At 33.1% G+C, this 278,163-nt stretch overlaps 4 protein-coding genes and 1 pseudogene across 10 annotated transcripts in view; 3 read left to right on the forward strand and 2 right to left on the reverse strand.

The window, feature by feature from the left end:
• The first annotated feature begins 9,403 nt into the window (after positions 1-9,403).
• On the forward strand, positions 9,404-41,035 carry LOC143244310 (serine/arginine-rich splicing factor 1B-like; annotated as a pseudogene). The gene is made up of 4 exons (XR_013025020.1): positions 9,404-11,519; positions 17,023-17,186; positions 24,133-24,305; positions 38,242-41,035. The product of XR_013025020.1 is annotated as a serine/arginine-rich splicing factor 1B-like (transcript).
• Positions 41,036-45,342: 4,307 nt separating this feature from the next.
• LOC143244311 (uncharacterized) lies at positions 45,343-53,791 on the forward strand. Its single transcript, XM_076488744.1, has 2 exons — positions 45,343-45,880; positions 47,485-53,791. Exons 1-2 carry the CDS (start codon positions 45,636-45,638, stop codon positions 47,597-47,599), a joined length of 360 nt encoding a protein of 119 aa, XP_076344859.1. The 5' UTR covers positions 45,343-45,635; the 3' UTR covers positions 47,600-53,791.
• Positions 53,792-92,514: 38,723 nt separating this feature from the next.
• Positions 92,515-136,543, forward strand: LOC143244312 (ubiquitin-conjugating enzyme E2 G1-like). Its single transcript, XM_076488746.1, has 6 exons — positions 92,515-92,903; positions 107,181-107,283; positions 119,740-119,837; positions 126,101-126,279; positions 128,520-128,623; positions 132,017-136,543. Exons 1-5 carry the CDS (start codon positions 92,858-92,860, stop codon positions 128,595-128,597), a joined length of 504 nt encoding a protein of 167 aa, XP_076344861.1. The 5' UTR covers positions 92,515-92,857; the 3' UTR covers positions 128,598-128,623; positions 132,017-136,543.
• A 1,083-nt stretch (positions 136,544-137,626) lies between these two features.
• LOC143244313 (unconventional myosin-XVIIIa-like) lies at positions 137,627-241,312 on the reverse strand. Of its 2 annotated transcripts, XM_076488747.1 has the most exons (16): positions 240,180-241,312; positions 225,818-225,869; positions 205,327-205,457; positions 198,446-198,600; positions 180,345-180,468; positions 179,639-179,734; positions 173,311-173,523; positions 167,602-167,853; positions 166,437-166,550; positions 156,367-156,483; positions 153,666-153,749; positions 152,217-152,354; positions 151,852-152,037; positions 144,612-144,748; positions 144,229-144,353; positions 137,627-138,013 (listed from the first exon to the last, which is right to left on the reverse strand). In XM_076488747.1, the coding sequence occupies exons 1-16, from the start codon at positions 240,783-240,785 to the stop codon at positions 137,973-137,975; spliced, it is 2,571 nt and encodes an 856-aa protein (XP_076344862.1). In that variant the 5' UTR covers positions 240,786-241,312; the 3' UTR covers positions 137,627-137,972. The 2 variants fall into 2 exon arrangements, 1 of the variants encoding a protein (XP_076344862.1); XR_013025021.1 differs by lacking the exon at positions 144,612-144,748.
• Positions 241,313-253,517: 12,205 nt separating this feature from the next.
• Positions 253,518-278,163, reverse strand: part of LOC143244314 (uncharacterized protein F58A4.6) — a 41,904-nt gene continuing 17,258 nt past the window's right edge. For 4 of the 5 annotated variants that reach the window (XM_076488751.1, XM_076488748.1, XM_076488749.1 and 1 more), the window contains 3 exons: positions 272,228-272,342; positions 270,322-270,467; positions 253,518-261,572 (listed from right to left, as the gene is read on the reverse strand). In XM_076488751.1, the coding sequence (XP_076344866.1) occupies positions 261,431-261,572; positions 270,322-270,467; positions 272,228-272,342 (403 nt within the window). In that variant the 3' untranslated portion in view covers positions 253,518-261,430. Of the gene's footprint in view, positions 261,573-263,706; positions 263,840-270,321; positions 270,468-272,227; positions 272,343-278,163 lie in introns of all 5 variants that reach the window. The other variant, XR_013025022.1, reaches the window with a different exon arrangement.

Here is a 278,163-nt window from a genome sequence, read left to right on the forward strand (position 1 = left end):
ATACATTAACTGAAAGGGATGACCTCCTGAGCCAAAAACTACAACTAGATCTCAAATCGGTTCAAGTGAACTAAAGGTCTGTACTTGAAAAAAAAGAAATGAAAAGGGAACCATCAATACCCACGGCTGTAATTAGACCTCAAAACGATCAATAGATGGAGCTATGAGCTAAAAGTCTGTACTTTAAAAACTTGGAGCCATTCTATGAACCGTTATGCCGCGGCTGAAAACAGCAACAACTAAAAAAAAACATAGGCGTTCTGGCCACTGTTTTGTGGCTAACAAAACACTTTAATCAATAACTTCATGTCACGCAGGCACCAATATCGGTGGAATACGTGGAGCTTTCGTAATATTCAGACAATCACGGAGTAGGGTTTGTTGTTACCACTATGCACGTCAAAGGCCGAGCGTTACCGTCACGTCCGTGCTCATCAAATGTATGTTATCCTCACAGCAAGTGGCCGTGCGATTACATTAGTCCTAAAGCACACTACTAATTATTTCTTCACTCCAGAACCACAAGGATGAAAGTTCATCCACGAGGAGTCACGCAAGCATTTTATTCGAGAGGGTGGGTGCGGTTCCAAGGAAAAACAAGCATCCACAGCGCCTGTTACATGTTAACAGTTTTAGGCAACTGTTAAATCCATGTTACAACATAAAACTTTGATAATATTTAATCGGTAAAGTTGCACAAGTTGAAAGGTACACTTTGTAGATATTAAATAATTACAGCCCAAAAAGTGTTACATTGTTAAAATACATACAGCCAGGATATGCAGCGGTGAACAGACAATCCGTTGATTAAAATGCATCATATGTAGAATATGAAGTGATAAACAAACAAACAGTGATATCCTATTGATTAAAATGCATCATACAGCTAAGATATGAAGTGATAAACAAAAACTGATAACTGTTGAATAAAATACATCATACAGTCAGGATTTGATGTGATAAACAGACAAACAGTGATATCCTATTTATTAAAACACATCATATAGCTAGGATATGAAGTGATAAACAGAAAAAACTGATAGCTGTTGAATAAAATTCATCATACAGCCAGGATATGAAGTGATAACTGGACAAACAGTAATAACCTGTTGATTAAAATACATCATACAACTAGGATACGAACTGTGAAAAGCTAGACAGACAAAATAAATAACTCTCTGTACAGCCACATACAATGACGGTTTTATGTGTTGTTTTTTAAGATGCTCGTTATAAAACATCTACAATAACGAAAATGTTCTTAGTCCCTTTACGTGTTTGTTTCATATATCAGAAACGGTCAGAGTTGGAAACAACACCGATATATTATTTTCAGTTGTTGATCGGCGAATAATACATTGTTTTCTTGTTGATGTATTACACAAGTTTTGATACATTGTTCAGTGTTCTGACACTATACATGAATTAACATAAGTACAGAGCTTTCCAAGTGACACTAATGAGACGGTCAAGCACGGCTCAAAGTCTACCCCTAAAGAAAGCCATCACGGAGCCAACGACCCCAAGCAACGCTTTATTTGACTGATATTAAGAAAAATAAATTTCGTTGTTTTCTCCATACTCCCATAAGTCGGTTGATTGTTTTTGTTCAAATACTAGTTTGTTTGTTTCTTTATAAGTCCTGAGACTTTTTTCCAGTAACTGACTGATATACAAGGGGGTCAAGTTCCGAGAACAAATGTACGTATTTCTTTTATTAACAAGAAGTCTTTTGGACTGTCTGACACACAATAGAAGAGGATCGAGTCGTGAGCCCCACGTGGGAAGCAGAGAGCAATAAATAATGTGAAATGTCCTATAAATGTCGAGAAGTATATTTTATAAGCTTCGAGAAATTTCGGTAAGGATACAGGGATATAAAACAGGAGGTTTCTGTTTGTTTGAAGTTAAGGGCAAAGTTACACAATGTAACTTTAATTGTAGAATTAATGTAGAATTCATTTACACTGATTCTAGCGCTGTAAGTCCGTAGACATGTCACTGAGTCACTGGGGAAGATTAAAGGGAAGTTACAAAACAGTAAGTACGGTGGTTATTAAAGCAATTGTCAAAACTAATGCAACTTTACTAACAACGCGATGTTATGTTACATACGGAGCTGTTTTATAGCTAGTATTAACAATACGTAATAATGTTAAATTAATAATGGAAACACAGTTATGCAAATTATTAGCTGCTCGCACAATTTCCAATGAAATTAAAATGTTTCCATGATACCCTGTAAAACTTATAAACACGCCATTAGTAACACGAATGCTGTGAGAATTACCACAAGTTATCTACGATGAACATGTGAGCTGTTAAAGTAGTCTTGTAATATGGAACTATTACAAAAAATGTATTTAGAAAGTCAGTCACTATAAAGTTGAGACTGTACGTTTAATTGAAAACTTTAGAACGTTTGATCAATGTAAAGCTTCATTATAAGCCTCAAACACCGACTGATTTATAACATTTTATTATAGCCTCACACCGACTAATTTGTATCATTTCATTATAGCATAATACCGACTGATTTGTATAATTTCATTATAGCATTACACTGACTGATTTATAAATTTCATTATAGTCTCATGCCGACTGATTTCTAACATTTTATTATATACAGCCTTACACCGACTGATTTGTAACATTTCATTATATATAGCCTTTCACCGACTAATTTGTAAAATTTCATTATATATAGCTTTACACCGACTGATTTGTAACATTTCATTATATACAGCTTTACATCGACTGATTTTGAACATTTCATTATAAACAGCCTTACAGCGATTGATTTGTAACATTTTATTATAGCTTTACACCGATTGTTTTGTAGCAATTCATTATGGCCTTACACTGACTGATTGTAACATTTCATTATATATAGCCTTACACCGACTGATTTGTAACATTTCATTATATATAGTCTTTCACCGACTGATTTGTAACATTTCATTATATATAGTCTTTCACCGACTGATTTGTAACATTTCATTTATAGCCTTACACCGACTGATTTGTTACATTTTATTATAGCCTTATGCCGACTGATTTGTATCATTTCATTATAGCATTACCCTGACTGATTTGTATCATTTCATTATAGCCTTACACCGACTGATTTGTATCATTTTATTATAGCCTCGCACCGACTGATTTGTAACATTTCATTATAGCATTACACAGACTGATTTGTGTCATTTCATTATAGCATTACACCGATTGATTTGTAACAATTCATTATAGCCTTACACCGATTGATTTGTAACAATTCATTATAGCCTTACACTGACTGATTGATAAAATTTCATTATATATAGCCTTTCACAGACTGAGTTGTAACATTTCATTATATATAGACTTACACCGACTGATTTGTAACATTTCATTATATATAGCCTTTCACAGACTGATTTGTAACATTTCATTATAGCTTTATACTGACTGATTTGTAACATTTCATTATATACAGCCTTACAGCGACTGATTTGTAACATTTCATTATATATAGTCTTTCACCGACTGATTTGTAACATTTCATTTATAGCCTTACACCGACTGATTTGTTACATTTTATTATAGCCTTATGCCGAGTGATTTGTATCATTTCATTATTAATTTCACCGACTGATATGTATCATTTCATTATAGCATTACACTGACTGATTTGTATCATTTTATTATAGCCTCACAGCGACTGATTTGTAATATTTCATTATAGCATTACACCGACTGATTTGTATCATTTCATTATAGCATTACACCGACTGATTTGTATTATTGCATTACACCGACTGATTCATGTTGTTATCGTTACAGTATAGATATTGATGTTGGATAGTGTTAGATTATAGATATTTATGTCGGATGTTGTTACAGTACACATCGACTTTTCATTGTGTTACAGTTTAGATATTAATGTTGGATTCTGTTACAAAATAGATATCAAGATATGATACTGTTACACTATGGATATTGATGTTAGATAACGTTACGCTATAGATATTCATGTTTCATACTGTTACAATATAGATATTGATGTTGGATACCGTTACAGCATAGATATTGATGTTGGATACCGTTACAGCATAAATATTGATGTTGAATACCGTTACAGCATACATATTGATGTTGGATACTGTTACAGTATAGATATTGACGTAGATACCGTTACACTATAAACATTCATGTTTGATATCGTTACAGTGTAGATATTGACGTTGGATACCGTTACAGCATACATATTGATGTTGGATACCGTTACAGCATACATATTGATGTTGGATACTGTTACAGTATAGATATTGACGTAGATACCGTTACACTATAAACATTCATGTTTGATATCGTTACAGTGTAGATATTGACGTTGGATACCGTTACAGCATACATATTGATGTTGGATACTGTTACAGTATAGATATTGATGTTGGATACTGTTACAGTATAGATATTGACGTTGATACCGTTACACTATAAACATTCATGATTGATATCGTTACAGTATAGATATTGATGTTGAAATCTGTTACAGCATAGATATTGATGTTGGATACTGTTACAGTATAGATATTGATGTTGGATACTGTTACAGAATAGATATTTATGTTTGATACTGTTACAGTATAGATATTTATGTTTGATACTGTTACAATATAGTTATTGATGTTGGATACTGTTACAGTATAGATATTGACGTTGATACCATTACACTATAAATATTCATGTTTGATATCGTTACAGTGTAGATATTGATTTGGATACTGTTACAGTATAGATATTAATGTTGATACCGTTACACGATAAATATTCATGTTTGATATCGTTACAGTATAAATATTGATGTTGGATAGTGTTAGAATATAGATATTTATGTCGGATGCTGTTACAGTTTAGATATTAATGTTGGATTCTGATATAAAATACATATAAACATTTGATACTGTTACACTATGGATATTGATGTTAGATACCGTTACAGTATAGATATTGATGTTGGATACCGTTACAGCATACATATTGATGTTGGATACTGTTACAGTATAGATATTGATGTTGATACCGTTACAGTGTAGATATTGATGTTGGATACCGTTACAGTGTAGATATTGATGTTGGATACCGTTACAGTGTAGATATTGATGTTGGATACCGTTACAGTATAGATATTGATGTTGGATACCGTTACAGTATAGATATTGATGTTGGATACCGTTACAGTATAGATATTGATGTTGGATACCGTTACAGTATAGATATTGATGTTGGATACTGTTACAGTATAGATATTGATGTTGGATACTGTTACAGTATAGATATTGATGTTGGATACTGTTACAGTATAGATATTGATGTTGGATACTGTTACAGTATAGATATTGATGTTGGATATTGTTACAGTATAGATATTGATGTTGGATACTGTTACAGTATAGATATTGATGTTGGATACTGTTACAGAATAGATATTTATGTTTGATACTGTTACAGTATAGATATTTATGTTTGATACTGTTACAATATAGTTATTGATGTTGGATACTGTTACAGTATAGATATTGACGTTGATACCGTTACACTATAAATATTCATGTTTGATATCGTTACAGTGTAGATATTGATTTGGATACTGTTACAGTATAGATATTAATGTTGATACCGTTACACGATAAATATTCATGTTTGATATCGTTACAGTATAAATATTGATGTTGGATAGTGTTAGAATATAGATATTTATGTCGGATGCTGTTACAGTTTAGATATTAATGTTGGATTCTGATATAAAATACATATAAACATTTGATACTGTTACACTATGGATATTGATGTTAGATACCGTTACAGTATAGATATTGATGTTGGATACCGTTACAGCATACATATTGATGTTGGATACTGTTACAGTATAGATATTGATGTTGATACCGTTACAGTGTAGATATTGATGTTGATACCGTTACAGTGTAGATATTGATGTTGGATACCGTTACAGCATAGATATTGATGTTGGATACCGTTACAGTGTAGATATTGATGTTGGATACCGTTACAGTATAGATATTGATGTTGGATACCGTTACAGTATAGATATTGATGTTGGATACCGTTACAGTATAGATATTGATGTTGGATACCGTTACAGTATAGATATTGATGTTGGATACCGTTACAGTATAGATATTGATGTTGGATACTGTTACAGTATAGATATTGATGTTGGATATTGTTACAGTATAGATATTGATGTTGGATACTGTTACAGTATAGATATTGATGTTGGATATTGTTACAGTATAGATATTGATGTTGGATATTGTTACAGTATAGATATTGACGTTGATACCGTTACACTATAAATATTCATGTTTGATATCGTTACAGTGTAGATATTGATGTTGGATACCGTTACAGTATAAATATTCATGTTTGACATCGTTACAGTGTAGATATTGATGTTGGATACTGTTACAGCATAGATATTGATGTTGGATACCGTTACAGCATAGATATTGATGTTGGATACCGTTACAGCATAGATATTGATGTTGGATACCGTTACAGTATAGATATCGATGTTGGATACCGTTACAGTATAGATATTAATGTTGATACCGTTACAGTGTAGATATTGATGTTGGATACTGTTACAGTATAGATATTAATGTTGATACCGTTACAGTGTAGATATTGATGTTGGATACTGTTACAGCATAGATATTGATGTTGGATACCGTTACAGCATAGATATTGATGTTGGATACTGTTACAGTATAGATATTAATGTTTGATATCGTTACAGCATAGATATTGATGTTGGATACTGTTACAGCATAGATATTGATGTTGGATACCGTTACAATATAGATATTGATGTTGGATACTATTACAGTAGAGATATTGATGTTGGATAGTGTTAGAATATAGATATTTATGTCGGATGCTGTTACAGTATAGATATTGATGTTGGATTCTGTTATAAAATAGATATAAACATTTGATACTGTAACACTATGGATATTGATGTTGGATACCGTTACAGTATAGATATTGATGTTGGATACTGTTACAGCATAGATATTGATGTCGAATACCGTTACAGCATACAAACGTACGAGCTACTGTACTCGAATTACGTGATTTCACCGAACTCTCAGCCTGAAAAATCAAGAGATTAAATTTACAGTAACATAATTCGAACTGCGAACCTATTTTAATTTCTAAGTCACGCTGGACAAGTGATTAGAGAAACATAAAAATATTCTATATGTGCACCTAATTAAACAGCAAATCTACTGATACATAAAATATAGATCAACTAGATAGTGAACCCCGGATAAATATATGGTTATGTATATTGTAATTTGAACATACAGTCCATTCTTCTGAAATAAATTCAAATTTACTTTAAGTTTGATTCTTTGACATTAAAGATTAAGTTCTTTAACGTACTTATCTATTATATTTAAAATGATTTTATTATATTTTAAAAATCAACAAATGTGTTTTACAGTCTGAGGTGTATGAAGTTTAACTAAGTTACAAGTTCCGATGGACCAGGTGGTTAACGAATTTTCTCTTAGGTTGTCAAGTACACAAAGTAATGTTATCTGTATACATACACTGCTGGCCAAAATCTTAAGGCCAATGAACATAAGGAAAAAATATGCATTTTGCGATGTTAGACTCAACCACTTATTTGAGTTGCACTTCGAAAGATGAAAATAAGAAAAGGTAAAAAAAAATAAAAACTTTGTAGCATTTTATAGGGAAAATGTGAACACTATGAAATTAGCACAAATACTAGCTGGCCAAAAGTTTAACATAATACCAAAAGAAGTCCTAAACAGGGTAAGAAATGCCCAACAAGAGATCTCAGTTTTAAATTGCACGGCCGTCATTGCGAATAACTACAAACATTTGCTTTGGCATGGTCGATATAAGTGTTTGCAGAAGGCTGGCTGGAATGTTATTCCAAATAGGGAAGATGGCTTCACGACGATCAAGCACTGTTTCGAATTGACGTCCATTTCTATAGACTTCCCTTGCCATCCACCTCCAAACATTTTCAATGGGGTTCAGTTCGGGAGAACACGCTGGATGGTCCAAAGGAATCGCGTTATTTGCCATGAAAAAGTTCTTTGTCCTGACATTGGCATTGTGGATTGCAGCGTTGTCCTGCTGAAAGATTTAGTCATTTCCACACAAGCGAGGGTTTTCAGTCAATAAGGATGCTCTCTCCAACATGGCAATGTAGCCAGCTGCTGTTTGACGCCCCTGCATAACCTGAAGCTCCATTGTTCCATAAAAGGAGAAAGCATTCCAGATCATGATGGAACCTACTTCATTGTGTCGTGTATAAAATGATTCCGGTGAGATATTATTATCGTACCAGTAACGTTGGAAGCCATCTGGACCATCCAGGTTAAATTTTGTCTCATCAGAGAACAAAACCTTTTTCCATTTTTCTACATCCCATGTTTGGTGCTTCTCAGCAAAGTGTAACCGAGCTGTTTCGTGGTGTGAAGGAGGCGTGGCCTTTGAAGAAGAAGAAGACGTAGATGCCGTCTTATTGTTCTTGAGGTGCATTTTGCGTCCGTAAGAGCATTAATCTGGTTCGACGATCGGCTGGTGTTTTGCCGGATTATCTGTCGAATCCTCCTGCTCAACGCCGGCGAAATTTTCTTGGACCGACCACATGAAATCCTCGTTCCGTATCCCTCCGGGTCTTTTAAGAAATTTGCAACAGCAGTTTTACTACGCCCAAGCTCACCAGCGATGGCACGCTGAGAGAGACCTTGCTTTTGCAGCTCGACAATTCTGCCACGTTCAAACTCTGCCACAGTCAAGATTTTCATTTTCAATAACTTTATTTCTCCTTGGATATTTTGATCACAAATTCACTTTTTATTTTGTAAACTAATATAGGAAATGTGTCAACTTATTTCTATAACTGTTGTTGTAAATGCTTTATTAGGCAAATTTGTTTTACTGATATTAATCTTTACAAATCTTTCATTAGCTTACTTCAGGTATAAAAAGATTGTTCATGGAGATCTACACATTCTTCTTAGAGGAAACCCATATTCGGCCAATAATGACAATGATTCAAATTCTCATAAACTATAATATCTAGTGATGACGAGAAAACCCACTTGTAGAGAAGTGAACAACATTTCGACCTTCTTTGGTCATCGTCAGGTACACAAAAAAAGAAAGAGGTAACTGTCTGGTAGCTTAACAACTCAAGCCCAAAATAAACCAATACAAAGGAACACCTTTATACCTATATTAATAAATATAATCAAACATCTAAGCATGCCCTCTACATTCCTACACTCAGTTACACAACCCTTTTCAAACATTTGGTCAGCTATCGGTCATTTACCTCTTTTTTTTTTTTTTTTGTGAATCTGACGATGACCGAAGGTCAAATCGTTGTTCGCTTCTCTACATAAAAATTTTTTTCTCAGCCCAAACCAGCTGTTTTTACATATATTTTTCTATACTATAATATCATATTACAAACACATTACTATCAAACATAAACTAAGAAATATACAAGTAAAACAAACACAACACCTTAGGCAAACTCCTTACACTGTTATTAACAAGAAAAATGTGTCATAAAAAGTTGCTAACATATATTATGAGGAAAAGTCCATTTTGTTGAACAGTTTTATAACTGAATTTGTCATTTTTTGCACGTAGCTATATTTTTAACTGAACTATGTTTTATTATGCACTGAAAAAATGTTTTTGTTTACTACTGGATAAGATTAAAATAATTTAATTGTGAAAAAACTGAAATGGTAGAAAAAGCCAGCACATTGTTAAACAAACTGTCAAACGTCCATACAAAAAACGAACAAACTAGGAAATAATAGTGAATCAAGCTAATATAATATAGAGACAACAAGGGGTCCTGTAAGGCCATTTTTACTCGCCTACCCTTAAGCAAGAAATAAAATTTAACTCCAAGGTGCTTTATAAAGTAAATCAACAACGCCATTACTTTTAAGTTCGGACTTTACTACTGACACCAGATCAGTCCATAAGCAAACCACCCAGTAAGGAAAACAAAACGGTCTTATCTCAATTCTAGCCTGTATTATTCACATCTTAAACTTTTATCCACTTGTCCTATTATCATCATAAGTGCAAGGGAATTTTTATTTTCGAAGAATGTTTCCGACGATGGAGAGCTTAAACTTTGAAAAACTCACAGAAATTCTTCATTTCACCAATGACTACATTTCAAATACTCTGGGACAGATACTCATCTATAACAAATTATTCTTATCTCTTTCTACTGTAAATAAACATAACATACACCTGATGCTGAGGACATATCACATATCCTAAATCTAAAACATTTTCATACAAGGATCAAGCTTCAGATCTCAAAAAGTTATATTATTCTTATTATTTATTTTGTAAAAATATACCTGCTCTAGGCGCTACATAGACGATGACACGTCAACAATTTGATATTTACAACTTGAACAAGAATAGAAGGAAAATTCAGAGTTCACCATGTTATTATTATCATTACTATTAATGCATTATACAACAAAGGTCCTACTAGCAGCAATGGGATGCTGAAGATGATAAATTAGGCATGAAAAGTTAGAAATTGTAAAATAAAGTAATAAGGTTAACTTGTGCATAAAATAAACAACTGTCAGTAATAGTAACTCCAATTTAAATAATTTAATTAACTTACTTCCCTTGAATTTTCAGAAAAATTAAAGTTAACGCAACCATTAAATATGAGTGGAAAATATTGATTTAAATATCAATTAACTCTAGCGATCTGTACTTGGGTTACATGAAAATATAACCTGAACCTACCTGTGTAAAAGTTAAAAAATTGTTTTTGAATTTCGCGCAAAGCTACACGAGGGCTATCTACGAAGTTCAGAAATAACCGCTGCTGTAACTTTGACTACTAAGATCAAACCACAACTTATGCTCTACGAACACTGCTTTCCACTGTTACCGCGATTTTCCGCACGTGACACAACGGTCGATCTGAACGAGCAAAATGAACTTCTTTTCAGTGATCTGCAGCTCATTTTTGCGGTTAAAAGTGAAAACGTTGATTGGACATCTACCTATCGATTTGCTTCATCATTTGCTGAAAATGTTTCTTCTAACAAGCTTCTATCAACCCACAATTCCATACATTCGGATTGACTTGTACCACTTCGGAAATAGTCGGAAGACGCAGCAGAAGTGGCAATTTTGCGTGAACGCGATTGTGAAATTGTTCAGCAAACATAGTGTGTTGGTGTTGAGTCTTGTGCAAGTTTCATCTAGTTTAGATTTTTCTAAAATATTCAACATGTCGTACCGCAATAACGATAGTAGAATCTACGTTGGTAACCTTCCTCCTGACATTCGAAGCAAAGATATAGAAGACTTGTTTTACAAATTTGGAAAAATAAATTTTATTGATTTAAAGAACAGGCGAGGCCCCCGTTTGCTTTCGTAGAATTTGAAGATGCTAGGTTGGTAGATTATTAGGCTTAAAAGTTAGGCCTAGTGTAGTGTTTATTGTAGTAATAGTGTTAAATAGTTTATTAGTAATACGCAAATACATATTTGTTTATAAATCCATGTACATATAAATCTTACTTATAATTTTACGCTTTTGTTTTATATCAGATTTGGTTACACCACACTAACTTAGAAGTAATTTTAGAAATTGTAATTTTTTTTAAAATATTTATGTAGGACTACGTAAAGTAAAAGGTATAAGTTTAGTTTTTAAGCTAGAGACGTCGAACATGGTAGTATCTGCTTTTCTAATAAAGTAGTAATGAGCTGCCAACGCTAAGTATTGTTGGAAAAATGCGGAAATATTTTTGTAAGATGAGCTTTATGGTGCAGATACCTAGTTGCTTTGTGCCATAAAACACCAAGCAACATGAGCTTTACACTGGTTAATATATAATTTGGCCATTGTTGACAATTCAGATACTTTTACTATTATATTATGTTGTGCTTTGTTAGTGAGTGTAATATGTATGTATTATGACTTAATTTTGTATGAGATAAAAGATAAAAGTGATACCCATACATCTTTGGGCCAAGTGGTTATTTATATAATAAAGAAGACTGGACACTTCATTATGGTTTTGATTTATTGTTTTGGCTTTAGTGCAGAGATTTGACTTCTGTTTTACATTTATTGTTTTTTTTTTTTTTTGCTTGCATCTTAAATTGTATGGATTACTTGCTGAATTTCTAAAGAAATTCCTTATATACAGGTAAATTGAAGCTTGTAAATAGAGATGCCAGACTGAAGTGACTCTTACTTGTATCTGAGACCTTATTCATTGACTGATCACAGTATAGTAATAGCAGTAATAACAATAATATAGATATCATAAAATTATAATATTGTAAACTAAATTTATAAAACAGTGGTGGAATTTGTAGATGGTCTCAAATTTTTAATATTGAGAAGTAGGACCAAGTATGAAAATTTTGCAAACTTTGTTAACCTAATGATGACCTAGGAAGGTCAAAATGTTGTTCCCTGCTTATCAATAAGTGTCAATATTCATACCAGTCATTCTAAGATGCATTATGGCCTAGCCTGTTTATTGTAAAATTGTATTTCCTTATCCTAATATCTTCAGAATAGTTGATTTTACACACATGCACACAATTTTAGAATGTATTGGATGAGACCCATGGATAATGTACTAAACTTTAGTGAAATTACTTCTTTTTTGTTTGTTTGTTCTTTTTGTCTCAAGAGGAAGTAAGAGATATTAACTGATCACTGTAAGGTAACCATTCCATTTCTAAAATCCTACTATGCTTCTTCTGTAACCTTTCTAATAAGCGAGTGTCCTTTTTTTGATAAGGAGACCATGATTGAACACATCTGAAATAAAGTATAATGTGGGTTTGTCATAATAGGCCTAGATAAAATTTGGGGCACAGATTTCAAACTGTCCTAGTATAAAAATATCACTGGAATGGATAGAATTAATATTGATATTGATGACTTTTTACAAGGTTTGTAGATCCTCAAGGACTGTAGCCAGACAGCTCATAAAGCAAGTGATCCTATTAAATTGCAAATCCTCTATCTGGTACAAAAAAAATGCAGGGAAACCAAATGCAACTGTTCAATTATGATCACGGAGCTCAACAAAGTTCAATATTTGTATATCATTAGCTAATAATTTCTTATCATTTGAAACAAAGCATATACTACTTTTTGTCATGGAAATGGTCTAGGTAGTCTCAGAGTTGGTATTTTCATTGTATGCGTATACTAAAATCTTGTTGTGAATGATGCTAATACAGCATACCAAGTCTGAATCTTCAGTTTTGTGGGGCATGGGCCCTACGATTATTTAGAGCTGGATAAAGTAATTTATTATTTATGAATGGTGATTAATCAAAGTTAGTGATTCCAGTTAATACTGATTTCAATTCTTGCAATAATCAGTTAAAATAATGTCCCAAAAATACAAAAGAAATGCGACTGGTGAGCAACAGTTACTGTTAACTATCTGGTTACTTAACCCTTTCACAATGGGTTCAGCATAATATACGAGGTCTGTTAAAAAAAATACGCGGGCTGACGTCATAAAACAAAATGTACTTTATTTAGAAGTTACAGGTCTGGGACCCCTTAAAAGTACTCTCTTCCCCAATGCACACACTTATTCGAATGGTGTTTCCACTTGTTGAAACAGTCCTGGTATGCTTCTTTTGTAATGTCCTCCAGCTCCTTCGTCGCATTTGCCTTAATCTCGGGAATCGTCTCAAATCTTTTTCCTTTCAAGGGTCTTTTGAGTTTGGGGAACAAGAAAAAATTGCAAGGAGCAAGGTCAGGTGAGTAGGGGGGGTGGGGAAGAACAGTGATCGAGTGTTGGCCAAAAACTCAAGAGTTCTGAGGGCTGAATTTCGCAGCAACGCTGTGCATCTTCAATTTTTCAGTCAAAATCTCGTAATAAGATCCAACTGATATCCCACACTCTTCAGCAAGCTCCCTGACAGTCAGACGTCGATTTGCTCGCACCAGGGTGTTGATTTTGTTGGCGTGTGGGTCGTCAGTTGACGGAAGAACGCCCAGGACGCCATCATCTTCAATGGACTGTCGACCATCCTTAAAACGTTCATGCCACTTGAAACATGCCGTACGCTTCATAGCAACATCACCGTAAGCCGTGTTAAGCATAGCAAAAGTTTCAGTCGCAGATTTTCCAAGTTTAACACAAAATTTCACAGCAAGTCGTTGCTCCTTCAGGTCATTCATTCTGAAATCTGCCAAACGAAAAAATCGCACTTCACTTAAAACCGCCTAGCTAATACACAAATGAAGATATCTGCAATCGGGAAATGGCATCGTAATCAGCTGATCGTGCAAACCTAACGACACCAAGTGGATTCCCCTGGAACCAACTGGAGCCGCACAATTCAAACAGTCCATGTATTTTTTGAACAGCCCTCGTATATGAGTTTGTCTACACTTTTGCACATGTTAAGTGTATATATTAACTTTTGATACAAAATGTGTATCTTCACAAAATTTGATGGAAATTTAGTAAGGATTACAAATTTTTTGTACACAAAAATTAGTTTTTTTTAGTGAATTAGTTTCGTAAAGGTTTATTTATAAAAAGATTAAGTCTGTTTCATTATTAGTGTGAGAGCAAAGTGGCTTTATATTATGATTAAAAACAACTTTCATTCTAAAAATCTCTATTTGTGTAATCTCTAAATATATTTCACACGTGTTTTCAGTAAGACTATTTTTATTTTCTATATTGCACATCATTTCATTTCTTAATTTAAAAGTTAGTATTAAGAGAACATCTAAACATTGGGATTTGTCACATGGTATGTTTAATGCAACACTGGCTTAAATTAGATGTTTGTGATGTCAAAATATAAAATATAGTTTTGTATGAATTAGGAACTCAAATTACAATATTTACAAGCTAGAATATAAAATAATCACCTGTTTTCTTCTGTTTGTTGAGATAGTGATCATGTACTGGATCAAACACAATGGCCCTACTCTCTCTTCATTTTTGGAAACGGTCCATTATATACAGTGACGAGAATAACAAATCAAAATCTTGGAATTTTCCCCTAGTCTTTCTCAGTGATTTTAAAATGTATCAATGTCATCTCATTCTTTTGAAATTATTTCAAGGGAGTAGGTTGAGTCTTTCATCTGCTCAATATTTCATGTTGTTTTGGACTCAAATACAGCTTAGTTGCTAAGCTTGATAAATTATAGCAGAATTATCTGGTATTGATATTGTTAATTATGATTTTTCTGGCTATTTCAAATGTATGTATACAACCTAAATATAATTATTTCACTTTGCATTCTCTGTGTGCAAAATTTTATTTAAAAGGCCCTGTCCCATATTTAGTGAGGATTGCAAATCTTTTGTAAACAAACAGTGGAAAGATTGGCAGCATATGAATAAACTATTCATAACTAGAAGATATAATTGTTTGCCATACTATTTATTTACTGTCATGTTTTTTAAAAAGTTTAAGAACTTGTTTGTAAATAGTAATGTATGTACATATAAAATTTATTGTAACTGAAATGTGACTATTTTGCAAAATACTGGTTAAGAGAGGTCATTTTATAGAGACTTAAGGTCAGTTTTATACTTTTGGATGTAGTAACCTAAGTACATGTGCACCACATTGTAACGTATAGGTTAAAGGCCATGTTATGTTTGGGGGCTTACATTTACAATTTTATTGAACTACTTTATGAATGTATGTCAGTATGTTTGGTATCGGAGTTTAGTATTATGTATTAATTTTCATTTAAAAGTAAATATAAAAAACATCCTAAACACTGATTTTTACATGTTGTGTGCAGCATTGGTTCAGATTAGATGTTTGTTATATCCACATACAAAGTCTGTAGTTTCTTACAACTTGGGAACTCAGATTACTAGTATTGACATGCTAAAATATTAAATAAGAACATCCTATATTTTTCATTTGCTAAAATATTGATACATTTAATGAATCAAATATGATGGCCCTTCCCACCTTTTTCAATTTTTGGAAATGCTGACATAGGAAATCTCTTTTTGTGGTATATGAAAAATATATAAAATGTGTTAAAAAGACTTATGAAAAGTATTATTTAAAAATAACCTGCTAAAAATTCTTGTTTTAAATGCATACTAAAAAAACTATAAAAATCATTTTCAACTGTACTGTAGATAATTACCATTTTTCTCAAAGTAACTAATAAAGTACCAAATTCATAGATAATGCAAAGCATTTTAAAACAGAATGAAGTAATAGACAATATGCTCATATGTTAAACATTTTAGTTAAGAAAACTGTATGCATACATGCATTAACTTTGGAACATAGTTTTTACATTGATTTTTAATTGTGTGAAATATAAGTACAAATAGGAAACTTTTTTTTTGCATATATAAATTATTTTAAGACTCCAAAACAGGTTTAAATGAATGAATAAAATTATTTTGAAAAAATTGTCATGTAAATGTGATTGTAGTAAAACAAGTATTAACACATTTAATTAATTTAAAAACTAAATAATTGCAAGATAACAGATTTTAACCACTATGTAATATGATATTTGAAATAAACATACTAGTTGAATGATTTTGAAGAGAATATATATTGTAGTAACAGAATAATAGGCAAATGTATATATAAGCATTACAAGTGAGGTATTTTGTACGGAAATTTCTATTATTTTCATTTCTGAACATACTAGATTCCTTGTCGCATCTTTCTGGTAGTCGTATTGCTGTTCTCTTATAAAATACTTTTATGATCTAATTACACTGAACAGGGAGGTTGTCATCAGCAGCTCAAAAATATATTTTTAAAATGAGATGATTATAAGTTTATCCTATGGGAAGATTAGCAAGCTTTACTCGGTTTCTGCACTTATGGACTTTGTATTCCTCTTAAATGTAGTATTTATATCATATTTAAAATGTTTTATATAATTTTTTTGTGTAGAGATGCTGAAGATGCTGTAAATGCACGTGATGGATATGACTATGATGGATATAGATTGAGGGTGGAATTTCCTCGAGGAACTGCTCCAGGAAGAGGATTTCAACCTCGAGGGCGTGGAAGAGGCCCACCTGCCCGAAGGTCACAGTATAGAGTCATTGTAACTGGTAATTTCTTTTTATTTCCATGTGAAATATTCTAGAGTTTCATTTCTGTTGTTTTTGAATTGTGAGTTTAATTCTGAATGGTCAAAGAAATTTTACAAACTGTCTTAACTGGTAAAGAAAAACTACCTAATGTTGTTATCAATCATATTCAATCATAATTTTTATTTTGTCAAAGTATAAATTTGGCATCAAGACATAGGTAATAAATTATATTTTAATATTATATAAATATTAATATTATAAAGAAATATTTTAATAAATTCTCAATCCTCTCTTGATGTTTGTTTGCTTCTATTTTCCCTTTTGTATGTTTTATCACCCCTCTATGCTATCTTAAGTTTAATGTAAATTACTCTGTATAGCGTGTTACTTAAGCGAAGTCTACTTTTTATATATAGCCATGAATTTTTGTACATGAAGATGTAAACTAACAAGTCAGATTAACTTGTCACTTCCACTTATCACATTCTCTCTTTCACACATTGCTAGTAATTCTATATTACATTTATTTTGGCATCATTTATAACAAACAGAAAGAGAAAGTTAAACCAAATGAATAGTCTAAATATTACTGTTCTTATGACAGATTTTAACTTAATGTATTATGGAATTGGAAATATCAGAAATATGCAGATCAGTTAACCCTTTTTATATGAACTTTATAATATATTTGAGTTTGTCTATGTATTTGCACTAAAACATTTGATACTGTGTGTATCTTCATAAAATATGTTTGACTTCTGGTGAAGATTACAGGTATTTCGTGCACAAAAAGTCTGATATTTTAATGAAATATTTTTACTAAAGATTTGTTTGTGAAAATATATATAGTCTTTTTCGTTACTGGTCAGAGTGGAAAGTAATTTCATGTCATAATTTAAAAAAAAAACAATACTTCATCTCAAAAATCTCAAATAGTATTTCTGTAATCTCTAAAGCCTAAATACATTTCAAACATTTGTTTTCAGTAAGACTTTATATTTTGTTATTTTCTATACTCCTAGTTTGTGAGGTTTGTTGCTTTACCAACCTCTTAATCATCATAAAATTATTAATCAAAGTGAAAACCTTGTATTTTTTCTGTGCTCTTCAAATAGTCTAAATGTGAAGTCAAATAACATTCAATGGTCAATAGCATTGTTATTTTGTGAAATGAAACTTGTGATAGTTGCAATATTATTTTAGTGTTTCAAAATCATTAAAAAACTTGTGAGAATAAAAGTTTATTCAAATATTGTTTTAAAAAGAAACTGATTTTAATTTCTCCCTGCTAACCACAATAATGTTTCATTTTTACAGTGATGGTATACTAGTTAAATTTTTAAAAGTTATCTGTGTAACATTGCAACAAAATTTTTAGCATTACTTAGAGGAAGTAAGAGATTTCCCCTGTAATAATGTCTTTTGGATTAATCATTTTTGATGATATTCCATAGAGTAACCTAAATAAGTCAGTGTAACGTCAATATATTTTGTAAATGATTAGCTCAGTTTCTAAAGGTAAGCAGTTTCTAAACTTGTCTTTAATTCTAGTAATGCTGAATAAAATTTGAGAATAAAATAGTTTTAAAAATTTTGAATTTTTAAAATAGAATTAACTAAACTTTTATTTATGTATCTAGAAAATTGATAAGCGGGTTTCCTGTTTTCAGGAAAATATATTAATCACTTAGATAGTCATAACAGCTACATTTTCACTTGTGTTGGACATCATTACTGTGACATTTTTCACACAAGAATTCTAACCTCTGAACAATGAGAAATCAATGTTATAAGAGCTGTAGTGGTCCTAAACAATATTAACTTTGAAGAAACAAGTCTCTGACATTTAGTATATTGAAAGTATCTGGAAAAAGCTAAGGTGCAAATATTTACAATCTTAATATTTAATTGATACTCAATTTTATATTAGCTTAGAAATAATCAGTTATTGGCTTAGGCTTCAGTTGTATTGCTGTAGATTCCAGCTGTGTGATTTCAGAAAACCTCAAGTTTTTAAGGAAATCAAATAAAAACAGTCTTTTTTTTTTTTTTTTTTTGTTATTAATTTTGAACTACTAAAAAAATAGAGTGAGTTGAGTAAGACCATATAGATATTTGCACTCATTCAGTGTTAAATAATAGTAATTTCTGAAATAAGTGGAGAGTGTACAGCAAGTTGGACCTTTTCTTTGTCCTTTATCCAATAAATAATAATATAGTCATTAAGTTTTGGGTCAAAAGGAAGGAAAGGGGTTGAATTCACTGGAACCTTCCCCTGATTATCTGCTTATTACAATATAACAGAATACAGTTAAATACTGGAGGAAAATGATCTGGTCCCTTGATTTCCTTCCCTAGATTTATGCCTGTGTATACAATATTAAAAAATAGTTATTCTCTCCACCTGGGCTTTGCAATTTTTCTGACCATGCAACTATTTTGTACTTGTATGAAGTATTTAGATGTATATAGATTTGATACAACTAGCTTTTAATGTAGTATGTGTATCTTCATAAAACTTTGCATTTTTTCAGTAAGCATTATAAGCCTTTCATATTGGAAAAATAATTTTTTAATGAAGTGTTTCTAATAAACTAAAGAAAATTGTCCTTGAATATATTGAGTAATTGTTTTAATTTGTATGCAAAGTGATATTCATGTTAAGATTAAAAATACTTTGTTTTAAAAATGCCACGTTTTGTTTGTGTAATTTCTAAAATCTTCTAAATACATTTCCATTGTTTGATTTTGGTAGAACTATGTACTTTATTTTCTATAACTATACAGAGTTGGACAATTTCACTTATCTTGCACACCCCCCCCCCCCGAAAAAAAAGAAGAAGAAGAAAAAACACCTTTTTTTTTTTCTAGAATTACTTTAAGTATAGTATGCAACTGCATTAATTTGTCATAAGTAGCCTTACATTTGTAACAGTATACATCTATTTATAATTGAATTTTGTTTAACTGCTATTCATGTCATTATAAGTTATAAATCACTTGGGGATGGTGTAGCTAATTTCATAACTAGCAGGCTACTCCAAGCTACTCATGCAGGTGTATCATGAAATAGCTTTATTGTTTATATTATCTAATCTAACTTTAACTGACTTAAAAGATCTTTATTTTTACAATTTGGTTATTTTATAAATAATGAAGAAAAAAAAAGTGAAAAAAGAGAAATAAAGCACTCACCCAAATACTTTAACTGTTGGTCGACAATGACAGTTAACCCTATTTTTTTATACTAAAGGTAGAAGTACATTAAATAATTTTTATTTAACTAAATAGTGCATCAAAGAACATAAACTAAACGTGCAAAAAGCAAACAATTTCCTATAACAATGACAATTTTTCTGGCTAACTATGTGATGAGTCATTACAAATTCATAGAAGCTGGCTGTTATGAATCCCATGGAAATCAAGGTAGTATTCTAAGTGAAATTGATGCTTATCTATTCAGGACACAATAAATTACATCATATGATAGATGAAAATCTTGACTTTCTGTTGGTTATAGGTAATGTGTGATTAAATGTAAGACAGAACTATTAACAAACCCTGATAGAGAGGATTTGACAGGTAGGGTGTGATTTTCTCTTTAGTAACTCTGTATCCAAACAGAATTGAAGGCTATAAAATTATGGTTTGCTTGAGCAATGATGATTTTATAGTGAGTAAATTACTTTTAATTTATTAGTCTCTTGGGAGGTAGTAGGTGAGAAGGTAGCAAGAACTTGAAATTATATATACTATTAAAATGTGTAAGATTAGGTAAGATTGTGTTATACTAATTGGTGTTACATAAAAAGTAGTTTAACATTTTAAATGTAAAACACTAAAACTTCATATTGTGTACAGTAAATGATATGTGTCAAAATGGTTATAAACAACACAATGTAGGAAAAATGATAAATTTATGCTAAATATTGATGTAGCCAGAGAGTTGGATGTTGGTGCTGCTAGCCATTTGCCTTCCTTCTAGTCAGTAGTTTGAAATTAGTGACAGTGGAAGATAGCATCAGTAACTCTAAATTAACAAAAACAGGAGTCACAAGGCACCAGATCATGCTGGCCCAAATGTGAACAAACGTAAAATATAATGCTAAAATCGTGTTTCAAAACCTTCATTGGGTAGATTTCTGACAGCTCATTATGTAGCTTTGGACTAATAGACAAACATAATGGCAATATTTTAACTGACTTGATAGTTGGAACAATCAGTATTGGTAACAACTGAAAACTAATTTTGATTACTCGAGTATTTTTTTAACATTCAATTTCATTTTACTTTCAGTTAGTCAATTATTGGAAAATCAAAAACTATAACAGTGTTTTGGTTTACCACAAAACTACACAGTAGACTGTGTGTGCTCTGATCACCAAGTGTAATTGATCTCAGTTTGTCTCAACTTTGTGTTTCAAATTTATAAATTTGCATCAAACTCAACTTACTGGGAACATAATAATAGGAATAATTAATTTTGATTTACTCATTATTTGCCTCAAAAATAATTAAGTTTCTTTATTTCCTATTTGAAATAATCAAAAAAGTCTTAGAAACATTAGTTTTTGTTAGTTGATTATTTTTATGACAAGGATTGATTTAATTGTAATTATGTGTAATAATTTTTACAACATTGTTTCATTTAATTGTTGCTCATTGGTAATTAATTAAATTTCTCAATTGTATAGAGCTGTGTAATAAGAGTATTGCTTGTTTAATATTTTAATACCAAAATAGACACATTTTGAAAAACATTGTGTATCATTTTGTCTGTGCTTGCTTTAAATTTCTCATGAAATTGTATCTTGCAAGAGGTGAAATTTGCTAAAAAGAATAATTCATATGAAAGTTTCTGTGTTGTGGTCCTGAAAAAGTTTTGAGTTTCAGCTTATATGAATTTCCTATAAAATCAATAAATAACAACCAGAAATTGTGGTGATAAAAAGGTAAAAAGTGTTCAAAATTATGTTTGTATTTAATGTTGGATATTGTGAACCTCGTGTAGCCCAAGACAGCTGATGATGGGCATATCTGATGAACCAAAATACCAGAAAATATAAATATAATTTTCCTTGGTAGATTTCTAGATTCCTTGATACACTTGGAATTTTCTTTTGTTTAAGATCTTTACGAACCTTAATAAATGCAACACTTTGACCCTTTCATGACAGTTCATCTATCAGAGACTGTCATTGCATTTGTTTATGTTCATTCAAAACTTTATTGAACTATTATTTTATGAATTTGTCGATACATTTGGAATCAAATTATACATTACAATTAAAACTTTATTATATGAGTTAATTTATTTAAAACTAAGTATTAAAAGAACCCACTTAAATATAGATTTGTGAGTCACATGATGTTATATGCAGCAATGGTTTAAATTAGATGTTTTTGGTGTCAATATACAAAACATATAGTTTTATATGAATTAGTAACTCAAATTACCAATATTGACAACCCAAAATACAGAATAAAAACTTTTTATCCTATCTATTTGCTGAGCTATCATTGTTTAGTGAGTCAAACACAGTTGCTCCTGTTCACTTTTGATTTTTGGCAGTGGTCTGTTATATCATTAACAGCAAAAAGTATACACTCACTTCTCTATGTGACGTGAATAACCAATTACAAGCTCAAAATGTCCCCATAGTGATTTTATCAGCCATTTTCAAATGTAATGGCATCCCCTTTTTTCTTTCAAGACAAATCTTAGTGCTAGTAAGTTGAGTCTCTAGTATGTTTACGATTTTCTTTAGATACAAATACAGTTTAGTTATTAAATTTGTTAAATTATAATAGAATTCTGTGATATTGAAGAAGTAATTTATGATTTTGTTTGACATCGTACACCTGCAAAATTACTTAAGGCTTAAGCTATGACAAGTAGCAACAAATACAAAGGTTGTAACTAGAGGAGATGCTTTTTTTCTTTATTTATTGTTCTGCAGTTTAATAACAAGTTTTAAGAACTTGTTTGTAAACAGTAATATTCTGTATACATATAATGCATATAAAATGACTATTTTACCAAATACTAGTCCACTAAAACACAGCCAAGATATGTCAATTTGTAAAAACTGAATATCAGTTTTATATTATTGAATATGATAACATAATTACATGTGTGCTGCATCATTGATAGTCAGGCATAGCTGAAGGATCAATACAATAAAAATAGTAAATCTATATTAATGTATAAATGAGATTTAAGCTATTCAGTCTAAATATTTTGTTTTGTAATCTGTAATTATTCTAAAATGAAAAAGTAATTTTTATTCATTTTTTAATTTTTTATGGTGGTTATGAGAGTGGTCTGAATTTAGACATTTGTCAGTGAAAATAAGTTTTTCTTAAGAAACATTTGATAAATCTATCTGGATATAATAAGGATTTTGTTTGTTAATGTTGAAAATCACTGCATGTTGGACAGGCAACATGTAAAAATAAAGGCATGAGAACAACATTGCTTAAATTTATTACTGACTTAATAAAAAATTAAGTGATATTTTGCACATGAAAGCCTTTTAATGTTTAGTGATAATCTGCCAACTTTGAACATTCACTTACTAATATCAGTAATTTGAGTTCATAATTTGTATGAAATTATCAGCATACCACGACACACAAAATTGATGTTTAGGTGTGTTATTGTTTTTTTAATATGAATTATAATTACAGTTTGATGCTAAACTTATTGACATAAATTCATAAAATGGTAGTTCAGCAAAAGTTTGAATGTGATGCAACAAATGGCCTTTGATCTGTGACCCATCTGGAAAGGATTAATAGGTCATATTTTGTTTCAGATTGACACTGTGCATATATGGAATTTATTTTGATCTTTTGGGATCTAAAAATGACTATTTTTAAAAAAAGATTGTGAGAGGAATTGAGGGTGTTTTTTTAACATTTTTGAAAAATATCTTTAGTATTTGAAACATTAATTTTCAGGATTACCTCCTACGGGAAGCTGGCAAGATTTGAAGGATCATATGCGAGAAGCTGGAGATGTATGTTATGCAGATGTTTACAAGGATGGAACTGGTGTGGTGGAGTTTCTGAGATATGAGGATATGAAATATGCTGTAAAAAAATTGGATGATTCAAGGTTTCGATCCCATGAAGTAAGTTGAATAGTTCAAGAAACAGGTTCATATATTAAGTCATTCTTTAACCTTTATGACAAGATAGCTTATACAACAAAATGTTTTTGTAACATTAAGGCAGTGAAGTTAATTTTAGTATTTTCTGGTAATATTAAAGTTAATTTTTTGACAAAACTTTTACACTTAATAAAAGTATTTCAAAGTAAGTTTCTTTGTTAATTTTTATTTTACTATGAAAGCCACATCTTACATATACAGGTACTGCGAACATTAACCCTCTTGCCAGAAGCATCTTCTTCAGCACAAGTTTTTGTTGAGTTATATTCAAACTTTAATTAAACTACTTTATTATATTTGAATAAATCTGACTTAAAAATGCAGCTAATAGATATTTTCACAGTAGTTTTAACTTCTTAATTTTATATAGCAATATTAAACAAAAATTCCAAATTTTTTTTTTCCATATAATGTGAATTGATAACTTTTTTGGAAATTCCATCTACTCTAATTTATCACCCATCTAAGTACAACATTTAATGTAAATTACTTATTATATTGTCATCATCATAATTTTCATCGCCTTATATGGTTACCTGCCCACCTGTCATGCATTTTTTTTAAATACAAAATAAAGCCAATATTTTAACTTGACAAATGAAATATTACATTGTTTTATCTACAAGGAATTCTTGGTTTTGCTTTTAGTTCAAACTTTATTCTCATAGGAAACACATTAACAAGCTTAGTATAATTTTTAATGGCTCTTATTGTATAGTTGGAAAGCTAGAAAAATTGTGATAGTTATGAAATATTATCTACATTTTACATATTATTATTGTGTTTCTTGGTGTATTATTTAAGTACAAAAATAGTGCACCAGTACCATTAGTATAAAAAGAAAAGGTTAATGTTATCAACAGTTAAAGGTATAGAAAACGAAGACCCAGCTAAGTACTTTATTTCTTTTTTTTTCACATGTATTCTTTGCTTGTTATAATTAAAGTAAATAATATGTGAAAATATTATAAACTTTTTAGGTTGGATAAGGTAAAAATGAATACTGATCATTTTTCATGGGGTACACTTGCAAGAGGCTTGAGTAGTTGTGTTATCTGGTTTGATACTGTGGTGAAGCTGCATATTCATTGTGTGACTTACAACTTATTTGGCACAAAAATCAAATAAAATTTAAGTATAGATGTATACTTCTATGAGTTTAAAGCTATTTAAGATAAACAAATGTAGTTTCATGTTAAAATTTGAAGTTTCTGGAAAAAGGGTAGTTTAGGTTTTTACTATTCCAAGGTTGGTGAAATTTACTAACTTGTATAGAATTAGGTTGAAAAAATAAAAGATAAAATAAATGTTATCTAAGAAAAAACTTTTTGTAATTTATTTAGGACATTATTAAAATTTGAGATTTTTAGACAAAGTATTTTTACTCTTAATAGGAGAATTTAAGAAAGGCTCACTATTTGCAGACAATTCTTTAGAAAAGGTTTTCTTGTAAGAAAAAAATATTTTTTGTGCACAAAAGAATTGTAATATGCATTGAAAATCTGTCAAATTTGTAAAGATAAACAGTGTATTAAAAATTATAGTATAGCAACAATGATGAATTCAAAGTTTATAAACTGTCAAAACGACCAACTTCATAGCGAGAGTTGAAAGCTTAGATTTCTTTAGCATTTTAACAGCTAATTCTTTGTTGAATGAAACCTTTGAATTTTCTAAGTATTTGCTACCATGCCACATATTTGTAATGATGGATTAGTTTTTGTCTGAAGATTACTTCTGGGTTGCACCTTTAAGAGAGAGAGAAAATATTTTTTAATTTTTGTCAGCATTGCATTTGTGAATATACAAATTGGTCATCCTAAAAACCAGTGAAGTAATCTGTATTTATCAGGCTATGTTGTTTTTATGCTGTGTAATTTTTTTAATTATAGTTTTTTTTAGGTGTTAAGATAATCTGTTTCATAGAAATGTGAATTAATAGACTATGTCAAATGCTAATATGAAAATCTTGTGAACATGTTTTCCAGTGTTTTTAGAAAAGAATCTTCAATATTTTTGTCTGGTTGAGGGGACCTCCCAGGGAAGGTTCTGTTCTATCTGGTTACCTTCTCTGAGATCTAAACATCCACTCACGTGTTTGCCGTGCGTGGCGACCCGTAAAGGAGAGGAGAGGATCCTGGTGGTTGAGGGGTCCAACCCTAACACACCACTTTGGCCTCAATTCCTGTAGACGGGCGGCCTTTGGGTGGCCCCCCTTGGGTCAATCGACTGGTCCACTTGGGCTAGAGTCAACCAAGTACCAGTGTTGGAAGTTCTCAACGGGTGTTGTGGTCATTGTGTCTGATGCTGGCGTTTGGGTATGGTGCTCACGAAACCCTGGTGTTGCTGCAATGTCCTACCATGACATTGTAGTGCGTCCCCTTGTAGGGCTCCATGGTGGGTGGGGTCAGTGGGTACCGAAATGTTTTCTTTTTCCTATGGATCCTCTAAAAAATTTAAATAAAATTGTAAAAAAACAGTCAATGGGTAAGTGACCACGTCTTGAATACTCAGAACAGCAATCTTCAACATCAGTAACACATGTACCTCATTTTCTTATATTACATTCTCTTTCGGAAAAACCTTTAGGGCAAATGTCCCCTTTTTTTTTATTCAAAAGGGACTAGAGGGACTTGCTGGCTCTCCAAAGTCAGTAAAGAAACTTCGATCTTGTGACATATTGGTTGAAACATCCACATCCCAACACAGTGAACTCCTTGAATTCAAAGGCAATTGGGGATATACCTATTGAGGTTACACCCCATGCTACCTTGAATTCTTCACGAGGAGTTATTGTTGAAAGGGATTTGAAGAACGTTCCTGAGTCAGAGATTCTCGCTGGTCTCTCCACTCAGGGAGTTTCTGCAGTGAGGTGCATCTCCACTCGCAAAGATGGAGTTACACTGCCAACAAATACCCTCGTTTTAACATTTACTTCACCACGTGCACCTGCCACCATCAAGGCAGGTTAACTCATTTGCAGGGTTTGGCCATACATACCAAACCCTCTTCGATGTTTCCAATGTCGGAGATTTGGCCACTCAAAGACATCTTGTCGTGGTTCCCTGACATGTGTTCGTTGTGGAGGCAAGGACCACGATGCCTATGACTGTGACATGAACCCACATTGCATAAACTGCAATGGTTCTCACCCCTCTTACTTTCATTCTTGCCCAAAATGGTTGGAGGAAAAAGAGGTGCAGCTTTTGAAAACGACACATAACATTAGTTATCCTGAGGCTCGGAAATTGCTGTCCACAACTCCCTCTCGGACATATGCTGCTGCACTTCATTCCACAACTACAGTGGGAGTGCAGACAGATCTCTCTGTGCCTCCAAGAGAATCGTTTTCAAAACAAATGAAAAGCCTTTTGACCTCTGTGGTTAAAAAGGTTGATGAATCGACTTCCACAGCCATCTCTGTTCCTCCCATACCTTCCAACAAACCTCAAGATCCACATCCTTCAGTTTCAAATACAGGCATTTCTTCTGATACATCTTTTTCTCCCACCACAAGAGACAAAACAATTATTCATTCGCATCCTCAGTCACTGGATTCCCCTTCCAATAACAAAAACCTGCCCACCCGACCCAGAGCAGGATCCATGGAGGTTGATAAACCTCCTCCGACTAAAGACAGTAAAGAAAAAAGACATGGTCGTAAACCGAAGGGTTCTCCAGCCACTTCACCTACCCGTTCTTAAAAATGGCCACCTTGATACAATGGAACTGTCAAGGTTTACGTTCTAATCTGGATGATATCAAAACGCTGATTGCTTCCTACCATCCTGTTTGTCTTTCTTTACAAGAAACATTTCTCAAAACTGCTGATACTGTCTCCATTCGACAGTTTTCTCTGTACAGAAATGACAGGTTGTGTGATAGTTGAGTACATGGAGGGGTGGCACTGTTGGTTGATCAACACGTGCCCACCCCGTCTTTGTCACTCAACACACCCTTGGAGGCTGTAGCCATCCATGTTTCCTTGGGTCATACCATCACTGTTTGTTCTCTGTACCTGTCCCCTGGAGAGACATATGATCAATCAGATCTTGATGCTCTTGTTGAATAATTGCCATCTCCATTTCTAATCCTAGGGGATTTTAATGGACATCATCCCCTCTGGGAAAGTGCTATTATTGATGGGAGGGGCCGATCTGTAGAGCGGATGCTCTCTGATCGCAATCTTTCTCTTTTCAGTACTGGTTCTTCCACTTACTTTCATGCACCTAGTCAGTCCTTTACCACTATTGATCTCTCAGTTTGCTCCCCTTCATTATTCTCCCATTTTTCATGGAGGGTTGACAGTAATCCAATAGGCAGTGATCATTTTCCGATCCTTTTGAGAGAGACTGGGCGTGGTCGATGCCACCCTACCTGCGTGCCCCGGTGGAAGCTGGATCAGGCAGACTGGTCCACTTTCACTGCTCTCGCAGAACTTGATCCTGCCATCGTAAATCAGCCATCAATAGACGACTGTGTAGCAGCGGTAATTGACTGTATTACACATGCAGCTGCTCAGTGTATTCCTAAAACCTCGACACGTTTTCCACGATATCCTCGTCCGTGGTGGAATCCTGCTTGCCACTTAGCACGGAAGGCTCAAAAGCGGGCCTGGGATACTTTTCGTAGATATCCCACACTTTCAAACCGGGTTGCTTTTTAACGGGTCCGTGCACATACTAGGTGGGTAAGATGTCAAAGCCAGAAGGAATCTTGGATTATGTTCACAACCAGCATATCTTCTACCACCAGTTCCAAGATCATATGGAACAGGATTTGAAAGGTTAATGGGCACTACAATTCTGTCCCCCTCTCGATCTTACTCTCTGATGGTCAGGAGGTGACTGATGTTCGGAACATCGCTAACACTCTAGGTGAAAGCTTTTGCCTGGTATCTAGCACTTCTGCTTGTTCCTCCACCTTCCTGGCCATCAAGACTCGGGCAGAGCGATCATCTCTTTCCTTTCGAACTGACTGTTTCTTTGACTATAATTGTCCCTTTACCCTGGTGGAACTAAAAATGGCCCTTCATCGGTCTGCCAGTACGTCTGTTGGACCTGATGATATTCATTATGACATGCTGCACCATCTATCTCCTGCTTCTCTTGATGTCCTTCTGATTGTTTTCAACCTGATCTGGCAGGAGAATGTTTTTTCTGATGCCTGGCGCCAAGCTATTATTTTACCTTTCTCTAAGCCAGGGAAAGATCCCAAGATTCCTTCAAACTACCGTCCAATTGCTTTGTGAGCTGTCTCTGTAAGACATTAGAAAGGATGGTTAATGCTCGTCTTGTTTGGTTCCTTGAATCAAACAACCTCCTCTCACCCACCTAGTGTGGGTTCCGTCGACAGCACTCCACCACAGACCACCTAATTAGTCTTGAAACATCTATCAGAGAAGCCTTTCTCAACCGCCAACATCTTGTATCAATATTCTTTGACATAGAGAAGGCTTACGACACAACATGGAGGTATGGCGTTTTCTGAGACCTCCATACATATGGGTTACGTTGCCATCTACCCATGTTTATTAAAAAATTTTTAATAAACAGGAGATTCCAAGTTCGTGTGGGTTCGACACTTTCCCGTTCTTTTGTACAGGAACTTGGAGTCCCTCAAGGCTGTGTATTGAGTGTTACACTCTTCAGTATAAAGATAAATGCTGTCACTGAACAACTCCCTCTCACTGTTGCGAATGGGCTGTATGTCGACGACTTTCACATCTCATGTCAGTCGTCAAACATGAGATATATTGGCGGCAACTACAAACCGCCCTCAATTGTGTACTGAAGTGGACTCTGGAGAATGGCTTTAATTTTTCTCTCTCAAAACTGTTTGCATGCACTTTTGCCATCGACTGGGTATTCACCCTGATCCTGAACTTCATGTGAAGTTTTGCTGCCAGTGGTCCCGGAGACCAAGTTCTTGGGGCTTATCTTTGATCGTAAACTGACCTTTATACCACACTTAAAGCAGCTTCGGGTCAAATGCACAAGAGCACTGAACATCCTCCGTGTTCTCTCTTCTACCAGTTGGGGGGTAGATCGCTGTTCAATGTTAAAGGTATATCGTGCTCCTATTAGATCGAAACTCGATTATGGATCAATGGTCTATGGCTCTGCCAGACCCTCGGCCTTAAAGATGCTGGACCCCATTCATCACCAAGGACTTCGACTCTGCACTGGAGCTTTCTGTACCTCTCCAGTTCAAAGTATATACATTGAATCTCATGGACCTTCTTTACACCTTCTCTGTTTGCAACTATCTTTACAATATACTTTGAAACTTCATTCCTTACCAAAGCATCCCACCTGGAATTGTGTTTTCCTTCCTCGGTGGGCAGTACTTTTTCAGAACAGACGATCTGTCATTGCTCCGTTTGGCCTTCGCATCCGGGCGCAAATGGATGAATTGGGTCTGTCCTTGGATAACATTGCAGATTCCACAGGTTGGCCCATCCCACCATGGCTTATTACAGCCCCCAAATGTGACCTTTCTTTCAGTCACCTAAAAAAGGCAGATACTCCAGATTGGAAGTACCGTCTTTTATTCAATGAATATCTTTCAAACAATCATTCAGTTCCCATTTATACAGATGGTTCCAAATCAGGTAATTCAGTGGGTTCTGCTACGGTTTGCTATGGGTCAGTAGTTGTGCGCAGAATCCCTTCTACAGCTCCTGTGTTCACTGCTGAACTGTATGCCATATCTCTTGCCCTGGATCATATTGCAGCTGAGCAGTACTCCAACTGCACTATTTATACTGATTCGCTTAGTTCTTTACTTGCCTTGGTATCGCTACACGTTAGCTCACATCCTATTCTCACTGATATTTGAAACCGACTGGCCCATTTCTCATTAGCAGCTACTTCAATCTAGTTTTTCTGGATACCAGGCCATTTTGGTATTCACGGGAAAAAGCTTGCAGACATGGCAGCTAAATATGTCTGCTTCAGCACCATCACTTCTATACCTATTCCGTACATGGACTATGGTGTTGTCTTCAAGGCTCGGCTCCATGCCAGCTGGCAGTTCACTTGGAGTGAGCAACGTGACAACAAACTTTTTCAAATCAAACCCAAAATTGGACTTTGGCCATCTAGCTTCCGTTAAGTTCGGAAGGAGGAAGTTGTTCTCACTAGGCTACGCATTGGTCACAGTTTTTTAACTCATCATTTTCTTTTATCTGGAACTGATGCACCAATGTGTAGTTTGTGTAACACTCAAATCACTATCAGCCACGTTTTACTTTCTTGCCATCGTTACAATTCTCCCTGACGGCAATATTTTAAACATATTTTTTCCCAGGGTCAGTCTGTAACATTGGACAGAGTTATTGGTGATGGTGACTCTGTCCACCTTGATAATGTTTTTAATTTTTTAATGGCCATTAATCTTTTTAATCTCATTTAAGTGTTGCGTATTTATTCATTACACCTTTTTAATTGTGGTTCCTTTTTTACAGTTTTAATCTCTCTCCTTCAATTTGACATTGGACAATGGCCAGAACATTAAATAACTCGACACCAGGACTGGAAAGGCCAACTTCTGGTGACTAACACTACTGTTTGAACTATCCGTTTGAACTACTCGTTAGTCGTCCTGGCGAGTTGTTATTACACTTTTGCTGCATATCATTTCACACTTTTACTACTTAACTTTTTAGTACTGGCCATATTGACACTTAACCCGGAACCAGGACTGGAAAGACCAACTTCAGATGACTGACGGTGGTTTTTATACTTACCTGTTAGTCTTCCTGGCGGGTTATGATCATTACCATTCTGCTACAGGTAGTTCTTTACAACTTTGTTGACTGGATGTCAACATTGGTTTTTATGCCATTTTCTGTTTTAATTACCGTTTTGCTTTTATCTTCAATTACTTTTACAAATTTTACTCCATTTACTTGACTTTTATCTTTTTACTGGACATTTGGCTACTCATTATTACGATTTTGCGAAGTGTCTTTTAAAACTTTTATTGTTTTACATTTTGATAATAGCTGCTATGACACATAACCCGGAACCAGGACTGGAAAGGCCAACTTCAGGTGACTGACGGTGGTTCTTGAACTTACCTGTTAGTCTTCCTGGCGGGTTATGATCATTACCTTTTTGCTAGAGTAAATACCTTACAACTTCTTATACTCTGCCTTCTATCTTAACATTGTAGACTAGGTGTCAACATTGGTTTTATACTTTTTTGTTTTACCTTCATTTCCATTTATGTCTATTACTACATTTATTTATTTTATTTTATTTTTACATTTTTACCGAATGTCTAGCGCAGATAGCCTCGCTGCTTTGTGCCATAAAACACTAAATCAATCAATCAATCAATTCACAGTTACATCAGAGGAAACATAATGAACAAATACCACCAGTTGTGAGTTGCCTGTTTGTCTGTAGATTTATCAAGGGCTAAGCTGAATGCAAGGGAATTCTTTAAATAATTTTGTATTTTATCTGCTACATCAACACTTTGGAAGATTCTTCTCACTGTAGTGTGGCGTGAAGCTGGTGTTTGTGCTATTAGTCTCTGAAGTTTTGGATCTAACACTGCAACAACTTCAGCTATATTCTTAACAAATTCACTATCATAATATGGGCATTTAACATGAGCAATATTTCATGATATAACAAAACTAGCTTCAGCCATTCTATCAATTTACTTACTGAATGTTGTCAACAGTGTCTGCTGCTATTTAGTGATGATTTTAACACAGTTAACTTGGGTTTCCTTAATTCTGACTATGGTGGATAATCAGACGAAAAGTTTTTGCAATTTATTTCATAGTGGCGTTTCAAGTTACTGACTTTGTAATGACTGAGTAACACATTGCAGATAAGACACAAAGGTGTACCTCCTTTAACAGTGAATACAAAATCTTCCTCCTACTCTGGCTTAAAATTTCTGTTTTCATCTTCATAATTTCACTTACAATTTTATGGTGTTATCTTTCACAAAATTTTCACAGACACTTCTAAAAAAAATTAAAGTGAAAAAAAAAAAACAGTAAGCTCCAACACATGCAATGAAAAGAAACTCTAGTGCCCAATATCACACTAACACTCTCCTAAGTTCACTTCGCGCAACACAGCCATACAAGCCACATTCACGCAATCACAAGTGATGCCCATGAAAACTAACATTGTAAGCATCAGCTCGTACAGTTACTGATTCTCCAGTACAATTTCTCTGTAATCCTTGCTGATGCGAAATTTCTTTAATCCATGTCTCAAATCTAGCATTAAAATTAGGATTTAAATTCTTAAATATATTTACTTACCATGAATATTAAACTTGTGTTTTACTACAGTGGACTCTCAGTTTATACCTGGTAAATAATTATAAAGCTTGAAAATTTGTTTTGTTACCCTTTATATAAATTGTGATGCAAAAAGGAGCTCAGCCAACATGTTTCTGCAAACTGCACATTATATGTTAAAGAGCCCCACCTCTGTTATGTAGAGTACCTAGATAGAGGGTGCATTGAATTTGGTGGAAAAATTTGCATTCAAGTGGGGTATAAAGAGTGGAAACAATGTATGAAAAAATAGCTATAGAGTTAACAGAGGTAAGTATTAGAAATATATTATCAATTTAGGAAAATGTTAACATCAGCCAAACCCACATAGAGATACAATAGTTAAAATAACAGATAAAATGTTTTTTTTTATTTAGAAGATAATTATCTAGAGGTTATTAAATATTTGTATGTGAAATTTGCCATGTTTCTAACTTCAGAGAAGTATATTTTTAATTTTAAAATCAAAGATAATCAGTATTTCAAAAGAAAATGCACAAGCAAATCATTAGTTGAAAAATCTTAATTTTAAAAATTATGTATATTTATATTTTGTGCACAAAAAGCCTTGTAAGGTTTACTAATAACGTGCAAAAGTTTGTAAATATGTTTACTGTATTAAAAATTATGAACTATAATACTAACAAAATAGTTGAGGTTGTTCCCTAGAATTTATTCCATAGTGAGACTTAACCCTGTCACATGGGGCATATGTATTTTACATGAATTTGTAACTACCATGTGACCATGGTGATATGCCTACTATAACCCTGAAAGTACTTAATTTATTTTTGTGAAAGTTGTCAAACTTTTGACAAAGTTTACAAGTCTTTCACATACAAGTTTGGTATTTTGAATTATTTTTGCTGATACTTTGGCTAATTATATGGTGTTGGAGTACTGACTGGCGAGTGCAAAATTATTTTCATCATAATGTTAAAAATGGCTTTCTCAGTCTAAAAACATTTAAGTTTTGTTTGCATAATTCCTAAATTTCCTAAGTAAATATCAATTTTTATCTTTCTTAAATAAACATATTTTGTTTTTTCTACCCTAACCCTATAGAAGGTTGATCAATTTGACTGACCCCATCGTAACAAAAAAAATCCAAACTTTTTTTTCCCCACTTCTTTGTCACTTGATACGTCTTTGGAGGTTACAGCCATCCAGGTTTCTACGGGTTGTACTGTCACTATTCGTTCTTTCAATCTGACTACCGAGGAGATTTTATAATCAGTCTGACCTTGATGCCCTCATTGAGCAGTTACCATCCTTATTTTACAATTGAGGGATTTTAATGGACATAATTCCCTCTGGGGTAGTGTTAGTATTGATGGGAGGGGTCATGCTATAGAGCATATGCTTTTGGACCATAATGTGTCTTTTTTTTTTAATACTAGTTTTTATACTTATTTTCATGCACCTAGTCAGTCTTTTACTGCTGTAGGTCTATCTGTTCCTTTTCACTTTTCACTTACTTTTCTTAGAGAATCAACAATTATCCACAGGACAGTGATCATTTTCCTATCATTTTGAGAGAGACTGGCCATGGTCAGTGCAAAGCGACTCGTGTGCCTCGATGGAAGTTGGAACAGGCTTACTGGCCTTCTTTCATAGCTTTCTCAGAAATTAAGCCTGCCATCATGTGTAAGCCATTGATAGATGACTGTGTGGTAGCATTAACTGACTGTATTGTCCAAGCAGCTAGTCAGTGTATTCTGAAAACCTCGCCACTTTTCACACAGTATCCTTGTTCTTGGTGGAATTCTGCTTGCCACATGACAAGAAAAGCTCAAAAACAGGCTTGGGATACCTTTTGTAGGTATCCTACGTTTTTAAACCTTATTGCATTTCAGCAGGCCTGTGCACATGCTCAGCAGGTCGGACGTTAAGGCCAGAAGGAATCTTGGATTAAATACCCCTCTAGCATCATTTCTACCACCAGTTCTAAAATCATATGGGACCAGATTCTAAAGATTAGTAGCCAGTATACTTCTGCCCCCTTTTAATTGGATTCTCTGATGCCCAGAGCATTGCTAATGCTCTTGGCAAAATCTTTTCTCATGTACCTAGCACTTTTGCTTCATTCCCTATCTTCTCAGCCATTAAAGCACAGGCAGAATGATCACTTCTTTCCTTTTGGGCTGATCTAGCAGGAGAATGTTTTTCCTGATGCTTGGTGCCATGCTATTATACTCCCTTTCCCTAAACCTGGGAAGGATCTCAAGATTCCTTTGAACTACTGTCTAATTACTTTGGCAAGCTGTCTCTAAGATCTTAGAGAGGATGGTTAATGCTTGTCTTGTTTGGTTCCTTGAATCAAACAACCTCCTCTCACCCACTCAGTGTGGTTTCCAAAGACAGCACTCCACCATGAACTACCTCATTTGGTTGTTGCACACAGAATTCCCTCTGCAGTTCCTGTGTTCATTGATGAATTGCATGCCATTTCTCTTGCCCTGAATCACTCGGAAGCTATGCAGTACATGGACTGTACTATTCATACTGATTCACTTAGCTCTCTGTTAGTTCTGGAATCACTTCACGTCAGTTCTCACCGATATTCAAGACCAACTGGCCCATTTCTGTTTAACATCTACTTCTATTCAGTTTTCCTGGATATCATTCTACATTGGTATTTGCGGGAATGGGCTCACCGACACTGCATCTGGCACTATCACTGCTGTGCCTGTTGCATACATGGACTATGATCCTGTATTCAAGGCTTGGTTCTGTGCCAGTTTGCAATTGACTTGGAGTGAGCAACGTGAAAATAAGCTTTTCCATATAAAATCCTCTATTGGACTCTGGCTGTCTTGTTTCCATAAGGATTGGAAAGAGGAAGTTGTCCTAACTAGACTATGCATTGGTCACACTTTTGTAACTCATCATTTTCTTTTATTTGGGACTGATGCACCAGTGTGTTGTCTGTATGACACTCAGGTCACAATAAGCCAGATTTTAGTGTGTTGCCATTGTTACAACTCTCAACAACAGCCCCATTATAGAAGTGTTTTGTCCCAATGCTTATCCATAGTTTTGGAGTGTCATTGACGATTGGGACACTATCCATCTTGCAAATGTTTTTATTTATTAAAAGGTACCATTGACCTTTGTAATGCTATTTAAGTTTTTTATTCATAAATTAGACCTTTTTTTAATGTGATTTCTTTTTACAAATTAAAGTACAACTAGTTTGGTTTGAAAGAAAATGGCTATGATGTTAAATAACTCAGCCAGGTCTGGAAAGGCCAACTTTAGGTGACGAATGCTGTTGTTTGAACTTACTTGTTAGTCATCCTGGCAAATTATGATAATTAAAATTATGCTACAGAAAGTCCTTTACAACTGGTATTACTGTAGTTTCTCTCTCACTACTGTAAACTGGATATAAAAATTGGATTTTATGCTATTTAAGTTTTTAATTGAAAAATTAAACTTAATTTTTTTACCTTGATTCCTTTTTTATGAATTTTAGTAATTTTACTTTACTTTTAATTTTTTCAATAGATGTTTGATGCAGATAGCCTAGTTGCTTTGCACCATAAAATGCCAAACCAACCAACCAATCAATCTCAGTGCTCTTTTCTTGATGTGTTAGCTTTGGTTTGTCATAATTCTGGTGCCTTGAAGTAAAATTACTTGAAAAAGTAACCATAAAATTGGAAACTGTTTGAGACTGTGTAATATTTATTCTTGTTTTTACATAATAAATGAGAAATTGGAAATATTAGTTGAGACTAATATCTGAATGTTCAGTTGAATATCGAGTGTCTTTCTATTGTTTACGACAAATAGATTGATGAAATATTGATTAGTCAGATCTTGAGAAAATTCACGTGTATGGGGTGATTTAAAATCATGTAAACTTTGCACATGCAAATTGCATGTCGATGCATTGTTATAAAGAAATATTGAGAAAACATTTGTTTAACATTACATATCTGCATTACATTATCAGAAATGTGGATTTTACCAGAATTGTTAAAAGGAAGAAACTGCCCATTCCTACTGTGTTTAATAGGTTTATTATAATTATATTTTTTTCTGTGCTTACAAGATCATCACATTCTCTCCTCTTGTGGTTTTGTATCCAGTAATCTTAACTCCCCTTCCATACAGTGGCAAGTCTCTGGATTTACAACACTAAAATCAGGGGTTCCTCTTGGTGGGATCAGCAGATAGCCTGATGTGGCTTTGCTATAAGAAAACACACAATCTCAAATTTCTAGTAACTTGGAATTATTTTTAGTCTTAATTTATTTAGCTGCCATCATCTCCAAAATCTTCATGAACAATTACAACAAATGAAAAGTTTATTATTCTGTTTCCTGTGTGAGTTTTCATGGATGTTTCTGCTTTATTTGAGAGTATTTAACGTTGTAATGTGGTATTTGACCAAATATCGTCTCTCATGCATGCAAAAGCACATGTCGTGAAAGCACAAGCATCACTGAATACATAACATACTTTTAAATCAAAAGAAATTATTTATCAACATATAAATATATTTTAATTTCTTAATGATTTCAAACAATAAATGAAATGTGTCATATGTATAGCTTTGTCTCTTACTTAATATAGGGAGAAGTAGCTTATGTACAAGTAAAAGAAGATGGTGGAGGGAGATCTCGTTCACGAAGCAGGAGTTACTCGCCAAGACGCACTAGAGGTTCTCCTACTTATTCGCCTGCTCGGCGCTCAAGATCAAGATCTCGATCACATTCAAGGTCTCGATCTATATCCAGATCAAGATCCCGCTCCAATTAATAAGAAAGTATGCAACTTCATCTGCTGTGGCATGCCGAGTCCATGGGATATTTGTTGGCAGGTTGATTTTTCCATTTTTGCAGTAGTGTCAACTGAAAATGTTTTCTTGTAGAATATCACTGTGTTGTTGATGTCGTGTTTGTAATATTCTTGTGTCAAAATTTAAATTGTTTATGTATATTTTAACTGTTACAACACCAAAGGTTTTCTAGGACGTTTCACATTCGTATTAGAAGACTCATGTTGTCTGACAGCTGTGATTAAATCAATTGCACTTGCTTGGACATGTCTATTACTTTATTACTTTGTTAAAACAGTAGGAATGGGAATTATAAGCTGTTTACGTGTGATTTTAATAAGTGTTATTTCTGTTAGTTTATGCTAAACAAATTAGATGATTATTCTGACACTTGTGACATACTATATCCATTGTAGCAGAAAGACACAAAGAATCATGTTCATTTAACCCCTTTTCAGCTTAGTACCTTTTGTTTTTATGAGAGCAAATGGCACCATTATGTTTCAAAAACATATTTGATTTTTCCCTTTAAATCCTCCCAAAATAAAACTTAAATGTTCAAATGTGTAACTTTGTTTTGATGCATATTTCATTAAAATTGTTTTTGGATAAAGTAATTAAAAAACAAACTGATAATCCTAATTTAGATTTTTGCCACTTTCCACAATTGTAATTTTTGTTTGGGGAGTAGAAACAGTTAAATTTTCAGTTTGCATAGATAACACTTGTTTCTAGTTGCAATACTTTAATTTTAAGTTGATATGAAAAATGTAAAGTTCAGTTTCTTTTATTTTTTACCATGTCAAAGGTTCTAAAGCTACTAAAATCATAAATGTCTTTTGTAAGGTGGGATATTCCTCCATGCAGTCTACCTGATGTGGAGTTCCAGTACTCCATTATATAAATTGTAAATTTCTAAACTTCTGATTATGTGAAGCATTTTGGGATCTTACATTTCAAATAATGAAAGTATATCATAGTTTTGGATTTTTTATATTCCATGTAATGGTGATAAATTATTTTTATTGGCTTTGTAGCTTGTGTTTTTATTTGTAAATTACTATGGCAATTCTTTTTCATTTGCATAACTTCCTCTTCTAACTTGGAACTAATGGTATTATAAAGTGAACTTTATTCTGACATGAATTTAGAGGTTAATGAAGGTCTTTTGGAAATTTATATAAATAACATCTAAAACAATTACAGAAATAACTTAAATATGTAATAATGATATAAGTATTATTTTAAAAAATATACAAAATGTTTTGTTACACAATTTCAATAGTTTGTTAATGCATGACATTATTATGTCTTTGGTTGTGTGTAACTTAGCTTTCAGGACATCAGTTTTAAATAATACTATAGTATCTAATTACATAATGTAGAATGTTTTAGTGTTATGGATTGTAAATTTACCAAAAAATAACTAAAGGTCAGAAACATTCATTGGTTATCATGCTTTGTTTGAAGTGTGTACTTAGATCTAGTTTTGCCTCTGAGTTATTAAATTGTCCAAATTAAAGTGCAGAAGTGGCTGAAATAATGCCACCAGACTGGAAAGGATTTTCATTTTAATGTACCAAAATGATATGTTTCTATGAGAATTCATAGGATAAGGTTTTTTGTCAGGCTTAAAAATTCTGAGAGGGACTTCAATTAGTTATAATATATATTTACTTGAGTGATCTTTGACATTTATAACTTATTACCAACATTTTACTTTTGAACATTTATGAAAAGTGGAAAATAACTTGAACTTAAATACACTATTTTTCACTGAGTTATAGTATTGTTATATGATAGCTAGTGACAAAATAAATATTTATTTGATTAAACAGTACTGACTGCACTAATGGTTTCTTGACATGTAAATGCAACTAGACAGTTTATGCTGTTTATAGTTGAAGCTAAATATAGTTCTAAATTTTTATAGAAATAAAATGCTTATAGGCTTTGACAAGTTTTTGGACAAAGTATAAACGTGACAAAAAGTGATCTTATATCTGAAGACAATTTAGTATTCCTGATTGACTGCCACTTTTTGAATAAAGAATTGTCTAACTGCTTTTAAGATTTTTGTTATCAATGGAATTTGTTATTAATTGTAACATATTCTCAAGAAAATGGTAATTTTTTTAAAAATGAAAACATGCTTCACCTGTAATGACAAGACTTGGGTTCTTTAACATTGTTTAGGTTTACCCAGAAATAATTCTTGCAGAAATAATGGTATTACTTGACATTTATAATATTTTGTTTGATTTTCTTTCTGTTCCTAGTGTATGGCTTAGAGTGAGTTGTTCCATTATTAGTGTTACTATCATCTAAAAGCATATTATACTTTGATTTATAAGAACAAATGTTATGTATAGTAAATACACCTGCATTTTACTGTTAATGTAAAAGCTTGCATTTCATGGGCTCATCTACTAATCTGGGTTTTCTTGAAAACAATAACTTTTAAAACTGTTTAAAGTTTGTATTGTTCAGTGAAAGGATATATTTGTAATTAAAAAAAAAGAAATATGTTGAGTTGAAAAAGAAAAGCTCATCATCAGTATGAATAAAGAAACGATGAGAAAATTAAAACGAAATGTTGTTACTTATGCATAAACTGCCAACTGAAGTATTTTTATTATTCAGAAGAGGTATAAAAACTTCAAGGATAAATTTGTATGTTTACTTCTCTGTTGTGTTCTTGAAAACATAACTAATGTTTTACAATTTGTAACTTTACATTGAATAAGCATATTATAACTTAAAACCTTTTAACTATGGTATTAAACTGTTGCTTTTGAAGCAACAGTTTAATGATGAATAAATAAACAAGTCACATCTGCAAGAAAAAAACTCATAAAAACATGAAACCTTTTTGTTTCAATGTTTTATTATGTTTTACAAATAGGAAATTGAGTAATTAGTTCAAAAGCAAATTCATTTAGATTTCATAATTTCCAATGGAAACATTTAAATTGAGAGCTTTGAGGGTCATCAAAGGTCACATCAGAAACCAGGAGAACTCCTGACTGCTTGTGAGATTTTAAAGCTTTATAAATAGGAAATTTAATAGTTTGTTAGCATCACTATATCCTTTAAATTGGAAGCTTGTTTCTTTTATTATTGAAAAGTCTTTTTTTTTTTTAACTTGAACTTAAATCAGAATATAGGTAAGAAGTTACAGAAATAAAAAGAAAGTATCTTTTATAAGTTCCATATTGTTAATTGGAAACAGTTTGCCTTTTTTAACCATAGAGCTAGTATCAACTTAATGTTATTTGTTTTGTTTTTTTAAGACTAAAGGAAAGCAAATTTTGTTTGGTTACTTCTATTTCTTTTTCTAGTAGAAGGAATATCATTAGAAGTCATATTTAGGAGAAACATCCTCAGTGCCTATGCACATTTTTTGGCCATCATATACATTACAAGAAAGAGCCAATCAAATAACTCTTTGCCTTGTAGAATTATTCTTTTTGTTACTGGGTCCTTGCATCACAAAGGCATAATGCAACTCTCATCATATTTCCTTCCAAAAATAAAACTAGTGGATGAAATTGTTTGGAACTTGATAAAACCTTCTTAAAGGCACTTAATTTAAAAAAAATAAAATATTTAATTTTGATTCCTATAATATTTCAACTGAAAATTCATTATGTATTGCAGTAATTTTCATTCACTCTAAATAGTTCAAGTATAAGCTGAATTTCATGTCAAGTATAAAAATACTTTATTTTATAGCTTTTCAGATTTCATTTGCCTTCTAAAAAAAGTATCAAAAATGTTTTAAGTTAAATATTTATATTTTATTTTTTTAAGTTTGCCAACCATTACACTATTTGTAGTTATTATTGTCGATGTATAGTGCAATTAAATATGTAAAATGAATAGATACATGTACACATTTTAACTCTGGCTTGCATATGCAAGCTTGTCTTTACCTTTACATTTGTTTGTTTTTTTTTATTTTTTTTTGTTTACTTTTTGTCATTTTACTGTTTATTGTTCATCACAACATATATCAATGGGTGCCCCTGGGTATTATAATGGTATCATCAGCAAAGATAGTTTTGCATTTGGCATATAGTTTTTGCTCTCACTTAATAACCTAAGCCTTGTGAAGTGATGCAAAGATTGGATTATATTAGTTATTAAAACTTTCAAATATGAATTTTGAAAGTCAAAAAATACATGATAAACTAAAATATAAAAGTACAGCTTTAATAAAGTTTAAGTGTTCTTATTAATACATATAAAAGTGAGAAACAACACAAGTGCTAGTGTGAGGACAAAAGCTGCAAGAATACTTTGGCTGTTGAATATACTTTATCAATTTTAAAACCACCATTAGAAGGTTATGGTTTAAAGTGAGCTTTTCTATATATTATAAATATGTACACACAGCTTTTAACTCTCAAAGCTAAAATATATAAGGTGAGTCCAGCAGCTGTTGAGGTGGGGGGGTTGGAATATTTATTTCTTTGCTCTCTGAATAGGCTAAATAGAATTTGAGACAAGTGCCAGAGAAATAGCACTATATGTGTAGATCTGAATCTAGATACAGTTGCATTCAAGTCAGAGACTAAATGTTAAGATTTGTGAATGCCTGTTCATGATATAACAATAAAACTAAAATTTAAGTGTTTTTTGTTAAAGGTTTTTTTCTCCACCAGATATATAAATTAATATTTAGATAATACAAGTACAAAAAATATTTTAGAGTATGCAATAATCAGAGGGTTAAGGTTTATACATTAATTTTATGTTACCAGGTAATGGATGGATTAGTTAGACTAGCTGCATATTGTGATAATGTGTGTTTTACAACTAAATAGGAATGAGAAAGAAATTGAACTTGGCATTGTATCATAACCACTTTAGGTACCAAGCAAAGAGGTCTTGTCTTAAATTGTTTATTTGCTGTTTCCTATAGTTAGATTTAGTATATATTAATGTTCTGTGGCATGATAAATAGCATTCAGCAGGCATTATACTAATTATAGACAATTATCTTTTTTTCTGTTGTTTTGATGAAATATAAATGTACAACAGTACATTTAAGATAGTTGTTAACTAGTAAGGAACATGTATGAAAATTGCTGTGAAAGCTATTAAACTTTTCTTAAGAGTTGGAATAGAATAAAAATTCTTCCAAATACATATGCTATCTCTGTATAAAAATTTTCAGTTACTGAAAGTTCAGTTCACTGAGTTTTAGATAGTGTGTGATGCAAATCCATAAACTTCATTATAGTAACTTTGTTCTCTTCCATTTTAATGAGACATAAAACTGTGTCCCCCCACATACATCCTTTCTAGGGGTCATGGGTATTGAAAAAAGACTAAAACACGGTTATTAAATGAAGCTTGTAATAAGGCCTTTTAATATTTATTTAACAAAAACTTAATATTATCAACCAGATATCAAGATGTTGTTCCATTGGTATTAACTTGTGAATGTAATCATGCATTTGTGAACTTGTTAAAATGTATTAGTTTATTACTTGTGTTTAACAAAAACAACAGTCATTAATATATGAAGTCCCTTGGTTGTGATGACATTAATATCATGCAGTTTGTGTCAGAAGATCATTTTATTGATATGACAAATTATATCTAAAAAGTTACAAGAGTACTAGAAGTGTGTACTGTGAAATATGTAATAGTAACTTTTATTCCACCTTCCTTCTTCATATATTAGATTTTGTCACAGAAAAACAAAAACTGTAGGTGGACAGATATTTAACACTTTATCCCTTTGTTGAATTTGGACTTTTGCATATGCAAAACTTACAAAATGCAAAATAAGGTGGATCTTACATCATGCAGGTTTAAAGTAGACTCATCCTAGCAACAGTTGTTCAGACAGAGTTATTTTTACATGCTTAGTGCATTAGTATTTGTTTTGTTGTTTGACTTAGTATAATGTGACTGTTTATTCAGCTATTACCACAGGCCAATATTAAAGATCAGTAGTACCAAAGTAATGAAACTTGTTATATGCATTTACCCATCCTTGAATTTTCCTTATCATAAACATAGTCACCAGTAAACAAGATAATAAATGTCTCTAATTATAAAACATACTTCATTATATAAACTGTCTTCAGAATTGTATCATTATGAATTCTTTAACATTAAATGTAAAGCACTGGTTAAAAACTTTTAACCCAAAATTAAAATTAAAACAACTTCAGTTACTTGTACTCTCATACCCCATGAATAAGCCGTTGGAAAAGCCAAGAATATTTTACAGCATTTCTGTTTTAAGTGTTGCTGAAAGTAAGAACTATGTCCATTGTAGGTGAAGTTTGCAGTTACTAAAAGTGAGAAGAAAAATTAGTTTTAGTCTTGTTGATTCTTCATATATTGTATGTTAACTGCAAAAGTCATGCAAGCTGCAAAACTTTTCTTTGATTTTTCAGGATCTAAACCACTAAATTTGGTAAATAATAGTATTTGATTTGAACATGCATGAAGTACACTAAACAGAATGCAACATGGATACATCCGAGCCAGCTTTAGCATATTTGCTAAAAATTATTTAAAGTGTATAAGGTGGCTGCATTGATCACTAGCAGCAGTAGTGTTCTCATTTGAAACTATTAGGCTGAATGTTTGTTTAATTTTCTAATGGTATTTTTTTTACTTTTTCATGAAGTATTTATTTGTTGAAGAGGAGGTCAAAGTATATCTCTAATTTTTCTTCAGTGAAAGTGGCATGTATTTTGAGATTTGTTAAATGTGAAACTGAATTATTGCTTTTTTACTCCAATGCTTCAGAATTAGATGATACTTGACCTTTGAAAATCTGTATTTGTCCCATGGTGTCTTAAAATTCATACTTTTTCACATGTTTTTTGTGTGTTGTAATAAGTTTTTATATTAAATTTTGTCTGTAGAACAATACATGGGAAGGATCCCTATGGATAGCCAGAATCCTTGGCTGTACTGTAAGGAATAAAGTTGATTGTGTAATGGAGTTACACCTGTAACATGGATGTGGCTGGGAACGGAAGGTATACAGTTCTCTGTTGTGGTCCTTGGATGTACTATAAAGAATAAAATGGATTTTTTAAGGAACCTAATGAGGAGTAGCTGGGAGCAGGATTCCTGTTTATGGAGTGACTGAGATTCCTTACTGCTTTTGTAATGTATCAATAGAGGGTTTTGGAGTAGAAAAAGCCAGGAGTTGATGGCAAAATGTATTGGATGGCAAGCATATGGACCTGCTGGTGCAATGGGTTACTTGCTGGGAAGGGAATCGCAATACTTGGATAGGGATGTAGGATCAGGAAGGATCCAATTCTTGGATAAAAGGAATCGTGGACATTTGGATAGGGATATAGGATCGGGAAGGATGCAATTCTTGGATAAAAGGATTCATGGACTCTTGGATAGGGATATAGGATCAGGAAGGATACTGTTTCTGGATAAATGGTATGGCCAAATTTGTTGAAACATAAATGTTTATGCTGCAGTATAGGAATTCTGAAATTTTCTGGACCTGTAGAGTGTTTTCCATAGCCTTCCATCCAATTACAAAATGTGTAGAAACCCATTCATAACTGTTTTTATAAACTAAAAAGTAAAGTTCTATGTTCTACTGATTTTCCCACCTGAAATTATTATCATACATTTGCAGTGTTTAACTCTATCATGCCTTTGTGGGTGCATTCTATCTGAAGAAAAAATTGCACCACTGATATAAAAGCTACAAAAATAAATCAGTCATTTGTTCACAAACTATTAAAAAATCTTCAGAATTGAAATTTATTCAGTAAAAAGTATTGCTCATTTGGTTTTATACATTAAATTTATTGTTGTAAAATGTGATTTTGAGCTTGTTTTGGTGCACTTCAAACCAAATCAGTAGTCTAGGCCAATTTTCTGTATTTTTCCTCAATATCATATGACACTGTACCCAGGAAGAAAGTTATAATATTATAATTTTAAATTTACCTTTCAATTTGAATACAAGTATAATTTTATGAAATTTAGCCAGTGATAAGTTATGGTGTGATGGAATTGCATGTATGTCAGGTTTGAGAAATCATTGGTTGCTAATTTAAACACACAATAAATGATGTACACACACACACACACACACACACACACACACAAATACATTTGTTTTCCAACTGTGTAAGCTAACATGGCTTTCAGTTCAGTAAAAATTTGTATCGAGATCAACACAGAGTGATAAAAACTTAGCTTTGTGATATGTTGCTGGAAAAAAGTTTGTGACAAATTACTGTTGCAGTTACTACTGGTTTTTTTAAAGCTTGTGAATAATTTGAATCATTTAATACTTCATTTGAATTATGATCTCAGTATGATAAACTTGTGCTTGGGAACATGTAGGAGACGTGAAGTCATATTTTGCACTTGACCATAGCAAGTTTAGTTTCACTAACAAGGCTGTTTAAGTTAGGTTGCATTTACATTAGTTCTTATCAGTTTAACCACTTGGATAGGAAAAGAAATGCATATAAATTACTATAAAATTGTTTAAAAGGTATTTAGTTCATTAGATTAAACCTGATTAATAATTTTTAAAAGTTGTCAGCTAATTGTAAGTTTGATATAGTAAAAGTAATTACAATTATTGAAAGATGTGTGAAGTGTTTTTGAATCAAAACAGATGTAAAATTTAGTTTTAGAAGAGTGTAGGGAGACAAGAATTGGTGAGTAAAATCTGTAATGAATGTAAGCATTTTTAATTTTATCAAAGCTGCATTTAATTAAATATAATGTATAAGAAAAATGTTATTTGGTAAAGCTACATAAATTGTAGAAATTTCTGAAGTTTCAATCTGTTTCATCCACTAGGTTTGTTTTGCACACAGTAAGTGTGTCAAGCCAATGAATCAGGGCATGATAGAGTTAATGCATTGTTTTAGGGAAAGAAATCATGTCAGATACCATTTTTAATATCCTGTGTAAAGAAAACTGTATGATATATATGTTATATATATTTTTTTTCCCTTGAAGTATGGTCATTAAGAGAATTCCTTATCCTTGGTTCCTTTGCATTTCACAAGGTCACTGGATCCTCTAGCAAATGAAAGATTTAGCAACAAAGAACTGTGTGGAACTTGGATGAAACTTGTTGCTTGGATGCAGGAAAGGATGACTGCTGTAAACTTGCCTCTCTAGAAAGCAGCAAATATTAATATGTAGGACAAATACAGGTTGATAAGTGATACTACTGCTAAAGAAAAACACAAAAAAAATTTTAAATTTCGTAATTTTTTCAAAAGAAAACCTTTTTAAAGAATGAATAAAGGCACAGCAAAACATTTTTCTTAAAACAAATGGACAAATTTTGTTTTTAAACCAAAGGCAGTCACTATTTTGGCTACAGAAACATTTTTGCTGAATGAAACATATTTATTCTTTATTTTAAAAGCTGTGAATAATTTCTGCCAAAACCTGTAATATAACCTAATTATGGTAATTGATCCTGTTTACCAATTTCAGTGTTGGTAATAACGTAATCTTTTGCATGGAATATTGACATAGTATTATCAAGTTTAGCAAGAAAAGCATCCTCATAATAGAACAGTTTCTGTTTATTCAGTGTTGTATGTGGAAATTGTATTTGGGTACAGTTTAAATGATATATTGTTTAAGAGATGAATTTATGGGGCTAAATGTTTTTCAGTAGCCCAATTCTTTTGAATCATGTATGATTCTTATCTTGTTAATGATTGCTCTCCCGTTTATAGATTTTAATCGAGTCTAATGCATCTACTAAACTTAATACACAATGTAAAATATTTCAACAAATTAAACAAAGTACTTTTTTTTTTTTATAAGTAATTATAGTATTTGTAATGTACAATATATTGTATGTAATATTTTTAATACATTTTATTTACATTCAGATATACAAAATATATATATGGCATACAAATATATTTCATCTCAACAGCACCAAGTTTTTTAATACTTGCTAAAGTTATAATTATACATGATACTTGTGTCTTAGGAAAGCACTGAGCAAAACAAAATAGCCAAAGGTCAGATACGGACCACAAACTTGTGATTGGTGAAATCTTTTCAGGTATCTGGTACACATACGTTTATTAAATTTGAAATTTAAATGGAAATAACAAGTCAAACTTTATTTCAATAATTTTTTTACCCAAATATAATTTAGAAGTGATATTTCATAACATTTATTTCAATTCACAGAAAAATGATAACTTGCAGCTTTAGATTAATTGTGATTGAACAAAAAGGCAAGAAAACTGGGGAAATATGAAATTAATTTCATTACAGCCACAGTTTATCTACAACACACAAAATAGCTTTAACATTTAATAAAATATTTTATTCCTTTTATTGTTCTCTGGTTTGTTGTGTGTAATAAACTTTCATCTCAGTCCTTTTTAACTGTAGGTGCTTCATCATTCATTCTATGAAATGGTATTTCTAATCTTAAAGTTTGAACTGAAAGTGGATTTCACTTTTAGAACAATTTAAAATTTCTGAATGAGAATTTTAGTAAAACAGACTTAAATGTGAAAGTCAGATTTGGAGGAAAGAAGTGAGATAGTCTGATATATAAAGCTACCAGTCATGTATCTCTTTAAGTCTTTTTTTCTTTAAAGAAGACAAATGTGTGCAAAGATTTGTGACCTTAATTAAACTTCTGAAGTTTGAATATTAGTAAATCAATGGCACCACTATATTTTCACTGTTTCTTCTGCATATTTTTTTTCTTTACACCATTAAAAAAAAAAAATTACATGCAAGAGTTGTTGCTAATTTGACAACCTTTCAAGGGATATAATTAAAACACAGCCATTCTTTTTTAAATAAATATTGTTGAAATTCATAATATTTGTGGATGAAATAATAGCTTTATAAATGTATTGCTAAAAAAAACGCCTTTTAAATGTTGAAACACTTTGTAGCTCCCATAACTATTGTAATGTACATGTAATCATATAATGACTGCATTTGATCTAGAATGAATTTGAAGAAAACTCTGCCTCAAATAGTCGGGGTTTATTAAGAATACAAAGGAATTAATGTATATTATTACTTCCAATAAACCTCTGTGCTAAATCAATTGAGTCTCTTGAATTAACCCTTGAGAATTATTTTAATACAAGTTTCAAGTTAAGTGCTTCTTTATTAAATAAATGGTAGTACATCACTAATGCTGAGGCTCCAGGAGTTAATGCAGCAAACATCCTTGTACTCATGAAATTAATTGGCATGTTAGTATTTTAGAAAAGATTATTCAAACTCAATTAGAAATTGTTTCCTAGTCTCTAGTTTCATAACAAAATGTTAATATTTTATGTCAGTGTAAACAATTTCTCTATTGAAAACATCTAGAGCAGCCTTAACCTAGCAAAAGATACCATCAGTAAGATCATCATCACCTATTGGTTCATTTTCATACAGAAACTAATATCTATATACAGTGGTTTCTGTTTGACAGTGTAACTTCTTTTATCCTCTTCAAAATAATAGACTAGTTTTGGTATTTTTTCCACCTAGTCAAGCAGGATCTCTACTCTAAATTGAATGTTGTAATACGGTTTCTTGATATTTATCTTATAACCTGTAAAAGAACAGCTTCATAATTATGTAATGAGTTAATTTCACAGATAATCTTCTTTCTCTCTTCATGAGTCTTTTATGTTTGTAATTTTCCATTATTTAAATAGCTTTAATGTTCATATACCTTTTAATAACAATAAAATTTCATTGTAATTTTCTTTTGAAATGGTGTATGGCAGGCATGCTCTTAGTTAATACATTCCCAATTTCAATCCATTATTCAAGGAATAGGAAAGTCAAGAAAATATAGTATTGGGATCTTTTGTGTAGAGATTTCGGGAGCTCTATAGATAGCTAGACCCACAAGAGAATTGGGGTATTTTCCATATAATCTGATTTAATTTATTAACTTTGTCAGGAATGTTCAGTATCTTTCTTTTCTTTTTTATCAAACCATCGTTATAGATGGTAGGATTTTTCATATCTTGATTCTGTGGACTAAGTTTTTCCACATTAAACAAAAATATATTATCTGACAATTTATTGCCATAACTCAATGTAGATACATACGGTTCAGTGGATTCACCATTACGTAGTATCTGAGCAGTCAGTATTATTTCTTGACACTCTCGTATAATATTAAAATAATAACATGCAATGTAAAAATAAGTACACAGTGAAAAACATTTTAGTTAAGATTGGTATATGACTACAGAAAGTGGACTGCATGTTTCATCATTGTAAAGTCATTTTTAGAGTGAGTTGGAAGACATTGCCTTATTTATACTTTTTGTTGTTATTAAATAGATCATATGATCAATGTAGTTTTACATCTCCAGGCCACCCCACACTTTTGCCAGACCTTCATCTATTTAATATATTACATTATATTTTTTTTGTATTTATTTATATCTAAGGACAAAAAACTATAAAATTATAACGAATTTAAGAATCCTTGGAAATAAATTATGGATTATTAAATAGAGATGAAGATCTGGTGAATATGCAAATATGTGTTGTGATCTTCTCTAAAATGTTCAGGTGGGAATTATAAATATTTACATAGATTGTATAAAGTATTTAACAAACAAAGTATATGACATAATATTTTGCCCCATCTCTAGAATGTTCAGGTGGGAATTATAAATCTTTACGGAGATTGTGTAATGTATTTAACAAACAAAAAAGTACATGTGACATGGTAATGTCTTGCCACTCAATTCTGAAGATTACCTTGCATTGTAAAAACTTTTTAGTATTGATATATTCACCTTAATTAAAATGTTTTTAATTGTGTACCAATTTTGAAGTTGCATGTTATTTGTTATTTTAATCTGTGTAGTGGAAACAGTTGGCATAATAGCATTAAGAAGTGTTCCTCATTTTCTAACATCTTTTAGTTTATTCACACTGGAGAATATTAATCAAATTGTAAGATACCCTTGTTTGTTGGTGAACTATAAAATCCATAAATCAGAGCTAATCTACAACTTCCAGTTGGAACAGAGAAGTAAATTGTTTCAAAAATATTTTTTATTCTATTCTGAAGCTTCATCATTTTCAAATTGTATCTTCAACATCGGGAAAGTATTAGCTAATCCCTGGATGCCTATATCAGTTGGTCTATTGTTTAGATTATTAATTTTCAATCTTTCAGTGTTGTAGGTTGTATTATCTTGTTAGGATGTAGGTTAGGGTCTTATATTTTCAAATTTATCAAAATTAAAAACTCAATTTATAATTGCCTTTGGTAGAGCAAATAAATCAGAATTAATGTATTGTTGGATATTTAGACAGCAGTAAAATCTGCATAATTATATCTTCATGTGACCACAAAGATTTGAAGATCTTATTTCAGTGTGTTTGTTAATATTTCTGTTACAATGATCATTATAACAGATGTATGGATTACTATTTTCAGTCTATGATCTTACAGTATTAATACATGTTTTTAGCTTTTATCTGTTTCTTGTTTCTCTTTTCAGATTCATAGAAAGAAAAAAAATTTGTAAAAATCTTCATTACACTCACCTAGACCAGGACATTCCCTGGAACACATCAGAGATCATACATCATTATCATTATCATAAACTCTTTTAGTAAATTCATCTAGTATCCAGAGTGCAGTAAAAAAAGATCTCTAGCTCTTATTTCTTCATTACTCTAATTTTTATTTCTAGAAAACCTGTCAGTAAACCAGGGTTCCAGATAGACTGCATCTTTCCCTTTTAGTCAACATTATTTGGTAGGTTCATTAAAAACCTTTGCCATGAGAATTATCACCTTTGAGATACCATCCTTGTCAGATATCTTTGAATTAAAGGCTCTGACATTATGAATTTTTAAACCATTTCCACCATCACACTTTTAAATTTTTGCACAGCCTTTAAGAACATAAAAATTACTAGTGGAATCTTCCAGACCCTTAATAGTAAAAGCTTCAAAGAGAGTTGAGCTACCATGAGTAATGATCTGACATTAATAAATAGTTTTCTACTGCTTTTTTTGATATTATCCTTACAGGTACCAGTGCACATCAAGATGTTATGGTCTTTTCAACAGGTTTGTTATTTTTATGGAAAGATAAGATTTTTTAGTCTTTAAACCAAAATAGATGTAATTAATTATAGTGAAAATTTTAATTATACCTTGCACCCATATTTCGTTCAACTAGCTTATAGATGCCATTAATTGTTATCCTGTGATTATTTAGTGTGTATTACTTCATTGAAGCTATCGTTCATTTTGTTAGGAAGGATATTTGCTAACAAAAGTAGCAACATAAATACAATAATCAGCATAGTTTACTAATATTGAAACTATTTCTTAAAGATTTTTTACTTTTTGTAAGTTTAGATGATAAAAGTTATAGTAACTTGGATAAATTGAAAAGTAATATGGATATGTTAAACTAAACTTACCTATTATCAACTAACCTAATTTCATTTGTAATTATCAATTATGTAAAAATGATATTTTCTACTAGGGTTTCTTTCTGGTGAAAAAATAAATGTTCCACAAATATTTAAAAAATTTTTTAGCAGTATTTTGTTATAACAACCATTTTGGTAGTGATGTACATAATACATTTTTTTTATTAATTTTTGTATTACTTGCTTACAATGATGTACTGGATACCTTTACAATAATGTTAAAAAATTTTTCATGAATTTTATGTAGTGAGATTTGTTGTAAATCTTCAAATTAAGTTTGAATATTACTCAATTTTTTCTTGTATTTAAGAGCAATAGTAGATGAGTAATCTGTGAAATTACCAAGATGTATCTTATTATAACCTTTACGAGTTTTGATAAGGAGTTTTTATTCACATCATATACCCTCTTATGACTGGTTGATTTTTATAGATATAATTTTCTATTACAGTGATGATAGATTCAGTTGGCTTTTGTTAATTATCTTATCTAAAATTATCTTACCAACTGAAACACAAAGGTATATGTTTTTTCCTGTTCATATTTTTTTTATAAGGTAGACAGATAATTACTAATAATTTGAAGACTTCAAACTCCCTTATGAATAAAAAACTTTTACTATAATATCCCTTAAAACCATGTTTTACTAGGTTATTGTAGGTGTCCAAAAACCGTGTAGAGTTCCAACATGTAACTAATTTATGTATGTTTCAAAAAAGAATTATTCACAGTAGTGTAATAATCTTTATAATCTAAGTATTTCTATCACATGATTTATGCTCAAATGAAAAGATATGAATGTTTATATCTGGATTTCTAGAGTTTTTCTTTCTGTCACCTGTGTTATGTATGTTAATTTTTTTTAATAAAGATAGTATCAGTTGCATATTCAAAATTAAAGTCTGCACATTTTGTTTTAGCATGTCAGGTGATGAACATGTAGTTTTTCTTAATTTATTTTCAATGGTTGAACTATGACCACTAATCTCAGTAATGGGAATGTTATTTAGATTAAGTTCATTTATTACATTAGGACTGTGAGCAAACTACAATAATAATAATAAAAGCACCTACTCGTCCACCTGATATATTTATTATGGTTTCTTTCCATGTGACGATGGTGGAATGCTCTTGGTAAGTTGCAATCAAAACATCAGCAATCTTAACGTTTCACAGTATGGACAGGATATAGCCTTATTTTTGTTCATGTATCTGAAGAAGTAACCAGAATAAAACAGCAATTAAAAAAAATAGTATTTTTTTTAACATCTCATCCGTTGAGTTGTAGCATATTATAGAGGGATTCTTTTGTTCCTTTTTCTATTAGAATAGTCATTTCCTTTCTCACGTTTGCCTTATAGAAGTCACTACAAGTCTTCTGTTTGTTTTTGTTATATATACTGTATCAAAGAAATCATCCTTTTCTGTTATACTCGAACTACTTTAAAGGAAGTATCTTAGATAATTTCAGTATTCTAATTTTAGATGACAGATATCTCTAGGATCTGAGAGTTGTCAAAGTATTTAAAATCTCACTTCATATTTTTTGCCTATTAAGTTGCATAGTATGTTTCTGCCTTAATTTATTCATTCTTTGAGACAATATTTTAAAACTGTCTGTTATTATATCAGATACGTGTGGTTTTAGTCTTGGGTTCTTGTAGGTAGCTGTAATGAACCCATAATACTGAGAATAGGCAAGAGCTTTGTTAAAAGTGGTAGGGTGTACCAGATGCAGTGGTATTTAGAGTAATGTTATTTATTACCTAGGGTTTAGTATCAGACTGGTCAAATATAACCCTGTTCCAGATTATAGAAAACGTGACATAACTTATTCAAATCCATGTCGGTAGCAAGAATAAGTTTACAGAATAATTCACCTTGAGATTTATTTGAAATATTTTGATCTTATTTACACTGTTACCCAGATAATGCTTTATCTTTGGAAGTTTAGTTTCCTTTTCCCATTGATTCATTAATGAATATGAAACAACAACAATTGTCTGGCTCACTTTTCAGGAAAGTGCCTCCCACCCTCACTGATACAGCAGTAGGCCTGCGGACTTAAAACATTAACATTCGGATTTCCATATCCGTGGTAGGCATAACACCAATATCTCATTTTGTAGCTATGTGCTTAACTTTAAACAAACCCTCAAAACAGCGGTCTGCACCAAGGATTTGGAAGTAATTTTTGGCAAGCAGTTGATTTTGGTCAATTTAAAGGTGCTAAGTTAAATATTGTTTACCCTACTCGAAATTGGCTTTTTCACCTTCAAAATTTAGAAACAAAATGATTACCTATAATCCCTCCTCCCACATCATTGACCACTACCTTGTACATCCATAGAATTAAAGGAAATTTGTGTCTCGGCCATTTAATACTAATACTTCCTTTCTTTATTATGGACCAATGGCTATTTGAATTAAAGAGGGAATTCTCAAAAACTGTGGCAACTGAAATTATTTTAGAATTTACGTAAATTAATCTATGAGCCCTTTGTTTCCATATTTATTAACTATTATTTTTGTGCATCAGTAATGCTAAACTCGAGATATGCTTGCACCTGATTTTATTAGTTTATTGCTTATTAGGCTCCCTGCCAACCTGTCCCTCCATGGGGCAGTGGTAAGTCTTTTGATTTACAACTCTAAAGTCCGGAGTTTGATTTCCCTCGTTGAACTCAGCAGATAGCTTACTGTGGCTTTGCTATAAGGAAAATACACACACCAGTCTGATATCACGTTAAGTGTGACCTTGGGCATGGTCAAATACATCAATCGAAAGGGTTTAACAGCCTGAGACCAGAACTGTAATTATAGCTAAAATTAGTCAAGCCATTCTATGAGTTGCGATTCCACAGCTAAAAAAATATTAGTTATCACGACAGAAATAAATTGACTTTTCACTTAACTAAAACAGTTGAATTGAGTATTGGCATAAGTTGGAAAGTTACCTTAACTATAAAAAATAATGTATACCACTTTTTCAGGTAATGTAATTGAACAGGCTTCAGCAGCTAGACTAGATCAATAAGCAGATTAGAAGTATTAACCTATATCTTTTTTTAAAGCCCCCGCTAGTACAGCGGTAGGTCTTCGGATTTACAATGCTAAAATCAGGGGTTTGATTACCCTCGGTGGGCTCAGCAGATAGCCCGATGTGGCTTTGCTATAAGAAAAACTTTTTTAAAATTATGCTGTGTATTAAAAATACATTCGCAGTATCTGTGTTTGCTGTGGTACTATATATTTGTTAGAGATGCACCAGCTTCTTCCTGAGGTTAAAGGAGAATCGCAACAAGGTAGTTTTGTGATTAAAGACAGCCAGAAATTATTCAGTCAAATAGATCATATCCATGTTCAGGAGTAGTTGAACAAAATTATAAAAGTCGTAGGAGGTATTGTTGGAATTTATCAGATCACGTCCTGCTTTGTCTAAGTGGCCCATCTCTTACAGTCTTTGATTCAAAATTGCATAGGATACACAGCCATTATAGACTTAACCCTAAATTATTCTGCAGAAAGTAAAAAATCCAGCAAACGTCTCATGGAGTTGGATGCACAGTTAAAAAACCTCAAACAAGTGTTCGAAAAGTTTTTACTGTTTAGAGCTGATTCAAACCACAATTTTTTTTTAACATTACAGAGATCAAACACTTACAGCAAATATTGGTCCTGCACACTGTGCCCTGGAATAATCTTTTGTCTTAAAGCAAATATCTTACAGTTGCTAGTATGTATGAAATGAAAGCTTCAGAGGATATGGGAAAGGACAAAACAATGAAAGCTGACTGAACTGTCTTATCAGTGAATTGTCCTAAATATATCCTCAATAACTATGTCACCAAGAACTTAATGAGCAACATCGAGTTGATAAGGAGGATTGACAACAGAGAAGTCTGGCATGCCATGGTCGTCGATGTCTGCCGCAGATTTGACACATGAAGAAGAAGTCCTTGCATGTGAAGCTGAGCAAACTGTTGACTTGGATGAGATCATTAAAAATTAACTTCTGACAATGTCTCTTTCTTTAGAAGCATGGATTGGCTTTTTTTTTAGATCAGAATAAAAGTCGCTTCTGGCTGATGAGTTTGATAGCAAAGATCACTGGCCCTAAGAGCATGGCTCCACATGAGAATGCAACACTGATCATTAATGGTATTGCTGTAGTCTATATTCTTGAAAACCTCAAGGGGCAAAATCTTTTGCAGGTTTTGTTACTGTTTTCTGTGCAGTTATCATTAAGGTAGGATAAAAATTCGAGTGGCTTGTCATTGTCTTTTCCAGAAGTCTGCCACTTTGTGACTAATGATTGGGTGCTTAATGATGAACGGTTATTGCTGGTTCTGCCTTCTTTACCTCTAGTACCACAAAGGTGTGATGGATTGATCACATGTTAATGCAAAATAAGATGTTCAGCAATCAGGTGCAAGCGTTGAAAGGCAAAGTTGGGATGCTGTGGGCATGCAAATGTGTGAGTGATCAAATGAACATGGTCAACTAATATTTCTTAAGATTTTTCAAATAAGCTATGACCAAAAGCTATTCTCTACTATTGAGCATTGATTTTGTGTGTCAGTTTAGACATAACTCGTTACTTAATGACTTAATGCACTTATTCAGATGTAATAATGGCATCTAATATATCTAAATAATGCAGTCTTTGGAAGGAAGAAACAAAATTTAGATTCGTAATCAACATATTTAAATTCAGCATTCACAAGTTGACCCAACTGTATACTCTATATTAACTCGATGGATAAATGGTGGCCAATTTGTTTTTCAACTGAAGGTGAAGGAGCAGTTTGACTGGTAGGGAAACAAGATTTTTGAATTCATTCTCAAATTGACCAAAATAAATTCTCCTTAAATTCTCTCAAAATGCTTAATCCATCTTTCCTAGCAGCGTTTTTGGAAAAGTCAAGCTGCAACGGTAATGTTAAGATGGAGTCTTGACCTTCGTTTTATGTGGTCTAAAATATCATCCAATGTTTGTAATCTGTTCTATTTATCGATGACAATGCTATAACGGTTTTTCAGATCAAGTCTGTTCTTCAAGGAAACCAATCTTACCACTAATTATTCTTTTAAAAGGAGGGTAATCTGTCTTCGTGTTTTGAACTGTTAGCATCTTAATTCACTAGTTGACCCAAACTTTATACCGAAAGAAAAGTTAACTGTGTGTATTAAATTATATATAACTATTTCTACTGGTAGCTATATGTCCTTATCTTGGCATGTTTCTTTATAATTTTTTTTCAATAGCAAACATATCTTCATTGACACGTTATTTTAATACTATTATATTTTCAAATAATAATGAAAAGTAGTACAAATTTTAAAATCTTAGGATTTATAATAATGTGTAGTTTAAGGGTAATATTCGAGAGTCCAGATGGTTCTGGTAAGGCTACACAAACGAAGATGTTTCTAGGAAAACTATAAAAAACTAAAAGCTGAATATTTGAACTTTCGAAATAAGTCAACTGAAATAAGAGAATTGATAGACCTATACATTAATAAAATGGGTAATAAGATTATATTATTATCACATAATAGAAGAGAAATGATGGATTGAAAGGAAGATGAATACCTACGTTTTTACATAGTATATTCTACAGCAAAAAATAATATAGTCCTAGTTCATTGAAACAGAAGTTTTATTATGTGATATTACTTTCCTAACTTGGAAATGTAGCTCATAAATGAGTCTAATTTCATTATTTACTGTTTACGGTATAAGAGTAAAACTGTTTTATTCAGTTTGTTGGTCAGTATAGAGTTTAATGTGAGGTAACCACATATGAATATCGCTTATAACAACTTTGTAACTTGCATCAGCTACATTTTGTAAATGACATTATTACTCTTACTTCCCCTACAAGAAAATATCCCATCAATATTTGAATTAATTTTCCTAAAATCATTTAAGATTGTTTGTTTGTTTTGGAATTTCGCACAAAGCTACTCGAGGGCTATCTGTGCTAGCCGTCCCTAATTTAGCAGTGTAAGACTAGAGGGAAGGCAGCTAGTCATCACCACCCACCGCCAACTCTTGGGCTACTCTTTTACCAACGAATAGTGGGATTGACCGTCACATTATACACCCCCACGGCTGGGAGGGCGAGCATGTTTAGCGCGACGGGGGCGCGAACCCGCGACCCTCGGATTACGAGTCGCACGCCTTACGCGCTAGGCCATGCCGGGCCATTTCATTTAAGAATCCAAAGTAATGTCGAATTGGAATCATTAATTTTATTACTATATTTTGTAAAACATTGAAAAATGTAGTATGTTTAAATGTTGATATCAATTATGAATATTGGTCTTATTATTGGTCTAAACAGTTTTGTTGTTTCATCGTCATCAGACATTAAGATTTGTTTTATTTGTGGTTTCTGAAGTATCTGTATTATAAAACATATCACTTGCTTCATTATATAATTCGTAAAATGTATAATTCTTATATATAATGTGCTAGATATGGTATTGTCAGTGTATAACTTGGCTCTCGAGAAATATTTCCAGAATTAACTAACTTTAAACTATCAGTACCAACTGTAATTCTATCTTACTTTTAAGTTTGCATATTATAACCACTAACCTATATTATCATTTGTATAGTTAATGTCAAGCGCGTAATTTACCATCTCTTTTTGTCAGTTACTAGCTTATCTCCACATTGTTTATATTAAAAACTGTCTACGTAGTTTTATAATTAGGTAAACTCCTTGGACCCCAAATTCTCTTAATTTATTACAGTGAGAATAAAGATCTTTTTAATCCTGTTTCATGTAGAATTGCGGCTTTGATCTGAAATCGATTTTATATTTAATTACTTTTTATTAAATATATTTATCAAATTATGAATTATTTAGATTTTTCCTTATCCTCACTTTTAAGAGAGCTAAAATATTTTCCTCTTTCCACAAATAACCAGTGTTTGTTGCAATTCATTTATCTTTTTTGTAGCCTGTAAACAACTTTTTGTCTAAGTCAGTTGGATGATCGCTTCGATTTGTAATCTTCATACTCATTCTATAAATAAAATTTGAACTGCTAACATCTGTATGATTCTTCAGTTGTAATTTTATTTCCAGGTGGGTTAGATGTTGTAAATGGATATGAAATATAAATAAACTCATTATATAATAATCCATTAATAACATCCCAATGAATGTAAATGTTATCTATGTCTCTTAGTTTTTGTCTGTATATTTTCCGCCCTGTTCTTGATCATATGTTTTTAATTTAAATCCTAATAATTCGTATAACTTTCTGTCAGAAAAGTCAATCATAATTTGGAGCGAATGTGATTAAAAACCGTGAAGCTACATCGTGAATGTTAAAATTTCACAGGAAAAGGATAATTTAATCATTTAAATAGGAAATTATCTCGTGTAAAGTATAATTATCATTTTTCAATTGTTACTTTTTTTTTCCTATTATTTTCATCGTAATATTGAAAGTCATTGTTTATTCGATCATTCATCGATGTTGTTCCATGATACCCACATTCACATAGATTTTAATGCTAAAGAATAATTTGCATTATTTACATCGATAGGGGTTTTATATTTTATTGTTAATTTCTTTATTTTGCTGTCTTTAGAATCTACATCTATCAGTTTTCTGGTATACTCAAAAACAATTTTCGGTGAGAACGCTGTTTGAATATATTTATGTAACAATTTATAGGATCTACGATAGCATTTATTTGATATATTCTAATCAGTAATATCCACATTTCACTGGCACAATTTTTTGTAAAATACTCAAATGGTGTCTAGTTTCTGCTTGATGTTAAATATTGTTATTACTTTTAGTACCTTAGATTCATAAGAATTGAATTATTAAAAAATTATATATTCGATCGTTGTAATAATAAACCGAATAAGTACGTTTATCTAAAAATAATATTTCAAAAGAGTTTATATTAGGTAATAGATGAATAAGGCAAACGTCTCTGTAATCTTTTTAATAATTTTGTTTCTATATTTTCATTGCTCAGCGCAGTGGAGCCTATCGGGATACGTACAAATTTTGAAGTATTTCCACGAATTTTTTTTTACAACCAGAAATTTTGCGTATGGTACTTTTTTTACTTTGTTTCACGAAGACTGTGTTTGTTGAAGAGGAGGTTAAAAGGTTTCTTAATTTTTCTTTAGTGAAAGTGGCATGTTTTTATGGGATTTGTTGAAGTCAATCTGAATTATTGCTTTTTTCTTCGGTATTTATGAAATAGATCATACTTAACTGTTAGATATACGGGTCAAACATTTTAAGTGTCAATTTTATTGGTAGAAAATGTTGAAAAACATTCTTCTGCTACAAGTGTGATTTATACAGTTCTTTAAAATATAACTACTGTAAACCCTTGTACCAGAAGTCTAGCACTCGGGCTACATTTTGTTATATTTTTTCACCTTACTGAAAATGACTAGTTTTTCACGTGTGTTCTCCTTTACCAAATTATACTGTACCTGGAATAAAGAGACAAAAAGCAAAAAAAGTGTAAGAAGTTTTTTTCATTTTCTGTGATAATATTTCAGCTACCGACTTTGTTTACCATTTATTCTAAAATATAAAAACGAAGCCCATCACCGAAATGCATACAACCTCTGTATATTAGCAAAGACAGGTGTAGTAATGAATGTGATATTCTTTACATTACTACAGTAAATCCAACTATAGCAGCCTAATAAGAAAAGTTATTTTCTATTAAACTACTTCCACAGATCATAAACGTAAAATTTTATTATAATGTGGCATTATAGTTAGAAGTGCGATGCATATATAAAGAGATCAATGAAAATGGTGATATTTACCCATTATGTGAACTCAACATGCATCTCACCATGTTCCCAATTATCAAATTTTATAAAAAGACCCCTAATTATGGCTCACAGATTTAGCTTTGTAATTTGTAAGTCATTTAAACTTAAAACTACCACCACTCACACAGTTTGAATGTTAGTTATACAGTTTAAAGATATACACGCCTGTTATGTAATCCCACTTTCAAGGAAAATGAGTTTGATTTGTTACTAATACATTTTACATTCATCATATCCAAATTAGCTGCACAGGGTGAAACGAAATAAGGCGGAAAAAGTATCATGCCCTACACGTATTTCTTTCGGAAGCAACACTGAAGTAGAGTAGAACATTTATATTCTTTCACCTTCAATGATTTTTATTTACCCTTTCATCTATTGACAACAACAAATGTCTTGGCTGTTACGTATAACGATATAACAAAATGATATAATTTGAGTATTTGCACTATATATATATGTATGCTTAAAGGATATCGTGCTTAAAAACTAATTTCATTACAAGCTCCACATGAACATACCCAAAACATTTTTAATACCTTGTGTTAGGGTATGATCAGATCAAGTTATCGTGTATACTTCTCAGATTTATTTTAGACTAATATCTTTATATACTTAAAATTATGTAATTATTATCTTTAAACAGTCGTAATAGAAAACACATAATTACGGCTAAATGTTATTTTGGATATCATTATATGTAAAAATGTAGTAAGATAATCAACCAATAACTAATTTTCAAAACAAACCTTTACTATTTAATCACAATAAAGGTATGAGTCATGTTTACACATTTTTGTGTTTGTGTTAATTTGTTCTGCTGACAGGATGCTACTTTTAACAACCTGCCATTGTTTATTACATTGATTTGCTGTAAATAGTTAACACAAACTTAATATTATGCTTGGAAAGCTCTGCCCATCGTCTATCATTTATAAGTTATTGTATTTTTGTGTAAGGTGCATACTCGAACATATTTGCGCCATATCACTGGCGACGTCAAATTGGATACTTATAAAAACCTGGCCCATACACGACTGTTCATTATAAGCTTAATACAAGCATATTAATTAGTTCACATGGTGCACATGTAAAAGTAAATTAGTATTACAAGCGATAGTTATGGCAAGTTTTCGTACCTAACTGTTTACGAATCATTTTTTGTGTAATTCAATTGTTTATAAGCGTTATGTTACCTGAACCTTCTGAATTTTTCTCGTTGCTTTAAGTAAGTATTGTTAAATCGTAACATTTTGTAATTTAAAAAAAATAAAAAATGATGGGCCTCAGGCAATATTTATATAGGCAACCAGGTTAGTGAAAGTAAGTAAATTAATGAAAGGAAAAATAATACAAAGCTAGTGAGAGATGTAGTCTAACAGATCTACACTGTGTTTAGAAGTTTAGCTATAAATAATGTATAATAGGGATTTTTAAATTGCAGTAATCACATTTCGCATGATTATAACAGAGTAAAGAGGAAGAATTTGATTTAAAAGTAATTTAACTAGCTTGTGTGGTCTTTTGTTATAAAATATAATTATTTAAAACTGGATACAACTGTGATAACCCACGGGGTAGTGTGAGTGAATTTATCATTGTTTGTATTGTTATAACATATTAGAGAAGAATAATTTTTCATGTTGAAGGGCATTTTAAAGTAATTGAACCCACCTGTATAAATTAACGAAAGAGATAATTATTTAAAGCTCAATTACAATCTGGTAAAGACATTTACTTTTGTATTTACACCCTTGTGCAAATTAATTGAAACAAATGGTCATTTTGCAATATTTTCAGCATGGCGGCTGATGTAGGCTCGCTGGACCCGCTGATTTCCTTTAATAGTCATTTTTTCACATAAGAGTTTTAGAGGTCAAAGGAATAAAAGTCAGCTCTTCAACGGTTACGTTGTAGGCTTTTTGATGTCGGTAGAAGAGCAAGGAGACCAGTCAAAAAACAATTTCTTGCCAACTCAATGAAGAAAAAACGGTATCAATGGGGTCTGAAATACAAGAACTGGAAACAAGAACAATGGAGGAAGGTGTTCTTCAGTGACGAGACTCATTTCTTCGTACAAGGTCAAAGAAGTCTGCATGTTCGCAGATCTACAATTGAGAAACTTCGAGAATCTTACATCAATCAGTTCGTAAAACATCCTTTGAAGATGTTTTTGGGGCTGTTTCAGCTACTATGGCGTCGGAGGCTTACATATCGTAGAAGGTATGATGCGAGGACCACAGCATATCGAAGTTTTGAAGAGAAAAGTCGTTTCAGAACTGAAAAACGATTTCCAGATGGATCTGGCATTTTTCAGCAAGGTCTGGCTCCTTGCCACACATCGAAACTTGTGAAGAAGTTTATGACTACAACGTGAATAAAGGTGCTGGACTGGTCTGGAAACTCTCTGGACTTAAATCTTATTGAAAATCTTTGGGCGATTTGTAAAGAAAGACTTCGGGGAAAAGACTGTACTACGAAAGATAAGCTAATTGAGACCATAATTGAGATGTGGTACCGCGATCCAAAAATTACTAAAGATTGCAGTCAATTCGTGGACTCGATGCCAAAGCGGATTAATGATCTGAAAAATAAAGGCGGTCATATCATGTGTTCATTTGTGAGTAATTTTTGGATTATTAGAAATAAAACGCAAAAAAATTGAAAAAAAAATCGTAATTTTCCGTCTTGTTTCAATTAACTTGCACAAGGGTGTAAATGCAGGTGGTAATACCTCTTACAGTAAACATTTTAATATTTGTTTGAATCGGGGTTCATGTTGATTTTGGAAAAATTGATATATATTGTAAAGTACGCATATATCGTAACTTAATTTCGTAACACAACTCTATTGTATTAACGATGGAGATGAAGCTAAAACAGTATAACTTACAGAGCTAAAAAATATAATATTTGAAATTGTGTAATTAAACTACTACTACTAGGAATTTATAAGAAAACATTTCATCATCTCATTTTGCCACAAAAGCCTTCGTAATTGTCAAAAATAACTGAAACTTGAAGTAATCTTATACTAAAGGTGCCTAGTATTATATTTTTCACACAAGACCCGTCCAAATAATTCATAACGGGTAGTTTGGGACCACTGATACAGTTGTTTCTAATATTTGATTCTCATGGAGATTCACGAGGTTCACAGGATGGTTGAAAAAGTTTTCTAAAATATAGTTACTCAGTTATATGGTTTGGTTTTGTAAATTAAAAGTTCTTTTAAAAATGTAATGTTGTATAAAAATGGCCAAGTAGTTAGGGCGCTCGATTCGTAATTTGCTGATGGCAGGTTCAATTTCCCGTCACTCCAAACATGCTTGCCCTTTCAGCCTTGGGGTTGTTATAATGTTTACGATCAATCCTATAATTCATTGATAAAATACTACGACAAGATTTGGCGGTGGTTGATGATAACTACCTACCTTCCCGCTAGTCTTATGTTGCTTGCTGAATTAGCGAAGCTAGCTCAGATAGCCCTCGTGTAGCTTTGTGCGAAATTCAGAAGCAAACATAAAGTTGATTTTGCTTTTTGTCTAGGTGTACCCTATGCTGCTGCATACCATATATTCCCGACATCAGCACAAAAATAACCAATATTTGACAAAAACTAGTAATAAACAAAAAGTATTTATCACACAAATGAAAAATGCTGAAGATGTTTAAAACCATATTAAACATATCCTTCACATAAAAGACGGAAAATATAACCCTCAAGGGACTGGTTATTTCATAAAAAATGCGAGCTAAATCACTTAAAATATTGCAAAACTCGCCTTTCAGGAAGACGGGTATAACTGCTACTTTTTGTGGAAGACTATTGGGCCTGTAGCCTTTTCTGGAATTGTCTGACAGATCTACAACAATGTACTCGACATCAAATAATGTTCACCATTCATGAGAAAAATAATTTTATTGAAATTTTACTTTAAAAATGAGCAATTATCACAGCGTTATATCACAAAATAAATTTTTTATTGAGGTATTTCTTTGTAGATGCGGTTACCTCTGAAAATGCCTTGGTTTTCAGTTGCAACATCCATGAGAATTTCACTAAAGAAAAAAGTTTTTAAGTTTGTCCTTTGGTTGTTTTATATTTCAAATTTTTATTTTGTAATTTTTATTGGTTGAATCTGAAATATTTTTGTGGAAATTTCAATTGTTTTATTTATTGCTCAGCTAAAAAATAGTCCTAGTGATAAAAATATTACTCAGTTATGGTTGGTTATGATCGGTGTGGAAGTTTCAAAAATTCGAGTTTTGAACAAAACTTTGCAAGCCCCATTATAATAAGATTTCTTATTATTTAAATAAAATAATTGTAAAGTTTATTGGTATTGAAAAAATATTTAAAGAATTAAAGTAATTTTATCTTAAGTATCCATGACTATAATAATTCATCATAACAGTACTCAGTGATCAGAAGAATAAAACTATTTTCAAAACTTCAATTCCCCTCGGTGGGCTGAGCAGATAGCTCGATGTGGCTTTGCTATAAGAAAAAACACAAAACTTCAAATGAAACATTAAATTAAATTTAGAGGATGATTTAGCAATTATAGAACTAATCAAAGCTGGAGATTTTTAAGCATTTCTGAAGATTCATGTGTGTTTGTGTGTGTATGTATGTTTCTTTCAGCAAAGTCACATCAGACTATCTGCTGTCTCCACAGAAGGGAATCGAACCTCTGATTTTAGCATCTGAAGATGCACTCGACAGATTTCAGAATTTGGTTTCAAGACTTCTGTATAAAACAACTGTTTTGCTATGTATACGTACAATTGTAGGTGTTACCTTATACTTTTCATTAGCGATTTGTTTTGCAGTCTTTTAAGGTCGCATCCCCTTTATAATTCTCAAAACTAACCTCAAATCTTAAATATTGATGAGCATATCAATGTATAATATATTATTCTTTAGAGTTTAAAACCATTGCCATAAAATTTATTTATTATTTATTACACTGAAGTGGCCTGGCATGGCCAGGTGATTAGGCGCTCGATTCGCACTCTGAATCCCTCAGTGTGGATTCCTGTACGTGGTGAGGGGACCTCTCAGGGAAGGTTATATTCTTTCAGTTTACCTCATCTGGGATCTAAACATTCGCCCACATGTTTGCTGTGCGTGGTTACCCGTGAAGAGGAGGAGAGTTACCCTGGTGATTGAGGGTCTAACACTAATACATCACTTTGGCCTTGAATTTCTGTAGACGGGCGGCCTTGGGGTGACCCTCCTAGGATCAGTCAGCTGGTCCAGTTGGGCTAGGGTCAACCAAGTATCAGTGTTGGATGCTCTCAACAGGTGTGGATATTGTATCTGATGATGATGTTTGGGTACAGTGCTCACGAAATCCTAGTACTGCTGCAGTATCCTTGTTTGGCATTGTAATGCGTCCCCTCATAGGGCTCCACGGTGGGTAGGGTCAGTGGAACTAAAATAATTTTTTATTATGGATCCTCCAAATAAAAATTTAAATAAAAAAATGGAAAAAGAGTCTATGGGTAAACAACCACGTCTTGAAGATTCTGAGCAGCAATCTTCAACTTCTGTAACACTTGTACCTCATTTTTTATATTACACACTCTTTCAGATAAACCTTCAGGGCAAATGTCTCCGTTTTTTATTCAGAAGGGAATAGAGAGACTTGCTGGCTTTCCAAAGCCAGTTACGGCCCGACATTCGACTTGTAATCCGAGGATCGCGGGTTCGAAACCCTTCACACCAAACATGCTCGCCCTTTCAACCGCGGGGCGTTATAATGTGACGGTCAATCCCACTGTTCATTGGTAAAAGAGTAGCCCAAGAGTTGGCGGTGGGTGGTGATGACTAGCTGCCTTCCCTCTAGTCTTACACTGCTAAATTAAGGACGACAAGTACAGATAGCCCTCGTATAGCTCTGCGCAAAATTAGAAAACAAAACAAACCAAAGTCAGTCAAAAAGCTTCGCTCTGGCGACATTCTGACGGTAACATCCACATCTCAACACAGTGAACTCCTCTTACATTTAAAAGCAATTGGGGATATACCCATTGAGGTTACATCTCATGCTACTTTGAATTTTTCACGAGAAGTTATAGTTGAGAGGGATTTGAAGAACACCTCGAGTTAGAGATTCTCGCTGGTTTCTCCACCCAAGGAGTTTTTCCAGTGAGGCTTACCTCCACTCATAAAACATGGAATGACGATGCCGACCAGTGTTCTAATTTTAACATTTATTTTACTGCATTCACCTGCCACCATCAAGGCAGGTTAGCTTAATTGCAAGGTATAGCCATACATTCCAAACCCTCTCAGATGTTTCCAGTGTCAGCGGTTTGGTCACTCGAAGACATCCTGTCGTGGTTCCTTAATGTGTGCTCGTTGCAGTGGCGAGGAACACAATGCCTTCGAGTGTGAAACGGATCCTCATTGCATCAATTGCAATGTCTCTTACCCATCCTACTTGTTTTATTGCACTAAATGGTTGGAAGAAAGGTGCAGCATATGAAGATGATTCAAAATATTACTTACTCTGAGGCTCGAAAGTTGCTGTTCATCACTTCGTCTCGGACGTATGCTGCTGCATTTCATTCCACTACTACAGTGAGGGTGCAGACGGATTTCTCTGTGCCTCCAAAAGAATCGTTCTCAAACCAAATGAAAAGTCTTTTGGCTTCCATGTATAAAAAAGTTGATGAATTAACATCAATACCCATCTCTGTCCCCACCATTCATTCCAGCAAACCTCAAGATCCACTTATTTTGGTTCTGGGTACATCTTCATTCGTTCACGTCCTCAGTCGCTGGAATCTTTTTCCAACAACAAAGACCTGCCCAATCGACCCAGGGCAGGATCCAAAAAGATGTGGTCGAAAACAGAATGGCTCTCTACCCAGTTCACCTAGGCATAAATAAAATTGGCCACCTTCATACAATGGAACTGTCGAGGTTTTCGTTCTAATTTGGATGATATCAAAACATTAATTGCTTTCTAACATCCTGTATGTTTTACTTACTAGAAGGATTTCTGTAACCTACCGATACCGTCAGCTTTCGGCAGTTTTCCTTGTATAGAAATGACAGACTGTGTGATGGAATAGTGCATGGAAGGGTGGCACTGTTGGTTAATCAGCATGTGCCTACCCTGTCTTTCCCACTCGACACGCCCTTAGAGGCCATAGCCATCTGTGTTTCCTTGAGTCATACCATCACTGTTTGTTCTCTCTACCTGTCACGTGGAGAGACCTATGATCAATCAGACCTTGATGCTCTCATTGAACAGTTGTTGTCTCATTTTCTAATCCTGGGGGACTTTAATAGACATCATCCTCTCTTGGGAAGTACTGATATTGATAGGAGAGGTTACTCCATAGAGGGTATGCTCTATGGTCACAACCTTTCTATTTTCAATACTGGTTCTTTTACTTATTTTCATGCACCTAGTCAGTCATTTACCGCTATTGATCTCTCAATTTGCTCCCCTTTACTATTCTCCCATTTTTTTATGGAGGGTTGACAATAATCCACGAGGCATTGATCATTTTCCTGTATTTTGAGAGATACTGGCCATGTTCGATGCCACTTGACCCGCGTGCTCCTGTGGAAGCTGGATCAAGCAAACTGGCCCTCTTTCACTGCTCTGACAGAACTTGATCCTGCTATCAATAGACAACTGCATGGCTGTAGTGACTGACTGTATTATACAGGCAGCTGCTCAACGTATTCCTAACACCTCGACACGTTTTCCACGATATCCTCGTCCGTGGTGGAATCCTACCTGCCACGTGGCACGGAAGGTTCAAAAACAGGTCTGGGATACTTTTTGTAGGTATCCAACATTCTCGAACTGCATCACTTTCCAGCAGGGCCATGCACATGCTCGGCGGGTAAGACGTCAAAGCCAGAAGGAATCTCGAATTAAGTTCACAACCAGCATATCTTCTACCACCAGTTACAAAGTCATGGGACAAATTTCGAAAGGTCAGTCGGCTATACAATTTTGTTCCCCTCTCGATCTTGCTCTCTGGTGGCCAAGAAGCAGCTGATAGTTGGAGAATCGCCGATGTTGTACGTGAAAGCTTTTGCCAGGTGTCTATCACTTCTGCTTCATCCTCCACCTTCGTAGTGATCAAGACTAGAGCAGAGCGATCACCTCTTTCCTTTCGAGCTGATTATTTCCATGACTGTAATTGTCCCTTTACAATGGTGGAACTCAAACTGACCCTTTATCTCTCTGGCAGTACATCTGTTGGACCTGATGATGTACACTATGAAATGCTGCGCCATCTATCTCCTCCTTCTCTTGCTATTCTTCTGATTGTTTTTTAAATGGATTTGGCAGAAGAATGTTTTTCTAATGCCTGGTGCCAGGCTATTATCCTACCTTTTGTTAAGCCTGGCAAGGATCCCAAGATTCCTTCAAACTACTGTCCTATTGCTTTGACGAGCTGTCTCTGTAAGACCTTAGAGAGGATGGTTAATGCTCATTTTGTTTGGTTCTTCGAATCAAACAACTTCCTCTCGTCCACCTAGAGTGGGTACCGACAACAGCGCTCTACCATACACCACCTGATTCAACTTGAAACGTCAATTGAAGAAGCCTTTCTCAAACGATAACATCTTGTATCAATATTCTTTGACGTTGAGAAGACTTATGACACTACATGGAGGTATAGCCTTTTGCGAGACCTCCATTTATATAGGCTACGTGGTCATTTGCCCATTTTTATTGTAAATTTTTAATGGACAGGCGATTCCAAGTTTGTGTGGGTTTTGCACTTTTCCGTTCTTTTCTACAGGAACTTGGAGTCCCTCAGAGCTGTGTTTTGAGTGTCACACTTTTCAGTATAAAGATTAATGCCATCACTGAACAACTCCCTCTTACTGTTGCAAACGAGCTCTATGTTGAGGACTTTCACATTTCATGTCAGTCGTCAAACATGAGGTATATTGAGTAGCAGTTCTAGATTGCCCTCAAAAGTTTACTGAAGTGGACCACATCAGACGGTTTTAATTTTTCTCTCTCTAAAACCGTTTGCATGCACTTTTGCTGCCAATGGGTTATTCACCCTGATCCTGAACTCCATATTGGTGAAGATGTGTTACCTGTGGTTCCTCAGATAAAGTTCTTGGAGCTTATCTTTGACCATAAGTTGACCTTTATACCACACCTCAAGCAGCTACGTATCAAACGTACAAGAGCACTGAACTTCCTTCGTGTCCTTTCTTCCACCACTTGGGGAGTGGATCGATGTTCTATGCTAAAGATATATTGTGCTCTTATTGGATAAAAACTATTATATGTGTCACTAGTCTATGGCTCTTCCGAGACCTCGGCCTTGAAAGGCTGGAACCCATTCATCATCAAGGACTTCAGCTTTGCACCAGGGCTTTCCACAGTTCCCTAGTCCAGAGCTTATACACAGTCTCATGAACCTCCTCTACACCTCCGATATTTGCTACTGTCTTTACTGTATGATTCGAAACTTCGATCCTTACCACAGCATTACACCTGGAGTTGTGTTTTCCTTCATCAGTGTGTGATGCTTTTTCAAAAAAGACAATCTAATATTGCTCCTTTTGGCCTTCGTATCTAGGCGCAGTTGGATGAATTGGGTTTGTCCTTGGATAACATTGCTGTATCTACTGGTCAGACCATCCTACCATGGCTTCTTACAATCCTCACGTGTGGCCTTTCTTTGCGTCATCTGAGAAAAGCAGATTCTCCCGATTGGAAGTACTTTCTATTATTTGCTGAGCATCTTTCAAACCATCCTTCCATTCCTATTTATATGGGTGGTTTGGAATCAGGTAACTCTGTGGGCTCTGCCATGGTTTGTTGGTTGGACGCGTAATCCCCTCTACAGCTTCTGTGCCCACTGCTGAACTGTATGCTATTTCTTTTGCCCTGGATCACATAGAAGTTAGGCAGTACTCAAACTGCACTATTTATACTGACTCACTTAGTTCTCTACTGGCGCTGGAATCCATTCACGTTACTTCTCACCCTGTTCTCACCGATATTGAAAACCGACTGGCTCATTTCTCTTCAATATCTACTTCTATCCAGTTTTCTGGATACTAGGCTACGTTGGTATTCGCGGGAACGAGCTAGCCGACACCGCAGCTAAATCTATCTGTTCTGGCACTATCACTGGTTTGCTAGTTCGATTTGAAATTAGAAAATGGTCGTAACGTCAAATAACTCGAAACCAGGACTGGAAAGGCCACCTTCAGGTGATTAACGCTGATTTTTTAACTTACCCGTTGGTCATCCTGGCGAGTTATGATAATTGCAATTATGCTACAGAAAGTCATCTACAACTTGTGTTACTGTAGTTTCTCTCTTACTGCTGCCAACTATGTATAATAATTGGATTTAATGCTATTTATGTTTTTAATTCAACAAGTAAACTTTATTGTTTGACCTTAATTTATTTTTATGAATTTTAATAATTTAGTTTAATTTTAACTTTATACCGCATGTTTGGCGCAGATAGCCTAGTTGCTTTGCACCATAAAACGCCATCAGAGAGTCGCGAGTTTGAATCCCCATCACCCCAAGCATACTCGCCCTTTCAATTGTGGGAGCGCTATAAAGTTCGATTAATCTCACTACTCATTGTTAAAAGAGTTGGCGGTGAATGATGATGGCTAGCTGTCTTCCCTCTAGTCTTACACTACTGTATTAAGGACGGCTAGTGCGAAATTCAAAACAGACAATTACACTACAGAAATATGAAATTCAAGTGTGAACTTAAAAAGTTTCGAGTTGGTATGGCATAAGAAAATCTTCCTTTGGTTTTAAAGAATAGTGTTTCAAGGTTTTTCAAAGTTGAGATGAAAAAATTATTAGGATTGATTATTTTATAATTAAAAAAATAGACCAAACTTGATTTTCATCCCTAAATTTAATTTCTTAACGGACCGTTTTGCAAAAGAGAAAAAAAGACTGAAGTAGAAATACTGATTACATTCCCATGGAAAATTATTGTTTCTCAAAATTTCAACTAGATGTTTAATTCAAGGCAAATTAAATACAAGTATTTAACTAAACATTTTCATTGATTATTTTAGTTGTACATTATTAGAATATCGTTCAAATATTCATAAGATTTATTCTTTTAGATAATATACATTTTTATAATGCTCGTCAGCCACAATACACTTGACATAGTGTTTAGCTAGAATTAAAATGCTGTATTTTCGTATTATGAACATTTACCTTAAAGTAATACACCATACTAGCGCCCATATTACGTTTTATCCAAATGGTCTGCCATTAAAATATGTAAATTGCTGAAAATATATGTATTCACATTGTTCAGTAATTCTTGACCGGGATTCCGCGGAATGAAAGAGCTCCATATATTCTCATTGAAGTAATGCGTAAATACCTATTAGTCACATAATAGAAATAATACTTCATTATAGTATAGCGGATTTCGTAGTATTTGTTTTTGAATTTTGCGCAAAACTACACGAGGGGTATCTGCGCTAGGCGTCCCTCATTTATCAGTGTAAGACTAGAGGGAAGGCAGCTAGTCATCACTACCCACTGCCAAGTCTTGGACTACTCCTTTATCAACGAATAGTGGTATTGATCGTCATATTATAACGCCTCCACGGCTAAAAGGGTGAGCATGTTTTGTGTGATGGGGATTCGAACCCGCGACCCTTAGATTACGAGTCGAGTGCCTTTACCACCTGGAAATGCCGGGCACATTTCGTAGTGACACAACATAATAACTCACTGTATTCACAGAAGTTTAGCCTCCCCCCCAGTGGCTCAGCGGTATGTCTGCGGACTTACAACGTTAAAAACCGGTTTTCGATACCCGTGGTGGGCAGAACACAGATAGCCGACTGTGTAGCTTTGTGCTTAATTCCAAACAACAACAATGTTCACTAAATTGTTAGTTTATTTTATTCACAACATTATCCCCAGTTCCTCTAATGAGTGAAACAGATACCAACATCTGCAAATATTTCGTTAGACAAATTTGATGCCAGAAAAATTCCGTGGATTTTGTATTATTATTCGTTCCTTTTTTTTAACTAAGTTTCCTTCAGTCCATATGAAGTTTGTTTTAAAAAGTTTCATGATTGATTAAACTTGATATAATCGTAAAGTAAGCTGAATCAGAATAGGTAGATTTAAATTAAAACTAAATTAGTAATATTAGAAAACAACAACAAAAACATCATAATAAGGCTCCTATGTAATGTTAGGTTGAACTACGTTTTCTTGTGTTAATATATTGCAAGGTATCACAAGGTATATTATTTAATGTTCTAGAACTATGCTCTGGATACTTTCTTCTGTTAGAACGGGAAGGTCATTTAATATCGTTGAGGCTGGTGTTTTTAAGCGGGGCAGCAACATGGACAGCTTTCTGTTCCCGGTTCCAGCTGTTTACTGAAAACTATTTCGAACTGAGCCCGATATCCCTCTCATGGTATCTTTTCATCATATAACCCCTTGATTTCTTGATTGGGCAATGATAAACTAGCCAGTTAAGTTCTGAAACTGGAGTAGTCCAGGAAGATCCTGAATTCAGAGATTGAATAGTGGTAGTGGTGACAGCGTAGTTCAAATAAATTTTACTATTTCTTATTTTATAGTAAATAGGGTTTTGTATACTTTATGAGTGGATGAAGTGTGGCTAGTCTTCACATTTATCAATTCATATTTCAAATGTTTTGCTGTCATTGATTTCTTTTTCAATTATTTGATTTTGGCGTAAAAGGTTTTCATCACTGTTACAAAAATGTCTAGGTGCTTAAAAGATTTGGGGCTGGGGTCCGTAGGCGCGAAACTTTTCGACGTTTCAGAATGATATTGATCAAGGTTTCAGTTTTCAAGACGTAGTCTGAGAATTCGAGAAACAATGTTCGTGTGCCAGTGCCTAGCGATGCTTCTGCTTCGTTTCTCTGTCTCCTCAGTCTTGTTGTTATAACGATAACATGCTTGTACACTTGTTCCAACATGTAGGCCAGTTACATAGTTACAATAACTCACACACTGTTTTAAGAATGATACAACGATTTCATTACTACCATTGCTACTGGATCTATAATCAACACTGTAACATATTTCAACACAAAAATCATCAAGGCATAGACTTATGCAAATGACTGTTTTTGTGACGGACATATGGGTAACCCATGGGCTTAGTCCTTGGTTTTTGATTTTACACTCGTTACAGTGAATTTATTTGGATTTCGGGTCGTGTTGCCACCAACGTAGCTCATATGTCACCAACTCGAAAAAGTTTATATGTGGAATACAAAACTCACACAGAGACAACTGAATACAAATGAAGTAACTTCTTTATTTATATACTGTTGAATAGTTAATTTCAATCGAAATTCTCAAGGTTATCTTAAAACAACAGTAACTCTAAAACACTGATTTCTCTACTTTGAAAATATAAATGTTCATTAGTAAGACCTTCTATTATGTTCAATAACGCACACAAATAATTAGTTAAGTTATCAACTAAGATATAAGAGAAATTATCTTGGTCATAATCTCTATAACTTTGTTAACAAATTTTTTAGAATATATTTTAGTAATTCTGTTATAAGCATTGGCAAATCTTCTATTTCTTTAGTACAGTGAGTATTCTTCACTTTTCTCTCTCTGTACGTTATTGAACCTATTGTGAAATACCTTTGGATTAGATCAGATATAGTATTACTTACAAGGTGTTAGATCAGGTTGTCGGAGCAACTTGGTAAATACAGAGAAGTCGATGCTTTGAGTCGGAAACAAGAAATTATGTACACAGTTTTTAGTGTTTATCCAATTGTTCAAGTAGTGTAGCTGATCTGCTTTTAAAAGTAGTTGTTTAACTCGATTGATATCAGTGGGATATTTCAGTAACAAATGGATTATTCTATCAGGCCGTAACCCAAATCCACTTTATTATTAGTCCTTACAGAACTAATTTCTGTTCTTTATTTAATATCTTTGGCGAAATCATCCTCATCCAAGACAATTAACTGAGATCGTATAGAAATGAACCATATAATTCTGGTCTTCTCACTAATAGTATTTCAACCTTGACGTTCATCGCTGTTTTGTTAACTGCTTTTTTGTTGTAACTGGTTCATTTCTTTGTGTGTTTTGTTCAGCTATTGGGGTTTTCTCAATGTACCATGTCTCTAGCGCACGATCTGATGGCTGTAAATACTTGCACCTCAGAGGTTACGACTAGAAAGACCCGGGTTAACTATTGTAATAGGCGTCAAACTCAGGTTAACTATTGTAATAGGCGTCAGACCCGGGCTAACTCCTGTGATAGGTGTCAAGCCTGTAGCTTCCTCATTTGGTATTGTGGCTTACTGGGGTCTGTATTTTCTTACAACATTTTCACTCTCCTGTTTTCTTCATATTATGCAACGTATATGTTAAAAATAAAATGTATTTCTTGGAACCTTTAAATACTTCATTTTTATGTTTTCGACAATGAGCTGATATCTTAATAACCAGTTATTGAATATATTCGAAATACTACGACTTTTCCAAGGAAATTTCTTAAACAAAACCAATGACATATAATACTTTAAAGAATAAATAAACTTTGTGACCAAGATGCGTACATCACTACTTACTCTCTACAAAAGGCAAAACCTAAGTAACGTTTTATATTCTATCTGTAGTAAGTATTTTTTTTTAAATCAAGCACAAGTTTTTCGCAAAAATCACAATTAATATGATTGATTTAATCAAAACATCTCAGGATATTTGAAGCCATTTTCATCCGAGTGGCGCCAGGTACTGTTAACATTCTATAAGTACAGCAGCCAGCCACCTACTGCTAAGCATACCAAACTGTTTTATTTGTGTGGTGTGTTATTTTGTTTGTTTGTTTGTTTGGAGTCAAGCACAGAACATAGATAACCCAGTATGTAGCACATTTTCTCAAACAGGAAAAGATATTTTAAAACCCAAAAGAGCGGAATTCAGCAAATAATTTGTAGAAGCTGATGATATTGAAATTAAATAACAATATTAAAACTGAGCAAATAAAATTGAACGTAATATCTTTTAACATTAGAGATCTATCTCATATTAACTTGCTATCTCATTTATTATTAATGTCATCATATTCTCATCCAAATTGCTACATCATACACGAATTCAGAAGCAAAACAGAATTTTCTGTCAGTTATTGGCATGTTGCTTACATACATGATGACAAAAATGAGGCTAACTACCTTTACAAAAATGTCTTATAGGATTACTTTTAGAAAGATCTGCCTCGGCAGTAAAATACACTCAGTAGGTGGCTTCTACATTTACTTAAAATTTTCTGTTATCTAAAAAGATGGACAACCAGCGATTACTTCCTTGCAGTAGTTCCATCTGCATTATCTGGAACCTTATTCCTGCCAAGCTGTATCGAAAGCTTTCTCCAGGTCAACCGAGTGTTATCTTTTATTAAAACTGTCTATTGCGAAATGATCAGTTGTTTAGCAAAGTTTTCTGACGTCGTTTTATATTTCGGGTAATTTTGAGTTTCACCTGTAGTATGTACTTATAAATTTTTCTAGAATTTTGTGTACGTTGATTATTGAGAACATTTAAGTCATGAAGTTCCTCAGAGTTCCTGTGGTGAGTTTATAAAACATTCAACATCTAAAATGAATATTTCAATCTATTGTTAGGATTACCAGAACAGAAGAGATTTAATTATCTTATAGCAGTAGCTTACCATTACTTTACCAGAACAGAAGGAATGAATATAGAATCTAGTTTATAATTAATTTCATGAGAACAGAGATGAAGACTATGTTGTTTTTCATCAGTGATCTAGTATCAGTTTTACCGAAACAGAGATCCAACAAAATTAATTTTTATGAGTAGTCTATAATTAGTTCTAATAGGGTAGAAACAATATACATAGTAATGTGTCATCAGTCCCGTCAGAACAGAAACGAATAATTCATTAATTTTCGCGATTTTGCAGAACTAACCACATTTATATCGGAGTAGTAATAACCGCACTCTGGGACACGTACTAATTGGCTGTCTCAGAGGAGGAGAAAAGAGATGTGAGGGTGATGCAATCAAAGATAACAAGGTCATAGTTCCACCAGAGGGCACCACAATTAAGTTAATCGATGCATACTTCAGTTTTATAAATATCAAAGAGTATTATGTTGTTAGATGGATGATACTAATATTTCCTTATATGCTTCAATGATTACACCTTCAAGAAGCTAAGACTATGTATCTAACTTTGCATGTTATATTTAAACGGCAAATATACGAGTTCTAGATTGAAACTTAGTATACTTGACATGAGGTATTTGGTAGACATACTAGATTTATTAAAAGTTAAAGAAAAGTTGTGTATTATCTTTTCTCAGAGACTTTAAAGACACAGAAATAGAATTTCTAGAATGTTTGTCCATTTTGTATAAATGATCAAAATATTTGTTGTTTCTAGCATGTTTCCTGTATATTTAGGTCTAACATAGACCTGTTTTGTATAATTTCTTAAATAAAGGGAACTTTTACTACTTGTGGAAAGTGAATAATAATTTGAGTTTATTGTTATTAACAAATGTTTGTAGTAGCCGCTGATGTTTGTTACAAACACTGAATTTTCATCCAAACTTTCATCACTTGGTTTTAAAGACTAACTAAGTAGTATTGAAAAATATATATTAGTTCCTTCTATTCCTTTGTCAATAACATTTAGTTTTTTGAATTTTTCATATGTTCGATAGTTTTAGAGACTTATGATAGTGAAATAACATGTAGAAAATTGTATGTGTTTTGAAATAGTGGCCAGCCTGAAAGTTTTGGTATTTTAAACAGTGACATTAAGCGATACATGATATGTGAAACACTGAAAGAAGATATATATTTCAAACTTCTGGAAATGTGATATAAGATAAATTGATAAAAAGTAAGTTGCTCATTTATTATTGCTTTTACAGATAATGAATTTAACATGAGTAGATCTAGACGTTGGTCATTTGTGCACGATCCTACAGATAGTCGATAAAGTAATGATTTTGACATATGAAAATCTTGTGTAACATGGATGAAGTATTTTGTCACAAACTAATAAAACAATTAATTATTATAAAATAAATGTGTTATTTACAATTTTACTTTAGAAAGTATAAGTTTTATTTCGTTCAACTTAAACACATAAACATAAATTGTGTGCATGATAAAATTGCATATTTTGATCATGTTACAATAAATAATAATTCATATCCTTCAAAATAGTTTATTTATTAAGTTTTAATTATTGTATCATCCCTTTTTGAACGAATTAATTATAAGTTTATTAATTACCTAATAATTTAATACTAAAAATCTTTAAACCATAAGTTTTAATAAATGTATCATCCTTTTTAAAACGATTAATATAATTGTATTAATAAATGAATTAGTACTAAGAGTCCTTTTTCAGAACTTGGTTTAATTATAAATGTATTTTAATTGATTAGAACTAAAAGTCTTTAAACAATAAGTTTTAATTACAGTATCATTCTTTATGTAACGAATTGGCCCGGCATGGCCAAGCGTGTTAAGGCGTGCGACTCGCAATCTGAGGGTCGCGGGTTCGCATCGCGAACGCGCCAAACATGCCCGCTCTTTCAGCCGTGGGGGCGTTATAATGTGACGGTCAATCCCATTATTCGTTGGTAAAAGAGTAGCCCAAGAGTTGGCGGTGGGTGGTGATGACTAGCTGCCTTTCCTCTAGTCTTACACTGCTAAATTAGGAACGACTCGCACAGATACTCCTCGAGTAGCTTTGTGCGAAATTCCAAAACAAACAATGTAACGAATTATTATAATTGCATTAGTTTTAAGTGTCCTTTTTATGAAAATTTGATTATAAATCATTTAATTTATTAATTATAAATGATTTAATTAATTATTTTTAAGCATCCTTTTTAATTAATTATGAACGATTTAATGAATTAGTGTTAATAGTCCAATTTAGGATGATTTCATTAATTAACTTAGTGATTAAAAATAGACACGATGAAACATACATTGTCTCATGAGTCATGGCTGCCTGGAAACACGTTCTCTTCCTTGTGGAACTATACATGATCATTCTTCATTGCCGCCGGTACTTCTGGTCTAACAATACGCCATCTGTGGAGACAGAATTGGATACTATGATATCATGACCGCCTGCCATGGCGGCCTAACAATGCGTCCCTAACGACGCGCCCCAGTACCAAAACATGGAACTATGTCTTTGACACCCAAATATGTACCTATAGCGGCTCCTCGTAGCAACTTTAGAACTATGACCTTGTTATCTTTGATGACATCACACCTCTTCTCCTTCCCTGAGACAGCCAGTTAGCGTTCTTGTCCAAAGTACGGCTCTAACTACTTTCAGGCCATGGCTTATGAGTCAAAAGATTCTATTAACTGGAGATTCTATTCAGCATTAGTTCTTGCAAGGATCTTGAACAAATGATAACCAATGTCAACCTCACATTATCCTAGAATAGGTTAAACAATCACCAAGTTTTAAACTTTCATATAGATAGGATGCTGAACCTTTTACTTTAACAAGGGAGGTCTCAGCCTTTCCCACACCGAATAGTACAGTTATTCCTCCATTTGAACGCCCTAGGAACTAATACTTCCAATAATTTAAAAATGTATGAAACTGTCCATGTTGTCACAATTTTAGTCATTTGGAACTCTTACCTATTGAACAAGATATTCTAAATAAAGAACTTAAGTTTGTCCCTATAAAAAGTAGAGTTAACACCTGTTGCACAATGAAAAATATATATTTTTTTCTTCACAGACTAGGATTGAAAACTCATTTTTTCAAAATTTCAGAAACACATTTTAAAATTAACTCTCCTGTGGTCGATTACCTAAATTTTCATCAAAATACTACTCATGAATGACACTATTTAGTGAATTCATTGTACTTCATTACTTCACTTCTTCAGCATGGGCTCAATCTATATGATCAACCATGAGATCTTACTGTACTCGTTTTAAAGTATTTTAGATTTAATAATTCTAACTTTCAATATAGTCTACCTATCATCACAAAATTTAGTAGCATTTCACTTAATATGATAAGTTTTAACATACATAAACATTTTTGGTTAAGTATTTCTAATGTAATAAAATAAAGATATGTCCATAAATGTGTTTTTGTGAGTGTTTCCTTATAGCAAAGCCACATCAAGCTATCTGCTGAGCCCACCGAAAAGATTCGAGCCCCTGATTTTAGCATTGTAAATCCGTAGACTTACTGCTGTACTAGCAGGGTGCATGTCCATAAATATATTGAGTATTTGTTTTGAATAATTTGTGTGCAAAGCAGTTTCATGTTAAAACTGAAATTACTTTTTCTTATATCAAAAATCTCAAACTTTCTTATGTAATCCCCAAGACCTCCCAAATAAAGTTCAAACTTTTTTTAGCAAAACCTAATAGTTTATCTGTTATTTTCTCTAACCTAACTCAAAACAGGATCGGTCAATTTGACCGATCTCGTAACATTTCAAAAATCGAAATAAATCTAAATTATCCTCTTTTTTCATATTGTAATATTCGTTTATCCCAACTCGTTTTGGGTTCGTAACAATATATTTATTTATAATTGAATTTTATTGTTTTGTTGCCTTTTTAGCCCTAACTATCTACTTTCCACGTCATTATAAATTATTAATCACTAGTGACACGTTCTGCTCACGTTAGCTATCGAATTGCATTACTCACAAGTAGTAAAAGCATCTCGTGTACATGCCTCAAAACATTTTTATTATTTATTGTATTTAATCTAATATTAACTAACCTAAAATATCCTTATTTTTACATTTTAGTTACTTTTATAATAATACATACGGAATAAACATGAACAAGAAGAAATAAATTACTTATGTGATCTTCCTTTTTCTTGCTCTCGGTTGTTGAAGGGAGTCAATCCTAATTTTCATTCTACTCAAAATATTGCAATTACTAATTTTTATTTAATTAAATAATGCTCCAAACAATATAGACTGATAACATGCAAAAATAGATAAACTTTCTTACCTCTTAAAACTTTTCTAGCTCTGCAACAAGAGTCGTTGTAAATTCATCGAAGATAGTCGTCATCCTTCTCAGGGAAACAATGTTCGTTCTCTGAATGAAGTTGGCATTTAATCGTTCAAAACATAACGTTATACGACACGTCATATAGATGAAAATCTTGAATTCCTATTGCTTATAGGTAACATATAATTAAACGTAAGTGTGAACTAATAACGAATTATGAAAGATTGGCGTGGCAGTGGGAGTTTTGATTTTTTCTTTGATAACCCTGTAACCAAACAAAGTTGAAGACTATAGTAAATGTGGTTTATCTGAAAATTACGATTTTATAGAGAGTAGTTCACATTTAATTTCATACTTTTTCGAGAAATGGTGGATAAAATAGGGATGATGACATGCTAAGAGAATATATGTCACGTGTCACTAGGAAAAATTCACGACATTTTAAAATATTGCCTTACAGAAGTAATAATTTAAAACGTATATACTATTAAGATATATATTATTAGCTAAGGTTTTATACTATTGTAATTGGTGTAACATAAATGAAATGTAGTTTAATAAAATTTTAAATGTAAAACACTAAAACTTTGTGTGATGCGCAGTAAAGGATATCTGGGACTATAGCGTTTAAAGACAAAACTTCATTTGGCTTCATCACTAGTCTATCATAAGTTCTGTTACATTAGTGAAGAATACTTTATTAGTTTTCATCAGTATTTTCCAGCTAGTTCTAACACTAACACTTAGTTGACTTTTATCAGTAGTTTATCATTAATTCTACCAAAACATGATAGTGAAGGCCATAATCTTTAGATACCACCTATTTGACTAGAAAAGTTTATTTTTGTCATGGGTCTGATTCTCAAGTTTGTGAAGTTGCAGTGCAATTAATATATACTAGAGTAATCAGACAACAACTAAGGAACCATTACATGAACTAGGCTTCACCATTATTGCTACCAGATAATCCAAAAGAACCCAAACAACGATAAAACACTTTGCAACGCAAGTAAAAGTAGTAAGATTATTTTGGAGGAATTAAAAGGAACATTATTTAAACTTCAATATGACAACAACATGAGCAAGAGACGATACTGAAAATTTGCTAGAAATTATAAAATAATTTAAAGAGGTCAAAATGAAAATAAGGCTAAAAACAAATATATAAGAAAATTAAACTTTATCAAGAGGTAAGAAACAGAAATTTAAAAGAATTAAGAGAAAGTGGCATAATATTAAAAACTAAAATAAATCTTATCAATGACGAGTTGTTAGAAATGTACCAACAAATGACATCAATAAGGTTGAAGAATTACATAATGGTTACAAAATGAATATGTAATATATTTTCATGAACAAAACTGTTATGAAAAGAACCAAATTAAGGACGTTAATTTAATTATTATCATTGAAAAGTCATTTACAAGTCAAAGTTTTAATGTAAACGAATAACACAACAATATTTATTTGATATTTGATGCAAATTAATTATTTATTATTATTTTATTTCAATAAACCTTCAATTTCATTCGTGTTACATATACATGACTGTTATATTTAAATTTAATACGAGAGTTATAATATAGATAGTTATAAAGTATAAATGTTAAATTTAGTATTTTTGGAAGCAATGGATATTGCAGATTTGCTTACTTAAGTCTCATATTGTTGTGAATTTACATCATGTTACTCCAACTTTCTGGATTTTTCTTGTCACTTTAAGTGAATATTGTTGCATCATAACGTCTCGTAGTTTGTAGAAAGTTCTAGACCTCAGTTGTGCAATATACATATATAGGTGACCAAGTGAAAAAGTTAAGTTAGTGGAAGTAAAGATGGAGAAAGACTGCACGATTATCAGTTCAGCTGTAATGAGCGATTTCTAAAGTGCTTTTCACAGCTTGTATTATATAACAATAGAAGAGAATAATTTTTCTTGTCGAAGGTTGTTTTAAAATTGTTTAACCCACCAGTTTGGAGTTTGATGAAAAAAGATATTATTTAGAGCTCTGGATACAACTGTGATAACCAGGAGTGTAGCGAATTTTTGTACATACGTTTAACAACACGTCAGATTTACTACAAGAAGGAAGCGCTATCTCCATGATTGAATATATTAATTTAAAATAAGTGGATTGTGTGCTGCTCCTTTATTGTTGAAATGTATCATGAATAAGTGATATTGTAAAGAATTCTGCCCTGTAAAACCTGACATTGGCAAACCACTCAGGTTCATGCAGTGGTATATGGCAGTAGAAGAAAACTTGAATGACAGCAGAAGTAATAAATACACACAAACAACTACAGTAGTGGCAAAAATAGTATAGAGAACACAGTTCCTAAAGAAAAGAACACCAAAAGAGGTAGACGAGATGATCATATTGGCAGAAAAGCATATGAAAGCCCATGGAAAGAGTATGACCAGTAATTCCAAGAATAACAAGTTGAAGTCAAAACCAGTGGTAGCTGATCAAAAATAGGATACCACCAACTGTGACAGTAAGTCGAAAAATAAAAAGTAGAAGATATGATATGCTTACTATAATATGGAGCACATTGTGAATGTAATTCTGTCACTAACAAGTAACAACAGAAATCTCAAAATAAAGCAGTTGGAGCTACCTATAAAGATGGTACAGACAAAAACAATAAAACAGTGACTATTTCTATAGATGCTGCTGCCAGAAGAAACAGAATAGAAAGAACATATCAAATTTACTACAAGAAGAAAACGATATATTCATAATTAAACAATACATGATTAACAGTCAGCTGAAGTTAGCAAATGGATAAGTAATGTCAGTAGTAATTGGATCATGTGACAAACATTGAAATGTGTCAACAAACCACAAAATAAAAGTAAGTGAAGGTTATATTGGGGTCAAGAAAGTGAAGATACTATGAGACGCTCAGAGTGGCACTCAGAATCAGTCAGGTGTCCATAGGTAGGATGGTCATAGTAACAAATGTGTGTGTGTTGACTAATAGGACAGTGAGAACGTTTCCTATAACAAGAATAAAAGTTGAACACCTCATACTGTGTGGAAAACATTGAAGTCGTATATACGAAGAGATCAGTGTAAGATTTGGTGGTTTAAAATATATCAGGCAATATAAATTTAGATAAACTGGGCAGAAAAGAGGCTGAATAGACATTTGCATTCACCACAAGAGCTCAAAACAGAAAGAAAACAAGGAAAACATTAAGTTCCTACAAGTATTGAAAAGTGAAATTCTAAATGTAGGTTTACAGAAATTGAAGGAAGCACACAAAGAAAGACCCTTTACTGCAGAAACCTCGGGACAGATCTCGAGAGAATGTCAAGCACAAATCAAAGGTTAAAAAGACTTACAAAATAGATCAAACCAGTTCCACTGGGAAAGCCAAACACAACAAAGGGAGTCAAAAGCACTTATATAACAAAAAGGCCAAGAATCAATATTTTAACGTCGGGCAGAAGGTCTTGGTTCTGCTACCTATAAGTAACAACAAATTTATCCTTCTGTGGAAAGAACCTTCTGAACTGCAGGAAGTGGTTAACAGAATGAAGTATAAAGTGAAAGTGTATGGAAAAACCAACATCTACCATGTCAATGTGTTAAAGAGGTACTTTGAAAGAGAAGAAGACTTAACAGATGCAGCTAGTGAGGCACAGGTGGACATGGCAGGTGTAGCTGTTACAAATGCAGAACCAGAAGAGGTGACTCTGTCATAGCGAATGAAGATGAGATATACAAGGACATCAGTATAAGAAAAGAACTGAATGGCAAGCAGGAAAAAGACTTACATCAGGTACTATTCAATACACAGGCATCTTCATAGATAGACCAAATAATACAGACCTTAGGTAACACAACACTACGAACAGGGTTCCTGTCAAGATGAAGCCCTACCAAATGTTTTATGTGATGAGAGACCAAAAAGGGAAGTGCAAAATTTTATGCAGTCAGACCATATGAGGAGACTGTGTGTGAAATGAAAACAGTCTTTGTATATGGTGTAAAAAATTGTAAATATTTTTATTGATGAAAGGCTTATTGTTAGATATACACAACACAACCGTATCATTTAAATTTAATGCAAAAGTTATGATTTAGATAGTTATAAAATCATTGTTTGCTTACTTAACCATTTACAAGTCATTTGCTGCACAGCTCAATTGTTGTAAGTTGACATCATGTTACTCGAACTTTTTGGATTTTTCTTGTCAATTAAAGTGAATATTAGTACATCATAACATTTCATAGTTTGTAGAAAGTTCTAGGCCCGGCATGGCCTAGCGCGTAAAGGCGTGCGCTTCGTAATCTGAGGGTCGCGGGTTCGCGCCCGAGTCGCGCCAAACATGCTCGCCCTCCCAGCCATGGGGGCGTTATTATGTGACGATCAATCCCACTATTCGTTGGTAAAAGAGTAGCCCAAGAGTTGGCGGTGGGTGGTGATGACTAGCTGCCTTCCCTCTAGTCTTACACTGCTAAATTAGGGACGGCTAGCACAGATAGCCCTCGAGTAGTTTTGTGCGAAATTCCAAAACAAACAAACAAACCTACCTAAATATGTTACAGTTAGTGAGATGGTTAAATTGTACATAAGTTTTACTTTTTTATGTTTCAGTTAATTATGTATTACTTGGGTTTGAAAATTCATATTTGAAAGGTTTAATAATTTTCCAAACATATAATATTGGCTCCCCAAGTCCTAGAACACAAAACGATAACACCGTTCTTTTCTCCGAGGGCACCCGTTGACGTGAGTGGACATGAATAATTTATTGTTAAATAACAGGAAAGGAAAATAAGATATTAAAATTAAATTACTATTGAAAATGTGAAGATATGAAATTACTCATAGGAACCAAAGAAGATATTTTAAGACTATTCTACGACGGTAAGTACAAAATGTTCATTTCTTAAATTTAAATATTTTATTACACTGTTCTGATGATAACACCTAGAGTTAGTGATATAGTATCAAAATGAAAAGTTTTTTTGAAACATCATGCTTTTAGGAATGTTTTTGTCTAATTTCATCTACTAGTTTATTTTTTTAAACGAAATATAACGATAGCAACGTTAGGTCTTTACAATATGAAGAAATGGTAGCCTCGGAATTTCTGTCGAAATATTGTATTTGAATCTAGCGTCTAACTCAGTGGTTCTTAACCTGGGTTCAATCGAACCACACGGGTTCGGTGACTCAGTCTCAGGAGTTCGGTGGAGGTCAAGACACACACACTGTGTGTGTGTCCGTTCCGTTCACCCCACTCATATGATTCGTGACGTCATGTTCCACTTGGTCATCATTGGCTGCGGCTGATCACGTCACATCACTTGGCTTTAATATATGTGCTGCAGGAAACTTCGTGCGCTTAGCAGTCGACTTGTGACCGAAGTAATCGTGTGTCATTTGTGATTTTTTCCTAATTTTTCAATCTCTTCATACTAACTATGTCGAGCAAAAACAGAAAGTGGTCTGACGAATACGTACAATATGGATTCACGTGTATAACGGAACATGATGGAAGTCGGCGTCCTCAGTGCATGATTTGCAATGCCAAGTTGAGCAGTTCTAGTCTAGCACTGGCAAAACTAAGAGAATACTCCCTAAAACTGCATGGAGATGGGAAATACAAGAACACAACGCTTGCTGAATTCGAGGTAAAGAGAGCCAGGTTCGATGAAAAGGCTACTTTGCCTGTTCTCGGCTTTGTACCCATCGACAAACCGATCCTCACAGCATCGTACGAAGTTGTGTACTTGATCGCAAAGCAGGGCAAACCACATACCATTGATGAAGCACTCGTAAAACCAGCTGCGTTGAAGATGGCGAATATCATGCTGGGAAAAGCTGCTGAAAATACATTATCCCAAATTCCTCTTTCAAATGACACCATCAGCAGCAGAATAGATGACATGAGCGATGACATCTTGGCTCAAGTAGTTGCATATCTGATTTCAAGCCCCGAAAAATTCAACTTTCAACTCGACGAGGTCATCGACGTTTCCAATCTAAGCCAGCTTGTTGTATTCATGTGCTATGTGAAGAACGACGAGATAAAAAAATATATTTTTTTATTTTGTAAACCTCTTACAACAACAACTAAGGCAGCCAACGTGAATAAACGTGGATGACTTCTTCAGAGACAACAATCTTTCGTGGGATATGGTTTTTGCAATTTGTTCGGACGGAGCTCCAGTCATGCTGGGACGAAACTCTGGTTTTTGGTTTTGGTGCGCTGGTGAAAGCCGATGAACCACACATCATTGTAACGCACTGTGTTCTGCACAGGCATGCGTTGGCAACAAAAATCTTGCCTTCAAAACTGGCAGAAGTATTAAAAATTGTAGTGGAATGTGTGAACCTTATGCAAAATAGTGCCCTGAAGCACCACATGTTCAAAGAGCTGTGTAATGAAATGGGCTCTGAATTCGAGGTACTTCTGTACCATTCTAACGTTCGATGGTTATCTCGGGGAAAGGTGCTGAATCGCGTTTTTGCCATGCATATGGAATTAGCCCTGTTTTTGCGAGAACATTAACATTGTCATGCAGATTGCTTCGAAAAATCTGAGTTCATTCTCACTTTGACGTACATGGCCGATATCTTCAATGCTCTCAATCATCTCAATAAACAGATGCAGGACGATGGAGTCAACATCATCAAAGCGGAAGAAAACCTGAAGGCTTTTCAAAAAAAGCTACCGTTATGAAAACGACGAACAGAGGATGATAACTTCGCAAACTTTCCCCTGCTGGACGACTGTGTAAGTAAGATCGAAGATGTGTCTGAAATCGGAGACATTTCTGTACCCGGGGAACTGAAGCAAGCAATTGCCATGCACTTAGATGAGCTCGCAAAGTCTCTCGATGGATACTTCCCCACCAGAGAGTCATATCTAGCATGGGTGAGATAGCCGTTCACGTTTAGTGTTGCGACAGCAGATACCAATGATGAATACCTCGACGAAATCGTTGAACTTCAGCAGAGCCAGGTTCAACAGCAACTTTTCAGAACAACAACGCTCTTAACGTTTTGGTGTCACCAAATCGTAGCGTACCCTCTTATTGCTAAGAAAGTCCTTGAGATACTCATACCGTTTGTTACAACGTATCTTTACGAGCAATACTTTTCGAGGATGGTAGACATAAAAAAGAAGAAAAAAAACAGACTTTGTTGCGAAAACGATATGAGAGTGGCACTTGCCAAGGTGAAGCCGCGCATTTCTGAACTTGTCTCTGAAAAGCAACAGCAAAAGTCACATTGCTTTGCAGTAAATATTCATTGAGTTTTATTTTTGTGTGAATTCATGTTTTGTTGGTTTTGTTCCTTGAACACAGTGATATTGTGTACAACTGATGCATGGTTCATTTTGTACACTAATAAAATATCTACTTATGTTTTGAATTAAAAAAAATCATATTTTATTTTTCCAAGTACAAAGGGTTCAGTGAATGCAAGTACGAAACTTCCGGAGTTCAGTACCTCAAACAAGGTTAAGAACCACTGGTCTAACTGCAACGTTACCTACAATCTCGTACCCGTTTATACTAAGACAAGCGCCTGGCAACGGTCAGTTGCAAACTCTGTTAACCTGAAGATGACCTATGAAAGTCGAAACGTTGTACAGTACTTTATTTTAATTGGAGTTTTATTACCTATGCCAACCGTCTTAAGAATACAAATTGAGCTTACTTTAATTTTGAAGTTTATGTTGAAATGTTTATTTATGAAATTAAACTTTTAAGTTAAAATGATGCTAAATAATCCAAATGAATCCACCTAATAATAGAACGCTTTAAACTAACACTTTCCATTTAATGTTATAAGGGTTATGAGTTTGTTTTTTACTATATAAGTACAGATTTCACATAACACATTGGTGAGAAAGCCATTAAGCTAATTCTGTTTTAAGCTGCTTTTGTTTTTCTATTGTTCTGGAAATGGATAATACATGTACTGCCTAGGAAGAATGTTGCTCGATACTGTACATTGTATAAGAGTGAAGACAGCAGTATCTTTAAAAATTTATTAAAGTTATATTTAGTCAGTTTAGTTTGAAGAGTCAGCCACTAAAAGTATCCATCTAGAGTGTGGGCACTTCATGTTTATTCAAGGAAGTACACACAAACACACTGTATTTATGTTTAGTGCTTTAATAAAATGTGCGCATTTTGTATTACACTTTGTGCTAGTTTCCTTACTTCATTCTATATCTATTCAGCTAGTAAAGTATTTAATATTTTGTTATAGATATATTGAGTAAATTACCTGTATCAAGTGGATATAACTAACAAAGCTTTCATGTTAATTAAATTTCACTTATATATACCACAAAATAGATATATTAATAAATAAAATTCTCCCTTTCCTATACAACATGAAAGACAGTATATATACCATCTGTATAAAGCATATTTTAACTTATAAAACACAGTTCGACGGAGAAAGCTCAAACTTAATAATAATAATCAAAGCTCGTACACAATATCACTATTTTAACACCTACCACATGAGTAAGACCAGTATATTTAGTACTAAGCTAAGCCTCAGATTTTCAACAGTTGATCATTGCGGAGAACAGTTACTTAAAATTATTTTCATAAATCTTGATAAAAAAAAGTTGGACACTACTTCTCAAATGCAAAAAAACTGTTTGTTTTGGAATTTCGCACAAAGCTACTCGAGGGCTATCCGTGCTAGCCGTCCTAATTTAGTAGTGTAAGACTAGAAGGAAGGCAACTAGTCATCACCACCCACCACCAACTCTTGGGCTACTCTTTTACCAACGAATAGTGGAATTGACCGCACATATTAACGCCCCCACGGCTGAAAGGGCGAGCATGTTTGGTGCGACCGGGATGCGAACCCACGACCCTCAGATTAGGAGTCGCACCGCCTTAACAAGCTTGGCCATACCGCCCTCCCCAAAATCAACTGAATATTAATAAAAATACGACATGATGAAATCTTTATGGGTTATACTATGTTGGTAACATAGTGGGCATTATACTCTCCTTATTACGTTTGTTCTACATCTTAGAAATGACATTATAAATTTGAGAATCGCTAGGGAAATCATCTTGTAATGCATCTTGCAATGCTTCGATTTCAACACTGCATCTCTGGCTTTTAATGTGCTGTTTGTTTGTTTTGAATTTCGCGCAAAGCTGTTGTTGTTATTGTTTTGAATTAAGCACAAAGTTACACAATGGGCTATCTGTGCTTTGCCCACCACGGGTATCGAAACCCGGTTTTTAACGTTGTAAGTCTGCAGACATGCCGCTGAGCCACTGGGAGGCTCGCGCAAAGCTACTCGAGGGTTATCTGCGCTACCCGTCCCTAATTTTGCAGTGTAAGACTAGAAAGAGAGCAGTTAGTCATCACCACCCACCGCCAACTTTTGGGATACTTTTTTACCAACGAATAGTGGGATTGACCGTCACTTTATAATTCCTCTACGGCTGAAAGGGCGAGCATGTTTGGTGTGACGGGAATTCAAGCCCGCAACCCTCGGATTACGAATCGAATATCCTAAGCACCTAGCCGTGCCGGGCCCTAACTGTGCTGTACATTTCACAAAATATAATACTAAAACTAATGATTTCTTATGTATGATTTCAATCCCACTTTTTGAAGATAACGATACTATTGTGCCGATTGTAGTAATCAATTGACGAATCTCCGATTCTGTTTGTATTGGAAATCAGTTGGGATATCTTCATATAATTTCTCCCTTCATTCAGGTGGACACATGGTTTAACTTAATCGCTGCACTTAAATCATGACATTTACAACAATATCTAAAGTATTTCAAGCATGTTTCATTGGAATATCGTTTTACTTTACATTTACAAGTTAACTACTCCATGTTAGTTCTGACGGTCTCGGGTCAGGTCCGATGTCTGAGTCGCTAGATGCCAAATGCACAGTATTATTTTTGTCTATTAAAACACCCCCCGCTAGTACAGCGGTATGTCTTCGGATTTACAACGCTATAATCAGGGGTTCGTTTCCCCTCGGTGGGCTGAGCAGATAGCCCGATGTGGCTTTGCTATAAGAAAACACACATGTCTATTAAAAAAAAATCACAAATCCTGCTGAAATGATTTTTTACCACATCAAGACGCCGGGATAGCTCGTATGAAGGTGTTTATTTTTAGTAGCTGTTTGAAATAATTATTATTATGCTATTACACTATTTTCTTACTTTAATTTTAGGCCCGGCATGGCCAGGTAGTTAAGGCACTCGACTCGTAATCCGAGGGTCGGGGGCTCTAATTCCTGTTACACCAAACATGCTCAATCTTTCAGCCATGGTGGATTTATAATTTGAAGCTCAATCTCACTATTCGTTGGTAAAAGAGTAACCCAAGAGTTAGCGGTGGGTGGTGATGACTAGCTGTCATCCCTCTAGTTTTACATTGCAAAATTGGGGACGGCTAGTGCAGATAACCTTTGTGTAGTTTTGCGCGAAAATCCTAAACAAACAAAAGAATACTTTAATTTTGTTCTGTTACCTCGATGTATCAATTATAAAGCAAGGTATCACAATTATTTAGGAAGTGGTACCACTTTTGATGTATTAAAATCACATAACGTTGATGATGGGATAGGTATATTTAGAAAAACTTAAATGCTAGATTTTTCTGTCAATCGCAGCTGTGGTTTTCTTGTTCTTGATTAGGATAATTTAAATATATATTGATAAAGATAGTATTATGTGAATTATTTTATCTACGAGGCGAACACAACGCAGAGTCCATTGTGTAGCCGTTAATGTGTAATTTATGAAATAGAATTTTACAATTGCTGTAACAAACTTAAATACTTAATATATTATTAATTATGATTATTATTGTATACATATCTAACTTGTTAAAACATCTGTTATGTTAGTGGTAAAAAATTGTGATTATATTTGAGCTCTGTTTCTTTGTTGATTATTACCGACACAATCTGATGTCTTTGGACCATGTGTTTAGACGCAAGCGCAGTTCGATTTCGATAAACTCACTCAGGTGTTGGAGGTTTGGAAGTACGATTGTGTTATTTGTTGTTGGTGAGAATCTTGGGGAATGGCAGTACATCAGTCGGCATTGCTCTTACGTAAGCAATTAACCGGTAAGTCTTTCCTAATAGACATGTTTCTATTCCCTATAATAGTGTAGTAAGGGTTAAGTAATGCTGTGCTGTTGTAATTGATAATAAAGAAAAGTTATACATGCTTTACTAGTAGCACGTTGCACTAGTTGTAGCTGGTGCTTGTTATCCTGACAGAATCTGACGTCACGTGGTCTGGCTTCGTGCCTGAGTGATCTGGCATTAGGCTTTTTAGTTTGTAGATTCAGTGTTATTGCTTCTGTGTGTCAAGTATCGCTAGTACTAATTAAGCACAAACTTATGCTCCACTTTTATTCATTATTATCATATACAAGCCAACTGTTATTATAAGCCAAAGAGCTGGTTGAGTAATTTTTCGCGTTAACTTGAATTTGGAAATTGTACATTTCATTATATGTGTAAAAAAAAAAAAGTTTGAAACATACAGACAATGAAAAACCAAATGGTTTTTCAAGTCTGGTTTGCACACACACACATACCATTGAGAAAAGTAACAAATGATATTTAACCTCTATTTTCAGGAAATTTCAGTAGAACTAAAAGCAATTCTGTAAAACACTTCACCACTGTTGCTAGTGGCAACTTGATGCTTAACACAATCAACCTGCTAACAAAAATACTGTCTTAATTGAAGTGTAGCTTGTCTTGTTCTTATCTTAAACTTAGAATCTTTAAAATATAACACAAAAATATCAGAAATCTTTATCTTACAGATCCTCTTCATTAATATTATAAGCTTCACTGAGGCCACATTATTATTTTAAGTGATATAACATATTTCTGTAGCCCTCTTCTAAATCCTTTCAGATAAATAAATGTGTAGTGTAGAGAGTTATAACTACACAGTATTTTAAATATGGCTTAATTAGTGTTTTGAATATAGAGATACAATTTATTTTTACTTTTAATTGATATGTTTATAAATACATCCTAAAATTCAATGCTTTTACTTACTGGTACTGTTTTATTGGCTTGAGTTACTGTATGCCTTTTTTTTTTTTCAGTCATGTTGCTGAATGGTTTAAATGTATATTAAGTGTGTGATTCAAACTTTAATAACCCTAGTGCATTGTATTACACTTATTATAATGGAATGTTATATACTATTACTAAATAGTTATCCGATCTCCCCATCATCTGAGTCATTCAGTAATACTTCAGGAGCCTCAAAATGGCTAGAAATACCCAAAAATTTAATGTCATCAACAAACTTTACTATTTATGTCACAATTAATGTAATTAACACAAATAAGAGAGAGAAAAGGCCCAAGCACTGACATCTGGGTTATTCTACCAATAATATGGATCTAGTTTGACTGGATTCCATTATAAACAACACTACTTTCTCATGTGCAATCACTCTACAGTCCAATTAACTGGTTTTTCTCCAAGTAGTGTAATTATCTTGGATAGTTTTTTGTGCAGCATCTTATGAAAAGTTTTTGATCTAAGTATGCTAAGTCTTGGTTACTCTTTCTGCCATGCAGATAATGAGTAACACTCTCAAAAAAAGAAAATTAATAATGCATCATTCTGCTATGATAAATGCATGTTAACTTTCATTTATGATACTTCAGTAAATTATGTTATCAAAGTTTTTTTTTCTCAAATGCTAAACTTTTATCTATCCGAGAAGAAAGATTAACTTATTTATGATTTCCAAGGCCAATTTTACTACCTCCACTTTAAATTTTTTTTAATATTAATAACTCTCCACACTTTGCATCTGCTGAATGTCAACCTACCAAAAATAAGAGAGGCTCATATATTGTATGTTTGACCTTTTTAAAACCTTGAGGAAAACCTTATCTGATTCTGTTGCTTAATTTATTTTTAATCTCCCAGTGTTTCTACTTGGAGCAAAAGATTAACATCTACATGATTTGAGTCAGTGGTAGCATTTCCCATAAGATGTTCAGAAGTATTCATAATATCCTCTTGTAAAAACAAAAGTGAAAATTTATTGTATTGTTTTCTTAAACAGAAACTGTGCAATCAGCATTCTTTAAGGCCTTACCCAATTTATCATTATACTTAACTTTAACATACCTGAAGAAATGTTTTTCTGGTATTTTTAACATTACCAGCCAGTTGTGTCTTTTATGTTGTTTCAGATTTCCTGACATATTTATTCTTATCAAATTCCTAGCTATAGTTTTTAATATTTCAACTTACAAGTTGTATATCTCTTTTACTTTAATGTGGCAAATAGTCATTATCCTGTATTTAAGAATATAACTATCTTGAATTAAAAGCAATTTATTTTTGAAAAATTCTCAAACCTGACCTGTATCACATTTTATCTTATTATCTCAATTGACTAACAGTAAATATTCTTTCATGGTTTCTGAAAATTATGAACTGAAACTCATTTTCTTTTCAACATATAACAAAACATCAAATCTAATTGTCTCAGGTAAAGCAGGACAATGAGTGAAATTTTCTTATCAGGTGATATAATTTCATAAGTTTAAAAATTCAACTGTCTTATTATTCTCACCTGAGACCTAGATAGTTGAAATAATCAAAAATAGTTATAACCAGAAACCTAATTTTGGTTGGTTGATTATTTTCATGCATCATTAAACTAATAGATTAAGCTGAACAACTTTGAATTAATCATTACATGAAAAATAATAATGGTAGTATTTCAGTTACGTGGATGGTTGAAACAATTAAAAACTGTTTGATTAGTTGATCAGTTTTATAAATAATAGATTTAATAGTAATTTCATTTCATCAGGTGTTTTATGTGACTCTAAATGATGTAATTGTTTCTATCTGTTACTCAAGCAACAACAATATTAGCCACTTCAGTTTGTTGCCACAAGGTAATTAAGGGTAGATCTGGAATTTGACCAAAATATTCAAGAGACTATTTTTAGTGTATAAATTATTCTATTTCTAATAAATAAAAACAAACCCAAATGAAAATAAAAATGTGTCAAGTCAAAAGGATTCTTTGAGTAGAGGCTGTAATATGGGACATAAAATGTACCTTAGTAGGTTTTGGATGTGACTGGAAAAGTAGGACCCACATTGGAGTGGGGATACACTGTGTGTCAGTGTTAATTTCCATTTGCTAGTCTTTGCATGAAGAAATTCATAAAAATAAATAATAAATTAATGAATTAATAATACGTCCCATAACTAATGTATTATATCCTGTTATGGTACCATTTGTACAACACTGAGTACATTTTGTTTGTTTTAAAAGGTAATTGTTGAGCTTTTTCATTGATTGTATTGATAATTACTTGCATTTGTAAAAGAAGTATTTCACTGGTTGTAAATGTACAAAATGAACAAGAGAACACTTATCAATTATCATAACATGAAACACCATAGATGCAGACCTCTTGAAGGTTAAGGCTTATTGAAACAAGTAATTTCAACACAATATGTAACTTCTTGTTACGTTATGTGAACATTTTCACTTGCCACGTGTCTTGAGGCTTCCATCTAATTTTGTCTATTGGTGTGTTGTTGCATGCAAATGAGCATGTGATAACCTTTCACAATGGCTTCATCTATGCTAATTGTTCCATCATAACTTCTCTATTGGTGCGTTGTTGCATGCAAATGAGCATGTGATAACCTTTCACAATTATCACAACTGGCTTCATCTATGCTAATTGTTCCATCATAACTTCTCGATTTAGCACTTGTGTTAAGACGTATTTTTTTACTTGCTAGAGATTTCATAATATCAGTGTTTGATTGAAGTATCTACTCAACCAGTTGTTGCGGAAATAGTTTATTTCCAAACAGTTCTGTTCCTGCAGATTTTGTGTTCATTTTCCACATCAAGAGTCATAGAAAAATGGTCATTTCTGCATTGTTATGTGTTGAACATTTGGACTTCGTTCATGCTAGATAGATTACCACAGTGGCGTTAGGTGCTGCTTTGTGTTGCTCTAAATGATGTAATCGTTTATATCTGTTACTCAAGGAACCACAATATTAGCCACTTCAGTTTGTTGCCACAAACTTAAGTATGTTACCTTCTTTCTCTCTTTACAATTTCTTATTCTTTACTCTTCTTTTGTTACCTGATCCCTTCTTTGAAATTTTATTTTCCTCCTTCTACTGGTATGTGAGTCTAGGATGAAAAGTTGTCTTAGCTGGTATGCCTTATTCTTCTTGATTGGTTGCATATATATTTTGGCTTGTAACCAAGCTGAAGCCCATTTCTTGGATTCCCAAACTCTGAGGTCTCTTCTTTAGGCTTGGGGTTCTGTTCCATTGTCCACTGTTAGTTTTTCTCAAGCATAGGTTTCTAACCTTTGCCTTATCTTCACTACTATGTTACATTCTCCATCTATCTCCTTTTGGATGCAATCTGACATTCCACAGAAGGAGTTTTTGCAGAGAGTCATTCCTTCCTTTATATATGTTAATGTCTTGTCTCTTCACAGAATTACTTTGTTGCTAGGTTTTTTGAGGACGAATACTCTACTTGCTTAATTACATTTATATTCATCTTATTTTAGGGGACCTTTGCCTGGCTTCTTTTCTACACCAGTAGCTTTTTGATGGGATACCTGATTTTGTATAGTCACAGGCTGAGGTCATTTACCAACATTTTTCCTTGGCTGCCTTTCCAAAGCTCTCTCTCTTCCAGTTTCTCTTTTCTATCTTCCCAACTTCTTTAAAGTTTCTGTTCTTTCTTTCTGTTTTTCTTAGCCCATCCACTTTTCCATTATCCATAGTTTTCACCACTGGCAGTGTCATCAGTGACTGGCTTGTTGGTTTTTGCACAGTAGATTCAATTTTTAATTTTATTCAAATTGTGTATCTATAGATTCTTTTTGTGGCCAACTACTTGGGGCAACAGGTTCTCTCCATTGGCATTACCTATTTTCTTTCCTCTACTTCTTTTTATCTGCTGTTTTTTTTCCTCTTTCAAGGGATTCTGTCTCCAGCCTGGGTCTCTTCGAGCTAGTTTCAAACCTTTTAGCCAAGGATATTATCAAAAGGATTTCTCTCCCCTCTGTTTGTTGTTCTCCAGTGCACCAAGGATTGGCTTTCAGTTATTGTGTCATTCCAATTCCATCAGTGTTTTATCTTCTTTTTATAATGATACATTTATTTCAACCTTTGAATGTCTTTTACTCCAGGACTTTGAATGATAATATTGACATTTCTAATGCTTCATATTTTTATATCTCCAGCATTCAAACTTTATTCTTAGTCTTTACATTATGATCTAGTTTAACAATTCCAAGCTCTTCATTTTAGCATGTTGTTGACCCCATAAATTTTCTTTATCATGTGGTACATACTTTCAATCATCACATTCACAGCTTGAGATTAAACTTCCACTAGTATATGGATGACTGGTTTCTTTTAGCTCCATTCCAGCAGGACTTTTCCAACCATGTTCTTCTTCTTTAAAATTATGACATGACCAAAAACCATATTTAACTTTCAAATTTGTTCAGCTTCAGACTAGTATGGTTCAGTGATTAATAAGTGAGGGTTTACCATGATTTTAGATCTTGAAGACTTGATTACTGTTGCCACCGAACGTTGTTTACACTTCCAACCATGAAGGCATTATTTATTTATTTTTTAAGTTACAGAACAGCAACTTATGCTGTCTTTTACTATCCTTAATTTTGAACTGTTGACCAGAGGGTACTTAACGAGCTAGCAGCACCTGCTGTCAAATACTGGGGTAATATGTTATGAAGAAATAGTGGGGTTGACCTACACTATTAACTGTGCCATTGTAATGCTTTTATGTTTAAAAGAGCAAACATGTTGGTGGCACTGAGTGTCAAATTCACAATTCTTGATTCTAAAGGTAACCACCCAAACTCTCAGGCTTTGCTGGCCTAAGGTATTATATTGCATTTTATTATATGCTACAAATGTAACCAGTGTTACATTATTTATTGCATGCCATAAATCAAAAACTTGCACAAAAAAATACATACTAGGACAACTTGTACATATGAATACTTTTTGAACTATAAAAACACTGAGAAATACACTGAAAGTTATGGTTTAAATGCCAAAAACTGGCAAATCAATAGTCCTAAAATTTATGACACAAATCAACCTAACTACAGGCATATTTTTTACATTCTTCTTAATTATGTTATTGCAGATTCAAAACTGGTGGCAAATTATGAAGCGTATAGAAAAAATGCCTGCTGTGAATTTGATTTCTATCACAAATTTTAGGGCTATTGGTTTCTAATGATTTGCCAGTTTTCAATGCATAATTGTTTTAAAAGTTTTCTTATCATCATATCCTACTTACAGTTTCTGGTACTGAACAAAATGCCCCTTGTGATGTGTGGGAGACAAATGAGAGATCTGAAGTTCTATTTTTATATGCCTCTGATTTTGAATCTGACATGAATAAAGTAAGAGGAATGTAGAGAACGTATGTGCAGTTTGTCACATTTCTTATATGTTTCAGGTATAATGAGAAAGACACTATTTTTTATTTGCTTAGTGCCATTTTGTGTTATTCATGTAATAATTATTATGATTTACATGGAAGTATGTGTAGGTCTGTTTCAGTCTTTTAACTCTGATGCATAAAACCAACCTACACGCAAAGAATAATATTGATGCAAATAATGACTTGTTTTGCATATTGCTATAACTCTAACTAGAGCTAAGTTAATTTTGATTTATATGCCATCAGTTGTTTTATATACATTCATAATAACATCAAACAGGTGGAAAATCATTGCTGCCCTGTGAAAAATAAAAGTATTCTTGAAAGTATATTATCAAAATATTTTAGACCTCCTGTAGTTTTTCATAAAGTGCTTAAAATTACCAGTCTTGCTCAGGACATCTCAACACGTAATGCATTCATGTGTGCAAAGTATGACAGTTTTATTTGTCATAAGCAAAATAACAGTGAACAATGTTATAATATAACGAGATGTAACTACAGAAGTTTCTAATGTAGCATTTAAATGTCTTACTACAGTGTGTATTCATTACTAATAAGTCTTAATCCAATAACTGAAGCTTCCTCTTAAGAAAATCTAGTCTGCATAGCTTTGTTAAAGTAATGCTTTAGATATTGCAGTAACTTAGCTTTTGTACTTTTAAGTTTTTTTATCATAATTAATATCTTCAGCTGTTGGTGAGTGAAAAAGTTGGAATACTGCCTAGCACAGTTAAAGGCATTATTATGCAATCAGACATAACAAAGATCAATCATTATAACAATTCTTAGTCATATGTTAGCATAAATCAATAAATGGTATTTTATATCCTTAGTATTTGTTTAGTAAAATGCAACTGTTGTCCTAGATTTCTGTACATTATAATATTATACTTAACATTTCTCAAATATATAAATAATGTATCTACTAGCAAAAATACTCATCTCCAGTGATGGGAAAAGTTTAGGTTAATCTATCAATTTAAATTATTTCATGACCATTCAAATGATAGGTTAACTGTGTTGCTTTAATCTACTTATACCATCAAATGCAAATTATTGAGCATTTCAGTCATGCTCAGCAATAACATATGGTAAATCTACACTTTCATTCTTAAGTTATGTCACGTTTTCAAATATGAATAATAGTATGGTTAATTCCTAGCAATTTAATGTAGAATATTCTACTTGCAAAATAAAACCTATCATTCTTGCTTGTTTTTTCACCATTTCAAAATTGAATCTTGAACTTTATCTATGTGCAGCTATTCAAACAGGAGAAAGATGAACACGTGGATAGACACTTGAGTTCATAATATAATGTGTGTGTAAGATGTATCTAAGCTATGTTTTGTTTGGTAATTTAAACTTTATGAAGTTATATAAATTTCTGAATAATTAAAGAAGTAAAGTAAGTGTGAATGGTCTTGTTGTTTATAACTTTAAAACTAAGTATGTAATATAAATATTTTATTATCAGTTATTGTTCTATATGTATATAAAACAATATGTATATATATGTGTGTGTGTGTGTGTGTAGATCTTTCTTTTTGGATATTGAAACTGAAACTCCTCCTTAAAATTAATCCTGATTTCATGCAAATTGACATTTATTACTTGTTATTCACTCAAAGAAAATGTTCATTGCAGAATAGTTTCAAGCTCATTTAACTGTTTGTTACTATTACTGGAGATAGACTAATATGTGACACTTAAATTGTTAATCTATTACATGAACAAGCTCCTATTTAAATGTGATTAGTTCTAGATAGGTAGGAAGCCATGAAAAGGGAAAACAGAAATCCAGCTTTTATCACATGCTGCTTAAACATGGTCTAGTATTGCAGTTTGTTTTTAATTCTTGATTTCTCAGAATGCATAGTTGTTTTAACTGTTTCTTCCAGCCTGTACTGTAAGATGTAAAAGTATTAATCACACTTTTTTCAAATTAGATAGAAGTTCAAAAAATATTGGCAATTAAAACAATTTGTATTTCTCTGATTTTAATACTTTGTGTAAGATTTCTGTTTCTACTTTATGAATCATTTTAATCTTTGCATAGATTTAGCCCATCAATGTCATTTTGTGAAATAGTAAAAATAATAAACATGGTTTAAAGTATAAAAATATAAGCTTTTAAGATAACAATTAGTGAGAGAATGAGACAGTTTAGATATAATATTTTAAAGTGGTTAATATCAGGCTGGAAGAAAATGTAGGAATGTGCATGCTGAGAAAATAAATAAAACAACCTAATGTTTACTGTACTAGGTAGGTAGTGATTAAACATCACAAAGTGACAGTAAAAGTCTAATTTTTTCTTTTTGGTATTTCTTATCTAACTAGAGCTAGTCCTGTTTGTGTAAATAATTTGACTTACTAGTGTTACATGTTGTTAAACTATCATTAGTGCATGCCAAACATTTCCTGACAAACTAAGTTAAATGAGCAAGTTATTTTTATAATCAGAATTTTGTTTTTTAAAATAATGAATAATGGGTACTCACTTATCCTAAAGTTTATTTTTCATTAAAGCAATCTTACTCTAAGTAAAACAGGTTATATTTGTAGCTTGTAATAAGTAAATTACATTAAGTTAAAGCAACACTATTGTTTAGTCCATACAAGGTAAACTGTAGGCTAGCTACTTACATAAGAAGTGGCTATCACTTACATTCATGACTTGTGAACATATCACTTGCAGTTGTTCCAATGGAAGTTGTAATACCTATTGTGTTATGTGTAAACTCTTTTATTATATGCATTTGGTACTGAAGAAGTTGCATTTTTGAATGGGTTTATTCTGGAAACTTGTATGTATAGATAATTGAAGAAATAGTGATAATTGATGATTACATGCCAAAGATTAGCAAGTTTCAGTTCTGCTTGAAGCAGTTGAAGATATACTGGACTGGTGTCTGTTCTGAAAAACATGGAGTGAAGAAGCATGTAAAGAAGTCAATGAAATTGGCAGTGACACAGCTAGTAGTTTTACCATTAACTGTGAGGTTTTTGTTGATGTGGTCAGTCATCATTTGGTTAATTTTTGTCTGATATGGAAACTAAATTGTAATTATCATATATCATTGTATACCACATCTTACACATGTTTTGGTCAAAAGCAGCTAAATCCTGTATTATTAGCTTTGGGATAGTGGCTCCTAAAATGGCTCTGAATTTTTCAAGTCAAATTTTATCTTGTAGCTCTATCATTTTCTGATTAGTTTGAGATCTGATTAAAGTTTTGAACCCTTTTGATTGATGTAGTTGACCATGTTCAAGGTCTCGTAGGTTAGTTTAGTTTTGCTTAAAAAAAAGTTTAATTTGACATAGGCTGGTAGAGATAGTAATGGGTAATAAAACTGAATTGGATGTATGCATGCTCCCATGTGTGGTGTTGATGGCACTCAAAAGCTTCAGTAATAAAAAGAAAAAACAAAAGTATTATATTATTATAGCTTAATTTAGTCCTGCTTAAAAGAATTTCAAGTGCTTTGGCTATTGAGGATTCCCTTTTGTTTACCTTTGACTTGGTGCTCATTTAGTTAATAACTGACTTTACAAAAATAATGGACTAATTAAAATTAGTGTTACTAGTTTTTCTAACTATACAAGTAATTAAAACATTGATATTTTAATTTCACTTTATTATATTCGATTTATTAAGTAGTTAATTAGTGTTGGGCAGCAGTGGACTGGTTGGGTCTCAGCCTGTTCTTTCTGCTAGTACACGTATATAGGCCAGTTGTTTTACATCGTTACCTGACAATCATAGAAATTAAAACTATATAAATTATAGACAACTACAACTATAAAACATTATCTGTGATAAAACTGTTTATTCCTGAATTATCATATTGAAGGGAATTCTACATTTTTAAGCCAAACGCCACGTAGGTGGTCTCTTTGTCATGCTTATCTTCCTTCACATTTGTATTCTTCCCAGAGTCTTAATGAAACCTCTCTTTGTTGAGTCCTTCTGATTTCTTTTTCTAGCCAGTTCAGTCTAGCCTCCCATTTCTCCCTTTTTCTCTCTCTGTCTATCGTTTGTCAACCTCATTTGGTAGTGCTTCTTTCCATCTGTCCCCACACTCTAGCTACACACATGGCTTTTGACCAGTTCTTTGCAAGAGGTAGTGTCCATTTTCTCCTGTCTCATCAGCCTCTCTCCCATATTGATGTACTGGTGTTAAGTGGTGTATTTTTCATAAATGGTCTCTGACATATATTCATATTTTGAACATATTTCTAACCAGAAATTTTCAGACAGTGCAGTAATAAGGTACAAATATTTTGATTTTTTTTTTCAACTGAAAGTTCTGTGATAGAATGTAACAGAGTATAGATATTTTGAACATTTTTGCAACCAGAAGTTTCTAGGGGCTACAGTAACAGAATACTATTTTTGGAACCAGAAGTTCCCAGAGTACAGTAACAAAGTTGAAATATTTTGAACATTTTTTCTAATCAGGAATTTCCAGTGTACAGGTAATTTGAACATTTTTCCAACCAGAAATTCTGAGAGTAAAGTAACAGAATACAAATATTTTTGAACATTTTTTTACCATTAAGATCTCAGAGTGCAGTAAAAGAGTACAGATATTTTGACTATTTTGTCCAACCAACAGCTCCCAGATAGTACTGTAACAGAATACAGATATTTTAAACAATTTTTTATCCAGACATTCCCATAGAGTGAAAATATTTTGTTTATCTCCTAAGATTAATATTTGCTCGAAATCTCAGAAGGAAGGAGTAAGAGAAAATTGTTCTTAAAACAGTATTTTTTAGACTGAAATAAGGCTTAGTTAGTGAGTTTGATAAATTACAGTGGAACTGTGTGATATTGGTAGAGTAATTTATAAGTTTTTGTTATTTCAAAATGTATATATAAGACCTAAAATGTTTTGTTTTAAATCATCTACATGTGAAATTTGGCAAGGCTTAGCATGCAAGATATGGCATGCTAGATATGACAAGTGAGTACAAATGTCCTTACAGTCATAAGTAGTAGAGGTCATTGTTTTCTATAATTCTTTATTTATTGTTCTGTGTTTTAAAGAACTGAAATGTAAGAATTTATTTGTAAATAATAGTAACATATACACATGTAATGTATTATAACTGAAATGAGACTATTTTGCAAACTACTGGTCCACTAAAACAGAGCAAAGACATATCGCTTTGTAAATTTCTGTATTATGCTGTTGGATATGGCAACATAAGTTGCATGTGCTGTGATTGCAGCTTTTGTAAAGTTAGATATGGTTAAAAGTTCAATGAAATAAAAAATATATAAACAGCTGTATAATGTTACATATAAGGTTAAAGCTATTTATAATAAAGATTTATGGTTTCATGTTACAATTTGTAGCCATTCTCAAAAAAGAAAAAATATATTTCTAAATTTTAAAGGGTGTTTATGAGGTTTGTAACTTGTGGAGAATGCTTGGAAAAAGTAACTACTAATGAAAATGTTAATTGTGTTTACGATTTGACTGTACTTTTAACATTATAGGAGTCCCTAACTAACATTAAATAATATACATCTTGCATTATGCAAGTTGCTTTAGTTCTTTTCAAACCTAGATAAAAGGAAAATTATTTTTTTTTATTGTAAGTTTTTCCTACAAAAGTCAAGTCTTACTTTACGGGTGAACATTTCAATTAATTGTTTTTGTATTTTGATCCAAAACAGATGAATACATTTATCCTATAAAGTTAAGAAATGAGAGTGTAAAATGTTTGGCTTGGTTGTTTATGCTGAGGAAGAAAATTATAGTTTGTTTTATAATAAAAATACTTTCTGCTGTATAATAAAACTATGTATTATCTAAAAGTTTGATTTGCACCTCTTTCTTTATTCTCATCATTTCTCAGGTCTTTTATTTAGCTCCTGGTTACTATGAGTAATTATTTTGATTTGGTAACTACTGGGTCTTGATTAAATTTGATATTAGAAGTAATTTTTTAAACTGTAGTGCATAACATATTGTATATTTTTGCTATTCATTTGTTTGTTTTGATTGTTTTAATGCAAATAAGATTATACAGTCTGTGTTAAGACCAATTAAGGCAAGTGTATGAATAAACAGGTTAATGTGTACCTATACAGTTAAATGTTAACAATTGAAAATAATTTTTGGTTTTTTTTATTTTTCTGAGAAAGTATCAGTGGTGTATTGATACTCTGATATTGTTTAATATTGTATTAATACCAGAACTGGTGACATAACCTATAATTAACAAACTGAAACTCCAGTATTTCTTTTTTGCCAGTAGGATGAGTGACCATAGACTTATTTCTGGGTTGAATTTCTTCTCATTATAATACCTCAAGATATTTAGTAATCTACTTACTGTTCCTTTGTTGCATGTTAGACTAGGCATAAAAATATTTGTCTGCTGTAACCCACCCAACTCTGAAATTTGGTCTGATTGAGAGATTTATTTTGACATTACAACCTGGAAAATTTTTTAAATCACAAATTTTTATTGATATATAAATCCATCAAACAATATGTGCTGACTTTTAAAATTTTTTATCTCTGTATTATGGATAGAATTTTTTTCTTGGAAATTTTAGTTTGTAGTGATGTGAGAAGGCATCACTTGATTATCAAATAACAGGTAAGTGCTGATTGGCCATTGTGTTAAAGTTTGACAACATGGCTTATCTTGTCCCATAGGACCCTATGCACTAAACTAATAAATACCGATTTATCACAGAAGAATTTATGATAAACAAGCATAAATGAACAACATTATGAACACACATCTGTTTAGTATAGCCATCTCTGAAAAATGTTCTGTCAGATTAGGATGGAGGGAAGTACTCGTAGATTAACTTTTCAAACAAGATGAAATGGAAGAACAACCTATAAAATTGTTAACAACAGTCAATTCAACTTCTTCAGTCAAGATTAATATCAACCTATGGTTGTTACAAAATAATTTGAAGTTTTTTAATTGTATTCACAGAATAAATGATAGCATGTTAAAACCATTAATACAATTACTGTATTTTAGGTGATAATAGAACTAGTGGTATTTTTGAAGTTTTCTTTGCCAACCAGTTGGAAAAAAATAAAATATTTACCTATTACTACCTACCTACCCACATTTTAAATCAACTTAGGGTTACAGCAAACAAAAATATTTTGAGATCTGACCTCAATTTTCAGTAATAAACTTGTTCCTTATTTTATTTCTATCTTTTGTCCTAACTGAAGAAAGCTTCATTGCCTTATATCTGAGCAATATTTGCTAGTGTATTGAACTTAATATGATATACAAATGTGTGATGTAGAACTTCAAATTGTCAAGCCTGTTTACTGCTACATGTTTTAAATTCATATTACTAAAATGGGATTATATATATATGTTAAGATTATAATTTTTACAGTTCAGGCTTGTATGCTTGAATTTTGCCAAAATGAACTTGTGCTGTCCCTTGTGTGTTGTGGTGATTATTTTCTTAATTTTTTAAACACTGTGCAAGACATTTTTGATATGATATATAAAAAATGTTCAAGTGATATGCATATAAAGATACAACTTTTGTATTTGGTTTCTTGCTGTCTGTTATGTAGTGATATAATTTTAATTGAATTTTTTTTATATTATAAATGTGACTGAAGTAGAGTCATTGATATAGTTTGTTTACTAGTTTCTGAAGCAACTTGTTTTTCTTTAAATATTAAAAAAAATCAGTGCCACATTTTAAAGAGAAGAACTACCATTTATTTGGTTATCAAAATATATAAAAGGAGAAAAAAATTTAAATTTATTTGTTAAAACAGTTATCACTTTGGGTAAAAGTTTCATTTTATACTAATAATTGTTTTGTTTTTTTTCAGAGCTGAATAAAAATCCAGTAGAAGGATTCTCAGCTGGATTGATTGATGACAATGATATTTATAAGTGGGAGGTTCTCATCATTGGTCCACCTGATACATTATAGTATGTAATTTACACAAGAGTTTGAATAATTGTAGTGAAAATTGTTTAAGTAAATACATCTTAAACACTTCTGTGTATAACCTACTTTATAGACAATCTATACATTGAATGAGAAGTTGTTTTATATAAAAATTAAGTGACCCATCAATCATCTATAAGTACATAAATTATAGATCTAAATTACTTACAAGTATTATTTAAATAATTATGTTTTATAATATAATTATTGTAGATCTTTGTTTACCTTGTTAGTTACCTAACCCTCTCACTATGGGTAGGTTTTAAGTGGACATGTCACAGTATTTTAGTTACATGGAAAACTTTAGTAAACTTCTTTACTGTCAACAGATAAATTTAACATCAAATGTAGCTAATAAATCTATTTTTAATATTATATAAGTTTCAATTTCTTATTATTTAACCTTTTTGGAATGGGCTTGGTATAATATACATGAGTTTATATACACATTTGCACACAAAATATTTATGCTATAACTTTTGATATGGTATGTGTATTTTCACAAAATTTTGTAGACTTTTAGTAAAGAATACAAATTTATATATATGGAAAAACTAGGATTTTTTAATGAAGTATTTTTACTAAAGAAATGTTTATTGATATATCCAATGTGTTTTTTTACTAGTCTCAGTGTGAAATGATTTTAGGGTTATGAATAGAAAAACTATTTTACATCCCCATAATGTCAGTTATTTGTGTAATTTCATAAAACCTTCTAAATACATTTCAAGTGTTTGTTTTCAGTGAGACTTTATATTTTGTTGTTTTCTATACCCTAACTATGTGGGGTCTTATCAATTGGCCAACCTTGTAACCATAAAAAAAAAAAAAGGAAAAAGTATAAATTAGGCTTTTTTTATGCTAGAATGACTGCATGTTATAACACAACAAATACAAATCATATTAGCTTAAATTTCATAATGTTAAATTTTTTTTTTTATTATATTGACCCTCCAGTTGTGCCTAATTGACATTTACATAACATGCTTTGATACAGTGCACATGCACTCATGTTACATTGTCCAGTAATATAAAACGCACCTTTAGTCTCTACAAAGTGACCCTGTCTTGGCTGTGTTTTAGTGGATTATTATTTTGAAATATACAATCGTACTTCAATTAGTAAACAATTAATATTACTATCTAGAAATAAGTTATGAAACTTATTTTTCTTAAAATATAAAATAATAAATGAAGAGGCAAAGCAAACAATTATCTCATCTCGCTATGACCTTTGTACTTGATTGTTGCTGGACATAGGTTGCTAAGCCTTTTAAAATGTTGCACATGGAGAATATCAAACAAAATTTTTTTAGGCTTTATATATACAGTTGAATAACCAAAAGTCATAAATAACTATCGTGAAACAATAGAATTCCACTATAATTTATTAAGCTTAGTAACTAAGATGTATTTAGATTTTAAAAAATATGAAACTTTTAGCAGACTAAAGATACAACCTACCTCCTTGTGAACGTTGATTGAAAGAATGTAGTGGCCTTTTTACAGATTAAAATGGCCGAGAAAAACCACTCTATGGACATTCTAAGCTGTTTATTGGTTATTCACATGTCATATTACTGTAGTAAGAGTATATAAGGGTATATGCCATCATGTTTGATTCAGTACCTAAGCCATATTTCAGCAAAATAAAAATATATGAGGTTCTTATTTCATATTCTAGCTTGTCAATACTGGTAATTTGTGTTTGTAATCTGTACAAAACTACAGACTTTGTATTTTCACACCAAAAACCTCTAATTTTAAACTGTGCTGCAATCAACATACAACATGATTCACTAATATGTATATCTAGGCATGTTCTTTTCGTATTTACTTTTAAATTAAGAAATTAACTCCATATATAACACCAAAGTTTGAATTTTAATTTACAACTTGATTACACACTTACTGACATGAATTTATATAATAGTAGTTCAGTAAAATTTTGAATGCAAGTCAACAAATGCAACAACATAGCCTTTGACCCATTGCCAAAGGGTTAAAGGAAATATTTAAATTCTCACTATCTTTTTGTCTGTGTAACATGTTTATTTATTCTGACTTGCTCATTTTTCATCACTTCTGTATGATGTCCTGAGTTTTTAATGTAAATTATTTTTTTTTATAATTTAGATATTATTAAGACATTGCATAATTTTTATAGCTTTCAGCTCTCTTTTTATGGAGTCACAAGAGAGTCAAACCTACTTGTCATCAAGCCTATCATACTTTCTCTTTCACAGACTGTCATCAGTTCTCTTTGATTTTTGCTATTGAATAATTTATAACCACTAGGAAGGATAAAGTTTTAATTTATTGAATTATATACAACATTATGTTGTTATCTGTAGAGAGTTTTAGCTACTTTATCTTTAGAATAAATGTTGCTATTGCTGAGTTTAGTTTTAACAGCTAAGGGAGTTATTTTAAGGCACTAATATCTTAGTCAGAAAGCCATTCACAGTCTAACAGTTATTAGATGTTGCCTGCTTTGTGGATGTTGTTATTTTGTATTATTATCTGCACATCTTAAATGAATAAACATTTGTACCATGTAATATTATTACAAGGAACTGGGGTTAAATTTTGTTGGAGGGCTTACAGAAAAAAAAACATGAGGCTAAACATATACTAAATTTAATTCTTTTCAAGTATATATTTTATTCATTGTGCAGGGTTTGAACTAAGACTTACTTACTGGGTTGTTCACTGGACACAGCTAATTCAGGTGCCCAAATATCCTGGTTTTGAATCTGTTATTCCTGTATCTCAGAAAAATTGAGTTATCCCTTTTTTTTTTTCAAGTTTGTTTCAAATATGCATTGCTCATAAGGCTGTGATATATGCATGGAGTACTTATGAATGAATGAGAAAACTTGAAGCACATTGTTGCTAGAAGCCACTAGAAACATCAATAATGTAATTTATTTATAAAAGATTTCATGGAAATTTTGTTGTAATTCATGTGGCTGTTTATTTACTGAGCCAGTACTTGTGTGTATACCATATATGGTGACCAGACTTTATTTTTAAGTAAAAACAAAAGTATTATATTATTATAGCTTAATTTAGTCCTGCTTAAAAGAATTTCAAGTGCTTTGGCTATTGAGGATTCCCTTTTGTTTACCTTTGACTTGGTGCTCATTTAGTTAACAACTGACTTTACAAAAAATAATGGACTAATTAAAATTAGTGTTACTAGTTTTTCTAACTATACAAGTAATTAAAACATTGATATTTTAATTTCACTTTATTTTATTCGATTTATTAAGTAGTTAATTAGTGTTGGGCAGCAGTGGACTGGTTGGGTCTCAGCCTGTTCTTTCTGCTAGTACACGTATATAGGCCAGTTGTTTTACATCGTTACCTGACAATCATAGAAATTAAAACTATATAAATTATAGACAACTACAACTATAAAACATTATCTGTGATAAAACTGTTTATTCCTGAATTATCATATTGAAGGGAATTCTACATTTTTAAGCCAAACGCCACGTAGGTGGTCTCTTTGTCATGCTTATCTTCCTTCACATTTGTATTCTTCCCAGAGTCTTAATGAAACCTCTCTTTGTTGAGTCCTTCTGATTTCTTTTTTCTAGCCAGTTCAGTCTAGCCTCCCATTTCTCCCTTTTTCTCTCTCTGTCTATCGTTTGTCAACCTCATTTGGTAGTGCTTCTTTCCATCTGTCCCCACACTCTAGCTACACACATGGCTTTTGACCAGTTCTTTGCAAGAGGTAGTGTCTGTTTTCTCCTGCTTTAGTATTATTGTTCTGTCAGACATTAAAAATGTATTTATAAGGAAAGATGAACTGAAGCAGTCTAAAATGATTTACAAATTAACCAGTTAACATTTTTACCTGTAATTCTTCTCTGAAAACTGCCAGGAATTGTTTAAACACTTAGTTCAAGCATTTACAGGAAGTTATTTTAATTTTTGAAATAACAAAAATATACCTATAAAATGCTCTCTTCTTCTCCAGCTATGGATGTTTCAAAATTTTCCTTTGGCTGGGAAAAGGAGTACACCCACTAAAACAAATTTGTCCCAGTTTTCATATATATTAAATCTGGCTGCCCTGTGTATAATGTCATCACTTACTAATGTTTCATAAATTATACTGTCTTAACAGTAGTCAGTATGAAATGAAAACATATTAGAAATGGTACCTAAGTTTAATGCATCAAAACATGCAAATATGTATACTGTAAAAAGTGCATGTCATTATCAGAATTTTTGAGTGGCAGTCTGTTATTGGCTATAAGTTATGGACATATTTACAAAATGTTATAACGAACATTTTCATTGATAAACAGTCTGTTTAGTCATGAGGATTATGTCCTTGTGGAAATTGGAACATGGTTCCCATAGACAGATTACTTATAATTTATATAGTAATCTTAATGTATCGATTTGGAGTAGATGCATAAACTGCTGTTGTATTGGGCCATGTTGCAGCTGTACTTTGAACAATGTAGTGGTGTATTTGGGCTGCGCACTGAGGAGTTTGGTTTTCTCAGACAACCAGAGACCACTTATTTGAAACACTGTTGGTATAAAAGTAATTAAAATGAAAGTCCCTCAATGTGACTTTATGAACATGATGGATGAGAGAACCTCTCAGGAAATGTTCTGTCTTTGTATTTTACCTTCTGGGATTTAAACATTCAAGAACTTTGCAGGAAATATTCTAATTATATATATTACTTTCTCTTGGATTCAAACATCCCCCATGTTTCCAAGACCTATTGTTACTGTCAACTTTAGGCACTTTTCCTAATACAAGAAAGGTTGTGATAGGTGGGTTCATTGAGAGGGTTGCACTGCTGTTTGACAAGCATGCAGTCTTTATGTTTGTGCCATTCAATACACCCTTGGAAACTGATAGAAAAATCAATGGATACATTGATGGCAGCACAGTTTTTGGGTTTTTTCTCTATCTGTTTCTGGTAGGTGATTTTGATTAGGCAAATATTGATATTACTGAACAATTGCCATCTCCCATCTTTATCCTGAAAGACATTACTTTGAGGTAGTGTTGATGGGAGGAGTCAAATTGTATAATATATGCTATCAACTGAAACCTTTTTTTCAGTACTGATTTATATATGAATTTTCATACGTGAGTCAGTTTTTTACTGCCAGAAATTTATCCATTTGTTCCCCTTTCCTTTTTTCTTGTTTCTCTTGGAAAGTGGGCTATGAATCATGAAGCAGTGATAATTATCCTTTTATGATGAGAGAGAGAGATGTATGCCACTGTCGATGCCATTTGACTCCAGTGCCATTTAGAAGCTGACTAGTTGTCCTTCAGCTTGATCCTGCAGCATTGAACTTCTCCTTTGTTAACAAATGGTGTAGAGGCAGTAACTGATTGTATATGAACACTAAAACCATATCTGGTTTACCATAGTAAAGTGGTGGTCTCCTGACTGCCAATGAGCAGGAAGGGCTCAAAAATGAGACTGATGTATTCTGGGTCATTCCATGTCAAATCATCCAGATTTTGGAAAATTTTTCAGGTGACCCCTCCATAATGCCTTGAAAAAATTCACATGTGCTCATCTACGCATATAATGAAAACTCCCAAAGATTAGATCAATATCTCTTATATCAGCCCTGTAAAATTTAATTAATTTTTTATTTTTGGCAAATTCATTTTCAGGCAACTTTCAATGCTTAAAGCTGCAAGAGTAATGGCTGAAATTTTCTACACTGACTGAATTAATCTCACAGAATTCAAAAATGGTCTCAAACCAAGTTTATCTTAGGATTTGCATAGTGAGGCTGTAAAATCACCTGAAAACCCAAAATTGTAAAAGACATTGGTTTATTTAATGAGCCATAGCTCTAAGACTTAATATGATACAAAACTGAATTTTGTTTTCATATTTCCTGTAACATATCAGTTGATAAATCAGCAATTGTTGTAATTAAAGGTCTATTAGATTTCCTGCAAAAAAGTTAGTTGCATGCAACTTTTTAAGATTTAGCTTAAAATAGTCCTACTTCAGGCCACAGTTTGACCATGTCACCAGTTATTCAGCCTTTTCAGATTTTTACCATATATTCTTATGTCTTTGAATATGATCTACAAAAAAAATAAGATGGTGTTCAACCTACTTTTTGAGTTATAATTTTTTAAAGTATCCTCTTGATCATACATTTTTTACTTGAAAAAAAACTTCATTCAGGTGTGTTACTGTGTGCAAATATATCCATACTAAGCCAAGTTAAACAGAAATATCCAAACACAGAAAAGATCATTTATTTCAGCGATGGAGCAGCTTCACAATACAAGAATTTTAAATATTTTGCAAATCTATGCTACCATTTTGAAAATTATCAGTTTTCTGCTGAATGGTATTTTTTTGCCACCAGTTATGGGAAAGTCCATGCGATGGAGTTGGGGTTACGGTGAAGAGGCTGGTGGCTCATGCAAGCCTTCAATTGCCTATAAATAATCACATGTTAAGTGTCTCTGATATGTATCATTGGGCAAAAGACCACATTCAGGCATTCAGTTCTTTCTTGTCAATCGAGAATCAGTCCTGCAGAATTGTGTAACGTTTGATCTACTCGAGCGCTTTGAAAAATGCAAAATACAAATTGTATATGAGAAGGCTGTCAGATGATGATGTGTACACAGTTGTAACTGTTGGTAGTAGCAGTGAAAGTGATGCTACAGCAGCTCAAATAGGATTTAATGATAGCAATGACAATTATTAGCCAGGGAAATATGTGGCATACATATACGGTCATGAATGGTATGTGGGAAACATAAAAGATAGATCAGATGAACATTCTGATGTGTTGGTGTCATTTATGAAGAAATCAAGAAATGAACTGTTCTCATGGCCTGCAAGGTCACGTAAAGATGAAAGCTGGATTCTTTTCCAACATATTCTTTGTCTGATAAGTACATCCGAGGCAGTAGTGCTCACCACTGTGTTCTAAGTCAAAGTGATCTCAGAATAATCAAACTCGAATTTCAGAAATTTATTCAAGCTGTTTGAACAAAGCAGTGTTTATTTGGTGTTGTTAAGGCTAATTTATCACCAAAGCAGTTTTTGAAACATTTCATTGTCACGATTATTGCAGTTTGGTGTGACTATAATCTTTCTCAGTTATCCCCTGTTGTAGCACTGTGCTTTTTGTGTCTGATTTACCTTTGTATTTATTATATTATGAATCTTAAACTCAGCCATATCTGCATAACTGTAATGCATACACAATATATTTGCATTGCCATGTGATCTAACTAGTTATGCCAATAAACTTGTTCAGAAATGAATTAATTCTTTCTTGTTTCTTACAACTTCATTATTTAACATTGTGAAAGGCTTGTTAGAATATTTCAGTGGGATTCATAAAATTCTGACAGGTATTTTTCAATATTGTATGGATATATTTGCACACAGTAACACTTGAATTGAAGTTGTTTTTTTTTCAAGTAACAAAATGTATGGTCAGAGATAAACTTGGTTTGAGACCATTTTTGAATTCTGTGAGATTAATTCAGTCAGTGTTGCAAATTTCAGTCTTCTGTAGACCCCCTGGATGATTTGACATGGAATGACCCTTCTGAAAATCTCTTCTAACTGCTTTGCCTCTTGAAGTAGATTCCTGTAGGTGTTAAGGAGACCTCCCAGAGAAGGTCCTGTACTTTTAGTTTACCTTCTTTGAGATCAAAACATCCACTCACATGTTTGCCACATGTGGTAACCTATGAAGGGGAAGAGAGGATCCTGGTGGTTCAGAGGTTCAACCCCAGCACACCACATTGGCCTTAAATTCTTGTAGATTGGTGGTCTTGGGGTGGGCCACCCAGCATCAATTGCCTGGTCTACTTGGGCTAGGGTCATCTGAGTACCAGTGTTAGACATTCTCAGTGGGTGTTGTGGACATTGTATCTGATGGTGGTGTTCAAGAATAGTACTCACGAAACCCTGACAATGTTGCAGTGTCTTTGTTTGGCATTGTAGTGCATCCCCTCATGGGGCTCCATGGCGGGTGGGATCAGTGGACACTGAAATGTATTGTTTTTATTTTGGTTCCCCCCCTCCAAGCTGTGAAAATATTGGAACACAAATTATCCATAAACGACTATGCTTAAACAGTTCTGTTGTACAGTTACCATCACAGGCAGCTTCCGTACCTTGATTTTTAATCATGCTTTCTTATCCGACAAACCCTTAGGGCAGATGTCTCCCTTTTTTTATTCAAAAGGTATTAGAAGGGCTTGGTGGCTCTCCCAAGTCAGTAAAGAAGTTATGCTCTGAAGACATCTTTGTGGAAACATCTTCACTGCAACATATCAAAATTTCTCTTGAAGTCAAAGGCCATTGGGAATATACTCATCGAGGTTCCCCTCGGTGTGGATTCTTGTACTGGTGAGGGGACCTCCTAGGGAAGGTTCTGTTCTTTCAGTTTACCACCTCTGGGATCTAACATCCACCCATGTGTTTGCCATGCATGGTTACCTGTGAAGAGGAGAAGAGGATCATGGTGGTTGAGGGGTCCAACCCTAACACACTACTTTGGCATTGAATTCCTGTTGATGGGCAACCTTGGGATGGCCCACTGGGTCAATCAGCTGGTCCACTTGAGCTATGGTCAACTGAGTACCTGTGTTGGATGTTCTCAACAGGAGTTGTCAACATTGTATCTGATACTGGTGTTTGGGTATAGTGCTCATGAAACCCTGGTGTTGCTGCAATGTCCTTGTTTGGCATTGTAGTGCATCCCCTCATAGGGCTTCATGGTGGGTGAGGTCAGTGGGCACCAAAATATTCCTTGTTTTTATTATGGATCCTTCAAATAACAAACTTAAATAAAATAGTGAAAAAACAGTCCATAGGTAAACGACCATGTCTTGAAGATTCTAAGCAGCAGTCTTCAACATCTGTAACACCTGTACCTCATTTTCTTATACTACATTCTTTTTCAGACAAATCTTTAGGGCAGATGTCTTCATGACTAGACAGACTTGCTGGCTCTCCAAAGTCAGTAAAGAAGCTTTGCTCTAGTGAAATATTGGTGGAAACATACACATCTCAACACAGTGAACTCCTGTTGCATTTAAAGGTGATTGGGGATTGCTACTTTGAATTAATCACAAGGAGTTATTGTTGAGAGGGATTTGAAGAACATCCCTGAGTCAGAGATTCTCACTGGTTTCTCCACCCAAGGAGTTTCTGAAGTGAGGCATATCTCCACTCACAAAGGTGGAATTACAATGCCTACCAATGCCTTCATTCTGACATTTACATCACCACGTTCACCTGCCACCATCAAAGCAGGTTATATTAATTGCAGGTTATGGCCATACATTCCAGACCCTCTCAGATGCTTCCAGTGTCAGTGGTTAGGTCACTCAAAGACTGCCCAATTGCTCAGAGGAGCTGTCTCTGTAAGACCTTAGAGAGGATAGTTAGTGCTCATTTTGTTTGGTTCCTCGAATCAAATGACCTCCCCTCTCCCACCCAGTGTGGGTTCTAATGACAGGGCTCCACCTAATTCGACTTGAAACATCAATCAGAGAAGCCTTTTTCAAACAACAACATCTTGTGTCAGTATTCTTTGACATTGAGAAGACTTGGGATACAACATGGAGGTATGGCATTTTGTGAGACTTCCATATATATGGTTTACATGGCCTTTTGCCCATTTTTATTGAACATTTTTTAATTGACAGGAGATTCTAAGTTTGTGTGGGTTTGACACTTTCCTGTTCTTTTCTACAGGAATTTGGAGTCCCTCAAGGCTGTGTTTTGAGTGTCACACTTTTCAGTATAAAGTGCCATCACTGAACAACTCCCTCTCACTGTTGCAAACTGGCTCTATGTCAACGACTTTCACATCTCATGTTAATCATCGAACATTAGGTATATTGAGCAGCAGATACAGACTGCCCTCAATCTTTTACTGAAGTGGACCACAGCAAACAGTTTAAACTTCTCTCTCTGAAACCATTTACATACATTTTGTGCCAATGAGCTATTCATCCTTATCCTGAAATCTGTATTGGTGAAGTTGTGCTGCCTGTGGTCCCTGAGACAAAGTTCTTGGGGCTTATCTTTGACCAAAAGGTGATCTTTATACCACACATCAAGCAGATGCAGGTCAAATGTACAAGAACACTGAACATCCTCCATGTCCTCTCTTTCACCATTTGGGGAGTGGATCAACATTCTATGCTAAAGATATATCATGCTTTTATTTGATCGAAACTCGACTATGGCCAGAACATCAGCCTTTAAGACGCTGTACCCCATTCATCATCAAGGACTTTGGCTCTGCACTTTCCCAGTTCATAGCTTATACACAGTCTCATGAACCTCATCTACACCTCCACCGTATGCAGCTGTCTTTACTTTATGCTTCAAAACATCGATCTTTACCACAGCATCTCACCTGGTGTTGTGTTTTACTTCTTCAGTGGGCCATGCTTTTTCAGAACAGATGATCTGCCATTGGTCCTTTTGGCCTTTGTGTCCAGGTGCAATTGAATGAATTGGGTCTGTATCCACTGGTCAGCCCATCCCACCATGGCTTATTACAATCCTCAAATGTGACCTTTCTTTATGCCACATGAGAAAAGCAGATATTCTCCATTGGAAGTACCATGTTTTATTTGCTGAACATTTTGTGATAAATTCTTCCATTCCTATTTATATGTATGGTTCAAAATTGGGTGACTCTGTGGGCTGTGCCATGGTTTGTTGTAGTTTGGTGGTTGTACACAGAATCCACTCTACATTGTTTGTTTGCTGCTGAATTGTATGCCATTTCTCTTGCCTTGGATCACATAGAAGCTAAGCAGTACTCAAACTGCACTATTTATACTGACCTGCTTAGTTCTCTACTGGTGCTAGAATTGCTTCACATTAGTTCACACCCTGTTCTTGCTGATATTTAAAACCGACTGGCCCATTTCTTTCTAACTTCAACTTCTATCCAGTTTTTCTGGATACTGGTCAGCATTAGTATTCGTGGGAATGAGCTCACCGACACCCCAGCTAAATCTATCTGCTTTGGCACTATCACTGCTGTGCCTGTTCCATAGATGAACTATGGTCCTGTTTTCAAGGTTTGGCTCTGTGCCAGTTGGCAGTTGACTTGGAGTGAAAAACCCAAAGACTTGTTGAGTTCTCCATTAAAATCCTAAAGCCAAAGTTTGAATTGGGACCCAGAGAAAGTGAAAATAGTTCTGGACTTCCAAAGGTCCTGAACTGTTTTATATTTAAGTTCTATTCAGCACAGTTCTATGCTATTTGGTGAAGCCTGTTTTATGATAAATGTTTGTGTTGTTATATAAAGAAGCTGAGAAAGAGTTGAAAACGTTTTTATTATTCTATTATAGTACATAGAGAGATGAAAGGTTTTCAAAATAAAATGTTATTACTGCTTTATGTGAAATTCTGTTGATGAATGTTATACTCAATTTGGTAATGCACAATTGAATAATTTAGCTTAAAATATATATTGTTCTGGGAATAAGGTTAGAGCTGAGTAGATCATTGCATATTGCTTTTGAAGTAACTTAGTTTCAGAAAAGAGCTCTCTATAATAATAAAATGAAAGAAAATTTGATCATATCTCAAAGTCGTAATGTTAATACAAATAAAGAAAATATAAAAATTGAATAATTTAGGTTTGCGTAATGTGTTTCTTGACTTTATGGTCTTGATGAAGATTATTAGACAGGTATGTGTGTTGTCTTTGCCCTTTTGACAGTGTTGCTACAATCAGTAGTAATTATCTTGTACAGAATCAGATAACTGAAGTGAAATGTTAAGTAGCTATCTTTTCACATTTAAAGCATGAAAATGTAAATCATTACATGATTTAAAAGTTTTACACAAGTAGAATTTGTTTTCAAGTTATTAAAAATTCAATTTTTAGAATTTATCAAAACGTAGCTGTGCAAATATTTTATTGAAATGTATAAGAGGTCTCATTGAACTACGTAAATGATGTTTTCCTTACTTATATAGGAGATAAAGTTTTTTCAGTTTAGATTATTTAACTTTCAATCAACAATATTTGACTCAGTGAATAGCCTGTGTATATGTAGCCCAGCAATATTTACTGATTTGAAAGAGGCAACATTACACTGCTGTTTCAGATGTACATGTATTAGAAACATAAGGAAATGTCTATCTTTCATGCAGTGTTAGATGTGCTATCTTTTGGCTCAAACATATATTATTTACTCTGTAATTTAAATCTAATATTTAGGAGAATTCAGTTTTTAACTGTTTGAAATCATTACCTGATTAATCATGCACTTTTATGTCTTGTAGATAAAATTAAAGAATATGTTGTACTCAGTAATGTTTAATTATTTTTACATTAGTTCTATAAGATTGGTTAATTACATATAAAAACTGGTTAATGGTCTGTAACTGAGGAATTCTTTCTTACAGTGAAGGAGGCTTTTTCAAAGCTCATCTTTATTTTCCAAAGGATTATCCTTTGAAGCCACCAAAGATGAAATTCATTACTGACGTATGGCATCCAAATAGTAAGAATTCTTTTTTGTTTGTTTAACACATTGTGGGTGGGTCATGAGTTTACTTATTTTACATGCAGAATGTCTTTGTGTGCCATTTGTTGCAACATTTTAGTTTGTTCATAACTCATTTTCACTTTTTATTATTTATTTTAAACTTGCAGAATATGTACATGAAGACACCTAATACATTTTTAGTGTGGTATCTTGTAAAACATTTTCCTATTGGACTGGGACTGCATGAAACTTGCAGATATATCACATTACACTTATTTATAACTGTGGGCAGTATAAACTCTGTAAGCTCTGGTGGGGATTTTTTTTTTTTCATGTATATGAAATAAATGCAGGAATATGCTGCTTCATGTCACCAGACAGCCTTCCTGGGGGATCCTTATATGGGGTTGTCCTGCTATCTTCAGATGATAGACTGAGTTTGTTTCTCTCTAGTTCTAGTGAACTTTCTTTTTCTTTGTCAGTAATACATTTTCTTGCCACAGAGAGGAAGAACTGCTTATGTTTTATTTTTTTTCATTGATTCTGGGCTTTATAGATTATGTATGAATTAAAAAGACTGCAATTTATAAGATAAAATACTGCCTTTTTTGTCCATTATGTTTTTCTGAGAATGATGTGGTATTAGAGGCACTAAATTGCAAGATCAACATCTTTCATGTAAGCATTGTATTGGAGAACACACACAGGCTGTTTTATTTCATCTCCAGTTATTCTGTTTTACTTTCCTGTGGTAGAAACAGGTGAGTCATGGATGACTGAAACCATTCTCACTTCTCTCATATTTCCACGTGAAAACGAGAACGTCACCTTTTATACAGGAAGCTCTTTCACTTTTTTTTTTTGCTGTTGAATCTTCAGACTTTGCAGCAATCCTCTATTCACTTTCATAAACTATTGTTGTAATAATTGTCCTGTTATATGTGGTTTCACAATTCAAGATTGCAAGCAAGAACTGAAAGAATAGTTTCCTTTAATTTTTTACCTGCACCATTATAAATCTTCATGTTGTATACCTGTGTCACTGTCACACACATTCTCACCAGCAGGCTATATTTTACAATTTGTGCAGGGTTGTATGTTTTGAATTTTGGACATCCTTTTCATCAAATAACAACTGCTGCTTTGGTTTGTACAGTGTCCTGAATTTAATGAGGAAACAATTCAGTACTAGTTAAATTTTGAAGAGTCTACCTGAAGACTAATCCATTTTTTGATTATCATTTAAATGCCAAAACATCTAAATTTGTTTAAATCTATTTTGGCTCCTTGTCTACAAAAATATTGGCTAATCAGAAGTTGATCTGTTGACAAGTATTTTCCATGTCTGTCCCATTAGTAGAATAAGATCCAGGAATTTTCTCATGTCTGTTGTAAGTGTAACCATTGAAATTTTTTAGATGACATTTTGGTTTTCTGCAGTTTGGTTATGATAGGTACACATTTCCTGACAAAACATTTCAAACAAGTCATCTGCAAACATTAGACTTGTCATGGCAACAATACTTTTGGGTTTGGAAGGAGTTATAGTAACCTCTGAATTTCCTTCAAACACATCTCGGTTAAGTGGAATATTTATTTCTGACCAATTATCATTATCACAACAGGAAAACAAATCACTAACAGGAACATTTGTAGATTCATCATCAATTGAAAGCACAACAAATTTACATATCTTTGTATGTCAAACAACATCACTGTCTGACTGATCCACAGACACTTCCACAGCAGAATCTTCACATTCACTTGGAAGATCAGATGAATTATCATCAGATAGTTCAGTGATTGTCTCATTTTCACTCAACACTTATACATTTTCTGCGAGAAGCCATTGATAAAAAATAAACAAATAAAGTATATATATATGGGTTCTGTAAGTAAAGATCAGAAAAATAATGTCTGACTCCTTTCAAAATCAACATTTTAACTCTGCATGAAACATGAATTAAGTTGTGTGTTGAATGTTCATTAAGCATTTTCTTTGCATGTGTTCACATTACTAGTGACATGTTACAATACATTATTTTAGCATCTGGATGTATGTACTAGGTGTTGCTTGTTACTGTTATATAGAATTTTCAATGCTATTGCTCACAAAATTATAACAGAACTTCTTTCATAGCAATCATTTTTTGAAACCTATTACTGGTATTTAAACAGATTTTATAATGTGATTTTTCAGCACAAAGTATGGTAAGAATTTGTAAGGTTATTTATTACCAATATTTGGCACAAGTGGGGAGGAAGATTAATGTGATTCTGTTTATTTTACAAAGGTTTCTTTAGATAATTTACAACAATGTCTTAAACCTTTTCATATACAGTCTTATAGTTTCTATGCATTGTTAGCCTTATGTTGGCTCAGTGTTAATATTTAAAGATTATAACAAAAATATGGGTTCAATGCATGCAGTGAACATAACCTAGATAGCCAGTTGTGTTGCTGTTATCTTAAACATGCATACAGAAGAAAGAGAGAAAGCATGAAGATCACAGAAACTAAATCAAACTTTTGTCACTGTTTGTTTTAAAGAGAGACACTGGGCTATCTGAAAATTTTTTTACAATATTTGCAATGATAAAAATATTAACTTATTTAGAATTGTTTGACAAGTAATTTCAGTCAGTATCATGATATTCTACATGTACTGATTCTTAAACTAGAAAAAATCATGTTGCAATGTGTAGAGATTATATGTGTTAGATAATTAGGGTAGAATTACCACAATGTTTATCTGAAATGCTTTAATTTCTGTTTCAAAATTTTGACTTACAAAAATTAGCAAGACTGGAAAAGACTTTTATCATCCCTTAGATACAAATTAAGTGCTTTGTAATGCAGGAATGGTTGTGAGTTACAAACAAGACAGTCCATTTAAACATTCTACTAGCTGTCCAGTATTACTTATTCACTTTTTGTTCTGGTTATCATTGCAGTGCATGCATCACTGTGACAACTGGCATTGATGGTCAATTTGTGAGTGTAGTGTGTTTAAATTTGAGATTTTGTATAGTGTATGATTCTGATATAAATGCATAACAAAGAATAAAATCGCACATTTAAACACTTAGGTCATATTCATGCTAAAAGAGATTTTGCAATGGAGAAGGTCAAAACATTGTTCTGTACTTTATTTTAATTGAAGTTTTTTAATACCTATGCTAGTTATCTTTAGAATACATTTTTACTTCAAGTGGGTTTCTCATCACCATGAAAAAATAGAAGCATTGGGTAGACATTGAAAGGTCTAAGTAAATGAAATACTATTTGTGACTGATTGTTATTAATATCTTATAAGTAAATAGCCATATTGTCACTAATTTTTTAAGTATGTATTTTTGAATTTTTAATTATAACCACAAGAACTGGAAAATCAAATTGGAACATTTGTGTTCCTGGAGCACATTTTTATCATTACAATTTTCAGCTATAAAAGCAGGACAAATACAGTTTCTTTTATTTATCTAGTGCAGGTATATAATGATAGGTTTGAAACACTTTTAAATATTACTTTGAAGTCTGTTCTTGTATATACATATCAATGCACACCCATGTAAGTACTGAAAAGAATTATTTACAATGATAGCATGTGGTAGTTATAAGAACCCAAAGTACATGCGAAATAATGTATTATAACATTGTGTACATGTGTATATTCTTTTCCTGATAAAAACATGTTTGAAAAAATGTGTACTCTGTACAATGACTACCATTAATGCTATGTACATGCAACATATAATATCTTTTGATGAAGATTTAGTCCAATATTGTAACTTCAGAGATTTTTTTGAAACTATAAATATTACACAAGGCTGTGATGGTTTTATTGCTTGAAATTTTTTACACATTCTTCAGTAATGTTTTTATGCTGAATTTGAAAGTATTGATTTTTCTCCATCACATACAGATTTCTCACAAAATATATGTACTTTTACATAATTGAATCATTTTTATTGAAATCAGGTTACATTTTGTTGACAACTGGCTATAGATTTCTCTAGAAAAATTGCTATACGAAAGCCTTATTCATTTTCAAACCCATGAGAAACATACCACTAGTATATAAACAGCAGGCTGCATGATGTGTCATTTCTCAATAGCATTTGTTTCTATGTGCACTCTGATATTCTTTTTCTTTTCAGTATTATTCATTCATCACTATGGCAACAAGAGGTTGTGTAAATGACCCAAACATATTCTACCTGAGGTAAATTTATTGTAAAGAAGCAAAGGCAAAACATTACAGAACTTGTCAAAAAAAAAACATATTTTGGAATAAGTCTTGGGGACCAAGACATCTCATGGGCTCTGCATAAACTTTGCACCATATGTGTTGAGAAGTTGAAACAATGGATTAAAGATAAGAAAAAGTCTTTGCCTTTTGGAATTCCATTGGTTTAGTGTAAGAAACTATGGAGATGACTGGTACTTTTGCTTGTGTATCATGTAAGACTACAACATTTGAAATAAAAAGATTTTTTTATCTGAACCTTAGATCTGCTATAAAACCTGTTGCTCATGGACCTGATGTACCTATATCTACTCTGCCTGGAGAGTCTAGATACAGTTTCTTCTGACGTAAATAGAAATGTTGATGGGGACTGCTTTCAACCTAAAATATCTGGTGAACCACAAGCGACTACCTTGATACAGTGTTGCATCATGAATATTTATATATAAAATTGAAAATTTCTGTTTGTGTGCTTTCTCATTTATCCACCACATTCACTGTGCAGGTTACACTTGCTTCATATGAAGGTGCACAAATGAGTTTTTCATTGATATGCTCATTACATTGTTTGCTTACCAAACCAGTAATTTTATTGTAGATATTGCAAAGCCATAATGTGAATTCCCCCTAAGCTTATTGCTTTACTGAGATATAACTATGAGCTGAGTGGGTTTGTGTTGTCATCACACGAGGTGTTACAATTTGCTGGAAACAGTATGATAACTCATGCTCATTTTAGAAGTGTTTTACATTTTATACCTCAATCTTTTGAGTTTATCACAAACTACTTTACTATAGATATTAATAAGCTGTATAGGTTTACTGAGATTTGCATATTTGTGTTACTGTCAGACTAGGTGTTACTGTTTGCTAAAAATAGTGTAGTGGTTCATACTGTTATTGTCCAGGGAAGATTACTAACCCATAAGGCTAAATAAAAACAAAACAGAAAACACGTTTGATAAAAGTATAAGCATTTAAATTGCAAATAAAAGAAACATATATGACTATATGTTATAGTCAGCACCAAAAAAGAAAGAACTGTGTTACTAATTTTGTGTTTTTCAACTGTTCATTATGCTTAGATAATGTTTGAAAAGGCCTTGCAATCAGATACGTAGCGTGTAGAGAAAGCTGCAGATAAAATGTACAGTGTTAACATTTAGGAGATTTACACACACGAGAGAGAGAGAGAGAGAGAGACAGACAGACAGGATGAAAGACGAAATACAATTACAACTCTGTTACTCTCGCAAATTTAGTGTGACTTTGTTGTATTAGGAGAAATTTGTTTCTTATTATCCAACAAGAACCAATTTAAAATGCAGGTATAAAAAAAAACAAGTAAATTATCAACTGATATTAACAATTCTTAAAAACTGCACACAGCTTTAAAAGCTCAGATTAGTAAAATAAGAAGTGCTCTGCAAAAACTAAATGAAAAGTCGTATAACTTCTAAAGCTTTCAGAATGGACCAAGCAAGGCAAATGAACTGAGACATACATTATATTAATGTAAATTAGGATCTCTCAAGTATCATTAAAAAGTTCTAATAATTTTGCTTTTCTTTTATTTATTTATTTTTTAACTCTTCTAAAAATATTGTCAGACATAAGTGAAATCTGCATTTGGTTGTCTGTCATTTTTAAAACATGAAGGGGTATTAAAAAAAGGTTTGATTAAAACCATGAATGTGTTAATTTACATATTCTATCCTTTTACTTTTTTCAGGTAAAAAATTTTCCAAAATTAATATTCAAACAAGTAATTGGCTTTGAAATAGTATTTTTAGAAAAAAGTATTTCAAAAATGACTATAACATTTTCAACGTTTATAAAAAGTAAGTATTCTAAAGTTTTCTGAGAGCTGTTACTTGTTGCTGATTATTATATATTTTTTAATATTGTCCTATCTTGAAACTGAGAGCTGGTTTGAAAAATAAATTAGATTCTGTGTTGTTGTGTAAAAGTAATACTAAGATTAAAAGACAGGTTTGTCACTGTAGCAGTATTATTTGTTGTATTTAGTTGAGAAAAACGGAGATGTATGCATATCAATACTGCATGAGCCTGGTGACGACAAATATGGATATGAGAAAGCTTCAGAAAGGTGGCTTCCTGTCCACACTGTAGAAACCATCATGATCTCAGTTATCTCAATGCTTGCTGATCCCAATGATGAATCTCCTGCAAATGTGGATGCAGCAGTAAGTAATTTTCTATGTAGAAAATAAATATATTGTTTTAAAGAATACTCCATACCATGTGGTGGAAATATTTAAGAAAAGTATTTGAGCTAAACTTTTTGGTGTTTTATAACTGCTTTAACTATATATTATCAGCTATGTATTGCAATTTTTGAATGAGACTTAGTATTTTAAATGTAACACAAGTTCTCATTTTGGCAATGAGAAAGAAACATTAGATGGTAGGTAGTGTGAAAAAAGGTTTATCCTGGAAAACAAAAGTATGGTTTAAAAGTTTTAACGTAATTACTTATTTTTTTATATGTATAATAATTTGACAAAAAGATAAGTCCTAAAATATGTACTTAACTATATTAAAAATTCCTTTATTGAGAAAAACTACTTAAACAATGACTAAAAAATATACACAATTTAATATACTAACTGAATATTTTTAAAAAGGAAAGTTTTTATTGTAAAATGTATTCTTCCAGTTTTTCCTGTTATTAAAAGGCAATTTTTTTTTAGACTTATATTTTAAAACAACTTTCTTCTCATTTAATTTGATAAAATGAATAAAAAGATTGTTATAGTTGATTTAGTGAAATTAAAACTGATAACTAAAAGCATTGATTTGTTATGCACTTTTCTCCGTTTACATGGTTAAATGTTTTTTCGTATTTGTTTGTGTATTTAAAGATAACAGGTATTTAATTTTTACAAATACAACATCTCTCTATCTAAAGTCATTCTTAAATCTCATATAGTTGTGACAAATAGCCCTTTGCATTTAGGACAAAATTCTACTATAAAAAGAAAAAAGGTGTGTATCTACTGAAGAAAGATCCACACATTCATGTGAATACATCATTTTTTTTTACAGTCTTTTTATGTGAAATAAAACTAGAACTTAATTTTTCAAAAATTAGAGATGGATACGGGTGCTCAAACCCATAACTTTTCATACATACCTCAACTTACCAGGAGTGTGAAATTCATATTGGGCAACACTCACAACAAAACGTTTTTGAGTGACACCTAACATAGTCTGTAATTATTGTGCTGTTAAAACACATGCCAACTTGTAGTAATGAATTGGATAACTACATGATACTGTGGACCAAACTGCATTTATGATTCCACTTTTGTATAAGACGAGAGGCAAAACATTTGAAATAATCTATGATAATGGAATTTACTTAGCAGTTTTTACTTGGCAAGTTAAAGACATTGTATAATCTGACTTTCTGAGCACACAGCATGGCCTGGTGGTTAGGGTGCTTGGCTTGCAATCTGAAGGTCACAGGTTCAAATCTTCATTTCATCAAATGTGCTTGCTATTTCATTTGTGGGAGCATTATAATGTGATGATTAATTCCATTATTTGTTGGTGACCCAAGAGCTGACGGAGGATGGTAATGACTAGTTGCTTTCCCTCTGGTCTTCCACTTCTAAATTAGAAACAGCTAGTGCATATGGCCCTTGTGTAGCTTTGTGCAAAATTCAAAACAAACAAACAATGACTTTCAAAGAATATGAAGGAAGGTGAACTAAAGCTTTGTAACAATTTTTTTGTAGTTACATTTCAGTTGGGTACTAGAATGAAAAGCAATTATGCTGAAAGCATTTACTCTAAAATCTTAGACAGCTTGATATAATACAATATTGTGGTTTTAATTGGATCTTAAGTTTTTTTATCTTTGCATTTAATGATATACACTTCCAATAAAATTGTAGTTGTTAAATAAATATATATCTTACCATGTTAAATAAATATATATTCTACTATAGAACAACAATTGTTTTAACTGTTGTGACAAAAATTTGACTTAAAATATTAATTACTTACATATGTAGTATATTTAAAAAAATCAATCAGAGTACAATGTTTGTATTGTAATTTCAAGCTTTTTTTCTCAGCTGTGAATACTATAAAGTTATTGTCAGAGGCTGGTAGAGAATGCATTTTTCTGTATGTTTGTGATTGATAACTGTGGACTTTCTTTGCTGAGAAGATTTATATTTATCCAAGTAATCCCTTTTCTGTACACCTGAGGAAACTTGAATCATATTCTTAGTTTTCTGTTTAAAAATATATCTTTAATCTTACAAACTCTAATTTTGTTGTTGGGTTGAGAGATATTCCCATCTTATTTTGTTTTGTCTGGCTATTATAATTAAGGTAATTTCTTTACTTGTTTTCATCTGAAGAATTTAACCATGTCTGATCTAAAATTGTAGCCTGATGTTTATATTTACAGAAAGACTTTAGAGAGAACTACAAAATTTTTAAAAGGAAGGTTGCTTCCTGTGTAAGAAAGAGCCAAGAAGAAGTATAGAGATAATTATCATAGGCAATTGGATGGTAAGATATGTTTTACAGATATAATAAAAGTTGTTTTAAAGCTGCTTTAAATATGTACAAGTAATTCATTGAGTGTATATGTTTGGTTGTGATACCATATGTGTTAATGCCACAGTATTGTGTGTATTATTGCCTTAAGTATTTAATTACACAATTTGACTTGGATACTTAAATTGTCACAAAAGCATTTTTGAAGAACTGTTGATATACAGATAAGGGATGGTTGAGAGTGAAAACAACCAAAAAGGTAAGAACTTTTAATGGTTTTTAAAGATCACAGTAATGATCAGAAAATAGTGTGAAAAATGCTATTTGAGCAATATCTTTGTGGTAGTGTCATACAAAGATTGTTTAGATGCACGTGTGTGTTGATATTGTTGATCTATAAACAAACAGTACTAAATTTTCCTATTTTAGGTATAGCCAAAAATAACTATATTAATATACATTGTTTTGTTTTAAATGTGTAAGATATTTATTTATTTATTTTTTACATGTGGTGTTAAGTTCTCCAGTCATGTTGGTATAGTTCATTTGCTGTGCTGTCATTTAATCTCTTCTACCATATTGGGGGCTGGAATGCTAACATCAAGAGGTTTTTATTTTGCTTACCCCCCAACTGGTAGTACCTTATTTCTTTTTTTTCAATTAATTGTTTATTTTGGAGAGCAGTCAGCTCTTCACAACTTGTTTGCAGGCAGTGAAGGGTCGTATAGATGTGGGATATTGTGGGCTTGTTAAGCTACTTCTCAATTTCCTAATTTCTATTTCTAATTTCCTATCTATTGCTATTCTTTATTTCTTGTGTGAGACTGGCAAACAGAGGTTAAGACTAATAGGTGGTGTATCCCCACCGCTATGTGGGTCCAACTTCATCAGTCACGTCCAAAACCTAGTGTACATTTACATTTTATAATTCCACATTGTAGCTTGTACCCTGGGATCTTTTCAGTTGATGCAGCAGTTCTTGTTTCAGCTTGTTTTTGAGTTAAAATAAATTATATTATTAGTCAGAGATTTGGATTTGCTGTTTTTATTGCAGTCCTTCCTTGTGATTTTACTTCATTAAAATGTAATTATTTTGACTAAAATATTATAGTATACACACACATTTTTAGAATTTCATGGTTTCATGTGGAATTCTCAAATATTGATATTTAAGTATAGTAAAGAAAACTAAAAGTTTTCAGTATTATGTTGTTTAGACACATTTCACAGTAACTGAATAAAGTCTATACAATAATAATAACAATAGAAGTTACAAAGGCTTGCCTTGTGGAAAAAGTTGGTTATTTTGTATATAATTTAGACCTGGCTATACTTTGAAAAAAATGTTACCTCTAAGCCTAAAATAACTGTCAAATACAATAATTGTTTTTAGAAAGTTCTAATGCAGACAAAAAAAGTGAAAATTTAAGAAATATGTTTAAGTTACCAATTCACAGTATGAAACTTTTGTTATGAAGATAAAAGAAAATCTGAAGAAAGGAATGAAAGAGTTTTTAAAATATGAATTGACTTTGTTTAAAATACAGCTTTATACAGCATCTGTTTGAGGTAAGTAGCCACAGGCTGTTTTTGTAACATTTAGAGAAACTGTCCATTTAGTTGGCCAACAAATATAAAGATACCTTAAATTGAACATTTTATTGTACATTATTTTCTTGTAACCATGTGTAAAGTGTAGAATTCATCAGGCATAAAATGAAGCAATCTAAGCTTGAAGTTTTTGGTTCAAGTAAACTAATTTTTTTATAAAACAAATGCATTGGGTAAAGGCTAAAAATAATCTTTTTTGTTTTTACTTTTTTATTAGCTAAGTGACAGGTTGGTTGAGTTTTTTTGCTATTTTGAACATTTTTTTCTATTTGACAATTTTAACACTCAATTAAAAATGGCTCTCTCAACATTTTGTGCAAAACAAACATTTGCACTCTGATAGTTTTTATAGTAGATAAAGCTACTTTTTGATAGTTTGTACAGTACATAAATCTGTTCCCTGACAGTTTATATGCTATGTAAAACTACTCTGACAGTTTGTACATTGTACAGATCCATTCTTTGAGAGTATTTGCAGTACATAAACCTACCCTCTTTTAGTTTTTACAGTACATAAAGCTACTGTTTTACAGTTTTACTGTACATGAAGCTATTTTCCAACAGTTTTGTAGTACACAAGTCTAGCAACCAGAAAAAAGAAAGCAAATTTAAAACATTGACTAGTTCACAAAAGCATGTTAGATTGATATATTGGCTAATTCACAAAACTTTGAATAATTTAACAAAGCAATTTTTCTATGCTCAAGTGAAATTTTAATTTTGCTACAAATTTGTTTTATTAAGTTAGTAAAACAGCAGTTTGTCTAAAATAGGTTTAGTAGTGAATATTTCAGGTATTTGAATATCAAAGGAAATTTAAAGTTACTTAGGAATTCATGAGAAATTGTCTTAATTATTTTAAGTGATACATTTTCTGCTTTATGTGACATTAAATTATGAACCTACTGCTGTTTTTAATGGTCATGTATACAGTCCCTCTATTCTTTATTTGAACAACTAGCATGTTATTAGGCTAAAACATACTTTTGATGTAAATATGCTTTGTAGTCACTATAAAAAAACACAGAAAAAACAATGTACTGGATAGTGAAGGAAAGAAAAAGGTTCATTGGCCACTATTCAGTTCTTCACATTATTTAGCTGTGCAGTAGCAGACAGAGTAAATAAATTTAGTATTTAAAAAGTTGTTTAATTTCAAAGTCTAAGTTCAAGGGAGGTCCAGTTCAATCTACAATTTGATTAACTAGTATAACCCAATAAGAAATGTAGATAAATGGCCAAAAGTTACATAATACTATAGTTTGCAGTCTGTAGTCAGTAGAGGGAAGGTAGTTGTTTTTAATGAAGTAGATCTATGAACCTAAAATGGGTTACTAGAGTCAGATCATTGAGGTGATAAGTTTGTTAAATGAATGGTATTTCCTTTCATAAATTATTAGTAAAGATGATGCTAATATAATTTGATGGATTAAAGAAAACTTGTATGGCATTATTTGGTATCTAAGAAATATTTGGTTAAGTATAAAAGCTTTAAATATTGAAATGACATTTGCAGTGGATGTAAATAAGTTATTTTAACATTGTTTAAAATCAACCTAATTGGTTGATTTAATGGCAGGAGAAAAGCTTCAACAACTTTGTTTTATATGATTATTATAAAAAGCATTGAAGTATGTAATACTAATATAGTATAATACACATTTTACAGATCAGATTTGTTGTAGTTTTTTTAAGATAGCTATTTTTAAAACTTGACAACTAAGATAAAACATCTCATTATAGACTGTTTACCACATGTTATGTATGCAAGTATTTTTAATCTTGTTTTCACAGGGTTGAACTACAGAAGTTCTGGAAAACTTGTATGCTGTAAATATGAACTATCCTGCCAAAGTATACTATGTAAATATTAGAAGAAGCTCCCTGCCCATGACTTTGACCAGAACCGTGCCTTCACCATCCTATAGGATGTACAGTTAACAGATCAGGCTAGTTGCAGTTCTTAACACCTGGCAGTTTATTTCAACATTATCTATTGTGTACTTCTCAATTTGAACCTTTTATTTCAGTATTGTCAAGTACAAATATGCTCATTTTTAGAAATAACTATAATATTGAGATATGGCAAGTTTCAGTATGCAACCACTAAATAATAAATACTTCTCAGGCCACTGCACATGTTAGCATCCACCATTCGAGTGATAATTGTCATATATGAATTTTGTCAGCATAAGGTGTGTATTTAGATATTAACCATCTTACGTTTTCAACAAGCAGTCAAACCACTTAATCATCAAGATGTTGGCAGTGTTATTGTTGGATACTAGATACATATGTATTAGACATCTCAGGGAATTATTGGTCGTATTACTTTTTATATCCTATAATTTGTTTCAGGAATATTCAGTTACTTTACAAAGAATGGAATAGTTTAGTTCAATTTCAAAATCTAATGCTATAGTTTTGAATTATGGGTAATGAACTCAAATGTGTTGAAATAAGCAACTTCTTTATTTAGGGTTCACAAATTAGTTAATGAATGGTTTTAAAGATTAGTTTGTTTGACAGACAAATGTAACTGTTTATTTGGACTTGGACTTTTAGTTAAAAATTGATAAAGAAAGCAAAGTCTGAAATTTATTAATAATCTATTAATACAATGACAGGCTTTAGGGTTTTATTTTTATGTTTTAATCTTGGTAGTTACCTAGATGTTAGCACATGTAGTACATGAAATTTGTATTAAAAATAAAATATCCTTTGACTGTTTGAGGTCTGTATAAAGGTTTTTCAAATCACTCTCTTTGTGTCACAAACATAGAAAGTGATATAGTGGCTTTCTGGGTAGTCAGTAAAACATGTTAATGGTGGTTTTGATAATTGTCATGTTTAACCCTATGTGAATGGTGTTAGTGAAGTGCACCAACCCCTTTCTGTGAAACTAGACATAGCAATGTCTACTATAATTTTGAATTTACTTGATGTATTTGCATGAAATGTTGGCAGGCTTTTAGTAAGCATTACAAGTTTTACAAAAACAAAAAATTAGAATTTTCAGTTAGGAATGTTACTAAAGATTTGTCTATGAACTTGCAGAGTTTATCTTATTCAGTCTCTGACTAATTGTAAGTGCAAGGAGATTTTCAAAAATGTTGGATAAAAATACATTTTTCTTAAAGTTTTGATATTTCATTTGCTTAATCTCTAGAACATCCTTAATAAATATCGAAAGCTTTTGTAAGAAAACTTATTATATATTATGTTTAGTGAAGTCAACAATGTAGGATAAAATGAGAAGTTGAAAAAATATGAAATGAATCTATATTAATTTTATCTTTATTCCAGAATGGCTGCATGTTGTAACAGACAATTATATACCATTTGTTCTTGCAGCCAGATTTAAAGACATTTCAAATCTATATTCATTTTGTTTATTCTTTTCTAGCTGCATGTAAATCCTTAGATACACAGAAAGCCATTTGTCATGCAGCGAGACAGTTTTATGACCAAATGGTTGAGTTACCAGTATGTGTGCTTGAATTACACAATCATACTTTGCTATATCTTTGTTACTACTCCAAGTACTTTGTTTATCAGTTTGTTTTGTTTAAGTTTTAATTTTCTAATTCTTATATTTTATTACATTTTATAACAATAAATAAAACTTGTACATTAAAGAAAAAAAATGTATTTACACCTGGGATCCTGTTTTGTTCTGTTTGTGTGTAGGCCCTTTTCAAAATCTAACCATACATTTGTTTTTGTAACAATGATAATAGTACATAAAATAACATTAACCAGTCTTTACATGTTGAACTGTTAAGAACACAAAATATTGTTATGCACAAAAAAAAAAAAGTGTACCAAGTTAGAAGTCTAGTTAAGCTATAAAAGGATTAAATAAATTAAGATGTTCTGCACAATATAATACAATGAAACTGAGGCCAAGTAATTTAGAAGTTGTTATAAGAATGAGCTATACTTGTAGAAAATTCAGTTAATTAAAATATTCTTTCTATTCATAATAAAAGGATCCAATAGTGAATGTCAGAGTATTATTCATGTTTATTGAAAGAAAATATGTTAGGAGGGAATCACATGTGGCATTGACTTTCTTGTATATATCTCAGTAAAGCAAAAGATTGTAAGCTATAAGTTTACAGTTTAGTAACATCTATAGTATTAGTATGTAATTTGTGCCAAACTCAAAACAGCATTTAGAGGTATGAAAAAATTTAAAATGAGAAATTTGGAGTTAAGAAGTGTTATGTGGTTAAGAATTTATTAAAGTTTAAATTAAGAAGTGAAAACGTATTTCATATCAAAAGTTGAATTATAAACTACATTTTAATGTCAAGTTGATTGATGATAAACATAACTAAATGTTGAATGTAACTATAACTAGGTTATGACATGTCCACTATGACTCCACTCTTTTACTATACGTGTAGGGTTAACTCAGATTTCGGTCATTTCTAACTGACGTAAAATATACAACAAAAATTATGTTCCTGTGGAACATTAACCAGTATTTACATGCTAAACTGTTTTCTTTTGCATTGTGAATAGTTCTTTATCTGAAACTCAACATTCAGTGTTAAGCTTAAGCCTCCCATTAGGTCTTATTTTAAAATATTTAGTAATCTTTCAGTGTAAGTGTGTCAAAGACCACTACCTACATTTCATGTTGTCTTATCTGTTCATCAAACTTACTACCATAAAAGTAAAATTTCCTTAAATTTGAAGAACTATTTATCCATCAAGCAATAAAAGTGACTGGTGAAGTCAAATGCAGTTGCAACATGCTTGAAAAAATGTATTCTTCTAATGATACTTTTTATAAAGCATAAGCCCCATAACTGCTCTGTATACAGTCAAACACTGTGGAATGACCAGCTAATGTATAGATAAGAATGGAATCAGTGTAAAATGTTAGTGAAGTTTATTTGTTTTTGTTACATCTTATGCTTTAAAACTAATTTAGAAATTTGGAGATAGATATTTCTTTTACAAAAGCAAATTACTTAGATAGTGGGTGTGTGGAAATTTGGCACATTGACACATGATACATTGATTTAGAATGAACATTACGTTACAGTTCTGAAATAGGAAAAGAAAAATTATGTGAATTTAACTTATTTTCAAGCCATATTTGAGTGTTTGTTCCTTTAGCAGTTATTGGTAAGTAATGGCTTTTATTATTTTAATATGTATTTTTATGGTAAACTTAATATAAACAAAACAAGAAAATACATATGTATTAAAATGTCATACATTTACTTTTCCAATGCATAGTTATGCCCTATGTTTTTCAGGACAGCTGGTATGAGTATTAACACTTTTACTAAAATAAAGCAGAGAACAACATTTCGACCTTCTTAGGTCATCTTCAGGTTAACAGAGAGAGTTTGAACTGACCATTGCTGGGCATGTGTCTTAGGGATGAGAATGTAAATGTGTATGGGATTGTAGTTACATGTTAAGTTATTAATTAATATTTGTATAAAGGTGTTCCTTTATGTTGGTTTATACCTATACTATTTAATAACGTAACATCTAACTTCAATGCCACCTACAATCCCATATACATTTATATTCTCGTCCCTAAGACATGCCCTACAACGGTCAGTTGCAAACACTAATTGTTAACCTGAAGATGATCTTAGAAGGTCGAAACGTTGTCCTTTGCTTTATTTTGGTAAACGTGTTAATACCCATACTAGCCATTCTGAGATACATTTTAACTTCAAGTGAGTTTCTCTCATCACCAATAGTTATGCCCTGTACAGTTTTATTATGATTCATTTAACATGGTTTCAATTATGTCTTTAACATTTAGAAATGGTAATTGCAGTTTATGGTGTGATGTATTCATTATTGTATTTTGTTGTTAGAGGCTGTAGGTTCTAGGATCTTTTCACTGTGATGTTGGTTTGGTAAATAGCATATTCTAATCAAAATACTAGTTTCACATATACATTTTTATCACAGTTTTTTCTTAAATTCAAATAAAATAAAGGCAGGCTATAAATATGCATCTTTAGGAAACAGTTAATCTTTAACATATTAAGAATTTTTTCATTTTTTAATCAGTTTTCCTAATAGTCTGAATAAGTAATCTTGTTATTTATGAAACTCTTTGTAAGATATTATTTTCAAATATTCTTATACCATTTGTTTTGTTATAAATGCAGTATTGATATAATATTAACTGATTTTCATAATAAATGTTCTACTTGTTCAGTCTAGCTGTTAAAAAGTATAATTCACATCTTGTGGTTTATTCTGAAAGCTGTGCATGTAAATTGATACTGATCAAATGATAGTTTGTATCCAATAAACTTGACTTTCTGCTATAAATGTATTGTTTTTCTCTGGAGTAAATTTTGAATAAATGCCCTAATAGTAACAGAAAAGGTAGTGTATGATTGGACAAACATGTATGACTTGTTATTCTGGTTTGTATAAGATTTTTTTTAGCATTTATTCTTCAAAACACTATACACGTCTGTTTTGTATAAAAACTTATTATTTTGGTGTAATGTTTTTTCGAAACAGATTGACGCATTATTCAGAATATTCTTTCTACTTGGTGTAGAGTCATGCCTTGTCACTTGACAATCGTTATAGATTGTTCGACTGTCCATAAATGGTATGAAGCAAACGGACGTTTCCAGTGCAAGAAGCGCTATCTGCAAACCATATTAACCAGAATTCACTGACATCGCTCTGTTATGTAGGCAAGACAGCTTGTCAACTTACAATTAGGACACTAATGACATATATCATATTTTCAAATAGTCCTGTTTCCTGTTAGTTAAATCTGTTGGTGGGAATCATGTTCATCATTTAGAACCTGAAAATTAATATTTAAAAATTCTACAGCATATCAGGTTTTGTTATGCAAATAAATTTTATAAATTCTCTAAAAAATTAAAAAATTTTACATTAAATTAAATCACTGTAGTTGTGCAGAAATAGTAAAACGTGGATAACTTGTTCAGACTATATTTGTAAGTAGCGTTGAAATCAAAGTATATATAAATGTAAACTTCAATACTTAGCCTGATACTTTATTAGTTAAGTCCGATATGAAAACCGTGTAGTTTGTTTTCATACACTGCCATACATGTTGACGTATACTAGACTGTTTTTAGTGATGTTAGGATTAATCTTTCATTTTGTTTTCAGTTAAGAAATTGTAGGAAATTATTAGCAAGGTTTATAGCTTTAATCTTTATGAACTCTAAAATGTAACTTTGGTTACTTGACTTGTAAGCCTAAAAATTTTAAAACAGCCTCACTTAAACTTGTATTACGTGAGCCGACTCGTTTATGTACTCAAAGTTTCCAGAATAGTTTACAAAGTAAACATTTTTAGTGCATTTCTTAAATAAATAGCTTATTTTGAATTCGATTAAAAATTACCCAGAAAAGGTAGTCGAATACAGTAATAGCAGATTTTAATTAAGTAGACAAATAAATAATTGTAGCATCATTACACTCAGGATACCTTTGTTCACAGAAGAGATCACTTCTTATACTACTATATCAATGTGCAACCTGTTTAATATAATCGTTAACAAAATAATGTATGGCAAGCGTGTGAGTTAAAATATAACTTTGTGTTTCCACAATTTGTCATGTGAGAAATGTAGCAGAAATTTCTTTAGTTTGTATGGAAGGAAGAGCTTATTACAAAAATAGATGCAAGTCATCTAAATATGTTCCAGAGTAGCACCCGTTGTCCAAATTAGGAACATTAGATCTTGCAAGTCCACCTTAAATGCTACAAGTCATCTAGACGACTTATTGAAGGACAGTAAAAATCTGAAAAAAACAACAAAAATGAATATCATTTTCGGTAAAAAAAAGCAAAAATACAGTGAACAAAAAAAACAACTTTCACCTTGAGAAAATATGAGACGACATAACTATTTTCTATATGAGAAATTTATATGCAAAAACGGCTCGTTTGGGTTGAGAAAACACTTTTACATAGAAGAGCGAACAACGTTTCGACAAGTGGGTTTCTCGTCATCACTGATTATTTTCTATATGCATGCCTATAAAGAATATAAAGAGCTAAATATGCCATGTTTCTATAGGTTCACACGTGGTCGGCTCTATTTCCAGTTCGTATTTTCTTGTTTTGTTTTTCAATTTTAAGGAAGATTATTTATCAAAATATAAATATTGGTCCATGTGAAATGAGCTTAAATTGGCCAGATTGAGAAGGTGTGTGTGTTTTCTTACAGCAAAGCCACATTGGGGTATCTGCTGTGTCCAACGAGGGGAATCGACCCCTGAGATTTTGGCGTTGTAAATTCAAAGACTTACCGTTGTTCCATCGGGGGACAAAATTGAGAAGGATTGTTGTATGTCATATGACAATAGGCAATATTTAGAAATTTTGTTTCATAATATCCACCAATTTGAACTAAAGTGTAGGAAGGTCCTTTAGGAGCCTATGTTTGATAACAGAATATCGGTTATTCAAGATGTTTACATATACGAGATGTTTGAACCACTGTATAAGAATCAACATTTGTCATACTGCATTTTTGTTCTAGCCTGTGGTAGAAAGTAGGATACCTATACAAGATCACCGGGGTGGATAATACAGGTATGTTCCAGAAAAATTATATCGATGTCACAGAAGGAAAATATTACATGGAAACTCTAAAAAATTGTGATAACAGAGAATACATCATTTTTATACGAAGTAGTTTGTACTGAATGAGTTATTATGGTTTCTGAAACATCAATATTTTTGCTTTTTAAACTAACTACTAAAAAGAACAGTTAGCATTTACCTTTCACTAAATAGCATTGTTCTACTTAAGCGAGATTTCATGTACTCACCATTAAAAATAATTTAATTGAAAACTTCTTAACACAAATATATATATATATATATATATTATATCATATAATCATATATCAATATTATAATTATAATGGTATAATTATATATATTATATCATATCATATAATCATATATCAATATTATAATTATAATGGTATAATTATATATATTATATTATATCATATAATCATATATCAATATTATAATTATACTATTATATATATGCTATACACTTTACAACACACACAAAAAATCAATACATATTTGCTACCTTAAGAAGTAAATCCATATGATGTAGTCTACGAAATAGTAAATGCTCAAAGAAACATATGAAGGTAGAAGTGAAATAAACATGAGATTTTAAACCTAAAACATATACGGTTTCTACAGTGTCTCATGTTCTATTGATAACATTAAAATAAGCCTTTATGCACGTTTAAGAGAATATATCTTTTTTTCCACCAATATTTATCGTGGGCTGCAGAGATAGTTAGAAAAACAAACCTTCTGTGGTCTGTATTTATTCACCATAAAAATATGTCATGTTCTTCAGCGTATAACATACACCTTACAAATACATCACTGAAAAAGTCTATTTGAATTTTCAAGCGTAATGCACCAGTCACAATAACGAACAAAAATTCATATGGGATAATTAATATAATGTAATTCAAAACATCGGAAAGTATTCACATTTACCTCCTTAGAGTTAATCACTACGAAACTTTAGAAAAACTGTACCAAAGTAATATTAAAACGAAGTTATTAATGTATTTTAAACATTAGATTTTGTCCTGGACAGTGATCTTAACGAAAAATGTACGTGATTAAAGTATTCACCCGTGTGTGTCATGGTAATCATATATAACGTACTCAAAATATTGTCAAAAACTCTAAATTACTATTATTAAACAGTTACTAACCGTGACCATATCTATGTCACCTACTCTAGACATTATCAAACTCTAAAACAATAATATTAAAAGTAAGTATTAAAGAATATCAAAGTTATTAGGAGAGTATCCCATTCAAGAAAAAATACAAACTAATTATTAACTAAAGGAAAATTAAGAATAATAAAAGGTATTTAAAATTTTTCCAGGGTGAGCCATTCCTAACAAGTAGCCAGTAAACTGAAACTTTATATGAAGCACGCGATTCGTCATAATATAGACTACAATATAACGACCAAAAAATATATTTTTATAGTTTAAACAATAGTTTACTTAGCATACTACAAATACCATGGAATCGAAACAGTTGCAAATACTTAATATATTCAACACTAGGAAAAGGTTATGACAAAATTACTAGTGAACAAACAGTAGAGAATAATGCATGACACATTACTGAATAGCAGTTACACATTTATGTGAACATTAAAGGAGGGTAAAGATGTGTTTAAGAGCATCAAATACACGTAGAAGTAGAAAAAATGTGAAGGATAAGATAATATCATACACTTTTGAGAGCGATTTGCACTATACCTGAAAAAGGTAATATAATACCATATGCATTTGAAATCAGTGCCTTCTATATCTGATGAGGTAACATAATGTACATTTCATGAACTTTAAAAAATAAAATACAATGCTTAGTTTACTAATGTAATATATAAACTACATGATTGAAGAAAACAAGACAACTGTATGTTTCACAAACATATTGTTTAATCATGACCATTGTTTAGTTATTAAAGGCATTATAAGGAACAGGCTGAAATCTTTTGCAACAGGGTTCATGTAACCTTGAAATCCACCTAATGGTGTAAGAAGTGGGGTAGGAAAGAGTTGCAAATACTTAATATATTCAAACTAGGAAAATGTTATTTATTTCTAAAAATTCCAGGCTATCTAGTTTGTTTTTTTTAATTGTCTTGTTTTTTCCCAGTTCTGTAAGTATGAAGTTTCAAGTACCAACGGTTTCAAGTATGAATTATATAATATACAAACTGTTTACTTTTCATGTCAACTTGAATCATTTAGCTAAAAGAAGACTACAGGTGTTTTGGATAAAATAATATATTATTTTAGTTGAAAATATGATATATATATGTAGCATGTAGAAACGTATTACAACACTAACAACTGTATTTTATCAGATACACGCACAAAATAGTTCTTGGTTTGCTATAAAGATTAACTTGTAATTATTGAAAACTAATCCTATAAAAGAATTATTTTAAAATAAGTACACAACTAATACATTTAACTTTCTTTTAATGTTATTTATTATTTAATATGGCCACTTTTGGCATCTATGAGAGGGTGGCATCTTTGTGGCAAGATTACTATTTTTTTTAACAGTCTTTTTGTAATTTGATTTCATTTTTTATGGAAATTATGTCTAGAAACTTTCTTTGGTACTTTTGTCAGACACAAAGTCTAACAAATTACATATATGATTTATAGGGTTAAAGTCTATACTTTATAGCAGTCATTACATTCACTGGATATCTTGAACATGTGTTAGGGCCCATTATCTTTTTAAAATATGTAATTTTGTCCAACTAGCTTCTTTCCATGGAGTACAGTGTTATGAACTGATACGCTGTGAAACCAACTTTTGTGAAAATAGTTTATAATATTCACTGTTATTGATATCACAAATCACTCCTTCACAAAGACTTGATTGTTGACACAAACCACTCCTTCACAAGGACTCATAAATACTTGATTGTTTACACAAACCACTCCTTCACAAGGACTCATAAATACTTGATTGTTTACACAAACCACTCCTTCACAAAGACTCGTAAATACTTGATTGTTGATACAAACTACTCCTTCACAAAGACTTGATTGTTGACACAAACCACTCCTTCACAAGGACTCATAAATACTTGATTGTTTACACAAACCACTCCTTCACAAGGACTCATAAATACTTGATTGTTTACACAAACCACTCCTTCACAAGGACTCATAAATACTTGATTGTTTACACAAACCACTCCTTCACAAAGACTCGTAAATACTTGATTGTTGATACAAACTACTCCTTCACAAAGATACATAAATACTTGATTGTTTACACAAACCACTCCTTCACAAAGACTCATAAATACTTGATTGTTGACACAAACCACTCCTTCACAAAGACTCATAAATACTTGATTGTTGACACAAACCACTCCTTCACAAAGACTCATAAATACTTGATTGTTGACACAAACCACTCCTTCACAAAGATACATAAATACTTGATTGTTGATACAAACTACTCCTTCACAAAGACTCATAAATACTTGATTGTTTACACAAACCACTCCTTCACAAAGATACATAAATACTTGATTGTTGACACAAACCACTCCTTCACAAAGACTCGTAAATACTTGATTGTTGACACAAACCACTCCTTCACAAAGTCTCATAAATATTTGATTGTTGACACAAACCACTCCTTCACAGAGACTCGTAAATACTTGATTGTTGACACAAACCACTCCTTCACAAAGTCTCATAAATATTTGATTGTTGACACAAACCACTCCTTCACAGAGACTCGTAAATACTTGATTGTTTACACAAACCACTCCTTCACAAAGACTCATAAATACTTGATTGTTGACACAAACCACTCCTTCACAAAGACTCATAAATACTTGATTGTTGACACAAACCACTCGTCAACGTTTCATTGAATATATGACTCACCAGTTGGAACCAAACAGTTCATAGATTCAACTTTCGGGATTTCTTATATACACTCTTCCACAAATACCATGTTTCTACAGTGTACAGGAGACGATACTTAAAAAATATCTCAGCATGAACTGGTGATGTCACTAGCAATGTTTTTACCAGCTTATCTTCACTTTGTCAGAGAACTGATTTTTGAACATACAACATCTTTGCAATAAGGTTTCAACTCTATCTACTGTATTGTCTGAGGTAACAGGAGTGACTTTTCTTGTATTTGTCTAATGTATGCTTGTCGGAATTTAAGATTTAAATTACTTTCTTTAATTGTGAGAATAACAAGGTTTTTACTTATATTTTCTAATACTCTAAATATTATATATACTGTATTTTTGTTAAGCTTACTACTCTTCAACAGTAGGTGTCTGTGACTCGTTGACCACAAATTCAACGAAATATTACCATCACGTAGTTCTCTTGATTTCAAAATAATATATATATTGGGAACAAGTTCAACGTATACATAACAGATTCTTCAAACTATAGAGATTATAGGCATGTCATAAACACTATGTATATATAGTTCTTTTCCTATTGTCAACATTTCACTTAGACTTATTTAATTACTTTAGAATTTCATTTCATAAACCGAACTATCTTCTCTATTACTATGACCAAACTATCATAACTCACTCATTCACTTTGTCGTGGAGTTACCACAATTGTATCCTAAATTTCTGAACTCGTCTGTTCCCTTTTCTTATTTTGTATTTTCAAGAATCGTTTGTCTATTTGTCAAACTCCAGTGAGGCTAGTTCAATTACTTTAAAACTCTTTGACGAAATAAGCTGTTCTTTTTTTACTGTTAGTTTTCATCGAATATATTAATTGTTAGGACTATATTAACCGTTAGGCCGTTCCCTTTACTTTGACCGAACTCCTTGTGACTTTACTTTCTCGTCTGCTTTCGTCTATCTACTTTTTCCTGCTTATCTCACACTATTTATATATTTATTACCAAATCGTCTGCTTATTATATTCTCGAATTCAATGAGTTATAAAGACGACTTCCAATACTCGTCTGCTTTTAATTCTCTTATAAATAAAAACAAATCAATCATAAAATGTTCATTCACAAAATAAACAAAATTAATAACATCTAAACTAAAGTTTTTTATATCATGATAGTAACTCATAGTAACTGGTCAACTGTCAAGATATTGTGGTATTTTTCCTAACATCTAATCAGCACCATGTAAAGATTGGTCACAGACTTGTAAAGAATGTCAGTTGTCTCTGTTCTGGGATGTTTATAGAAACGTCACAATACGTTAGTTGTACTGGATGATGTTTTTGAAAATTTAATAATCCCTTACATTTTTACATGTATCTGCATAAACATATCAGAATGTGGAAACATTAAAATTCTGTTAGTGATTTCTAGTTCAGGAATAAAAGCCAAATAATGTTACACCAATTCGAGTTTAGATCTCTTAAACAACTTATGCTATACAGAAAATCCAAGGACTTACCGGGTGAAGGTAACCTGTCTTCATGCGTTAGATGAGTAAGAGGAAATTCTTTTCTAATACCCTGAAGAGATGTCGATCTTCTGAAAATACTTAGTCTTGGTTCAAAGGGTTCTTTTTCGGGATCACTGAAAATACACGTCATATGAGCCTTATTCATTTGGATATTTATGCAATTTCAAAACTAACAAAAGCAAGAAAAAAGTGTATTTTCTACCCAGCGAATAACCTTTATTTCTAATATTCGTTATTTCCTATTAACATTTTCAAACTGTAAACATGCAGTTTTCATTTAAATTTTCTTTTAACAAAATAAAATAGTCCTCCTCTCAGAAATCGCACCATCTACACATACAGTGTGAAAACGAAGGTGTACATGTTCTAACCTTTCATTCCCAGTCTCTGAGTCAGATTCCAAATCTTCCTGTAATGTTTTTTGTAGATCCTGTATCCTTTGATAAGCCATTCTGAGGTCATTCTTCGTAGCTGCTATGGAGGTTTCAGCACCCTCCAGCTCATTTTCCTATTAAGTAGAAGTTACAGGCTATTGTATTCTTTGAAAATACAGCTTTGTAGTTTATTTATTATCAGTATTATTGTCATTTGTTACAGATTACTGGAACAAGTTCTTCCAATTTGACAAAAAACAACAACTAAATGCTTCCTGCCTTTATCATAAAATATAATAGATTAAATAACGTTTACCGTAACTGTTTCTTTTCATTATGCAACCAGATGGGAATTGCAAATGTCCAAAGTCCTACTCCATTGTAGTGGATTTAATTAATTTCTAGATCAACATTAACCTCTTTGAAAACTCCAGATGTTTATCGTTCGATAGATGTCATATGCCATCTAAGCTCCTACCAGTATCACGATTACCGTTACTCCAGAAGATGGTGGATCAAGTCCATGTTTATTGTGTAATGGCTGTAACGTTGCAACTAGGTGCTTTATACACAAGTATCGTTTAAAATTATTTATCATTTTTCTAATTTTCTTTAACTCCAATAACCGATTCTTCTCTCAACCAACTGTTTCTGGGGTTCTTGCAATGAAATGATAGGTATACGTTGTGGTAATGTATAATTTAAATTATTTAGTATACCTCATCATATACACAGAGTTTATTGCAAACATGAATTATTTGGTTAGTGTGTTTAGCTGTCCATCGAGTGTTTGAGATGTGTTGGTGTTGAAAACGCTACGGTGTTTTATAAGAGTGAAATCACATTGCGTTATTAATTTTTAATAACGGACATGTCCTTCAAGGTGTTGGAAATTGATTAGTAGTTTAAAATTAGAGACAGCTAGGTTTGAGACCATATGATTTAAACATAAATGTTTAGTCTACGTGAGCATAAGGAAGCATTCAGATTGAAAATTCCAAACCTACAAATCATTTGATCTATAAGGATTTTACCCAAAGCTGATTTCGCTGTACAACCATAACTACTCTATAGTTTTGGTTGCTAACAAATTTACTCACTACCGACATTACAGTAAGGAGCATATTGTGGTTTTGTTACTAAAGGTGTCACCCAGTCTCTGTATTTTAGTGGTAGAAATTCAATTGAAAAATACATTTACAAGTAGATGTCAAATCATAAATTAATTAAGAACATATAATTAACATGCTCGATATTTCATCATGAGATCTACCTAACATAAAAACAAAACAAAACTGTTTTAACGTTAAGTAAGTTGCTATAAATAGTCGTGGCTAAAATTTTATAATTTTACCTTTTAAAATTAAAGCATCAATATAAAGACTTTCGACTTCAGTTTCCTATGCTGGTCATATGAACGTTTCTATGCACGCGTCTTTGAATTATTTGTTTAGAACTATAGTTTTTTTTTTATAGCAGGGTCTATCTGATAACGACCTGTATAATGTTGCTGAGTAGGTGTCATGTTCACACAACTGACACAGTTCAAAAGCAAGATAACTCACGAGTTACAGTCACTGATTATGACCACCACTGGAGAAGACTACAGTTGATTCTAGGTTTGTCTCGTATCAACGTGATTCTAGCTTCCAAAGTGAAGGGTCTTGTTTTTCAAATGCAAACGAATGCAAAGTGTGGAACTTCAAGATTGTTTCGACATATTTAACGTTACGTTTATTCGGTTACGAAGAAACATCTTACAGAAAACTGTGCGCTCTAAGTACATCATAATTATGATTTCAACACTAGCCTTACATCCGCTGCTCAGTAAAAACATACTATAAAGAGTTTTGGTTACCAGGGGAGTCTTAACTACAGTTGACTACCAGAAGGATAATTAGTTACCATTAATATTAATTAAATCTAATTACACATCAGAAAGGTTTCCTGGTTTTGGCTACTACAAGTGCTTCATTTGACTGTGGAGTAGAATCTAATTTTAGTTGGAACTGCCACATAATCAAGGCGTCAGCGTCGTAAAAAAACTTACTTTTCGTTTACCCTTAACTCTGAAAGAGACAATCAAATGATTTAGAGAGTTGAACCCTCTAGATAGTAAAACACTGGTAGCAGTAAAAAACTTTTATGCAGTCAGAATAATTTTCTATCAGCGAAATATAGGGATCTCCATATAAAATGTGTTTATTACCCAAATGTAAATTAAAAAAAAAACATATTTAATTTAAAAACGTAAAATTTAGAAGTTCAAACAATATTAATAAAAAATCCAATATGGGTACAGCCTTTACAGGGCATCAGTTTTACGTGTCGCCTCCTCCAAAATATATAATAACTGTATCAAAAGAAATCATTTTACCTCAAACTATCTCATCAACTGCATGTTTAATATTTCATTATTTCTGATACTTTCCATAGACACAGCGAGTTATTTTTCAAAACAAATATTAGAAGTATTATGGTGTCGGTCAAAATGACCGACCTTGCAGCTATCATATAACAATGAAACTGTACATTTCATTAAATTTTCTTTGTGGAACATTACGAAATTTGACAAGTTTCTAGGCTAAGATCAAAAACACTTTTTTCATCTTACAATTTCACATTTCAATTGCATTACTTCTATAGTCTGCTTAAAGTTTGCTTCAGTAAAATTTTATATTTCTTATGTTATTTTTTCAATTATGAATAGGCTGATAAAAGGCTAGTCAAGCACTGTATGTACTCCAAAGCCAATGGTTGTGATATAATTGTCGTTTGCTCTCCCGATACTGAAGTAGCAATACTATATTGTCATGTCATAATTATAATGTCATTGGTTCACGCGAAATTCTTTGTTCTTACTAAATCTAGAGCAAAGAAAGGATGCATTGGCATTCATGATACTGGTTCATCTATAGACTAGAAAGGCTGTAAATATTTACTGGCAATTCTCGTTTTGACAAAATAAGATTCAAGGAGCAGTTTATCGCGAATTGGCTAAAACATTTGCCACATCAAGGTTCATCAGAAAGCCTTTTTTTTTGCTTAAGTTTAGCTACGACATATCTAGCATAAATTGTAATGTCATAACAGCTGCAAGACTCTTCATAAACAAGTAGTAATGCCAGGATTGTAAAACTCTAGATGACTTGCTCCACTCAACACTCACATATAAAGCATTGATACTATCCAGCTCCCACTGACAAACTGTTGTGCTGACATATTTTTCAAATGGCAAAACTTTAAAACGTTTATCTGCAATACATTAGTCGTCTACCATCTCAAGTTCTACAGGCTGAGGATGTAATGACGAATTTGAGGCAGCAAGAAATTGCATTAGTTGTGTCAAGGGTTACAGATGTCGTTTCAAGAAACTCAGGATGCAATGCAATGAACCCTATAAATGTGATGATGGAAATGCAAATGGCAAACTAGAAGTAGATTTGGATTCTGACTCTGAACCAACTAGGTGATTTTGATGACAAAATATGTTGTAGTTAAACATTTTTTTGAAACTATCATCATTCGTAAAGTATACTTATAAATTACAGTCAATATCCAACTTCATTTTGAGGACTTTCCATGCCAAGCGTTCCTCAGAGAATGGTGGTGCTAATCCCAGCTTAAAATTTATTTGACTCATGTTGTGCATCTAGTCAGACTGGCTAATTTTGGAGAACAAATTTCATATATACAAAGCATATTACATAAATCAATCAACCAGCTAATTAATTAAACCACATTAAATCAATTAATATATAACGTCAATAATCAGCTAAAAACCACTATGTTACCTAAGAATTACTGGAAGATTTTACTCCCGACTCGTCTTTCGGTTTCGTCACCCAGTATAAAGTTTCACTTCTGAAATATTCATTCTAACTATCCTAATCCTTATTCGTTAGTTTAAAAGTCTTAGTTCAACAGTCTGACCCTCCCTCTACTCATGAATTTTCCTCGACCACCACAGTTTTAGCACTGTCACTCAATCTGAGTTTCATAATTAAATGTCGACCAATATCTATATCATTTTTAACTAATGTAAACAGAGTTCATTTCCAGAGCTTTTTTGTATCATTGGCTGTCTAACTCACAAGATTTATAGAAAGCTCTCAGGCTCTTGCTTTGGTCTCAAATACTAAATACACAGATTTTAGGTACTTGTAAATTTTGTTTGCTAAGTTTGCAAACTTTAAAATCATTAGGTACTTCTACTTGTTTTTGAAATTTTTCTTTGACTGAGATTTTTTAGTATTAAGTATTTGTCAAATAATGTGACTGTTTTCTACTTATTAAACTGATCGGTAGCCAACATATCATTAACTGCGACAGGGACATTATATGTTTCTACTTCCTGTACATTATTTTTATTAAATAATCAAATATAAAATCCTCATTTGCTGTGGAGTAATATTTCTATAATTTCCTCAATTTTAGATATAGCAGTATGTAGTGAACAAGTTGACTATTAGAGTGACTAGTCAGTAGTTTGAACAACGTGCAGTATACAATCTTTAAATATAATAATAAATCCTTCTATTCTTCTAACTGGCTAAAATTGGAAAAGTTTTTCATGCTGAAAAAGTTGATTTCTGAACTTAAAAAAAAAGAGATTATGATATATTTTTTTCACTATAATGTCTCATTTTATATGTAATAATGTGCAAGTTCGTATGTTAATAATCTATCATACCTACCTTTTTTCTCAAAACCAATACGGCCCGGCATGGCCAAGCGTGATAAGGTGTGCGACTCGTAATCTGAGGGTCACAGGTTCGCATCCCGGTCGCGCTAAACATGCTCGCTCTTTCAGTCGTGGGAGCGTTATAATGAGACGGTCAATCCCACTATTCGTTGGTAAAAGAGTAGCCCAAGAGTTGGCGGTAAGTGCTGATGACTAGCTGCCTTCCCTCTAGCCTTAAACTGCTAAATTAGGGATGGCTAGCACAGACAGCTCTCGAGTAGCTTTGTGCGAAATTTAAAAACAAACAAAACCAATACTTCGCTCTGTCTTTCACTTTTCTCCAAACATTGTCTCTTTCCTTCATATCACTAACAACTTCACTCAGTCATGCAGCTCCAGTTTTAATAACTCAGAAACATCAAGATTTGCAACACTACTTTACTTCCTTCGTTCCTTTTATTACAGAAGTTATTCTATACTTTTTTAAATACTTTTTAATCAATAATTTTTATTTCATTACAAACACCTTTTTTATTGTTAGTTGCAAAAAGGCGAACATTAACTTAGGTTTCTTAAAATGAATGATATTTAAGAAAATTTTAATTGTTTAAAGTTTGCCTAATAAACATTATCCAATCATTTTCTTTTGGGCTCGTTCAAGTTTTTCTAGTGTACATTATCTAATCTTCTACTGTTAGTATTAGTTGAAAAATGTCTGAGAAACACTGTATTCGTGATTCAGAAGTGTAGTAACTTCTTTTACTGCAAAGCTACACAACATGTCACATCCACTGGGTCCGCTGTAAAAATGGAACCCCGGATTTTAATGTTATAATTCCGTAAACTTACTACTGCCACACTGGAGAAAATACCTACTGACAAAAAAATGATTCAATAATGAAATTGTATACGAAACTAATTGTTAGTAGTATAGAATAAGAAGTTGAGGGTTTATTTTTTATCAATATCCTTGAGGTTATCCAAGGTTAGCTTCGGCCCGGCATGGCCAAACGCGTTAAGGCACTCGATTCGTAATCTGAGGATCGCAGGTTCGAATCCTCGTCACATCAAACATGCTCGCCCCTTTCAGCCGTGGGGGCGTTATAATGTGACGGTTAGTTTCACTATTCGTTGGTAAAAGAGTTGCCCAAGTGTTGGCAGTGGGTGGTGATGACTAGCTGCCTTCCCTCTAGTCTTACACTGCTAAATTAGGGATGGCTAGCGCAGATAGCCCTCGTGTAGCTTTGCGCGAAATTCAAAACAAACAAACCACGGTTAGCTTCAACACCATATCCTTCGAAACATTTTACTGATTTGTATCATGTATCAAAAGTTAAAAATTCAAAGTTGTAGACAATGATAAATGAAACATTTTAAACCAAGAATTACCAAAAACTAATAACAGTTTAAGATATATATGTAGCTGACATAAACATTCTAACAATATCACGAAGTAGTGTGCTCCAAATAACCAATAGCAACACAGTGACTTCATTATCAATTCTGGTTATTGTTCTTGATGTGCTTACATTGTATCTTATTTGTTTGTTGTTGAGTACAAAGTTTTACATAAAGTTATGTCTGCTTTGTTCACCGCAAGTATCTAAGCCAGATTTTTATCGTTTTAATTCACAGTCTTACCGCTGAACCACATGGTCACTACACACTTCCATGAAACTAGAGTACACGACCTCTAACACACATTTATACCCGTAATTTGTAGTTTGAGGATCGATTTTTGTAATTTTGGACTCAAATATTTTATTGGATACACCTCTGTGAATGACAATTTATAGTTCATGTTTGATTGTTTATCTTATAACAAAGCCACATTGTACCCATTGTCTGCTCTCCCGATAATAAGGCACCAATACTCTATTTCAATATGGTAGTTACAATGTTGAGTCCATGTCTGCTCTCCTGATTATAAGGTACCAATACTATATTTTAATATGGTAGTTACAATATTGAGTCCATGTCTGCTCTCCCAATATTAAGGTACCGATACTATATTTTAATATGGTAGTTACAATGTTGAGTCCATGTCTACTATCCTTATAATGTCACAGCAACACTTTTTTTTGTAATATGGTAGTTACAATACCACTTGTGCAAGCGAAACTTTTCCTTCTTACTGGATTTGAGATAAAGAAATAATTCATTGCCATCTATGGCTCTCGTTAAAATTACTTGTGTCTTACTGAGGGGCTTTTCAATGAATATGACCCTGAATTATCTCAATGATGTTGTAATAATTATTTTCCTATTTTTCTATATCTTTGCGTTATTTACCTGTCAATGGATTTTTAAATTATCTCGTACAGTCGATGTTTGTTATTAATTGTTTTCTATTAAGCATTATCCAGCATCCGGCAGCCTATTATTTTAGCTAATTTGAAACGTGGAAATATATCATAAATATGTAAAAATAATGCTTAACTGCTTAATAATTAATCGTCAAAGGCATGAACATAAATAAACATTTCATTCAGTTAGAAGAAACACAGAATAGTGTTTGTAATGACAACTTTTTGTGTTATAAAACCAACTTACTAAAATGCAACACCTCCGGGTTGATTCAGCCTCCTTCTGCTGCAAAGAGACATTTTCTTTCCGCATCTCTACAATCTGTCGCTGGAGTCGCCGCTGAGTTTCTTCTGCCTGATTAGCCTTGTTCTTTAACAGTTCATGATGTTCCTTCTGATTTCCAATTTCTTCTTCAAGTTTCTGAACTTGTTTCTGTTAGGGAAATTGATGAAGTGAGGCATTAATTACAAACTTTACTTACAAAATATCATAAATCTCTGTCATCTCAGTAATTGTGTTTATGAATTGTATATGTTGGCAGGTCATGATTTAATATATTAAAAAGTACAAGTGATAATATACTATAATATATACATAGAGACACTTCTGACCTCCAAACGTTTCTTTGTTGTGTCCTCTAGTTGCAGCCGAGACTCCAATTCTTGAATGGTTATCTCGAGATTTTTTGTTTCCTGAAGGTCCTGGGCTTGGCTGGTTAGTTGAGAAATTTTGTTCTGTAGTTCAGACACCTACAACAAGAGGAATCAATAAACACTATCAGTCACAGAAGATTCAATAAGAACTTATACAAAGTACACTGAAAAACGAAGATCACCACCAGCTAATATCAGGATAGCAACCTTTCGCCTGAACAACAGTGTGGAATCTATTCTTAATCGGCTGTACCCGGGTCAGCGAAGAACACGATCACAGATTTCTTAGAGAAGATCATGGAGACCAATGCGACACTCATCTTCATTTCAAAGATAGTCGATTCGATCGACATCCGGCAATGATACTGGTAAAAAAAGATTACTGAAGTCACTGTCAAGCTTTCTGAACCTTTCACAGATGATAGCTTGTTATACCTATTATTGTTTTGGAAAGCACGTGTCTGACAGGATGTAAATGTGGTCGGGTTGTCACCAGTATCAATATTTGGGTACACGTGTTTCCAAAGGAGTTAAAATAACAAATCCTTGGAGCAAGAATATTCCTCACATTAATTCATTAGGAAAAGCACGGTCAATCGCTTTGTGCAGTTTTATTGCACAATTTTACAATACAGAAAAATGTGTAACGCAACTGAATATATGATACGTTTTCACATTATTTTATTATACAAATAAGTGTAACGTATAACAAAAATCATGTGGATTTGTCCATTCATTGTTAGGTACAAACCTAGACAATGGGCTATCAGTGCCTTCAACGTGTATCGAAGCCCACTTTATACCATTAGAAGCTTTAACGCTTACCGCTACGCCACTAGTGGATACAGAATTTAAATATGTATGTCCAGTTAAGTACTTAATTATTGTTTACAAGTTTAATTACTATTATGTTTTGAATCTTCTTAATCATTCGATGTATGAAAGTAATCAAAATATCACATAAGATGATTTTCCAGAAACCTTGGTTTCAAGACTTTACTTTATAAGTACGCAATTTAGAATAACTTTGATTTTTAATCTTTAAAACACACTGTCACTGATGAAACTGAAATACCGATTACAATGATAAATAGCTGTAAAAACTACTGGTTTTTCACAATATTCTTGTATTAATGTTCCTACTGACTGCAATTATTTAACGAATGTTTGTAATAATAAAAAAGACAAAAGGTGATTATTCCATATTAAGTATATCTGTAATATTCAGATCATTTTATCACAAAAAATTATGTTACAGGAATAAATGCCTTTCAATTTTTAGCTTTTCTACTGTAGTTGAACAAGTAATTTTTACAGGTCATGTGACATTTGATTAATTTACACTTTATCCCAATACACGTCTATTTCTTACCTTCGATCATTCAGAATCATCTAGATGGCTCTTACCTTTTCCTTTAAAGTTCGATTTTCTGCTTCTAGATCAGAGATGTGTAAAGTTTGTTCGTTGAGGTTTTTACGGTCATTCGACATCTACAAAAAGGAAATTTATATTTTTAAAACAGTTTATATTACAACAGTTTCTTATTACTGCGACCCTTAATGATGCTCATATTGTTAGTTTTAATTAATAAGGCGATAAACGTCACATAACAAGGCCAATTTCCATAAGACTTGAAAGAGTATTAATATTAGTTGCAAAAAACCAAAGTTTACATTTTATCTAGAGAATTTTGGATAACGGAGAAGGTAGAACAATAATAACTCACTCGTTTGTTTGTTTATTGTTAAGCACAAAGCTACACAATGGGCTATCTGTGTGCTCTGCCCACCATGGGCATCGAAACCCAGCTTCTTGCATTGTCATACAACTGTGCCACTGAAGGGGAGCTTCACTTATGATGCGTGTTTCTGTGTTTGTTGTCATTTCGGTACACGAGAAACATTTACATTTTATTAAAATAATGTCTTGTTCACATATAAATTTCTTAAATTTAATTTTACGTAAAGCAAATTTTAAGTAAATTATTCTCTATATAAATCAAGTGAATAAACTGATTATTTTGATATAAGAGTCAGATCCTAAAATTGTGGTAATTAATAATGTTCAGTTCCCATTCTCTTACTGCTGAACTTCAATTATTTGATTTCAACACAAACTATTTCCACAAATCTCCAAGAGTTCGATGAAAATTTAAATATTAATTCGTAAACAGATTAAGAAGTTATTATGAATTCAATGTGTCATCAAACATATTAGATGAGATAGTACTTAAAATAAACGAGTGGGTTGTTTCTGTGTTAATAAAACAAAAAAACAGTGAAACTACTTTTCAGAAATCACACGTAAACTATAAGCTGTAGATGGTCAAAGACCAAGTTAACTCTTTCATATAATTTACCAGATCGAATTAGATTGCTTTCAGTTACAAAATATCATTCAAATAGTAAAAATTAGAATTTTCAGTGTACATTTTGTTCATTCCAATCATAAAACTAGCAGGAGAAGTCGACATGGGTGTCTTGTCTGAATTTTGTTGTCCATATAAGAGTGGCTAAAGCGCGTTCAGAGGATCACCTGAACATGGTGTAAATTTGTAGAAATGTTTACAGTGTCGCTTAATTCAAATCTGGTATAAGATTTTTCGTTTCTTGCCTTTCTTAAAATCACGGGAAGAATGTTTTTTCACTCTAGAAATTTTGTTTGTTTGTTTTGAATTTCGCGCGAATCTACAAGTGAGCTATCTGCGGTAGCTGTTTCTAATTTAGCAGTTAAAACCTAGAGGGAAGGCAACTAGTCACCACCAACCACAGCTGCTTCTTGGAGTACTCTTTTACAAACAGTGAGATTAACCGTCACATTATAACACATCCATGGCTATTAGGGCGAGCATGTTTGGTGGGACGAGAATTTGAACCCGCGACCCTCAGATTGCAAATCGAGCGCCCTAATCTCCTGACCATGCTGGACCTAGCTATAGAAGTAACAGAGGATAATGGGGGAGCCAAGTCGTTAGAATGGTGCCATTGTGAATCTTGAGGGGGATATTAATCTTTCAGAAAAGCGTGAGTACTTCATGTGATTATAATGAAAGTGTGTTGTATTCTTAACAATAATAAAACGCAACATAATATTTTGCTTCTTTAGAGAAATTCTGTTTCATGTAGGCTCTAAAAAAGAATTAAAAATGGGTGTCAAGTTCTCAAACAGGAATACGCATTCACATCTACACTTGGCATTTGTGGAAAATATTTTGTTTACTTATGACCTTATAAAATGAATGTTAATCTTTTACGAAGATATTGTGCTAATTATAAATACAATTTTCTGAATGCAAATAAAAAAGATATAATAATATGTGAACCAAACTCCTATACCTGCTGTACCAAGTGCTGACGAGGCCTCTTCAGGTCGGTTAGGATACGACAGACCAGAAATGCGAAACGCTGGACAACTGTTACGATGTGAGCTGGATTAACTTGGCGAAGTATAAATTAAATATCACACCTTATTATTCTTAGAATGTAACTTTACTGGTGTACATTTCATCTCAGGTTATTTAACTTAGCTTTAAAAAAAACTACTGAATATTTGCGGATTTAAAGAGTTATGATATTAACGGTTTGTTATTAATTTTATTTACAATGATTTTCGGTCTTCGGTAGAATAGCGATAAGTTTACAAACTACAAGACTAAACTATGGAGTTTGGTGAGCATTGAGCAGATAATCTATTGTGTAGCTTTGTGCTAAAAATGAGACATAATACAAACGTAATACTATAAAAATGAGAAGATCACGCGATAAATTTGACGAAATAAAAAACACTGAAACTGTTTTAATATTTGTTATATATGATGTTTAGTTTAACTTCTTTTTATTAAAACTACCAAGATGTTTGTTATATGCCCAAAAACATATTTGCCTCTCAGAAAAAAAGGATGTAATTAATACTATGATAATGTGGTTGAAGTTATCCTATTGTAGTCAGTTCGATAATCAACCATCGAATTGTGATAACCTGTAACATACTAAGAGATAAAGGTTACTACTAAATATACTTCAGATATTCCTGACACTACATAAAAACATCAACTAATTTAATAAACAGTTTCTGACTAGCTATTAGACTGGAAGACAAGCCACTTACTGTTTCTACTGTTGCTTTGTACTTTCTAATTACTTCTGTCAGCTCTTCTTCTAATTCCTCCAAGTGACTGTGAAGAGATGCTTTCTCCCGAGTAAGTTGCAAACATCGAATCTCAGCCTGTAACAAAAACAAAACATTTTTACAGCTATCTCTGCTATTGTAGCTTCTTAAACATTGATCAACTATTATAAGGGCAACAGAAAACACGCTACATGAAATCACAATCAATAACCGTTTTTCTTCTATTATCCCTCCATTCTGTTTTCAATTTTATTAATATCTGGTTAATTAGTGCTATCTTATGAAATATTTATCTCACTTCTCAGGGCCTACATGTGAATTTTAAATTTGCCATTTTATTGAAGATTCTAATCTCATTCTAAGAATTAATAAATTAACAACATTTTGAAACTGTTCAATTTTAAAAACAAACCAGTATAACAAAGCGTAGTTGTACCAATAAACGTATAGAGTACGCACCCGTCTAATTTCAATATAAAATTTGTCTAGAATGCTGGTGAGATTTCTGATATTATTTTTAAATTAAGTTTTAATGAATCAGCATACTTTTACTATGCTGTAAAAAACTGTTATTTGCGAAATTTTACAGCCTAAACGACTCTACAACTCTATCTGTGAGAAATTGAAATCTTGAGCCATAAAATATATCCTTATCCATTTTTGTTCGAACAAACTGTTTGTAATTAGGTCTAAATATATTGGTATACTTTCACTGTGTTGCTAAAAATTTTTGTCTACAAAGTTCTGTTACAACGTCATAGCTGCATAACACTCGAGCAACATTGCTGCATTTCGTTGTCGGGTTTCAAGACAGCATTCAAAATGTTACATACTACTTAATGCGCTGTCGGCCAATCACAGCAAAGAATTAACGCTAGAGTAACACTTTTTGTTCGAGGTTACATCTTTGTTAAGCTATTTGATATGAAAATTATGTTAACATTATTGTTCTTTATACATTCCTTTGAAAACAAAAAAATATTAACTGCAACTGTTTAACACTTTAATAACTTCAAGATTAAACTATTCAAAAATACAAAATTTTCTCGTCCCGCAGTGTGTATAAATGGTAAATTTATATATTTATAATTCATGGTTCGATTCTTCGCGGTGGACAGAGTACAGAGAGTTCACTGTGTAGCTTTGCATTAAAGTTAACAAAAACAATCCTAAACATTTTTCGAGAAGAAAGCGAAGAAACAAGAAAACTAAATATTCATAACTCTGAAAACATTTATTTTGATCTAAGGTTAGTTTACTTTTAGGCCTAACAATAGCGATAAAAATCATACTGAAATACAGATAGTTTTTTTCGTCATTTCTCGTAATCAGTATATTACATATTTAATATAAAAAGGTGTGTAAACACAATTTTATTTTTTATGCTACACGACGTTACCCAGGAGGCCATTTGTTTAACACCAGAACTCGCCAACTGTACTGAACATGATTATAGAGGAAGGTCTCTTGAAAAATGCTTTTCTGTATACAGTATCAGTTACTTTCTATTACGATTTTTGACACGAATCTCAGCGAAGCAGTAACACCAATCGACTTAATAATAGAGATAAACGATCACACAAGACTACCAGCTGACAAGTTCTGTTGAGCTAGAGGCTATTTGAGTAGCGAGATTTAGCAGGCATGAATATGGTTCAAATGCTAAATTTACACATCTCTGATTTGAAATCCGCAGTGAGGTAATAAAGAAGGTAAAAACAAACATTTACAGACTAATGTGATGTTTCACATTAATGCCCTATTAATTTAATTTATTCGTGAGTACTCAACATTTTAAAACTAAATATATTGTACTTTCAGTTTCTGTACCATTTGAATCACACTACAAAGTTTATTTTATTTTAATTAATTACTTTTATGTTTTATATCATTTTAAATTAAATAAAAGTCTTGAAAGTATTAAACAGTCTCCATCCAGTCATACAATATTACGTATTTAGATTAATAGCTTTAGAAAAAGAAACAAGAAAACGAAATAATATGACTTTTAAACGACAATGTTGAAGCCAAGGATTTATGTTTCTTTGTTTCTGAATTTTGCGCAAAGCTACATGAGAGATATCTGCGCTAGTCGTCCCTAATTTCGCAATGAAAGACTAGAACGAAGGCAGATGGTCATTACCCCCACCTCCATCTCTTGGGTTACCCTTTTACCAACAAATAGTGGGATTAATCGTAACATTATAATAAACGGATGAAACGGTGAACATGTTCGGTAGGACGAGGATTCAAATCTGCGACCCTCAGATTGCGAGTTAAGAACCCCAACCACCTGACCATGCTGGGGTGAAGATTTGCGAAGGGTAAATGTTTGGAAACCATAATATAGAGGTTAAAAAAATAATGTATTGGTAGATGTTTCTCTAAGCATATGTAACACATAGGAAGCGATGTTTATCAATAATTTTATATACATTTTGTAACCTAGTTGGAATAAGAAGATATAATAGACTACAGCACGTGCACAACACTTTTATAATAAAATATAATTAAAATCATAAAAAGTTATCTAATATCTGTTATCTAATAAAAATATCACAAATTAGCAACACTTTCAAGGGGAATTTTAAACCTTCCCCTGCATGTCAAGTAAATGTTAGTATGCCACTTGTAACCTTTGAACCAGATATATGTTGATCTTTAACTGGTAACCTTTGAATATTTGTATGATAATTGTCTTTGTGTAACTGGTAACCTTTGAATGTATATTAAATAAGTGTCTGTGTTTGAGTGGTAACCTCTGATGTATATGGTAGATGAATATTTATGTGTAATTAACAACTCTGAATTTACATCAGATAAGTGTTGGTGTGTGAAATGTGACATTTAAAATATGTGTACGACAAACAAATTTTTATTAATAGATACATCATAGTTGTTAAAATGCTTACCATTTTTTACGTTTTTCATAAAGCAAGTTTTATATACATCTGTTTTCTAATAATGTAATCCACCAGAAAACAAGATACTCTAAAAACGCTTAGATTTAGCATACGCTATATACATCATAGAAAATATCGTTCACGAAATTGGACACTTAACTCTAACAAAAATCAATTCTCTATTACAGTAATTACACAAGATATTAACGAGTTTTACAAATGCGGAAGACGTATTTTATGAACAAAAAACCTAAAAAAAACACACTCCACAAAACAAAGAAAACCTAATCACCTGCACTAATAATATGTGTACAAGAGTCGGATGAAAATATGTAAACATAAGAATAATACTATAGAGTTTTCTCCAAAACTGAATTGAACACACGAGTGTATAAGCTAACAAACAACAACTGAATAGTACAAATGAAGCGATCTTAACAATATAATGGATTCAAAACATGTTTGCAGATGATAACGTACAACAGTTGCAACTAATATATGAGGCTTGTTCAGTTCATACAAAGGTGGAATACAAAAAAAAAAAATTTTTTTTTTCATAAATATTAATTTTGATATGCAGCTGTAAGTTCAAGAAGGTGAAAAATCAACAAAAATGTTTTAACACATCAAGAATTTTCTCTTAGCTCCTCACGAATCTAGAATATGCTTTACTAAGGTTAGGACTAAAAATTTAGGACCTTTCGCTAAACTCCTAGACTATGTTATAAGTGTGTTAAGTCCAAAGAAAATATCTTATCTCAGGTTCGTTCATCCTAACATACGGTAGTGAGTTTTACCACCAATCTTGGTAGCATTAATCAATCCTTAATTTTCAGAAATCGAATATTAGTAGTGGTACCTAAAATATTAGTAGTGGTACCTAGAATATTAGTAGTGGTACCTAGAGTTGTTTTAGATATCACCATTCAATTTCAAATTAAGGATTTTTATGAAGATTTACAAACTAATTACCAAAAATAATAAAATTTTAACCATCTCTCGTTAGGCAATTACAGGTCAAAACACTGTTTAGATAAGTCGTCTTAAATGAAATCCATTGCTGGGCATGGGTCACTAATCACTGCCATGGTGAAGTACCAGATAATGGCCAATCTAATTCAAGCTGGTTCGTTTTGTAGATGTTTAGCATGGTTTGTGAGTCAGTGAGTGCCACTTGTTGGTGTTACTGCTGCTTGGCAGTATGTAGGTTTTGGCTTGCTAAGAGTTGGAGATTCTCCAACTTGTCTTCATTTAGTTAATGTTTTCTTAATACTAAAGAAAATGTGTCTTATCTTTTAATGTCAACTTGCAGATCGTGCAAAGGAACGACACATACTCTGATGTATTCCTGTTTTAGTAGTGTAAAGCGTGGATAAAGTACTACCACTACATCACTATTAGATGTTGGATATATCAGCAATACAGAAACCCTTCATATATTTTAGCAGGTCTACTGATTCCTTAGGTTGTGAACACAAGTAGTTTTCTTTTTCTTTGCAATATTCTGTTTAATTATTCGTGTAAGCCTCAGTAACTAAGTACCCTCTGTCTTCTAGCTGAATTTCCTGTAGTTCTATGGGAGTTAACATTATGTCTGCTAATCAAACTTTCTATAGTTCTGAGGGTGAATATGCTATATCTTCCGGCAGGGTCATTTGAAGCTCTGTTAACGTTTGCTTTATATCTTCTATGTGATCACTCTGTAACTTTATGGTAGTTCATGTTATGTCTTCTAGCCAAGCCTCCTGTAGTTCTGCGAAAGTTTATGTTGTGCTGTCCAGCTGAGTCTTCTGTAGATATTTATAATTTTGCTCCACACATATTAGATCAGTTTGTCAGTTGTGTTGGAGCTTTCACACCATTTCCTTTTATCCAGCATGAGTATTGTTTCAGGGCAGACAAATTATCATTCATTACTTTTACGTCACATAAAGTAATCACGTTCCTCTGTAGTCGGATTCAACACAATTTGATTTCATAAGTTTACATGACAGTTGGATAAGAAAGTACGATAGTTATCTAGGTATACATGACATTCATGTAATCAGACTTTCATTCTTATAAATTGTCAGACCCATGTTTTGTATGTTTTTTGAATGTCGCGCAAAGCTACTCGAGGGCTATTTGCGCTAGCCGTCCCTAATTTAGCAGTGTAAGATTAGAGGGAAGGCAGCTAGTCATCACTGCCCACCGCCAACTCTTGGGCTACTCTTTTACCAACGAATAGTGGAGTTGAACGTCACATTATAACGCCCTCACGGCTAAAAGGGCGAGCATGTTTGGTGCGACCGGGATTCGAACCCGCGACCCTCAGATTACGAGTCGAACGCCTTAACACACTTGGCCATGCCTGTCAGACTCAAGTTTGCATAAAGAAAGAGACTTGCATCATCTTGTTCTTATTCGTGTAACTGATTATAAAAAGTGATGGTAGAGAACTCAGAGTCATCAATTCCGTTATTTTGCTTTGTTTTCACGTACTGAGTTTTCAAAAGCTTTCATTTTGCTTTCATTTAGTTGATCATTCTTTGGTATCCACAGATGTCATTTTTCCATAGCTATTTTGAAAAGATCCTTGTTACAGTGTTTCGACCATCACATCAGGGTGATTTATAATCTTTAATTTGTTTTTACAAAAATAGCTTTCTCATCATATCAGTAGTATGATGAGACACCTTCAACAACTCTTACCACAGGAAACTGTTCATATGCAGAGGTGCTTTCTGCCCATACGCACTATTAAAGTAATATTGTGATCTGATCACTTTATAAAGCAATGAGATCGGATTTTAAAAGGATTTGAATTGGGAAACTGTTCACAATTCTGGTCCAATTGCAAGTTAGCATTATATTTGGTGAGTAGACAATAATGGTATCACCACTGCTGAAAACGTACAAAGACATAAACATGAAAGAGATAAGGATGTACATTTTATTTTAAATTGATGATCTGTGGTCACTCATTATTTAAAACTTAACCAATTTAGTGAAGATATATTTCCTGTCTATAATACAGACAAATAAAGTAATTTGTTTTGAGATTTACGTATTGCATCTTTATGACCAACTTTAAAGATTCCAGGGTCATTTTATAGATCCTTCTATATACCAGTTTTACAACAACATAGTAAAATTTTATTTATTTCCACCAGATACAACCCAGGGCAAGTTTTATGACTAACTGTAATGTGCCTGAGATATTGCAGATTCTTAAAATTCATACATCACATCGACACAAGATTATGCTTGAACAGAAGATGGTTTTAGCTTTCCAGCTCCATCCCACTGAGCCTTCCAGTAAGCAAAACCCACACACAACTAGCTGAATCACTGTATAACTTCACAAGTTACGAACGCTTATCTACACGAGTTATTTTAGGGTTTCCTTGAAGTTTACATAAGCTTAAAGCACTTTAAATTAGAGTGCTACAATATTAGTTATCTGTTTTGAAGAAACATTTCAGTATCTCAGTAGCCGAAAGACTCACTGAAAGTTTGGTCTTCTTATTGTTTAACTCACTGCTTGGCAATAAACTAGTGTTGCACTGCTCACGACTGATTATTCGAATTCTGCATTAAAAACACTAGAGAGTGATCTTAAACTATTCGATTTTAAACAATATGTAACTGTTTTGTTGTAAATAATTTATTATCCCAATTAATATTAACAACATCGATGTAAAATATCATTCTTGGATTTTATGTTTATAAGACATATAAGTGTGAACAGTAACGTATAATTACTATGTTAAACAGCTACTCCAGTCCTAACGAACTGTATAGGTGTATTCATTAGCATCCATCCTGCTACTCCAGCTTAACCAGCCTTTACAGAGGTATTCATAAGCACCAATCCAGCTACTCCAGCTTAACCAGCCTTTACAGATGTATTTATTAGCACCCATCCAGCTACTCAAGTCTTAACTAGCTTTACAGACGTATTTATTTGTATTCGTCCAAACCTACGTTTTCTCTTATCTTAATGTCCATTATTCAATACACTCTAAACCGTTATTATGAATTTAGTTATCATAAATATGTATATTTATATTACATATAATGATAACTAGTTATTCCAAGATTTTTGTCAGGATAACACTTTTTTACTATTTCGTTTAGATCGTTTGAACTTTTATTATTTTAACGCATCATGCCACATTTAAACATTTTTTTATTAAAACCTTCAAGCTAGGTCTTCTTTTTCAGTTACAGTTAATAATATAACTTACTCCAATCTCACATTTCCAACAGACGTGATAATCATGCCTTTTCAAAGCTAAATAACTTCACAGTATTTTTCGACTTGGTTCCATTATATTATGTTTACAAACTTAATGGTTATTAGCTTTAAGATATTCTTAGTGATGTAATCTTCGTTGACCAATCCAATCTATGCCCAATTTAAATCATTCTAGTGATGTAATCTTCGTTGATCAATCCAGTCTATGCCCAATTTTAAACCATTCTTAGTGATGTAATCTTCGTTGACCAATCCAATCTATGCCCAATTTAAATCATTCTAGTGATGTAATCTTCGTTGATCAATCCAGTCTATGCCCAATTTTAAACCATTCTTAGTGATGTAATCTTCGTTGACCAATCCAATCTATGCCCAATTTAAATCATTCTAGTGATGTAATCTTCGTTGATCAATCCAGTCTATGCCCAATTTTAAACCATTCTTAGTGATGTAATCTTCGTTGACCAATCCAATCTATGCCCAATTTAAATCATTCTAGTGATGTAATCTTCGTTGATCAATCCAGTCTATGCCCAATTTTAAACCATTCTTAGTGATGTAATCTTCGTTGACCAATCCAATCTATGCCCAATTTAAATCATTCTAGTGATGTAATCTTCGTTGATCAATCCAGTCTATGCCCAATTTTAAACCATTCTTAGTGATGTAATCTTCGTTGACCAATCCAATCTATGCCCAATTTAAATCATTCTAGTGATGTAATCTTCGTTGATCAATCCAGTCTATGCCCAATTTTAAACCATTCTTAGTGATGTAATCTTCGTTGACCAATCCAATCTATGCCCAATTTAAATCATTCTAGTGATGTAATCTTCGTTGATCAATCCAGTCTATGCCCAATTTTAAACCATTCTTAGTGATGTAATCTTCGTTGACCAATCCAATCTATGCCAATTTTACAAACGTTAATTATCATCAACCATACAAATATAGCTTATATTTTACATTAATGATAATGACTAGCCCTACAAACTTGTCTCATGTTTTTCAGTGGCATCATAATTATTCAGAATAATTAGAACAATGCAGACCATCATTGCTAACTACAATTATTTTATAGAAATATAAAATATAAAAATGATTAAACACGTTAGTTTAAACGATCTTGTGTTTTACAAAGAAAGATTATCAACGACTTCAATACGTCCCACATTTTAAGAAATATAAATATGATGAATCTTTTCAGTTCATATCATATACTATAAAACAAACTACTTTAGTCTAAACCATCTTTCTGAATATACAAATATGAGTAAAACCTAATCTACACATATAATTAACTACTTAAACACAGCTCATCTTTGTAGAAATATAAAAACAGCAATACCAGTAAATGACCACTAAACACTTTACAAACAAATTTCTATCACAATATCAATACTTAACAACTACAATAATGACAACACGATGTATTAATTATTAGTTTTTTTGTTCAATATTTCTGTGGTATTTTTTTCACTTGCTCTTAGTTGTATTTTCTAAATATTCATTTGATTTCCTTCACTGTCTGATTATTCCTAACGCCAGATTTTACAAATTTGATTGATTGGTATGGTTTGTTTTGAATTTCGCGCAAAAATACTCGAGGGCTATCTGAGCTAGCCGTCCCTAATTTAGCAGTGTAAGATTAGAGGGAAGGCAGCTAGTCATCACCACACACCGCCAACTCTTGAGCGACTCTTTAATCAACGAAGAGTGGGATTGACTGTCACTTTATAATGCCCCCACGGCTGAATGGGCATGCATGTTTAGTGTGACGGGAATTCGAACCCGCGACCCTCAGATTACGTGTTGAGTGCCTTGACCGCCTGGCCACGCGGGGCCTAATTTGATTGAGGCGTGTTTGACTCCACAAGCTAAACACTATTAGCTCTCCTATAATTCTTGAAAATTCAGGTTTGTTGTTGAGTATCTAAGATCAATCCGTTTGTCCTCTCATCTCCCGAAAGGTCAGCGACAAATTTATCGATTTGTAATCATAAAATCTATGGTGCGATTCTCCGCGGTGGACGTGACACATCATTCAGCTTTGTTTATGTCGCTTATCTTAGGTTTGTTTTCCAATAGAATAATGGTAAATTATGGACATACAATCCTGGGTTCGATTCCCAAGACGGACAGAGTCCAGACAGCCTACTGTGTAGCTTTGCTTTAAGAAAAGAACAATAACAGATCTCGTTTTCTGATACATTAAAGTTGATTTTCCATTATTTGACTACATTTTAGATTTTTATTTGTTTCAAATTAATTGAGACTACGTTTTGTATAACGTTTACAAATGCAGTAACAAACGTCAAATTACAGAAAATTCCAAACTGCTACTTGTATACTAAAGAAATGAAAGAACATGATAAGGAGTGTATGTTCATTTTCATACTGTAAATGCCCCCCCGCTAGTACAGCGGGATGTCTCCGGATTTACGACGCTAAAATCAGGGATTCGATTCCCCTCAGTGGACTCAGCAGATAAGCCGATGTGGCTTTGCTATAAGAAAAACACACACATAAACACACATACTGTAAAAAAATCAACAATTTTTAAAATGTGATTTAGTTTACAGAAACATATTTAACCAGAACATTAGTATATAGGATGAGAAATGTTTGAATTAAAAACGATAAAAATTTTAACCATGTGAAGATAATAACCGGTTTCCAGGTGCGTGTGTAGGATGGGGGTTTGTAATCTGTGGGTGGAATGTTTTGTAATCTGTGGATGGAATGTTTTCTTCTTTTTCTAATCAAGAAGGAGAATGTTTGGAGCAAAGAGAGCCCGCTACTAAAAAGTTGAATGTTGTAAATAAACAAGATTTACTAAGGCGACATTAATAAGTTGTTAACCTAGAAACAGTGGCTTACCTCATAATTTTTAAATCACTACTTACTTCTTTCTTTCCACGTACTACTTCTTCCATCTGGCTTTGAACCTCTTGCAACTCCAGCTCCACATTCTGCTGTGCTTTAATAGCTGCCATCTTATAAAGTTCTGCATCTTCAACCTGAAAAGAAATAGTTCTTCTGGGATAACTCGCCGAAATGCCATGTTTTTGTTAAGACATTTAAACAACGATTTTTTTATTCAAAACAACTGAAGGCCTATTGGGATTGTTTTTGTATTTTAGAGTTGTGTCTACCACGGGGGATCAAACCCTGGATTTCAATGGGAACACGACTGGAGGTTATTTGAAGGACATGGTTAATCCGTAATAAAATTCATTTAGGCAAAGATTTGCTAATTCAAAAAAGAATGTAAAAACCATCTACCACAGATTATTAGGCTCATATAATTCATCTTGTTGGGATAATACAGTGTATTTGTCTCTACAAATAAACTGTCATGACTTTATCCCCTATGCATTAGTTGCACTTTTCTATACATTCCAGTTCAACTCCGTATTTTGACTTCGTCGAATACAATATGTGAAACATCGACAGAATATTGTTTGATGTACATTTCTCTCTATGTTTTACACTGTAGTACATCTCGAAAACTGAAATTATTTTTACATGTGTTACATGTTTGTATTGTTTCGTATTATTAAATAGGTAGAGTTTATCTGTACGTTCATCACGCTGAAAGCTATTGTTTAACTCCGTGTTATAAACAAGCATAGTTTAGCTATAAGTTCTCCTGTCTAGTTAACACACTGACAATCATGGTGATTTTGTTCTTTAAAAATAATAACCTAGACAACTGGGGCGAAACTACAATTTGAAATGGTTGTATTTCAAGCTGGACATATAGTTCAACACACTGACAAATCTAATTTAAATTCACGTATAATGTACATTTCATTACTTAGTTTGTTAATAAATGTCGATATCTATAGTTTAATTTTACACTTAAAGCTATTGATGCCATTTCTAACTTATGCACTGGTTACTACATTTCGTATTCCCTCCTACAGGTCTCCCACAGAATTTATTCAAACTACGAAACTTTCAGTGTCACACTTTACCAAATTAAGAGTCTCACATACTTTACACATCTCACACGTTTTTGTGGAGTAGTTAGGTTATACGACATTATAATAAACAAGTGGTGATTACCTCGTTTTTTAGTTGTCTTATTAGTGTCCTGCTATTATTTACTCCACTTTCATTTTCGTTGCTGGTCTGAGCATCTCTAAGGAGAGCTTTAACTCTTTTTAGATCTCTTCTCAGTTTTTTCTCTACTTCTGGATCGTGCTGTGGTGGTTGTTCGCTCAGTTCGTGAAGCTGGTCTTCCAGAATATGATTTTGTTTGATAAGTTTATGCCTGACTTCTTGTTCATCTTCTAGTTGAGCCTGAAGGTTTTTCACCTAGAGAACGGTACAAATGTTGTAATATGTCTAACATTATCTACAGTTAAGTTTCTAAAAAACATTTTATATTTTCATATAGACGTCAGTCATAGCATACGGGAAATGTAGGAGACACAGACATCAGTACAGAACACATGAAACGTGATAGATACAGACGTTAACCACAGAACAAGTAAAGTGTGCTAAATACAGATATCACTCAGAAAATACGTAAAGCCTGATAGATACACACGTTAACCACAGAAAAAGTAAAAAGTGGACTTTTTCCATAGGTTTCCTTATTCTAATATTCGTTTACTGACTAGGAAAACCTAAACAGTTAAACTAAAAGCTGAAACACTCAAAGAACTGCTCAGTAGATTAAGAATGATTAAAAATAATAAGTACTATCTGAGAATGCAACTGGAAGAATGTGAAACGCAAGTTGCTCTTAGTAAGAGTTGTGTTTAGAAACAAAACATAGCTGACGTCATTCGCACAGAGTTTAGATAATTTGTCTACTATGCAATAAAAAATAATGTCTATGGAAGAATAAAAACAACCCGTGGTATTGTAACAACATAAATAAGTTGTTCTATCTACCTAATTATTTTTACTAACGTTTGTTCACATGTTAAAGAAGGTGGCAAATTATTTTCTACAAAAAGCGTCATCCCTAGAAAACTCATAGTTTAAAATAACTGGGTGCGAATCTCTTCCTTACACTTTGGCAAAATACAGAACTCTCAAGTTAGAGTAAACATCTCATAACAGGATAAAGAAATACACAGAGATATGTTAAATTACATTCGCTTTCTCTGAGAATAAGTCAGTACAACATATAACGTCAGTAAACACTTACAGACGAAATGGTACTAACACTGCCTTTAAGTACAACCACTTAACGATCACTAAGGACTCCACATCACTGTGTAACAACTTCTTATCAACAGTGTATGCTTTACGAACAATGGGATGTATGTTTATAAAAATGTAGATTTTAAATAGAGAAAAATAATGCCGATTTATGAAGACTCACTATCATCTATATAAAAGTTATTGTTTTCTGAGGTCTACAAAATCTGAAAAGAAGTTTAAGACGTTCCATTTTTTCGTCGCTTTATTTAATGATTTAAAAATCGTTTGAATTCAACTATTTAGGCTTAGCTGTAACTATTTTCAACTCAATTTAATCACGAAAGTATAAAATCATTATAAATGTATAAATGTTTAATAAGAACAATCTCTCCAGACTCATAATGAGTTTGGAACTACAGCCCCAACTATCAGCGACACTTATCCCTATAACTGTTTGTTGACTAAATCATTGCCTGATACAGCAATTTCCCTTGTTCAAGACTGGTTTAACAATCTTAGATCATACATATTGACAAAATTTTCACTTTTCTTTCTTTGTGCATGGACGTCGGCTTCCAAATTTCATTTCTTTTATAGTTTTAGCGACTATTACTCTCCTAAACGCTCTGCTGTTTAATAGACTCAGAGGTCACTACCAAGCACTGTATTGTGCAAGTTTTCTATCTCCAATTGTAAAGTTCCTATACTATTGAGTAACAGGTTTCTGACCTTGGTTTACGTACAGGGTGTTCGGAAAGTCACTGTGCAGTTTTGTAATCACATTTTGTTCAGTCTATTTCAAGCCAGCAACTGATAGCGGTGTTTAGAAACAAAATAAGAAGGATCTAGGTCTGTATTGATGCCAACGGGGGTCACTTTCAACATTGTTTATAATTGTCATTCATATTTACCTCCTGTATTCTATATTGAAACATGTCTGTTAATAAATATATAAGTGCACAGTGACTTTCCGAACACCCTATAGATAAGTAACTTTTGGAGGGAGGGAAAGTAAAAGGAATAAAGAATTATATGGATTATGAAGTTAAATAAGTTTTTGTTATAAATGATTCCTTGACAGAATATAGTCTGTGAGGTAAATAGGGACAAAAGTGTTAGATTATGCTACTGTAGGACACAGGTAGAAGACATAACTGGCAGAGTAAGTGATAGAATGAAGGGGACTGGCACTATGCAATCTTTGTTGTGCACGTAGAGTCTAATGACGTAAGGAAGAGTAAATCAGAGAAGATAATCAATAAATACAAGTGGTTGACTAAATTATTTAAAGATAAAGGCCATAAATTAACTGTGTCAGGTATACTGCTGAGAGTTAATTGTGGATATTACATTTTGAGTAGGTTACTAGGGCTAAATTCTAGGCCGAAATTCGTATATAAATATGAGCAGGTTAGCTGGTTGAACTTGTGGGTTCAGTTCAGAGAGAGGAGGAAATGTTTTGGAATGGATGGTTTATACTCAAGTAGGAAAGGTTCTGGCATGCTTGCAAAGAGACTATTAACTGACTGTAAGGGAAGTTTTAAACCAGGACTAGACAGCAGTGAGGGCAAAAATGAACTAAATGAAACAACATTGAGATGTAGAGGATGATTTAGCATAAGAAATATGTAAAAAATTAAATATAAGAAAAGACTTAATTGATACTATTGTAATGTTAGAAGTATAAGATATAAAACAGATTACTTTAAGACACAGATAGGAACAGAAGATTTTGATATAATGGGAGTAACTGAAACAGTTGTAGGTTATTTAATAGGAACAGAGTTATAAAGAGAGGGGAAGTGGCTCTATATGTTCAGTATGATAATGAGACAAAACTGATGAAATTAGTGAGAAACTTTACAGTGATGTTGAAATTTCAGCTGTTAATGAAATTATAATTATGGGTGATTTTAGTTTCAGACACATTGATTGGGAAATGATAAGTCAAATCATGAGGGAGTAAAACTTCTGGAAACTGTCCAAAATGGATTTCTTCACCAGTTTGTAAAAACAACCTACTAGAAATAATGCTATCTTAGATTTATTGTTAACTTCTAATACAGAAATGGTTGAGAGGGTGCAAATTGAGTTACACATAGGTACAAGTGATCATTGCAGTATTAAGTTTGATGTTTTGCTGTATAGCGAAATCAGAAATAATAATATTTTGATTAAAAAAGCAAATTTTGAGGGGATGCAACAAGAATTATCTGTCGTTAATTGGACAGCTGTGTTATTTGTAGACATTGGGGAAATGTGGAAAATGTTTAAAAACAAATTTTAAAATATTCGAAACAAATATATTCCTTACAGAAGGAAAAAGGGTAGCTGCAAATAAAAACCAGGTTGGCTCACACAGTGTATAAGAGATAAAATTAAAGAAATTTAAGAAACATAAATTGTTTGGTATTACAAAAGATTAGGAGGATTATATAGTAGGTCAAAAAAGTTTGTAAAACAGGAACTTAGAACATCCAAAAGTATGCATGAAAAATCTGGGTGAAAACATAAAAATTATCAGTAAGGTTTTTTAAGCACATTAGGGGTAAACCAAATGTTAGGATGGGGATAGGGCCCTTGAAAGATGACAAAGAAATGCTTGTATCTGATGATTATGAAATGGCTAGGTTATTAAATTCTGTTTTTTCATCAGTTTTTACTTACAACAACTTAAACAGTATTTCTCATCTTGAAGAACTAATAGATGAAAACAAAGTTGAAAAGGACAATTACATGAATTCTGAGTATGATAAAATAAAATTGGGAAGTTTAAAAAAATGATAAGGCTCCTGGACCAAATAATATTTCTCAAAGGTCTTAAAGAAGGTCAATGACTAAATACGTAATCCAATTGCCACAATTTTTTGTAAGTCCTTGAATAGTGGACATGTACAAATAGATTGGAAAGCAGCTAATGTCACTGCTATCTTCAAATAATAGAAGCTATCCTAGTAATTGTAGACCTATTAGTCTTACATCAGTTGTGGAAAAAGTTTGGGAAACTCTTATAAATGACATTTTGCAAAATCATTTAACAAAGTTTAGAATTTTATCAGTTTTATGGTTTCACTAAAGGAAACTCTTGCCTTACAAATCTTTTGACATGCTTTTAAAATATTACTGCATATGTAGATGAGAGTAAGGAAGTATATTTAATGTACCTGAATTTTCAGAAAGCATTTGCCAAAGCGCCATATAAAAGGCTGTAAAGAAACTTATATCTATAGGTGTGGGAGATCAGTTAACTAATTGGATAGAAGAGTGGCTTGATGGAAAAAAGCAGAAAGTTGCTATAAATAGAGTTCAGTCAAATTGGATTAATGTTGCAAGTGGTGTACCTCAGAGCTCAGTCTCAGGACTTTTGCTCTTTTTGAATTACATTAATGACATAGAGGAAGGAATGGTCAATAAATTACTTAAATTTGCTAATTATATCAATGTATTGAGTGTTTCTAGGTGTGAACAGGATGCTGATGCTTCACAAAATGATTTAGACCATTTAGTGAGTTGGACAATAAATGGCAAATAAGTTTTAATTATGATAAATGCAAGATATTGCATGTGGGTTATAATAATGTGAATTATAAATATAATATGGATGGGAATAACCTTAACAGTGTCATAAAAGAAACGAATCTTGGTGTAATGGCTGATCAGTCTTCTAAGCACAGTGCTGTTGCTAGTGATTTTGAATATAGGAATTTAGGTTGTACCTATATAAATATTGAATATAAGTCAAAATAGGTTATAATTTCATTGTATAGGTCACTGGCTAGTCCATATTTGAAGTATTATGTTCAGTCTTGGACTTCTTATTTTAGGAAAGACATTAAATTGTTGGAAATGGTTCAGGGGAGGGCTAATAAAATGTTATATGGGATAGAGGGGTTGTCACACGAGGAGAGATTAAAATCCTTAAAATTATTTTTAGTTGAAAAAAATAAAAGAGATAGGATTTGCTTGAAGTGTTTAAGATTGTGAAAAAAGGTTTGATAATGTTGATGTACCAACATTTTTCATACTTAACAGCATGAATTACAGAACTTGAAGACACAAATATAGATTTAGGCAAGGTAGAAGTTGTCTTGAGCTAAGATAATTTTTTTTTTTTTCAAATAGAGTAGTTGGCATATGGAATGGTTTTCCTTTGGATGTTACGTTTGCACCATTTCAAAATTTCTCTGTAAGAATATGTTCCCTCCAAAAGGCTGCAACATACTTAGCTGTATGCAGCAGTGTGATTCTGAATAGTTAGAATACACCGTGAATCACATATTTTTTATCATGTCTTGTATCTCTATGAAGTTCTCAATATACATTTGTGCATAAAATTACCAGAAATATTTTAATTTCTGTCACATTAAAGTCTTTCACTACGCATAATTACTAAATTGGTATCCTGTATCATTCTTTAACAAAGTTACATTACATGTAATGAAACTTAATTAGGACAGAATTATTGTACAAATACCGTTGTTTTCATTTATAATGTTTAAACACAATACACCTGTTTAAATCAATCGCTTGAGAAAACAGCTGTAGCTATCTACCCATATAGAAAACATAGTATCACTTCTTGTTGTCAAATCTTAAATTACATGTAAAAATACCTACTCTTTTGGTTGCAGAAGCCTTGATCTCCTCTAGTTCTTCCTCTTTAGCAGAAATCTCCTTCTCAGTTTCTTGTCGTAGCTTTTCCAGCTCTTTATCCTGTTTTACTTTGGCCTGTTCCATCAGCTGCATCCGTGATGTCATGTCCTCCATTTCCTCTTGTTGATCTCTAATTTTCCACTCCAGCTGCTGCTTTGTTCTTTTCATCTGCTCCAGCTACTGGTAAGATAGTTTTAGTACTTGAATCACTCACGTGATTAGCCATTAAACGCAAGGGTACACTGCCATCATGAATTTTTTAATATACTAATAAATTTGTGATGCCAGATACAAATCTTTCATTAATACCTTCAAACAAACTAATTAGTTATGTTGTGTAGTTATAGTATTGAAAGCATTTTGATAAACAGTAAGTTGCTAGGTGAATGAATCACTAAAATCGTATTTCTTAAGTGCATTTTTTGAAAAAGTAAAATGAAATTTAAATATATGTACTTAAAATTAAAGTTTGCTATTTTTATTATGTCCAATTTAAATCACATTTCAAATCGAAAGGATTAGTAAGTAAATTTATGCAAGCTTACTATTACTCTTTTAGGAAGGAATACACATTTCAAGCCTTTCAGGCCTGGCATGGCCTAGCGCGTTAAGGCGTGCGCTTCGTAATCTGAGGGTCGCGGGTTCGCGCCCGAGTCGCGCCAAACATGCTCGCCCTCCCAGCCGTGGGGGCGTTATAATGTGACGGTCAATCACACTATTCGTTGGTAAAAGAGTAGCCCAAGATTTTGCTGTGCGTGTTGATTACTAGCTGCCTTCCCTCTAGTCTTACACTTCTAAATTAGGGACGGCTAGCACAGATAGCCCTCGAGTAGCTTTGTGCGAAATTCCAAAACAAAAACAAAACAAAATAAAAAATGCAAGCCTTTCAATTCTTCATTAAGTATGATTATCAACAAAAAGTACGCCCCCCGCTAGTACAGCGGTAAGTCTCCGGATTTAGTTCTCGAGTGCAGACAAGTGTTTTTGAGCTCCGTAATTTGATACTGCTTACACTTCCCTAAGCCTACTTTTTTGAATACTACTTGTTTCTCGTGTTATTAATTGTTTTTGCTGTTATTCCGCCGTGTAGTAACGATGTCTTCTACTGACGTTATGCGACGTACTGTTATTTTTGAATGTTCTAATGCCAACCATGGTGATGTTATCAATGCAGTATGTTCAACTTTTGGGAGGGCTTCAGTAACTTCAGTTATTCCACGACCGGGTGGCTATGAGGTTACTTTTGTTTTACCTGCTGATGTCGATATGGTAATTGATTCTGGTTTATTGGTTAATGGAGTGCATTGCTTCACGAATAGGGTTACCAAACGTACAGTTACTGTTTCTTTCATGGATGTACCTGAGTATATCGACGATGCTGTACTTTTACAGAAGTTGAAGGACTTTGAATGTGAGGTTAAAAGTCCTCTTGTATGGAAACGGGACCAAGGTATTTATTTAGGTGTTCGCCATGTTCGTGTTTCATTTAGTGCCACATGTACATCTTTGTACATGTCGTGAAGGTTATTGATCCAAGGGGAAAGGTTGTAATGCTTAAGGTAAAACATGAACATCAAATGAAAGTGTGTAATTTGTGTTTGAGTGCGGATCATCTGTATAGAGATTATCCCCAATTAATTTGCCGGAACTGTCAAGAGCAAGGTCACGTGCGTCATTGTTGTCCTAAGCTTGGGGTTTCCTCGCCTCTCCCTCGCGATAGTGCTGTAGACCAACTGACGTTCCACAAAAAACAATGGAGGTTTCTCTCCCGATGAGAGAGGCGGCTACCCATAGTGTCTCACAGCACAAGTCTTCTCGTCGTTCGACTGTCTCTGCAGATGCGAGTGAACGTGCTAGTAGTCAACCCTCTGTTGGACGCCGACATTTAGACAGCCACTTCCCACCTTTACAGGTTCGAGGTGAGTCTGCCACCAGTGCTGTTGTGGAACCTGTTTCTCGCCAATGGAAATATGCGAGTGTGGTGGCGATGGACACTCCTGGGACCACGAAGAAAGGTGGTGGACGGAAACGTTTATCGGACTTGACGGTATTGTGTCTCTCTAAGACGAAGTCTAAGACCGTGTCTCAACAGTAGTTACCTATTTGCTAATTTTCTTCTTATTTTTCGTGTCATTACGATATTGTGCACGTGAATAATGTACTTTTACATAGTGCATTTTCTACTACATGTTGATATCTTTGTTCATCTTTTGTACTAGATTAATTTGTTTATTCATACCACGCCTTTTATCTTAGCATGATCCAATCACTTAGGGTGGTGTATTGAATTGTAACGGTCTACTTTTCCACTAAATTTGATGTGGTGTGTTTACAGGAAACTTTTTCACTAATGATTTTATTGAAGTTGTCACGGAATATTGAAGGGGTGCTGTTTTTGTCAATAATTCACATAATGGACGTCAGGGGGTGGCTATTTTGTTAGGGCGATATTTGAGTGACAAAGTTATGCTTGATTTCTCGGATGGGGTTGGTCGGGTGTTAACGTTAAAGTTCACATTTACGAATTTATCATTTAAATTGTCATCTGTTTATGCACCACGTGACATTTACGAATGACGGGATTTTTTTTCGTTCATTAGACTTTCCTTTAGATTATTGCTCGGGATTGATAGTAGTTGGGGATTTTAATTGTGTTTTGGATGAAACGCGTGATAAATTTCCTGTACGTTTATCCCACGATGCCAGTCGCCTAGCCTTTGAACAGTTCATTACAATGTTCGGTTTATTGTATGGGCATTCATTATTAACATCAAATACCCCTGGTTTCACGCAAAGGCGTTCTGTCCATGGAGAGTTGATCATTTCTTGTCTCCACAGGGCCTTGATTACGGCTAACCTGCAGGGTGCTGTCAGTAGTTTTCATATGATGTGGTTTCCCGGTACTGATCATACTCTGTTAAGTTTCAAACTTATCTCAAGTTGTTACGGGTCCAAATTACTGGCACTTTAATAATCAGCTTTTGAGAGATGTTGATACATAAATGCCATCACACTCTTAATCGAAAGAAGCCGTAGTTGGCAAGTATATGGTCGTGACAAAAGTTCCTGGTGCGCGACCTTAAAAAATGCAATCCGTGATATTACCAAGCGATATTCGATTCGTCTGACGTGTGATTTTCGATTTAACAAATGTAAGTTAGAACATTCCGTTGCCCGTGAGTTACGTAAATTGGCGAGTTGCCCTACTCGGTCTAGGGAAAAGTTATATGCATATGAAGAAGACTTGGAGAAATTTGATCACGACACCATTGAAGGGGCTCAAATTCGTTCACATGTTCGTTGGTTTGAGGAGGGCGAAAGGCCTACCTCTTACTTTTTTGTGTATGGAGAAAGTTCGGCAGGATCGGACAGAGTTTTGATGATTTTGTAACCGTCTTGTCCGACCTCTATCACTCCAAACAGTTGTTCAATTCTATGTGCATTGGGGTGATTGTTCCTATTCCGAAGGGCGGGGATCGACGGTTGGCGGCTAATAGTCGGCCACTGACGTTGCTGTATACTGACTACAAATTATTGGCTAAAGTGCTGGCTCGACGCCTTTCCACCGTAATATCTAGTTTAGTGTCAGTTAGTGAACCATGACTATTTATTTCAACTTCTGGTGCGAGTGGGTTTTAACTCGACTTTTGTTAATTGAATTAAACTATGTTATACTGATATTTCTAGCTGTATTAAGTTTAATGGCTTTCTCACTGATAGGTTCTCCTTATCTCGAGATATTCGTCAAGGCTGCCCAATGTCTGCTTTACTTTTTGTTCTCAGTGTTGAACCATTGAAAAATATGTTGGTTCATCATGATCATATTGTCGGTATTTGGAGTGATGGGTTCCTCAACACACCGTCCCTTATTTATCAACATGCTGACGACACTACATTGATTTTACGAGATTCTGATTTCTTGCCATAGGTTTTGGATGTTTGTAGTATTTTTGGTCGGGATTCGGGTGGTAGGATTAATTGGACAAAGAGTCAGGGCCTTCTGAGTTGGGAGCTTGGCCTCTTCTGATGAGTATGTCCTGGGAGAGTTGAAAATCTCCCGGAATCCTATTCGGATTTTGGGTATTGTTTTTCATTCTCAATTTGATGTTATGCTGCAGGATACGTGGCGGGAAGTTTTGCGCAAAGTCTCTAGTATTCTGGTGTCCTGGTGATATCGTTCCCTGTCGCTCAAGGGCAAATCTATCGTGGTGAATGCCTTGGTGGCGTCAGTTTTGTGGTATCCATTGCAAATCCTCCCATTGCCACAGCAATTTGAAGCTCGGTTTCGTCAAAGTGTATTAGATTTCATGTGGCGGGGTGGTATTCACAAGGTTGCTTATTGGATCTTGACCAAGAATTTTGCTAGTGGGGATATCAATTTGGTAGATATTCACGTTCGTAAACTTGCTTTTCGCTTGAAATTGCTGCAGAGATGTTTGGATGGTTCTTGTCCATCGCCTTTGTGGCAACTTCTTTCTGGATTTTTCTCTTGTTATGGTGAACTCGCATTGGGATTTCAGGCTCTTCAATGCAGGATTTTGCCGAGGTATGTGAAGGTCTTACTAATGTTTATTCAGGATATGTTTCGTGCATGGAAGGTACTACTTGGGGATAAAGGGCTTTCCCCTGTTCCTCTCTCATCACGTTTTCGACGAACCATTGTTTCTTAATCCTGTTCTTGTTGATGCTCGGTCACACACGTTTTATATTCCTGAATTTATAAAAGCAGGATTGGTCCTTGTGTGACACTTATTGTACGAAGTGCTCCCAGGATTTCTCCCTGTGGAGGCGGTGGTGGAAAGGTGTACTGATGTCGACATGTCGTTGAATGTCAATACCATTGTTTCACATCTCACTTCTTTGACGGATGCATTGCCTGAAGATTGGCTGGCGCTCACGTCTACTCAGCCAGCTCCGCTGTCCTCGACACAGCGTGAAATAGACTTGTACTTTGTGGACTCTTCTGATCAACGAGTCCATTTTAGGGAATTAACTCTGAAGCAGTTGTTTTGTTATTTGAATTGTTCACTTGCTCATCATGTCTCTGCTCCATCCTTTTCGGGGAATATTGTTCCTCCAGACGATTGGACACTCGTTCGCAAATCTACCTTTTAATCATTTGTGGGTTTTGATGTCTGTACCGTGGATTATTTGTTATGGTTGCGAGCGGTGACTACTAATGTTAAGTTTGTACATATGGATAGGCATCTCACGGAGTTGTGCACTTTTTGTTCACTAATGCGGGAAATCATTGACCATCTGTTTTTCATGTGTCCTTCTGTCCAGCCATTATGGTCCTATGTGTATGCTTTACTGGAATTTTATTATGGATGCCCTATCTCCAACTGGGTTTGAAGGAGATGCCAGTTAGTGGGATCTCATCCTCTCTTATCAGGCCGGTGTTTAAATATTTTTCGCTTATTAACTAGTTTTGCACGGCTTGTTATCCAATCTGCGAGGTCTGTTCAGTTAGCACGCAATCGCAAGCTTCATTTAATTTTGTTCTATAAAGTGCGTTTTACGCAAACATATTCATTTACATTATCATAGATGTGTGTTACATGACTCATTAAGTGTCTTTTATTCATTGTATCACTATAACGGTAGGTTGGTTACAAAGGGGGTACACGGATACCTGTTATGTGCTATGTTAAGATAAAGTGTACTCTTTTCTACAAGTTTTCTTTTTTATCACAAGTGTTCCATTGTTTGCTTTGTTTTATTAATGTTTTTGGTGTAATTTCATTTAGATACTTACCGCTAACTATTAGTTCTTGTACATTTTCTAACACATTTTATACCTTTTGTTGTAATATTTTAGCAAGGTGGTATCTTGCAATGTTTTCTTTCCATATGCTCATTATTTAACTAGTTTTATTTGATTTTATTTTTGTTTATACCCCCTCTTTGAGGTGGGATGAATAAAGAGAGAAAAAAATCCGGACTTACAACGCTTAAATCAGGGTTTAGATTCCCCTCGGTGGGCTCCGCAAAGAGCCCGATGTGGCTTTGCTATAAGAACACACACACACAAAGTAGTGTTGTAAGCTTTAAATAAACAAATCCAAATAAATAAATCAAAGAGTGTAAAAAACTAAGTGGTAAAAATACGAAGAGCTTTTATTTTGTGTTTTATTGAATTTGTTGAAACTAATTTAGTAAAAATTATTGTTTACTCTTAAGATTTGTTTGTTTCAAACTGTAATTAGACAGGTTAACATGGCTCTGTCACTAAGTATTAAACCTAACCTAGTCTTCAGTATGAAGTTGAATGAAAGAGACAGGTGCTGACCTCTGTGTCGACGTGGTTGTTCTGTGAGGACTCGTCAAGTTCCTTGTTGAGCTTCTTAATTTTTTCAGCTTGCATCTGCACGTCCGTTTGAGCCGTCTATTTTCAGTAAGCAATATTATTTTATGTATAGATGGACTTTTTAAAATGCAAACTGAAAACTGCTTTCGGTAAACTACTGGTAGAAGCTATGGTTTCTAATATCAATTGTATTTCTACCTTGTTTTAACAGCTGATGATAATGTTTTAGTGGTGATAAACTAAAAATCTACAGTAGCAATTCCTTTGTCGAAAAACTATTGAAACTACACTTGCTGAAATTCTAAATTTATTATTTTGTTTTTCTTTGAAAGTATTAATTCAAATTTTATTTTACATTCACCTGTTTTTCTAAATCCCAAAATACAGTAAACATTTATTCTTAGTTTCAAATGTTTAACCCTTTACAATAGTATTTACACATGACCCTGTTATCTCACGTAGGATGAATTTGAGAAGTATTACATTTTATGTTGATATTTTATAATGTTTATATATAGAAAATCTGCTTTATGAGGATTCTTTCGTGAACATTAAATAAAGTATTCGTGTGTAGTAAGTTAAAATATCGTGAACATATAAAAAACTAAGTTAATTCTTGGTTTCTCCTTCAAGAGGGAGTACTCGCCAGGAAGAGAAGTTTAAAAAAAACTAAAAAAACCCTACTCACCAGCAAGTCCTTCTGCAACTCAGACAGCTTAGAAATGACTTGGTCTTTCTCCTTCATTAATTTTTCCTTTAAATACTTTTCCTCTTCAAGTTGTTGGTAAACAGTATTAAAGTCAGCATAATACCTAAAATACACAATCATTACGTAGGAAAAATCTGAGTGAATTCATAATTCCAAGATAAAGATGTACACAAATCACACAGAATTATTTTTTTTTTATAAGTTCCTGAAATATAATATGCTAACCCATTATTCTTTTTGAAAAGGACGGCAATTCCACGTATCATTTCTAAAGAAATTGTTCAAAAATTGTCTTATAAATATGAAGAGTGAATGAGTTTTTCCTTGACAAATGTATTACCTCATTAAACAACTATGCTGCCGAAATATTTTTTAGCATCAATGGAACAAACAGGAGACCCAATAAGCAGGTAATATTAATGAATATGTATTGGTTCCTGGAAATTTCATTGACCGGTTTCATGGAAACTGTTAGAAAGTGTTGAAGTGGTTACAAATTGTTATTTGTGTATAGAGGTAAGTTAATAAGGGAAACTACAAGTTTGATTAGTTGTTGGAAGTCACGTCCCTTGTAAGGCTAGATGGGAATGAATGGGTGGTAAAATGTAATTCTATGTTAATATTTATAATTTTTTACTTCCCGCATATTGATTGGGATATATATTAAAGCGACAAGTTCTTTCATTATATTATACTTTTTATACGTTATTTTAATTTGATGTTTATTATTTTTATTGCGTGATCATTGGTTGCAAATGTCTGGTTATATAGATTGGTGAAAGTGTTTTATGTGCTGTTATAGCAACTAATCAATAGCCTTATCACGTGGTTAAAATACACACTTAGCTAGATTTGTTCACATACAAATGCATATGTTGATAATTATAACTTCCTTTTCTGTATATATAATGAGTTTTTAAATTCACCATATAGTAACATAACATAATTTAGATGTGTGAATAATATCATGACATTTCGCCTAATTTACTACTCGGTATTTTGTTTTTTCATCAAAGGTAAAATAGAATATATGACATATAACATACATGACTAATGCTTTCTTTGATTGGCCGTACCCTCTGCTGTGCACTGCAGTTTCATCTAATCAAGCCTCATCAGCACAGCTGGCGTTAACAAAACAAAGGAATATCCTCAGACCTTTTATAATGGTGATACATATATAAGATTTATGAGATTTCCAGTCCTTTATAATTCACCATATAGTAGCTGAAAATAATTTAAGTGTGCGACAACAATACTGAAACGAATTTGAATATGCATATCAACAAGTCATTGGACAATCAAGTCTGACAAAAATTTATAATGGAATTGTATATATCAGAAGTATTTTTTGGCATTGTTTGACGATACATAGCTAATACAATGTCATTGGATGTTAACAGCTTTTCGAGAAGGGTATACTACTTTTTTGTTTCAACAATGCAAAATATTCATACACTCAGATCGGGGATTTAGAATTTCTAAGAGAACGATATACCTTGTACCTAATAACATAGGACGACAAAGGAATATGGATAATGTGGATCAACTTTAAAAACCAGGTCCACCCGGAAAAAAACTTTCAACAAGTTTTACCCTAGACTTGGAAAGCAACACACGAGACAGTTGTACCAAGTGAAAATTCAAACACAAAGGTCAGAGGCAAAAGCTGTCCACGTATCCCTCACAGAAATACGACATAGACGAAAAAGACCTCTGCCTGTAAAACCAACACAACTTGCTTCAATGACATATTCACTCAATTGTTGCATACCTCAAGTAGGAATGAAATGGTTATTCCTGCTACTACATATGAAAACATATTAATCAAATCGCCAAACACAACAGTTACGGGTTTTGTTTTGTTTTTTGCAAATAAACTGTTCAAATAAAATCTTGGAAGCAGCCGGCCTCTTACAGTAGATGGTTTACTGAAATTATCAGGGAGGAGGAATGTGCTTTGAATATGACATCCTTAAGACGAAGCAATGGAAAGTGCGTTGCAGGACTATTGTCAAGATGCAAGGTCATCAAACACAGCGTAACAATATATGGTGATACGGGTTATAACGACGTAACGAGGATAAAATCTCGCTCTAATATAAAATATTTAATCTTTGTAGTGGAGATACACTCCATATTATGCTTTGTTTTAAAATTATAATTAAGAATTTTAGACCATCGCTCTGCTGTACTTTGTCTTATCTACCTCTACAAGCCTACTGGTGTAATACCAAGCTAAAGATCTTCAGGAGTAAAGTGAGAGCTTTACGGAGAGGATTTCAAAAGACTAAAGACATTACCTTAAGACAGTATTATAAAATGTAATATAGGAAACAGCAAACAAAATATAAAAAGTTAATTATTTTCACTGAAAAGAAAGCCTTAAGAAATTATATTACCAGTATTACTGGTAATAATGTTTTTGGTATTCCATACAAAACTATCATGGATAAAAAGAAGAAATATTTACAGGTTAATGAAATAAAGGATAAAGATGGGAATATTACAAAAAATAGAAATGAAGCTATAAATGAAATTCTTAATTATCACTTTCCATGGGTGAGTTACGATCAAGTGGTCTCTGGAATAGGTTTTTGCGATGAGATACAGGATGAAAATTATATTGATTTGAATATAAATAAAGATGATATTACAGAGTATGAAATTAATAAAGTCATCGGGGAGATGGAGGATAGTGAAGCCCCTGGATATGATAATTTAAAGTTGCCTATAATCAAAGAAATATATTTTGCTAACAAAAATTGGTTTACTAAAGTATTAAATTATTGTTATAATAATGATATTTTCCCGCTAGCTTGGAAACAGGCTAGGGTGACACTCATCCATAAAAAGGTAAAGATACAATGCTTCCTAGTAGCTATAGACCAATCTGCCTTTTGCCCATTTTGGGTAAAATATTTGATAATATTTTGAAATATAGATTGACTTACTTTATTGAGAAATTTAAATTAATTGATGATGCACAATATGGATTTAGGAGCAAGAGATCTACTCTTCATGCATTACAGAAACTTAAATATTATGTTTATGAAAGTATAAATAATAAGTGTATTACATTATTAATCTCTTTGGATTTTAAAAATGCTTTTAACACTCCTACGAAAAGTGGGGCCTAATAGGCCCCAGAGCAACTTGAAAGGTTATTAATATTAGGCTAATAATTTTGTATTTAAATGAAATTGCCATTTAAATCCATTAATGAATGGATTAACGAGATTCCCACTGTCCCTATCTACTATCTAGCGAAACCACGGCCAGGGGAACGGGCTTGGAGAAATCAGGACTAGAAACGTCTTTTCGTAGGAGTGTTAACTCAGTGGACATCATGATCTTAATAAAACATCTAAATAATCTAAAAATACCTTTGAAGTTGAAAAAGGTGATTATTGATTTTATTCAAAATAGAGAAGTTTTAATAGAAAGTATAAGTAAGAAATATAATAAGGGGATTCCCCAAGGATCTAGTTTGGGTCCTATTCTATGGAATCTTTATATTGATGGAATGTTAAAATTAAAGAGTACGAATAATGCGTACATACAAGCATTTGCTGATGACACCATTATTTTAATGCGAGCAAAAGCTTCATATCTATTTACGTCTTTGTCTGAGGATATATAATAAGGCTAACAACTGGATTTTAGAACTTAATATAGATAAATCAAATTTCATTTTAATTTATAAAGGTAAGAATATTACACATATACCGACAATTACTATTAGTAATAAAAGATTTAAATTTACTAAAAAGCTGAATTACTTAGGCATTATAATTGATATGACACTAAACTGCCTATCGCATCTTAATTTTGTTAAAAGTAAAATAGTTAATATTATTCGAAAATTACAGCGGATTTCAAGAACCACAAGAGCGATATATTCTGATTCAAGGTCATCATTAATGGCACTTAAATCATGTAAAGATAATAATTATTTAGTTAATAGAATTAAAGAATATATTATCTACAATAATCTTAATATTACTTTTGTTTGGGTTAAAGCCCACGTTGGGATCATTTATAATGAAATAGTAGATCTTAAGGCTAAGGAAGTCACAGAGAGAATGGAAATTAATGCTGAATTTGGATACAGTAAAAAACAAATTAAAATGAAATTAAATAAAGAATTATTAAGTAATTGGCAACAGAGATTGGATGATGCTTCTGTTAGTAGATTCACTTATAAATATTTTAATAAATGTAAAGGAGATTTTTATATAAATCAAATGTTAACAAATCATGGAGTTTTCCCAGAATATCAAGCAAGAATTTATGGAAAATCTAATTTATGTCTCTGTGGAGAAATAGGAACACAAAATCATATAATTCTATATTGCAAAAATTGCGATTATATTAGAAAGAAATATTTTCCTAAAAAATATCTAAATTGGGAATTTGAGAATTTATTATTAAATATGGGAGCAGTAAATGGTATTAAATGTATTATTACTGATATATTGGAAAAGTTATGTTGAAATTTGTTTGATATATTTGTTTGTGTTTGTTACCAAGTAGGTAACTGATGTAATACATTGTTACAATTGTGTATGTTGTAAAAAAATATTATTATTATTATTATTGTTAGAATTGTAAAAAAAAAAAGTTGAACTTTGGCGACAAATCCTCTAGGTAGAGGAAGTCTCATTTTAGAAATGTTAGGTTTTATTAGTTTGATTTACCCTACTGGCCGGGTTTGTGTATATGGATATTGGAGTGATTATTGAGCAGTATTGCTTTGCAGCGGCTTAATCATTCTTCGTAAGGGGTGGGACGATAGCATTTTGGTTACCTCTACCAGCGAACCCGTGGGTCCATGGCTCACATTTACAGAGCTCCTATAATGCAAATTTAATTTTTTTTAACCAAGTTGTCAGCAGTAATTAGCACACCTGTTGATTTACATACTCTAATGTAAATCGTTGCCAAATTTGGGATTCGTTTTCGGAAAATCCCTGTAAAAGTGTTTCCGTGAAATACCTCTGTTCCTTCAGGGGTTGGGAGAAAGGTTTTACTTTTGTACAAACCTCAGGGCCGAGTCAATTCGTTTGGCACCATTTAAAAGTTGGCGAGCTAAGCAGTTTAGAAGAAGTGGTTCTCAGGAAATCTCTGGATCCTTCATAGGGAAGGAGTGAAAAATTTTACCTTTTTACAAACCTAGGAACCGAGACGATTCGTTTGACACCATTGAGAATCAGCAGTTTAAGAAGAGTTACGTGACACACAAATACAAACACTTGGCATTCAATTTTTTAATTGCAACTGAATTTTAAACATGAAATAAATGTGTATCAATTTACACATCAACTAAACACTTTTTTGTATAAAACATTTTATTTTACAGAGATTGTTAAATATCGACTTTCATACATAGTATTTTTATTTCGTGGCTTATTAACTAGCTTTTACTAACATCAGTTTTTATTATCTGTGTAATCCTGAGATCAGTGTAATCAAAAACGACAATACAATATGGTGAATTCGGCTGACAGTAACATTTCTGAAAGTCTGCTCATGTATTATACCACAACAGAATACTCTACGTTAAAATCCATTTCAGAGATATCAGTAAAGTATTGTTTGTTTGTTTTTGAATTTCGCGCAAAGCTACACGAGGGCTATCTGCGCTAGCCGTCCCAAATTTAACAGTGTAAGAAGACTAGAGGGAAGATAGCTAGTCATCACAACCAACCGTCAACTCTTTGGCTACTCTTTTACTAATGAATAGCGGGATTGACCGTACGTTATAATGCCCCTACGGTTGAAATGGCAAACATGTTTGGTGTAATGGGGATTTGAACGTGTTACCCTCAGATTACGAGTCGAGGATCCTAACCACCTGGTCATGCCGGGCTTGGGGCAGGAAGATACTAAGAACTTCAACAGCATCTATCCCCCACCCCAAATGTTCATGTTTATCTAAAGAAAGTATCCAGTTCAAACGCCAACGAATTATTCAAATACGCATCGTTTCTACTGTTCAACACTGTTCTGTATAAGGGCTCAAATCAAGTAGATAGAGATACACATACGACAGCAAACCATCACCATGATTTATTATAAGTATCCAGGAATATGTGTTGTTTGAATCGTGTCAGTGAAACAAAGAATGACGTGATTTCAGGAGGGAAAAATGGGCTACTCCATCGCTAGTTACAGACGTTAGATACAGTGAAGAAAGCTAAACAGATTGCCACCAAAAGTAATCGAAGAACACAATGATCTATTGTTAGTGTTATTATAATAACATAATGGCGTATTCTATTTTTCTTTTTTTTTCAATGCCTACGCCATTATGTTATTATAATATTTGAACTAATACTCTTTTGGAATTATACACAAGATAATCATATGGATTGAAGTCTAAAAAGATGATACACGAACCATATTTACAAGGTTCTCTCAAATGGAAGAGCAGCTTCAGGAATAATACATGTACTGAAGTGATTTCAACAAAGTCTGGGTAACATATTATTATCCGGTCAATAAAACATTTCACAATTTCAAAGGGGTTTCCGGTGGTTGCAGATTATGGCGGTAATGGTTGGTTAAACATCTACAGTTTTATGATGAGGAACTCAAGGTTATCGAAACTTTGTACATTTATTATTTGTAATCAAGTTTTATGTCACTCTGTAGTGAAGTAATACTATCCCTTGTATACAATGTTGTTGTTTTTAAAACGTTTTATAATAAAATGATAAATAACACACAAAACTAAGTCTCTAGTTAAGAAATCGAAATCGGTTTTATAGTTTATTGTTTTCATTTTACAGTCCCTCCATAATACCGTATTGAATTTCTCGTAAAGCTACTCGAGGGCTATCTGCGCTAGCCGTCCCCAATTTAGCAGTGTAAGACTAGAGGGAAGGCAGCTAGTCATCACCACCCATCGCTATCTCTTGGGCTACTCTCTTACAAATGAATAGTGGGATTGACCATAATATTATAACGCCCCCACGGCTAAAAGGGCGAGCATATTTGGTGTGATGGGGATTCGAACCCTCGACCCTCAGATTACGAGTCGAGTGCCTTAAACACCTGGCCATGCCGGGCCTGTGTTTTATGTACGTGTTCTGTAATGGCCGAATTTTCTCTTTTTACATTTTTAGTAATTTTTAATCTAAATTATTGTTTAACAAAACATAAAGAAGTGTAAAAGATTCTGTACCGGTGAAGGATAGTAAGATGAATATAAAGAATTCATGATCGCTCTATTGTATAACACTTATAGTTTCTTCTTTTAAAATGTGAAATGTAAATATGCAACCATATTGCTTTGTAGGTTTAATAAACAGTTAGAATTATGTGTGTAATACGACCATTAACACTTCCAGCAACTTCAATAACAAAATAATTTTAATGCGTGTGAATGAATGCTGCAAATAATATTCATCTGAGCTTGGCATTAAAGGTAAACCTGAGTATTAAATATTTTAATGTAATAGGCTTATTAAACAAGTGAAGTGATACTTTTTAATATTTTACACGCGACATATCTTCTAAAAACAATATTTTGTTGTTTTAAAGTATCGAGAACTATTTGTTACAAAGTAGTTAATCTATTTAAGTAATTTTGTGTGTTTTCCTTATAGCACAGCCACATAGGGCTAGCTGTTGTGTCCACCGAGGGTAATCGGACCCCTGATTTTATCGTTGTGAATCCGTAAAACTTACCGCTGTCCCAGCCGGGGACTTAACCAGTTTTATACTTTTGAAAAGTAGACCAAAACGTAGCATGCTACACATAGAAAAGGGCTTCGAGGATAACTGGTCCTCGAAGACGGAAATAAAATAAGGACGAAGTTGTTGTTTGTTATTCAGCACAAAGTTGCACAAAGGGTTATCTGTGCTCTGCCCACCACAGGTATCGAAACCCGATTTTTAGTGGTAGAAGTTCTGAGACATACCACAGTGCCACTGGGGGCCAAATAAAGACGAACTAATTTGTCTCGAGCTGTTCTGTTCACGAGAACAGAATTAAAAAAATGATTATTTATTTACTGAACGTCCAGAAAAAGTTGTTAAGACAAGAATAAAAACTATAATAAGGTCCTTTAAATTACAAATTTGAAAGAAAATAAATCACCAAAGAACAGAACTAAAATTTCGGCTGAACCTAAATTTAAGTGGTGATGATAAAGAAAATAAGATTCTAAATAGTAAACTTGGATGATAGGATGACAAAAATCTTACATCAGTAGCAATGACTTACTTTTCCTCGCAAAAAATCCTCGACCAGCAATCAAATGAAGGGTTTTTGGAACCATCTTGTTTTGTGGTTTTGTACAAACTAACATTTTTAGTATCCTCAGATCATTTATTTCAACTAAATAACTGATGTCAGGCTGTCATTCTGTTAAATATTTGTACTTACACTGCACCCTCATCCCTCCTCAATAATGGGTTGAGAACAGCGTACATAACATACAACTATAAGCTCTCAAATATACATGTTCATAATATTTTTTTCTTTTGCATGGTGTAGGCCAACAGTTGTCATTGGAGTTGCGTGATACATTGGAAAAGCAAACAGTGACAATTCCGTTGTTTTTATTATTTTTCATTTTTAGCATATTTGTATTTAACTTGTATTACACTGTTTCACCTACCTGTTTCTTCCCGTTGTTCAGTGTGTATTATTACAGTGTAAACGCCTTTTTCAAACTTACGAAGCATGATTAAAACTAGTTTTCTTGCCATCATACATCAATAATATTTATTACGATATTATATAAAGTGTTCTAAAATAGATAAAATAAATTTGTTTCTATTTCAACGTTGCATTTTTACAGTGATTTTATTTTATATAGAGGTTTTAGCAAATATCCAACTTTGTTGCTTGTTTGTTTTTGAATTGCGCACAAAGCTACTCGAGGGCTATCTGTGCTAGCCGTCCCTAATTTAGCAGTGTAAGACTAGAGGGAAGGCAGCTAGTTATCACCACCCACCGCTAACTCTTGGGCTACTCTTTCCCAACGAATAGTGGGATTGACCGTAACTTTATAACGCCCCCACGGCTGAAAGGGCGAGCATGTTTGGCGCGACGGGGATGCGAACTCGCGACCCTCAGATTACGAGTCGCACGCCTTAACACGCTTGGCCATGCCAAGCCCCTATCTGAGCTCTGCCCACCACGGGTATCGAAACCCGTATTTTGGGGTTTTAAGTCCGCAGACATACCGCTGAGCCACTGGGGGGCACTTTGTTGCTCTTTGTTTTCATAACACTGTTAATGTGTCTGAAAACCTCTCATTTGAGAATGATTTTAAAACTGTTAAAACGTTTTCCGTGTGGAAATTACTAATACTTGTTATGACAATAAATTTTATAGCAAAAATATTTCAGTAACTAAAATACAGGATTACTTTACTAAAAACAAAAATATCTGAGACAAAATGTAAGAGTTTCTGAACATTTAACCATTGTTTTACTTAAAAGCTTTTATTTTTCTTTCAAATACTGTTATACCAATGGCGTTTGGAAAACTGCCAACATCATAACAGAGGGCAAGAGAGGTCACTTACATCAAGCTATAGACCTTGTTTACGAGAGTTACTGAAAAACAAAACACAACAAATGTTTACTTCATTATCTAAAATAACGTAATTAGTCTATCCAAAACCAATCGGAACACATTAAACAAATCAGAGATTACTTAAATATTTTTATAAGATGTTTATTTATAAACAGGTTAGAGCTACGGTCTTTCTCAGCGTGCAGTACACATTGGATTCAGTTAAGCATAGCAACGCCCGATTAAGTTTGTTAAATATCTTTATTTTCACTAAATTGCTAGTGTGTTTGTTAGAATATTTTAAAGTGTTCCTGGAAGCAGACTGTTTGCAAGGTTTATTGTAGCTGTGCTAGTATTTCAATTCATCCTGTTATTCGGTGAGGATAGTTAGAATATTGATAGTCCAGGAAGAGCTTGTTGTATGGTCCATACAAAGGTTTTATTCTAGATTCTATATCTTTAAACCAGAAATTTCAGAAACTAGTTGATGGTAAGCTGTCACATTTGAGCAGTTTTAAACGTTGTCATTATTTTTTAAACTTTCCCTCTGAAAACCCCTGAAAACTTACGAGATTCACCCTCTCCATTAATATGCAATGAAAACATTTACCAAAAAATTTACATGGTTTGGTTAGACAACATAACTTTTTATTAATCTTATAAGGTTTATCATACCACATCCTTTTGTTGGTAATGTAGCAATAAAACAACTAAAGAAAAATCAAGACAAACGAAATTCCAAGACAGGAAAACATTTACTAACCAATTAATAAGATATTCCTAGCCATGGAAGACACATTTCAAAAGTTTATTATCCAAGTGTGTATGCATATATAAATATATACATATAACATGTTCTATTCATGTAAGTATAGTCGTGTTTATATCTTGCTTAACTGCTCAAATCATAGACAACGACTGCTCATTTTACGTTCAATACAAAAGTATTATTTAGTTAATATTGTACTGATATTAAAGTAAGTTATTTTTTGAAGAATTAATTATGGTAAGTTTGCTTACGTGGCTGTTTACAAATAATTTATGTATTTCAATTGTTGTGAATTGACGTTACTCGAACCTTGTATATTTTTCTTGTCATTTTAACTGAATATTATTACATCATAACATCTCGCAGTTTTATAACGTTTTAGGCCTCAGTCTGGAAATATATGTATATATACACTGCTGGCTAAAATCTTAAGGCCAATGAGCATAAAGAAAAAATATGCAATTTGCGTTGTTAGACTCAACCACTTATTTGAGTAGAGTTTTGAAATATGAAAATAAGAAAAGGGAAAATAAAAATAAAAATATTTTTTAGCATTTAATAGGGAAAATGTGAACACTATGAAATTAGCCTAAATACTAGCTGGTCAAAAGTTTAAGACCATACCAAAATGAAGTCCTAAACAGGGTAGAAAATGCCAAACAAGAGGTCTCAGTAGTGCGTTGCACGGCCGTCATCGCGAATAACTTCAAACATTCGCTTTGGCATGGTCGATATAAGCGTTTGCAGAAGGCTGGCTGGAATGTTATTCCAAGTGGTGAAGATGGCTTTACGAAGATCATGCACTGTTTGGAATTGACGTCCATTTCTACAGACTTCTCTTACCATCCACCCCCAATCGTTTTCAATGGGGTTCAGTTCGGGCGAACACGCCAGATGGTCCAAAAGAATCACGTTATTCGCCATGAAAAGGTCCTTTGTTCTGCGAGCATTGTGGATTGTAACGTTGTCTTGCTGAAAGATCCAGTCACTTCCACAAAGCGAGGGACTTCAGTCAATAAGGATGCTCTCTCCAACATGCCAATGTAGCCAGCTGCTGTTTGACGCCCCTGTATAACCTGAAGCTCCATTGTTCCATGAAAGGAGAAAGCACCCAGATCATGATGGAACTTCCTCCACTGTGTAGTGTTGAAAATGTCTCCGGTGGGATATCCTCATCGTGCCAATAATGTTGGAAGCCATCTAGACCATCCAGGTTAAATTTTTTCTCACCAGAGAACAAAACCTTCGTCCACTTTTCTACGTCCCATGTTTGGTGCTTCTCAGCAAAGTTTAGGTGAGCTGTTTTGCGGTGTGGAAGGAGGTACGGCCTTTGAAGACGTTTACGGTTTTTAAAGCCTTTCTCTCGTAGATGCCATCTTATCGTTCTTGAGCTGCATTCTGCGTCCATGAGGGCCTTAATCTGGTTCAACGATCGGCTGGTGTCTCGCCTGACATGGATGAAGTATATATCCATGCTAAAGCCCAGATAATTCATTATTGTCCTAACAGTGAAAGATCATTTCAAAACTGGAAAACTGGCATCAATTTATGAAAGTTGTAAGTTACAGCAGTAATGGTAAGTTAAAATCCGATAAAATCACCAAAGTGAAATTTACGTAAATATGTTGACACTACTACCGCGAAGAAATTCCCTTCTTTAACAGACTGGATACCATTGGGGTATGTCTTCATCAAGACAGAGCATCCAACACAATGCCTAAGTCAACATGCCAGTTTCTTCACAAAATGCAAATACAGTTGAAAACTTATTCTTTTGGTTTGGTTTGTTTTGAATTTCGTGCAAAGCTACACGAGGGCTATCTGTGCTAGCTGTCCCTAATTTAGCAGTGTGAAACTAGTAGGAAAGCAGCTAGTCATCACCACTCACCGCCAACTCTTGGGCTACGTTTTTACCAACGAATAGTGGGATTGGCCTTCACTTTATAACGCCCCCACGGCTGAAAGGGGAGCATGTTTAGTGTGACGGGGATTCTAACCTGCAACCCGCGAATTGCGAGTCGAGTGCCTTAACCACCTGGCCATGTCCGGCCAACTTATTCTATACCATTCACAGATATTTTGCAATGATATCTGCATCTTTGGGTTACTTAAACTTTCTGTTGGAAGCATCTGCCCTCGTACACTTCATATAAATTAGAAAACATGTCATGAGATGTGGTTACAATACTGATCTTTAACTATTTTACAGAATCCTATCGTGAAATATCTAATTTTTCTACACTTTGTTTACATAGGCGTTAATCAACCAGTGTGTTAAAAAAAAAACACCAAGGAGTTGAGCTATGCTCTTTCTAAAACAAATTTTTTAAAAAAATCACTGTTGGCAAGTTTATCTGGTAAATGTCTAAAATCTAAATAAATATAGTAACACTTATAAAATATGTTCACTTACCCGTGTCAGCAGATGGTGTAAATATTCCTGATCTGTTTCGTTAAAAAATAAACAAGTTTCTGAAAGTGTTTTAAAACAACATCGGCAACCACGTTTTCTTAAGGCAAACTTTACCAACTGAATCAAGTTTCTACGTTTCCTCAATAAAATAAAAACATTAGTTTTTTATTCCAAATTATTATATAAAGTTTGCTAACGTAGAATTATTTAACAACGCACTTAAAGCTGAAATATGACATTTCTTCACTCAGCTCGGAGCTACTAATATCTCGCTGTACCACCAAAAGTGGTTATACCTTACAATAAAATCTTCCTTCTCAGTATTAAGATGTAACAAATTTAACTACATACGCTAGAGAGAAGAAGACTCTTTATAAACCGACCATAAAAGTAAGGTTTAAAGTTGTAGTAAGATAAGAACTATTGATATGTAAAGTGTAATCAACATTGCGTTTTAATTGTGGCTTCAATCATAGTACTTATATTATTTACCATATAATACAATGATATGTTAATTATAAAAATAAGTGTTAAAGCTACAATAAAATCATCCGTAACATAACACGTAAATCATGAACTTTTTATCTACCGTTATTAGTTACTCTTCCAAGATTAAAGATACAGTAAAATCAACTGTAACATAACACATGAATGATGAACTTTATATACTGCTATTCTAACATTTGGCAAATATTTCTAGCCATTAAACAGAACATGCATATTTTAACAAACATTTCACTTTTGCCGAACTTATTATACGAGTACATATGTCCGTTCTCTTTTAATGCGCATGTGAATGTTGTAAATTAGGTGTGTATTTAATTATTTTTGTGGAAACTGTTGTTTTAGTAAACCCATTGTAAAGATTTATTCAGGGTAAAAGCAAATATATTTATAAACAGAAGACGCATTTTTAACAAGTATTTCATTCACGTACACGCTCGATGTCGTTTCAAAATAGATTTAATGAGACCATTTGACACTTTTTATATAAATCAATCTTTCTTGACCGCACTACACAACTTACTGATAAGCTAGTAATTTTAACAGAGTAACTACTACTTCATGATATAAGTCTGGATACCTTAATCATACAATTTATTTCGCACCCTCTGGTGGATTAATATTCAGTTAACTTGACTCACCCTTCATCTCATCTAATTTTACTGAACACGAAAACTCCAACAGCCAATCAGAACAGTTTGGAATTAACATATTTTGATTCTATTTTATCAAGCAGATAAAAGGTAACGGGAAGCAATATAAAACTGTAACAAATGGTTTTCAATTTTTATTGTAGGTTATGGTATATAGTTTGAAACAGAACTTGTGGTTGAAGGAAGTAAACACTCGGAAATATCCGAAAACTAGAGAACATTAAATAAAATTTGAACCCTATGAATGAGCAACAATGTTACATTGTTATCAAAGTTTTAGAAAAATAAAACTCATTAAAACTGTACCATACAAAGGCTTTTCTCATACGTGCAACACAAATCACTGAATACCAGAAAACAGTTTCTAGGTACAACTGTACTGCAGATTTTTGCGAAATTTATTACAGTACACAAAGAATAATGCGAACCATGGTTATTTTTTTAGCAATATTACACATAAAATGTTTGTTAACGAAAGCAAAATAGTTACTAACGTTCTTTCTAAGCAAAAAATCATAATAAACACAAGCACATGTAACATCAAACATAAACAGCAAATATGAACTTGATTTTCTTCAAAGTGTCGGTACATCAGCTATTTATTGTATTAAAGCTTCAGATGACTTAGGTTTGAACATGAAATTAACTAAGGTTGGAGAACATTTGTTGCATAAAAATTAATAAAAAGTTGTTACTGAAAAATAGCACTTCTTCTTAATGCTTCAAGTTTTGAAAAAAAATGTTTTAACATGATTCAAGGTATGTTTACTGTTAAGGCTAATTACATAAAGCTCGTGACTTTTTGGGGTGAAATCTGTTGACGTCACTATACAACAAAACGAGAGGGCAGCTGCCAAACTCTATTTGGAAATATCAGTATTAATATAATGGTTGGACAGTTGCTCACTATAAATACAAGATGTCCTTTAGTTGCTCGTTGTTAATGTAGTAAGATCAATTACTATTAATATAAGCTGTTAATAAGTAACTTGTTATACAGAATATTCGGAAAGTCACTGTGCAGTTTTGTAATCACAGTCTATTTCAAATCAGCAACTGATAGCGATGTTTAGAAATAAAATAAGAAGGATCCAAGCCTGTATTGATGCAAACGGGGGTCACTTTCAACATTGTTTATAATTGTCATTCATATTTACCTCCTGTATTCTATACTAAAACATGTCTGTTAATAAGTATATAAGTGCACAGTGACTTTCCGAACACACTGTATAACAAGATGAATCACTGTTAATATAAAATGTTAATACAAGCTACTGTTTATAAAACAGTTGGTAAACTACTCACTGTTAATACAATACTTTAATAAGTTACTGTTAATACAAAATGTTAGTAAGTTACTCACTGTTAATACGAGGTGATGGCAAGTTACTCACTGTTACTTTAACAAGACGGTAGGTTACTTGCTATTAATAAACCACTTCCTGATAAAGCATTTCGTTGGTTAGTTATTGACTGTAAATAAAATCAAACGTAATACAAAATCAACAAAACACGCATGTCACAGGAAACACCAATAACATAAAGAGCGAAAAATTTAAAAAGTCAACTTTAAATGGTTTGTAACACAAATATTTCTGTCAGCACCTAAACTGGTCACCTTATTTAATAGTTTGTTAGACTGGGTGCATTTTGATGAAATTTATTTCTATTTTTATCGAGATTTAAGTTAAGTTCTTTTAAAAATAAATCACCTTTTACTTTGAGACCTTTATGTGTTATGTTCTTATTAATATAAAAACTATGTTATTCAATAATGCTCTCTAAGCGTTGAAATGGTGAACGTAAACAAATAATTCTGGCGCATTTTTGCAATAACTTAGACTTCTTTGAATTTTTAAAAACTTAACCAATGATTTTCAACGGAACAAGAGTGTAATATGTATTTCCATAAATTTCTAATTTATAAGTATAACTGATAGCTTAATCTGACTGTTAAAACCACATGATATTTTACTTATTCATCTGTAAAAAACAATTGTAAATCACGGTTATTTTAAGCAAAATTACACAGAATATGTTTGTTAGCGAAAGCCAAACATTTAATGGCATTCTTCCCATGCAACAGATGACGATAAAAATATACACATATAGCATCAAACATAAACAACTAAAGTTAACTTGATTTTATTCAAAGTGTTGCGACATTGATGAGTGAATATTAAACAAAAAGTTGTAATCGTGGTGTTCTGTTATGTTTTCTTGTTGATGGTGGATCTATCTTTCGTGGGTTGATTAAAACTTTAAAAATCAAGTTATATCTACGTTCCATTAAATAGTTATTTCTGACACAGAAAGCCGGGTGTAGCCTATTGGTTACATGTCCGATCTATAAATCTAATGGTTCATGGTTCGCGTTCCGTTGTCACAAAAACTTGATTCATATTTTGGGGCTGTGGGTGCACTATAAGAATGACAATGAACTCTCACTATTACTTCAGATAGGAATAACACAGGAGTTTATATGGCTACTACTGACTAGCTGCCTTCCCTCCAATCTACAAGTTCAAATATAGGGATGGCTACACGTAGCTTCACCTCAAAAAGAATTCAGTAGAATATAATTCTGACACACAAACCGGACTATCCGAGTTTATTACCAACTTGAGCTACACGTCGTGACGTTTCAGTTTGTTTTTTGTTTTTACACGTTTACCTTTTACTTTAACTTTGTACGTTTACATAACACATAGTTACATTTAGACTACCAGTGTGAAAATAATACTTCATAACAACCATTCTTGATCATAATTTTTACCTTGGTCATAGTCTGGTTTTAGAGGTTTTATGAGTAAGACGTCTTCTAAAAGCAAATCATACGGCTATGAAAAAAAAATTAATATTTTCCTACTGGTACTTGAATGTAAAATGTTTTGTCAATTTAAATCAAATGTTAATATTATAACTACACTTAATAAAGACTCCCGTCTAATATCGGTAGACAATTTTCTGTAAGAGAACAGCCACCTTCGAACAAACTCTCCAAAACGCCAAAAATTTCTTGTTTGATTGTATCGCCCGGCGTAACCAGGTGGGTTGAGGCACTCTGCTCGTAATCCGAGGGTCGCTGATTCGAATCCCCTTCACACCAAACATGCTCGCCCTTTCAGCTGTGGGGGCATTATAATGTGACGGTCAATCCCACTATTCGTTAGTAAAACAGTAGTCCAAGAGTTGGCGGTGGGTAGTGATGACTAGCTGCCTTCCCTAGTCTTACACTGCAAAATTAGAGACGACTAGCGCTGATAGCCCTCGTGTAGTCATTTACACTCTGGTTGTTTCTTTACTTCTTAAGTAAAAAAAATCCATTTAAAAACAATGACCATTATGTAACACCATCTCGAGCAACGTGCTTTGTCTGAACATAGATAGCTTACTTGTGTTATATACTTTCCTCATATTTTAACTCTACAACCAACATTTGAAAAGGTAAAACACAATAAATAGACTGCACCTCAAGCTTTCTTTAAATTCACTGTCCAAAGATTGTGTTATAAAAATAATTAAAGCCATGATTTTCTGTTTCCAACTGAAATAAGCGGTTTTGAATATATATGATATACTGTTAGCTGTCGTATTACAGTTTTTGTAACCTTCTTTGCATGAACAAGTTAGAAATAATCGAATCCAACTAGTGTCGAAAGAACTGGTATGCTTGTAAACGTTTGACTTTGCAGGTCTGTCCAATGTTTTTTCTTTGATCTGTCATCAACAATTGGAAGCAAAACATTTTTTCCTCACAGTAAATGTATTATCTTTAATTCCTATTGTTAATAAACCCTGATGACAATTTTTTTAGAACAGCTGGCCAACAAAACGGCCTTTATAATTAATGTTGCAATTATTAGGGGAATCAAGTACCATGGCTTCTTTAAATATTGAATGAATATTTAGCCGCATAGATACAAGCTTTCATCTGAAAAACTATGTTTTAGGATTAGTTCTCTGTAGCTAAGTTCACTTAAGGGATAAAACGATTTTAAAATAAGCTGATGAATTAGCTTTAAACGACCTCTTCTGCTACTGTTAGGCCTAAACAAATCAGCCGAATAGACATGAACTAAACCTATAGATGTTTAGGCTAATAATTTCTCCCTGACATTAGTCGTCTAGTGTTTTAAATGAATTATAATCATTCTCAAGAATTAGCATTATTTTTATTACACCGAATCTCTTTTCAAAACTTACTTTTTCACTTTTTTATCCAGCTCAGTCGCACGAGCGACTTCTTCCTGCAACAAAATCTTGACTTCCTGCAACTCCTGCCCGATTTGTGTTGTTTTTCTCCTCCACTGTTTACTTATTTGTCGCTCTTCTTCTATGTTCTCCAGTGCCTCAGAAAGCTGTTGGAAAAATTAGATCACAGTGAAAATGATATTATAAAAAATCGCATATTAAGCAACAAGTACTTTGAATTTACAGCATCAGTAACAGTATTAGTGCTAAAATACCTTTTAAAAACTCAAACTAACACAGATCAATGTGACTGGTATGACTGAAAGTGAGGTTATTTCATTATGCTATCGGAGTTACATTACGCTCACATCCGAGCCTCAGATACACAATTATATGAAGGTGTGCGGAAATCAACACGTAATATAGTTAGGTATGTAAGAATCAACCTCTACTTAAATTACAAGTAAGCGTGTGATAACCAGTTTCTACTATAGACAGGTATGTAATCTACGTTTGCTAAAGATAGGTAGATGGTAATCCACCTTAACTAAAGTAGACGTATGGTAATCCACCTTAACATCAAAGTAGACGCGTGGTAATCCACCTTAACATATAAGTAGACATGTGATAATCCAAGTTAACGATATGTAGACGTGTGGTAATTCACTTTAATTATAAGTAGACGTATAGTAATCCAACTTGATTATTAGTAGATGTGAAACCCTGTAAGAAAGAAGGTTTGGAACATTAACTGATGAAGACCGACACTAGCGTTATAGACATGTAATTTAGATTTGATTTCTTAGCAAATTACACTCTATTTATATTATCGTTTATATTCATTATAATTGAGAGCTATTTTTCTATAGTCGGATTGTTCATTCTAAATATTTTAGTTTGTGGTTTAGAATATTTAACATTAAGATATTTTGCCAGTTTTATTTCCATTTTAAATTATATTCAAGTCTTAATCCTTCTTTCTTACATTTTAAATTCCTTTGCAAGCGACTACAATATATCTTCCCCTCACTCATCCAATTTTATTCGATAAGTTCCTAGGGTTCAAGAAATAATTGTATATGAGGCAGGGGAGAAATAGACATAAACTACAACATATACACCTCACGGGGACAATGTAACGGATTTACTGTTACGTACGTATTCTACTGTCAACGTTTGTGTAAGTTAAATCTATACCGAAATTATATATAGTCATGTCAAAAGGTTAGGACACCCTGTGAAAGCCTGTGTATTTTTGTACCATTTTTGGGTATATAGATATTTAATCTCAATTTTAACAATACTGAGAGATTATAGGAATATAACTAAACAATTAAACCTGAAGAAAAGACTTTTCAAGATCTTCTGTAAATGTAATTATACAAAAATGCATATTCTAACTGTGGAAAAAGTTAGGACACCCCCAATTTATGCCCACTTAAAATGGCTCAACTCACACAAAGGTGTATCACACGAGGTGCACATGATTAGAAGATCGTTACTCAGCATTTTGAATGAGGCTTGCCCTATTTAAACCTCAGACATTTAGTTTGGCGTGCTAATGGCTGTTGAAGTGAGAGTGAGCACCATGGTGAGAGCAAAAGAGCTGTCTGAGGCCTTCAGAAAGAAAAACGTAGGAGCTTATGAGTCTGGTAAGGGATTTGAAAAAATCTCAAAAGATTTTGAAATCAGCCATTCTACCGTCCGGAAAATAGTCAACAAGTGGAGGGCTTTCAAAACAGTTGCCAACATGCCCAGGTCTGGTCGTCCAAGCAAGTTCATCCCGAGAGCAGACCGCAAGATGCTAAAAGAGGTCTCCAAACACCCTAACATGTGATCACGGGACCCACAGCAGGCTCTGGCTACTGTTGATGTGAAAGTGCATGCCTCTACAAGCAGAAAGAGACTGCACAAGTTTAACTTGCATGGGAGGTGTGCAAGGAGGAAACTTTTGCTCTCTAAAAGAAACATCAAGGCCAGATTAAAGTTTGCCAGAGAGAATGTAGACAAAGATCAGGACTCCTGGAATAATGTTCTTTGGATAGATGAGTCCAAAATTGAATTATTTGGACACCAGAACAGATGACATGTTTGGCGTAAACCAAACAGCATTCCAGGAAAAGATCCCCATACCAACTGTGAAGTATGGAGGTGGAAGTGTCATGGTTTGGGGCTGCTTTGCTGCAGCAGGACCTGGACAGCTCGCAATCATAAAATCCACCATGAATTATACTGTGTATCAGAGGGTGCTTGAGGATCATGTGAGACCATCTGTACGAAAATTAAAGCCGAAGCGGAACCGGAACCTGCAACACGACAATGACCCAAAACATACCAGGAAATCCACCAAGGACTGGCTGAAAACTAAGAAATGGCCGTGTCAAAACCCAGATCTTACTCCCATTGAGCGAGCTGTACATGCAAGAAACCTCTCAAACATCTCACAGCTGATAGAATTCTGCATTGAGGAGTGGGACAAACTTTATTCAGACCGATGTCAGAGACTGGTAGATGGCTACGAGAAGCGTCTCACTGCAGTTATTTCAGCCAAGGGGGTAACACTAGCTATTAGGGGGTAGGGTGTCCTAACCTTTTCCTCTGTTAGAATATGTATTTTTGTAGAATTACATTTACAGAAGATCTTGAAAAGTCTTTTCTTCAGCTTTAATTGTTTAGTTATATTCCTATAATCTCTCAGCATTGTTAAAATTGAGATTAAATATCTATATATCCAAAAATGTTACACAAATACACAGGCTTTCATAGGGTGTCCTAACTTTTTCACATGACTGAAACTTGTACTGTTAAATGTGTATTGTGAAATTGTTGCTTATTGGCTAAATTTGTAGAAGATTCTCGAGTGTAAGAATGAAAAATGTACGTTGCTTGTGTGTAAATACTAGTAATTTCCCGTATTGTTGCCAACTGAAATTTGAGAACATCGCCTAACGATTATAAAAGATAGCCACGGTAATACGCAGAAAGACAGTTGATATTGTTATTGGTTTGCTATAGTTGATACACAATCAACCTCAGAAGTTATAAATGTGATTAACGCTTATTAATAGTGAAACTACAAATACTTGTCAAGTAACGTTTATAGATTTCGCACATTATAAACCGTTTAACTTCAGTAAATTTAGTTTCGGACGTTAGTATTTCTATGAGGCCATTACATATCTTCGTCGGTGAAAAACTCACGTGTGCTCATCTTCCAGTTAAATGAAGTATGCCTGTATCAACACAGAATTGATTCGCTCATCGTGTACCGTCACCAAAATATTTAGTTCTGGAGCAGATAGAAGGCTCAGTATTATATGTAAGTTTGTAAAACTTTTTCATACAAATAATCATCTGTAACAACTATTTGTAATATCCGCTAGCAAAAGTTGTATTATTGCTAGTATATTAAAATATATTTATGTTAAGAAATAATATTGTATGTATCAATCTTGTTGGCAAATATAATAAATTTGATATTTATCGATATTTAATTAATTTTAAAATCAAAACCGCAATTTAAGGTTGTTTGAAATCGTAATATATAACATAATAAATTGGAGGCTCATCCAAGATAAATTATAATACGTAACAACAGCTTTAGTTTATTTCGTGCGCAAAGCTATACGACAGCTATTTGCGCTATCCGTCCCTAATTTTGCAATGTAAAACTAGAGGGAAGGCAACTAGTCATCACCACCCACCGCCACTCTTGGGCTACTCTTTTTACCAACGAATAGTGGGATTGATTGTCACATTATAACACCCCCCACAGCTGAAAGAGCGAGCATGTTTGATGGACGGGGATTCGAACCCTCGACCCTCAGGTGACGAGTCGAATACCTTATCCGCCTGGCCATAGCGGTACGTAACAACAGACATTTACCCCAGTACCAGTGAGATATCTTTGTGAGAAAGAGATATACTGAACTGTGTCCTTACAATACAAAGGACAGTTAGTTGATGTGTAAATGGAATTATTCACGATGACAAACATTACACAGCTATTTTGGAAAAATAAAATCCATTTTTGGCAAAGTAGTTGTAATTTCATACGTTGAGCATTGTTAACAACGTTTACACGGGTATACAAAGTCTATAACTTTAGAACTTCTTGTTACACAAACTGCAATTTATTTTCATATTTGACACCTGTGAAATAAAAAAGAGATACAGTACTCAAATATGTTTGTCTTAATCTGTGCAAAGTATCATGTTTTCAGGTTGAAATATAAAGGAATTATCACGAATACAAATGTTTTATGAAAATACAGAAGAATGTAAGATAATATATCAACGACACTATATATCCTATATTCAGCTACTACGAGGCCTTTAGCTCAATACTAAGGCTCTACAGGCCGAATGGAGTACAACAAACACAGTAGTGGTTGAAACGCTATTTATTTCACATAAACTGTTATGGTGTGAACTGAATTAAGTTGGTGGCCCACAATGTGGACTTTGGAAACTGGGTTTCGTGGACAGATCACGGATAGTATTTTGTGTAACTTTGAGCTCAACTTCAAACAAACTTAAGATTAAATTGGTAAAGTGCAATTCTTCATCAGTTATTATTTATATCAGAGCACATCAGAATTAGAGTTAATATTACGTTAAATTATATTATTGATATCTCGTAACACCATACATAACTAAATAGTATGTCTATTTAAAAATGAATGTTCCTTAAGGTGGAAATGGAATGTGTGATGTGTTAGAAAGGAGGGAAGATCCTTGAAGATCGCAATGATAATTTTCTAGGTTCTTAACAAGACTGTACCAGATATTATCAAGACATTCCGATTTTATGTACAAAAACCCATAATCTCATTAATAGTGTACCAAATAAGGTTCTCGTTCGTGCTTTTAAATCTTTGGATACAAGTTTTATACAAGAAACACGACACATTTCACGTAAAGTTCTCTTCATTATTGTTATTAGTCCGAAGAATGTGAACCACTACAAAACTACACTACTCAATACTTTATCCAAACTAAACTACCCATCAATTAAAAAGTTGATACAATACTATTCTTTCAATTCTTTCTGTGGATTTACAATGCTAGAAACTGGGTGTCGAAAGCCCATTGTGTAACTTTGTGCTTAATTCCCAACAAACAAACAAACGTATACTAACAGTATAATTTTGAAAGTGGAACACTGACTTATAACTAAAAACGTTGGACTTTCAAATCACGAATCCATAAAGAGAAATTAATTAGCAAGTACAACAATTTGGTTTGGTTTGGTTTATTTTGAATTTCTCGCAAAGCTACACGAAAGCTATCTGCGCTAGCCGTTTATAATTTTGAAGTGTAAAACTAGAGGGAAGGCAATTAGTCACCACAACCCCCTACCAACTCTTGGGTTACTCTTTTACCAACGAATAGTGGGATTGACCGTCACATTATAACGCCCCCACGGCTGAGAGAGCGAGCATGTTTGGTGTGACGGGGATTCCAACCCGTGACCCTCGGATTACGAGTCGAGTGCTTTAACCACCTGGTCATGCCTGGCCGCTTTACAGTATGTAAATCAGTACTCAAAAACCTCAAGACAATAAATATGTTCAAGAAAAATCTGTCTATAATTTTATGCACCTGTTAAAAATATAATAAATATTAATATTAGCAGGCCGCCTTCAGTAACATTAAAAATGTTTTACAACTCATAAGTATTACTGTAAAATTATTATTATCTGAAATTCAGTTGATTCTCTAGAAGCTTCAAGTGAAAAAATTAAATCCAATATTTTAATGATCAACAACTATATGTTAAAAGTATGAATTTGATATTACTTTTGTTTGTGACAAATAAATCATATGTTTATAGATGAAAGGGAGATCTAACGTAAGATTATTTCAGTTGTATTTCAAAGTTCACATGTGGTTGAAATTCCACATTCATATTTGTCATTAAAAGATTATGACGTTTTTAGAAAAGTAACAAGTTATGCGGGTTCGAATCCCCGTCACACCAAACATGCTTGCCCTTTCAGCCGTGGAGGCGTTATAATGTTACGGTCACTCCCACTATTCGTTGGTTAAAAAGTAGCCCAAGAGTTGGCAGTGGGTGGTGATGACTAGCTGCCTTCCCTCTAGTCTTACACTGCTAAATTAGGGACGGCTAGCACAGATAACCCTCGAGTAGCTTTGCGCGAAATTAAAACAAACAAACGAAAAACATGCTGCTAATATATTAAGGTGTAATAATTGTTTGCTCGGTCTTAATATACACTGCTACTGGTATATTAAGGTATATTTTGTTTGTTTGTTTAACCTTAATATATAATACTCTTGATATGTTAAACATACTTTTTGTTTACTTGGTCCTAGTATATACTACTTTTTACACGTATGTTCATTTGCTTCGTCTCAATATGTACTACTGTTGGTATGAAATGTATGATCGCGTTTTGTGCAGCCATCGTGATATTGCCCTAATGAAGGTTTACGTGTATTTGCTTTTCTTGCCATTTCTAAATACAGTTTTGCAATGGATATTTTTTAAATATTGAGTGTTAGCTTTCTACACGAATCATTGATTAATGTTTACGAATATAACTCCTATTGAATTGGAATAAAGCAGTTAATGGATAACTGCGAATTGTAACATAGATTTTGGGTGTTTTTTTTTGTTTTTTTTGGCGATTCCTTAAGAAACAACATAAGTTATGACAAGTAAACACCGTCGCAAAATATAACACAAATATTTTCACGCGTGCTACGAAGTTGTTTGTATGCAATCATCAAATTTAAAATAGTTTTATTAAAATAATTACATCACAAATGTTCGAAGAAAACTATAAAAAGATCTAATTTTCCGGTAAACATATTCCATACCAACCTACATGGAAAAGTGAGCCGTGCTTACTTTAAGCTTAGCCTACCTTTTTATTCAGTGTTTTCTTGGCAGTAAGATGGTTCTCAATTTCTTCTTCATGTTCCTGTTGAAGACGTTTCTTAGTAACTTCTAGTTCCTGTCGTAGTTGTTCATATTTTTTCTTGTAGATAGAGTCTCCTTGTTTTCAAATAAATTATCTCTTGGAAAAAACAACTTTTCAAAGACAATTTTATAAAAGTATTTCATTCATTATATGTGCAACACATTAAAATATATATTTATATTTTGAAAATTATACAAAATTATGCAGCAGCTAAAACCAGACTTACTTCACAATTACAAATAATTCATTATATCAAAAACGCAAGAATAACTCCCACCCTTACTGTATGTCCCAACTGTTCAAGCTTCTGGCTCTTTTGGTCTCATTAGAAGGCACAATGAATGCCGCAGCGTACCTTAGCATAACATCTGATCAAATGTATTAAGTGATGTTTTATGTATACTCTGATGAGGAACCTACTTCCAAGAAAACAATACTTCCATACACTGTACACAAATCGTGACAAGACAGACGTCAAGAATTTCTCTGGATTTCAATTAAATTTAGTGTCAACAAAACGAACCCGAAAGACATTTGTTATCACTATTCTCTTCTTACCTCGCTCCACCGCGGATATTAAAAAATCCAATTCTTCGCGCTATAAACCCTCAGATTTAAAATGCTGAGCAACCTGGTAAACAATTAGAGCAAAGCAAGAATGTAAAACCAGTGGAGATAGTATTAACTAGAAGGTTATGACAATCCTAGCTTGGAGGTTAATAAAATATTAAATTGAAAATTGAATGTTAAAAAGTATTAAATTGAAGATTTAAACGTTATTTTATCATAACAGTTTAGACATACTGCTTAAAGCATTAAAATAGTTAAGTTTAGATGAGAGGTACTCCGTAAAAACCTAAATTAGAGAATTATCTTTAAAAGAAGATTACTTGAAATATATATTTATTTTGTCTACTTATGACAAAACTAGTAAGACTATTTGCTGCCATCCATAACTTGTAAATACTGATCAGAGGAAAGGCAAACCATTCACTAAGTTTGACTGTCACTCTTAGAATTCATCAATAACTTATAGTGCAGGGATTATTTTTTGTTACCGTCCAAATTCGAACCTAAATAGCTAGCTCCGAAATCCAGAGCTCTACCACAGAGTCAACACGCGCTCTGATGATTTAACTGTGTTAAAAGATAACTTGAATACTATGAAAGTAAAACGGAAAGAAAGTGATCATGAAAGATTTGCACAAGTATAGTTACACATGTTACTCATCTTTTCATTTACCCTTTCGAGTTTATATGAATTAAAAAGCTTGTAGTTTAAAATCTATACAATCAATAAAAAGTTGTTATACATGTATATGTAAAAGCCACTGTCTGTGGAATGCTCAGAAATCGCTTAAATTACCTCAGTGATTACAGCACACAAACCTCCAGTGAAATTCTCGCGTTCAAATACTAATTCAGCTTCTTCTATTGATATGTGATTATGTTTAGAACAAGCTCGTTTAATAAAAACACGAATGCCATGCCATTCTAAATTAATCTTTGTTAACATTTTACTTCGAATATTAAATGTCAGAGTGACTTAGCGGTTACACTGCTCAACTTTTTTGTGGACGTTTTGCCTTCAAATCCCGAGCGAGTTAAAATTCTACATTATTTTTTTCATAAATGATCATACTTACAGCAAAATATTTCAGTCTCGTTATCGATTACATAAGATATTTGAAAGACTGCTTAATATTCGAATTAAAAGATATATATTTACAGCATCATGCCACATCAGTTTTTCTTCAAATTGAGCACTCTTATCACTATCTATGAAATACATTCTAAACTAAACTTTTGAATAAAACTTAAAAATAGTTCAGAAACGAGTGCAAGATGCACAAACTACCTGGTAATTGCTTTATAATCATCATTTAATATTATATGATTTAAAGATAAAAAACCTGTTAAACTGTTTCACGTATGTTTTAAAGACACAATTATAAACTGAATCTAACCATACTTTCAACTTATGTGTAAACGAAGTATAAAGGAAAATATTCGATCAATGCCTAGCAGTTAGTTATTTTATAATTTAGACTAGTTTTAATAGTAAGAACGAAAGTTTACCGTTGATAGTAAATATAAGTGAAGGAAGACCCTAACTTTTATTATGGTACTCTTTAGCACCTAAAACCCTGACTCAAATTATTTTTATCATTTGTAAATCCAACACGAATAGTAGAATTATATTCTAAAGTCGTACTCATATTTTGATGTTACGCACACGTAGCGATTAGTCGAATTGCATTAGTAGTGGTTTACTGTATCATCAGTTAGTTGAACTAGCCGATTACCCACGGAACCAGCGCATTAGATTCGCGTATGACGTGTTCATGACGTCAGATCTGTACTCTAAGAATGGAGAAAAATAATGCTCTCCGTGACAGTAAATGGTAGCGAAACAGGAAAATCGTGACGCCTATTGCAAATCTACATGCACACAGGATAAACATTTCGTGAAGATGGGGGTTACACATCGTCTAATAAAAAAGTTTTTCCAGCATCATATAAGCAAGAGTTCCATTATATATATATATATATAGTATGCTGCTGCTACTAATAGTTTAAAAAGTAGACAGTTTGTTTGTATTAAGCGTTATGTGCATATTAAATAGTGCCATAAATGCACACTCATTTCCATTTCATTTAAAGCAGGAGTTCCCAACCTTTTCGCACTCGCGACCCCTTACCTAAAAGTTTGAAACCCATGTGACCCCCTACTTAGGGCTTACTATCAGCAGCTTGATTTTTCTTTTATTTTCTGTGAAGGAGAGGGAAAGAAACATCTAAAAATATTTAAAAATTCTGTAATTATTTATTAGCAAATTAAATCACATTGGTCCAACCTGAATTCACAAAAAGAACATATATTTCTTAAAATAATATTAACATAGGTTTGAACAGCTATCCAACCCAGCTAGTGAGATGCCTGATGTTGCATTTCAGCAGCAAGCTTTGAAATTCGTGGCCGAGCGTTTGTTAGAGCCAGTCTCATGTCATCTCCAACATCCAATCTGTTCCTATTCTTTGTTTTTATATTGACAAGAATGGAAAATCCTGCCTCACACAAGTAGGTAGAAGCAAATGGAACAAGGACACGTAAAGCTATCATGCTGACTTTGGAGTATGACTGATACATAGCGCACCAGAACTGAGTCACGGATTTCACCTGGAAGAGATCACGAGCTGAAGAGTCGTTCCTTAGATCAAGAAATTCATCTTGGATATCATCTGGGATGCTGGATACATCAAGTTCAGTACAAAATGGGTTCCTTACCAGGGCCTCCTGTTCCTGTGATAGCTCAGGGAAGTAACGCTCGACTTCCTTTTCTAGAGACTGAAGATGTTCGGTAATCTCATCCTTGAGGAACTGATCCAGTTGGATCTGAGACTCATCCGTCACTCCACAAAGTTTTCAAACATAGCGATGTTTCCAAGATTGGTTTTCCGACGCCAGTTCTGCAGTTTGGAAACAAAGGCCCGAAGACTATCTTGAAAAAGGAGAACATGTGTTTCCCTTCCTTGAAGCTTCAAATTGAGCTTGTTCAGCTGGTCAAAAATGTCGGCTAGGTACGCAATCCTTTTATTCCATGCTTCATCTTTGAAGTGAGCTACAAGATCTTTCCTTTCTTGAGTCTTCAGAAATAGCTTTATTTCATCTTTCATCTCAAAGACACTATTAATAACGTTTCCTTTCGACAACCAACGTACTGCTGTGTAGAAGAGAAGGACTTCGTGGTCAGCATTCATGTCTTTGCATAGTTCTTTGAATAGGCGAGTATTGAGTGCTTGAGTCTTCACATAATTTACAATTTTGATTACAGATTCAAGCACTTCCTGCAGAGAGGCAGGGAGAGTCTTACTGGCGAGAGCATATCGGGGAATCATGCAGTGGATGCCCTTTGCTTGAGGTGCTAGCTTCTTCACTCTTGACTGGAATCCTGATTTCGATCCCAGCATAGCCGGTGCCCCATCCGTACAAACCCCACACACGTTTTCCCATTGAAGATCTTCGTCTTGAAAAAAAGTTGAAACTTTTTCCATGACATCATCAGCTTTTGTTGTGGTTTCAAGTGCACTGCAGAATAAGAATTCGTCTTTGATGTTACCTGAATTAATGTATCTCACGAAGACAAGCAACTGAGAACATGAAATTACATCTGTTGACTCGTCGAGCTGAAAGGAGAACAAAGGGGAACCCTTGATTTCAGTCAAACCTGTTCCTTTACATCCATAGACATTTTAGAAATGCGCCTCTGTATAGTATTATTTGACAGGGATACTTGCTGCATCTTCTTTGCACTGGCTTCTCCAAGAATAAGATTTACTGCTTTCATCATGCAGGGTTTAAGAAGTGTTTTTCCAATCGTGTGAGGCTTTTTTTGTTTAGCAATTTCGAATGCAGTCTCATATGAAGCTTTCACTACGACTGCACTCTGCTGCTGAAACGACCCGCTTCTATCGATTCTTTGGCTTTTAAGGCACCGTTCATGCCGTTTGAAGAAATCCAAACCCTTCTTTGCGTGTTCTGGATGTTTCGTCTCGAGATGACGCTTGAGTTTTGACGGTTTCATTGACTCTGCACTCAGGACAGCATGGCACAAAACACACTGTGGTTTCTCGATGCCGTCGTTGGCGAGCACAGTGGTGAAGCCAATGTTGAGGTAGCATTCTGAGTATCTGCGCCGTTTAGCCATGGAAACAACTCACCTCTGCTGCTTACTTATCTCCTTGTTAAAATAAAATAAAAATGTTGAATAATGAACGCTTTGGCAACTGTATATCTTACACTGACCACTTGTGGGGGTGCAGGTAGAGTAATGATGGGGTAAGTATTGGGAGGGAAGGGAGCGTGGCCAGTCGCGCGATTCGTCATCCACCAATCAGCAACGGACATGTGACTCACGTGTCGACAGCGAGCACACACACACTTAATCACAGCTAAACAGACACACAATCATACGTACATGCGTGTGCACTCACATACTCGCTACTCACTAGTACACACATACATACAGTTGCAGACACATACACATTCACACAGGCACGCATACATACAACCATAATATCGCCTAATGACATTGAACTAACGTAGCACACGTTTTGCTTTGCACCGAAACAAAATAAATGTAAGAGCATGAAAATGTAATTGGTGAAATAAAATTAATGTTATCCCAAGCTACTTCTAACAAGGCTACGCGACTCCCCTGCCAAGGCTTCGCGACCCCTTGGGGGGTCGCGACCCACCGGTTGGGAACCCCTGATTTAAAATATCAGCTGAGATGACTGTTATATTATTGTAGTACGAGTTTACATTGTGTGTCACTGAATAAAAGTTTTAAACTAAAAATAAAATGAAAACTGATCAATAAAAAAGTTCTAAAGTTTTCAATAGGTTATGCAACTTTTATAACCTTAAACTTAATATTGTGTGATACATGCAGCTTTTTGAATACGTAAGTATTACAAGACACTGAATAATTACAAGTAGAACTGCTCAAACAAAGCTCAAGCAGGTTAAACCAAGCAATTCGTCACAGCCAGATTTTATTTACAATATTTATGGCCTAATGTATTTTGACTAGCAGAAAATATCACAGTTTAAAGAAACATTGTCGACTGATGTTCATGCCAACATATATAGTAACGAATATATTTATTTTCAAATTACAGAATTGCTTTAGAAAGTTGTTCAGTTTTTCGTGAAGATATCTCGGCTCGAAAAACAAAAATGAAATACAGCACAAATAGTCACAGCAGTCTATTTACGTTGTGTTAACTGCGTAGATCGAGCTTCGAATTATAGAGTTATTAAATTTCAAATATATCGCTGAGCTACTGGTAGAGAGATGAATTACTTAAAAACCTGTTCGCGTTGAGCCTTTGAAAACTTGCAGTTGCATTCTATTTTTTAAAAACGTTAAATACTCATATGCGTAAAAATAAAATAAAAATATTACACAAACATTGAATTTTAATCACTAGTGTTGCCAAAGACTGAAATAAAAGAACATTCTTAAATATTAAAACTTCGTTTAGAAAGGAACAGTGTTGATTATCTCAATTTTTATAAGTATATAACACGATTTAAATTTAAAACTTGTTTAAAGACAACTATAGAATTATAGATTGTAATGTTTAAGAGAATCTACAATTCTCGTACAGTACTCTGATACTACTATCAAATATGATTATTGTATAAGGTTAAAACAAGAAAAACCTAAAACATTTTATTACTATAGCATTGTACAAATATCTAGACAATTTGGAGTGTGTACACTGTATATATATATATGGCTGTGTATAAAGATGCACTTAAGCCTAATTTAAAAAGTTATTTCATTTACATATTATATTGTTGCGTAAGTACATTTTTAACTTAAGAAATATGGAATGATTATTAGTAATGAGTAAACCATCGATACACGCATTTTTGTACTTTTTGAAATATTTGTATACAAATATAAAATTTTCATAATACAAATCTTAATAGACTTTCGTCAAGACAGCATTCAGTTAAATATACTACTATTATTTAAACATTTTGCGATAAAATATTTAAAATGCGAAATTTGAAAGTTCTCTAATTTTATTTCCAATGGTTGAAACGCTGACAAGTTATAGTAGAAGGACCAAGTAGGTAGGTTGTACCTTATTCAAGTACAAGGTGTTCGAAAAGTCACTGTGCACTTGTATATATTTATTAACAGACAAAACTGCACAGTGACTTTCCGAACACCCTGTATATAATTAATGATTTTCTCGGTCTTTTTAGAACCTCATCTAGGTCAGTATTACTTGATTCTTGATTATACAATCACAGAGAATGATAAGTGTTGGAATTTTTAAAGTCTAATTCGAAGGTGAAATGCTCAGTTATAGCTCTCACTCTCTGCATATTCAACACAACTTATGAATAAGTAAACTATTTTATTTTATAATTAACAGAAGCTTAGAAAATTTTGATTTGTGTTATTGTAGAAAGATAATTTGTTTTGAAAGATAATTTTGAAGAGTAAAATCGTAATAAGTCTCTATTGGTGTTTAAAGTATGTTAGCTAGTATTATTTTAGATCTCACTCGTTTTCACCTATAAAATATTTTTAAAGTAGACTATTCTAATCCATATTTTCGTAAGACTATATCGCATACATTGTGTTGGTGAGGTCAGAATTCTAAGCAATATCCTACAGATATAAATATTTTCCGTTAGCTTGATTATTTATATAAATGATTATGCATTAATGAGAGCAGTTACGGAGTTATCTAATGACAAAATGTTGTCATGAAAAAACACGTAGTTACGCAACAGCATAACAGATAGCCCGATGTGGCTTTGCTATTAGAAAACACAAACACTCAACAGCAAAAAGAGACTTAAGTCACACGTCACGAGAAACTATGCTGCAACCGATAAAAAAAAAAGTTTTCGAAAAATCTCAACTAAAGCTGTCATACTGTTATATCGCTGAAGAAAATATTTCAATAACGTTAACTTCTTATTCTTGGAATGTTATTTGAAAATAACGATATAGTTTAACCCCAAAATAAAATTTTGCTTCATTTTCCCAGTAGTTTTAAACGTACTGCACTTTTACCTCCTATCTTTAAACTAAGTTACTGAATTACTTTGCGCATTTGGAAAAATGTCAGATTTGTGTAGTTTTATGATTAAATTTAGTAAGAGTAATAAAATATTCAAGTTTCTGTGAACAGTTATTTTGGATTTTTTACTTTTATCACTTACACAAAATGGAGAATTGAATAAAGAAATATATGTGAAGACTGTTCAGTAACGTACATATTTGTTATCGTTCTGTTTACTGCTAGTGCCCGAAAGGAGGACGAGGTGTTCTGAGGTTAAGTGACGTACTGTTCAGAAACAGATATTGCTAAACCTTACTATTCTACCAATGTAACGTCTATTTAAAGCAAGAGAATAAGTCTATTATAACATTCAGATAGTTGGCGTTCGCATTCCCTACAGATAACTTGGCAACAACGAAGACGTTTCATTATCCTTAACTAACTTGTTCATTTGTTGGTAGAAAGTGCTACGATCAGCTACTTTTAAGAATGTTGTAATAGACAAACCTAAAATATTGTACTGGGTATTTGCAAACGGCTAATTCCTCTGTATGTGGTCAGTGGCGGATTTAAGGTTGTGTGGGTACTATATCTCATGTAATTTTACATAGAATAAAATTATCGATGAGCCTCCATTAAGATCATGGGTCCTGGGGCTGAGCCACCTCTAGCTCCTACCTAAATACGCCACTGCATGTAGTAATTACAACATGAAAAGTACTGATAGGTCAAATGAAACGTATAATCAAGATGTTGCAGGTGTTCCCTCCGCAGAGGCGTAGGAGTCAAACAAAAAGTAAAGGTAATGTTTACTTGACCGAGTAAAGCAAGGGACTGTTTACCATTATGATCGTGATACACGGTTCGTCTCTGGGCCCTGGAAGTTCTAGGTTCTGGATTAAGTTTTACATACTGTCATGCTTTTCTGCGATCAGTTTTACTAATATTGATTCATTTTTACTCAGACAGATTGAAAAGTGAACACTACCACCTGCTTCCTACATCACTGAAAACTAAAAACTGAAAACTAAACTTTGTTTGATATGTATAATTACGGAGCATGAGCTGATGTGGATGGATAAATGTGCAGGATAAATCCACACTCAATTTAGTCAGTTATAAAAAAAAATGTTAACTATAAACATATTAAACAACAGACGCTCTTTCTTTATCGTTTTTATATATCGCCAAAATAATTATAGCTATTAAATTCGTACATATCAAACAGACGAATATTATGTACCACATGTTTGTTTTGGAATTTCGCACAAAGCTACTCGAGGACTATCTGTGCTAGCCGTCCCTAATTTAGCAGTGTAAGACTAGAGGGAAGGCAGCTAGTCATCACCACCCACCGCCAACTCTTGGGTTACTCTTTTACCAACAAATAGTGGGATTGACCGTCACATTATAACGCCCCCACGGCTGAAAGGGCGAGCATGTTTGGCGCGACCGGGATGCGAACCCGCGACCATCAGATTACGAGTCGCACGCCTTAACACGCTTGGCCATGCCAAGCTAAAATTGACGAATTTAGGAACACAAAATGTAGATATGAAGATTTTTGTTGACTACTTATCCTTCCAACGCCATAACAAAAAATAAGCTAGACAATAAACATATAAGTGTGGTCCTTATGCTACTGGTACTAATGAGCTTATTACTGGGCGTTTCATATTTTAAAAATTAATTTAAAAATAATTTGAACAATAATTTTTAAAACTTATACGTAGATACGTATGTCAAATAGATAGCCACGCCAAATATCCCTATGGTTCAGATATAGTTTTACCGTATACCCAGAGGGAGAGGGTATTGCAATCGGATCCCTGTGTGTCTGTCTATTTTCCCGCGTGCGTATCTTGAAAATTGATAGACTGATGTACACGAACAATTTTTAGAAGAGGGACAGTCGGTAGGGAACAACCTTCCTAAATTCACACAAGACGGGAAGTCAGTAAGAGATAGTCCTTCCCAAATTCACACAAGACGAGAAGTCAGTAAGAAATAGTCCTTCCCAAGTTCACACAAGATGAGAAGTCAGTAAGAGATAGTCCTTCCCAAATTCACACAAGACGAGAAGTCAGTAAGAGATAGTCCTTTCCAAATTCACACAAGACGAGAAGTCAGTAGGGGACAACTTCCTTAAATTCACACAAGGGAAGTCAGTATGGGATAGTCTCTGGTGACGAGAAACCAACTTAAAATAAAAATATATCTTAAGACGGCTGGAATGGATATTACAACTGTCATTAAAATAAAGCAGAAAACAACGACTCGAGCTTCTTAGGTCATTTTCAGATTAACGTTGTTTTCTACTTTATTTTAATAAAAGTTTTAATACTCGTACTCGCCGTCTTGAGATACAGTACGGAATAGTCTTCCCCAAATTTTCCACGGATCTGAATCACTTTGAAGAATTTATTATAATGAGGAGACAGGGAATTTTCGCGGTTTGTGGTTAGTAACTGTGTAAAGCGTGATCAGGTTTGTACCAAATTTAAGGGGAATATTAAAGTTGAGACTCCTCATCACACTACAAAACATAATCCAGATCGTTGATCATTCTGAATCTGAGAAGGATTTACGATATTTGAAAGGTGAAATTTAATGTTATCCAATATTAAATTGTAATATTGTAAGCATGTAATCTTGAAAAGTAGTAGAGGGGTGAGGATATTCAATTTCTCTGATTGCTCTTGTTTATAATTACGAACCACTAAATAGAAGAAAGAAAACCAGCCTGCAGCACGCACCAAAAAGACTTTGTCCAATTCTTGGAACTGAATAACAGGGATGGCTGTCATTTTATAACTATAAATGTGTAGTGTGTTTTTAGAGCGTCACATCTTGAATTTCAGATCCTTCAATATGCATCACGGTAAGATAATAACAGGACCACGCCTGCTCTAGCATTTTACTTAACGACCGACAAACAACATAACAGATAAACAGCACTATAGTGGTGTTAAAAGCGATAATTATTATTATATCTAAATAAAGTATCAAATGTTACGATAAATCCCTCCATATACCATAGTACACTCACTTTATCGATAAGCTAAGTTTTTAGAAAATAATTTGCACATTTCACCACGTGTGAAGCAAACTATTATTAACACAGCTCAGGTTTTATGAAGTACGTTTGAACATTTCACTACGTTGTAAAGCAAACAATTACTAATCAGCTCACACTTTAGAAAGTACGTTTGCACATTACAAACTGTAAAGCAAACAACTACTAATACAGCTCAATTTGTTTTTATCTGGGATGTTGATATTTGCTATAAACAGTACATCTCGGGACTGTTGAAAAAAAAAAAGAAGGAATAACTGACATTAAAATGAAACAACTATACCAGAAACAAAAACTAGGTGATTACGAAGAAATAATTTTTTGAAAAATATTATAGTTAAACTAAAGACTTTTGATATTTTGCACGTTTTTCAGTATAATTGTTAAACAATTATATTAACAAAACGCATGAAATAATAATCTTTATTACACATAATAAAAATTTCAAATAAAAAACAGAAACTACAGATAAAGCTACTACAACAATAGTAATACAAACTTAATAATTGTCGGAATTTGATATTTTAACAAATGCAAATAACCAGTGAAAATCTATATCGCTACTAACTTGGTCTATAAAACTTGAGATAAATTTGGTGAGATTTGTGACAAGTATTGAAATTATTTTGTAAAATGAAAGAAAAAGAGGAAATATGTAAAATAATTGAATTTTGATATAAGAAAGTGTCCATCGTCATAACAAACAGCTGCCGTTAGCAATTTTCCAAAAACATTCATGTGTATAGATAATGAGGTTTGTGGTTTGTAAATAATAAAATTTCTTACACGTGCAGCGAAATTTAAATTGTAATCATTTTAACCCTTATGCTACTAGGGTCTTGTAGCATACAGACATATTTGGATCTAAATTACCTAAAACGATTTTATTTTGTCACAACTGATTTTCAGAAAATCTATGATTTCATAAATGTTGTTCTATAAAATAGTGTGAAAATTATAAACAGTGAAACTATTTACGTCGTCGTCATGGCACGAGTTCCAGATTTACAATAAGTTTCAAAGCAGCTCGTGAGGTGGGGTTAGTTGATACTTTTATTTCAATTGAGTTATGTTTATTAATGATTATACCAGTATATGGTATATAACTTGTACTCATTGCTTGTTAACTTCTCTCAGCAGCACAACAGGATGTTTGCAGACATACGACTCTAGAAACTTGCTTTCGACAGCAGCTTTGTGCTCAACTAAAACAAACGATGCTGCTTGCTTAATGTGTAAAACATTTATGCGTTAAGTAAATATGACACGAATTAAATTTTCTGGTAATGTATATATTGATTTCTACCATTTCTGATGTTAACTTCCTTCACGATATTATGCTAGATTTTACCACATTCATAATAAAGCTACGTTGTTCAACCTTCTTATAGTTGCCAGTAGCAAGGTAAGATTTTTTTTTTTTTTAGTTTCAGTAGTAACGTGTTTTCCCTATACAGTTTAACAACAATGACGTTGATTAAAATGCAGTTAAAGACATATAAGACTTGATTAATTGTTAATGTCTTCAGTATCTGTAACAAAAAATACTGTAAAGAAAAACATGTCAAAAATTGCCTAACCATGTAAATTGAAGGCAGATGCACGAGTCAAGTCAGAAGAAAGAACTGATTCAAAATGGTAATCCATTATTACTTTTCTTATTAGTGATATTAATACCATTAATATTGTTATTATTATAAGACGTGCAAATATTTCAACTTGATACTTTATTTTCGTCTGCTGCAACTAAACACACAAGTTTAGAAGAAAGAACTGAAACATCAAGCAAACGGGAACAACTGTAAACGTTCTATGAGCTAAGGTAGTAAGAATTGTTTCTTCTAACTTGGCTTCTGATGTCTACAGCGTACAAGGTTGGTTGTACTTTTTAAAACTTAAGTTTTTTCACATCGACAATGTTTTTATTGTAGACATCACCACTTCCCCCACACACAAACACGCACATAGTACACGCAGTGCTTGCTACCTGTGTCTTCAGTGTCTTTTGGCTGTTGTATGTAAACCTCTAACGAATATATTTCATGACTAACTGCCACTGCCCATGTTTTCGGAAGAGGCTGATATGTGGCTTTTTCTTCAAACAGAACCACGTCATGCAGTTGTTTACGTCCATGTTTAGAAACACGAGCTTTGTAAGCAATCTCAAGTGTAGCCTCGTGTTTGAGGTAGTAATGTCATACACGGTGCGTTGCTTGTTTATTCCTACACTAAGACTCACTGTTTTCACTGTTGTTGTTTGTTTGTTGTTTTGGGGGGGGGAGTCGATTATGTGTGCGCATATTCCTTTTTAAAACATGAACAAATAGTTTAATATAATATATATATAGCCGTTGGAATTGTTCTTTTCTATTTCATGTTATTCACAGTATAATTAAATTAACTCTGAATTTATAAATGCAATATCTTACTTTCAACTGACAATTTAATATTGAAAAAGACATTCCAAATACAGTATTGACACGAGTAGGTGCATATTAAGTACGTTATTTATCCAAGATAACTCTTTACAATTAGAACAACAATTTCCAATATACTTTGATTTGTTTTAAATTTCGTGCATAGCTCCTTGAGAGTTATCAGCATAAGCCTTCCCTAATTTCGCAGCGGTATACTAGAGAGAGGGCAACATCATCCACTACCAACTCAGGGGCTACTCTTTTACCAACGATCCCCACACTACAACTTGTTCGGTGACATGGATTCGAACCCTCAACACACACATTGTTCTGCTAGCTTGATCATCTCTTCCACAGTTTTTGATGCACTTTCCTTTAAGAACAGTAGCATGTCAGTTGAATACGTCATGATGAATTGCTCTCGTATTAACAGGACTGCTAGTCCTTCAAAAGTATTTCGACACTTAGCCATGTCAATCTATCTGCTGAAGTATTGCTGCAGGTGTGCTACAAACTGGAATAATGCTTCTCCAGTGTCGGTTTTGACTCCTGTGAACTTTTAACGAAAACCTTCTTCATGAAGTTCGTATTGTTTCATTAAAGTCACTTTTAATTTTTCATAAACCATAGCTTCTTCTGACTTCATGCTTGCATATATCTGTAGGCCTTTTCTTGTGAGAAGTAGGCTGAGACAAATTGCCCAGTTCTGAATTTTTCATATATTTCCAAAAAGCATCCATGATATCTTTCTGTTCATCAAATGTGAGCAGCTTGGGTCAGCTGGCTCTGACTCCAATGTTATTCTTCAGTCATTTTTCCTACAGTGAGGAGAGTTCTGCAATTTCAATTTGTGCTCTTACTCCCTCTATTCCTAATCTCTCTATCAGTTTGTGGTCTTATTAATTATCTATTTCCAGTTTCCCTTCATTTTCTTCTTTTTTTCTCTCTTTGCCTTTTTTAAAAATCCTTCTTCTCTCTCTAGTTCTTATTGTTTAAAAATAAAAAAAATGAAGTATCTACTTATTTCCGGTGTCTTCTTCCAACGTTTACTACTGCATAATTCTGATTGTAGTTCGCCAACTGTCAAAAACGTTGTTTTTTTTTTCATATATAAAATAAATGTATAGTAAGTGTATGTACGTGGCTGTGTTGGGCTAAGAATTCTTCTACAGGAATTGTCTGTTGCCGACAAATTAAAAAATTAGTAAACAGCACTCGCTCTACCCGTATTCGGAACTAATTGAACGTATGCACATTAACTTTTTTACGCTATAAATATCATAAACACATCATAAAACTATATAGTTCTCTTCTTTTCAAAAGTCTACTCTAGTCTATTCATTTGTTTTAGAATTTCAGTTGAGAAGTCGAACTATTCATCTCTATTACTATCGCTAAAACGTCCGAGTATAGTTCATTTACTTTACTGCCGAAACGCAAACTAACGTGGCAGGGGTTTAGTTTAGAGAGATAGAAATCGTAAGAATTCTCTCTCCAATTGGGGTGTTCAGGAACGTTGTGGTTCCTCTTCGTCCCCTTTCGTGAAAGGTTATTAGGTTTAGTTTTATTTATTTATTTATTAAATAATTTTTACTCTTTTTTTTTGGATGAAGGAGGTCACTCTTAATGTTATCTTAGACCGAGGCAAAGGCAGCACCGGAGAAACGGCCAGGTCCCGTCCCGAAAGGCAGAAGTCAAAGTAAATATGAACATGAACTCAAACGACCCGAATTAGGGTCTGTTTACTGTCAAATTACCACGGTTACATCTTATACTTCTAGAATAGTCTTCTTCTACTTGTTCGTTCTTTGTATTTGCGAGAATTGTCTGTCTATTTGACAAAGTCCATTGAGGCTTGTTTTATTACAATAAAACTATTTTTGACGAAATAAACTATTCTTCTTGTCTCTTTCAACGCCACTGGACTCGCTCTAATGCATCAGTCGTTATGCTTTCTACTCCTACGACGATTAACTTTGCGTTTAGCATTTCTTCGGCATAATTTCTTCTCGTAATTATTTTACTTCCCCTCTCCTTTCATGGTATTTCTACGATTATTCTTTAACCGTCTGCTCGCTATACCCTCGATAACAATAAATTTCACGCGAGTTTCGATAATCTCAACATCATAGTACAATGACTGAGTTATTTAACTAAACTTGCCATATTTGTATTAAATAATTAATTCTAAATCTCTTTCTATGAAAAATCGAGTAATAATAAAATATTTACTCACAAACTAAATAAACTAATAATACTAGGTTGTTCAAAAATAAATGTCGGAATTCTCACGATGACATTTAGAAGTTGAATACTGAGTAACTTATCGTTGGTTGGTTTAATAAAACATTTGTCGTTTACAAGGCGTCTTAAATGTCTGCTGTTTCAACTCTCTTCAGAGTAAGTTTCGCAACTCCCAATGCAGCATGAACAAGAAGAACTTTCGTCTGATTTTCCTCTACGATGTCAAACTTGTACGAAAAGCTACCGAAACTATACGGAACATCAACCAGATATTCGGTCATGGATCTATTACTGAACGTACAGTTCAGCGTTGGTTCCAAAGGTTTCGACATATAGATGAAAGTCTTGAAGACCAAAAGGTCATGAAAAGAAGCCATTTTTAGATGAAAACACTTTTAGGAACACATTAAGAGAAGAAGTTGAGACAGACCCTCACACAACAGTACGTGAGCTTGCAGAAAAGCTAGGTACAAGCAAATCGAGCATTGCCAACCACCTGAGTGCGATTGGAAAGACGAAAAAGTTGGATAAGTGGGTTTTGCATGAGCTGACTGAAGATCAACAAAGTCGGCGTTATGAGACCCACTCTACGCTGCTATGGTACAATCAAAATGATCCATTTCTTGAATGAATAGTGACATGCGATGAAAAGTGGATTCTGTACTGTACGACAATCGGAAACGATCTGCACAATGGCTCGATCGCAAAACAGCCTCAAAGCATTTCCCAAAGCCCAAGTGTCAGCAAAGAAAGGTCATGGTGACTGTATGGTGGACTGCGGTTAGCATCATTCGCTACAACTTTTTGAATCCAGGGAAATAATCACAGCGGAAAAATACTGTCAAGATCTGACCGAAATGCATCGAAATTTGCGCAAGAAACAACCAGCTCTGGTCAATCGAAGAGGCCCTATTCTTCTTCATGACAATACTCGTCCCCACGTGTCAAGGATGACGCTAAAGAAATTGAACGAATTGAGAATCGAGGTTCTGCCTCATCTATCTTATTCTTCAGACCTTTTCCCTATAGAATTATATTTTTTCAAGTACTTTGACAACTTTTTGAACAATAAACGCTTTCAAAACCAGGCAGCTGCAGAAGAAGCTTTCAGGAAGTTCACTTATCACAGAAACTCTGATTTCTACAGCAGGCGCATAAACAGAATCGTTACACGTTGGCAAAAGTATGTTGAAGTAAAGGGTGCTTACTTTGTTAAAGCATGTTTTACAACACTGATTTATACTTTTCCAAACTTCGCAGTTCAAAAACGATATTTATTTCAGGACAACCTAATACCTACACTAAACATTATTTCATATCTGACATTGTGTAAATAAGATAAAGGAAGTTTGTTCTATGTATTGTAGAAATAAGGAATGAGATGTACTTTCATATGTTGTAGAAATAAAGAAGTGATATATATATATATATATATGTTCAGTTATTTACTGTCATGTTACAATGCCCTTAACCCATTCTATTAAATTGTTGTATTATCAATTACCAAACCTATATGAATAAAGCAGATTTTATAATGTTGTTTATTTATATGAATCGGCGTTCAAAGAACATAATTTTCTAAAGGTAAAGTTGAGAAAATGTCATGAATCTCAATTATTTCTTGAAATGTAAGTGTGTAGTTCTCAAATGAAGATAATTAATGTAATGAAAAACGTTTTATTTCTTTAACAGAAAGTTTTTCAGCTTGCATGGCTTCACGAATTAACCACAACCAAACAATAAGTATAAATAACAAATAAAAATAAATTGCCACTTGTTCAATTTCCCCTAGAATTTACAGAACAAACTAAACAATGGGGTTTCATCTATAGCAGAAGCATACAATTTGTTTTTTAGGCAGGGTTAGAGCAAATTGAGCTATAAGACCTTCCCCACCCCCTTTCAATGGCTATATTTTTGTACACCAGCAATAACAAGTGTGGGGCGTGTGTGTATCATATTCAAGTTTATTACTCATTTAGGATATCTACCAGTCTACCCTCAACTCCGTTTAGGTAGGATTAACATAAATTAATCTATGGCCAAAATATCAATCGAAAGGGTTTGCTCTCCTGAGTCCGTAATTAAATCTAAAATTGGTCAACAAATGACGGAGCTATAAGCTAAATGTTTGTAGTTTTAAAAAAAGAACAGTTTCAGAGCTGCTCTATGTGTCGCTATGCTGCGCCAAAAATATATACGTCGATCTGGCTTATTAACTGACTAGTCAACACGCTGATTAGTTAACTCACTGATTGTTTCATCAGTAATAATTATCTGGTGTTTTTATATTATAATTTTATAATTATATTTATATCTAAGTCACATCATATTTAGACACACGGGAAACTTGTAACTGTTACACATCATCATTGTGACATGTCAAAACTCCCTCTAACAAACAGTACAAAACGTCTAAAGTAAAATATTAAAAACATATCCTACAACACTATCTAAATAACTGGAATGTAAACTCCCTTGATTAATTTTAATACACGTATAAAACGACAGCATACTAACATCTAATTTTATAACTAGCAATCAAATCCCTTTTTACAGCTAGGAAAATTAAAACTGATACGCCTAACACTGTCTTTTCTAACTCGTTAGTTTTTCCGTTACAACCTGTATTTTATATATCTTTTAGTGTTTTTATAAACTTTAATTATGCCCTTCTGTACTTCACTTATGTCTTTTTTACTTCTTTTTAAATTTGTAATGTCATTTTGTATTTCTTTGATTTTGTTGCTATAATATCTTTGTATTGCTTCAGTCTCGTTGTAATCCCTCCGTACTTCAATAGTTTCTTCAATAAAATATTCACAATTCTTCTTAAAATCTTATACTCTCTTAAATTCCGTACTCTTACCTTTTGATATTATTTTAATTTTTTGTTTCCTTCTTTTAAGACTTTCTTGTTGCTTTGTTTTTCTTTTTTTATTTTGCAGTTCTTTTTTCGTGGTCTTCTTTTAATTTTCTCTTTTCATAGTTTTCTATCTCCTCTTTCTTCTTTCCACCGTTTGGTTATTTCCGTCAAAGTTTCGATCAGTTTTCGCGTCTTGAAGACGCCCATTAAGTTCATTCTATATTTTATTTTCACCAAAATAATACTACTCCTAACACAAATCTTGTAATTGTTTCTTGTTAATTGTGTTACTTTTGATTATTTGTTAAAAATAATGCATAATCTAGCTTTTAACGAAAAGTAACGCGTTTTATCTTTATAACTTACGATAACTACGTGATAAACAAAATTCACGATTAAAACTAAATAGTCACTTATTTGTTAAATTTCCTATCGTATCTACGTCAGAAATGCAAAAATATTCAGTGTTCTGTGTTTATGTTACAAATTTACTTTTTCATAAATCTCAAGAAAATCTGTGACCCTACTTCATATGTAAACATTCGGGAAATTTCAAGGCTTCACATGTTATTCATTCTTGCTATTGTCATCCAAACCAGACATTAAAACATAGTCTACAATACTAGATTAATTGCATATAAACAGTTGTAAGGGTATCCAACATATTTTTTTTAACGTTTTTAACATTCATACAAATTATAACAGACACATTGTTAAACCTTTCATTTCGTTCGTGCACTGTACCGATTGAACACATCACCTGTTATTTGTGTTTCCTATTGTTTGGTTCTGGTTTGTTTGCTTTGAATTTCGACCAAAGCTACACGAGGGCTATCTGCGCTAGCCGTCCCTAATTTAGTAGTGTAAGACTAGAGGGAAGGCAGCTAGTCATCACCACCCACCGCCAATTCTTGGACCACTCTTTTTCCAACGAATAGTGGGATTGACCATCACATTATAACGCCCCCATAGCTGAAAGGGCGACCATGTTTAGTGTGACGGAAATTCGAACCCGCGACCCTCGAATTACGAGTCGAGTGCCTCCCTATTGTTTACCTTGTTGTTTTTGCCTGTAAAATAGCAATCGAGTGTATCCTGGAATTACTCATTTTTCATTTTAATAATAGAAGATGAAACAAAGCTATGAGACAAAAGCTTTAGCTCATACCATCGCTCAGTCTCTCTACACAAAAATACGCCACCCCTCAGTGGCACAGTGGCATGTCTGTAGATTTACAACGCTAAAATCCGAGTTTAGATACCCTTGGAGGTCAGAGCACAAATAACTCGTGTAGCTTTGCGCTTAATTCAAAGCAACAACATATTTTTATTTTCTTGTAGCGCTTTTAATATCAAATATAAAAGAAAGTGTGAAAGGGCAACATAAACACAGGCAGTCAGTCTCGTTACTTAAGTACAATTGTACGAGGATAACTGACAGTCACATAGTTGTAACTAAATATGATACTTTTCTTAAACTTGCATGTTTATTGTATTCAAACAGTTAGACATAACTACTGATAACTATATTCATTCTTCAAATATATTTTTAAACCTGAATTACTTCGTATACGCAATTGAGTTAAACGGCCATACCATAAACCAAGTACAGCTGTTATTAATTCTGAATGGCGACAGGAAGAAAGGCAGCCAGCATCTGCTGCTACTAGGGATTTGTTCCACCCATTCAACCGAATAGTGTAAGTAACTGTTTGTATAACACGACCACAACTGAACGTGTACAGTGGGATAACTTCTCATCCCTTGAACAATTGGATCTACAACCCAACACCCGAATCGCTAGGACACGCCGACCCCACCATCCTCCACTATTTGAATTGAAAATCGATGTGTATTAATAATGAATTACGTCGTTTATAAATAAAATATCTTCACTTTATAAATCATCATCTAACCTTACGTTTAACATTGATGCTTTTCATTTTACTCGAAGATCATTACTTTGTTATATATTTTCTTATTTACAAACGTTTTTATACACTCAAATGGTTATTGAATATATGCAGATCACAACTATATTTGTCTTTGTAAAGTTAAATTCCAGTCAGTTTACTTGTATTTATGTTAAGTGTGTGTTTTATGGAAAACATACAAAAGCCAAGGAATTAGGCTAAAACCATAGAAGAAAAACGTCATGAGGAAAAAAATATGTTATATAATTTACATATACGTAACATTGAACCTGATCTTTTTATCTGTACAGTAACTTACTCTCTTCTTCGCCCTCATCATTTTCTTTGTAAATTTCCAGTTCCTTTGTTCTCTGAAAAACAATAAGTACACTCATTATGCATTGTTTAAGACAACATGATTAACAAATACTAAATTATTATCATTTAAACATTCATTAAATTAATGTCTATAAACCTCGAATTGTTATAAGTTGCAAATTGTCTGTCTTTGTCTTAATACTATGCGATCACGATAATGTCTAATCGGAACGTAGGCCAAGTTAGCTTCTAGATATCGAATCTTTCATTGAAAAGGGGTTGTCATTTAAGAAGCTGTAACGGATTTATTGTTATACATTTATTTTAACATCTACGCTTGTTTCAGCTAAATGCATGTAAGGTATAATGTTAAATGCGTATTGCGCAAGTCTATCTTGTTATCTAAATTTGTAGAAGATTCTACAGTGTAAGAGTCAACAATATCTTAAAATATTATTGCCAAGTGAATTTTCTAGAATCTCGCCTGATGAGTATAACAGCTATCTATCGTAGGACACGCAGAGGCAGTAATAGAATGTTGTCGATCAGCTACAGTCAGTATACTATAAGACTTGAAAGTAACAATTGTAATTAACGCTCACTGATAGGAAAACTACAGATTTTGCCGGGAACATTTATAGATTTCGAACATAACAAAGCGTTCAGCTTCAGTGAATTAACTTCAGATCTTAGTATTTGTACGAAGACGTTAAATATCTTCGTTGGTAAAAAGTCAGCTATTAAGCAGTGTGAGGCAGCCAAGAATAGGCTGCTAGCTAACTTAAGCGAAGTGTAACAACATCAATTCAGAATTAATTCGCTCGCTGACCGTCGATAAAATATTCAGTTCCAGACCAGATAGAAGATTCAGTATAGTTTGTAAGTTTGTAAAATTCTTATATATAAACCGTTATTTGTAGTAAATATTGGTAATAAACTTTATTATAAAATTGTACTGTTGTTTGTATATTAAAGTCTTTGTCATAAGAAAAAAAATTGTGTGCATCATTCCTGTTGGCAAATATTATACATTTCATACACATCAACATTCAATTAACTTCTAAATTCAAATTTCCGTTTATTTAAAACTGTAACATAATATACCGGAAACTAGGCCGAGATAATTTATAATACGTAACAGTATATTTATGACGATTAATATGTGCAACCACTCTAACCTAGCATTTCAGTTTAAAATAGACTAGAACCTCTGAGGATCAGTCATCTACACTATGAACATAGACTTCAAATTTTCGCTGCTACTTCTTTAGTTAATAGACATTTTTAGCAAAGTATTATTTATGAGACTTGTGGTCACCAAGACCACATTTACGGTGGCGCAGTTGCACCAGGGCCCCAAGCAGTGAGGGAACTCTACTGACAATCCAGACCATCAGTTTAACAACTTTTTCCAAAAACTTCTTTGTATATTATCTGTTACTTGTTCAATTTTTACTCAATATAGACTAGGTCAAGTTGACCGACCACGTTCCCACCATAAAAAACAATATAAATAATTTTTTTTCTAAAATTACTTCAAATTGTAGCAGAAAACGGCATTTTTATACTAAATAGTTTAAAAGTTCTTAACCTTATACAACTGTTAATAAGTTTTTTATTGCCTTTTGGACGTGATTTTAAAAGTTATAGCCATAAAAAGTGTCAAAATATGCGGTAACATGAAGCAAAAGTTACATAAAGTTCGTGCTGGAGTGAGCTGTTAGTCCTAGTGAGTGTACCTTATGGAAAAATTATTTTTATTATCATCATAATGTTTACTTATATAATTTAGTTGAATCTTGTCTAGCCTAAACGTTTCTACATTTTATACTTTTAGTTATTTTCATAATAATAAATAAAGAATAGATAAGGAAAACAAGAAATATATCATTGACCTGCGTAGTCGTTTTTTGTTTTGTTTTTGCCGTCGACTATTCTTCTAGATTTGTCCAACTACTTAACATCAACGTTACTATTTAACAAAAATTTGTTTAAAGCAAATATTACAGAGAATAACACAAAATCATTGTGAAAAGCTCAGAAACTGATCTTTCTGTGAGCTCTCTAATAACATGCATTGAGCAGTTATAAATTCATTTTTAGCTTCAAATCTGGGTGTACCCTATTGGAACGGCAGCGGCCTCAAAACAAATTCACCAAGGCATCAAACTACCTTAATGTGGTATTGTTTGTCACACTAACAACATTATTAACATTAGCTCTGATCTATTGAAAATATCACGTTAACATAGTGATTATTAACTTTACACTCCCATTGTGTTGAGAGTGCAACTCCAACATAATGATTATTAACAGTAAAACATTAAATCTCATTTGTTGAGTCTCTCTCAAACAATGATTATTAACAATAAACATCATCTGTTAAGAGTATGACTCGTTAAGGCGTTCAACTCGTAATCTGAGGGTCGCGGGTTCGAATCCCGGTCGCACCTAACATGCTCGCCCTGTAACCGTGGGAGCGTTATAATGTGACGGTTAATCCCACTATTTGTTGGTAAAAGAGCAGCCTAAGAGTTGGCGGTGGGTGGTGATGACTAGCTGTCTTTCCTCTAGTCTTACACTTCTAAATTATGGACGGCTAGCGCAGATAGCCCTCGTGTAGCTTTGCGCGAAATTCCAAAAAACAAAAACAGCAACCTAATCACATTTTGCTTCCTTCCGGCCTAGTAATTGCTAACGCATACTTACCCCACTGAATATACCCTAATTCTCCGTATTGTCTTCGTTTTCACCGAGAACAGCTTCATACATCTTAAACACAATTGGTCACACAGGGCTGTAGCCAGTCCATAAAATTTAGCGTGACAAACAATATTTTCCCTTCTAACAGCAACGTTGTACAAATACTTACTCATAGTCACGTATGTGGCCCGGCATGGCCTAGCGCGTAAGGCGTGTGACTCGTAATCCGAGGGTCGCGGGTTCGCGCCCGCGTCGCGCTAAACATACTCGCCCTCCCAGCCGTGGGGGTGTATAATGTGACGGTCAATCCCACTATTCGTTGGTAAAGAGTAGCCCAAGAGTTGGCGGTGGGTGGTGATGACTAGCTGCCTTCCCTCTAGTCTTACACTGCTAAATTAGGGACGGCTAGCACAGATTAGCCCTCGAGTAGCTTTGTGCGAAATTTCCAAACAAACAAAAGTCACATATGTACTTAGTTTATGTTTATAATTTCTGAAGTTGATTTTTTTTTTTACTCAAGTAGAGAATCTGGCCGTAACCCATGTTCCAGTAAGCTTAAAGCTCCCGCAAATTGTAAACAATTTTAAAAGTAGTAAGATTCAATAACTGTTAATCCAGTATACACCTGATATAATTCTCACACGCCCATCACATGAGCGCATGCTCTCTTAGTCACAAAATGTATGACATCAACCTATGTCTCCAGAAATCTTCTCCAAAGTAAGATTATAACTGAAATGTTAAGATTTTGACTTTTTCATATACATTTTATCAATATTTATTTTGAAAGAAATAATTTCAAAAGTCGATAATTCGTCAATAATTGTTAATAATTAGCACGTGCTCGAATTCGAATTTCGTGATTGCTGTATCGGCGTTTGGTTACGTTAGGTTCACCTTTTACTCCCTGTTAGAAATTTTATTCAAATTGTAGAAATAATTACATTTCCTACCTGTGTTCAGCTAAACTATCAATAGACGATACAAAAATTAAAATAAATAGTTACAGCAATTTTTAAGTATGAATTATTAAGCATTTCAGTAAAAAATTAAAGGCTACCTCTTCCTGCACCTGTCACCCATTCACACGATTTATTTGTTTTGAATAAAATATCATGACAATCTAGGATAACGGATAGTTAGAAAACTGATTAACGTGTGACCTTGTTTAGGTGTTAAAACACACGAATATTTAAATACTAGTTTCTCTTGCAGAGAAAGTGTGTAAAATATTTTGAGTCGGCTATATTTGTTGTTATTTTTAAAATAAAGAGGGCAGTTCGTAATCCCAGTTTCGTGTATTTTGTTATGTGCTCAATGAAAATGCCCATCGTTTTGTTGGTTTCCATTTCAGAAAGCGAGCTGTTTTAGCGTCAGGACAAAAAAAAAGTTGTAATGACTGATCGAAGTTATGATTTTAGTTTATGTTGAGTATTATCTGTAGTTGAGCTAAACAGAAGGTTATGATAAAGTAATTACTACGAGACAAACAAGGTAACAAATGGATATATATGACAGTTATGGAAAGACAATTTTCAAAATCAACCATAAAAAACTAAAAAAAACTAATCGGAGGGGCGAAAGAATATACATATATGCGTGCTTGTTTTTCTTTTTTTTTTCTCTACCTGTCGACCTAAGTCCAACCAAATTAGGTGTCGGCTGATAACTGTTGTTAGCCAAAAGCGATGTAAACCCGGGTAGCTAGCCCAATCAACAATCATACAGAACTAACATATTGAGTGGCGCAGAACCGACGACCCTCAAATTGCGAAGCGAACATTTTAACCACTACGCCGTGCATATCTATCCATATACTAATAATACAAGTGAGATTTGTATGGTGTTTATCATACAACTACTTTGATATCGATAGAAACGATAACTGTAGTATATAATTCTTACAGTATTCTGTGGTTTTCTTAGTTTAAGTTTTAATGCATAGTTGTCTAAAATAATTACTTTATGTTTTAATGTGTAGTCGTTTAAAACAACGTATAGTTGTTTAAAATAACCAGTTTATATTTTAATGTATAATTGTCTAAAATAACAAGAATATTTATTATTATTAATGAAAACATATAATTATTTGAACTTGTGTTTTCTGGATGAAATGGAAATCGTTCTATTTCACGCAGAGAATAATTCCATGTCCATTTTGATTGGTTTCAGTTACAGTTATCTTATATACTAAAAACTAAGAGTTCCATATGATCTACAGTCGTCAACCAAATACAACAGTCTCTTTGTTACAATGGTACCCAATGGTACTTAAAAACTCTTGGATGAACAAATCTTATTTGTTTAATTATTAACGTCACATTACTATGTGAAAGTGATTTTTGACTGACCAATTACGGAAGTGCCTTGTGTAATTTGACCTATAGCTGAAATTCGTTGGTCAACATACGTCGGATTTACATTGTAAGATGGCTACTGAAAAATCCACCCACTTTTTGTTTCTAAATAAATCCAATGACTAGTCAGAGGTGTATTTAAATACTCTACTGTTCATTGTCGCTCTCTTAAGTCAGTGATTATTAATAGAATTGTTCGAATAACACCTTGAAGTGGAAAAAGGGTTTCTTCAAAAAACAAAATAAGTGGAAAATGGCTCGTTTTCTCCCCCTTTCGGCCCCCATGACACAAGCAGATTTGTAGAAACCTTTCTTCATACTATTTTGTAAAACATTACGTTACTTCTCTTTATACAAACACAAAAAGTTATATGGTGTATTTTGATGCATAAGAATTGGATACATCTATTGTACATTACCAGAGATGCCAATCATTACCATTTGAGCGTAATCATTACGATTTTGGTGTATACATTACGACTATACGCTCATACAGATAAATATTACGACTTGTTGCAACTCCCAAATTATTATATATTATATAGGCCTACCAAATAAAGTGATAAATTGTTCCCCCAGGGCTTAAAAGGGGTGAAAAGAAAATTTCAAGTGAGATACAAATAATTTTTTAAAATAAATAAAAGACATAGTCCAAGTGGCGACTTGTGATAATCATGTTTGTGCTTGAAATAATAAAAAAATATTTGTATCTCCGACGTCTACCAATAGTTTGAGTGCGGTGCTTCTCCATACTGGGTACGTGGGGGAATCCATAGTTACATTATCGGTGCTTGTTAGCCAATCAGCGATCCCGTAGATAGGTATTTCTCGTTTTCTAAGCGGCATAGAAACACCAATGCGATCGTTCACAAGTTGGAAAAAAAGAGTCCTCGTTCACCAGATTGTCTTGTTTCTGGCAAATCTAAAAGGACTAAAACTGTGAATAAAAAATTAGGAAAAGAGTATGGTGCAAAATACCCGGTCATTGCATCAAAAGTCAGTGACAGTCATGCGTTTTGTATAGTTTATCACATCGATTTTTCTGTGGCGCATGGAGGGATAAACAATTGTTCCAGACATACAAAATTAGTATCTCATCAACAAAAGGCTGAGGTAAAGACAAAAATGATGCAGATAACGACATTTATGAATAAGAATTCAGAATATAAAACCACAAATGCAGAAGTGATATTCACGCAATTCGTCATTGCTCATAATTTACCTCTAGCTGTAGCCAATCATGCAGGACATCTATTCAAAAATATGTTCCCAGACTCTGATATAGCGAAAAAATATGGCTGTGCGAGAACCAAAACTACAGCCATTGTACAAGTGTTGGGTTGTGAAGATGAGAAAATGATTTCAAGCATACTTACTAACAGTGTTTACAGTTTAGCCACAGATGGATCCACAAACATAGATGACTCAAAACTGTATCCAGTAATTGTACGATATCTGTACGGGCTCTGTCTACAATCATTACGCTCAGTCATTTGAAATATTGGCATCTCTGTATTACTTGGTACAAACGATAAGGTTGTTGAATAAATTACTCACGTCACCACATCGTTTATATATCTTGTTTGGCTATTCATGTTGTCACACTATTGAAGGAATTTTCTGAGCTAAAGTTATGCAAGATAACTCGTTCTATCACGACATTGGTGAAATTTTTTAAAAGTATTCATACCGTCCCAAAGTTCAGAATGTTACTAAGAGTTACTTGTGTTATATAGTTGTCATATTGTTGGTGATATTTTCATAATATTACTCTCGCTGTAATTTTTGGTGAAACGTTTTAAGGCTACTTATGTCAAAGATGTCGTCGCATTGTTGATGAAATTCTGTAAGTTTATTCGTGATGTCACAATATTAGTTAACTTGTATAAGGTTACTTATATTGTCAAGTTATAATTGTCATATTTACTTCACATTATTGGTGAAACTGTGGTAACATTACTCGTGTTGCCACAAAGATAATAACATTTTAATGGGTTAGTCGTAAGCGTGATGTCACATTGTCCATGAAACTTTGTAAATTATTCTCGTAGTCACAGTACTGATGAAACTTTAAGATGTTTATCGTGTTGCCAGAAATATAACAAGTGGGGAAGAAAATGAAAGTGTACGAATGGGCACACCAAAAAGTGAGGGAACAAAGTAGGAATGGGTGTATCATAATAAAAGTTCCTCTGTACAACTTCGCAAGGAGACGTGTCCAACATCCGGCTCATGTTTCCTCATTTTTTTGTTGCATCGGTTCCTGCACTTTCTAGTTGTTCGTATATTTTTTTCCATACAAGGTGACGTAATTTTCTGCATCATTCATTCCCGTATGTATGTCATTATTGTGGGTGTGCATCATAATATCATGGTAAATGCAGATAATGGTGTATGCATTGTGAGTGTGCATATGTGCTGTACATGTAATGATACGCACTCTATTGTGTGTATCGTCATTTGGGTGATGTTGTGTACATAAAATAAGGTTGATAAATTAGTTACTTAACTGAATTAACTATTTCAAGGTAGCATTATCACGTCATCCCTGTGTTATTGTTTTATTTGTTGTATTTATAAATGTGGTAAGTCTGTTTGTTACACAGCTGGAAGCATTCAACAATGTCAGTCAGTGAGATTGAGAACTTTTGGTTTTGTCATTTTTTGTATCTGTTCTGTTGACTTGTGATTTTTATGTGGTTTGTTTATCATCTTAAGGTGTCTCTCAAATACCTGTGAAGATTTATTTGAAGGTGTATATGAGTGAATAGTTCGTAGTGCATGCACTACCCTACTTATTTTAATGGTTATTCATGTTACCATGTATTGGTTTGGTTTGAATTTCGCGCAAAGCTACACGAGGTCTATCTGCACTAGCCATCCCTAATTGAGCAGTGTAAGACTAGAGGGAAGGCAGCTAGTCATCACCACCCACCGCCAACTCTTGGGCTACTCTTTTACCAACGGATAATTGGATTGACCGTCACATTATAACGCTCCCACGGCTGCAAGAGCGAGCATGTTTGGTGTGACGTGGATTCGAACCCGTGACCCTCAGATTAAGTACCTGGCCATGCCGGGCCGTTACTGTATATTTGGTAAATATATTTGTCAGGCTTCTCGCGTTATCATTGCATATATGTCAACTCTCACGTATTCTGTGTGCATCTCATACATTTTGAACGAAGATTACGCTCCCACGCCTAGCTGCTAAATTATCATAAATATCGGTGTTTAATGTTTACTGAGTCATAGGGTATCTAATCATAGTAAATTTTAAAAATCAATTCGCCAGCCGCCAGTGTACTCCGTCCTCGAGCCAAGGTCTTGCTCACTTCACTTTCGCTGCTCTCGTCCATTTCTCCCGTCCTTCCTTTTACTCACAAATACCCCACTCCATTTTTGAAATATTAAAATGAAATAAGTAAAAATTTCTCATGTAAGGGGACGAAGAGGAACTACAACGTTCCTGAACACCCCAGTTGGAGAGAGAACTCTTCTGATTTCTCTCTCTCTAAACTAAACCCCTGCCACGTTAGTTTGCGTTTGCGTTTCATCACATAATGTTAACAATATTTTCAGAAATGTCCTGGTGCTTTATTTGAAATGTACCCAATGAGGAAAGGATAAGTTTAAAATAGGTAGTGTCTGCGCATGTTTATTATGTCGAGTAATTAGTTCTCGATCGCCTTTTAATCGATGAAATGAACCATCACATAATCAAGCACGCGCTGTTTTTTGTCAATCTAGCAAACAAAAAGACTGAAAGTAATTCAAATGTATCTCAGAACGGCTGGTATAGGTATTAACACTTTTATTGATAAGCAGAAAACAACCTGAAGTTGACCTAAGAAGGTCGAAACGTTGTTCTCTGCCTATCAATGAAAGTGTTAATACCTATACCAGCCGTTCTGAGATACATTTTGTTTTCAAGTAGGTTTCTCGTCATCAAAAATTAAAATAATTCAGCATCTAACTGTCCATCAACGTCCAAACAACCTGCTACAAATTATGATACTAAGTCAAATCCAAAATGGACAAAGAGGTGTTCATGAATCATGCCTGAATCGTTCAGTAAGAATTACTTTCGATGCACAGCAGGTAACCATTTAGTCAGCTACAAGCACCAAGGACTGCGTAATCTTGAAAGATACATTAACTGAAACTCTCACATAGACTTGAAGCCGTCGTTGGGGTCAACATGAAATCATTCGGAATACCATCAGCAATAAGGTAAATAAAACTTTCAAATGTAAAATATGTAGTCATCTTTATTTAGGCCTAGCTATAATTTAGGTCAATCTACTACTTGATCACATGATGCGAAACGATATGTCTGAATGACTTCTGGGTGTATGATTATGAGAAACCATCAAAAGGGAAAATAATTCCTTGTAGGTCAAGTATATTATCCGAGAATGTTTAATTTTTAAACTTGACACAATTGCATGCTAAGTTCTAAAGATGCTAAATTCGTTTTCAGCCGAAGATCTTTGCTCTCCTGGGCCCACAAAGAGGCCTACGCCTTGGATCCCGGATTTTCAATTTTTTTACTCATTCATGGGTATTAGAGGTTAACAGCTGTGTCATGGTTGGTGAAACTCTCTAAGTTTTCTCGTGTCAATGACTTTGTCGCATTGCTGATGAAATTCTGTAAGGTTATTCTTGACGTCGCAATATTAGTTGTTTTGAATTAAGCACAAAGCTACACAATGGGCTATCTGTGCTCTGCCCACCACGGGTATCAAAACCCGATTTTTAGCGTTGTAAGTCCGCAGACATACCGCTGAGCCATTGGGGGGCCGCAATATTAGTTAACTCATTCATATTGTTACATTGTTGAAAAAACTTTAAGATTTCTTGTGTTTTTAAGTTTTACCGAAAATGACATCAAGAGTAACATTACGAAAATTTCACCAACAATATGACAACTATATAACACAAGTAACTCTTCGTGACATTTTGAACTCTGGGACGGTATGAATAATCTTAAAAATTTAACCAATATCGTGATTGGACGAGTAACCTTGCATAACTTTCGCGTACAAAATCCCTTTAAAATGTAACAACATGAACAACCAAACACAAATATTATGAACAATGTGGTGACGTGAGTAACTTATTCAACAGCCTTATCGTTTGTACCAAGTAATGTGCAATAGATGTATCCAATTCTTATGCATCAAAATACACCATATAACTTTTTGGGTTTGTATAAACAGTAGTAACATAATGTTTTACAAAATACTACGAAAAAGAGCCTTTACAAATTTGCAAGTCCCTACGTGCTAGACGGGGGAGAAATGGGCCACTGCCCAATTAAATGGGGCACCTACCTCTCACTTTACATAGTGATAGGAATAATTTTTAACGAAACTTTTGAAATTTATTTCAAATTGTTACAACTCAACAAATCTCAGTTGTTGTATCGTCTACAGACAAGTTTGAGTACAGGCAGGAAATTTATTAATTTACATAATTTGAAATAAAATTCCAACATACGATGTAGATGTGAGAATCAGTCCAGATGTTTACTGTGTGGTAACAACTATCGTGTTTGACTTACTTTCAAATTTTTTACCATCTTTCGGTTGGGTGTTGCCCCTAACATTTGCAATCTTTTCGACACTGCTGTCATATCTATGGAGTAGCATTACATGTAAATTAACGTGTAATAAGCGTATATAATTGTCGACTATAATGAGATTTTGACTGTGTTATATTGTAAAGTCGGTATATCTGTATGTAGGGATATCCAAGGTATTCCATATAAACAATACAAATATGAACGCCAAAGATTCAACAGAGACAGTTAGATTTACTTTAAAAGATGATTCCTACCCATTTTTATTACAGAAACAAATGAAACGCCAAAAAAAAAAACAAAACAAGGCAAGAACTCATCATTAAGATACTAAACCATAAAGTGGTGAAACCATCAAATTGTTCATCCCTCTTCTCCTTGTTTCTATCGAGGTATGTCTTCAGCTACTTTATCAATAACGTCAGATTAAACCTACAACCACTCTATGTGGTTGGACAGTGCAATATGTCATCCGTTGGTCGTAATAAATATTAGTAACTGCAAAAAAAAATATCTATTGTAAACAATGTTATCATTACTCCCTTGAAGTTAGTTGTTTTTTTATGAAGATCTTGCGTTTCTTTGAAAAGCTTAATTACAGGGTGAAACAGGAATTATTAGTCAATAGTAGATTAATATTAGATGATTGTACACTCTACAGTCGGTGTCTTTAGGGAGCTAACCCCTATATTATGTACGAAGTGAAGGAGTAAAAACAAATCAATACACGTAATATTAAATTTTATAACATTAATGATGTCAAAAAAGCAGATAGGTCCAAGAAGATTGATACAAACTGATAAAAAACTTATAACCCGAGCACTTTCAAACAGAAGGCCTTTCTTCTTCAAGAGCAAACTGGGAATGGTGGTGTCATCGGATGAGTGATATATAAAGGGAGTTGAGTGACGTTATAAAGTTCAACCAGTTTTTTATGGAAAGTGTAATATATATTTTCCATGTACTGTTGTGTTTCATTTCCGGTACAATGTAGCAGGCGACGATAGCGTTATGTAAAAATGGTGATAAGGATATTTTAGTTTAGAATTGGCTAAATATATAATATATATATAACTGTACTTAAGTGGTTAAGTAAAATAAAGGTGATGCCAAATTAATCAGTTTATATAAACAGGTATGGAAAAGTATCTTAAATAAATATTAAGTTTTAAGAAAGTTAAGGCTAACACTACATGAAATAAATAAGCAAAGAATAAAAGTTATTCTTCTGACAGAGATGAAACCAATAATCGAATTGACCGACGTTGTACTCGTGCATTTTACAGCGTAACGTTGAATTGAATATAAATATTGAAAATCGTTTACGGATGGTCAATGTATTGTTTTATCATCCCTATATTTTTGTCTGCATTATTTTTGCCACTGCTATCCATACATCATTTTACATTTACAAAATGTTTTTCGTTACTTGTGTCTGTTTAATCTATTAACTCTACGTCTTTAATGAATACTCAATAAATTCCATTCTTACGAAAACTAGAGATAATATGAGTACCATCAGTTGATGTTCATATTGTTTATGCAATTCTATTTTGATTCATTTACAGAAGTTAACATCCTGCAGTGCTAAGTATATTTGTTTTGTTACGTTAGTCAAAGGGGCCCGGCATGGCCATGCATGTTAAGGCGTGCGACTCGTAATCTGAGGGTCGCGGGTTCGCATCCCCGTCGCGCTAAACATGCTCGCCCTTTCAGCCGTGGGAGCTTTATAATGTGACGGTCAATCCCACTATTCGTTGGTAAAAGAGTAGCCCAAGAGGTGGCGATGGGTGGTGATGACTAGCTGCCTTCCCTCTAGTCTTACACTGCTAAATTAGGGACGGCTAGCGCAGATAACCCTCGAGTAGCTTTGCGCGAAATTAAAAAAAACAAACGAAAAACATGCTGCTAATATATTAAGGTGTAATAATTGTTTGCTCGGTCTTAATATACACTGCTACTGGTATATTAAGGTATATTTTGTTTGTTTGTTTAACCTTAATATATAATACTCTTGATATGTTAAACATACTTTTTGTTTACTTGGTCCTAGTATATACTACTTTTTACACGTATGTTCATTTGCTTCGTCTCAATATGTACTACTGTTGGTATGAAAAGTACGTTTATTGGTTGGTTAGTTTAAATGTGCCCTGCTACTAAATTACTAAATATGTTTTTTCATCCTTCACTTTAATGTACACTGCTGTTGAATTGGTAAATAGGACAGTTTTTTTACTTTAGTTGAATGTGTTCTATTGTTTAAGTATGAAGCTTTTTTTTATTATTTGTACTATTGAAAACATGTATAATGCTCTGAATAATATTGTAAAACTTTATAAGTTATTTGTTTTCAGACAGTGTGTATAATTATCCACCATTAGGAATTTGGGTTACACAAGATAATACAAGAGCTAACTTGCCCACTAACCGTGAGACTCGCATATCTGGATCTATTATCACGCTTACATGAATTAGTAAAAAAATTATAAAATTAGCAGTTTTCTAAAATACATTCGAAAACATATTGATCCAAAAATCTACCATACTGCACCAATTTGTGTAAGTAATAATTTATTATCATTAAGTGAAAGATCACCACCTCACAACTTTTTGCGCTTACAGTACTGTAAGAAGCGCTAATATTTTACATTTTTAAAAATCTCACTCCAATAAACTTTTAAAACTGACAGCCCTGCAATACTATTAGAAGTTAGAATTGCATACGATAATACATTTTACTTATAGGATTTTGCAACTAGAAAGTATACAAAGTTGCTATGGCGACTAGAAACTTCAAGCTTACCAGTTTATGGATTATGGCCAGATTCTCTCAACTTGCGTAAGAAAGAAAAGATTCAACTTCAGAAATGAAAAACATAAACTAACAATGGATAAAATGTATCTTACGTCTCATAAAATAGCCGATTAAAAACCGTCATGTAAATATCACGAACTATTTAAAAATAAAAGTAAAGAACAATATGTGCACATATTTAACTATGTTATAATTATTCGTAGAACGTTGCTGTTACAAAGGGGGAAATATTGTTTGTCTCCTTAAATTTTATAGACTGGCTATAGGCCTCGTATAACCAAGTGCTTTTCAGAAATATAAAAGCTGTTGGCAGTGAAAACGAAGCTAGTGCTTTCGAGAAATTGTATATAGTATATTTAACTAAAAGATATTTTTTTTTCGTTTCAAAGACTTTCAATATTCATTATGAAGAACATTATATTAATAAAGATTACTGCTAAAGGTTTTTTACTGCTTCAACACTTGAGAGTTAATGTTAATAATTATTATGTCAGTATGACATTATTAACTTTTAAAGTACTCGTATGGTCACAGCTTTGGTGAAACTGGTGGGTTACTCGTGTGGTCAAATTCTTGGCAAAACGTTATTCGTTTATTTATATTATTGGTGAACTTTTGAACAATACCATGAGGACAATTACTTTTGTGAATATTCTTTCACCGCTGTATCAATACAATAGAAGTTCAGTTACAAATTTACAACCTATAGCTACATAAGAAAGTTTTTTTTATAACCATTTTTTAAAACCTTTTGTTTTTATGTATACTAAATGTAAGGTTACTTTTAAATGTCTATATTTTCAAAAGAAGGAAATGTGCCAATAGGAGAAAAAGAAAACTGTTGTTATGAGACTAAAACAGATTTTCCTTCTACTCGAAATAATTTTAAAATCCTTCTTACCGGCCGATACTTTTCCATCACAGAGTCCTCTTCCAAAAATTTCGTGTTCGAACATGTCTCAGATATTGAGCGGTAAAACTTTGGTACGCGATTCAAACACTCGGTGGATCTGCCAAGGCTCCAACGGCTTAAGGTCAATTCTTTACGATCCAACGTATTAGCCATGGGTGTGCTGGTAAAATGAGAAGGGTAATCAAGAACGGTTTTATTTGTAAACCAATCTCTGGATGCTCTTTGGGCGGCAGATGCAACAAGATTTGCACAGGTGCTGTTACTGAGCGAGGAAAAGTTATCTTCATCTGTTGTGCTGCTGTGAGACACATGCGTAGAAAATTCACTCCCACCCCAGGGCCTAAGCTCGTTCAGCTTATTAGACGATTGGGTAAGAGTGCTTGGTACATCCTTCCCTTCACGAATGTTAAGGTTCTTCAACTTTTTCGAATTTGAGGCACTGTTTTCATTTTGAGTGATGCATGGCTTGTCTAAACAGTTGTTCAAATGCTGAGAGTTTCGGATGAAAGGTAACCTCCCTAGAATTGGGTACTTAACACTTCCGTTCTTGACAGGTTTCTGAATTTCATCATTAGCATCTGTTACTGTTTCCATGTTCGTAACTTAAAATATGATAGATACACAGGAATGAACCCCAACAACAAATAAGATAGTGTTTCTCAGTTAAGTGTAGCTGTCGACAGCAATCGTGTTGAAGATGACAGTCCTAGATTTCTTAGTATAATTGGAATTGTAAAACGATTAATATTCCCTTCTCAGTGCAATTACATGTACGAACGAAGTATTTTTATTTTGTGTTATATTTAATTGTCTACCCTAGTTTGTCCGTACGAATCTCCACCAGATAGGTTGTGCTTCACGAAAGAAAATAGCTCGTGCTGTTGGACGAGGGTGAAGTTGTATTTTGATAGTATAAAATTAACTGTTTTAATTGGTTAGTGGTGAAACCAAACGTTCATGTATATATGGTTATGACACGCCACATGGTCGACCAGGGAACAGAAGTCTGGGTATGTACGGGTATACGCTGATGCCGTTTCCGTGCCTCGCTTTCACGGTGATTCCGTTTTTAGCCATGCTTAAACGAATAGTGTAATATCCCGCCTCTAGTAATCTGGCTACAAGTAGACAAACGCGACCCTGATGTTTTGCTGATGAGACGTTCTAAATTAAGACTGTTGATGTGGCGCATTTCTAAAGAAGTAAGTGCGTTGATGTCGATATCTGTTTATAAGCAATTATTGCATCTTCTTAGAGGCAGACAAAAACACGGGCTACACCAAGCGAAATGCGAATATGCTAAAATAAATGTTTCCGCCGTCAATCATTATGAAAATATTACACGTTACAGTGACAATTAATAATGTGAATATGTGTCTAGCAGTAAAAATCAATATAAATATCACAGTGATAAATCAAATTCAAAATCTTAAGAAAGCCACACAAAATAAATTATGAACTGATTCTCTAATAAAGTGTCGATTTCACTGACGTCGGAATACGCTCACACACTGATGGAAAAGTGATCTAAGAATAGTTTGTTTTCGAGCATCTGTGAATTTGCACAGATAACAGAATCCTAGCACATTACTTTCGTTGTTACTGGCAAGTGGCGAGGCAAGTTACTGTAAAGCGTTGTTTTAAGTCATAGCTATTGCTATGGGCCTTAAAGCAATATATCTTTATACAGGGTGGCCCGTAAGCCCCTACCCATCCACATATCTTATGTATCCAGTGTATCTGTGTGCTCTCTCTCATTCTCGCTGCATGATATTATGCGACGCCATGTTACAATACGCTCCTCAAGTGTTAATGGGCTTACATCGGCCATACTTTTCTGAAAAATAGAAACAAATTTATAATAATGCGTAATTGAATATAACATAATAACATATGGATGGGTAGGGACTTACGGGCCACCCTGTATAGTACTATCACCACTGTATTGCAAAATCCAGTGAAAATCTGACTTAAAATTAATTAACTGGAAAAATTTGAAAAAAAAATGTGTAACAATTACTAACGTTTCATAATGTCATAGAAAATACCCGTAAATATTTGTATCTTTTCAGTTAAGGTGGGGTTCGATCACAATCGTCCATTAGAAGTTGTAATATTGCTGTAACCGGTCGCTCACGTATAACAAAGACATGGCTTATAAACAGATATTTACAGGGTATATCAAATTTTTCGTCATATGAACGTCAAAATTTAACCACAGATAAGAAGCCAAAAAAGCGATAATACGGCTCAGTGTTTGTAAGCAACATTTTATCTATATTTGCAACTATAACAGCTAAATCGTGTAGTGTACATGAGAAATATCTTAACATTTTTGACAACCAAAATTAAATCTTACAGCGTAGTTTGGAATTAAGCACAAAGCACTATCTGTGCTCCGTCCACCGTGGGTATCGAAACCCGGTTTCTAGCGGTGCGAGTTCGCAAACATACCGCTGTGTCACTCGACAATCATAGCAAAGTTTTATAGTATACATGCGCAATATATCATGCTTTTTTTGTTTGTTTGTTTTTTGAATTTCGGATAAAGCTACTCGAGGGCTAACTGTGCTAGCCGTCCCTAATTTAGTAGCGTAAGACTAGAGGGAAGGCAGCTAGTCATCACCACCCATCGCCAACTCTTGGGCTACTCTTTTACTAACGAATAGTGAGACTTACCGTAACATTGTAACGCCCCCACGGCTGATAGGGCGAGCATGTTTGGCGCGACGGGGATGCGAACCCGCGACCTTCAGATTACGAGTCGCACGCCTTAACACGCTTGGCTATGCCGGGCCCATGCAATACATCAACATTCTTGACAACCAAAACTAAATCTTGCACATATGCAATATTTTCTACAAACAAAACTAAATCATATAATGTACATACGCAATATTTTATCAATATTCTTGACAACAAAATTAAATCTTATAATGTACATGCACAACATTTTATCAATATTCTTGACAACTAAAATTAAATGTTACATTGTACATGCGCAATATCTTATCCATATTCTAGACAACCGAAGCAAAATTGTATAGTGTACGTGTGCTATATTTTGCCACAATTATTGAGAAAAACTAAATCTTATAGCATACATGTGCAATATTCTCGACAAAACAGTAAATAAACAACATACTGTACATGCGCAATATCTTAATAACAATCTTGACAACCAACACTAGATTTTACAATATACATGCACACCATCTTATCAATATTTCTGACAACAAAATCCAATTATTAAAATGTATATGCGTAATTTTCCCAACAACCAAAACTAAACTTTAGTGTACATTCGCAATATCTTACATATATTCTTGTAAAACCAACATTAAATCTTGTACTGTACATGTGCAATACCTTATCAATATTCTGGAGAACCAAAACTAAAACTTACAGGGTACATGCACGATATCAACCTTTGTGAGAATCAGAGCGAAATATTACAGTATAAAAAATCAGTATCTTATCAATATCTTTGACAGATAATTTTATATTGTACATGCGAAATATTTTATCAACATTCACGAGTACTAAAACTAAGTCTTAAGAGTGCACATGTGAAATGTCTTTATCAATATTCTCGACTACCAAACCTAAACTTATGATGTAAATGTGCAATATCTTATCATTTATCTTAACTACTGGCGGATATTGTGGCATAAGGGTTTCCAGAACTGTAGCCAATGCGGCCCGCCAGTGGTTTGTAAAATACCATGCTGCAAAGCACTGGTTTGCGTTTTCCTCGAAATTTTGAGTTCGCCAATGCGAAAGAAATAAAACACAATATGTAGAACAAATCAGGAAACAATTTCCATCTTTGGTTGGTACCCAGAGCTGGTATTCATCTTTAGCTTAATAACTTCCTCACCTGGCTCATTTTGAAGAACCAGATGTGTTCACCTGGTTCCTCCTGAACATTTAGGTCAGAAAAAGTTAAAACAGTACTCTTATCCTTTTGTGGTTCTTTGTTCTCTTCGTTTGATTCGTGTTCAAGGCAGTTTACTAGTAATAGAGATAAACAGCTGGTCGAAGCTACTGAAATAGAAATTCAATAACCCGAGCGCTTTTGAAAAGTTTGCCCCTGAAGAAGAAAGTCCACCTTTCAAAAGCGATCGGGTTATAGGGTTTCTATTTCATTCCTATCAAGACTTCTTGAACAAATGTTTTTTATAACATCGCGAGCTGGTCGAAGCTGTAATTCTAAAATGAGAAAAAAACAAAACTGCATCACAAGAAAAAATCCTGTCAATCTAGAACCGAGGTGCTTTTACGCCACTGATATATACCAAAACCACACCTAGTCTGCATGCTAGTATATCCTTTCATTCACCGTTTTATTGTAGTATCTTTTCTGTTACATAGCAGTTCATCCTAGATGTAAACATATATGCTTGTATACATCAACTATATTACGTACTATAATTTATCTCGTACGATCCTACGATTTATTATATTACGTATGTTACGTATTACGATGTCAAATAGCCGAGAATTTTAATTTAGAAATTAATTACATTTCGATATGTATCAAATTTACCATATTTTTCAACAATTTTGATACACACAGTTTTCTTTCTTAGCATTAATATATTTTTAATATACAAAAATAATACAGTTTATAATAATGGTTATTACAAATAGTTAATATAAATGAATTATTTATATGTAAAAATTTTACAAACTCACAAACTATACTAAGTCTTCTATCTGGTCTAGAACTGAATATTTTATTGATGGTCCAAATCCACGACGAGTAAATTAATTCTGGATTGATATTGCTACACCTCGCCTAAGCTACCGCTGCCTTTTCTTGGATGGCCTCACACTCTTACAAGCTGATTTCTTACTGAGGAAGATATTTAATGTCTTTGTAGAAATACTAACGTCTGAAGTGAATTATCTGATGGCGCACGGTTCGTAATGATCGAAATCTATACACGTTACTGGTCACATTCTGTAGTTTTCCCGATTAATAAGCGTTAATCACAATTATAGCTTCTAAGGCATATAGTATCCTGACTGTAACTGACAAATAATAATAGTTGCCTCTCGGAGAGTCAGTTTTATATACCAATTACGCGAGATTCTCGAATTTTCAACAATGTTCGTAAACACTGTAGCGTTTTTGTAAAACAAATATTGTTTATTCTTGCTCTCGAGAATCATCTACAAATTTAGAGAAAAGGCTGGACTTGCGCAATACATATCCAACAGTATACGTCATATGCGTCAAACTAAATCAAACGTAGGTATTAAAATAAACGTTTGACGGTAAATGCGTTACAAGAATCACAAACTTTAACCACATTATTGCTAACGTCATGAAACCTCTTCTTTATACGGAAACCCTTACATCCACAGGGAAAATACTTTTCGTTAACATATCAGCATTTTTGATTAACAGTATGTTCGTCTCTGCTCAGTTACTTTATATGTCATCACAATGTAGGGTAAGTAAGTATTCATTCCAATTACTTAGATCGGGATTACCCAACCTGGGAAGCACACGAACGGCAGTAGATTATGATTTCTGCAAAACATTAGACTAGGGGTGATACAGTGAAATGTGAATCTTAACTGCATCTAACATTTTACGACTCGGACAACGGTCAAAGTTAACTTCCTGATCATCTTTTCAGATGATCTAACCTACATTATCTAATGCTTTATCAGCGTACCAGCTACAGATTATGCTGACCCAATGGATAAATTTTGGCTCACTTTGTGTGAATCTGCTATATTCAGGGCTATTTTCTGCAAAAGAGAATTATCTGCTGGAGTTCTTTCTGTCTTGGTTGACTTTCTCTCTTGGTAACACACACCGTACAATGTTTATACTACTACTGAATCGCCTAATTTAAGTGCAGTCAGAACCACCAATTCATGTGAGCACAAATTTGGGTAACACATTGGTGCTCACCAGTTTGTTTGTTTTTTAAACAAAGTATGAAGACATTCTTGTCTTGGAACTACTTTTTTGATGGTTTATAACAATGGTATAGCACATAAAGTTTCTGAACTCATAATTTCTCATATATGTACCAAAGTCTATATATGTTGATGCTATGCGTCTCAAACTTCATTTTACACCACATCAAGAAGAGTCCTGATGGATCTCTGTTCTTCTATTGCTCTTTTTTAATCTTTCAGTATTAATTTCTGCATCTGTTCACTTGTAGAATCACTTACTGTATGGTTCGATGTGATACCAACTGAAATGATTTCATCTCTCAAGTGGGCATTCAATGAATGAACAAAGCCTCACCACATGGTATTTCCGTGCGTGTCCAGACAAAACTGTATGACATTTTGCTCCTCAATGCCGTTATACAACACACGTTCACCCCTTCCATATTCTTGAAGTTCATCAACCTTTTCAATAATGCATGGCCTTTACTATTAATAAACTTTCTGGTATATAAGTAATGTCGATAGTGTTTTATAAAGACTACAGCTGTGAGCAGTTTTTCTTTGCCGTATGATAACTGTATTCAGGAGTCATATTTTACTCTATTATGTAACTGTGATAATATTGCTCTGATCCAACTACTACTGCTATTAGTATCTAACAATAATTCAGTCTTGTGAATACTCCGGCAATGCAGCATGTACAAAAGTATGCTTCAAGGACTGAAATTCTTTATTATACTCTTCACTTCACCTGATAATATGATACTAAACAAACGAAACTGCAGAATCATTGTTTAGTTTCAGGTTATGACCAATCTAACATCACTGCTAGGTAAGCAGGTTTTATGGCAATTTCTTCTCTACCCACTTTACGACTGAGAAATCCCACGTGTGTGCACGAACACACTTTTCGGATTTCAGTTTCAAATCTGAGTTTTATTATCCACTGAAATACCGGTTTAAGGTTTACAGCTGGATGTACAAATGTGCATCCAAAACGAAAAGCATAAATAACGTAGATCAGATATTTTCCTATTGCAGTTCCTTCAGTGTGAGCTGCACTAGCCTCTCATACGTGGAGTGCGTTACGCAGGCTAAATGGTATGATGTGCAACCCATAACCATCTCTCATGCTAAAAGCAGATTTAGGCATTCTCTCGTCATCCACTTTGACCTGTAAAAATTTGGATGCTAGATTTAAAAAGCATCCAGACATTCATGTGTTTGCAGCAGACAATTATTGAGGGCAATATATCTGTTAGATATTTCATTAAATAACTGAACATTATAAAAAAATAAATTTGGATTCATTCTGATGCCATCTTTGATTGCTCACTTCCCACTACCACCAATACCATTTGGGATCTCATTTTTTGGAAGAAAGTAGAAAATGGTTTAAAATGAAAATTTATAACATCTATATCTTACAAAATGGTAAAATTTCAAGATTGGTATAAACATATGGTTTTTAAACAAAAACTTCAACTGTTTAGCTACGGAAATTGACTCAAGAAAAGTTCAAACATAGACTTTTGAATCTAGGCTTGATATTACCTTTTTTAATGTTATACTTTCGAATTAAGGCAAGCTAAAATAAGAAAGTAAAAGGGATTATAGTAAAAATAAACATGTAAAAAATATTAAGGTCAATAATTTACTAACAAAAAAGTACATAACAACCATTCTTATTTTCTTATATTTAAAACTGATGTAATGAAATAATGACAAGAATTACAGATGACACATAAACATGAGGAAAAGTCTTATAGTTGTGTTTAAAAGAGCTAAAAAGGTAAGGAATGACTTACTGTAGTTTTAAAGAAGATATGGTGGTTTGTATAGAAATATGAAAGGGTGACACAGCAAGGATGATCTGTAGTGTGTGTTAAAACAGAATAAAAAAAGATAAGGAACAGATCCAAAATTAAATAAAGAACTTTAGAACCTTGGTGAGCAGTACTTTATACCAGGTCTTGTGGAATTGAAAGATTTACTGATGTTCAGTTATTTAATGACTTAAAATTATTTGTTGCAAACGGAGGAGGTTCACGAGACTGTGTGTACAAACTCTGAACTGCGGAAGTGCAGAAAGCCCCCGTGCAGAGCCGAAACCCCAGAAGATGAATGGGGTTCAGGATCTACAAGGTCGAGGTCCTGGCAGAGCTATAGACCAGAAACCTATAGTCTAGTTTTTATCAAATGAGGGCACTATAGATCTTCAGCATAGAACATTGATTTGCTCTCCAAGGGATTTAAGAGAGGACACAGACTCTTAGTTGCTTGATGTGTGGTATAAAGGCCAGTCTCAGGTACCTATGGAAGCACAACTTCACTGACACAGAGTTCAGGAATAGGGTAAATACCACATTGGCGGCAAAAATGCATTCAAATGGTTTTGGAGAGAGAAAAGGTAAAACCATTTGTGTGGTCCACTTCAGTAAACGACTGAGATGTGGAATTCGTCGACATAGAACCCATTTGCAACAGTAGAAGGGAGTTGTCCAGTGATGGCATTAATCTTTATACTGAAAAGTGTGACACTCAAGACATAGTCCTAAGGAGCTCCAAGTTTATGTAGGAAAGAACTGTAAAATGCCAAACCCACACCTACTTGGAATTGCCAGCCCGTTAAAACAAAATTAGTAAAAAGGGACAAAGGCCATGCAACCCATATGAATTGAGGTATTGCAAACTGTTTTACCTCCATGTAGTATAGTAAGCCTTCTCAAGGTCAAAGATACTGAGATAAGATGTCACTTGAAAAAGGCTTCTCTGATTGACGTTTCAAGTCAAATCAGGTAGAACAGTAGGAGAAACAAGAGAGAAATAGCACAACATCTTGTAGTGTATATCATCAAGTCCAACTGATGTGTACCGTCAGACCAATGAAGAACAAGTCTGAGTTCCACTAGTGTAAAGGGAAGATTAGTCTGAAAGGAAAGAGGCAATTGCTTTGCCCAAATATTGATGGCTAAAAAGGTGAGGGATGAAGCAGAAGTGCTAATAACTCGGCAAAAGCTTTCGCCGAGAGTATTGGCAATGCTTTGGGCATCAGCAACTTTCTGGCCATTAGAAAGAAAGATTGAAAGGGGGGCAGATGTATACTGCCCACTGACCCTCTGAATCTTGTGCCATATTACTTTGGAACTGGTGGTAGAAGAGATGCTCATTGTGAATTAATCCAAGATTTCTTCTGGGATTGACGTCTTACCTGTCGAGCATATGCACGTGCCCACTGAAAAGTGATGCAGTTCGAAAGTGTGGGATATTTACAAAATATATTTCAGAGCCGTTTTATCGCCTTCTATGGCATGTGGCAAACAGGATTCCACCACGGCCGAGGATATCGTGTTTTAGGTAATGATTGAGGAGCTGGTTGGGCAATACAGTCAGTTACTACTGCCACACAGTTGTCTATTGATGGCTTACAGATGATGGCAGGATCAAATTGTGAGAGAGCAATGAAAGAGGGCCAGTTGGTCTGGTCTAGATTTCACTGAGGTACGCGGGTCTGGTGGCACCGACCATGGCCAGTCTCTCTCATTATGACAGGAAAATGATCCCTGTCATCCATCTGAGAAAAGTGAGGAAAAAGCGAAGGGGGCACACAGAGAGAGCAATAGTAGTAAAATCCTGACTAGGTGCATGAAAATAAGCATAAACACTAGTATTGAAGAGATAAAGGTCGAGATACAAGAACATACATTCTACGGAGCAACCACTCCCCAGAGGGGGTTATGTCCATTAAAGTCCCCCAGAATTAAAAAAGGAGACAGCAACTGTTCAACAATAGCATTAAAGTCCAATTGATCATAGGTGACTCCAGAAGACAGGTAAGGAGAACAGACAGTGATGGTACGACCCAAGGAAATATGGATGGCTATGGCCTCCAAGGCTTTTTGCATGGCAAAAATAGAGTGGGCATGCACTGGTCAACCAGCAGTGCCAACTCTCCATGCACTCGTCCATCACACAACTTGTCACTGTAAAATAAAGAAAATCGCCGAAAGGTGACTATACTGGCAAGTTTCAAAAACATTTCCTATAAGGATGATAGGAATCAATCACTACCTTGGTAACATCTAAATTAGAACAGAAATCTCGACAGTTCCACTCTATCAATGTGACCATGTTTACTTACATAGAGGATAATTGGATGGAGAGCCCTACTGTTTTCGATTACGTCTTTTCTCTTTAACATAAATAGGTCTATCAATCTCCGTGGATCCTACCCTGGGTCAAGTGGGCAGATTCCAGTGAATGAAACGTGAACAAATAATCGTTCTGCATCTCGAGACCAGAGAAGATGATGGACTCAAGGAATGGGTGCCACACAAATGAGTGTTGACTCATCAACTTTTTTAACCATGAATGGCAAAAGACTTTTCACGTGGTTTTAAAACGATTCTGTCTGCACTCCCACTGTAGCAGTGGAATGAAATGCAATAGCATACATCCAAGGTCAAGTGGTGGACAGTAACTTCTGAGCCGCAGAGTAAGAAATGTTTCGAATTATTTTCAAATGCTGTACCTCTTTTATTTTCACCCACTTAAGGCAAGAACGACTGTAGGAGGGGTGAGAGATATTACAATTAATGCAATGAGGGCATGGTTCATACTCGCAGACATCATGGTCCTTGCCATGATGTCGTCAAGTGACTGAACCACTGACACTGTAAACATTTGAAAGGGTTTGGAATATATGACCATACCTTGCAATTAAGATAACCTGCCTTGACGGTGCCAGGTAGACGTGGTGATGTAAACGTCAAAATTGGGACAATTGTCAGCATCATAATCCCATTTTTCCAAAGGAGATATGCCTCACTGCAGAAACTCCTTAAGTGGAAGAAACCAGCAAGGATCTCCGACTTGGGGACGTTCTTCAAATCCTTCTCAACAATAACTCCTCTTGCTGAATTCAAAGTAGTATGGGGAGTAACCTCAATGGGTACATCCCCAATAACCTTTGAATACAAGAGGAATTCACTGTGTTTAGGAGTGGGTGTTTCTACAAATATATCACCAGAGCAAAGCTTTTAGACTGACTTAGGAGAGCCAGCAAATTCATCTTGTCCCTTCTAAATTAAAAAAGGGAGATATTTGTCCTAAAGATTTGCCTGAGAGAGAATGTAGTACAAAATATGAGGTACAGGTGTTATAAGGTTGAAGATTACTGCTCAGAATCTTCAAGACGTGGTCGTTTACCTATGGACTGTTCTTTCACTATTTAAATTTTTATTTGGGTGATCCATAATAAAGACGGAATATTTCGGTGCCCACTGACCCCACCCACTATGGATCCTAACAATGCCAAGGTTTTGTGAGCACTATACCCAAACACCAGCATCAGATACAATGTCTACAACACCCACTGAGAACGTCCAACACTGGTATTCTGTTGACCTTAACTCGAGTGGACAAGCCAACTGACCCTAGAGAGGTCACCCATCTACAGGAATTCAAGGCCAAAATGTTTCGTTAGGGTTGGACCCCTCAACCACCAGGATCCTCTCCTCCCCTTCACAGGTCGCCACGCACGGAAAATACGTAGGTGGATGTTTAGATCCGAGAGGAGGTAAATTGAAAGAATACAACTTTCTCTGATGGGTACCCTCACCACGTACAGGAATCCACACCAAAGGATTAATAAAGACTGTGTAAATATCTAATTCCTAGAAAATTCTGGTTTTTTGTTGGTATTAATGAAAAATTGACAAAAGCTTTACAGTTTTTTACTTTTTAGAAATATAGTTACACATATGTTCAATGTAAGAATCTGATTTTTTTCTTTTACAGTTGGCAGTAAATGTATGAATCACTGTATTAGAAGTATGCTTATAAATAATGCAAATCTCTCTCAGGCCATGAAATCTTCTGGATATTATGGGAAGAGGCATGGTAAAACTTTTTCCAAGATTTAGTTTTATGTTTTTAGAAATTACAATTGGAGCATTGTTGTTACATCAGTACTCCTTTTCTTTTTAAAAATACATTTAGGTAAGCTTAATCTTGAGAATAACGTTTTACACTTCAGTTTGTGTTTTTGTGATGTGCACGCTTATTGCTTCTTAGTTAAATGAAAGTTTCTCATTCACTTAGTTTTCTGACTTATAAAATGCATAAGTTGTGACTAATTTTAGAAAAGTGCACAAGTTAGACATGAAGTGTTTGTTATGTAACTTCCACCCAGTTACCCCTCTTCAAAGCCATCACCTCTCTAGAGTGTAATGTAATGTACAAAATATTATGTATGAAGATTAGTGAACTTCTCCAGTGGCAGGCTTAAGAGACTCCAGAGGATTTATTTTTTTCTTATTTTTCCATTGGACTGTATCTCAGTGAAGTAGGTAGTAAATACAGTGCTATTCTTTTCTTTGTTCTCTTTCTCTCTCGATGTCCAAATTTCAAGCCATCTATCTGGTAAGCCACATTTGCCTGTCTTTTAACTAATTGCATAAAGATTTAAAGACAGTCTTCCATTTTGTACCCTCAATAACTTTGATTTTTATTGACTGTGTTTTAATTTATGTCCAATCTCTTCTTTGTTTTAAACTCAGTAAGAATCACAAAACCCAATTACATTTTGCATAATGGTTCCTGGCCAAACCTTCTGTTATTTGTAGATCTTACCCAATACTCAAAGGGGAAAGCAGTGAATCTGACATTACCACATTCTTTACTGAAATCAATTCTGTAATCTACATGCATAAAAGACAATGATTTATATCCTAAATATTTTAAGTTCCATTAAATAGACAATGAATTAAGTAAGTGATGTTTGAATATTTGTTGTGGAAAGTTTTTATAAACTGCAAAAACTTAATAGATGTGTAAAGTAATTACTCCAGTATTTACAATAATTCCGTGTTAAGTGTCTAACAATGGAAATTTGTTTCCTACTTACACACGATACATTTTAATACAGCTACTAATTATGTTGGTAAATAATATTTTTGTTTGTAAGAATAAATCAATATGCATTTCAGTTTACTAACACCACTATTTTTGCATTTTTACAAAAATCTGTGCTCCTTTATTACAGTTATGAGCTGAATATATTTTGTATGATTAATATGTGTTTGTATCTAAACATTGAATTTGAAAGTGTCCATATAACGAGTGTCTAAGTAATATGTAGTTTTTGCAATGATACAAATATTTTGATTTATAACTCTACATTATAGGGTAAAAATATATCAGGAATTATGTACACATTTCTTTTAATAAGTACATAATTTAAATATTTATCTAGACATTCACATATTTTTTCACCTATGCCTGTTCCATTACTAACAAATAACTATTTCTTTTTTGATTTCAAAAGTATCTATATTTAGTTAATTAATAATCTGTCATTGATATAAAAGTGTAAAATTTGAGATAAACAAAATACACAAGATATTGCAATAAATATTTTAATAAAAAAAATTAGTATACAACTTATCTGAGGTAATTCTAAGAGATCATCCTAAAGAGTTCCCTAACTCTTTCATCACTAATATTATAAAAAAAAAATATTTCCACTCTCTAAACTAAAAGCAACAGAATTACTGCAAGAAATACTTTATTGATAATAACATTGGTCCTACATACTGATGCTAAAAAGACTTCTCCAAACTAAACGTGTGTTTAAAATCGTCCAGAAGGTAAAATGATAAACTGTAAGTCAACATTCTTTTGAATCATTACATTATGTTACACTAGCTACATATGCAATTAAGTATATCAAAATTGAGTGCATTATAAATAACAGGAAAAATATAGTACAAGTACTAGTATTACATTAGACTGATAAGATGATGGGACTTCTATTTGTTACAACTGAGCAACAATTCAAATATTTCAACCAAATTAGGTGGTGGCAATATTAATTACACAACTGTTGGAACAGCACACTAAAATTCAGTTAACAATATGTACAAGTACAAATCTCTTCTGTTACTAGATATTACAACAATTACCATTAGTGTTACTTAATGATCTAACACTGTTAAAACCACATAGTAGTAATTTTCATTATTGTCATAATTATAGTACTGGTATCTCCAATTGTGTACCCTGGAGCAGGGGTTAAAAATTAAAAAAGATCTTAATAAACAAATACTGCTCCAATAGATAAGCAGGAAATGTATTGATAGTGCCATTGGGCCACACATGATTATATCTGATATTTGCACCATTCTTTGTGAAAAACACTTTTTAGATTTTAAGACAAAACTTACTTGTATTTTAAATGCATGATCACTTGTCATATTACTATTATGTAGTTTCAAATTAAGCCTAAAGGGCTAAAACTTAAGTTTGTTTTTTTTCCCTGTAGGTCTATCACTATAGAAAAATACATGACAACTATTACAAGGATGTACTCAATGCATAAAAACAGATTTGATGTCAGAACTTCCAAACTAATCTATCTGGAATAATGTTTATTTTACATTTTCTACATATTATTGTACAAAAATTCTAGAAACCCTTTTGTAATATCAAAATACCAAAAGCACTGAATAAAATTACTTTAAAAAAGTATTTTTAATGAAAATTGCAACCCTTGAGAATTCAGATCTTAAAAATTATAGATCTGCAATATGGTTTACAGTTTCTTCAATGAAAATAACTGTAAAAACAGAAGTGGGTAATATTTTCCAAAACTATGAGTAAGTTTGCAGTAAGTTTTGTACTGAAACATAGCATTTTTTTTTTACAAAGATGTGCCTTTGAATTTTTGCCCGTGTAGTACGAAAAAAGTCTAGCTTAGGCTGATGATTGACATTTATACATGTGTATATGCATTAATTTTGAAAAATGTACTTTCGAATTAAGACAAGCTAAAATAAGAAAGTAAAAGGGATTATAGTAAAAATAAACAAGTAAAAAAGATTAAGGTCAATAATTTACTAACAAAATAGTACATAACAACCATTCTTATTTTCTTATATTTAAAACTGATGTAATGAAATAATGACAAGAATTACAGATGACACAAACATGAGGAAAAGTCATAGTTGTGTTTAAAAGAGCTAAAAAGGTAAGAAATGACTTACTGTAGTTTTAAAGAAGATATGGTGGTACAGAAATATGAAAGGGACACAGCAAGGATGATCTGTAGTAGGTGTTAAAACAGAATAAAAAAGATAAGGAACAGATCCAAAATTACATAAAGAACCTTAGAACCTTGGTGAGCAGTACTTTATACCAGGTCTTGTGGAAAGATTTACTGATGTTCAGTTATTTAATGACTTAAAATTATTTGTTAAATTTATTAATAATAATGTTTTAAAACTTAAGTTGTTGGTTAAGCACTAAATTGTTTAGTGTTTAAGAGAAAGGCATTCCTATTGACAAGGTAGAAATGTTTCATGATCCTCTTATTTCATATACAAGTTACAACTGTAAGACTTCTCTTGATTTAAGATTGTGATTTATCATTTAATTACAAATAAAACTTGGCATTTTCCTGCACTGAAAATGTATTTTCAACAGGTACTTACCTCAACTGAATTTTTCAGTAGATACTGTCAGACTGCCTTGCCAGAAACTAGTGATATTACTATCCTCAATATCAGAGTGAACGTCATAATCTGCTATCATAAAATTTGTATTCATATTTGAAACTAGAATTCAAATTATGAAAAAATTACTTGAAAAACAAAACTGAAGTTCAAAACCAAACACTTTAAACTAGTAAAGGACTAACAAAAAAGAAAACTCAAAAACAAGCACATATGGCATAGTAAACACATACATGTAATGCCAACTCAGAAAGGAGGAATTCTGCTAGAATGACAGTGTGCTAGTGTAGGTGTAACACTGAGTGGCGGGGTTGTCACACGATATGCACATATTCTGAAATGGTATGAAAGCAAAAATATAATAGGCTGATGTGTTATTAATGAAATATTATTTAGCAATTCTTAGATCGTAATTCAAAATTGAAATAGCTTTTTGTAAAAGGAGGTTGTTCCTTTTCAGAAGCACTGCTTACAAACCATTGTTAAATGATATATCACCCTCCCTTTCTGATCTTGCTAATAAGTCTTTGATTCCTGAACTTGTTCAGGAAACAGTGAATCCTATAAGTTCAGAAAGAATTCCAAAAGCCATTCTTTTCCAACAGGTTGGTACCAAAAAAATGTTACTTAATGGATTGAAGATTGAAAACGACTGGCTAGGTTCATGTATTAAATTGGAAAAAGTCATTTTTTTCTTTGTCTTATTTATGGAAAGGTATAATCCCAAAAATAAGCCATCAATCTCCAAAAGTGGAACTTAACTGTTCAGGTTTTTCTGGGGGCAATGTTGCTATGATGGTTGCTTTAATAAGGCTGGTGAAAAAAATTGTGCACATAATTTTAACAGATTTCAACAAAAATTGTTACAATGTTTTAAATTCTGGATAAAATTTACTCCTTATAGATACCAAGTTTGGTTAAACTTCTAGAGTACCATGGGATCTTTGAAAAAACATCTTTTAAACTATTACAGGCTATGTTCTTATAAAATTGTGGATTCTTATTTGATTTTATCATTCTTACCTTCAAAAAGTAGAGTTGAATAAATGTAGTAATATTGAAGCCTCAAATAGTAGGTATAAGCTTTTAATTTAAATGTGTGTAGTGTAACATGTAGAACAACTTTATATTAGGCTTAATACATGCAACAGTTTTTAGGCTTAGTTATAATTCAAGAATAGACATAAAATTAACAGTAAGGATTTGTAAGTACATTATGGATAAACAATATGTCATGATACAGATAAGAATCATTGTGAGGTGACAGAGGAAGGCTTGTATCTGATGATTATGAAATGGCTAAGTTATTAAATTTTGCTTTTTATTCAGTTTTTACTTATATTCCTTACAAAAAGAAAAAAGTAGCTGTAAGTAAAAAAACTAGGTTGGCTCACAAAGGGTATAAGAGATAAAATGAAAGAAAAGCAAACTTTGAATAATGGAAAGTCTTCCCTTACCTATCTTTTGAAATGCTTTGAAAAGTTACTGCATACATAGATGAGGGTACAGTGTAGATTTGGTGTACTGGATTTTCAGAAATCATTTGACAAAGTGACCCATAAAACACTTGTAAAAAAAAAACCTGTCTCTGTAGGTGTGAGGAATAAGTTAACTGACTTGATGGAAGAAACCAGAGGGTTGTTAGAAATGGAGTTCAGTCAAACAGGATTAATGTTGCAAGTGGTGTACCTTAGGACCATTGCTCCTTCTGAATTACATTAAATGAAGGAATGGTCAGTAAATTACTTACATTTGCCAATTATTTTAAGGTCTTGGGTGTTGCTAGCTGTGAAGAGGATGCTGCTGTTTTACAAAATGATTTAGTTCATTTTTTGAATTGGGCAAATAATTGACAGATGGGTTTTAATTATTATAAATGCAAGATATTGCATGTGGATTATTATAATTAAATTATAAGAATAATTTGGATGGGAATAACCGTTAAGTGTGATAAAAGAAAATGATCTTAGTGTAATGGATGATCAGTCTCTTAAGACATCCAAGCAGTATGCTGTTGGTAGTGATAGGGCAAACAGAATTTTAGATTGCCTCTACAGAAATATTGACAAGTCTAGAGAGGTTATAATTTCATTGTATAGGTCACTGGTTAGACTATACTTATATATAGTGTCCAATTTCAGGGTCCTTACCTTAAGAAAGATACTAAATTGTTTGAAAAGGGTTCAGTGGTGGTTTAATAAAATGGTACCTGGGATAGAGAGGCTGTCATAAGGAGAAAAGATTACAATTGTTTTCTGTTGAAAAATGAAGAGTTAGAGGAGATTTGATTGAAGAATGTAAGATTGTAACAGGAGTTTATAATGTTGATGCATCAATATTTTTCATATTTAACAGCAAGAATTATAGAACAAGGAAACACAAATATAGATTCTGATAAGGTAGAAGCATCTTCAACTAAAACAGTTTTATTTTTTTCAAATAGGGTGGTTGGCCTATGTAATGGATTACCTTCAGATGCTGTGGAGGTAGTAAATTTGAGTTTAAAAGAAAGCTTTATAGATATATGAATGATAAGGGCTGCCTCTAAATTTTTTCTATTTTATTATGTTAAATTGATTTATTTAATATTTGTAGTTTAGTTTAGAGGATGTGACAGCTGAGATGGCCCCACAGACCCCTTGTCATCCCTAAGCATTATGTTATGTACTGGTGCAGCTGACATTTCTCTGCCACAATGGTTTTGAAAACATATCCTGTTTGGTTAAAAGCTTGAAAAAAATTCAAGATGTTGATAAAGGGCAAGGAAGTGGCTACTTAAGCAGATGGTCTTCACAAAGCTGTGACAGGATCAGAGTTAATTTTAAATTTGTTATTATGGCAGGAAATACTGAAGAAAAACTTCTGTAGAAGTACATGTAGTCTTCCAATGTAGATATTTTAAGTGCATCTAAATTAATAAAAGTACTGGACAAATTAGAAAATTTTATAAAAGAAGTATATTTAAATAAAAATATTAAAATAGCAAGAGAAATAGAAGAAACACATGATTGTGGCACAGAATTTGCATAGAGGAGATAGCAAAAAAAGGAATTTCCTGGTAAAAAAAATGCATGATTACTCAATAACCAAAGTTGAAAGATGTTTTGGGTTGTTGTTTACTACAAAGTATTAGATACCTTTATCAAATTTTCATGCCTCAAGCCATTGAACCTATTGAGTATACTAACATGCTGAATTCACTACTAGAAAAATACAAAGTACGCAGCAAGAGAGAAGACCTAATCAGGTGCTGTGTCACATGTATTTTAAATGGGAAAAAAAGAGAAAGAAAATAATCAGTGATCTTCTAGAAAACATCTAAACCCCCATTTCCCAAACTGTTTCAGCCACAAAACACTTTTAAGCTCTAAAGCTATTGATGAAACCCTATGTTGAAAAGTTAAATCTTTAAAAAAATATTTGTGCAATAGATAACCATATAGAACTTTATTTTCTGTTTCTAATATTTATATATTAATTATGCTTAAATAGTTTCTTATTAAAAAAAAAACACTTAAGTCTTAACTTCATATGAAATAAACAGTCTTAAAGTAGTTTATAAATTTAGTTCTTTGTAATGAGAAGTGTTGTTACTTCTTTTACTCACAAATTTCTTTAATATTAGATGTGATGCTGGAGAGCTGGTGCAGCATTCAGTCTAGTTTATCATGTCCTTGAAGCACTGCTCTCAACTAAGTTATAGAAAGTCATCAACTAGGCTTCACCCATAGATTAAATAACCAATAACAAAGTAAATAGTAAATACTAGGTGTTACACATTTTGAGCTGACAAGCTTTCACACCATACTTATAACTAGCTTGCTGTTTTTACTCTAACCTTTACTCATAGAACCCCTAAATACATGGTACAAATCCCCAAGGTTCCACAGAGCACACTTTCGGTAAATTCTGATATAAGGAATGCACAAGTGTTATTATATAAATGCTTTACATATTCCCAAATTTGGTGATTTTAATACGTTTTCACTATTGCTAGATTTAGTGCAAGTGCTTAGTGATCTTTTAGTTGAATGAAATCATTCAATCGTTATCTATGATAGCCTATGACTACTGAAAGATCCAGTGGTTTGGCATTAATCAGAATTGAAAAAAAACACCATGGAATTTGTTAATTACAAAGATATTGAAAGACTTTTGCAAAAATGATAAAAACAATATTGGTTTAAGTGTTCCTTTGCATTTGGCTCCCACAAACATTCTAGTTTTTACTTCAATAATTTATCTAAAATATACAGAAACATCAAAACTGCTGCTGCTAAAGTACACATAGTGTGAAAAATGTTAGATTATGTTAGTTTGTTTTCAGTTTTATTAATAGCTCAGATCTCAAACTAGTGCAATGAATCTACTTCATTCTTACATTGTAATAAATATTAAATAATTATTGTCTTTCATACATACTATTAAACTTATTTCTGTAATTTAAAATTTATAGCATATTTCAATGTTAAACCTTCTACAGCTATTTACAGGTCCAATGTAAAGTGTGAAAAAAGCTGATTATGCCTTATGTTTTCAGAGGTTTGTCATGGTGAACCTGGACAATGCTTGTCTTGCATTCCTAATGTATAACTTGAATAAAAAAACTTAAGTTCCTTTAAAACGTTTTGTGACATATTTCATATAGCTAACAGAACATTTTAAAGCTGCCCTTATCCTAAAAACTTTCTAGCTATACCTCTGGATATATTTCATTAAACTCAGTTAAATGTTACAACTAATTCAAATATTGGTGGGATGTTGTATCTGTTGCAGAATAACCTTATTCAAACAAACCAACAGTACTGCTGTCTTCTTAAAACTAGGTACATGCAATTCCTGATAAGAGCAAATTCTGACCTGCTGTCTTATTCCTAACAGCTATAGTTATAAATAGTAAAGGCCACCTTAATCTGTCCCAAGTCACCTGACAATAATGATGCACTAGATGTCTCATTAAACTTCTTTGAATGTGACAATTTTTAATGTCAATTACAACATTTTACTAGGCATAACTTATTACAGTAAAATGAATGGTATGAAAAACTGGCTTTTCTTTAAAATATAAATGGATTTGTAAAAGCATCACTAATACATTTAAATGAAATACAATGTATAAAAATGTAATCTGTTTGTAATGTAGGTTAATGCAATAAAAACACAAAAAGAAGTACTTTTGTAGTGATTTTTTTCAAGACTGTGTCAAAAGTATTTTATTAAAATACCTGAAGAATTATAGTGAAGAACAGTCCTGTTACAGGTGCTAAAATTGTTTTTGAAATGTTTATATTTTTGAAAGCATGTGCAAACAAGATTTTTACTAATGCCAAATGAGTAATATGTAGTTAGAATTACTGTTGAAAGGTCAGAAGTCAAACTTAATAATTATATGCTTACAGGACGGCCAACTAAAACAGTCAATTTTGTATACATCTGAACTTTCTCTTAATCAACCATACTTTCATTACCAAATAACTATTAATTACTTTGAATTCTCACACAACTTGATATCTAGTATTTAAGTATGCCAAAATATTTGTTTGAATTTTATTACACACTGGAAGCACATGCCCAACATGTGAAAACTATTCATCAACTGATGTTTAAACTGACATTTTATTTATAGTTAAAAGTTTTCTGTGTTTTCTTTAACTGACATTAATCTTAGCTGATCTCAAGATGGTTAATGCCTTTTTTAAATTCTAGATATATAAATAATACCAAATGGATCTGGTACATATTTCAGCAATAAACCTATACTTCAACTAGTGTACCAATACACATTTTTCCTACAATAGACTTCAGTCATCTTTTGTCTACTTCATTGGTAGGTCTTACTTTACACTGATTCCACTGGTACTTGAGATGAGCCCACACAGCTTTACACATGTTGGAAAGTCTGAAGTCTTTTTGTCCATAAGCTGACTTAGCAAATTTGTATTGAGACCTTAAAATGTAACACAAAAAATATAAATGTAATACATTATAAGCAATATTATTTTAACTACAATATAAACATAAAATATAAAAATAAATGTTTTGTTAGTGACAATAAAATATTCAAATGAATAAACAAAATTTAATTTTTCTTAATACTATTAAATTTGTAACATATTAAAATATTCTAGTTAAGGAATAAACATTATTTATATGATGTAATGCTTTGCTGCAGTAGGTTATCCAAATGTCATTATCAAAAATTTGTATAATTTTGTTACTGCTTAAATAATGTAACTCTTAACAGTGCAATCTATGCAGAGTGTCTACGTTTCCAGTGAACTTAATATTTAAGTTAGATCTATAAATGTCCACCATGTCAACATTATCATCAGATTGTTGGCATAGAACAACAATAAATAACTGAGTTAAATGGCTTTTCATAACATAATACAAATATTCTTACAGGAATTACCAGTTAACTAAAAATGTTCAATTACTTTTGTTTTAATAAAGTTTTTCACATTGGAAATGCTAACATATTCATAAACTGAAAACGTATCTCTGATATAACTCTCTCACAAAAACTTCTCATTTATAATGCCCTCTACTGGCATACATTTTTGCTTGCCACTAGCTTTGATACTCCAGATTATTTATGTATACTAAAATGCAAATGATTATGCAACAACCCTCCACCAATAGAGGTGTAATACTACCCCTATTGTAACTAGTGCTTTTTCTGTAGTAAAAGGGCATCATGCCATCTTCAACAATAGAATGACACTGCCCTACCCTCAACAGAATGTTATTATGCACAATCAGAAAAACACATCTCCATGGTCAACTACTCCAGCAGCTAAGAACCGGTAAGTGGCAAAGACTTCCATACTCCATTAAAAGAAAGAGGAGAAAATGTGTTGGAAGGTCAGGAGGACTATAGCACCAGTGCAATACCTTAATTTGAAAAGCAAGTATGGCAGGTTCAAAATCATATAAAACAAGAGAGAGAATAAGGGTGATGGTGAAGATTGTATGGACATTTCTTGTCAAATAATTGCCACCACATCCTTGACCAGTAATGCAGTACTCAAACTGGTAATGGTAATCAGGAAACCCACAGCAACAGGAACAGCTATGGTAGCTGTAACTACCTGAAACTGTGAGAGCACAGTGACAATTTCATACATGAAGCCAAAAGTAAGAACACTTATGTACTTTCAATAACAGAACTCCGGACTTGCTCAACCTTCTAGCAACAAAAACTAACAACACAGAATCCTTTTTAACAGCAATGAGAAATCATCCAAATCTTGAAAAAAATTTCAATATATATTTTACCAACAAACAAAGAAAACTGCACAGCAGTAATAAAAACTACAAACCAAGATATAAACAAGACATCTGTAGAAATTAGAAATTGATCCTACAAAGAATGCAATAAAATTACTAAAAAGTTAAAACTCGACAATAATGAAAAACTTTTAACAACAAATGCAAACATCTACAACTATAACCAACATAGGGCCTCACAAGGAATTAAACTGTAACCCCCCAATCAAAACAAAACAAGTAACCAACCAATTAGTAAACTTGCATTATTGTAAACCAAACAGGATCTTAGAACAAATTAAGAAATGACCCTACAATCAAAAACAAATGAGATGTTAGCAAAATCATATAAGACTGAAACCTCATAATTACCAAACAACTGAAGCAGGCCTGCACAACTTTAATCAAAACAGGACTTTTCAAGGAATTAACAATAACCATACACATAACATGAAATTAGCAAAACTAAATGAAATTGAAACCAGACAATTGCAAAACAATAGAAACAGATCTGCAAAAACTGTAATCCATACAGGGCCTTACAAAGAATTAAACAATTAACCTTCATACAAAATACAACAAGAAACTGAAACCTCAGAATTATCAAACATCAGTTAACAACAGACGCAAAACTGCAAAACTATAATTGTTACAGGTCCACACCAGAAAAATGAACCTATACACAAAACAGAAGAACAAATCAATAAAATTGTATAAAATATTGAAACCTAAAAACTGTCAAATATCAATTAACAATCCTGCACAACTATAATCCACAGATCATAAAAAGTATTTTCAATAAAAAAAAATACCTTTTTATTGGAAAATACTTTATCCATGGATAATCACATAACAGCTTGGAAGTGGAAGGTAGTAAGGACTCTGACAATCCACTAGAAGAAAGGGGGTGAAAAGGTGGTAGAGAACCCAGAGAAATGTCATCACCTGAAACAGTGCAATGGGTGACCTTAAAACCCTATTTTGAAAAGTAAACTATACTGAGCTATTCACTACAGGCATCGCTGTGATGGGTAGCAATCCCCTTCTGCTTTACCCATGCTGTCTATTGGTGGCACGGTCCAGGATATGCATGCTTCTGAAGCAAAATATTGTAAAGTTTTTCACCTACAAGCAATCTTGTGGGACACACCATCTCGATGGTGAGTACAGTGAAGCTATGCAATATAAAGTGCAAGTTAACATGGTTGTACAGTACAGATTTCAAGTTAAAGAATACCTGATCAGGCACCACTCACATTAGAGCAAAACACATATAATGATGAAGAAAAACAAAGACCTCTGAAAGGAAAAGAAAGTATGAGTAGACACTTACCAGTCAAAGTTTCACCAAAGTCTGAAATATGGCCACAAGTGGAATACACAAACCTTACAAAGAAGAAACTGTAATATGATGAAGACAAGAAGTTAGGGAAAAAGGTGAGGCACCTAATTTTATGAGAAGACATCTGGAACAAATTCTGGGAGGGAGAAGGCAAAGATAAATATGCCAATCTGATGAAAAGTTAGACCCAGTTAGTCGTGTTGAAGGTAAAAGATCACAAAGAGAGGAAGAATGCCAGGAGTTGAGTCAGAATGAGTACTAGGAAAAGAAGCCAAACAGACAATTTAAAATGAATGGTCCTTACCATACACAGAAGCCTATCCAGGATTGGTTGGGAGTAAAATAGGTAAAAAGGAGGAGTTATCCTCCTGAGCCATCGAGATCTTTGAGAGGAAGGAACGATCTGGATAAAGGAGAAGATAGGCAAAGTGATAAAATGTACCTGAATTGTCAATAGCAAAGAAATCCAATTGTTGATGTCCACAGGCTAAAAGAAGAAGGAAATATACTTTAAGGGAAAGGTGAAACATGGAACACCAGGAAAGTGGTTTAAATAGAGGAAATGTGAGGAAATGGAGTACCACATTAACATCCCAATCTAGAAGGCTGATGCACCCAGAATTAACACAAGTAAAAACTCTACAATATTGAAGAAAAAAAATGGTATGAGATAATGCTGCCCAATAATCTGCAACTGAGAAGACTGAGGACATATAGTGAAAGAGCCAAGTGATAAATTCCACCACCAGAGCAAAAGTAGGCTAGTGAACAGGAAATCTCCAAGTTGTAAACTAACTACGTAACAACTTCCAATTTCGCTAATACATGGAAGAAGGGCATATGAAACAAGCTAAAAGGAAAGTGATTCAACAGGAGAAACCAGATCTTCTTGCCAAGGATTGGATAAAAGCCAGGCATAAATGTGCAGGGCATGAAGAGCAGGAGGTAGGACTGGCAACTGAAACTAATGAAGAAGGAGGGAGATAATGGAAGAGGTAGAAGAGGGGAAAGTGGCAGGTGCTATAACTGTATAAAACACTGCTGAGTTGGCCACTAAGAAGCAGTCAGAAGTACCTAACAAGGAGTGGTAATAATAAGAGATAAATCAATGAAGTAATTGAATAGGAGGATAAACATAAAGGCATTTGTAGGATCCATTTTGGCTGAAGGCATCAACTACTAGAGCCTGAAGCTGAGTGACTGAGGCTTATAGCAAACTCATCCACTTAGGGAGAATCTCTTTAACTGCAAAACTTCCTTAAAACAAGTGGATCTAAGGAAAACTCTGTCAGATATGAAAACAGATGATACAAGTCTTCGTCAGTCTGAACAGGCACAACCCATTCAGGAAGAACTGAGGCAATATTAGGAGACAAAGGTTGGCCAATGTACCACAAAATCTCCCAGTGCATAATTACAGATAAATTCACAGTCAACTTGCCTGCACCTGAGACCTAAGAAAGAACACTCGTCACTGGTGTGACTCCCAAAGTAATTGAAAAACATTTGCATATGCAGGGAAGCACTGAAGAAAATTTTGTGAAAAGAGGTAAGCATTGTATTTGAATTAAGATTTTTAAGATAAGTATTTTTAATCTTAATATAAAAATTACTTTTCAAACAGACTTACTCAAAACAAATACTCAATATGTTCATGAAGAAATCTGTATTTCAGGTTTTTAAAAATACTTCAATAAAAATATGATTTTTTGTATGTGAAAAACTTGTAATGTTAACTGAAAGACTGACAAATTTTGTGAAGATATATTAAAAGTTAAAAGCATTAAACAAGCACAAAGAGCACATGGGTTCGTCAAATTGATTGAGCCTGAGAGTTAAAAACTATATCTTCTCTTAGTTGGGCGAATCTATATGTTTCTCTTTTGTATATGAATATGTTAACCCAAAAAATATGCACTAATCTGGAGTAATGTCTTATCCAGTAAAATAATGTATCTCTTACCAACTGAATTTAAAGTTAATCTTGAGATGTAGAGATGAAAAATGACAAGTCAAAAATCTTAAAAGAGGAGTCATGTTATTAAGAGGATGCAGCCTCCTTTTCTATGAATGATGATATATTAACAAAAATCTGGGATCATGGAAAGGGTATATACATTATAAGAAAGATAAAAACCTAACTTCAACATGAAATGATTTATATACTGACAATCTCAGTAATGCCAGATAGTCCAGTTGCAAGTGAGAAATGCACACAACAAATCCTTAGTAAAAACTTGTGAGGGCTAAAGAAGGGCTTCAGAAAACAAGTTAAGAAAAATGATCTATTTCAATAATAATAACAGTATCAACTCAGTAATGACTTAAATGAAAAGATGACATTGTATCTGATGAAAGTATTCAATTGAGGAGTGGTAGAGGGTAAAGGAAACAGGAGAACCAGAAACAGCTGTCAAAAATTCAAAATGAGTTGAAAAAGAGAAATAAGGACATGTTCAGAATGTAGGAAAGATACTCAACAGCAAGTCAAATGAAAAACAAAACAACAAACATTGAATGTTTACTATGCAACTGACATTATAATCAACAATTCCAATCATGATAATACATGTTCTTGCGAGTCAAAGAGTTACTAAACATAAAATATAGTTAAAATAAATATTTAACCACAAGGAAGCACAGGCAGAATATTTCCTTTTAACAACTTACAAAATAACATAGATTAATTACAAAAGTTGTTAGATTTTGGTAAAACACTGGGAAAGGTTTAAAGACGTTTTAAAATGAAAAGGCTTTTCCCACCTCAGCTACAGGAATAAATTTTATCATCAAAACCAAAATATATTCTTGAAATATCTTAGTTTCCAATTCTAAATATATCTGCATAAAATAGCTAAATATTGTTACAGTACAAAAATATGTCCAAGATTCATAGAAATAACTGGTTCAAAATGTTAATCTATTAGAGCCTATACAAACTTTGAAATTCTTCAGTTAATGAGAAGAAATATAAGAGATGTCTTTCAGTACTCACTAAACATGTACAGGCAATATCAGCAATCCAATTTATTTTCAACAGTAACCAACAATTCAAGTGTTTTTCACAAGCAACCAGCAGTCAGATTGGTATTCACGAGCAACCAGCAGTCAGATTGGTATTCACGAGCAACCAGCAGTCAGATTGGTATTCACGATCAACCAGCAGTCAGATTGGTATTCACGATCAACCAGCAGTCAGATTGCTATTCACGAGCAACCAGCAGTCAGACTGCTATTCACGAGCAACCAGCAGTCAGATTGCTATTCACGAGCAACCAGCAGTCAGATTGCTATTCACGAGCAACCAGCAGTCAGACTGCTATTCACGAGCAACCAGCAGTCAGATTGCTATTCACGAGCAACCAGCAGTCAGATTGCTATTCACGAGCAACCAGCAGTCAGATTGTTATTCATGATGATTTGAAGTAAAAATGTATTCTAAAGACAACTGGTATAGGTATTAAAACTTTAATTAAAATAAAGTACAGAACAATGATTTGACCTTTATAGGTCATTCTCATATTAACCTGAAGGGTATCTTCATACCCCAAGATGTGGGATTAGACTAGCTACATTTTCTTCAGTGCTTGCTTCTTTTATTTTGTATCTTTTTTTCATTTTTGGTTCTTTGTTTAAAATTACACTATTTTTGTAGAGATATACTGTGGGTTTTTTGAGTTGCATTGATGATAAACATGGAAGGTGTTTTTTTATTATGTTTGGAGAACCCAATTTTCAATTTTTTATGGTTTTTCCAATGTAGAATTCTGGACAATTATTACACATTATATTATAAATAACACTGGTATTGCATGATTTTATATAATTTTTATTGAGTAATTATCCTAGCTTAAGGCCTGATTTTATGTAGATTTAGACATAAGCATTTGCATTTTATGCTATAGTCAAATGCTTCGAAAAATGAGAAATATAATTTCATAAAGTTATATTTATGATATGCATACTTACAATATGAAGTTGGCCACATTTAATGAATACACAGGAGGAATTACATAACAATGCTTAATCAAAAAAGGAAATGTACATGTCAAGTATAAACAATGATGCATTCCAGGCAGTATTGAAAATTAACTATTTACATTATCTATAAACTGAAGCAACAGCAGCAGAGAAAGCTTATATTAACTTCATTAGGTGCTAACAGGCTACCAATTTACCATCTTCAATCATAAACAAATGTTGAACAAGTTTTAGTTTCAGTTCTGAGAATCATGAGTCAACAAAATTCATCAAAATAAGTGGCAGAACTATTCGCTAGTTAGATGTGTACATTATTTGGAGAATCATAGGAATACTAAAGAAATCTGTACAAAAAACTCAAGTTTGGGGGCTAAAAAGTCAGCCTCCTGACTCATAACAAGAAGCCATTGGTCCAGCTATCAATTTATCAACTGAAATCTTTACAGTCGCCTGGCTTGTATCAAGCAGACAAAGGACCTGCTATTGATTGGAGAAAACCTGATGCTACCTGATCCAACTAATATTGTTGGTACCTATTGTTATCTCTCTCAGAGGTGAATAATGTAGTTAGAAATTTAATGTACAGTGTTTAATATTAAAGAATTAACAAAAGTTATGTCTGAGTAGTTTCCAATAAATGTGTTAATTGATAACTTACTGATAGTATAAAGTAATTTAATGGATGTAAAATTTAACTGAAGTACTGTTACCTGTGCAGCTTGAAGAATTGAATAATCTTAATACTGAAACATTTACAAATACCTTTGGTAATCTCAATGTAGCCAAGTATTTTAATATATCTTATTAAAGTTTGTTTTTCTTCTCAGTCTCAGAGTTAATTCTTTATTCTAACTTTAGATTTCCTCAAGTTAAGGAACTGTGTACTCTACTTGCAACTGTAAAACTGGCTTTTAAATAAATCTATTGTTAAGTACATTAAATCAAACTCCAAATGACTAGTCCACTTGAAAGTCCATGTTTTTACAGAAGTCAACTGGAATTCTACATTTAATGTCAAGTTTTCTCCAAGTGTTGATTATTTTTGAATTAATTTCACAGATGAAAGGTAAACTGCATGGTATTTTTGTGTTATTTGGTGTATTAGAGCCAATTTTGTTTGTGAGTTGAGTTTTGAGGTTTTGTCTTGGTGAATGTACAGAACATTGTAGGTGTGAATGAAGAAATGCTTTATAAAGTCGTTTTCTTCATCTATGTAGTCAGTTGAGCAAAGTCTTGAAGCTATGTTTATGAGGTTTGTTCATACATTAGTCTTTTGTTTGGATTCATGAGCATAATTCCAAAAGTAATAAAGCACCCTTGCAAGTTTACCATCATTGGAACTCATAAAAAAACAACAACATAGTATATCTAAAAAAACTGTCATTTAAAACAAAAACCACATAGTAATAAATGCAATTCAAAGGAAGCCATCTTAATTGAACAAACCAGCTCTATTCTAAACCATCACCTAAATATACAAAGATACCTTTACTAAGCTGTTAAACTATCTCCAGTCATGTGACCTTTTTGTTCTATGTTGCATGTACATTCCTGTGACTAGGTAAACTACTTGTAACCAATGATCATTGAAAAATTGTACATTTATGATAAAGTTTTATCCATAACTCATCAAACTGTCTCCAAACTACTATTGCTTCATTGTGTATCACATATCCAATCCAATCTAGTTATTTCTCAGCATAGAAAAAATGAAAACACAAATACCAAACACTATCTTAGTATAGAAAAAAAAATCAAATAAAATAGTATGGTAATTAGGATTATACAAAGTGAAATAATTTTTGTTTAAAAACATTTTTTTATTATTATTAAACAGCTTTTATACGTGTAATGACATGCTCAGTTTCTCTATAATATTATATATTTTAATTACAGCAATATAATGTTAAAAAAAATCTTGGTTATACATTCTTTTTAACAAATTAATAGATTTATGAGGTCATAAATACCAGCTTGACCATAATATTATGATGTGTATAAATAACTATGTGAAACTTCACCAAAAAATACTTATTAGTTATGTTATGTCTAGTTTGTGTATTTCAATATTAGGATTCATACTATAGTTTAATTTCCAACCTACCATATGATGTGCTTGGTGTCCTTTAGATATCCTAGCTGTAGTAAGCTCATAGCTATAAAAATCCTGCAGCGACATATTAAAAGAGGTTCTCCCAGTCGTAGTGCTACTTTCAACTGCTGCATGGAAATTCTTCCTGCTTCAATAGCCTAATAAAATATTACAAAAAATTAATTCAGAATGCAATATTCTTTATGTGAACTGTGTGCAACACCTTTATTTTCATTCAATTCCAATGTCACCTTTACCTCTTTTCAAAAACTGTTTTCAAGTAACAGATTTACAGTAGCATAAGAACTTCTGACTAAGTTAATTTTGTTTTGATAATATTGGCCAAGTATTTATTTTTGTAAATGATATTAATTTTTGAGAAGAATAAAAATTTAGTTTAAACCACTGAAGCAAAGAAATTGGTAAGTTAGATTTGAATGAATACTGATTTAGAAAATAATGAGTGTTTGACTAAGATAAGATAAAGTTTTAATTTGATTTATTCTAATTAGTCAGTTGTCTACAACCTTCAAAATAGTTGTTTTAGTCATTGTAAAATAAATATAAAGATTTAACTTGATTTAAATACAATACCCTATTTTAAAGAAGGGTAAGCAATGCCTCACAAACAGGTTGTAGCTGAATTACTTGGCAGCATAAGGGAACCAACTATCCTATCCATGTCACTTCCAGGAAATATTTATCCATAAATCATCATTATTACATAACCTGTCTAAGGATATTAGTTACTTGCAGAAGAAGAATGTATATAAATTAATGCTCATAATTTTTAGAAAAAATATAAAAAATAAATAAATTCCTTCAACATTGCAAATACTGAAAAACTGACAAAGAAATAACACGTCTGATATGTTCAGTGCCAAGGAATAGAATGAAGATCATACGTACAAAAGCATAGAAGGAGTTAGTGCACAGTGAGATTATGTCATCTTTCTAGTGTAAATCAAGAAATATCTTGCAACTTTGGGTGGAAGTTGCCTAAAGGCTAATGGCATGCAAATCTCTAGAGCAGATACATGAGCAAGATAGCTTTCTGTGTGAAGATGTGTATATTGCTTTGGGATTTATGTTTCTGTTCATTGAATTTCCTACATTTACACTGCATTACAAGTTGCTGCAAGACCTGTTTATCTGATCATTATACACTACACCAAAGTTATGAAGTTTAAAAAAACTGCACAGAATACGTTTAACAGTACAAAATCTATGAGAACAAGAAAAATGTGATATCAGCAAAATTAATAGACACCACATCTAATATAGATATATAAATTTAGGTTCCTACATTCATTTAAGTAAAATTAAACTGGCAGTATAAAATACCTTTTGTGTAAGACTTGTTTTCTTATTACATTATACATACACAAGCTCTATTACCAGATGGATATAAGCAAGCTGTAGGAAAAAAAAAAAAGACTGACCTTTCTATCTTAAAATGTTTGATCAATGTTTCCTTTGCCACTTGTAATACAAATTATCATTTAAATTAAAATAAGCTATGAGAAATACCAAGGGTTGTATTTTTTATTCCCAAAAAGGAAAAATAAAGTAAGTGCATGTAGTTTATTATCTAATTGTATAATTAACTGCTAGACAAAAGTACAACAAAAAAGAAAAACATTAAAGCAGTACTAAAAACATAGCATGTAATTTAAACTCTATGGTATTGTACAAGGTAAAGATTTGCACATGTATGTGTGATATAACACCTACTACACACAACTTTTGTGTGCGACAGACATAAGATTGTAGAACATATAGAGATGCACAGAGAAACTTAAGGTAAAAGATACTTATATATAAATGTAAAAAGATAAACCAACCTTTTCAAACGGAATCTATATATATGCTCATAACTTTAAATACAAAAATGTAGAGATTTACAAAAATGGCTTACACAGTACTGGAACTGGTCTCCAAGTGCAGAATAAGCTCCACCTAATGTTGAAAGCCATGCCATAGCATTTTCCATAACTGCTTGTTCTGCAACTAAGATTCGAATTTTGTAGTTCCTTTTATAAAAATGAAAAAAATTATGAAGCATCATGTAAAATAATGCACTTGCTTAAGAAAAACTGGTAAAATCATTTTGCAGCTTTTATTATAAAACAAACAAAAATTTTAAACAAGAAAGTCATTTAAGTAACCAATAAATTTAACTCTTTACCATACCTACAAAATAGTGTTGAAACTAAAACAGATCATAACAGTTTTCTGCAGAGAAATAGCTCTACTCTAGAGTTAACATTAGAGACTGGCTGAAGTTATGCAGAAATTGTTAATTTGCTTTAATGATGTTTCATGTATGAATACACTATGGTACTTTTTATCATGTTAAATCCTGTAAAGCAAAACAGCCTATATATAATTTTTTTCTAATTATTTAATACAATATTGTTCTTTCTGTTGTTACAAGCAATATGATAGATTTCATATTAATATTCTGTGTGCAAAAATGGAAAGCTATTTGTGGGTTCTTTATCAAATGAAATCTACAACAAATTACCAAAAGTTTTTAAAACCTAAAAGTTAAATATATTAATGTAACTGTACAAGCACATTCAACAGATTTTCATGAACTTAATTTGCTTACATAGGGAAATACACACATCTGGAGGTATGAAGTCATTAATGATAGATAATGCATCATAAAATAAATTAAGTTGTGCATCATATTACTATACAGAGTGCCATTTCTAATCATGTTGGACACAATGAAAGGTTCTCTGTGGAGTTTGTGACTCATTATATTTAGTGCATAAAACCTGAATAAAATATGTCATAAGAATGGTTACTTAGAACAAATTTTTTTTTTCTTATTTGACAATTTTATAGATCATTAAAATTCACACAAAGCTTCATAATTATTTAGTATGAGGCATGTTGTATCAGTATAGAACTTTATGTATCTTTAACAATGAACAAGTTTTCATTATATGGGTAGATGAGCACATGTGAATTTTTTCAAGGCATTCTGTGGGGGTCACCTGCAGCCCCTTAGATGATTTGACATGGAATGACCCAAAAAATATTTAATTTTCACTTATGAAAAAGATACAATGACTGGGCTATCATAGAGGTCCAAGTACAAGTAGACAGGCATTTTTACATTTGTCACCAAACACATCAAACAAAGGCAAAAAGATGATTGTTTTAATGAAAAAATGTACATATATTTTAATGTATATGTAAACTGTAAATAATATTTTGATAATTTCTATATCAAATTCTTAATTGTTGTTTTTAAAAGGAAATTCTCTCACAGCAATGTATTTTTGCCACAATATTTTTTCATCCTCAGGACTTTGCCAGTTGTCATTGCCCATCTTGACCTTCATAAAACATTATTAATTTCAACATCTTGAAAATTAATGTAGAATTGCCTAACATTCTTTAATCCTCTCAAAATCAGGAGTTATTGATTTTATTCTTCTCACTGTGGAAATACAGGGTGGCCCGTAAGTCCCTACCCATCCATATATCTTATGTATCTAGTGTATCTGTGTGCTGTCCCTTATTCTCGTTGCATAATATTTTGTGATACCATGTTTTGTGAGACATTTTCCTCAACATAGCAGGGGTTATTGTTCCAAATGCCGTGGTAACAGCTGCCTTCAACTCATCATTAGTATTATAATGTTGTTTAGACACAACATATGGATGGGTAGGGACTTACGGGCCATCCTGTACTTACATGAAACTTAGAACAAAATTACTAAATAGTTTAGTTCTGGCTTTAAAAAATTCATAGAATGTGAATTATTTCTTTGCTACTGCAGTACTAGTTCCCTGGACTTAATAAAAGGTTATCTTTGGGCATAAAAAGTTGCTTCCCTTATACATAATAACTAAACACCAAGAGTGGCCATAAAAACTGCAAAACACCAATGTGAAACCACAATCTTGCATTTATCTTCACATGAGCCCAACAAACCTTCATACTAAATCTAGTAAAGACCTATCAACAGGGGGCATAGTAGTGTCAAAAATGCTCAAAAACTACAAAACAGAAAACTGAAAATTTGAACCTATCCATGGATCAAATGAATCTCCATACTAAATTTCATGAATATTTATATAGATCCAGTTTATGTTGTGAAATTTTCAAAATTTTGTTGTGAGACATAAAAAAAAACAAAAAAACTTTTGTCTTTCATTTTCATTTTTATACTGACAGAGATTTATCAGGACCAAGATATGACCTTTCAAAACTGTGTCAAATCAGGCTATTTCACTTAACATTACTCTTGGTCAAAATCTACTTATACCTAATAAATACTTTATCTTCAATAAATTATAAGCTTGTTTATTTATGTGGTTTGTTTAAATGAGATAAAGTTTATAATAATAATATTCAATAAATAAATATTTTAGTCACCAGAATATTTTGCTGTCACTACCATATTCTCTAAGGTTAATGATGTTTACCCTCCTGTTTCAGGTCCTAACTTTCAAGCAAATAAAGTTTAAAATAAAATAAACATTTTTAAGAATAAAAAACAATGTCTTCAAGAAAGTATAAAAACAATTAAGTCTTCTACAATCCCCATTAAGTCCTATTGTTGTTCTCTCCAGAAGCCACATCTATCATCTTCTGATGAAACCATATTTCTCACACCAATATTTTTTATATATATATATAAATAGTTTAAAATATCTTCTGTCCCATGGTGTTGAAATTATGTCTAACTATTTAAGTTTATTACAAATACATGTACAAGTACATGCAGACTTGAAGCAGACTGAAAGTAACAGCAAAGATTCCCAAACTTAAAGGTTAACATTTTTCTTACCTGAAAATGTATTTCTTATGGATACTCATACAGATAAGCTATTTTCCTCTTCAAGTCTTAATATTTTGCCTTAGAGATTTGTATGCCTCTAGTTTTGTAAACCTCACACTTAAAACTTAAATTTCATGATAAAAGTAAATTTGTACTATTCCATGTGAACATATTAAGCAGCAAAACCCTCCACTAACAGAAATGCAACATAACTCCCTACATAAATACTCCCTCTACATTCACATACTAAAATTCTCATTCTCTGATGAGGCAATCAATAAAATTGCACCAGAAAAATGAGAAGGAAGGGCAAGAATATGCACAGAGACAAGTATTTATTTGAAATACATTTTCAGGTAAGTAAAATGTTAGCTCTAAATACAATGACTCATCTCTGTGTACAGGTCAACTAGAACCACATGTTAAAATGGTGTAGGAACCAAAGTAGAAATTATCTACATGTTTAGGAAGTGTATTCAGAATGAAACTATGGTAACTATGATACAGGAGACAGAATACAGGAATTCTTTGATAAATTGTTTATGCATAGTATTCAAAAGGTACACAGATCAATACCCACATCAACAGTCCTTGTAATCCTGATAAAAGCAACCCTCAAGATTATTCAAGATCTACAAGAAACTTTCCAATCCTACCTATACTTGCTAAAACCTGATTTTTTCCAAAATTCTCTGCCCACATTGAGCACTTGTTTAGCATTGGATACAAAACCCTCAGACCTAATTACTGCTGCCTCACTGAAAAGACGTTTGAGAGACCAATATTCATAAAAAACAATCAACAGTTATAATTTATATTGAGTTGTGTAAAAAGTTCCTTTGGATTTTAATAGATATTATTAGCATGTGTTCCTGTTTAAAGAAGTCTGAAACAGTTGACTCAGTACACATTTTGACATGTAACATTTCTGAGTATTGTTTGCAAAAAAAAAAAGTTATTTTTTTAAAGTTTTGTGAACTTGCTCCTAATTTGAAGAAGAGTGTTAACAAGATACATTTCCAGCATATACTTTTCTATTATCAGTAGGAAAAAATGCAGTACAAACAACAAAAAAAGATTTATGAAGAGCATGGTGGTGATGCTGTAAATGAGTATATTGCTCAAACATTGTTTACAAATTTTTGTGATGGTGAATTCAGCTTTGATGATAAAAGAGCAGTAAGAAAAGCTCATCATGGTTGATGATGACAAAATAACCACAATAATTGAAAATAATCCACATTAATATGAGAAATCTCTAACATGTTGAAAATTTCTAATAAAGCAGTTGCATCACATATAAATAAATTAGAAATGGTGAGAAATACAATGTTTTGATACCACATTAACTGATTAAGAAACATTTTCTCATTAAAATTTCAGCCTGTGATTTATTAACCCTTTCTCAAAAGGCTCAGCATAATATACGAGTTTGTCTACACACTTGCACACATTAAGTACTTGCATTATAACTTTTGATACTGCATGTATATCTTCACAAAATTTGGCAGACTTTTAGTAAACATTACAAGTATCTTGTATATACATAAAATCAGATGTTTTAATAAAATATTTTTAATAAAGATTTGCTTTAGAGAAAAGAGTCTGTTTCATTACTAGTCTAAGTGCAAAGAGATTCCATGTTATGATTAGAAAAACTATTCTTTGTCACAAATATCTCAAATATTATTTGCATAATCTCTTAAACATCCTAAATACATGAAAACAAATGTTTGTTTTTAGTACAAGTTTATATTTTATGTTATTTTCTACACTCTAAATACGTGGGACCTATAACTTAACCAACCTTGCAACCATCATAAAACAAATTAGGAAATAAATACAAATTATGCTTTTTTCATGCCAGAGTGACCATATTTTATAACATAAAAATACAAATGTTTAGTCTAAGTTGCTTAAGTCTCATAATGCTATATTATTATTTTTTACTATATTGACTTTCCAGTCATGCCTATCTAACATTACATAACTTGCACTGATGCATTGCACATGCAGTCAAATTACGTATACAGTAATATAAAACTGACTTTTAACCTGACCTTACTTGGCTGTATTTCAGTGGATGGTATTTTGCTTAAAACTTAGAACAATGAATCAAAAAGTAAAGCAAATGATAATCTCTTCTCGCTACAACCTTAGTACTTGGTTGTTGCTGGGCATAGGTTGCTAAGCCTTTTAAAATTTTGAGTGCGGAGGATATCAAAAAAAATTTAGTTTTTTTAGGTTATATATATAGATACACACACACACACAGTTGAATAACAAAAAAAAAACATAAATAACTGTCAATAGCTTAGAATGTCCCAAGGGTGGTTTTCCCCACCATTTTAATCTTTGAAAAAGCTTCCAAAAGGGTCCATTCCAAAAAATGGAAAGAGTTGAATGGGGCCACCATGTTTGATTCAGTATACAAGCCATATGTGAGCAAAATAAAAAGATACAAAGTTTTTATTTTATATTCTAGCTTGTAAATATTAGTAATTTGAGTTCCTAATTTGTACAAAATTATAGACTTAGTATTTTGACATCATGAACATCTAATTTTTAAGAGCACTTCATTCAACATACCACTACTCACTATAATCTATATTTAAATGTGTTATTTTAATATTTACTTTTAAATTACCAAATTAACTCGTAAATAACTTAAAAGTTTGAATTATAATTTACAAGTTGATTCCATACTTATTGGCATAAATTTATAAAATAGCAGTTCAATAAAATTTTGAATACACATCAACAATGCAATGGCATGGCCTATGAACCCCGACCCAATGAGAAAAAGTTAAAACATAACAAGATAGAACCTTTTCACAGAGATTAGTAACAGGTGATGAAAAGTGGATTGTTCACAACAATATCCAGCAAAAAAGACATTAGATAAGATGAGGTGAATCACCATTAAGCACTCGCAAAGCTGGTTTGCACCCAAAAAAGATAATGTTGTCTGTGTGGTGGGATTGGAAGGGTGTTTTGTATTATAATCTTCTGTTAGACAATTACACTCTTAACACTGATAAATACTGTT

This window comes from Tachypleus tridentatus, chromosome 2, assembly GCF_004210375.1.
Source record: "Tachypleus tridentatus isolate NWPU-2018 chromosome 2, ASM421037v1, whole genome shotgun sequence".
NCBI classification, from domain to species: domain Eukaryota; kingdom Metazoa; phylum Arthropoda; class Merostomata; order Xiphosura; family Limulidae; genus Tachypleus; species Tachypleus tridentatus.

Bases quoted from the DNA above. Each gene is read 5' to 3' on its own strand.
- LOC143244311 (XM_076488744.1), top strand. From the start codon at position 45,636: ATGGCAAAATGTATTGGATGGCAAGCATATGGACCTGCTGGTGCAATG. The intron at 45,881-47,484 runs GTATGGCCAAAT...GCATTTCACAAG, and splicing joins ATACTGTTTCTGGATAAATG to GTCACTGGATCCTCTAGCAA.
- LOC143244312 (XM_076488746.1), top strand. From the start codon at position 92,858: ATGGCAGTACATCAGTCGGCATTGCTCTTACGTAAGCAATTAACCG. The intron at 92,904-107,180 runs GTAAGTCTTTCC...GTTTTTTTTCAG, and splicing joins CTTACGTAAGCAATTAACCG to AGCTGAATAAAAATCCAGTA. The intron at 126,280-128,519 runs GTAAGTAATTTT...TTATATTTACAG, and splicing joins CTGCAAATGTGGATGCAGCA to AAAGACTTTAGAGAGAACTA.
- LOC143244313 (XM_076488747.1), bottom strand. From the start codon at position 240,785: ATGGAAACAGTAACAGATGCTAATGATGAAATTCAGAAACCTGTCAAG. The intron at 225,870-240,179 runs GTAAGAAGGATT...ATTGTTTTTCAG, and splicing joins TGATGGAAAAGTATCGGCCG to AGAACAAAGGAACTGGAAAT. The intron at 205,458-225,817 runs GTAAGTTACTGT...TTTGAAAACAAG, and splicing joins TGATGAGGGCGAAGAAGAGA to GAGACTCTATCTACAAGAAA.